The 288,358-nt window shown below is 47.7% G+C and overlaps 2 protein-coding genes, 1 long non-coding RNA gene and 1 pseudogene across 4 annotated transcripts; 1 reads left to right on the top strand and 3 right to left on the bottom strand.

Annotated features, from left to right (window-relative positions):
- Positions 1-714: 714 nt before the first annotated feature.
- Positions 715-25,166, top strand: LOC140394800 (uncharacterized). The gene is made up of 3 exons (XR_011936010.1): positions 715-838; positions 20,417-20,479; positions 24,933-25,166. It is a non-coding gene; the product is annotated as an uncharacterized lncRNA (long non-coding RNA).
- Positions 23,759-25,174, bottom strand: LOC140394799 (protein canopy homolog 3-like; annotated as a pseudogene).
- Positions 25,175-39,740: 14,566 nt separating this feature from the next.
- Positions 39,741-173,563, bottom strand: timm44 (translocase of inner mitochondrial membrane 44 homolog (yeast)). Of its 2 annotated transcripts, none has more exons than XM_072482643.1 (13): positions 173,489-173,563; positions 148,763-148,873; positions 145,422-145,592; positions 145,258-145,338; positions 144,188-144,337; positions 135,133-135,272; positions 120,202-120,287; positions 119,989-120,081; positions 107,787-107,911; positions 95,230-95,280; positions 91,453-91,542; positions 58,920-59,030; positions 39,741-40,146 (listed from the first exon to the last, which is right to left on the bottom strand). In XM_072482643.1, the coding sequence occupies exons 1-13, from the start codon at positions 173,516-173,518 to the stop codon at positions 40,027-40,029; spliced, it is 1,359 nt and encodes a 452-aa protein (XP_072338744.1). In that variant the 5' UTR covers positions 173,519-173,563; the 3' UTR covers positions 39,741-40,026. The 2 variants fall into 2 exon arrangements, with proteins under 2 accessions (XP_072338744.1, XP_072338745.1); XM_072482644.1 differs by lacking the exon at positions 173,489-173,563 and adding an exon at positions 173,406-173,424.
- Positions 173,564-180,169: 6,606 nt separating this feature from the next.
- On the bottom strand, positions 180,170-218,775 carry LOC140395157 (myelin expression factor 2-like). Its single transcript, XM_072482646.1, has 18 exons — positions 218,584-218,775; positions 217,685-217,860; positions 210,518-210,570; positions 208,372-208,379; positions 207,544-207,637; positions 206,708-206,905; positions 201,292-201,445; positions 201,048-201,097; positions 200,208-200,268; positions 197,524-197,640; positions 193,308-193,361; positions 188,921-189,004; positions 188,490-188,555; positions 186,554-186,685; positions 185,578-185,634; positions 183,085-183,473; positions 180,770-180,821; positions 180,170-180,524 (listed from the first exon to the last, which is right to left on the bottom strand). Exons 1-18 carry the CDS (start codon positions 218,691-218,693, stop codon positions 180,361-180,363), a joined length of 2,019 nt encoding a protein of 672 aa, XP_072338747.1. The 5' UTR covers positions 218,694-218,775; the 3' UTR covers positions 180,170-180,360.
- Between the last annotated feature and the right edge of the window lie 69,583 nt (positions 218,776-288,358).

Below are 288,358 nucleotides of genomic sequence, written 5' to 3' on the forward strand. Positions count from 1 at the left end.
TTCCTATTGTGACGAATGCAGGATTTTAGATATTGGATTATAAACATTTTGCACTTTAAGGGTTAAAAGCCTGGCTTAGAGTCTGTTTGACTGCAGTAGTCATGTTTTTAAAAGAATCAAGACTAGAAAGCTTTTCACAGCCAGAGGTAAAATGGACCATTGTAAAAGCCTGGGTTAAATACACTGTTGTTTGGTGAGGGGGGAGTCCCTGGGGAGTTAATGTGTTTTCAACCTGGGGAGTTAAATTGTTTTCGGATGAGATGGTGAGATGATGTCATTGCTGGGTGGAGCTAAGGTATTCAGACTTTTAAAAAATATATTTGGAGTACCCAATGTTGTTTTTCCAATTAAGGGGCAATTGAGCGTGGCCAATCCACCTACCCTGCACATCTTTGGGTTGTGGGGGCGAAACCCATGCAGACTCCATACGGACAGTGAACCTGGGAGCCATGAGACAGCAGTGCTAACCACTGCACCACCGTGCTGCCCCCAAATCCCAATTTCTTTGAGGAATCACTCCTCGAGCGAAGTATTCTTTCCACACAGTCTTACAAAATAAACTAAAATATTGGGGTTTCTGTCCAGTATCCTAGCCACTGATGGGGTCTGGTCTGCGATCGTAATACTATGATTATATTTTATAATAATATTCTTATCTTTCTATCATATTCCATGGACACCAGCAGTATATGTGACATGAATCGATCGATGCCCAGTACTGAGATCAAAACAGAAAATGCTGGAGATACAAGTTTGTCTGCATCTGCGAAACATGGATTACTATTCCATCGGACAATCTCGGAATCTGTGTTTTCTCTCTCATGGGCCTATTGATCAGGTTAGTGAGCACTATTTTTAAAACAGAGGTTCACTATTTGTATGTTGTAAACTAGCTGAACATGGATGGCAGTATTTGGGGTGAAGATATTGAAAGCATGGGAGTAATTTTATGAATACGCCTTGTTTTACCCATGCTTCAAACACAATTTCACATATTCTTACTCTGGGCAAACTGAAGAATGTTTAAATGAGGGGAGTTAAGTGCAAAAGACAGAAAGTGTGTCATTAACAAAGAGAGGCAATTTTTCCGAGCCTTTCTGCTGTGCTTGTCCCATGGTTAATCCTCTGTGTAGAACTGTGAATATAGACGTGTCACTTCAATCTGCTGTTTCATCAAGCCTGGGGATAAAACATCAAACGGCATCGCATCTCACACAATATTCATTGCTTTGTTGTACGATCAGCCTTTCCTTGAGTGTTGTTATTCGCCGAGGAGATGCCCTTGTGGTGATGCATTCAAAATACCTACAAAATAATTATTATTTCATAAATCGACTGAATCATAACTCGATGCTAAGGCAGTACCTTTCTTCAGAGTTTTTCACTATAATGTAAAAATATCTATTGCAGGCATCAGTGTGAGGCGGCCTGACTGTCAAGAAAAACCACCAATGTTCATCAATCTTCGAATGGAATTCGAGAGTTTGCAAAAACAAAGCAATGAGATGAGAAAAGAAAGAGCAGAGAGAAATTCAAAATAAACTCAGTCACTGCATAGTTGGTTGGCTCTAAAAGCCTGAGCACACCTGGGCTGGGAGAAGGGTTCCAGCTTCTGAACATTAATCAGTGACTCTTCCTAGAAAGTGCTTATAAGTGGGTGTCAGCAGAAAACAGAATCAAACTTGATGGTGATGTCTCACCATGGTCGAATATCCTGCTGGTACCCATTGGGCTCACTATCTTTTTCTAAAAATATTTTTATTAGGGTATTTGCAAGTTTTTATAATAATAACAATAACAATGCCATGAACATGGTACAATAAACATCTCCCCCCCCCCCCCCCCCATCCCGATATTCACACACCCCAACCATGAAACAACAATCCGGCCCTCCCCCCTCTTTGGAATGCTGCTTCTGCTGACAGTTTAATTTCCCCGGGAAAGTCGACGAATGGCTGCCACCTCCGGGTGAACCCTACCATTGACCCTCTTAAGGCAAACTTTATTTTCTCGAGACTGAGAAACCCAGCCCTGTCACTAACCCAGGTCTCTGCACTCGGGGGCTTCGTGTCCTCCACATTAATAAGATCCGTCTCCGGGCTACCAGGGAGGCAAAGGCCAAGACGTCAGCCTCTTTCGCCCCCTGAACTCCTGGCTCTTCCAACACTCCAAAGATCGCCACCTCCGGACGCGGCAGCACCCGTGTTTTGAGTACCGTGGACATTGCCTTAGCGAAACCCTGCAAGAACCCACTAAGCTTCGGGCATGCCCAGAACATGTGGACATGGTTTGCTAGGCATCATTGGGCTTACTATCAAAATGAAGGAAGGACATTTAGATGCAGAGATGCAAGCTTTAACTTAACCGGAACAGGAACACAGAGAAACTGTACCAGCACGAGCAGGAACACAGGGAGCCTATACCCCAGTGCGAGCAGGAACACAGGGAACTATGTTATTCTCTAAGTCTGAATAAAGATTGTAGACTTCCAGTTAACACAAATACTTTATTCAGTGGGTTTGTTCTGTTTCCAGAGCTTAACTAGATATAATACAGTCAAGAGGTATGACCAGTGAAGCTAAGGTAAATTGCCTATGCTGAGCTGTCTCTGTCTGCTGCTGCTCACTAGCCCTGTGCTTCTGAAAGAAGCGGATCCTCCCTTGGGCTGGTCCCTTTATACCCGTCTCTGATGCTGCCCTCTAGTGATGCTGTGGCTGTTACATCTGTGCTGTAGTGCCTGGTGTATGTGCAGATGTATGTACAGATGTACAGATCACTACAGGAACCTGTACCCAAGTACAAGCAGGAACACAGGGAAGTGCGGGCAGGTATACAGGGAACCTGTACCCCTGTATGGGCAGGTACACAGGGAACCTGTACCCCAGTACAGGCAGGTACACAGGAACCTGTAGCCCAGTACAAGCAGTTACACAGGAACCTGTACCCAGTACAAGCAGGTACACAGGGAACCTGTACCCGAATACAAGCAGGTGCACAGGAACCCTGTACCCCAGTATGGGCAGGAGCACAGGGAAGCTGCACCCCAGTACGAGCAAGAACACAGGGAACCTGCACCCCAGTGCAAGCAGGACCGCAGGGAACCTGAACCCCAGTGCAAGTAGGTACACAGGGAGCCTGTACCCTAGTGCAAGCAGGTGCACAGGGAACCTGTAGCCCAGTACAAGCAGGTACACAGGGAACCTGTACCCCAGTACAAGCAGGTGCACAGGGAACCTGTACCCCAGTACAGGCAGGTATACAGGAACCTGTCCCCAAGTGCAAGCAGGTACACAGGGAACCTGTACCCTAGCGCAAACAGGTGCACAGGGAACCTGTACCCCCGTACAGGCAGGTACACAGGAACCTGTACCCCAGTACAAGCAGGTAGACAGGGAACCTGTAACCCAGTTCAAGCAGGTACACAGGGAACCTGTATCCCAGTACAGGCAGGTACACAGGGAACCTGTACCCCAGTACAAGCAGGTACACAGGGGACCTGTACCCCAGTACAAGCAGGTACACAGCGAACCTGTACCCCAATAAGAGCAGGTACACAGGGAACCTGTACCCCAGTATGAACAAGTACATAGGGAACCTGTACCCCAGTACAGGCAGGTACACTGGGAACCTGTACCCCAGTACAAGCAGGTACACAGTGAACCTGTACCCCAATAAGAGCAGGTACACAGGGAACCTGTACCCCAGTATGAACAAGTACATAGGGAACCTGTACCCCAGTACAGGCAGGTACACAGGGAACCTGTACCCCAGTACAAGCAGGCACACAGCTAACCTGTACCCCAATAAGAGCAGGTACACAGGGAACCTGTACCCCAGTACAAGCAGGTACACAGTGAACCTGTACCCCAATAAGAGCAGGTACACAGGGAACCTGTACCCCAGTATGAACAAGTACATAGGGAACTTGTACTGCAGTACATGCAGGTACACAGGGAACCTGTACCCCAGTACAAGCAGGTACACAGGGAACCTATACGCCAGTACTACAGGTACACAGGGAAACTGTATCTGAGTACAAGTAAGTACACAGGAAACCTGTACCCCAGTACATGCAAGTACACAGGGACCTGTAACCAAGTACAACCAGGTAAATGGCAAACCTGTACCCCAGTACAAGCAGTTACACAGGGCACCTGTACCCCAGTACTAGCAGGTACACAGGGAACCCGCACCCCAGTACTAGCTGGTACACAGGGAACCTGTACCCCAGTAAAAGCAGGTAGACAGGGAACCTGTACCCCAGTACAAGCAGGTACACATGGATCCTGTTCCCCAGTATGAGCAGGTACACAGGGACATGTACCCCAGTACATGCAGGTACACAGGGAACCAGTACCCCAGTACAAGCAGGTACTTTGAGAACCTGTACCCCAATTCAAGCACGTACACCGGAAAAAATACCCCAGTACAAACAGGTACACAGGGACATGTACCCCAGTACAAACAGGTACACAGAGATCCTGTTCCCCAGTACGAGCAGGTACACAGGGACATGTACCCCAGTACAAACAGGTACATAGGGACATGTACCCCAGTACAAGCAGGTACACAGGGATCCTGTTCCCCAGTACAAGCAGGTACACAGGGAACCTGTAGCCCAGTACAAGCAGGTACACAGGGATCCTGTTCCCCAGTACGAGCAGGTACACAGGGACATGTATCCCAGTACGAGCAGGTACATAGGGACATGTACCCCAGTACAAGCAGGTACACAGGGAACCTGTACCCCAGTACGAGCAGGTACACAGGGATCCTGTTCCCCAATTCAAGCACGTACACAGGGAACCTATACCCCAGTACAAGCAGGTACACAGGGAACCTGTACCCCAGTACGAGCAGGTACACAGGGACATGTACCCCAGTAAAAGCAGGTAGACAGGGAACCTGTACCCCAGTAAAAGCAGGTACACAGGGACATGTACCCCAGTAAAAGCAGGTACACAGGGAACCTATACCCCAGTACAAACAGGTACACAGGGACATGTACCCCAGTACAAGCAGGTACACAGGGAACCTGTACCCCAGTACAAGCAGGTACTCAGAGAACCTGTACCCCAATTCAAGCACGTACACAGGAAACCTATACCCTAGTACAAACAGGTACACAGGGACATGTACCCCAGTACAAGCAGGTACACAGGGAACCTGTACCCCAATTCAAGCACATACACAGGGACATGTACCCCAATACAAGCATGTACACAGGGAACCTGTACCCCAGTACAAGCATGTACACTGGGAACCTGTACCTCAGTGCAAGCAGGTACACAGGGAACCTGTAGCCCAGTACAAGCATGTACACTGGGAACCTGTACCCCAGTACGAGCAGGTACACAGGGATCCTGTTCCCCAGTACGAGCAGGTACACAGGGAACCTGTACCCCAGTACGAGCAGGTACACAGGGACATGTACCCCAGTACAAGCATGTACACAGGGACTCTGTACCCCAGTACGAGCAGGTACACAGGGATCCTGTTCCCCAGTACGAGCAGGTACACAGGGAACCTGTACCCCAGTACGAGCAGGTACACAGGGTCATGTACCCCAATACAAGCATGTACACAGGGAATCTGTACCCCAGTACGAGCAGGTACACAGGGATCCTGTTCCCAAGTACGAGCAGGTACACAGGGAACCTGTACCCCAGTACGAGCAGGTACATAGGGACATGTACCCCAGTACAAGCATGTACACAGGGAACCTGTACCCCAGTACAAGCAGGTGCACAGGGATCCTGTAGCCAAGTACAAGCATGTACACTGGGAACCTGTACCTCAGTGCAAGCAGGTACACAGGGACATGTACCCCAATACAAGCATGTACACTGGGAACCTGTACCTCAGTGCAAGCAGGTACACAGGGACATGTACCCCAGTACAAGCAGGTACACAGGGAACCTGTACCCCAGTACAAGCAGGTACACAGGGAACCTGTAGCCCAGTACAAGCAGGTGCACAGGGATCCTGTAGCCAAGTACAAGCATGTACACTGGGAACCTGTACCTCAGTGCAAGCAGGTACACAGGGACATGTACCCCAATACAAGCATGTACACTGGGAACCTGTACCTCAGTGCATGCAGGTACACAGGGACATGTACCCCAGTACAAGCAGGTACACAGGGAACCTGTAGCCCAGTACAAGCAGGTGCACAGGGATCCTGTAGCCAAGTACAAGCATGTACACTGGGAACCTGTACCTCAGTGCAAGCAGGTACACAGGGACATGTACCCCAATACAAGCATGTACACTGGGAACCTGTACCTCAGTGCAAGCAGGTACACAGGGACATGTACCCTAATACAAGCATGTACACTGGGAACCTGTTCCCCAGTACGAGCAGGTACACAGGGAACCTGTAGCCCAGTACAAGCATGTACACTGGGAACCTGTACCCCAGTACAAGCAGGTACACAGGGAACCTGTACCCCAGTACAAGAAGGTACACATGGACCTGTATCCCAGTACCAGCAGGTACACAGGGAACCTGTACCCCAGTATGAGCAGGTACACGGGGAACCTGTACCCCAGTACAAGCAGGTACACAGGGACATGTACCCCAATACAAGCATGTACACAGGGAACCTGTACCCCAGTACGAGCAGGTACACAGGGAACCTGTACCCCAGTACAAGCAGGTACACAGGGACATGTACCCCAGTACAAGCAGGTACACAGGGAACCTGTACCCCAGTACAAGCAGGTACACAGGGAACCTGTACCCCAGTAAGAGCAGGACCATGAGGAGCCTGTAACCCTGCATGGGCAGGACCATGGGGTATCTGTACCCCAGCATGGGCAGGTCCGTGGGGAACCTGTACCCCAGTATGAGAAGCACCCTGAGGAACCTGTACCCCAGTATGAGCAGGCACAAAGAGAGGTTGTACCTGAACACAAAAAGAATATGGACAACCTATACATCCACACCAAGAGGAACCTCTGCTTCAATATACAAAGGGACATATACTCCTGCACAAACAGGAACCCAGAAACCTGTGCCCGAATACGAACAGAAAAATGGTGAATCTGTACCCAGACATCAACAGGATCAGAAACATGCACCCCAGAATGAGCAGGAGCACAGGGAACCTAGACCACTTTGTGCATCTTTGCTTTTGGGTGGCAAACAGGGAGAATTGAGAAGAAAAAGCAAAGTCACTATCAATATCATTACCTCTATCCCTTGACTTTGTGAGATGAATTGTGACAAGGACAGACAGGATTCCTGGTCCATCTCCCTGACTAACCTGGTAGATTTTTAATTATATTATCTCCATTAAATCCCCCACTGTCAACATCCAGTGGATCACATTGACCAGAAATGTAATTGAATCAGCCAAATAACTACTATTGCTGCAAGATCAGGTCAGATGGTACAACCAACTCATCTCCAAAGCCTTTCCAACATCTATAAGGCACAAATCAGGAGCGTGATCAGTGCCCAGATGTGTGCAGAAAGTAGCCCACTAAGGATAGGATTGGTACTTCAAAGATGGGAGCAGACGGGAAGAGTGGGGGTGGGGCGGCTTTACTATTTTTGGGCGGCGAATGTGAGAAGACGTGGGGTTGGAGCAAGGAAATGGAGGCTTTGCACGTGGGGATGGAAGTAGGGCTCTTGCAAGGGGCTGGGGTTGAGGGCGAGGACACAGCGCTGCTCCCGTTTGCCCCAGGGAATTTCATGGAGAGCGCTGCAGTGGGGGCCACACTGACAATATGGAGGCAATTTCAGCAGCCCTTTAGGTTGGGAGTGGGGTCGATGTTGATGCAGATCCAAGGGAACCACAGGTTTGAACTAGGGATTATGGATGCAAGGTTTCGGGGATGGGAGGAGCGAGGGTGATGGAGGTGAAGGACTTGTGTCTGGAGGAGTTGGGGAGAAGTTTGGGGTCCCGCATGTGGAAGGTTTCAGGTACATGCCGGTGTGGAATTTTGCGAAAAAGAATTTTCCAATCTTTCCGGTGACACCACCCTCCTTGTTGTTGGAGGGGCTGTTGTCAGTGATGGGGTTGGGGGGGGGAGGGGGTCATCTTGGGGGTCTATTGGAGGATTTTGGATGAGGATAAGGTGCCGTTGGAGGGGGTTAAGGCTAAGTGAGAGGAGGAGCTGGGAATACCGCTGGAGGAGGTGTTGTAGTGTGAGGTGCAGCGGAGGGTGAATGCCTCAACCTCCTGTGCGAGGTTGTGGTTCATACACCTAAAGATAGTGCACTGAGCACACCTGATGAAATCGAGGATGAGCCGGCTATTTGAGGGGGTGGAGGATACTTGTGAGCAGTGTGGGTGGGGCCCAGCCAATCACTGACGCATGTTCTGGTCCTACCTAAAGTTGGAGAAATTTTGGAGATCGTTCTTCACCATGTCGGCAATCTTGCATGTGGACTTAGAGCCCAGTCCCTGGGGGTCATATTCGGGGTTTCAATCTTGCCGGAATTGCAGCCGGGGGCGGGGTAGATGTTTTAGCCTTCGCCTCGTTAATCGCTCACAGGCGGGTTCTGTTAGGGTGGGGGTCAGTTTCTCCACCCTGTGCCTCGGTGAGGCTGGGGGATTTAATGAAGTTTTTGTACTTAAGTGAAATTCGCATTGAGAGGGGTGAGTGAGGGGTTCCACTAAAGATGGGGTTTGTTTACACCACATTTTGGGGAACTGGTTACCGTTAACTGCTAGTGGGGGTGGGGGGGGGGGATGAGGAGGGAGGTTGGTTGGAGTGTGGGGGGGAGGCAGGTTCAGGGGTTGGTGTGTTTATTTTGTTTTGTAATGTTGTTAAATGTAAAAATATTAAAATTTGAATTTAAAAAACTTTTTTTTTTAAAACCACGCCTTCCACCACCTTATACCTCTCTCCCTCCACCGCTGGCACACTCTTATGGCTGCAGTGTGCACCATGTTACCGAAGATAGACTGCAGAATTTGACAAGCCTTTTCGACAGCATCTTCCAAACTCAAGACCTCTATCATTTGGAAGAGCAACAGGCAAAAGCTGAACACAACAGCCTGGATTCCCCAACCCTGCGCCGGGCAAGAGAATCCCTGGGGAGAGGCGCGAATCCCGCCCCGACGCCGGCTTCCCTATTCTCCGGCACCATTTTTCGGCGCTCGCGGAATTCCCGCCGCGCCGGTCGGGGGCCGTTGACAGCGCGCGCCCCCCCCCCCCCCCCGGCGATTCTCCGGTCCCCGATGGGCCGAGTGGCCGACGAGTTTGGCCGAGTTCCGCAAGCGTGGATTACTCACCTCCCACATGGCAGGACCTGGGAGGTGAGTGTGCGGGGGTGGTCCTGGAGGGGGGTGCGGGGGGACACGACCCGGGGGGGGGGGGCGGGCACGGTGGCCTCGACCGCGATTGGGGCCTACCGATCGGTGGGCGGGCTGGTTCCGTGTGGGCTTACTTTACTCCGCACCGGGCCCCTGTAGGGCTCCGCCATATTTCCCGGGGGCCGGCGCGGAGAAGGGAACCCCCGAGCATGCGCCGAAATATGCTGCCTGTTCCGCGCATGTGCGAACTCGCACGGGCCGTTCATGGAACATAGAACGTAGAACAGTACAGCACAGAACAGGCCCTTCGGCCTTCGATGTTGTGCCGACCCTTGTTCGAAACCAAGATCAAGCTATCCCACTCCCTGTCATTCTGGTGTGCTCCATGTGCCTATCCAATAACCGCTTGAAAGTTCCTAAAGTGTCTGGCTTAATTATCACAGCAGGCAGTCCATTCCACACTCTAACCACTCTCTGGGTAAAGAACCTACCTCGGACATCCCTCTTATATCTCCCACCCTGAATCTTATAGTTATGCCCCTTGTAACAGCTACATCCACCCGAGTAAATAGTCTCTGAACGTCCACTCTATCTATCCCCCTCATCATCTTATAAATCTCTATTAAGTTGCCTCTGATCCTCCTCCACTCCAAAGAGAAAAGCCCTAGCTCCCTCAACCTTTCCTCATAAGACCTATCCTCCAATCCAGGCAGCATCCTGGTAAATCTCCTTTGCACCCTTTCCAATGCTTCCACATCCTTCCTGTAGTGAGGTGACCAGAACTGTACACAATACTCCAAATGTGGTCTCACCAGAGTCATGTACAGTTGCAGCATAACCCCACGGCTCTTAAACTCAAGCCCCCTGTTAATAAATGCTAACACACTATAGGCCTTCCTCACGGCTCTGTCCACTTGAGTGGCAACCTTCAGAGATCTATGCACATGAACCCCAAGATCTCTCTGTTCCTCCACTTTCCTCAGAACCCTGCCTTTGACCCTGTAATCCGCATTCAAATTTTTCCTACCAAAATGAATCACCTCGCACTTATCAGGGTTAAACTCCATCTGCCATTTTTCAGCCCAGCTCTGCATCCTATCAATGTCTCTTTGCAGCCTACAACAGCCCTCCACCTCATCCACTACTCCACCAATCTTGGTGTCCTCAGCAAATTTACTGACCTACCCTTCAGCCCCCTCCTCCAAGTCATTGATAAAAATCACAAATAGCAGAGGACCCAGCACTGATCCCTGTGGTACACCGCTGGTAACTGGTCTCCAGCCTCAAAATTTTCCACCCACCACCACCCGTCTTCTATGTGATAGCCAGTTACTTATCCAATTGGCCAAATTTGCCTCTATCCCACACCTCCTTCCTTTCTTCATGAGCCAACCATGGGGAACATTATCAAATTGCCAGCTGGAGCTACGGGAACCACTCCAGCGACAACCTAGCCCCCTAGAAAGGGGAGAATTCCTCACTTTCGGGGGCCGTTGATGTCAGAGTGGTTGGCACCGGTTTTCACGCCGGCGTGAGGACATAGCCCCATTATTGGAGAATCCCGCCCAACCAGTTCCAAGTTACACATCATTCTGACTTGGAAATATAGCGCTGCTCCATTGTCATTCTGGAATTCCCTAGCTGACAGCACAGTGAGAGAACCTTCACCATATGGCCCATTGAGTCTGCACCGACCTTCTGACAGAGCACCCTACCTAGGCCCAATCCCCTGCCCTATCCCCATAACCCCACCTAACCCGCACATCATTGGACTGTGGGAGGAAATCGGAGCACCCGGAGGAAACCCACACAGACACGGGGAGAATGTGCAAATTCCACACAGACAGTGACCCGAGGTCAGAATCGAACCTGGGTCCCTGGCGCTGTGACGCTGCAGTGCTAAGGTGGGCGGCATGGTAGCACAGTGGTTAGCACTGTTGCTTCACAGCGTCAGGGACCAGGGTTCGATTCCCGGCTTGGGTCACTGTCTGTGCGCATTCTCCCCGTGTCTGCGTGGGTTTCCTCCAGGTGCTCTGGTTTCCTCCCACAAGTCCTGAAAGATGTGCTTGTTAGGTGAAATGTACATTCTGAATTCTTCCTCTGTGTACCCGAACAGGCGCCGGAGTGTGGAGACTAGGGGATTTTCACAGTAACTTCACTGCAGTGTTAATGTAAGCCTACTTGTGACACCAATAAGGTTATATAATCAGAGAATGTCGGGAATAATCATCAGGTCAGGCAGCCTCTGTGGAGAGAGAAACAGAGTTAACATTTGTTTTACTTTTGTTCCCTGTCTGGATCAATTGTTTATTACACCATATAGCATGGTACTGAGTCATATATGATGTGTTGGGTGTTCTGGATCACATACAGGTCACCAACACTTGAAGTAGTGCAACACTATTTTATTAAAAGGTTAACTATTTAAACATACTTGAATTGTGGGTAAATACGATACCAGCTTTAACTAAAGACCTTTGCCTTGTCCTAACCAGTTGATGCACTCAGCACATGGTGAATGTCTGTGTTGCAGGTTGTGAGCTCTGTGCTCCGAGCTAGCTGCTACTCGAATGAGCGGGAACTCTGATGTCCCCTGTCTTTATAGTGCGTGTGCTCTCACTGGTGATTGGCTGCGGTGTTGTGTATGTTGATTGGTCCCACTGTGTGTCCATCAGTGTGTGTCTGCACCATGATATACTGGTGTATATTATGACATCCCCCCTTTTATATAAAAAAATGTGCCTGCGTGACAATAAATAGTGTGTGGTGAATGTTCCTGACTACGTGTGTGCAAAATATTTATAGGAATATATACATAAAACTAAGCTATTTACATGGGAAGGTGTCTGGTGCAGAAAAAAAGTGTGTCACACAAATAACGAGATGAACACTATATACAAACCACTTGAACGATTAAACGGAAGAACAGAACAGACCAGAGAGTCCATTAGTGCCAAGTTCACAAATTAAGTCTCTGAGGTGGGCGACGAATTCTGGTTGACCGTCAGGGTGGCACACCACTCATCGTCTGGATCGATGCTGTATACCGACAGCGGCTGGTGTCTGCTTTGGGGACAGCCTGTTTTTCGTTACGACACCAATTCGAAAAGGCACCTTCGGGTCCTCTGTGTCACTCGAATGAGCGGGAACTCTGATGTCCCCTGTCTTTATAGTGCGTGTGCTCTCACTGGTGATTGGCTGCGGTGTTGTGTGTGTTGATTGGTCCCACTGTGTGTCCATCAGTGTGTGTCTGCACCATGATATACTGGTGTATATTATGACAATATAGTTCCCAGGGACTAAGCCAATTAATCTCAACTGGGGAAGCCTTGTAATTGCCCCAAATCTCTGTCTTGGCAGATGAAGAAAATCAGCTCTGCTTCCGAAGCCTCAGTAGCAATTACTCAGGGTCTCCGACTACAAGTTGTTTCTGTGGCTGAGGTTGGCTGTGATGCCCTGTGTAGTTCAGTAGCCAACTGTCAAGGCTAACGTACAAAATGGCTGCTGACGGACTGTGGTGCATATGTTGAATCATTTCCCTGTGAGAGCCTTGCTTCGAGAGGTGGGGAGGAAATTGGAGGATAAAATCAGCTTGGCTCAAATATCACAATTACCAGCTGTAAAAATAAGATCAAACCTGACAGTCCCTGTCAATCCCCCAATTTTAATATTTGATTTAATCAACATACCAAGTGTTAATTAATCTCATTTCATAAAGATGAACCTTGCATCGGGATCTCAATTATTTGAAATTAACCAATGTGACGTTTTCTGCAGCAAAACATAATCAAAATAAACTTGCAGTAATTTAGCACCTTTCACATAATCAGGAAATCCCAAGGCACTTTACAGCCAGTTAATTGCTGCTGAGGTGTAGTCACAGTTGTTTGGGAAACAAATTATCCAATTTGAACACAGCCAGGTCCTGCAAATAGCAATGAGATCATTTGTTTTGGTGGAATTGTTTGGTTGGGGGGGGGGGGGGGGGGGGGGGTGAATGTTGCCTTGTCCACCAGGAAAACTTCCTCCTCTCCTGCATAGAGGACGGGGATATTGTACAACCAACCAGAATACGTGTTTGTAATTATTTTGTTTAGTTGCTTAATTTTTTATTTGGAAGGTTGTACCACCAACACAGGTTCAGAATTGCACCACAGTGTCAGTCTCGATCAAACGCTCAAACCCACTTTTATTCAAAGCCTAACTAAGCCTAAAGCCTAACTTTTATTTACTCCTAACTAAGCCTACCTGACAATCTGCTGATGGAGAGAGATGGTACAATATTGTAGCCTCGATTCTCTCTGATCTGCACTCCCAAGTGCAGGCCATCACTATGGGCGGGATTCTCCATTCTAGCGACAGTGCTGACGCCGTCGTAAACACTGGTGATTGGCGTTGTCATAATATTCACTCATGTGTATAATGAGATGCAGACAGGCAGTGATTGACAAATAGGATGACCAGTAAGCATACAACACAGCACAGCCAATCACCAGACAGGACACCACCACTATAAAGCCAGAGGGCACAAGGTTTCCCGCTCTCGGGACCCAGCTACTGAGACAGTCAGAGTCCATGAGCTAGCAAGCACAAACACCATGCGGTAGCTAGTAAGTCTAGTCAGGCTACTACAAGGTCACTACTCAGATCAATATAGTGTCGACCCACAGCTGAGTATGTACAGCAGTTCATCTAGTTGAATAAAACAGTGTTGGATCTTCTCCGGTGTTAGACATCTGTTTCTAACTTCCCTGCATCGAGTGCAGTCCACATCGAACCAACCTGCCTGACACATCATGGTACCAGAGTGATATTGATCTTGACGGACCTACCTCGAGTGAATCAGCATCGACCAGCAAGCAGCCATCCAGAAAAATGGATAACATCCAGCCTCCTCCGCAACTCCGCATCTCCGGCAACCTCGGCGCCAACTGGAAAATCTTCAAGCAAAAGTTCCTCTTGTACATCGAGGCCTCCGACCTCGAGGCAGCATCGGATGCCAGGAAGATCGCGCTATTTCTCTCCACTGCGGGATCCTCTCTCCTCAAGGATCATCTGAAAAAGCAACTACAGGACCTCCTAGACAGGGCATCATATCGAAGGTCATGGAGCCAACAGACAGCTCCATGGTCTGCATAAGGAAGCCATCAGGGGAGCTCCGCATTTGCATTGATCCCAAGGATCTAAACCGCAACATCATGCTGGAGCACTACCCGATCCCAAAGTGTGAAGAGTTAACCAGTGTGATGGCACATGCCAAATTCTTCACTAAGCTGGACGCCTCCCGGAGATTTTGGCAAATACAGCTGGACATGTCCAGTTGCAAGCTGTGCACGTTCAACACCCCGTTCGGCTGCTACTGTTACGACTGCATGCCTTTCGGTATCATATCTGTCTCCGAAGTGTTTCATCGCATCATGGAGCAGATGTTGGAGGGCATCGAGGGGGTACGAGTATACGTGGATGACGTGATCATCTAGTCCACAACGCCCCAGGAACACATCGCTCGCCTCAAGCAGGTCTTCCAACGAATTCATGAACATGGTCTCCAGCTCAACAGGGCCAAGTGCTCATTTGGTCAATCTGATATAAAGTTTCTAGGCGACCACATCTCGCGGCAGGGTGTGCGACCAGACGCCGACAAGGTCTCGGCGATCAACGCCATGAAGACCCCGGAGGACAAGAAGGCGGTCCTCCGCTTCCTCGGGTTGGTCAACTTTTTCGGGAAATTCATTCCCAATATGGCATCCCACATCTACGGCCCTCCGCCATCTCGTCAAGAAGTCAACGGAATTCCAGTGGCTGCCCACACATGAAGCGGAATGGCGTGAGCTGAAGGCAAAGCTCACCACAGCCCCAGTTCTAGCGTTCTTCGACCCAACCAAGGAAACCAAGATATCAACTGATGCAAGCCAGGATGGCATTGGGGCGGTGCTCCTCCAGCGAGATGACTCCTCGTCCTGGGCTCCAGTGGCACATGCCTCCAGGGCCATGACGCCCACTGAGCAACGGTATGCTCAGATCGAAAAGGAGTGTCTGGGTCTCCTAACAGGAATAGTCAAGTTTCATAACTACGTTTACGGCCTGCCGAAATTAACGGTGTAAATGGACCACAGGCCTCTAGTCCACATAATCCAGAAGGATTTAAATGACATGACACCTCGGTTACAGCGAATTCTTCTTCGACTCCGCCGCTATGACTTCGAACTTGTCTGCACGCCAGGCAAAGAGCTGATCATTGCAGATGCCCTATCCCGGTCCATCACCACACCGTGTGAACAAGGTGACTTCATCTGCCACATAGAAGCGCAAGTGCAGTTGTGTGTCACCAACCACCCAGCCTCCGACGAACGGGTGGTCCAAATTTGTGAGGAAACAGCCAAGGATCCTTTACTGCAGCGTGTGATGCAGCACCTTACCCATGGCTGGCAGGAGGGACAATGTCCCCAATTCTTTAATGTTAAAGACGAGCTGACGGTTGTGGAGGGAATCCTTCTGAAACTCAACAGGATCATTATTCCTCAAAGCATGCAGGCTATGGTGCTGGGTCAACTCCATGAGGGTCACCTTGGAGTTGAGAAATGCCGACGCAGAGCTTGGGAGGCGGTTTACTGGCCGGGCATAAACCAGGATATTGCCAACACGGTCCTCAACTGCCCCACCTGTCAGAAGTTTCTACCGGCTCAACCCAAGGAAACACTGCAACAGCACGAGATCGTGACCTCTCCGTGGTCCAAAGTAGGTGTAGACCTTTTTCACGCCAGCCCCCCCACTCCACCCCCACCCCCCAGCCCCCCACTCCACCCCCTCACCCCAGCCCCTCCACCCCCTCACCCCAGCCCCCCACTCCACCCCCTCACACCACCCCCTCACCCCAGCCCCCCACTCCACCCCCTCACCGCAGCCCCCCACAGCAACCCCTCACACCACATCCTCACCCCAACCACTCATTCAACACGGTCCCCCTGTCGAACGATACACGCTGTCTTGTGCCTTAAAGGACCAGCCGCTGGTCGTCTCGGGCCGTCTGGCGTACCATGCCCATGGCCAGTGCCAGGTCCAATGGCCCCCAGGGACGCAGGCCACGGCGGGGAGGGCCACTGACACAGAGACCGAGGACACGGACACAGAGGACGGACACACAGAGGATGGACACACAGAGGACGGACACACAGAGGACGGACACACAGAGGACGGACGGACGGACAGAGGACGGACGGACAGAGGACGGACGGACAGAGGACGGACGGACAGAGGACGGACGGACAGACCGGGCACTGATACACAGAGGACGGGCACACAGGGGACGGACACACAGAGGACGGACGGACAGACCGGGCACTGATACACAGAGGACGGTCACACAGAGGACAGACGGGCAGACCGGACACTGACACACAGAGGACAGACGGACAGACCGGACACTGACACACAGAGGACGGACACACAGAGGACGGACGGACAGACCGGACACTGACACACAGGGGACGGACACACAGTGGACGGACACACAGAGGACGGACACACAGAGGACGGACGGACAGACCGGACACTGACACACAGGGGACGGACACACAGGGGACGGACACACAGAGGACGGACACACAGGGGACGGACACACAGAGGACGGACGGACTGACCGGACACTGACACACAGAGGACGGACACAGTAGGTCTGTCAGTGTCTGAAACAGCGGGTAAGAAAAACAATTCTAATGAAAATCTCACACCAGGAATATTAACTTTCTCCTTTCATCCTTTCTCTTCTGGATGATAATATTTCCTGTCATTCGTGTTTTCTGGTACCTACGCCAGTTTTTCACCTAATTGCAGGTTTCACCTTCCAAAACCTCATTTTACTATAGAATAAAATACACAGAAGGGATCTGGTCAAATGCTTTTTGACAGCCATAAGTAAAGGTGAACAGACAACTTACTTCAAACCTGAACTTAGTCACAGCTTCAAAAGGAATCATTTTTTAAAAAAAGTTCAGAATGAGCTCTTCTGAATAAATCCACACAAACTTGCACTTAATTCATCCAGTTCTCACGGCCTACGATGACTAGCTTCGTTAATAATGTCTGTTATGTTTCAACTCCTCGTAGCATGTTTTATTACCCTTGGTGGTAATATGTTGTGTTCTCTGTCTTTTCTTCCAGAATGATCCGATGTGTTATTGACAAATAATCCACCAATCATAAGATTGAAACAAAACTAATTTATTATAACATTATTGATTAAATGAAGTTTGTACACTCTACTGAGCTACAGTTAATAATTAAGTACTATTGAATCTGTCTAGCAGTACTCAATAATCTAAATAGTCACTAACTGCACTCTGATCTAACCTCGTGTTAACTCTGTCTAATCTAGGGCAGCACGGTGGCACTGTGGTTAGCATTGCTGCCTACGGCGCTGAGGACCCGGGTTCGAATCCCGGCCCTGGGTCACTGTCCGTGAGGAGTTTGCACATTCTCCCCGTGTCTGCGTGGGTTTCACCCCCACAACCCAAAGATGTGCAGGATAGGTGGGTTGCCCACGTTAAATTGCCCCTTAATTGGGAGAAATAATTGGGTACTTTACATTTTTTTAAAAAGAGAAAAAAAAAACTCTGTCTGATCTAATCTTCTCCTAATTCCGTTCTCATGCTTTCTCTTTACACTAACACGCAGAATTCTCTCAGGGTCTTATTTATATACAGAGAAGTGTTTGATTTACACTGAAATGTAATAATTAACCCTTCACTAACCTGACTATATACATCATTACATCCCCCTTTTTTAACATTTCTTTTCTGTATACAAAGGAAAAAACGTATAATATTGGTACAATACATGATATGTAAATGAATTTAACATGTAGTGAAAAATCAATAACGAAAAAGTTCAACAGGTACGATTCACAAATTGAGACTGTCCTTAGTCTTCATTCATGGTGTGTTGAAGTACCAACAAGTCATCATCAGGTATTTGACTGGTTGAACCACTTTTATTGTCTGACCTTGTCTTTTTTCCGTGCTTGTGTATTGATTTTGTGTGTATTTGCTTTAAAAACTGGTTTGCTCTTTTGTCTTTGAGCAAAAATGGACTCATGAAATTTGTTGGCATGACTTTTTTTTTTGTCGAAACAATGTCCTGTTCTTCTTTACATTGCATTGGACTGTGCTGTTAAGTTGTCCTTCAGTTTCACAGTTGTACCATTGTGTACAGTCTGTTCCTTAGTTTCTGTTTTTGTGCTCAATAACTGTTTCGTCTGGATTGTTTGAGTAATTTTCAATCTTTTGGTATCAGTATCCTTTGTATTAGCAGATGTTTCTCTGATCTTTATGATTTCAGGTTCATTTGAATGATCAGATGCATCGTTAAGCTTTGTTAGATCAGTCCTTTCTGGCTGATTTGATTTATCTTTGATCTCTTGTTGCTCCTCTTCTGGAGTCAACTTCTCCAAGATGTCATTTTCTTGGAGCTTGTTTAGAATAGATGTGGTCTCAATTGATTCATTTATTGTTTTACTTAGATTGTCATGTTCTTTTGTACAGTCGAGCTGAGATCTGTCAGTCTTGCTGTTGTCTTGCACATCTTGTATGCTAATTGTGATCACTTTGTCACTAATCGCAAAGACAGTGGGTAGACATTCATAGTATTCGTTTTGTTGATCCAATAAGCTGGATAGAGCTTCATAGTCTTCTTTTTTCTCAGCAACTAAACTAGATAAACTGTCATAGTCTTCTTTTTGTTGATCAAATATACTAGATAGACTTTCATAGCCTTCTTCTTGTTGATCAAATAAGCTAGCGAGACCTTCGTAGTCTTCTTCTTGCATTGTTCTCTCTCTGGAGTCTTTCATTGCTTCCATTCTGGAGTCCGTCATGCTCTTCCTGTGGAGTCTTTCATCGCTCTCTCTGTGGAGTCTTTTTCTTCTTGTTCATTTAACGGTTGTATCCGATGTAGCAACGATCTGCCATTCCATCAAGGTATTGGATTCATCTACCATTAGTAGATGGTATTTAGCTTTCAACTGTGTTGCTCATACAATGATCATCAAATCCAAATGTCTCAGCCATATCTGAGTAATATTCTTCAATGGACAATTGATCTTTTTTAGTTAAAGATCTGTTGACATTTTCTTCATGCTGCATGGTGCGGCAAATGTTTTCTTCTGCTATTTGTTCAGATTCAGGCTGCGTTCTGCCTTCAAGGTAAAAAACTTGGGTTGTGTGCCTTTAAAACTGTTATTTTAAATTTTCGGTAAGTTTCCCTTTAAGTAGGTGTGTCCAAAATGTTCTGCTGTCATGGCGTTCGTGACATCATGCATAATCTTTGATTATGCATGCGCAAATCGATCTTCTTCCTGAGTGCACTCCTTTTTCAACAGAACGGTATTTTTTCGGTTTGTGTCTTTTTAAGTGCGCATGTGCAAATTAGACCCGCACATGTGCAGAACAGTCAGAATCGGAATTGCGTGTTTTTTCGGGTGCGCTTTTGCGCACATTCGTCTTTTTGAGCACAATTAATTTTCAACTGCGCCATAGCTTCAACGGAGGGGAAAATAATTTTACTTTGACGATTTACTGTTTCGACACTTCTATTTTTCGATTGTTTCCTCGCATTGCACATTTTGATCGAATCTTGAGACAGCGTATTTTGTTTCTTTTGCATTCTTTTGCTGAGATTTTCATTACTTTCAAAATAATGATCAAATTGTTTAACTACCAGTTCAAAGTTATTTTTTCAGCATCATTCTCAAAATAGAATATATACTTCTATGGCCTGTTGCCCAACCATTAGTGAAAATAGAGCAGCTTTTCGCTCATCTCTGGCAGTTTCTAGATTAGAGGATGAGAGATAGAGTTGAAACTCTTGTTTTTTTTAAATAAATTTAGAGTATTCAATTCATTTTTTCCAATTAAGGGGCAATTTAGCATGGCCAATCCACCTAGCTTGCACATGTTTGGGTTGTGGGGGCGAAACCCATGCAAGCGCGGGGAGAATGTGCAAACTCCACACCGACAGTGACCCAGAGCCGGGATCGAACCTGGGACCTCGGCGCCATGAGGCAGCAGGGCTAACGCACTGTGCCACCACGCTGCCCGTGAAACTCTTGTTTAAACACTCGCCAGTTAACCTTTAATTTACCATTGTTCCAGAGTCTTCATGGAGCGTGAGCTTTCTCCATCAGTCCTGGATTCTTCGGTGTCTCGAAATAACAGGTCTGTTCTTCAAGATTCAAGTTGCGTGTTAGTTTTCTGACTAAATCCTTACTAAACTATCTAACCAGCTTCAGCAGTCATTCTTGGTATCATGTTATATTTTGTTACGTTAAAATTTAAAGCTGTCCACTCCTTGTACCACGTTATGTTTCAACTTCTGGTAGCATGTGATATTATCCTTGGTGGTAATCTGTTGTGTTCTTTGTCTTTTCTTCCAGAATGATCCGATGTGTTGTTGACAAAAAATCCACCAATCATAAGATTGAAACAAAACTAATTTATTAAAAAACTATTGATTAAATGAAGTTTGCACATTCTACTGAGCTACAGTTAATAATTAAGTAATATTAAATCTGTCTAGCAGTACTCAATAATCTAAATAGTCACTAACTAGGGGCTGTTTAGCACAGGGCTAAATCACTGGCTTTGAAAGCAGACCAAGGCAGGCCAGCAGCGCGGTTCAATTCCTGTACCAGCCTCCCCGAACAGGCACCGCAGTGTGGCGACTAGGGGCTTTTCACAGTAACTTAATTTGAAGTCTACTTGTGACAATAAGCGATTTTCATTTCATTTTTCATTTTACTACACTATGATCTAACCTTGTGATAACTCTGTCTGATCTAATCTTCTCCTAACGCTGTTCTCATGCTTTCTCCTTACACTAACACCCAGAATTCCCTCAGTGTCTGATTGATATGCAGAGAAGATATGGCACCCTCTAGTGTTTGATTTACACTGAGATGTAATAATTAACCCTTCAATAACCTGACTATATACATATCATTACAATCTCCAGTACCGTACCTACCTCTGAAGCTCCGTTAACTAATTTGGCATTGCCAGGTTCATCCCTCATCCAAAGGCCTTGATCACAATAGTTATAATCCCTGCCTTCTCTTTTTGCCAATTAATGAATAGTTTCAGCTGCAGCCGCTTCTCAAAGACATTTCCATTTTGCAAAGCTACAGTTTCTGAGGGATGGAGGAAAATAATTAAAAGTACCATCAAAACAAATGTCAACTCAACATTACAAATATAACCGCACCAGAGCCCAGGTACCCCACATATCCCCCAATTGAAACTGCCAGGAAAAATATCCAATTGGTTCAAACCACCATATTTAACAAAAGTAATAGTGCACTAATAGGTGCATGTCCTACAGTTGACTGAATTTATTTCAATGTTTCTGTGCCGTAGTAAAATTACAACAACGCTGGGTGGCACAGTGGTTAGCACTGCTGCCTATGGCGCTGAGGACCCGGGTTTGATCACGGCCCCGGGTCACTGCCCATGTGGAGTTCGCATATCCTCCCCGTGTTTCACCCCACGACCCAAAGATGTGCACGTTAGGTGGATTGGCCATGCTAAATTGCCCCTTGTTTGGAAAATAAATAATTGGGTACTCTAAATTTACTTTTAAAAATTACAACAATCCAGGCATTCACTTCTGCTGGATTTGGCGTGTACCTTTGAAATGGTGGGATTTCAATTTGATTACAAAGTTGCATCCCTAATCCTAGGAATTCGCTGGCTTGAGGCTCACTCAGCATCATTATGGCAGCTCAACCTCCTCAGCCAGAGACTCTACCTGGGAGAGCACCGAGGATTTCCATGGCTGGGTGCAGATACCTATGACAGCTTTGCACTGCCAATGACCACTGTGGCGTGGAGGAGGTCCCAGTTCTTTTAAGAGTGAAAAGTGCTTAAGCTTATGTTTTTGAGGGCAGCAAGGTGGCGCAGTGGTTAACACTGCTGCCTATGGCGCTGAGGACCCGGATTTGATCCCAGGTCATTGTCCATGTGGAGTTTTCACATTCTCCCCTTGTCTGCATGGGTTTCACCCCCACAACCCAAAAATGTGCAGGGTGGGTGGATTGGTTACACTAATTTCACAGTACCTTCATTTCAATGTTACTGTAAGCCTATTTGTGACACTAATAAAGATTATTTTTAAAATTGCCCCTTAATTTGGTCATTTAAATGTTCAATTGCTCTTCCACGGCCCATAACAACATTAGCCATTGGATATCCTTGGTACACACACACAGATACATTTCTGTCATATGACCAAAATAATATAAGAAATGGGAGCAAGAGTGGATATTACGGTGCGTTGCGCCTGCCCTGCCATTAAATATCATGTCTTATCTGTTACTCCACTTTCTCACTTTATCGCAATATCCCCCGATTTCCAAATATAATTTCAATATACTCAACGTATCCGGATAGTGTCTTAAACGACACCTGTCCCTTCCAGGAGCAAATCCAAGGGACATAAAATTTGCAGAGACGCGGCAGAGGTCACCTCCAGGAACATGAGGGAGAAAGAAACGGGTTAGGTTAATAGGATTAGATGAAAAAAGCTGCGACTTGCATAGACCAGATGGGCCGAATGGTCCATTTCTGTGATGCCCATTCTATGTAATTCTTTTTTTTTTTTAATTTAGAGTACCCAATTCATTTTTTCCAATTAAGGGGCAATTTAGCATCGCCAATCCACCTACCCTGCACAGCTTTGGGTTGTGGAGACGAAACCAACACAAACATGGGGAGAATGTGCAACTCCTCACGGACAGTGACCCAGGGCTGGGATCGAACCTGGGACCTCGGCTCCGTGAGGCAGCAGTGTTAACCACTGCGCCACAGTGCTGCCCTTATTCTGTGTAATTCTATGAAAGTCGTCCAACCTATTGAGATTGAAGTCACAAACTGACCAACTCTACAAAGTAAACAGGTTAGATTTGCAGCTTCCCAACTTATTTCATGCCAGTCTATACATGATATTTTAATAAGTGCAGCATGAATCATTTTGCATGGTCTGTCTTGTTAAACTGTAGCTAGAACAAAATGGGATGTTTGAAGTTTTTAACATAATCAATTATATGAAGTAAACCTTTCAACACACTCTAGCTGCCAATAATATTCAACATTTAATTCAGCAAAACAATCATATTAAACGTAAACTTTAATGAAACAATTATAAACATTGGCATGTCTCCTCAATTGCACTGGTCAACATTCTGAGATCCAAATCCCCAGATCTGACTGATTCAGAGGGTTTGATGAGACTTCTAACAGCAAATTTTTAAGAAACAACATTTTATTTGATTGTTGAGTGCCATCCCAGTGGATAGAATTAAGCCAACAAATTCAGCCACACAGCACCCATTTTTCAGGGTGATATCTGACCTGCAAAGCCCAATATGGTGTGAGTTAAGCACACAAACATTTCTTTTTTTTTTGTTGCAAAAAGGGCAATAATGTTTAATAAAATCATTTAAAAATGCCCCTTAAAAAAAAGCTGGACGGGGCATTCAAACATAAAATGTCAACAGTAACTTGCTTAAAGTCAAGCAATAGAACAGGACACGGTCTGTCGCATTCCACATCAATGTAACTCAGAAATAAGAGAGGACGGTAGAAAATGGGGTTAGGCAGGTGTTCATGATATATAAATAGACAAACCAACAGTCTGATAAGTGACTTTTGTTTTTGTCAGTGTAACCAATTAATCTAAACCAATTTAAATTGATATTTTGAACACAGTCCACTGGATTCAGGTTACTGCCCAGCAATGCCTTTAACACGCGCTTTACTGAACCAATAGTTTCTGGTCTAGTCCTTCAGTCTTTACAGTTCATCAGGTCTGTGGGAGGGGCGCAATTCCTGTTGGGTTTGCTCATCATCAGACGACACATCTTTTTCCCTTTCCCAGTCACTGTCCTCTTCTCGTCTCTTTTTCTTTACTTTTTTCTCTTTTTTGCTTTTCTCTTCCTTACCCTCTTTTTGAAATGAAAATGAAAATGAAAATCACTTATTGTCACAAGTAGGCTTCAAATGAAGTTACTGTGAAAAGCCCCTAGTCGCCACATTCCGGCGCCTGTTCGGGGAGGCTGTTACGGGAATCGAACCGTGCTGCTGGCCTGCCTTGGTTTGCTTTCAAAGCCAGCGATTTAGCCCTGTGCTAAACAGCCCCTACTTTTTCCCTTACTTTTCTTCTTTTTTGTCTTCTTCTTCTCCTCTTCATCGATCAATGCAGGATCGCCCTTCTGGCTGTTCCAATCTTCCCTCAAACATTCTGTCTCATGGGCCTTCAACACATGCCATTCACAGAGGAACATGGTGAGGTCTTCCTCCTGATGATTTTTATACCAGTCATCAATAAAATCTTTCACTTTTCCACCATTACATCACACTGCTTCTTCATGTCAGAGACCTCAGCTGATGTCTCATTCCATCGTTCATAGGGGTTGTCCATAACAACTTTTACACCTTTATGAACAAGGCCATGGAGAGTCTGGAATGTCTCACTCATTCCCTTTGCAAACCGATTATTTCTGGTTCGCTCCTTGTGTAGATTATATTCCAGCAGACGGTTACAAATGTTTTCAGTTACTTCAATCAACCGAATATCAGAGTGCCTGTATTTTACTTCCGATCCCTTTCCTTCCAGAAAGCCGTATTTGGTATCAATCACCTCGTTGGTTTTTCCAGTTTCTTCAAAGGCCAATTTCAATTCCACAGCAAGATACTTGCAAACTTCGCATGGATTGGGGAGTTTCACCCATTCGGAATCATCGTCGCCCCAGACTGGCCCACACAACAACAGGAGGACTGAGATCAGCCTGGCCACGGTCGGCATGGCGCGGTGATCTTTAATGTAAATCAAAACCAAACAATAAAAAGTTACAAAGATAATGCAGTTTTCTTAATGAAACGCCTGTCTCCACACAAACATTTCTGACAGGAAGTGCACTGCTCGCCATATTGATGAAGCAAATAAAATAGGTGCCTGGAGCCCACATTTGAAACAAATATTAGGTTCTCTCTAAGCACATAAGGAGCATTACGCATGTTTGAGACACCAATTTCAAGATTATTTTGACCTGAAGCAGCTGGTATTCAGTAAAATCAAACCTTGGGGTTGCAGGCTACGTACAAGGTATGTTTTCAGATTTGCTAACCTGAATGTAGAGCCTGGAGAGGGGGGTGGGAAACTGGTCCTGACCCTACATTTACTGAAAGCTCACCATCACTTCTGACCGCTCAGTCATCAAGGCTCTACCAGAAGATATTGATGTGTGCTGCTGAAAGATCACAGACATGAAAGGTTAACTCTATTTTTCTCTCTGTAGATGCTGCCAGATCTGGGGCTGGATTCTCCGGTCTCTCGCAATGTGTTTTTCAGCGGTACGCTGTTCACTGCCGCCACTTGTCAATGAGATTTCCTATTGAAGCCACCCCATGCCCAGTCCTATTAATACCCCCCTTTTTTCCAGTACATTTTCATCCCACCATTGCCTTTACGATCCATATCTAGCTCTTTCGTTGCCTAATTTCTCTACCTCCATTCTGAGGATAGGCTGTGTTCCCACAGCTACCTTGATTATAATTCCTCCCACCTCCTTTTCAGAATAGACTTTTTTCCATTTTCCCAATTTCTACATCTCATCTGATGCCACCTTCCATTCCAGAGCTTCCCACATGTCTTCCTTTTTCCTTGTGGTTGATGGGTCCTCAACTGTGTTGGTTCCATTTCTTGCACAGTGAGCTGCTCTCACTGCCCACGCTCCCTCACAGAATCATTTTTTTCCAATTAAGGGGCAATTTTGCGTGGCCAATCCACCTACCCTGCACATTTTTGGATTGTGGTGGTAAGACCCACGCAGACAAGGGGGAATGTGCAAACTCCACACAGACAGTGACCCAGGGCCGGGATCGAGCCCGGATCCTCAGCGGTGTGAGGCAGCAGTGCTAACCACTGCGCCGTCGTGCTGCCCTCCCTCGCAGAATCACAGCAGATTTCACCTTGTCCTCACCTTCCAACCCACCAGCTCTCACATTCAACCATTTCTCATTTGAAGCCGCCACTAAACACAGCTTCATCTCCAACCCCTTTCAGCATTCCAAAGGAATGCTTCCCTCTAAAACACTCTAGTCCACTTTTCAATCACCTCCAACACCTCTTCCCTTTCCCACTGCACATTCCCAGTCAAGCACAGGAGATGTGACTTTGACTTCCTTCATTCCCTCTTACTCGGTGAAACAGCAATTTACTTGTACTTTTTTCATTTTAGATTACTATATTCTGTGTTTTCAAAGCGGACTCCGCTACATTGGTGAGGTAGATTGGATGATCACTTCGCTGAATATCTCTATTCTGTCCTCAAGCATGACTTCACATTTCCAATCATTGTCATTTTAGTTCTTCATCTACTTCCAAAGTGACCTCTATGCTCGACCTCCCATACCTTTCCACTGAAACTCAACATAATCCTTTGATTATGTGCTTTACCCGTCTCAACATTGAATTGAACAATTTCAGATTGTGAACACTGCTCCCATTTTAGATAATAATTTTGCTGCTATTATTTTCATCTCATCCACTCCCATCTTGGGTTTCTATAACCTACTACTATTGCCTTTTGCCAAGCACAAACATTCCTTTTATCATTTGATCTTTACTGCCTCACTTTTTAATGTAACCGACCATTCTTTTTATCCTTTCCCTCTCCCTGCTTCCCCTATTCCTGTCTCTTGTACTTGCTCAAAACCTGTTTACGTCTCCAACTTCTGAGGGAAGCTCATCAGCCTGAAACATTAACGCTGATTCTCTGTCCACAGAGTATTACCAGCCTTTTCTGCTTCTGACGCAAGGTTTAGCTGGATTAAGTGAGGACTAAAATGGAGTTAAATTCAATGTTGAGGGTGAAAAACTAATTTTTTCTTCCTGCAGAGAAGTATTGGGATTTGTATAATCTGCTACAACATGTAGATTTGTGACTTCTTGCAGGTGTTTTCTGTTAAACCAATTGTTTTTTAAAATTACTTTATCAGAGTTACAATGCCAGAGCCCCGAGTGTGGACAGGGGCAAACCCCTAATCCAGCTCCTTGCCTGCTCCAAAAAACAATTCAAATTGAATCCAATTTATGGACCCCACAAGAGAAACATACCAGATCCAGGCATTACACCCGACCTCACGCTCATCTTAGCCAAAAGACCGAGAAGCGATAAATCAATTGTTTTCATTAATTTACTCCCATCGGTTTTCTTATTTCGGTGAGTAAGATCTCAGCAGCTGTTATTCTATATACCTGTTTGATTCTGGAAGCACGATAGCACAGTGGTTAGCACAGTTGCTTCACCGCTCCAGGGTCTCAGGTTCGATTCCAAGCTTGGGACACTGTCTGTGCGGAGTCTGCACGGTCTCCCCATGTCTGCGTGGATTTCCTCCGCGTGCTCCGGTTTCCTCCCACAGTCCAAAGATGTGTAGGTTAGGTGGTTTGGCTATGCTATATTGCCCTTGGTGTTCAAAAAGGTTAGGTTGGGTTGCGGGGATGGGGTGGAGGCATGGGTTTCAGTAGGGTTCTCTTTCCAAGTGCCGGTGCAGACTCGATGGGCCGAAAGGCCTCCTTCTGCACTTTAAATTCTATAATTCTAATGAATAAAATATTTTTCACGAATGCTTAAATCTTTCATCATTAGATGCCCTTGTAAGAACACAATTCTAAAGAATATGTGAAATATTAGCGCACCTGTCAAAACTACTGACAAGAGGTCTAACAGGGATTGACATTTTTCTCAATTGATATGGGTATTATGATTTTATAGGAAACCCATTGGGATATTTTTCAGCATAAAAGGGAAGGCTGGCAACATCAAAGTCGTTGAGTCTGGAAAGGGATTCTTTGATGCATTGCAGTGGCTTTGTTTGCCTGAGATCTACTTGTGGTCTCAGGACAGATGGTTTGAGTGTCCGTGAAGGTCAAGTCTGCAAACAGCTCCTCAGGTTCCCAGTGAATCATTAAATATTTTGTTCCATGTCAAATATATATTTTTTTCATATCCATTTTTTTGAAGCATTGAACAGATATTGTAAATGGAGCTCTGGTTTATGACACAATTCTTATCTGTAACTGCTAACTTTATGTTTTGGAGAAATCAGCTTTAAGCAAAATCAAAATTTAAAAGCTTTGAGCTGAGATTTGTGTTTTTTCCCATTTTTAAATATCTTTGATGGCACAATAAGGTCAAGTAGATGGCTACTGGCTTGCAAATTTGTGCAGTTTCCTGGAAGCAAAAAGAGATTTGGCAACAATGGGAAAGTCACAAATTTCCTGCATTGTAATAATGTGAAAATGTATAGATGACAGCATTTAATTTGCTGGATGAAAGCACAGCCCCAATGTTGGGGTGCAATCCTGGAAGGCAGCAGTATATCCCTGTCCATTCTATTGGTCTGCACGGCTTTGGATGGTGCCAACCACAGAAGCAAGAGACTTGGTTTAGAGAGAGCCTGCCAAACAGAATTACAATGCCATTGGCTGGACACAGGCATCAAATGGTAAGATTGTGAATACTCACAAACACAGTCAGGATTTCCTTTGGAGAATTAATGCTATTCTACTGTAGCTGCATTCACTGTGGTTTTCTCAATGTAACTTCCATATATTTAACAAACCAAGGAGATTGCAGCTGAAGACAACAATACCCTTGTAGATGTTGTGCATCATAGCAACCTTGCCAGTTCATGATTTGGGCCATGAAATTCAATAAGGTCTGAAAATGGGCAGAAAATCGCAATGTATGATTAACCCGCTCCTGTTGCTTCTGATACAGGCAAGCATGCAAATTTCATGCTGCCTGCTAATTTGAATGATTTTGCTCACAGTCAGCACGAAGCTAAGCACATGTCTGAACAGGGAGCACAAAATCATTAGAGGCTAGCGCCACTTAAGCCAGCCTGCATCGCAAAGCTTAAATGTTAGGTGCATTCTGATTGGAGGCGGTGGTGGAACTTTGCAGAAGATTATGAGAGCAAGAGCGATACTGAATTAGGGCATAACAGGGCAGAGAACAGGCTCCAACATTTTATGATGACCTGCTGGAGACATTGGTGGATGAAGTGCAGAGGAAGAGGGAGACGTTGCCCACCTCCCCGGGGGGCCAGGAGGTCTTCCAGGCAAACTCTTTGAAGGCACTGGAACCAGCTATCTGTGGCAGTCAGTCAACGCCAGAAGTCTAGCCTTGAGGAACCACATTAAGTTTAATGACATTACGGAAGTGGTAAAGATGAGTGAATACATCTTCAAATTCCATATTCCCCCAACTGTTCCACTAGATTCACGCACTGCTCAATGGAACATACCCCCATCACTCACTGAAAAACAATCTTGATCAATTACAACTCATACCTAATATTCATCTCACCCTAATTGTTGTAAGCCTCACACTCATATTTTACAACTTGAATTAACTGCCAATTGTTCAACCATGACAGCCACATTATCTATAAATTGCACCACACTCACTAAGACACTCTCTTGTGTCATGAAATCCATTGATCTCAATGGTTATCATAGAATTTACAGTGCAGAAGGAGGCTATTCGGCCCATCGAGTCTGCACAGGCTCTTGGAAAGAGCACCTTACCCAAGGTAAACACCCCCACCCTATCCCCATAACCCAGTAACCCCACCCAATTTTGGACACTAAGGGCAATTTATCATGGCCAATCCACCTAACCTGCACATCTTTGGACTATGGGAGGAAACCGGAGCACCCGGAGGAAACCCACGCACACACGGGGAGGATGTGCAGACTCTGCACAGAACCTGGGAAACGCCGGAATCGAACCTGGGACCCTGGAGCTGTGAAGCAATTGTGCTATCCACAATGCTACCGTGCTGTGTGTCCCTGGGTGTTAAATTAGCATTCTGTGAAAGATGGTGACATTTAAGGTAGAGGATGTTTGAATACTTGTTGCATTACTTCCTGCCTAGTAGCAAGGTTGTGACCCTCTTTGAGTGTTTTGATCACTAGATCTTTCAAGTGTCAGTGAATGGCTCTTCTTGAGGCAGTCAGTTTTAGGCAGTCTGCCAGCCAGAAGCTTTACAGACACAGGGACAGAAACAGGTCCCATTAAGTAAATTAAAAGGAATGAAAGAAATAGGCTCGGAATTAAAGAAAGAGCTGCAGTTAGCAGATTGACTCCATAGTGTGGGCTGTTGGGGCAAACGTACCCCCTTGGAGTAGTGATGTTCTGCTCGGCGCCGCAGAAGAGCTGCAATTATGCTTGTGAGATAATGTTTGAGTGTACTTGTGAATCCAGGAAGAAAGAATCTTGTAAAGTGAGATTAAAACCCTATTAGGTGGGCCATTGTTAAAGCTGTCCAAGTGGGAGAGACTGCTGGAGAGAATTCCAAGAAGAAATCTTCAAAGGTGAAGCTGAGAATCCCTTCTGAGACAGAGTTTCAATGAGATTGTGACTGAATGTTTACTGAAGTCTGGGTGGGCTCTTGAGAAATCCATGGACTCTGTCTTGGTTGCATCTGTTACCTACGCTGTAATGTGGTGTGTCTGACCACAGTTCATCTGTTAATTCACGTGTACTTACATTTACCCAGAATGTTAAAGTATAAGATACATATTAGAGATTGTTTTATCTTTCTGAACTTGCATAGTAAAGTTTATATTTGTTTGTTCAAAACCCTTGGAACCTTGTGCTTTTATTTCAAAAGCAGGCATCTTGAATCTCAACTTTTTATCGACTTTAAATAAAACACTAACTGGATCCCCCCCAACACACACACACAAACACACCCATGTCCCAGGATTTGGCCAAGGATTGTAACACTTGCATAACTAGAAGCAGCAGCATCTAACCAGCAGGGTATGGTGACATGTCCTTAGCCCCACCATAATGGTCGCCTTCAGTGGAGTAGTCAGAACTGAGGCTGTGACCAGGAACAGGGCTGAAACCAGTTAAGTCGTCAGTTTGGTCATGTCCCATCCTCCTCACATCTCATTCTTCTCACTCTTTCCCATCCCAGAATCTCTTCCAATTTACACGCTCCAAATGTTGTAAACAGGCATCAGTTGCTTTCCCCGACTATTCTCGACACACCCTTATCATTGTGTCTTTCTCCTCTCAGATACTCAAGAATGGCTGTAGTGGAAGAAGAGGTGAAAGAACCGGAAGACAGTGAAGAAACACTGTCGCTTACTTTCCCGCTTGCAGTCACCAGCTCAGATACCGAGTACATGTACTTCAGAACATACCTTACAGGAGAGATTTGCACATGGTGAGACATGCTGCAGCCAGGACAGGGGACAAGGGTAGTGCTCAACAGAGGGCAAGGTTGCACATGTTCTACTACAGAGGATTCCGATAATCACTTTGACGGGGTGGCATACAAAGAGTAAGGAAATGCACAGGGTGACTAGTTTTTCTGGCATTTTCTACTTTAATTTCAGATTTCCAGCATCTGCAATATTTTTGCTTTGCTATGTATATTTGAACATGTATATTTGACATTCTGAATTCTTCCTCTGTGTACCCGAACAGGCGCCGGAATATGGCGACTAGGGGCTTTTCACAGTAACTTCATTGCAGTGTTAATGTAAGCCTACTTGTGACAATAAAGGTTATTATTATTTGGTTTTTCATGTTCATTGTGTTGGTGGTTTTAAAATTTGAGCAGCTATGTCAAGAGGACACCGTGAGCAACAGAAGGAAGGTAAAGTGTGGGACAGTTGGTGAATGAGGTGGGCCTTCACTGGTTTTGTAGTGGAATTAATCAATTCTGGACAGTCTGGGCAGGAAGTGGCTGAGTTAGTTTCCTCCTACACCCCCTTTGCTGGTCGGCATACGGTTCATGGCAAAGGCAATACCCTTATGACAAGGTTGTGCAGCATGCTGTAGACTATGGCCGCGATCATCCGGCCACACTGCACTGGTAAAGCATCTCGCTGCGGCACAGCGTGGCCGGTGAAAGCCGGGAGACCTCACTCCCAGGATCTACGCAGCTCACAATGCCTCGCGAGATTCAATGCAGTCTCCTGAGACGTTGCAAAGAGAATCCCGTGGGTGGAATCACATTTTAGCAAATCTACATATTAGAGCGAGGCAGTAAGCTTTACTGTAATGTCAGATTTCCAAGGTACCTGAGACTTTGGGATTTAAACCCTTCGCCTCAGAGACCTGGGGCAAGTGCCGTTCAGCACTGCACCCCACATAGGGGGACCGGACGGAATGGCACTCTTGGGGGTGCCCAAGAGGATTGGAGGCCCCCAGCCTTGTGCCTTTTGGGAAGGGTGGTGCCCTGGCACTACTGGTGCCACCTGAGTACCCTGGCAGTGCCACCTGTGCCATCCTGGTACTGTCAAGGTGCCCAGGTGGCACTGCCATGGTGCCAGGTTGTTACTGCCAAGGTGGCACTTTTCGCATGCACGATTGAGCTGGGGTTACCCACAGTGGGTGTCAGAGGGTGCGGACGGGGCGGGAAGGGGGCCGGGGACCCTCCCATGTTGTGTCCGGGCTGGGGAGGGGAGGTTGGGGGTTTTAAATGGCGTCCCGATCTCTCGCTTCAAACGGCAGTTCCGGCGAGCAGAGCTCCCCGTTGTAAAAAAAAACTAGGTTATGTGCGGCCTCGGCCACACGTTCCATGTTCAGGTCCTCAGTCAACACGAGTAGCATTGAATAGCCATGTGTTTCTCACTGCGAGTGTCGGGAAAGGGCGGCTAAACCCACTCGCTAGGGGACTTTGTTCCCTTTTGGGAAGATCGCGCTCTATGACTGACATGCACTCTGTCAGGTACTGGAGGACTCCTCCAGAACACTCGAGGCAGCAGAAGCATAGCTTCCATTGTATAGGTTGCAAACATGCATAATGAATCATGTGGCCAAACCTTTAGTCACCCTCTGGTTTATCAGAATGCATCGTAACTGCTTCCAGGATACTGAGCACTGACCTTACTAATTCACTGCCTATGGCCACACACCAGCTGAACATTGCAGGCATGGAATCCCTTCTGGTTCGCATCTCAGAACTGACATGTGGTGTGCACAAAAGGACTTGCGTGCATCGTGGAAAAGCCTTGTGATGTCACATACTCGATCCATCGGCTTCTCTCTGGCAAGGGAGAATGAAATGTATTCAGCTCTCTTGGAATAGAGCCTTAATTACCTCACTTGTGCGACGGTGGAAGGCAACAAACTGGGAGGGGTGACAAACATGGCCTGTTCCTGTCTAGAAGGATCCGGATCATGAAAGTTCATGGCCCCAGTCACCTGCACAGGAACTGACAATGGCGCCATGGGGCTGCAGTTGTGGTTACTGTGGGACTCCCTTAGTAAAGCAAAGACAGCTAACATACTGTTCCTTGCTCAGGTTCAGGTGGGTGAATTGGTCCCTCAAAACCCGGGGCCAGAGTCTCAGGAGGAGCCTCCTAATGAGAATCCTTCTCCCTCTCCCAGCAACTGTCTTGTTCTGTGTCCACGCCTTGCTCTCCCTGTCATGCTGTAGAGCCAGGGGAATGCAAACCACTGCATCTTTGTCAGGGACAATGTGGCTGTACAGAACCTTTGAAGTCAGGCCAAAGTCCTTTAAGAATGTGCCAGTCCATTCCCTGCAGTCAATTTAAACCCTTCTAGAAACCTTTGGTGAAGCATTGGTGGAGTGGGGCAGGAGGAAGTGAAGGCTGAATGGGTGGTGCCCTTCCAGCTGCTGAAAGTTTCAGCTGGATAGTTGAGTTTCAAAATTGAGTCACCGGCATCAAATCAGAGGTACATGCTGACTGATAACTGCCTGCACTGCCTACTTCCAGCGGACACTCCCTCTCTACGTTAACACCTTCACCAAAATGGTCTTGTGTGGCAGAAAAAAAAAGACCACAGGCATCGAAATGTTGCAGTCGTTCTGCTTTTAGTGCTGATATTTAATCATTTGTTCAACAGATGCTTCAATCCCGTTTTATCTGCATTCTGCAGTGATTCAGCTGCTACTCATCTTTCAGTAAGTCACTCGAAAGGGCAGTATCAAAAGCAAAGAGGACATTACTTTTAATATATCCTTCAGGTCATTCAGGAAAATGAGGAGTGGAGCACAGCCAAGTGTCCTTCTATAATAGAGGAACAGACACAACATGACTCACAGCGACAGAACAAAAACAAAACTTGAGGATGAACTCCCCAAAGATGATGCCTTGCTTAGACAGTGCGGGAATTGTCATAAAGCACTGTCTCAAATCATCTAGACAGAGCCAGATGTTCTGCCCATCTCCCCCTTCATCCCTCACACACCATCTCCAAGTTAGAGATGACTTAACCAGGTCATGGAGTAGAAAAGTATACAAAATAGGCAATCATATGAAAAAGGTAGAGAGGAAGAACAAGGTACACAGAAGTCATGCGAGAGGCAGATGGCACTACAATTGCTGGGAAGGCAGTGGTATTGGCTCTGGACTAGTAATCCAGAGACCCAGGGTAATGCTCTGGGGACCCGGATTCGAATCCCACCACAGCAGGCAGTGAAATTTGACTTATTTTTAAATAAATTTAGAGCACTCAATTATCTTTGGGCAATTTAGCATGGCCAATCCACCTACCCTGCAGATCTTTGGGCTGTGGGGGTGGGACCCACGCAGACTTCAGGAGAATGTGCAAACTCCGCATGGAGAGTGACCCGGGGCCGGGATTGAACCTGTGTCCTCGATGCCGTGAGGCAGCAGTGCTATCTACTGCGCCACCCAGACCTGCCATTGGTTTTGAAATAGCTCAGTTTCTCTTTTCAAAGGTGCCGCCTGACATATCACCACTGATTTCGGACACGTTATACCCACTCCTTCCCGCAATAGCACCTTATCCTGTAATCCCAAGGGCGGCAAACCAGGAAAGGACAGCACCTGCTTCCTCACAAAGTCACGGATCTGTAAGTATCTGAATCCATTCCCACTGGGCAGCTCATATTCCTCCTCCAGGTCCGCTAAGCTCGCAAAGCACACCCCCCACAAACAGGTCCCCAAACTGCTCAATCCTGCCTGTCGCCACGCCCGAAAACTCGCGTCCAACCCTCCCGGTGCAAATCTGTGATTGTCACAAATTAGTGCTCACACCGAGGTACCTTCCAACCTCAGATGCTGCCGCCACTGTCCCCACACCCACTGGGCCGCCGCCGGGCTCACGGAGTACTTAGCCAGTGAGAACGGCAGAGGCGCCGTCAACAATGCCGCTAAACTCATGCCCCTGCAAGAGACCGCCTCCAACCGCCCCCACGCCCATCCCTCCCCCACCACCCATTTCTTCAGCAATGTTTGCTGCCCAATAATAATTCATTATGCTTGGCAAGGCTAGCCCGCCCCCCCTCTTTGCCCCTGTTTCAACAGCACCTCTTGAACAGTGGGGGTTTCCCCACCCACACAAACCCCAAGATCAAAGTATTGACTTGCTTAAAGAATGATTTGGGGACGAAGATCGGGAGGTTCTGAAAGACAAGAACCTCGGCAGCACCATCATTTTCACTGTCTGCATCCGCCCCGCCAGCGACAGTGACAGCACATCACACCTCATCTTTTCCACCAACCATGCCAAGTTCAACTTATTCAGCTGCTCCCATCCCCGCGCCACCTGGATACCCAAATATCTGAAGCTCGCCTCCACCACCTTGAACGGCAGCTCTCCTAACCTCCTCTCTTGCCCCCTGGCCTCTATCGGGAACACATCACTCTTCCCCATGTTTAGCTTAAATCCGGAAAATTGGCCAAACTGCTCCAGAATATTCGTAATTCCCCCGATACCTCCCCACGGGTCCAAGATATAAAGCAGCAGGTAGTCCGCGTACAGCGAGGCCCTGTGCTCAATCCTCCCCCCACCCCCGCCTAATCCCTCTGCAGCTCCTCTATGTGCCATTGCCAATGGCTCTATTGCCAAGGCAAAAATGCACTGGACAAGTGGGCACCCCAGCCGTGTCCCATGATGTAGCCCGAAGTACCCCAAGCTCACCCGATTCATCCGCATACTCGCTACCGGCACCCTATACAGCCATCGGACCAAGTCCACAAACCCCTGCCCGAACCCAAACCATCCTAACACTTCCCACAAGTACTCCCATTCCACCCGATCAAAAACTTTCTCCGTGTCCATTGCCACTGCCATCTCTATGTCCTGTCCCACCTGGGCCATCATTATCACATTTAGTAGTCTCCGAACATTCATTGACAGTTGCCTCCCCTTTACAAATCCCGGCTGATCTTCCCCTATCGCCCCCGGCACACAGTCCTCAATTCGCGAGGCCAGGATCTTAGCGTCCATGTTTAATAGCGATATCGGGCGATAGGGCTTGCACTGCTCCGGATCTTTATCCTTCTTTAGTATTAGGGAGACACCTGCGATAATGTAGGGCAGAGTTCCTCCTTTTCCATCGCTTCATTATATGCCCTCACCAGCAGGGGCCTGAGGTCCCCCCCACCAAACTTCTTATAAAATTCTACAGAAACACACCGGGGGCTCCAATTTATAAAGCCTCCTGTAAAACTCCTCGAACACCCCATTCAATCCCACCGGGTCCAGTACCGCTCTTCCCCTCCCGTCCTTCACCCTTTCAATCTCCCTCGCCGCCTCCTGCTTCCGGAGTTGGTGGACCAGCATCCTACTAGCCTTCTCTCCGTACTCCTACACTGCCCCTCTGGCCCCCGTAACTGCCCTACTGCCTTCCCCATGGACACCAACTCGAAATCCACCTGGAGCTTCTGCCTCTCCTTAACAAACCTGCCTCAAACTACCTCCTGTCCACCCGCAGAATCTCGTCCACCAACTTCTGTCGTCTCTGCTCACACTACCTTTTCCCTATGCACCCGGATTGATATGAACTCCCCCTTAACCCCTGCTGTGAGTGCCTCCCACAGCATGGCGGCTGAGACCTTACCCGTATCGTTCAGTTCCACATACCCACAAATGGCAGCCCTTACCTGCTCGCACACCTCTTCATCCGCTAACAACCCTACCTCCAGTCTCCACTATGGGCGCTCTGCCCCCCTCCCCCAACCCCCGTGGTCCACTTGCAAGTCCACCCAGTGCGGCGCGTGGTCTGAAACTATGATCGCCGAGTACCCCCACGCCGACAACCCCCACCAGCAGCGTCTTGTCCACCATGAAAAAAACTATCCGAGAGTACACCCCGTGCACATGGGAGAAGTACGAGAACTCCTTTGCCCTCGGCCTCACCATCTCCAGGGATACAACCTCCTCCACCCCCCCCCCCAATCAAACCCTTCAGCTCCTTCACCACCGCTGACTCCCTCCCTGACCTCAGGCTTGACCGGTCCAAACCTGGTTGAATGACCGTGTTAAAGTCCCCCCCCCCCCTCTGCGCATAATCAATCGATGCGAGTCCAGGATCTTCCCAGCACCCGCCTTATAAACTCCACATCGTCCCTATTGGGGCATAAACATTAATCAAAACCACTAGTATCCCCTCTAGCTTCCCACTCACTTTCACAAATCTCTCTCCCAAATCTACCATTATATTCCCCACTTCAAACGCTACCCGTTTATTTACCAGCACTTCCACCACCCGCATCTTCATGTCTAATCCCGAATGGAAGACTTGCCCTACCCACCCTTTCCTTAGCCTGGTCTGATCCCCGATCTTCAAGTGTGTTTCTTGCAAAAGGGCCACACCCATCTTCAAACTCCTCAAGTGCGCAAACACGTGTGACCGTTCAGCCCTTTCACTTTCCATGTGGCCAGCCTGGTCAGGGAGCACCCCACCCTCTTCTCCTGCTGATCAACCATATCCCTTCTTGGGCCACCCCTGGTCAGTGTCACGGGACCCTCCAGCCCACCCTCAGATGCCCACCATCACCACTCTTTTCTTGCTGCGCCACAGCAACCGCACTTTTGACAGCAGCCCCCCCTCTTTGAACAAAAAAAAATCTCACCCCCCTCTACTACACTAAGCACCTGGCAGCCTTCCACTACTCTCCCATTAACTAGCCCGCCCAGCTAGCCTGGCAATGCCCACCCAAGGCACCTGAGCCTCTTATTCCCCTCTCCCCCACTCGCATACCTCCATAACAGCAACTCACCCTCGATGCTCCATAAACATCCCGACATCAAACCCAACAAAACATCTCAAAAGGTGAAGTTCTCCAACAACCATAAGACAGAGGAGCAGAATTATGCCACTCGGCCCATCGAGCCTGCTCCGCCATTCAATCATGGCTGATATTTTTCTCATCCCATTCTCCTGTCTTTTTCCCATAACCCCTGATCCCCTTATCTCGGTCTTAACGACACTCGGTGATTTGGCCTCCACAGCCTTCTGTAGCAGTGTTTCACAGATTCACTACCCTCGGGCTGAAGAAATTCCTCCTCATCTCTGTTTTAAAGAATCGTCCCTTTAGTCTGAGATTGTGCCCTCTGGTTCTAGTTTTTCCTACTCGCAGAAACATCCTCTCCACGTCCACTCTATCCAGGCCTCGCAGTATCCTGTAGGTTTCAATAAGGTCCCTTCTAAACTCCAACGAGTACAGACCCAGAGTCCTCAACTGTTTTTCATACAAGCTTTTCATTCCAGGGATCATTCTTGTGAACTTTCCAAGGCCAACATATCTTTCCTTAGATATGGGGCCCAAAACTGCTCACAATACTCCAAATGGTGTCTGGCCAGAGCCTTCTCTCAGCCCCCGGAACAAATCTGTGATTGCCGCAAATCGGAGCCCAAACCGAGGCACCTTCCAGCCTCAGGCGCTGCCGCCACTGTCCACACACCCTCAGGGACGCCACCACCACCGGACTTGTGGAGTACCTGGCCGGCGAGAACACCAGGGGCGCCGTCAATAAGAGCCCTAAATGGGCAGCGCGGTGGCGCAGTGGTTAGCACTGCTGTCTCACGGCACCGAGGTCCCAGGTTCGATCCCGGCACCGGGTCACTGTCCATGTGACTGGCATGATGTGGAGATGCCAGCGTTGGACTGGGGTGAGCACAGTAAGAAGTCTTACACCAGGTTAAAGTCCAACAGGTTTGTTTCGAATCACTAGCTTTCGGAGCGCTGCTCCTTCCTCAGGTGATTGGCAGTTGGACAATCTGTCCATTTTGTTTCTGGTTGATTTCCACTGCACAACACTGATGCTTACACTATTACCCTCCAGGGATTGGAGATTAATTGGGAATTTAACATTAAATATTGTAAATATAGGGTGGTATGGTAGCACAGTGGTTAGCACTGCTGCCTCATGGCCCGAGGACCCTGGTTCGATTCCGACCCCGGGTCACTCTCCATTTGGAGTTTGCACATTCTCCCTGTGGGTCTCACCCCCATAACCCAAAAAGATGTGCATGGTAGAAGGATTAGCCATCCTAAATTGCCCCTTAATTGAAAAATGAATTCGGTACTCATAATTTAAAAATATATACTGTAAATGCAGGAAGGGTAGAACAACAAAGGAAACTAGCAAAAAAGGGAACACACCTCACCAAATATCATCCAATTAGAAAAAAAGTTCTACTTTTTATTTAATACAAATTATTTACAATACAGCAGCCATGTTTCCTCCCACTGTTACCCATGGACTTGGGTACACGTGCTTTCATATATGGCCTGTGGGGGCACCAAAATCTCCTCAGTCCACTTTTGACACATAAGCACCTAGAGTCTTAAGGCTCTGCTGGCTGAAACCTCATGTGGCACACAGAGTGTGGACACATTTCAGCAGAGACATTTCCTGATGGAACAGTGCAGGAATCCGGATTCCCAAGCCTTTCCCTTATAGGATCTGTTCTGAGCTTGACGCAGAAATATCCAGGAGCCTCCAGGCAGCATACGGGTTAAGTTCATCTTGATCTCTGCAAAGAGCCCACACGTAAAGCATCCTCAACACTTTATCCTTGGAGAGATACAAAAGGGGGGGGGGGGAGACAAAAGGGAGAACAAATGAGCAGTGTTCACTGCAAAAACATTCCAGCAATTATCATTAAAGCTCTAATACTGATTTACTGCTGTGTGAGTGAAATACTAACATAAATGGAACCTCGTACAAGGCCTTAAAATGAGTCCATCAATATGGCCCATTTTAAAGAGAAGGCTAATTTAATATGAAAAGTTGACACAGCAGTCCTAGAGCAGACTGTGTGCTGTAATGTAAATCAAATCAACCTACCCATCTTTCCAATTACTGTAATACCACAGGCTTTGAGAAAATGCTTTGAAGCAACCTATTATTAAATAAGTCCATAAATTTTGACAAACATTTTAATTAAGGCAGGACTCTGCTCCGCAGAAGCTAACTAATTATAACTAATTACACATGCTGTTAACTGTTGTTGAGGTTTGAGGCATTGGATTTGTTGAACTTAATTCAAAAGTAAAATACTGCAGATGCAGGAAATTTGAAAGAAAAACACCCAGGAAACGCTGGAAAACCCAACAGGTCAGGCAATACCTGTGGAGACAGAAGCAAGAGTTAATGTTTCAGGTCAATGACCTGCCATTGGGGACAGCACGGTGGTACAGTGGTTAGCACTGCTGCCTCATGGCGCCGAGGTCCCAGATTTGATCCCTGCTCTGGGTCACTGTCCGTATGGAGTTTGCACATTCTCCCCGTGTTTGCGTGGGTTTCGCCCCCCAACACAAAAGATGTGCAGGGTAGGTGGATTGGCTATGCTAAATTGCCCATTAATTGGAAAAAATGAATTGGGTACGCTAAAATTTTATTTAAAAAAATGACCTGCCATTGTGTTTTTTTAATTTTTCCAATTAAAGGGCAATTTTAGCGTGGCCAATCCACCTATCCTGCACATCTTTGGGTTGTGGGGGTGAGACCCACGCAGACACGGGGAGAATGTGCAAACTCCACACGGGGCCAGGATCGAACTCGGGTCCTCGGCGCAGGAGGCAGCATTGCTAACCACTGCGCCACCGTACTGTCCAGGCCTGCCATTGGTTTTGAAATAACTCATTTTCTCTTTTCAAAGATGCCGCCTGACATATCACCACTCCTGGAGTCACCTTGATAGGTCAATCACATTATCCTGAATATGAGGTGTTGAAAATGATTTTCCTCCAATTACCTTATTCAAACTCAAATCAAATAGCCAGTATTTGTCAATACCTTTTGGATGGGCAGACATCTGCACCAAAGCCACAAGTTTCCAGAATCATGTAAGTTCAATTCTGTTTTCATTACATGGGATTCCAAAAATGTAGCAATGACGTTCTACAGGTCCATCCATTTTGCTATATAAATGGCAAACCAAAATGACCCCATAGAGTATTTGTTTGTGTCTAAATATATGTTTCATTCCATGTGGCATTGCTCACGAGAAGTTATTTTTAAAAATAAGGTATGAACATTAAAGCCATATAATGCACAACATATTATTCTGCTGTTAAGGTGAAGCTCCGTACCTTAAAGCTACAAAGATTAACTGATGTTACAGATTGTCATTTGGTAGTAGAGAACCCGAGTATTGGTGGGAATAAAAGAGACAACGCTGTCGGAAGCTTTTCCTCTTGCACACATCAGGTCAGCCATTCCCTGGTTCAAAACTGCAGACCTTAGATCTGATCCGATGGTTGTGAAATTGCTTAGCTCTGTCCAGGTTGACACCTCATTTTTAGTTGCGCCTGCTGTTGCTCCTGTTATGCCCTCCTGCACTTTTCATTGAACCAGTGGTAGCAGTGATAGAGTGGAGCATATACAGGGACATGTGGTTACAGATTGTGGTCGGGTACACAAATGCCAGCCTTGACAGTGAGTCCAGCTTGAAATGCTGACTGAGTTACCTCCATTTTTTTAAGTGGAGACAACAACCAGGTTTGACAAGCACTTTATTGAAGCAAATGGCAGAGACCCGTCACCAGTGCCCCCAAACTGGACCCTCTACATGACCCAGATGCCATCCACACCCAGGTAGACCCCGGGTCTCCACACCACCCCAACACCTTCACCGCATTGGTATCCCAGTAATAAAGATTTGGCAGCGCAAGACCCCCTGATTGTCTATCCCTCCATAGGAAGCTCCCCTGGAAAAAGGATTTGGGTAGAGATACCAGAAGACACTGAAATAGGAACAGGAATCTTGGCAAAATAGTCATCTTGATTGATTGAACCCGGCCCGCCAAGGACAATGAGAAGCTGTCTACCTTTACAGGTTAGCCTTGACCCTACTCGCTATGCTGGTATAATTAAATTTACGGAACCACATCCAGTCCCGAGCCACCTGGATCCCCAGATACGGACAGCTAGTCCTAGCCACCGACAGCTAGTCCCAGCCAGGCGGAATGGTAGCCCCATCCCGGACTGGCTCCCCGCCCTGGAGCATTGACCAGAAACTACTCACTGTTCCTTAAATTTAACTTGTATCCAGAGAAGGAGCCAAAGCTCTTCTGTATATTCACTACGTCTCCCATAATTGTCCCCAGGGCCTTCGCGTATAACAGAAAATCATCTATATACGAGGACAGCCTGTGTTCCACATCACCCCTGTTTGAGGCACTCAGGGTAATAGACAGTGGCTCAATCGTTAACACAAACAGAAGGGGAGACAGAGGATAAATCCGCCTCGTCTCCCTATGCAACTGAAAAGACGCCAAACTCACGGAGTTGGCATAAACGCTGGTAGAAGGAGCATCGTACAACAAACATACCCACGACACACACCCAGGCCCAATCCCAAAACTGGCAAACGGGTATCGCCACTTGACTCGATTGAACACATTTTCTGCATCCAACGCCACGATTATCTCATGTTTCAGCCCAGCCACTGGGGTGAGAACCACATTCAGGAAGGGCCTCACATTGGATGACAATTTTCGGTCCATTACAAATCTCACCTGTCGCATGAAGCAATGAAATTGAGCGATACGACCCACATTCTGTGGAACCTGATCCTTTTTCAGAAGAGAGATTGATGCCTGCCCAAGCATATCAGGGAGGGAGCCACGTGCCAGAGAGTCAATAAACATCTCCATCAGTAACAGAACCAGTTGATCCGCAAACGTCTTGTAGAATTCCACCAGGAACTCATCCGGCACCGGTGCCTTCCACGTCTACATCTGTTCCAATGCTGTTCGAACCTCCTCCAAACCCAGCGGCGCTTCCAGCCCTTCCCTCAATTCCTCCTCCAACTTGGGAAACTCCAGACCCTCTAAAAACTCTGTCACTCCCAATTCGTCCTCTAGCATTTCCAACCTATAAAGTCTCTCATAAAAGGCTCTAAATGCCCCGTTCACCTAGTCCAGGGCAGAAACCAGCCTAACCTCCAAATCCATAACCCGAATGATCTCCCGAGCAGCCTCCTGCCGCCTTAGCTGGTGAGCCAAAATATTGCTGGCCTTCTCCCCATACACATACACCACCCTCCTCAGCTGGCGCACCTGTCCACAGACAGCAGGTCAAACTGCTTTTGCAGCTTTTTTCTATTTGCCAAAAGTTCCAGAGTTGAGTCACTCACATACCCACGGTCCATTCCCAAGATCTCAACTAACGTCTGGTGCTCCTTCCTAGCCTCCCCGTCCATGTGTGCCTTATACAATACGATCTCCCCTCTAATCACCGCTTCCCACAGAATAGAGGCGAAATCATCCCATTCTCACTGAACGCCACATATTCCCCTATGACTCTCGAAATCCTCCCGCAGATCCCCATATCTGACACAAGCCCTGCATCCAGCTTCCATCCCGTGCAGTGTGTCCAGCCCGTGCCCAATACTAGATCTACCATGTGCATGGTCAGAGATAACCACAGCCAGGTGGCACGGTGGTGCAGTGGTTAGCACTGCTGCCTCACGATGCCAACGACCCGGCCCCGGGTCACTGTCTGCATGGAGTTTGCACATTCTCCCGTGTCTGCATGGGTCTCACCCCCACAACCCAAAGATGTGCAGGATAGATGGATTGGCCACACTAAATTGTCCCGGAATTCGAAACGTTTAAAAAAAACTAACCCCTCCCCCAAAGAATCAGTTGGTGAGTGTCTAGGTCCGGTATTGCGGCCAACAGCCACCTTTTAAACATTACATCATCCCAATACCGGGTGTACACATTTGCTAAGTCCACCAATTTTCACCCCAGTGTTGTGCCTGCATCAGCCAGGATCTTCCCCGCCTGGAAGCGGACCCTCTTATTGATTAAAATCAGCACTCACCCGGACCCTGCTAAAAAAGCCTGAGTAAAAGAATCTGGTTCACCCAGGCCTTCTGGAGCATGGTCTGGTACCGCAACCGTAAGTGGAAATGGGTCTCCTGTAAAAACACATCGGCCCCCAAACTCTCAAATGAGAGAAAACTATCGCCCTTCTCACAGAACCCCCACCCCCCCCACCCAAGGCCCTGCACATTCCAGGTGACCAGCCTTGTCGGGGGGTCTCTCATCATCTCCACACCTTTGACTTCAATGAGTCGCAGCCCCGCCCCCCACTCCCATTCACTAGTTTACTCCTTATTACTGGTGAGGTAGCCCCCACCCAGTGTCCCTGCCCAAAAATACAACTGAAAGCAAAAACATAATCCCCCTGACCAGTCCTCACTACCCGAGTTCTGCTGCTACTGATGGTTCACAATGCCTCAGGGATGCTCACTCCTGAGTTGCTATATCTATTTGAAATCTACCCCATTTAGCACAGCGGTAGTGTCACATAACACGATGGACACTATCCTAAATGCGAAGACAGGACGTTGTCTCCACAAGGGCTGTGTGGTGGTCACGCCTACCGATATCGTCATGGACAGATGCATCAAGCAGATTGGGGACGATGAAGTCCAGTTTGTTTTCCCTCTTGTTGGTTCCCTCATCACCTGCTGCCGTCCCAGAGTAGCAGGTATGTCCTTTAGGACCCAGCCAGCACAGTCTATGGTGGTACTACCATGCCACGCTTGATGACGGACATTAAAGTACCCCACCCACAGCTCTTGTCGCCCTCAGTGCTTCCTCCAAGTAGTATTCAATGTGAAGGAGTACTGATTCATCATCTGATGGGGGTACAGTATGTGGTAATCAGCAGGAGGTTTCCTTGTCCATGTTTGACCTGGTGCCATGAGACTTCATGGGGTCCAGAGTCGATGTTCAGGACTCCCGGGGCAACTCCCTACCAACTGCATGCCACAACCTCTTTGGGTTTGTCCTACCAATGGGACATGGCATACCCAGGAATTGTGTGCGTGGTGTCTGGGCCATAATCTGTAATATAGACGGAAGAGGAGTGCATGATAAGAAAATAAAGAGATTAGCAAAGATGTCAAAAAACAATTAGGAAGGCAAAGAAAAGATATGAAATTAAATTATCAAGGAACACAGAATAGTAAAATGTTTTATTGGCATATCAATTAAAAAAGGAAGGCTGGGATTGAAATGGGACCATTAAAAAAGGAAGGCTGGAATCACCAAGGCCTTTTTTAAGAGGGTAGGCAGGGGTATGATGGGTTTTGTGTGGGTGAATAAGACCCCGAGGGGAAGAAGGGGGTTTCTGGAGCGCAGTAGGAACCGAGGAGGGTTGGCGCTGCCGAATCTGGGTGGCTACTACTGGGCAGCAAATGTGGCGATGATCCGTAAGTGGGTGATGGAGGGAGAGGGGGCGGCATGGAAGACGTTGGAGATGGCATCCCGCAAAGGAACGAGCCTGGGGGCGCTGGTGACGGCACCGCTGCCGCTCTCGCCGACAAGGTACACCACGAGTCCGGTGGTGGCGGCAACGCTAAAGATATGGGGCCAGTGGAGACGGCACAGGGGTGCAATGGGAGCCTCGGTGTGGTCCCCGATCAGAGACAACCATCGGTTTGTCCCAGGGAGGATGGACGGGGGGTTTCAGAGCTGGCATCGAGCAGGGATTAGAAGAATGGGGACCTGTTCATTGATGGGCATTTGCGAGCGTAGGGGCACTGGAGGAGAAGTTTGGGCTACCCCCGGGAAATGCTTTCAGATACATGCAGGTGACGGCGTTTGTGAGGCGGCAGGTGAGGGAATTCCCGTTGCTCCCGGCACAGGAAATTCAAGACAGGGTGATCTCGGGCGTATGGGTTGGAGAGGGCAAGGTGTCGGCGATATACCTGGAGATGAAAGAAGAGGGGGAGGTGTTGGTAGAGGAGCTGAAGGGTAAATGGGAGGAGGAGCTGGGGGAGGAGATTGAGGAGGGGCTATGGGCTGATGCCCTAAGTAGGGTTAATTCCTCTTCTTCGTGTGCCAGGCTTTGCCTGATACAGTTTAAGGTGGTTCATAGTGCGCACATGACGGGGGCGAGGCTGAGTAGGTTCTTTGGGGTGGAGGACAGATGTGGGAGGTGCTCAGGGAGCCCGGCAAACCATGTCCATATGTTTTGGTCATGCCCGGCACTGGAGGGGTTCTGGAGGGGAGTGGCGGGAACTATATCTAAGGTGGTGAAAGCCCGGGTCAAGCCAAGCTGGGGGCTAGCAATATTTGGAGTATTGGACGAGCCGGGAGTGCAGGAGGCGAAAGAGGCCGGCATTCTGGCCTTTGCGCCCCTAGTAGCCCGGCGAAGGATTTTGCTAATGTGGAAGGAGGCGAAGCCCCTCAGCGTGGAGGCCTGGACAAATGATATGGCAGGGTTTATCAAGTTAGAGAGGATAAAGTTTGCCTTGAGAGGGTCTGCGCAGGGGTTCTACAGGCAGTGGCAACCGTTCCTAGACTATCTGGCGGCGCGTTAGATGAAGGTCGGTCAGCAGCAGCAGCAACCCGGGGGGGGGGGGGGGGGGGGGGGGGGTCTTGCATGGCGGGGGGGGGGGGGGGAGAAGAGGGAGGGGGGGGTCTGTCTGGGGGTATTTGAGCAAGAAAATACATGAAGGATCTGGAAAACTGACATGTACGGGAGGAACCCAATGTACAAAGTTCTGTAACATATCGTTTTACCATGTTTATGTCTTGCTATGTGCGTTTTCTTTCTATTTGTTACGGGCCGGGGGGGGTTGTTTGTAAGGGTGAAAAATTGTGTTAAAAATCTTAATAAATATATATATTTTTTTTAAAAGGAAGGCTGGGATTGAAATGGGACCATTAAGGCAGAGACAAGATAATACCACAGGTAATGATAGAGAGATACCAGAAATATTAAATAATGATACAGGATGGCATTAATAAACTTGCAGAATCAGCAAAAAATTGGCAAACAAGAGTTTAACCAGATTAATAAGGGGGGGTTATTTATATTTTGGAAGATGCAAGTCTAGGTGGGGTAGAGATAGAGGAACGAGGAAATCTCACAGTATAAAAACATCAGGGACTAAAAGTGGCACCGCAGGTGAGCAATGCCATACAAAAACAAGCATTAGGCTATTTCTAGAGGGATGGAGCTGAAAATTAGATGAGTGATGCTAATCCTTATCATACGTTAATTAGGCCACAATTAAGAGTCCTGCATGCAGTTCTGCTCGCCATAATAAAATGGATATAGAGCTATTGGAGAGGGTGCAGTGGAGGTTTGCAAAGATGATACCAGAAATGTATGGGTACATATCAGGAAACGGTTGGATCTCTTTTCTCTTGAAAAAAGGCAGAGATGTGACCTAGTAAGGTTTAACATGGGTCTTACAAATTGTGGGAAAAATTATGAAAAGTTTTGAAAAGATTGGATAAGTGAGAATGTTTTCACTTGTGGAGAAGAGGCCATCAATATACGATAGTCACAAAGAGGGAACTTAGAAGAAACTTATTTACTTGGAGCATGGAACTTACTAGCATAGGAAGTGGTCAAAGGGAATGCAATCAATGCATTTAAGGGGAAACTAGACAAGTGTAGAGGTTTATGATGGTAGGTTTAGATGAGGAAAATTGGGAGGAGGCGAGATTGGAGCATAAATGGCAGCATGGACTGGGCCAAAGGACCCGTTTCTCTGCTGTATATCCTGTGTTGATCTGAACTGCCGTAACTAGCACAGTGGGTGATCCTCTAGTCAGTAAAAAATTTTATCTCCACATATAAAGAACACAAATGCAAAAATATTTATAACTGTTATTTTTCTTATTTGTTGGCATTTAAAATATGAAATTATCTGTTACTTTGTAAAACTGAGTGCAAAGTTTAAATCTATTTGTACATTTTCAGTTTTATTCAACCAAGTATAATGTTAATAAATTCTTTCCATGTACGTGGAAGTTGGGAAATTTGGTATTAAAATAAAGTGGGATATTTTGGCAGTAAAATAAGTGCCTTACATGATGTTGCGCATAGGATGTCTTCCAGTAAAATACGATTAGAGGATGGGGTTCATTGGGTCTGCGTCTCAGATAAAATTCCATCATTATTTTAAAATAATATATTCTGTCCTAATTTTTATATTGCATGATCAAATTCCTACGCTCATTTTCACAATGGAAAGTCCTTATGTAAACTTGTCACATTGCAATGCACCCTCCCTGCCATTGGTGGTGCTGCAGTAGTACCTCCACTGTAAGGTGAGTGACATGTTTACATAGGTAGTTCTCATTACAAACATGCCCACATGAATTTCTAATATTAAAAAAAGCTGGCAAGAAATGCAAGTAGATGCAACATTTTAAGTTATTGATATATTTACATAAACCTTATTTCACAATTTCTTCTATCCAGGGATGTAAAGCGGCCGGAGAAAAGGACAATGGTGCAGTAACTATGGCAAGGAAAGTGGGTGTAGTGCAAGTGCGAGCTTCCACTTGGCCCCAAATAGAATCAGGGTCACTGATCCACAGCAACAGTTTTTGGATGTTAGCAGCCTAGTAATAAAACAATAAAGGGCCAAGTCTGTCCCTTTGCAGTAAAATGCTGCGGATTCCGGGATTCTTATATAGAGGAAGGTTGTTCCACATCTGTAAGTCCATTTTAACATTTTTGAACAGGCTTGAGTAATTCAACTTATGAAGGGAGGCCCAGTTGTGGGCTACCCTGACCTCTCAAGTAGTGAAAACTTGTATTAGAGAGGCGGAAAGGTATCACGCCTAATTGGGCTCGTCTTGAGGAGGGGTTAACTGGAAAACATTCACTCTTGCCTAAATTTAATTTCTAGCCAGAGAAGGAGCCAAAGGTATTCAGTGTCTTCATTATGCCGTCAATGGAGGAATTTGTGTCCGTAATAAATTAAAGTAGATCATCTGCATAAAGAGATACCCAATGCTCCACCCCATCATGACTAATATCCCCTCCATGGACTAGAGGCCCTCAACGCTATAGAGAACGGCTCTATTGCCAAGACAAACAAAAGTGGAGGAAGAGGGCAGCCCTGTCTAGTGCCCCTATTTAACAGGAAGCAATAAGAGTGTAGCGTGTTTATTGAATGCTGGCTCTAGGGGCATTATATAACAAGCGGGTCCAACAGGCAAATTTATGGCCGAATCCAAATCTCCCGAGAATCTCAAATAAATATTCCCATTCCACCCTATCAAATGCTTTTTTTAAAGAAAATATTTTATTGAAGCATTTGTAATTTTCACACATTAACATTTCTTAAACAACCGCGTGGTCCGAAACATGTAAAAAAAAAACTAAAAACACAATGTCCGCTCCCTATTTCCTAACTACCCGCATACTAAGTTCCCTGTCCTTATCTAACACTGCCATGCCTTCTATTTTCTTCCCCCCCACCCCTTACTGCTGACGTTCAATTTTCTTTGAAGAAATCGATGAACGGGTGTCATCTCTGGGTGAACCCGAGTTGATCCTCTCAAGGCGAACTTGATTTTTTTTCAGGCTGAGAAACCCTGCCATATCGCTGACCCACACACCCAACTTCGGGGGCTCTGAGTCCCTCCATCCAAGCAAAATCCATCTCCGGGCCACCAGGGAGGAGAAGGCCAGGACATCGGCCTCCCTCCCCGCTTGGCCCCCGGATCATCCGATACCCCAAATATTGCCAGTTCTAGACTCGGGGTTACCCTCCCTTCCAGGACTTCTGACATAACGTCTGCAAATCCCTGCCAGAATCCCCTCAACTTCCGACATGCCCAGAACATATGCACATGGTTAGCCGGACTACTCCCACACCACCCATATCTATCCTCCACCTCTTCAAAGAACCTGCTCATCCGGGCTACCGTCATATGGGCCCTGTGGACCACTTTGAACTGGATCAGGCTAAGTCTGGCCCAGGATGAAGATGAATTAATTATTTTCAAGGTTTTTTCCCACTTTTCCATTTCCAGCTCTCTTCCAAGCTCCTCATCCCACTTCCGCTCCGCTCAGGAGGGCCAGGTCCCCCTCCACGCAACCCCGCTCCAGGAGTGCCCTCTTTACTCTTGGGTTTTCCCCGCCCACACAAAACCGGTAATCGCCACATTTATTTTTCTAAAATAAGCCTTTGGGACAAAAATCGGAAGGCATTGAAAAAAGAAAAGCAGGCTTGGGAGGACTGTCATCTTCACCGTCTGGACCCTTCCCGCTAGCGTCAGCGGGAGCATGTCCCATCTATGGAAGCCCGTTTTGATTTGGTCGACCGCCTTGCCCAGATTTAACTTGTGGAGCTGCCCCCACTCTTTAGCCACTTGAATTCCTAAATATCTGAAACTCCCGGCCACCACTTTCATCCACATAAAAAGAAACCCTGTGCTCCACCCACCCACCCACCTCCCTATCCCCTGCCACGCACTCGATGCCCTAAGGGCCATTGCTAAAGGCTCTCTGGCCAGGGCAAACAGTAATGGGGAGAGCTGGCAACCCTGCCTTGTCCCTCTCCCGAGATTAAAATATTCTGACCGGGTTCGGTTGGTTCTCACATTTGCCACCGGGGCCTGATATAACAGCCGGACCCAGTCCACAAATCCCTGCCCGAACCCAAACCTGCCTAAAATATCCCATAGGTATTTCCACTCCACCCGGTCGAAAGCCTTCTCCACGTCCATGGCTACTACCACCTCAGTCTCACGCCCCTCGGCTGGCATCATTATAACATTGAGAAGCCGTCTAATATTAGACATCAGGATCTCTATTCTGGTGGCCAAGATCTTTGCCAGTAATTTAGCATCTACATTTAAAAGGGAAATTTGTCTGTACGATCCACAGCTCTCCGGGTCCCTGTCTCGCTTCAGGATGAGAGAGATTGATGCCTGTGATAGCGTTGGGGGAAGCACTCCCAACTCCTTGGATTCATTGAAAGCCTTGACTAACAGCGGTTCCACTAGCCCCGAAAACTTTTTATCAAATTCCACTGAGAATCCGTCAGGTCCCGGGGCCTTACCTGATTGCATTGCCCCCACTCCTGTCACTTCACTGAGCCCATTTGGGCCCCCCAAGGCTTCCACCAGCTCCTCATCTACCTTTGGGAACTCTAGCCTCTTCAGGAATTGGTTCATTCCCTGCTCCCCCGCAGGGGGTTCCGACTCGTATAAACGGCTATAGAATTCACGGAACACGTCATTAACCATCCCGGGTCCCTCACTACTTTCCCCCTCACATCCTTAATTTTCTCTATCTCTCTCGCCGCTTCCTGCTTCCTCAGCTGATGTGCCAACATCCTGCTAGCTTTCTCCCCATATTTGTACACTGCCCCTTTTACCCTCCTCAGCTGTCCCTGTCGCCTTGCCTGTGGAAAGGAGCCCAAAATCCATTTGAAGTCTCTGACACTCCTTCAGGAGCTCCTCATTTGGAGACTCCGCATATCTCCTATCCACACGCAAGATTTCTCCTACGAGCCTGTCGAGCTCCGCCCGTTCAGCCCTCTCCCTATGTGCCCCGAAACAAAATATATTCCCCTCTGATGGCCGCTTTCATTGCCTCCCACACCACCCCAGCCGCGGCCTCTCCTGTGTTCGTTGATTTTTATATACCCCCGAATGGCCTCCCTCACTCGCTCACATATCTTATTGTCTGCTGACAGCCCTGCATCTAGCCTCCACTGTGGGCGCTGAGAGGTTCCAGTGTTCACCTGTAGGTCTAGCTAATGTGGCACATGGTTCGATACTACGATTGCTGAATACTCTGTGTCCACTACCTCAACTAATAATTTTTTGTCCAATATAAAAGAATCGATCCTGGAGTACACCTTGTGCACATGAGAGTAGAATGAATATTCCTTGCTCCTTGGCTTCTCGAATTTCCACGGATCAGCACCTCCCATGTGTCCCATGAACCCCCACAGCTCTTTCGCCATTGCTGATACTTTCCCCGACCTAGAACTCGACCGGTCCATCTAGGATCTAAGACGGTGTTAAAATCACCCCCCCATAATCAACTGGTGCGAGTCGAGGTCTGGGATTTTTCCCAGCATCTTCCTAACAAATGTGATGTCGTCCCAGTTTGGGGCATATATATTCACCAGCACCACTGCCATTCCCTCCAGTTTCCTACGCACCATGATAAATCTGCCTCCCGGGTCTGTCCCCATTTCCCCCACCTCAAACGCCACCCTTTTGTTAATCAGAATGGCCACCCTCCTTGTTTTAAAGTCCAATCCTGAATGAAACACCTGCCTGACCCATCCCCTTTTCAGTTTAAATTGATCCCCTAGCTTCAAGTGTGTCTCCTGTAACATGGCCACGTCCGCCTTCAGCTGTCTCAAGTGTGCGAACACACGGGCCCTCTTGACCGGCCCATTCAGGCCACGAACATTCTACGTAACCAGTCTGGTCGGGGGGGGGGGGGGGGGGGGGCAAGTGCCCCCCCTCCCCCCCCCCCCCCCCCCCCCCCCGTCGATCAGCCATGACCTTTCCTAGGCCAGCCCTTAGCCCATGCCCCGCACCTCCCCAGATCCACCCCTCGGCAGCAACCGCCATCTAGTCTCAATCTCCAGCCTCCTGGAAGTCCCCTAATCGTCAGCAGTACCCATTCCCCCTCCCTACCCCCTACCTCGTCACTTTTCAGCTCACCCCCCACTTCGCTTCCGTGAGCCAGCTAGCCTAGCAGCTCCACCCTTGATGCCTAAAAGTCTACTGGCTGCTGGATCTTTACACCCCAGCTCTTAACAAGTTTTCAAAACGATAGCACCAAGCGCAAAAAGCAAACACACCATCCACTTAAGGTCCAAGCTCAACGGCCCACCCCTCCCCCTTTACAACATCTTATCAATCCCATCACCTTCAAACAGAGCCCCAAACAATGGAAGTGTAAACAAACAGGATAAATGGAGAGACAGAAAAAATTATGCATGTAAAAACTCAAACAGATGTATTTCCCTCCTAGACCATCTTAATTTGAAAACCTTTCTTCACCCCCCTCCATTTTTTTCCCCCCTCTTTTTTTTCTTTTTTACAAACACAAACAAAAAGGAAGAAACTGTACCTTAGAACATACACTGAAAGGTCAATGCTAGATAACTCAAAAAAAACCTTCTCTTCCCGGTCACCGCAACTCAAGTTACAGTGCACCACAAAACCTTTTGATTTAAATCGCTACCGACCAGTTTTCTCTTTTTATTAAGTCCTTATGGGTCCCCCAGGTTGTTGTCTTTCATAAAGCCCACCACTTCTTCAGGCGAGCCATAATATAGTTCCCGTTCCTCGTGGGTTACCCAAATACGGGCCGGGAACAGCAGTCCAAATTTTATTCCCTTCGCATACAACGCCGCTTCAACTTTATTAAAACTCGCCCTCCTCTTAGCAAGTTCTGCTCCCAAGTCTTGGTAGACCTGGATCTCAGCTTCTTCCCATACGAACCGTTTTGTCTCCCTAGCCCATCTCATGATGCGTTCCTTGTCCAGGAATCGGTGTAGCCTCACCACCAACGCCCTCGGGGGCTCATGACCCTGGGGCTTGCGCATAAGTGCCCCGTGAGCCCGGTCCACCTCCAACGGCCTGTCGAACGCCTCTGCCCCAATCATTTTCTTGAACATCTTCACAACATACGCACCGGCATCCGATCCTTCCTTTCCCTCTGGGAGATCGACGATCCGAACGTTCTGCCTGCGGGAACGATTCTCCAGGTCTTCCACCTTTTCCAGCAGTCGCTTTTGCCGATCCTGTAAAATGGCAATTTGCAGTGCCATCCCAGTGGACTGCTCCTCTTGTTCCGTCGCCTGCTCCTGTAGCTTTTGGATCAACTGTCCTTGGGCCTTCACTGTCACCTCCATTCGGTCGACAGCCTCTTTAATCGAGGCTACCACCTTGGTGAGGTCCTCCGCACACTCCTTATGGTGCCAGGCGAACTTCTCATCCAGGTATGTAACCAACTGATCCATCGACCATTGAGCCGACAGGGCCGGATCTCACTTCCCTGCCATTGCAGTCACCAAGCTCAGATCCTCACTGCCAACCAACTTTTGATTCCTTCTTTTGCGATTATTTTTCGAGCGTAGTTCCATAGGTCGCCTTCTCCTCCTCTCACTTTTATCCACTTACGTTAGAAAACATTTCTGCGAAAATCCAGCTTAAAAGCCGTCAAAAAACCACCAAGAGCAGGAGTTGCTAAATGTGCGACTGTTCACAGCATAGTCGCCACCGGAAGTCATCAAATGCTTTTTCAGCGTCAAGTGATACTATCACCTCATGCTCGGGTGCAGGGGAGGGGGAAGGAATAATGCTTAAAGTGGGTCGGTGTGATCCGCATTCTGTCGGATCTTTGGCTCTCTTAAGGAGCAAAGAAATAAAGGCTCGAGTAAGGGTCGGAGGCAATAAACTCTGAGATAGGGAGTCATTAAACATGTCCAATAACAAGGGTACGAGCTGTTCAGAGAACATCTTGTAAAACTCAATTGGAAAGCCACCCCGACCGGGGGCCAAGCCAGATTGCATCAGCCTAATGCAGTTTAAAATCCCGGCAGGGCATAACGGGGTGTTCAACTCAGCTCTTGTCCACCTCAACAGTGGAGATGGGTAGAGTGTCTAGAAAGTCAGATATAATCGATTTATCTGTAGGGGGCTCTGACTTCTACAGGTCGCAGTAACAGGATTTAAAAGCCGTAATTAACCTGGAGAGGGGCGGGAAGAGAAGTTGCCGCCTGGATTGATTATCTAAGGAGTCTCATGGGAGGCCGCTTGACGTTTGAGTTGGTGAGCCAGGAACGACAGGCCTTCTCCATGTACTCATGAAAAATACCCCTGGAGCGCTGTAACTGACGTACAGCCTTGTTAGTAGACAGTAGCTCGAACTGGGTCTGTAATTCTTTTTTGCTTACCAACAGCTCTGGAGTAGGATTCAAGCGAGTATTGGTGGACTACTTCTAGAATGGAATCCACCAGCCTCTGCTGATCTAACTTTGTTGTCCTCAGCATATAAGCTCTATAAGAAATCACCCCCCCCCCCTAAGGACGGCCTTAAGAGTCTCCCACAAAGTGGAGGGGGAAGTTGAGTTAGACTTGTTTCATTCAATATAATCATCCATGGAGGTGGACAAACACTTGCAAAACTTTTTATCCGCCAGCAAAGTGGTACCTAATTTCCAGGGTGGGGCCGGACTCCAGCAACGGATTAACAAAATGTGGGGCGTGGTCAGAATCAACAATTGCTGAGTACTTAGCCACCACTACCGATGGGAGAGCCCTCGCTAAAATGAAAAAAATCAATGCTAGAATAATGGTGGACATGTGAAATAAAGGAAATAACCCGGTGCACAAAGCACCAGGGATCTAACTCCTTCCCCCTCTCCCCACCCCCCCATCTCAAATCTGTGCCATAAAAGACAATAAATCCTTGGCCTTCCCAATGGGACAAGAGAGTTAGGTTTGGAACGATCCAATTTAGGGTCCAAAATACAGTTCAAGTCTCCTCCTAGAATAAGCTGATGTGAGGGAGGGAAGCTAACAGAGTTTATAAAATTAGCGTCATCCCAATTAGGGGCACAAACGTTGACCATGACTACTGGGGTGTTCGACAGGGAGCCACAACAGTAACATATCGACCATTGGTGTCAGCGCTAATCTAAGAGGAGGAGAATTGAACTCTCTTATTAATGCTGGTTTAGCACACTGGGCTAAATCGCTGGCTTTTAAAGCAGACCAAGCAGGCCAGCAGCACGGTTCAATTCCCGTACCAGCCTCCCCGAACAGGCGCCGGAATGTGGCACTAGGGGCTTTTCACAGTAACTTCATTGAAGCCTACTTGTGACAATAAGCCAGATGACTCGACAAAGGAAAATCCACACACCAACAGCAAACTAACACTTAAACCCTCCCACCCCATCCCAAAAACGCCATAACGAAACAATAACTTATCTTAAAGCCTACAATTAACAAAATAAAACTAAACACAAGCTCTAAGCTCATTTTTAAAATGAATTATAACAAGTTGCAGAAAACCCTCTAAAACCACTCCTGTTAACTAACGGCTTCGCCGGGCTGCATGGTGATGCAGTGGTTAGCATTGCAGCCTCACGCCGCTGAGGACCCGGGTTTGATCCCGGCCCTGGGTCACTGTCCATGTGGAGTTCGCACATTCTTCCTGTGTTTGTGTGGGTCTCACCCTCACAACCCAAAGATGTGCAGGGTAAGTGGATTGGCCACGTTAAATTGTCCCTTAATTGCAAAAGAAGAATTTGGGTATTCTGTAACACTAACTGTTTCTCCCCTGTCTGTGTGGGTTTCACCCCAGCAACCCAAAGATGTGCAGGTTAGGTGGATTGGCCACGCTAAATTGCCCTTTAATTGGAAAAAAAATAATTGGGTACTCTAAATATATAGAAAAAAAACCTAAATGTTCGCAGGAAGACTCCCAACTGGAAAATAAAACCTCATTTAACTTACGACGTCACACTAGCGCCTAAATGTCATGCCAAACGACGATAATGAAAAGAGAAAGAGAACAATGATTTTTTTTTAAAAAAAAATTTAGAGTACCCAATTTCTTTACCAATTGAGGGGCAATTTGGCACCGCCAATTCACTTACCCTGCACATCTTTGGGTTGTAGGGGTGAGACCCACGCAGACATGGGGAGAATGTGCAAACTCCACACGGACAGTAACCCAGAACCTGGATTGAACCTGGGACCTCGGCGCCGTGAGGCAGCAGTGCTACCGTGCTGCTCTAGCGAACAATAGATTGATGTAAAAAAAAATAACAAAGAATTCTCAAATCTAACCAAAGGCATTAAGAGCCCACCCAAACAACGAACATGAAGAGACAAAGTGCCCGTCCACAGAGCCATAAAACAGATCAATCAGCGCACAACTTGTGTCTTTGAACAAAGGAGTCAAACTCTCCCACAAAAAAGTGGTCTTCTCCCCCAGACGAGCTGGAATAGGCCATCACAAACTTGACTCCGTTCTTGTAGAGGATGGATTTCGCTCCATTAAAAGCAGCTCTTTTCTTTGCTAGATCTGCACTCATTCCTTGGTGGTAGTTTAATGGAGAGGCCTTCCCACTTGAGATCATGATGTTCCCATGCCCGAAGAACTTGTTCTTTTGGGGCAGCACGGACAGGTAATGGTTAGCACTGCTACGTCATGGTGCCAAGGACCCGGTTCGATCCCAGCCCCGGGCCACTGTCCCTGTGGAGTTTGCACATTCTCCGTGTGTCTGCGTGGGTCTCATCCCCACAACTCAAAGATGTGCAGGGTACGTGGATTGGCCACGCTAAATTGCCCCTTAATTGGAATAAAAAATTGGGTAGGCTAAATTTTTTAAAAAATAACCTGTCCTTTTTCTTCAGAACTATGGAATCTTACGATCACCGCATGAGACTGATCTCCGGAAGAGGCTTAGGCCGCAGAGAGCGATGGGCCCGGTCTAATTCTTTTGGGGGGGGGGGGGGGGGGGGGGTGTAAATACACCGTTATCCACCACCTCGTGCAAAATGCTCGAGAAATATTCGGTAGAATTGTGGCCCACAGTCCCCTCTGGTAACCCCACAATATAAATGTTCTGCCTCCTGGATCTGGTCTCCAGGTCATTCAGTTTGTTTTTAAAGATTTGTTGACTTCAAACACCAAAGCAAGATAGGACTCCAGAGAGGTGATCCACCATGCTCTTAATAGTAGCGCCATGAGCTTCGACAGTCTTAATTGTCGATGGATTTGGGCTCAAATGTTTCTCGATTCTGTCTCCCTTGGGCATCTCAAAGGAGGGAGAACTCTACCCTGCTAAATTTCAATTTTTTCTGAAGAGTAAAAGATCTGTGGTGCCATATAAAAGGCAAAAAGGTCAGCTTTCGAGCGGGAGCCACCTTGTGCGCGTCTTCCCCTCACATCGTGCCACTGGAAGTCTGAGGTTTTATCTGGATCAGAGTTTCACCCAGAGTTTCGGTCACATGGCCATTCTTAATGTCTATGAGTCAACATAGTGAATGTCAACAAGCCAATTCAGCCAAAGTGAAGGGTAAGGGAAGAGGAGAGAATCACTCATACTATTCTCACATCAGTGTACAGACTGCAACCTAAACTATCTCAGTGTAAAAAATGGGGATTTTCAAGGACAAAGATGCCCCAAAAACATCGAAAGAATCAACCTCCCTGCTTTTATCCCTCGAATCTTTCTCTCCAGAAACAAGATCAAATGGACTCATGATTTTAGTGTAAATGCCCTTTCCTGACGACACCTTATTCCACAACTCTTATTTCTAACAATTTAATTTTTAATTTGCGCCCCTGGTACTTCAACTTTCACAGTAAACAAACATGGCCACTTCATAAAACCGAGCTGATTTTTACAAGCTGAAATGGAAATTGCCTTCCATCAGCTATGGCAATTCACTCTAATACGCTGGTTATAATGACACTATTCTATAGTGACAATATTTCACAAAGGGTGTAATCATGTTAAGACATCATGTGTGTTACGGTCATCACCTGTGCATTATCAGGGACTGTTAATTACATACCGGGTCGCCCTCCACCACCTCTCCACTGTGGTTCTTGATGACCATGACAAGCTGAGCCTGGAAGGTGATAATTAGAACGGGTCCCTGCTCCATCATTTTCCCCATAGCCAGCTGCAACGGAAAATAAAGTGTCAGTCAGCAACGAGTGCTCCTCCCTTCTGCAGTCCGACAAACCATCAACACATTCCCTTTTATAAAGCTTCACTTGACAGTTCAATTCAATCAGTAGTTTATAGAAGCTGATTGGAATGGGCTCTCCTGATTATGTGGCCTGAATTGCATTTTCATTGCAGTGATACCAGAATAGGGTAAATCAATCAGTGAAGGAAATTAGATTTTTCTTTTGCTATTCCAAACTTTAACACTACCCTGAGTTGAGATGATTATGCACTATTTAAAATGTAATTCCGAGACTTCCGGGTGCAGCGATGACCAGCTGAGTCGCACGTTTCGGCAGCTCCCGGTGAAACGGACTTTTGGGCTCTTGATAGGAGCCCCAACGGCAATTTTGACGGCTAAAAACACTGTGCGGTAAACCAGAAGGGAATCCCCCCTGGATACGGATGAAAAAAGGAGGAGAAAGTGGCCGGATTGCAGTGGATCCTTTAGAACAGCGGCAAGGAAGGCAAGCAAAAACCAAGATGGCGTCGGAAGGTGGCAGTTTAACATGGGGCCCTGAACAACAAGAGTTCTTGAAATGCTGTGTGGAAGAGCTCAAAAAGGAAATGAAGAAAGAGCTGTTGGCCCCGATACTACAGGCGATCGAAGGGCTAAAGGAGGAACAAAAGACCCAGGAGCGGGAGCTTCGGGTCGTGAAGGCAAAGGCAGCCGAGAATGAGGACGACGTACAGGGCCTGGTGGTGAAGACGGAGACGCATGAGGCACATCAGAAACGATGTATGGAAAGGTTGGAGGCACTGGAGAACAACGCAAGGAGGAACAACCTAAGGATTCTTGGTCTTCCTGAAGGTGCGGAGGGAGCGGACGTCGGGGCATATGTGAGCACGATGCTGCACTCGTTAATGGGAGCGGAGGCCCCGGCGGGTCCGTTGGAGGTGGAGGGAGCATACAGAGTGATGGCGCGAGGACCGAGAGCAGGAGAAATTCCCAGAGCCATAGTGGTGAGATTCCTCCGTTTTAAGGATAGAGAAATGGTCCTTAGATGGGCAAAGAAAACTCGGAGCAGTAAATGGGAGAACGCGGTGATCCGCGTTTATCAAGACTGGAGTGCGGAGGTGGCGAGAAGGAGGGCGAGCTTTAATCGGGCCAAGGCGGTGCTTCATAAAAAGAAGATAAAATTTGGAATGCTGCAACCGGCAAGACTGTGGGTCACATATCGAGGGAGGCACCACTACTTTGAGACGGCGGATGAAGCGTGGACTTTTATTGTGGAAGAAAAACTGGAATGAGCGGGTTATTAAAAAGAACGTTTGAACAAAGTGGTGGGGCGAATGTGGGGGGCGAAGAGGGGGGGGAAAGAGGAGTTTTATGTACTAATCCTGCGATGTGGTAACTTTTCTCTCTTCCACAGGTGGTGATGGGGGAGGGGAGGTGGAGGAGATGGGGCGTTGGCCATTGGGGGCGGGGCCAAGGGAGAAGCGCGGGCTTGGTTCCCGCGCTATGATAACCATGGCGGGAATAGAGAAGCAGGAAGGAGGGGGCGCCGCACGGTGCGAGCCGAGGTCACAGGGGGAAGCCGAGGTCGGCCAGAGTTTGCTGACTTCTGGGAGCAACATGGGGGGGGGTAATTACGCTAGCGGGGGGAGGGGGTAATTACTGGGTTGCTGCTGCTGGGAAGAGGGGGGAGCTGGTATGGGAGGGGATGGGCGGGGGGGGCACCGCCTGGGGGAGATACAGCTGCGTGGGAACCGGGTGAGGAGCTGGAAAAAGGGGATGGGGGGGGGGGGGTAGGAAGCCCCCCAACCCGGCTGATCACGTGGAACGTGAGAGGGCTGAACGGGCCGTTAAAGAGGGCACGGGTACTCGCACACCTTAAGAAACTTAAGGCAGATGTGGTTATGTTAGAGGAAACGCACCTGAAACTGATAGACCAGGTTAGGCTACGCAAAGGATGGGTGGGGCAGGTGTTCCATTCGGGGCTCGATGCGAAAAACAGGGGGGTGGCTATATTAGTGGGGAAGCGGGTAATGTTCGAGGCAAAGACTATAGTGGTGGATAACGGGGGCAGATACGTGATGGTGAGTGGCAAACTACAGGGGGAGACGGTGGTTTTGGTAAACGTATATGCCCCGAACTGGGATGATGCCAATTTTATGAGGCGGATGCTAGGACGCATTCCGGACCTAGAGATGGGAAAGCTGATAATGGGGGGAGATTTTAATACGGTGTTGGAACCAGGGCTGGATAGGTCGAAGTCCAGGACTGGAAGGAGGCCGGCAGCAGCCAAGGTACTTAAAGATTTTATGGAGCAGATGGGAGGTGTAGACCCGTGGAGATTTAGCAGACCTAGGAGTAAGGAGTTCTCGTTTTTCTCCTATGTCCATAAAGTCTACTCGCGAATAGACTTTTTTGTGCTGGGAAGGACGTTGATCCCGAAGGTGAGGGGAACGGAGTATACGGCTATAGCCATTTCGGATCACGCTCCACACTGGGTAGACTTGGAGATAGGGGAGGAAACAGGAGGGCGCCCACCCTGGAGAATGGACATGGGACTAATGGCAGATGAGGGGGTGTGTCTAAGGGTGAGGGGGTGCATTGAAAAGTACTTGGAACTCAATGATAATGGGGAGGTCCAGGTGGGAGTGGTCTGGGAGGCGTTGAAGGCGGTGGGTTAGAGGGGAGCTGATATCAATAAGGGCACATAAAGGGAAGCAGGAGAGTAAGGAACGGGAGCGGTTGCTGCAAGAACTTTTGAGGGTGGACAGACAATATGCGGAAGCACCGGAGGAGGGACTGTACAGGGAAAGGCAAAGGCTACATGTAGAATTTGACTTGCTGACTACGGGCACTGCAGAGGCACAGTGGAGGAAGGCACAGGGTGTACAGTACGAATATGGGGAGAAGGCGAGCAGGTTGCTGGCACACCAATTGAGGAAAAGGGGAGAAGCGAGGGAAATAGGGGGAGTGAGGGATGAGGAAGAAGTGGTGAAAGGAATTAGGAGCATGCAGTCGGGAAAGGCCCCGGGACCGGATGGATTCCCAGTCGAATTCTATAGAAAATATGTGGACTTGCTCGCCCCGGTATTGACGAGGACCTTTAATGAGGCAAAGGAAAGGGGACAACTGCCCCCGACTATGTCTGAAGCAACGATATCGCTTCTCTTAAAGAAGGAAAAGGACCCGCTACAATGCGGGTCCTATAGACCTATTTCCCTCCTAAATGTAGATGCCAAGATCCTGGCCAAGGTAATGGCAATGAGAATAGAGGAATGTGTCCCGGGGGTGGTCCACGAGGACCAAACTGGGTTTGTGAAGGGGAGACAGCTGAACACGAATATACGGAGGCTGTTAGGGGTAATGATGATGGCCCCACCAGATGGGGAAACGGAGATAGTAGTGGCGATGGATGCCGAGAAAGCATTTGATAGAGTGGAGTGGGATTATTTGTGGGAGGTGTTGAGGAGATTTGGTTTTGGAGAGGGGTATGTTAGATGGGTGCAGCTGTTGTATAGGGCCCCGATGGCGAGCGTGGTCACGAATGGACGGGGATCTGCATATTTTCGGCTCCATAGAGGGACAAGGCAGGGATGCCCTCTGTCCCCATTATTGTTTGCACTGGCGATTGAGCCCCTGGCGATAGCGTTGAGGGGTTCCAAGAAGTGGAGGGGAGTACTTAGAGGAGAAGAGCACCGGGTATCTTTGTATGCGGACGATTTGCTACTATACGTGGCAGACCCGGCGGAGGGGATGCCAGAAATAATGCGGATACTTGGGGAGTTTGGGGATTTTTCAGGGTATAAATTGAACATGGGGAAAAGTGAGTTGTTTGTTGTGCATCCAGGGGAGCAGAGTAGAGAAATAGAGGACCTACCGTTGAGGAAGGTAACAAGGGACTTTCGTTACCTGGGGATCCAGATAGCCAAGAATTGGGGCACATTGCATAGGTTAAATTTAACGCGGTTGGTGGAACAAATGGAGGAGGATTTCAAGAGATGGGATATGGTATCCCTGTCACTGGCAGAGAGGGTGCAGGCGGTTAAGATGGTGGTCCTCCCGAGATTCCTCTTTGTGTTTCAGTGCCTCCCGGTGGTGATCACGAAGGCTTTTTTTTAAAAAGGATTGAAAAGAGCATCATGGGTTTTGTGGGCCGGGAAGACCCCGAGAGTGAGGAAGGGATTCTTAAAGCGTAGCAGGGATAGGGGGGGGCTGGCACTACCGAGCCTAAGTGAGTACTATTGGGCCGCTAATATTTCAATGGTGAGTAAGTGGATGGGAGAGGAGGAGGGAGCGGCGCGGAAGAGATTAGAGAGGGCGTCCTGTAGGGGGACGAGCCTACAGGCTATGGTGACAGCCCCATTGCCGTTCTCACCGAGGAACTACACCAGAAGCCCGGTGGTGGCGGCTACACTGAAGATTTGGGGACAGTGGAGACGGCATAGGGGAAAGACTGGAGCCTTGGGGGGGGTCCCCGATAAGAAACAACCATAGGTTTGCCCCGGGGGGAATGGATGGGGGATATGGAATGTGGCAAAGAGCAGGAATAACGCAACTGAAAGATCTGTTTGTGGATGGGAAGTTCGCGAGTCTGGGAGCGCTGACCGAGAAATATGGGTTGCTCCAAGGGAATGCATTCAGGTATATGCAACTGAGGGCTTTTGCGAGGCAACAGGTGAGGGAATTCCCGCAGCTCCCGACACAAGAGATGCAGGACAGAGTGATCTCAAAGACATGGGTGGGGGATGGTAAGGTGTCAGATATATATAGGGAAATGAGGGACGAAGGGGAGACTATGGTAGATGAACTAAAAGGGAAATGGGAAGAAAAGCTGGGGGAGGAGATCGAGGAGGGGCTGTGGGCAGATGCCCTAAGCAGGGTAAACTCGTCGTCCTCGTGTGCCAGGCTAAGCCTGATTCAGTTTAAGGTATTACACAGGGCGCATATGACTGGAGCACGGCTCAGTAAATTTTTTGGGGTGGAGGATAGGTGTGCGAGGTGCTTGAGAAGCCCAGCGAATCATACCCATATGTTTTGGTCATGCCCGGCACTACAGGGGTTTTGGATGGGGGTGACAAAGGTGCTTTCAAAAGTAGTGGGGGTCCAGGTAGAACCAAGCTGGGGGTTGGCTATATTTGGGGTTGCACAAGAGCCGGGAGTGCAGGAGGCGAGAGAGGCCGATGTTTTGGCCTTTGCGTCCCTAGTAGCCCGGCGCAGGATATTGTTAATGTGGAAAGAAGCCAAGCCCCCGGGGGTGGAGACCTGGATAAATGACATGGCAGGGTTTATAAAGCTAGAGCGGATTAAGTTCGTTCTAAGGGGGTCGGCTCAAGGGTTCACCAGGCGGTGGCAACCGTTCGTCGAATACCTCGCAGAAAGATAGATGGAATGGAAAAAAGAAGGGAGCAGCAGCAGCCCAGGATCGGGGGGGGGGGAAGGAGGAACCAGAAGGACTCTCAGGGTTGTTAATATATACTGTATAATATGTATAGGTGGTTGCGACAGATAATTATATATTGGACTGTTAAATTATATTTTTGGAGAGTGTTACTTATGATAAGGCAGTTGCCAATTAGGGTTAGTTTTCATTTTTGTTATTTATTATTTATTCATTTTTTGTTTATAAAACAAGTCATTGTTATTTGTGTTGTTATAATATTGTGTAAAGGATGCACAATGTACTGTGTTGGTTGACCAAAAATTTTCAATAAAATATTTATTAAAAAAAAATAAAATGTAATTCCTGTTTTGGTTTTCTGACTTCCCATTGTCTCAACTGGTTAAAGCAATGAGGAACAAAATGTGTGGGATTGCAATAGTTATAGGGGATTTAACTGCAAGGGGAATAGATGGCCATTTCTGTGGCAGCAAATGAGACTCCAGGATGGTATGTTGCCTCCCTGGTGCTGAGGTCAAGATGTCACAGAGCAACTTCAGGACATTCTGAAGGGAGAGGGTGAACAGCCAATGATCGTGGTATACTTTGGTGCAAACAACAAAGGTAAAAGGGATGAGGTCCTAAAAGCGAGAGAGTTAGGAAGCAAATTGAAAAGTAAGACATCAAAAGTAACAATCTCAGGATTACTACCAAGGCCACGTGTGAGTAAGAGCTGAAAAAGCAGGATATATCAGATGACTACGTGGCTGAAGGTGTGGTGCGAAGGGGAAGGTTTCAGGTTCTTAGGCCAGTGGGACCGGTTCTTTGGGCAGTACGGTAGCACAAGTGGATAGCATTGTGGCTTCACAGCGCCAGGGTCCCAGGTTCGATTCCCTGCTGGGTCAATGTCTGTGCAGAGTCTGCACGTTCTCCCAGTGTGTGCGTGGGTTTCCTCCGGGTGCTCCGGTTTCCTCCCACAGTCCAAAGACTTGCAGGCTAGGTGGATTGACCATGATAAAATGCCCTTAGTGACCAAAAAGGTTAGGAGGGGTTATTGGGTTACGGGTATAGGTTGGAAGTGAGGGCTAAGTGGGTCGGTGCAGACTCGATGGGCCTAATGGCCTCCTTCTGCACTGTATGTTCTATGTTGTTCTGGGGGAAATGGCGCAAGTACAAACTGGACAGGTTGCATATGGGCAGGACCGGGACTGATGTCCTAGGGGCAGCATTTGCGAGAGTGGTTGGGGAGGGTTTAAACAAAAATGGGAACCTATTTTAGAGGAGGGGGAAACAAGGATAAAAACAAAAGACAGAAAGGGGAATAAAAAAAAGTGATAGGCAGAGAAATCAAGGGCCCGAATCAAATAGGGCCACAGTGCAAAATATTGGGAACGGGATAAGAAATGTCAAAAAGACAAGCCTTATGGCTTTGTGCCAAATGCGTGGAGCATTTGCAACAAAGTGGATAAATTAATTGTGCAAATAGATGTAAATAGGTATGAAATAGTCGGGATTACGGAAACATGGCTGCAGAGTGACCAGGGACGGAACTGAACAGCCAAGATATTCAGTATTTAAGGACAGGCGAAAAGGAAAAGGATGTGGAGTTTCATTGCTGGTTAAAGAGAAAATTAATACAATAATGAGGAAAGATATTCATTCTGACGATGTGGAATCTGGATGGGCGAGCTGAGAAACATCAAGGGGCAGGAAATGTTAGTGGGGATATATATATAGACCCCCAAACTGTCGTGGTGATGTTCGGGGTGACACTAAACAGGAAATTAGAGATGCATGCAATAAAGGAGCATCTGTAATTATGGGTAACTTTAATCTGCATATAGATGAGCAAATCAAATTAGGAACAATACGATAGAGGAGGAATTCCTGGAGTGTGTATGGGATGGGTTTCTAGACCAATAGGAATTAACTAACTAGAGAACAGGCCATCCTAGATCAGTACTGTGTAATAAGAAAGGAATAATTAACAATCTAGTTGCACGATGTCCCTTGGGAAGAGTGACCATGCTAGAATTCTTCATCAAGATACAGGGAGATGCAGTTGATTTTGAGACGAGGGTCCTGAACCTAAATAAAGGAAACTACGATGGTATGAGACGCGAGCTGGCTTGGTGGATTAGGGACCTTTATTTAAAGGGATGATGGTGGATAGGCAATGGCAAACATTCAAAGAGTGCATGGGCGAACTGCAACAATTGTTCATTTCTGTCTAGTGCAAAGATAAAGCAGGAAAGGTGGCCAAACTATGGCTTATGTGAGAAATCAGAGGCAGCATTAGATCCAAGGAAGAGGGATGCAAATATACAAATTGGCTAGAAAAACAGCAGACCTTGAGGATTGGGAGCTGTTTCAAATTCAGCAATGGAGGACAAAGGTATTGATTAAGAAGGGGGAAATAGAATAAGCTTGCAGGGAATATAAAAACTGACTGTAAAAGCTTAAGGTATAGGAAGAGAAAAAGATTGAAGATAAATGTAGGTCAGAAACAGGAATGGGAATTTATAATAGGGAGCAAAGAAATGGCTTACCAACTAATTCTGCCTTCACAAAGAACACAAATAATGTACTAGAAATATTGGAGAATACAGGAATAATGAGAGGGAGGAACTGAAGTAAATCTGTATTAGTAGGGAAATGGTGTTGGGGAAATTGATGAGATTGAATGCCGATAAATCCCCAAGGCCTGATAATCTACTTCCCAGAGTACTTACTGAAGTGTCCCTAGAACAGCACGGTAGCACAGTGAGTAGCACTGTTGCTTCACAGTGCCAGGGTCCCAGGTTCGATTCCCGGCTTGGGTCACTCCTCTGTGCGGAGTCTGCGGAGTCTGTGGAGTCTGCACCTTCTTCCTGTGTCTGCATGGGTTTCTGCCAGGTGCTCTGGTTTCCTCCCGCAAGTCCCGAAATACGTGCTCTTAGGTGAATTCTGAATTCTCCCTCTGTGTACCCGAACAGGCGTCGGAATGTGGCGACTAGGGGCTTTTCACAGTAACTTCATTGCAGTGTAATGTAAGCCTACTTGTGACAATGAAGATTATTATTATTATAGAAATAATGGATGCATTGGTGGTCATCTTCCAAAGTTCTACAGACTCTGGAACAGGTCCTACAGATTGGAAGATAGCTATTGTTGTCCCATTATTTAAAAAGGGAGGTAGAGAGAAAACAGAATTATAGACCAGTCAGTCTGATGTCGGTAGTGGGGAAAATGCTCCTGTCCATTCTGAAAGATTAAATAGCAGAGCACTTGGAAAACAGTGGCAGGATTGGACAAAGTCAGCATGGATTTATGAAAGGGAAATCATGCTTGACAAATCTACTGGAATTCTTCGAGGGTGTAACTAGTACAGTTAATAAGGGAGGACCAGTGGATATTGTTTATTTAGACTGTCAGAAGGCTTTCAGATAGTGTGTAACATTAAAGCACATGGGATAAAATAAAATAAATAAATAATCTTTGTCACAAGTCGGCTTACATTAACACGGCAATGAAGATATTGTGAAAAGTCCCCAGTCGCAACATTCTGGTGCCTGTTTGGGTACACAAGAGGGAGAATTCAGAATGTCCAAATTACCTAACAGCACGTCTTTCGGGACTTGTGGGAGGAAACCGGAGCACATGGAGGAAGCCCACACAGACACAGGGAGAACGTGCAGACGCCGCACAGACAGTGACCCAAGCCAGGAATTGAACCTGGGACCCTGGAGCTGTGAAGCAACAATGCTAACCACTGTGCTACCGTGCCGCCCATTGGGGGTAGTGTATTGAGATGGATAGAAAACTGGTTGGCAGACAGGAAACGAGTAGGAATAAACGGGTCTTTTTCCAAATGGTAGGCAGTGACTGATGGGGCTCCGCTGAGATCTGCGCTAGGGCCCCAGCTATTCACAATATATATTCATGATGAGGGAACCAAATGTAATATCTCCAAATTTGCAGATGACAAAGCTGAGTGGGAGGGTGAATTGTGAGGAGGATGCAGAGATGCTTCAGTCTGGTTTGGACAAGTTGAGTGAGTGGGCAAATGCATGGCAGATGCAGTGTAGAGTGGATAAATGTGAGGTGATCCATTTTGGTAACAAAAACAAGGAGGCAGATTATCTGAATGGCTATAGATTGAGAGAGGGGAATGTGCAATGAGACCCGGGTATCCTTGTACACGTGGCTGTGAGCAAGCATGCAGGTGCAGCAGGTGGTGAAGAAGGTAAATGGTATGTTGGCCTTCATAGCGAGGGAATTTGAGTACAGGAGCAGGGATGTCTTGCGGCTGTTACACAGGGCCTTGGTGAAACCACACCTGGAATATTCTATGCAGTTTTGGTCTCCTTATCTGAGGAAGGATGTGCTTGCTATGCAGAGAGTGCAGGGAAGGTCTGTCAGGCTGATTCCTTGGATGGCAGGACTGACGTATGAGGAGAGATTGAGTCCATTAAGATTATATTTGCTGGAGTTTAAAAGAATGAGGGGGGAGTATCATAGAAACAGGATTAGATGCAGGAAGAATGTTCCTGATGGCGGGGGAGTCCAGAACCAGGGGATACAGTCTCAGGTAGACCGACACGAGGAGAAATTTCTTCACCCAGAGAGTGGTGAGTCTGTGGGATTCCCTAACACAGAAAGTAGTTGAGCACAAAACATTGAATGTTTTCAAGGAAATAGCTCTTGGGGCTATAGGGATCAAAGGATATGGGGGGGGGAGAAAACAAGTGCAGGTTACTGAGTTGGATGATCAGCCACGGTCATTGTGAATGGCAGAGCAGGCTCGAAGGGCCATATGGCTTACTCCAGCTCCTATTTTCTATGTAGCAGCGAAGTTAAGTGGAGCAGAATGCTCAGATTCAATTCTAAATCTATATTAGGTTAGCTGACTTTAGCTGGGCTCGTAGTAGGGGTACTAGAATTGGACTCTGGATTGGAAAGGGGGGGGGGGTTAGAAATCAGCCCAAATGGCTGCATATCATAATTCAGTGATGCCCGTTGTAAAGTGTAGCACATTCATCAGATAATGCTGATGTTCACTGTCTACAATTCCCTTATTAAGAGCACGAGTGAAATGCTAGAAGGTGATTGTTTCCATGGAACCATATCCCAGCAAGATTCAGTGCTTTCAGGAAAGTGGCAAATTGCAAAAAGAGCACAGCTGGAGTGAAGTGGAAATCCTCGAGACAATTCTCACAACACAAGGCTTCAATCTTAGCTAGGCTGCCAGTGATGGTCTGAGAGCAGCAAATGACAGCTTCAACCACACATAGCTTCAACCATACATAAAAATCGTGACTCTGCATTCCAATGAAGAATTTGGAGCAGAATGTACTCCAGCAATTTGAAATAAATAAACAATCTAACAGTGCAAGTTAAATTAGGTATTTTCATGCTGCTTTGAATTTTGCCGAATTTTAAATCCAGAAACCTGAAAACTGGATATGTCAAAACATCACACGATAAGAATTCAATGTTGCATCGTATTCAGCTGTTGGATTTCAGCCAAAAAAAAACACATGATCAACACAGACTTGTCACAAATGTCATCCCATTACTGTGCCGCAGGTGAAATGTAATTGTTACTCACCCATTTTATCACAGAAAACATTATTTGAAAATACCATCGTTATTTAAACCAGCCAAATGCTGGACAGAGGTGGACTGCACTGGGATATAACAATGGGAAATCAGAGGGACAGCACGATGGTGCAGTGGTTAACACTGCTGCCTCACGGCGCCGAGGTCCCAGGTTCGATCCCGGCTCTGCGTCACTGTTCTTGTGGAGTTTGCACATTCTCCCCATATTTGCGTGGGTTTCACCCCCACAACCCAAAGATGTGCAGGCTAGGTGGATTGGCCACGCTAAATTGTCCCTTAATTGGAAAAAACGAATTGGGTACTCTAAATTTATTAAAAAACATCAAACGGGAAATCAGACTACGGTGTACAAGCAACAGGAGATGTTCAGAGTAACTTGGGTGTGTACCCCTCCTCATAATGAAATAATCATTTACGATGTAATTTTAGCCTGGCAAGTGCTTCAAGATGGTCTACTACTCCTTTTGTTAAGTTCTCATTTTTAAAAATATCATTTGCGGGATATGGGCATCGCTGGGTAGGTTATTGTCCATCCCTAGTTGCCCTTCAGAAGGTAGTGATAAGCTGCCTTCTTGAACCGCTGCAGTCCCGGAGGTGTTTGTACACCCACCGCACTGTTAGAGAGGGAGTTCCAGGACTTTGCCCCAGCGACAGTGAAGGAACGGCGATATATTTCTAAGTCAGTGTGGTGAGCGGCTTGGAGTGGAACCTCCAGGTGGTGGGGTTCCCAGGTATCTGCTGCTCTTGTCCTTCTAGATGGTAATGATCATGGTTTGGAAGGTGCTAAGGAAACTTGGTGAGTTATTGCAGTGCATTTTGTAGATGGTACACACGGCTGCTACTGTTCGTTGGCAGTGGAGGGTTTGAATGTTTGTGGTAGGATGCTAATCAAGCTGCCTGCATTCTCCTGGATGGTGTTGAGTTTCTTGAGTGCTGTTGGAGCTGCACTCATCCAGGTAAATGGAGAGTATTCCATTACACTCCTGACTTCTGCCTTGTAGATGGTGGACAGGCTTTGGGGTGTCAGGAGGTGAGTTACAATCCATAAGATTCCTCCCTTTGACCTGCCCTGGTAGCCATAGTATTAATGTGGCAAGTCAAATTCAGTTTCTGTTCAATAGTAACCCCCAAGATGATGATTGTGGGGGATTAGGCGATGGTAATGCCATTGAATGTCAGGGGATGATGGTTAGATCCTCTCTTGTGGGAGATGGTCAGCTTCATTATCTGAGGTGTCACGAATGGTGCTGAACGCTGTGCAGTCATCTGTGAACATTCCCACTTCTGACCTTATGATGGAAGGGAGGTCATTGATGAAGCAGCTGAAGATGCTTGGGCCTGGGACACCACTCTGAGGAACTCCTGCAGTGATGTCCTGGAGCTGAGATGATTGACCTCCAACTATCACCACCATCTTTCTTTGTGCCAGGTGTGACTCCAACCAACCGAGAGTTTCCCCCCTGATTCCCATTGACTTCAGTTTAGCTAGGGCTCCTTGATGCCATACTCGGTCAAATGCTGCCTTGATGTAAAGGACAGTCACTCTCACCTCACTTCTAGCAGTCAGCTCTTTTGTCCATGTTTGAACCAAGGCTGTAATGAGGCCAGGAGCTAGGTGACCCTGGCGGAACCCAAACTGAGCATCCGAAAGCAGGTTATTGCTGAGTAAGTGCCGCTTGATAGCACTGTTGATGACTCCTTCCATCACTTTGTTGATGATGGAGAATAGATTGATAGGGCGGTAATTGGCTGTGTTAGATTTGTCATGCATCTTGTGTACAGGATACACCTGGGTAATTTTCCTCTTTGCCGGATGATGCCAATGTTGTAACTGTACTGGAACAGCTTGGCTAGGGTTGCGGCAGGTTCTGGAGCACAAGTCTTCAGTGCTATTGCTGGAATATTGTCAGGCCTTTGCAGTACCACAGTCGTTTCTTGATATCACGTGGAGCGAATTGTATTGGCTGAAACTGACATCTGTGAAGCTGGGGACCTCCAGAGGAGACCGAGATGGACCATCCACTCGGCACTCCTGGCTGAAGATTGTTGCGGATGCCTCAGCCTCGTCTTTTGTGTCACAGATGAGCTGGGCTCGTCCATCATTGAGGATGGGGATATTTGTGGAGCCTTCTCCTCAGTGAAATTATATTTATCTGGAGTTTTATCTTAAATCATTGAAATACTTCACAGCGCTTCACATTATAAAAATACAATTATACCTTCAAGTGAAATGGTTGTTGTTTCACAAGAACATGATCTCACAAACAGCAAAAATCAATTAATCAGATTTTGGTGGTGCTGGCAGAGGGAGCAATGTTGGCCAGAACATCAGAATACTCCATACTCTTCTTTGGCAGCGTCATGCCATTTTAAAATTCTACATGAACAGATAACTGACTCTCTCAGTGCCAGCCTAGATTATCTTAAATCCTGTTGTTAAGTTTGAAGTCACAACCTTCTTTCTCAAGAGGCATTGAACTACTAATTCAGCCATGCTGACCCTCATCTTAACAAATATTGAAAAAAACCATAGCCAGTAGCTTAGCTTATATGTAGTTTGGAAGAGGTGACTAGTTATTAATACAATATTACTCCTTTTCATTTGTTTCCCAGACCCTGTTTTTTGAATGGGTTTATGTTCACACAATTTTTTGAGATCTTCTAATGTATGTCAGTCATGCACAATAAAAGTGTTTAGTGCGGCCTTGGGCCTGAGGGATAATGCACACTATTGAAAAAAAATGAAAATGAAAATCGCTTATTGTCACAAGTAGGCTTCAAATGAAGTTACTGTGAAAAGCCCCTAGTCGCCACATTCCGGCGCCTGTTCGGGGAGGCTGGTAAGGAAATTGAACCGTGCTGCTGGCCTGCCTTTGTCTGCTTTAAACCCCAGCTCTTTAGCCCTGTGCTAAACCAGCCCCTGGGGCAGCAAGGTGACACAGTGGTTAGCACTGCTACCTCACAGCACCAGGGACCCAGGTTCAATTCCAGTCTTGGGTGAATGTCTGCGTGGAGTTTGCACGTATGCAGTTAGGTGGATTGGCCATGCTAAATTGCCCCTTAATGCCCAAAGATGTGGTTAGGTGGGGTTACGGGGATTGGGTCGGGGCCCGGGTAGGATGCTCTTTCAGAGGGTCGGTGCAGAGTCGATGGGCTGAATGGCCTCCTTCTGCACTGTAGGGATTCTATAATTATACAGCTGAATTATGTAACTAATCAAGAAAACAATAATGTTTTATTTAGTCAGTTAATTTTTTTTCCCACTCCATTTTAGTTCCCTCCTCTGGGGATTTCCTCACATCCCATTGTGCCAACTGCCTTACCCCCTACAAGCACAGCCACATACCAGTTTGCCTGAGAAAGAAATATGGAAAGGCTGGAGCACACTCCCTAAATAGAAAAGGTTGGAAACTTAGTATCTAAAAAGCAAAAGTTAAAATTACAGTTGGAGGCTCTTCACCAAAACACATTGCCCAGATTACTCAGGCGGGCATGCCCCCGACTCACGAGTTCATGAAAGCACAGACTACGTTGGCCACATATCCCAATGTCATTGCGTAGTTGTCCAACATTTCGGTCCGCGGTGCATGTGAGATTCAGAAGCACGCCCACCATCAATCAAGCAGGTGATTTAGCCCATTGCGGGGCCAATAGAACTTTATGTGGACCGTCTGCTTTTACAGTTGGCATGAGGGCTAATTGACCAGGCAGTTTTACGTTTTAGCTGCAACTTTGATCCAGGGTGCACTGACCAATATTTTCTGTACATTTCCCTTTTTCAGTTTCTCTTTGTAGCCAATTTTTGCATTCACCAACATCAGGCCTCCTGACCAGTAATTCCCTGTGATGAAGTTTTAGCCTAAAGTTCATGCTGTTTGGTCAGCACATTCTTATTAATATTAACTGCACCGACAAATAGAAAAACAGCATTAAGTATTCAGAGGCTATATAGCTACTTCAAGCATCCACCAGCTTCAGAGAGCAAGTACAAAGCTATCAATAATTCACTAACTAATCAAGTCAAGAATTATGAAATTTGCCAATAGAAATTTCAGAACATTGGATTGGACCATCTTGACTGACAAGATATATCACTGATAAGCTAATTATTAAAGATAAATGCTGTGATCATTTCTTTACATTATCGATGTTATTCAGTAACTTGGATGCAAAATATATTTAGAGCACGGCTGTCAAATAAACAGCCAGGGTCTGGAAATTCTTCAATCACAGTTGGGTGCTTGCAGATTCATTCCTTTTGCTCAAAGCAATAAGTCATACTCAGAAGGAATAAATGAAGGGCACTTAGCCATTTCTTCCTTCTTCCTCGTGCCAAGTTCAAATACAGGTTAAGCCAGTGTCTGTATCCAAATAGTCCTTGATGGTTTTCGCCATGCATTGCAGCTTCTGGTTATCAAAGTGGGGGAACTAGAATCAAAGGGTTATGGTGATTTTGTAGCAAAGAGGCAAGGTGGACTCATCTGAAACAATCGTACTTCTGATGACAACAACAATCTGCATTTATACATAGCAGCTTTAACATAGTAAAATATTTTGTAGCCACGTAGAATGGCTGATTCCCGATTAGAATGGTCAAACCCCAATTTAAAATGGCGAACGGAAGAGGCTGATGGGAAAATCAACCAACAGGACTCAAACGGACAGCTGCAGGTAAAACAGTGTATTCGCCTCTGGGGAAGTAAGTCCAGACCGATACCTGCAGCCATCAACATCACAACAACCCAGCCATCTGCATTTTAATCAGCCATCCCCGGGAACAATTGCTACAAATTAGCAATTGAAAGCCGACCCAGACCTTTCGGCACCAGCAGGGGCTGACACAAAGAAAGGTAAACTTGGAACCGGGTACGAGGTCTGCCCCGAGAGGCAGGAAGCCCCTGGAGACCATAAGAATAGGGGCCAAGTTCAACTCAACCCCTTCTTTTCCTGCTCGCAACCTTCGAGACCCTTCTACAAGAAAACTGTAAGTCTTACTCCAGCAATCGCTACCAGATAGGCGCTCCTGACTATCGACTTGTACCAGCTTTTGAATCCCGCAGGCTCAGAACCAATTCGAAACACCATCCGTTTCCTGACCTGGTGGGCCATTTACAAAGTTAAGTATTGGCCTTTAGTGGTAGGTAGTAGTCTAGAAGTCGGATTATTGTATAAGTATTAATTGCTGTATATAATAAATGAGCGTTGATTTAACTCTTACTAAGCGGTGTGTTGCATTATTAATCATTACTTGGACTTGAACCACGTGGCGGTATCAGAAAGATACCTGGCGACTCATGAGCAAAGGTGACAGAATAAGAATAAGTAAACTAAGGCTAAAACGAGCAACATTTTGGCGACTCCGCCGGGACCCGACCTAGAAGTGGAAAACCACTCCCGGAGAACCCAAGAAATTTTGAATTAGAATCCAATCGGAAACAGAAAACCACAAGTGTTCAAGCGGTTCTGATTAATAGCCATAATTCGGAAGTGTGTGTATACATGCGTAACTAACAGGGCTATAAGGTAAAACTGATAGATTTTGTTGCGCCAAAACTGTCGGAAGTCTGTATTTTCGGAAATTAGCGTAAGCCGTACCCGCATCTACAACACCGCCGTAGCCCCCTGTTCCAAATTTAAACGAAGCAAGCGGATAGGAGAGATGACCATGCAGGCAATGCAGCGCCTCATGAACCCTGAGGAATTTGCGGTCGCAGCGACCAGCAGCAGTAGAGTGGGTCAGTGTCCCATTTGGGAAGATGAAATCCGGAAATATCTCAAGGGCAAAGGATGGCCCATGTGGAATGATTTCTGCGATAATAACGAATCAGGTCCCGGAAGTATAGGGCATACTTGGTGGGAGAACATGAGTGAGATACATAAAAAGAGCTTAGCGAAAGCTTGCAAGCCGATGGCAATCGTGTCCTGTTTGGCACAATTGCGAGGCACAGAGGAGGTCATCAAGACGCTCCGCAAAGAATTAGAGGGCATACATCGGATGAGTAAAGTCGATGTATGCGAGGTTGAGAAAGAAAATTTAGAGTTAAGAAGGAAATTGGCAGCAAAGGATGAAGAGGTGGCTGACGCCAAACGGGGTCACCAGTCTTGTCTGGCGCATTTAAGCAGTTGCCAATCCCAGTATGAAAAGGCCTACCAGGACACGCAGCATGCGGTCCTGGTAAGGAAAGAAACAGAAAAGCAGGTGGAGACGCTACAGAAACAATGTAGTGATCTCAAGGCAGCCTTGAGAGCGCTCCACGCTGCCACCACAGAACAAAGACAGAGCACAATAGATCATGCAAAGTGCCGGAAGCAGATTGCAGACCTGCAGTCACTGCTTTCTGTTCAGAAAGGATTTCAGGAAACCTTTGGGGAAAAGTTAGACCAGGAAGATGGCCCTGATTGGGAAGAGTTACAAGAAACAGCGCAGAGATATGTTCAGGGAACATGTGTGCAGGGAAAGCCCCAAAGGAGAAAAGCACCCCAACCCCCCACACAGCAGGTAGTTCAGGCTCCAATGAACCCTGTAACCACCCACCGCACAGCCACATCGGACGAGACGGAATTTCTATATTCCACCCCCCTAACCGTGACCCAATTACGGGACGCGTGTGCAAAGGTCACACCGTTCCTCCCCGCCGCAGACCCCCACCATTTCTCTGCCACCGTCAAACATCAGGCGAACATGTACGGCCTGGATGAGAGAGAGCATGTAAAGCTCATGGTTCTAAGTTTAGATCCATCGGTAACAGCAGCCCTTCCCGACCCACAGAACGTAGGAGGAGGCACCCTTGCAGAAATGCATACCGCGATCCTGGATGCGATCGGGTATAACCGGGGTGACCCCGTAGATGGCCTAAATAAGTGTAGGCAGAAGAAGTCTGAACACCCCACAGCGTTCGCAGGACACCTGTGGATTCACTTCGCAGCAGTTTTTGGAGACGTAGACCGTGCCCATTTGTCCCCAGCCAACATGGCCAAATGGACCCGCACCCTTATCTCCCAATCCACAGATGCAGGACAGAATGCCTGTACTAGTTATGATCCCTCAGAAGAGGCCCATAACGAGAAGTGGATAGTTAAAAGATTGTCCCGCGTTTGGGAGCAGTCTGCCCAGAGTAAACCCACAGCTAAAACCACCGAAGAAAAGCAAGCCGCAGCAGACATGCAGGCAGTAAAATCAACCCATCACAACCCCGCCTGGGTAAATGAGGGAAAGACCAGCCCCCCAACAAAGTCACAAGAATGTTACAACTGCGGACAGTTGGGACATTTCGCGAAAGAGTGCAATGGCCCCAAAAATCCACAGAGAGCCCAACAGACAGGCACTCTGGTTAAGAAAAAGACAGAGCCCATCCATAGCGTTAGCGCCCGTTCGGATCAGACGGACTTGACCGGAACGGACTGACTGTGTACGGGCTCCCCCAGTTGGGTCTGCGACACCCTTTGGGATAGATCAGGACGACCCGTAGTCGCAGCGAAAATTCGGGGGCAGCCTATCGAATTTCTTTGGGACACAGGAGGGTCCCGCACCACCATAAATTCCTCCACCCTTTTTCAAAAGGACACGTGGCCCACTACAGCCACTATCACCCTCAGCGGCTTTACAGGCCACTCACAGCAGGGACACATCACGGCCCCTGTACCCATTCAAATAGGAAACATTACCACAAAACACCCCGTAGGTTTAGTAGACCTGCCCCACACAGCAGAACACATTCTGGGAATCGACTTTATGAATTCCCACCACCTATCCTTCGATCCAGTCAACCAGTGTGTCTGGAAGATGATGAAATCCGCTAGAGCCCCCGCAACGCTCAACATAGGGGACTACATGAACAAAATTAGCGCAGTAGACGAATTTTGGTTCAACCCGACTACGCTTAGCACGGACAAGCAGGTTAGGGCAGTCCTGCAAAAGAACAGGGCAGCATTCGCGACCCACAAGCACGACTGTGGACGGATGACTGGCTCCGTACAAGTAACAGGACCTGACCCTAGACCCCAAAAACAGTACGGATTCCCCCTAGAAGGAGAGGGTGAAATCCTAAAAGTTATAGAGAGCTTATTAGAGCAGGGCGTACTAAGATCAGTAGCCTCTACAAATAGTGCCCCGATTTGGCCAGTAAGAAAGCCTGACGGATCATGGCGCCTGACCATTGATTATCGGGAACTCAATAAAGTCACCCCCGCAGCAGCCCCCACCGTAGCAACAAGTCCCGAGACCATGCTCAAGCAGGGACCCAATTCCCGCTACTTCACGGTTTTGGACATCAGTAATGGATTCTGGTCCATTCCATTGGCAAAGGCGTGCCAGTACAAATTTGCCTTCACCTTTAAAGCACAGCAGTACACATGGGCATGCCTGCCACAAGGCTTCCACAACTCCCCCTCCATTTTCCACCGACAGCTGGCAAATGGACTAGCGAAATTTTCTCGCCCCGAATGTCTGGTACAGTATGTAGATGATCTACTACTGCAGACAGACACAAAGGAAGAGCACATTGAGCTTCTGTCTGAACTCCTGGAATTGTTACATTCCATTGGTTGTAAAGTCAACCCCAAAAAGGCCCAGATTTTGGAAGAAAAAGTGGTATATTTGGGAACAATTATCACGCATGGTAAACGTGAGATCGAGCATAAAAGAATTGACTCGATCGCTAAATTGCCCCTTCCCCAGAATGTTTCAGCCCTCCGGTCATTTTTAGGACTGGTTGGCTACTGCCGAAACCACATTGACGGTTTCGCCAGCAAGGCAGCGCCCCTCTCAGACCTCCTAAAGAAAGGAGCCCCCTGGGAATGGCTTCCGCAGCATACGGATGCTGTGGACTCGTTAAAACAGGCACTCATAGCCACTCCCGCACTACAAGTTCCAGACCCGCTTTCCCCTTATGCCATAGAGGTAGCGACCACAGACCGCACCCTTTCGGCCGTGCTCCTGCAGGAACGGCACGACCAGTTAAGACCCGTAGCTTACGCCTCCCGACTTTTAGATGCTGTGGAGCGGGGATTTTCAGCCTGTGAGAGGCACCTGCTCGCAGTTTTCTAGGCAGTCCAGTACTTTTCATACATTACCGGACTGAACCCCATCACCATTCTGACCGAACACACCCCCACCCAGCTTTTACTGGGCGGACGACTCAAGGATGGTACCGTCAGCCAAATACGCGCAGCTAGATGGACCCTTGTCTTGCAGGGGCGGGACATCACAGTAAAACGGACCAAGACACACACCTACTTAGCGGACAATTTGCAGTACCCCGGAACCCCCCATGAATGTGAGATCATCTCTCCACACCATAACACAGGCCCCTTTATAGCAAAAACACCCCCCAAAAAGATAGGAAATTCATCTCAGAGCCCCCCGCACACAGACACGTGTGAACCCATTAAGATTTATGTGGATGGATCTTCCACAGTCTTAGATGGGCAACGCATAACAGGTTGCGGGATCTATGTTGAGGACGCGTAGGGACGCGCCCTCGAGGAATTAGCATTGAAACTACCCGGACGCTTAGGTGCGCAGGCAGCAGAGCTTGCGGCCATCGCGTACATAGTTGAGCACCCAGATTCCTTCCCCAGCCCAGCAGACATATACTCGGACAGCCTCTATGTCTGTAACAGCCTTACAGAATTTCTGCCCCTGTGGGACGCAAGAGGATTTGTTTCCGCAGATGGGAAACCCCTCCCCTCAGCCCCATTACTCCGCCATATTTTAGAGAAAGCCCAGAACAGGACTTTTGGGATCATAAAAGTCCGCAGCCACCATCGTTCCTCCCCCCCTGGAAATGTAAAAGCCGACGCACTGGCTAAGGCAGGTTCCAGGCATGGGTATTTTTGGAAACCCCCCGAAAGCGCGCCAGCGAGTGCAGTTCAGGTCACACAGACTAGAATAGAGGATCTAGTACAGGCCCAGAAGCAGGACAGCAATCTCTCGGAGATTGTGAAAGGAAAGTTTCCAGCCTCCTACGAGATTCAGAAATACACTGACCACACATGACGGTGTGGTGTTAAAGGACACCATGTATGTAGTTCCTGAGCAGGATATGAACCAATTGATTTGTTTGTTCCATGATGGTCATGGACACCAGGGAATCGATCCCACTACAGCCCACCTCAAACAGCTTTGTTGGTGGCCAAATCTCAAGGAAGGTGTAAGCCATCTGTGTGAATTGCCTTATCTGTGCACAGAACCCCGACAGATATGCCAAAAAGGCCCAACTCAGCCACACCCGACCCGTTAATGGCCCCTGGACTAACTTCCAGATTGATTTTATAGGTCCATTGCCCCCTTGCAGGAATGGCTATAAATATGTACTGGTGGTCATAGACACCTTTACAAAATGGGTGGAAGCATTTCCAGCCCGCACCAACACCGCGAAAACCACAGCCAAGATCCTAACCCACCACATCTTTACAAGATGGGGACTCCCCCGCATTGAATCGGACCAAGGTTCTCACTTTACGGGACGCGTCATGCAGAACGTCCTCACGATATTTGGCATCACCCAAAAATTCCACATTGCGTACCACCCACAGTCGAGTGGTATAGTGGAGCGCATGAATCGGACCCTAAAAGCCACCCTCAGAAAAATGGTCCAGCAGAACACCACGTGGGACTCAGTCCTCCCTTTTGCGCTGATGTTTCTGCGTACCACTGTTTCCACCTCCACAGGTTACACCCCACACACTCGGACGCCCCATGAAAGGGACAGAATACTTGTTAGGTTTAGACCTGACCAGCCCTGAAGTAACGGCCCTCACACACGAGAAAGCTGTGGAGCAATTAGTTGCAAATGTCAAAACGGCTCAGTTAGCAGCCGCAGTAAAATTGGGCACCAAAAGGAAACAGAGCAAGGCTTGTTTCGATAAGGCAGTGCATGTAACGGAGTACGATATCGGACAGCAAGTGATGTTGTCTATATATAACCCCAGCACATTCCTGTCACCTAATTACCCGAGTCCGTATTCCATTGCGGATAAAGTAAGCCCATCCGTTTACAAAATAAAATACCCAAATGGTAAGACTGCGTGGTTTCATATAAACCAGTTAAAGGCTTATGGAACACAGTCGAACCACGCACACCACGTCATGCTTGACGCAGCAGACCACACCCCGCCCACAGCCAACGTAACCCGACTAACCCCCACCACGTCCAGCCCAGCCACGGACTCGACCTCGACTCCACCCCCAAAATATACACTCCGCCCCAGAACGCCCACAGACTGCAGCAGCAGAGACAGCGACTGTGACTCGGACGATAGCCACAGCACGCCTCCCTACTATCCCCATGCAACTGGACCCACACCCAGCGACTCCGAATTCGATCCAAGTGATCCCTTCCTGATCACTTTTCTAAATAAATCCCACCACCGAACCACACTGACGACCCTGACTTTGTCCCCACACAACTTATTGGCACCGCGACAATTCCTACAGACTCGTCCGCAACGACGAGAGCAACCCTAACTCACACCAAGCAGCCCTTTCAGCCCTAATCCACTCCAGAGTTTGGCACCCGGGTGAAGGTGACGACCTCGGGTCTGACTCCCAAGCCGCCAACCCCTTTGCGACCCTGTTCGCAACCGAGAACTGAGGTGTCCACATGATGTTTAAAGGAAACGCTTGGGAGAAGTGTTGTCCTTCCTGATGGAACCTGCAGGATGTTTTATGTTGATCATACGTTTGTTTCGTGTTATTCGTCCGACAGGAGAATTTTTTTCCAGCTGCTTGTTCAGCGTTACCAACATATCTGCAGATACCTGGTCAACAGACCACACGCTTGTTCAGTGGAACTAGCTTTTCGGCTGATACTTGTTAGGGTATCAGACGCCCGATCGTAACTGCCCTTCTGGTTCAAGGGATAGAACCACTATGGCAGCCCCACCACGATGACTACATTTTTGCCCGTTCTTGCCGGTTGCTCAGGCAGTGGAGAAACGGCATGAGACCCGCCCTGCCTGGGGACCCCCCCGTTGGTCAATCACGCTTGGGTAGGGGAGATACGGCATTGGTAGCCGTCCTACCCGGGGACTCCATCCAAATCTTACCCGTCGCGGCCCATACGCACCTCATTTGAAATTTTTCATTTCAAAAAGCTTTTGGTTTGTTTAGGGAACCTTTAGGTTGCCCGCCATCTGCTATTTACATCCTGGAACATCTGGATGGTAAATAAGCACTGGTCCGTCATTGGGAAATGTGCTGTGTCCTAACATTGGTTGTTTTTTTTTTTAAATGAGGGAGTCACACATAGTGACCAATTATAAGGGTATAATTGGCACCAAAGGACAGACACACTAGCATACCGGATATTAAACAAAGATAGTTACAGATACTATGCTTGTTTTTACAGAACTCGAGAAGCTCCAGGATCGGAGAAAATAAAGAGAACTCAAAGAAAGGAAAGGACCGAGAACAGCCATGAGGACTTCCTTCAAGTGGATCACCCTTGTGCTTATGGACATTTGGTTGCGCATGAACGCGAACCCCATGACTTCAAACCTCCCAGCCGTTAATGTTTCACTGCCCCGCAGTACCCAGAGCCCAGTCACCAGCGACACTGCATCTTCCTGGTGTGCCAGGTTCATAACCTGGTACTTCCTGTCCTACGTGATCGAAGCACTGTTAGCGTTGGCGATACTCTGCTGTGTAGTGCAAACTATGCGCCTACGTAAATGGAGGAGAGCATACCGCGCTCGAACCCCGGTATACAGGATCAGATCCCCTATATTCGGTTACGACCAGACCCCCGACCCCCGCGATCTATAATAAAAGCAATAAAGTGCATTCACTTGCGTTATTGCTGTAAATAAAAAGATGTACAAAACTTTTCATGAACAAAAAAAAAAGTATGATCCTGAGCTTGACTGCCAAGCCAGGAAAGATTATAGGAAATGGTGTGATTTTTTTTGTTGTATGATTAGGGAAGATAGAATAATGGGATGTTTAGCGAGGGTAGTGTAATAAGGATAAATTAGAGGTTCCAAGTTTGTTATTTTGTAATGCATGTCCCTGTCTGACATAGCGCCCTTAGAATTGTTAGTTAACATTTTTTGTGCATAGCTAGGGTCAGAGCAGAGGCCATGTAGGAGGTGTCCCCCCCGGTCAGGGAATGGAAAGTAACAAAGTGATGTGATCCTTCACGCTTCGCGTTAGGATCACAAGGAGGGAATGTAGCCACGTAAAATGGCTGATTCCCGATTAGAATGGTCAAACCCCGATTTAAAATGGCGAACGGAAGAGGCTGATGGGAAAATCAGCCAACAGGACTCAAACGGACAACTGCAGGTAAAACAGTGTATTCGCCTCTGGGGAAGTCATATCATAGATTTTTCATTATCATAGAATTTACAGTGCAGAAGGAGGCCATTCGGCCCATCGAGTCTGCACCGGCTCTTGGAAAGAGCACCCTACCCAAGGTCAACACCTCCACCCTATCCCCATAACCCATAAGTCAGTCCAGATCGATACCTGCAGCCATCAACATCACAACAACCCAGCCATCTGCATTTTAATCAGCCATCCCCGGGAACAATTGCTACAAATTAGCAATTGAAAGCCGACCCAGACCTTTCGGCGCCAGCAGGGGCTGACACAAAGAAAGGTAAACGACCACCCCCCGATCAAGGAATCGCTCCATTATTGGAGCATATTGAACCAAGTAATTGGGACCAAGTCCAATCACTTGGAACCAGGTACGAGGTCTGCCCAGAGAGGCGGGAAGCCCCTGGGGACTATAAGAATAGGGGCCAAGTTCAACTCGACCCCTTCTTTTCCTGCTCGCAACCTTCGAGACCCTTCTACAAAAAAGCTAAGTCTTACTCCAGCGATTGCTACCAGGTAGGCGCTCCTGACTTTCAACTTGTACCAGCTTTTGAATCCCGCAGGCTCAGAACCAATTCGAAAGACCATCCGTTTCCCTGACCTGGTGGGCCATTTCCAAAGTTAAGTATTGGCCTTTAGTGGTAGGTAGTAGTCTAGAAGTAGGATTATTATACAAGTATTAATTGCTGTATATAATAAATGAGCGTTGATTTAACTCTTACTAAGCGGTGTGTTGCATTATTAATTACTTGGACTTGAAACACGTGGCGGTATCAGAAAGATACCTGGCGACTCATGAGCAACGGTGACAGAATAAGAATAAGTAAACTAAGGCTAAAACGAGCAACAATTTCAAGGCATGTCACTAGAATGGAATCTGACAAAGATTTACATCGAGCCAAAGAAGATATTAGGACAGGTGATCAAAAAGTTTTTTTTTTAAGAGATAGGGTTTAAGCTTCTTAAAAAGAGAAATAGGAGAGGCTAAAGGGAGATAATTTGCGATCATAGTGCTTAGACGTTCAATATTGCGCGAAAGTAATTAGGGAATGAACTAGAAACTAGAGTTTCAAATGTTTTACAGGACTGGAGAGAGTTAGAGAAATGTACATGCGGTTTTGATCAGACCCCATTTCCTGTTCCATATGCAGCTTTATGTACCTAATTACAGTAGGATATTAGTGATCCTGAAAGGGGGTCAAGGGCGGTTTGGGCTGTCAAGAATTTATAATGGGAGGAAAGATAGGGTATGTTTCATTTGGTGGAGGCGCATTTAAGGTTAAATAATTCATGTTTTATGAAATTATGAGGGGTTATAAAGCCTTGTTAAGCAAATTGTCAATTATGGCAAGAGGTTAAATAAGAAATAGAAGGGAAGCTTATTTCAGCCGCGGAATAATTGAGTTGTAGAATTAGTTAACCAAATATAAACACAGTCGTCGTTACATGTATTTCTATAGAGCAAAAGTGTTGAAAGCTTGAGAATTTGTAGTGAGATCAAAAAGAGACAAGTTTTTGGGTCTGATGGTCTTTTTCCCTTTCCTAAAATATTCTTGTCCAAAATATATGGCAGATAAGGCCAAGCCATTTTTATGGACAAAGGGATGGTAATTTTGACGTGCAAATAATTAATTCTGTTTGTTCAAACTGTCTCATCTGTTAGGCATAACTGGCATTGCAAATGTTACACTGTTGTTTACCAATTGGGTACATAGTTAAGCCCAGCAACTACAGGCTAGTCAGTTTAACCTCAGGGGTGGGTGGTGTTGGTGGTGGTTTTGGGGGGGGGGGGGGGGGGGGGGGGGAGAAAGAGAGCTTCTAGATATGATAATTCGCAACAAAATAGCCACTTGGGCGAATGTACATTAATTAAGGAAAGCCAGCCTCGATTTGTTAAGGAAAAAAAATCATTTCTAATTAAATTGCTGGAGTTTTTGATGAGGTAACAGAGAGGGTTGGTGAGGGTAATGCTGTTGATGTGGTGCACATGGATTTCCAAAAGACATCTGATAAAGTACTGCACAACAGTCTTGTGATCAAGGTATAACTTATGGAATAAATGGGACAGTAGCAACATGGATACAAAATTGGCTGAATGACAGGGAACAGAGAGTGGTGGTTAATGGATGCTTTTGGGCTGGAGGAAGGTTTGCAATGGAGTTCTCCAGGGGTCGATGTTAGGCTCCAATTAATGACCTAGAATCTTGGTGCACAGAGCACAATTTAAAAAAATTGTGGATGATACAAAAGCTTTATGAACAGTGAGGACAGTGTGGAATTCAGAAGGACATAGATTTGTGAAAAGGGTGGAAATGTGGCAGATGTAATTCATAACAGAGAAGTGTGAAGTGATAAATTTTGAATGGAAGAATGTGGGAAGACAATATAAAATGAATGATATAATTCTAATAGGGGTACAGGATGAGAAGGACCTGGGTTTGTATGTGCACAAGTCATTGAAGGTGGCAGGACAGATTGAAAGCACAATTGATAAAGCACACGGCAGTGTAGGCTTTATTAAAGCAGCATAAAGTAGAAAAGCAACGAGGTAATGTTAAACTTGCATGGAACACTGGTTCGGCCTCAATTTTGTACTGCATATAATTCTGGGCGCCACATTTTAAGAGGGATATGAATAAATTTCTTCTCTCAGAGGGTAGTGAATCTGTGGAATTCTTTACTACAGAGTCCTGCAGAGGCTGGGCGTTAAGTATGTTCAAGGCTGGGCTAGGCAGATTTTTAATCAGTAAAGGAATCGAGGGTTGTGGGAATTGGCGAGAAAGTGGATTTGAGGATTATATCAGATCAGCCGTGATCTCATTGAATGGCGGAGGGGACTCGATGGGCCGCAAGGCATACCTCTGCTCCTACATGTTATGGCATTGAGAGAGTGCAGAAAAGATTCATGAAAATGGTTTTAAGGACAAGGAACTTCAGTTGCGTAGTTAGACTGGAGAGGTTAGGACTGTTTTCTTAGAGAAGGTTGAGAGGAGATGTGATAGAGGTACAAAGGGTCTCGACAGAGTAGATATGGAAAATCTGTTGCAATTATCATAGAATAACTGCATTGCAGAAGGAGGCCATTCGGCCCGTTAAGTCTGCACCGACCCTCTGAATGAGCACCCTAAATAGGCCCACGGGAAGTAGGAAGTAGGTATTAGCTTGTCGTTAACCAGTTGTATTTACTGCATAATTCATGATAGTCCTTGTTATAAATAAGCAGTAATTATGTTTAAACTTACAAACCTTGTGACTGCAATTATTGGGCAGCCAAGAACCAAAGACTTTGGGTACTTTTTTATAAGAATTATTGGTTAATTCATTTGTGTTAACTTTGTGCACTAGCCCAGGGTGTTGTAACAGTGTAGTGGAGGCAGGATCAATGGGAGGCAAGAGGGAACTGAGTTATCTGGGGGGGGAAAATGTGAAAGGCAATGGGGAGAAGGCCAAAGGGTGACACTTGGTAAATTGTTCCTTCGGAGAGCCAATGCAGACACGACTGGCCGAATGGTCTCCTTCTGCGCTGTAATAATGTCATTGGATATAAAACAGAATAAGGATTCAACTGTTTGTTTTTTTACATAGAATTTACAGTGCAGGAGGCCATTCGGCCCATCGAGACTGCACCGGCTCTTGGAAAGAGCACCCTACCCAAGGTCAACACCTCCACCCAATCCCCATAACCCAACCCAACACTAAGGGCAATTTGGGACACTAAGGGCAATTTATCATGGCCAATCCACCTAACCTGCACATCTTTGGACTGTGATACTTCCAAGTGATACTTTTGCAATCCTATTTAATTTTCAATTTAATCACCAACTGTGGGTATTTCAGATACTGTTATTGAATTTATGGCCGTTTAGAAATTACTCGATTGTAAATGGAACTCCATAATTGACCAGAAAACCTGCACATGATGTAGACATATCATTCAACTCATTGGTACCAATCGCCTTGCTTTCTGACATCAATCTCACAGCCGTGAATGCTTAAAATTCAGCTATTAAATAAAAAGATAAAACACCACAGATGCTGACAATCTAAAAACAATAAAAGAAAAAACTGAAAATAGTCAACAGGTTAGGCAGCATCTGTGGAGAAACATAACTTAGCCAGTAACAATTCAGACCTGGGGCGGCATGGTGCTTAGCACTGCTGCCTCACCGCGCCAAGGACCCGGGTTCGATCCCAGCCCCGGGTCACTGACCATGTGGAGTTTGCACATTCCCCCAGTGTCTGCGTGGGTCTCACCCCCACAACCCAAAGATGTGCAGGGTAGGTGGATTGGTCACACTAAATTGCCCCTTCATTGGAATTTCTTTTTAAAATTCAGACCTAACACCATTCCTCCGGTCCCGAGGAAGGTTCTTAGATCTGGAGCATCAACAAACTAACTTCTATTCCTCTACAAAGGTTATCAGGTCAGATGTGTATTTCCAGCCTTTTGCTGTTTTTAAATATAATTTTCTGTTATTTGTCCTGTTCTTTTTTCCTGTATTAAGAGAGTAGCGTGAATATAACACCAAATTTCTGGGGTCAATTTCCACTCTTCACCAAACTGGCAGGATATAGAACATACAGTGCAGAAGGAGCCCATTCAAACAGGAGCTGTACTGTAGTAAAAGGTGTGTTGCAGAAACTAAAGCCTCAATTTTCAGATCACTACAAGTTCCTGGCATTGCCTGCAAGGTTGAATTTGGAGGATAAATTCAGAGAAGGCATCCTCCCAGAGCACTTTTAAAGTAAAGCATTAATTCTAAGTATTGAGAAATTGGCCATTAAGAAGATTAAATGAGAAATGTGACCGCTAAAGAGAATAAAAGTCGTTCTCTGAAAGTAAATCAGAAGTCTTTAATTGTATTCTTATCTCACTAAATCCCCCATTGTCTAGCAAAATAATTGTCCTGTTTATTTAAAGGATTAAAATAAAATTAAAAATACATGCAAGCCTTATAACAATTTCTGCAATACATTTTACAAATGAAACGATTCCCCACAGCAGAGGTCTGAGTGTGTCCCAAAGGAAGCGAGAGAAGGGAAACGACAGCTGGTGAAAATTGATGACACCCCCACACAACTCTCAGAGAATTTGAGAGCAGCAATGCTGGGAGAGGCGGTGACCCTGGGAGGAGATTCTCCACTTGGCCTTGAGGAAGATGCATTGTGCTAGGAGCTTCCAGGAAAGACAAGTGCAAGGAATGTATTCAAAAGAGGAAGCTCTGTCCTTGAAAAAGCTGAACACGCGGAGAAAACAAAGCAATGAAACACCAAGGACAGTTCAGTAAATATGGGTACTTTTAATCCACAAGTTCTTACGTTTCTTGTTTCATGTGTTAATTACCATACTTGCCATTTGTCAGCAAAGGCCTGGATATTGTTCAAGTCTTGTTGCATTTGAACACAGATTGCTTCAGCATCTAAGGAGTTGCGAATGGAGCTGAACATTGTGCAATCATCAGCGAACATCCCTACTTCTTATGATGGAAGGAAGATCATTGATGAAGCAACTGAAGATGGCTCGGCCTCGGACTCTACCCTGAGGAACCCCTACAGTGATGTTCTGAAACGGAGATGTTTGACCTGCAACTACCACAACAATCTTACTTTGTGCTAGGTTTGACTCCAGCTGATTCTCATTTACTTCAGTTTTGCTAGGGTTCCCTAATGCCACACTCGGTTTGTCAAATGCTGCCTTGATGTCAAGGGCAGTGACTCTCACTTCAACTCGAGTTCAAAATATAAGGCAGGATGGTGGGGGTTAGGACCAGGCAACTAACAACTTTGCAGCTGCTATTCCAAAACAAAGTGCACTGTGGAGTGACAGCACCTTTTCAGTTAGTGTGCCAGAACTATTAAACTTTGCTTTTATTTGGGGCGGCACGATGTTTGGACTGCTGCCTCATAGCTCCAGGGTCCCGGGTTCAATTCCGGCTTCAGATGACTGTCTGTGTGGAGTTTGCACTTTCTCCCCGTGTCTTCGTGGGTTTTTTCCGGATGCTCCGGTTTCCTCCCACAGTCCAAAGATGTGCAGGTTAGGTGGATTGGCCATGCTAAATTGACCCTTAGTGCCCAGGAGGTTAGGTGGGGTAACTGAGTTGCCGGGATAGGTGGAGGCGTGGGCTTGGGTGGGGTGCTCTTTCCAAGGGCTGGTGCAGACTTAATGGCCGAATGGCCTCCTTCTGCACTGTAATTTCTATGCTTCTATGATTGCCTTTTTATTTTAAGGCTGGAGCAAATATGAGGCCCTGGCCCTGCCCAGCAACAGGTGGTGATTGGATGTGTTCCTACTAAAATTGTTCAGAGACCCAAGGAGCTTTCAGTTCCACTTTGGCAGCTAAGAGAGAAGATTGTTCTTTTTTCCCCACTCTGTTTTCTCCAGATATAACCAGAAAATTCTCACCAAAAGGCCACTGTGGGAACCAACTCTCTCTACAGGAAAGGCTGTTGCAAGCAGAATACATAATCTGATAACTCTGTAGAAAATGCTGATGCAAGCAGAGACCAGAATCTGATATCTCACGCTGCAGAACAGAAATATGTAAAGCCAGGGGCTTCTCCTGGAAAAGCTGTCAGTAAGATATTGCTAACTGCAAGGAAGATCATTACAGACTGTAATCGAGACTTTAATTCACTCATACTGTGAAGAAAGTGCATTAAAGAACTCATAATCTGAAGCAAGGACTCTTATCTTTTGACCTTAATCTTTATTATTTTTATCCCTTTGTGTCTGTCTGTCATGTGTGTGTGGGAAGAGGGTGGGACAGTTAAAGAGGTGGTAGGTTAGCTTACTTGTTATCTAGTTGTAATTGCTGCATATTTCTGTTGTAAATATACAGTAATTGTGTTTCAATTTACAAACCTGGTGACTGTAATTATTGGACAGCCAAGGGCCAAAGATTTCGGGTATTTTTATAAAAATTATTGGTCAATTGATTTGTGTTGTGACTGAGATGAGTGGGGCTGGATTGGATTGTGCACCAGTCCAGGGTGTCATAACATAGACGCATAGAATTTACAGTGCATAAGGAGGCCAATTGGCCCATTGAGACTGCACCGGCTCTTGGAAAGAGCACCCTACCCAAGGTCAACACCTCCACCCGATCCCCATAACCCAGTAACCCCACCCAACACTAAGGGTAATTTTGGACACTAAGGAAACCGGAGCACCCGGAGGAAACCCACGCACACACAGGGAGGATGTGCAGACTCCGCACAGACAGTGGCCCAAGCCGGAATCGAACTTGGGACCCTGGAGCTGTGAAGCAATTGTGCTATCCACAATGCTACCGTGCTGTCCCAAACAATGGGCAGTAGTTTCAGTGCCGTGCAAAGCTTACTCCTGGAGATCATTTTGCTGTCTTGCCTGAGCCAGCTGGTGATTATCTTGAGTCAAATGTCCTGAAGTAATAAATATCAACAGCGCAGCGACAAATAATATAGCAGCCACTGTACATAAATTGTGACCCGCTCCCCATATGCTGTTTGTGTTATTCAAAAATGACAAGTGCCCTTAAATGCCCAATCTCAAGGACATAAACAGGACTTTTGGAATTTTTTTTAAAAATAGGAACAAACATTAAAAGAGTGTTGGTAGACAGATAGTAGAGCAGGAAATGCAGGTTGATTTATGTTTTGGACATGTCACTTCATTGGAGGGCCAATGCAACAAAGAAAACATTATTTCCCTTCCAGGAGTTAACCAGAGGCTGGTTTAGCACAGGGCTAAAGAACCGGCTTTTAAAGCAGACCAAGGCAGGCCAGCAGCACGGTTCAATTCCCGTACCAGCCTCCCCAAACAGGCGCCGGAATGTGGCGACTGGGGGCTTTTCACAGTAACTTCATTTGAAGCCTACTTGTGACAATAAGCGATTTTCATTTCATTTCACCTGCTATGTATTTCCTGAATTCTCATTTTATTGGGTGTTTGATAATCAAGGTGAGGGACGCTAGTACTGGGGAATGGAACACTTTTCATTTCAGGCACCCTATATCAGCATTTACCACTTCTTCAAAATCACATAGAGCAGGAGTTAGATATAAAGTAAATTACCCTATGTTTGGAGACCTGCTGCTGCACAGTGTGAGGATGAACACTACTAATGAAGCCAGTTACTTACATCAATATTGTCAATGTCGAGTATCTTGGATCGGAACTGAAGGTTCATGGCCTTTGCCTGTTGGATGGGTTGAGCAAGCTGGCTGTAAGTCTGTTTGCGAGATAAAGGAACACAAAAGTTGATTGTTAAATACCAACATATTGAACTGTCTGAAGAGGCCAAGTAGACTGGAATGCCATGTCAGCTAATGTCTTTGATGTATATGGACATATGTGTAAATTCTACTCATGGTTAACACTCCAATTTGCAGCCCTGGCAATAGGTTTGATGATACATTCTTTATATTTTTCGATTCCCGGCTTGGGTCACTGTGCGGAGTCTGCATGTTCATCCTGTGTCTGCAATGGTTTCCTCCGGGTGCTCCAGTTTCCTCCCACAGGTCCAAAAAGAGGTGCTGTTAGGTAAATTGGACATTCTGAATTCTCCCTGTGTGTACCCTAACAGGCCCCGCTAGGGGGTTTTCACAATAACTTCATTGCAGTGTTAATATAAGCCTACTTGCGCCAATAAAGATTATTATTATTTGAGCTCATCTAAGTAAGGCATGGGGCGTTGGAGTGTACTATGTGAGAAGTTATTTTTTGTAATTTTAGAGTACTCAATTGATTTTTTTCCAATGAAGGGGCAACTTAGCGTGGCTAATTCACCTACGCTGCACATCTTTTTGGGTTGTGGGGGTGAGACCCACACAGACACTGGGAGAATGCTCAAATTCCACACGGACAGTGACACGGGGCCGGGATCAAACCTGGGTACACGGCGTTTGAGGCAGCAGTGCTAACCACTGTGCCACCATGCTGCCCCTCTATGTGAGAAGTTCTGTATCAGCACCAAATACTAGGTCAGGTGCAACACAGATTAAACAAAGAGTAAAGTTATCTATATACAGCCTCACCAAACATTCAGATATAATGCAAGTTAGATACTGAGTTATGTTCCCTCTATAGAGTCCTGGCAATAAGTCTCAACTCCAAGCTTAAAGTATCCTCTCTTTATTTTTCACCATATATCGCACATCTACCAGCAAAGGGATATGAATGCCTGGGTGTTCAAGACATGCATAGAATTGATTCACTCAACCACATTCCTCAGACCATTACTTGCACCATCTGCCTGCAATATCCCTAGGTTACATTGTGAAACACAAGATATATGTTTATTTTCCTACAGTCAGGAGGAAAATGGTGCCCATAAATGTCAGAGTGGAGCGATTCAGTCACACCCTAAACATAACAGTAGTTAGTTGTGTTATTCAAGAGTGTTGATTTATTGTTGCTGTTGAATAAAAATTACATTATTCCACACCCCATTTGGTAGGAAAATGACAAAACACTTCCAGAATACATAGCATTCCAGTCAAGTGATGCAGCAACATCTTATGATACATTGACTTGGTTTCATTTGTTCTACTTATAGCTCTAGTACGCAACTATATACACAAAGCACCCTGTTGTTAGCAAAGGTGAACATTAGTGTACCTGCTCTGAATGAGCTCCACCTTGTATCCTCCACTGACCAGGTACAGGCTGAGGTCAGTTAAAGTACAGCTTGTAAGAACAAGGGAGCCAGACATGAAGGAGTGCCTGATCAGTGGAGTCAGATATAAGAGGTTGGCAGATTCCATTGGGAGGGAGGGACAGATCAGGCATTGTGTGGAATTTAGGGGGTGGTTGGAACTTCAGCAGCAAATCAATTGGAGAAGGGGAATTAGCTGAAACATAAGGAATAGGGTAGGAGGTAATGGCATTAGAGGAAAGTATTTCACTTTCAACCACTAAACTGAAATTTCAAGTGGTCAATGTATCCCACAAATCCATCTATTCTTTCAGGTATCCTGAAAGGATTCAAGACAGAGAGAAAATGGGGCTGAGGAATCCAGGAAAAGGTACAGAAGGCATGTTTGGTAAATCTGAGGAAGATGGAGGGGGGGTTGGGGAAGAGTATTGATGAGGCTGGTGTATGAAAAAGGGTCAGCCTATTTGGGCCTAACAACACTGCCAGTGCTCACTGATTTTATCTTACTTCTCCTCCAGTCGATCCAGATTTTATTATCTGCCTTTCAGGCGAGACGTCAAACCAAAAGCCCATATGCCTGTTCAGGTGGCATAAAAGATCCTATAACATTGTTTGCAGAAAAGCAACATGTTCTCCAACACGTCTTGGCCAACATTCCTCTTTCAAATGCCAAAATCAGATTCCGTGGTTATTTGTTCATTTGCTGTTTGTAAGACCTTGCTGTACACAACTAGTTGCTCGTTTACCTACATAAATAACAGTGCATACAGCTCAAAGTTAATTGGCTGTGAGGAGCTTTGGGATGCTCTAAGAATGCAAAAGCTGTGTTATAAATAAAAATTCTCTCTTTTCTATCATTTTCACTCAATTAAATTGCTCACCAGATAGTCCCACACTCCAATAACTCAAGTTCCCAAAATAATCCAAAGTCACAAGGGGGCATGAGAGACAACTGGTGCAATCTAGGACAATTAATTACCTGGGGCTGTGTGTGCATCTACAAGAACTTTAGTGCAGAGTAACAGCAAATGAGCTGGAGGAAGTAAATTACTTCTAAACACCCCCTCCTACTGTACTTGTTACCAAATCCCATCCAGCAGTTCCAACGTACAGTGATGAGTGATTTTAAATGCCCAAATTCCCTAGAGACTGATTTGCTATCAAACGGTAATCACACACACACTCCTACATTAGATTGTTTCTTGCAAACACAGAACTATTCCTCGCTCTGCAAGGAATAGAAACATGCATCTTATTAGCAAAGGTGATTCACAATTGACAAGCTCATTATGCGAGCAATCATATTTCCAATCTTACTTTCACACAAACTGCATCCACTTAAGTGATATGCGCCAGTTATCAACCGAACTGCCAACTATATTAAAAATAAATCTTCAGAAATGTTCCAATGATGAGATAAATAACAGGAGGCTGGCATTTTTAAAAAATTCCTCTCACCTCCTCGCCACCCCCCCCCCCCACCCCCCCGCCCCCCCCGCGAGGTTCAGCAGCACATTGATTGCAGCAAGGGAGTGGCATTTGCGGAAACATATCGAACATGTATTCATAGCATTCGAGAAAGTTGTTCATCTTTCACCGCCAAACTGAAATTTTAGGTCGTTCACAAATGATATTCCACAAAACCACCCAGTTTCTCAGAAATCCCGACAATTAGATAGGTTTCTGGAAAAGATTACCAAGATACAGAGAGAAAACGGGAATGAGGGATGATGGGGAGGTCGGCAAATATGGTAAAATGCAGAGAGATGAAGCTAGTCCAAGAAAAAGATTCAGCCTGGTTGGGACTAATAACACTGACAGCTCATGATTTTACCTTACTGTTTTTCCAGTCAATCCAGATTTTGTTAACTGCCTTTCGGATCCAATGGCTCTTGCTGGTTCTATTGTGCCTCTGGTATCTCTTCCCATGCACTGGCAGGACATGAGGGTCTTCACAGCCATGCCTAATCCTGTCTCTAAAAGATGTTCACATAAACTAACTTTCCAGCAGGAGTCACTGGATTGTGATCATGAGGTCAGAGTGAACACAGACTGATTTTTCCCACTGACTTAAGTCCACAGGAACATTTCATACGCTCACTCGGCTGAGATGACCTAAATCTACCCTGCCCACAGGCTGAATCACAAAACCTTCCTGGCCTGTATGGTTCAACAACTTACTGGGCAAACACAGTCATTGGAGAGCACTCTTATTCTCTTTAATATGAAAAAAGAAGAAATTTGGTTAACCAAAATACATACTGCTTCATAACACCAATCCTTCAGAACATCTAGTTCGCCTCTCATGATAGCCTGCAAGACAAAACAGATTTCCAGTCTCTCCATTTGTTTCAAGAATTTCCCAATGAGCCAAATAGACACAATTCAATCCCATCAACATTTCAACAATGTAAGGAAATCGGTTTCTCAATACAAATAGGTATTGTATTGAAAGATTCATTTAAATGTTCTGGTCTCTAATTGCAGATAATTAATCGGCCAATGTATGATGAATGTAAGCAATTGGTAGATATATTGTATTTTATATTTGTGGTAGTAATATTTTTAAAAGCCTGGATTATGGTATATATTTGTTACAGTTATATTATTAAAGAACCTAGGTTAAGGTCCAGACTATGTCTGCTAGAGTTGTAACTAAGAAGTCATAAAAAGTGAGGTCATGATTGATTTTAACCAAGTACTAATCCAATCTTATGATACTTGAGATTCCCTGGATTTTAGATAATTTATGGGCGAGTGATGTATAGTCCTAGCTCATCAGGTCCTGGAACATAGTGGGATATAGATGGATGTAATTGATAGGAGGAGCCAAGTCTGTCTGTAGTTTTGCAGTTGAAATAAGATTTTTAAGTTGAACAGCAGCTTTACCAAATGCTGCCAGGTTGAACAGGAGCTTCTGACAAGACAGAAGGAATTTCTTTTTTAAATCTTTCTATTCTCACTGTCCATGTGGAGTTTGCACTTTCTCCCCTTGTCTGTGTAGGTCTCACCCCTACAACCAACCCAAAAAGATGTGCAGGGTAGGTGAATTGACCACGCTAAATGTCCCTTAATTGGCAAAAATTAGTTGGGCATTCTAAATATTACAAAAAAAAATTTAAAGAAATCTTTCCAGAGAATCGCGCTCTGCATTTGCGGTTAGAAATTCAACTAAGATGAATACCATTGTGGGTTGGGAGTGAGGTGGCAGCGGGAAACAAAGGTTGCAGACAGCAGGCCATTTATTTTGATATCCTGCATTTGTTCCTGGTATTTTGAAGGGAAGCTGTCACTTGTCTGTGTGAGTCGGCTTTACTGTGTTCAGATGTGACATTTAAATAAATCATGTTTTTAAATTTTTTTTTTATATATATTTTATTCAAGATTTTTTGGCCAAACATAACAGTACGTAGTGTTTCTTTTAAACAACAATAAAGCAATATAAATAACAGAGGCCAGTTTTAAACAAATAAATAAATAATATGAACAGAAACAAGAACCAAACTAAATGGCAACTGCCTTGTCAAAAATAAATACTCTCCAAAGATACAATCCAACAGTCCAATATACATTACCTAAAACAAGTGCCTATACATATACAATAACATCCCTGAGAGTCAGTCCGATTCCTCCCCCCCCCCCCCCCGCCCCCCCCCCCCCCCCCGGGTTGCTGCTGTTGTCTTCTTCTTTTCCATTCCCTCTATCTTTCTGTGAGGTAGTCGACGAACGGTTGCCACCGCCTGGTGAACCCTTGAGCCGAACCCCTTAGTACGAACTTAATCCGTTCTAACTTTATAAACCCTGCCATGTCGTTTATCCAGGTCTCCACACCCGGGGGTTTGGCTTCCTTCCACATTAACAATATCCTGCGCCGGCCTATTAGGGACGCAAAGGCCAAAACATCAGCCTCTCTCGCCTCCTGCACTCCCGGCTCTTCTGCAACCCCAAATATAGCCAACCCCCAGCTTGGTTCGACCTGGACCCACACCACCTTCGAAAGCACCTTTGCCACCCCCACCCAAAGCCCCTGTAGTGCCGGGCATGACCAGAACATGTGGGTGTGATTCGCTGGGCTTCTCGAGCATCTCGCACACCTATCCTCTACCCCAAAAAATTTACTGAGCTGTACTCCAGTCATATGCGCCCTGTGTAACACCTTAATTTGTATCAGGCTTAGCCTGGCACACGAGGACAATGAGTTTACCCTACGTAGGGCATCAGCCCACAGCCCCTCCTCAATCTCCTCCCCCAGTTCTTCTCCCCATTTCCCTTTCAGCTCATCTACCGTGATCTCCCCCTCGTCCCTCATTTCACTATATATGTCCGACACCTTACCATCCCCCACCCATGTCTCTGAGATCACTCTATCCTGCACCTCCTGCGTCGGGAGCTGCGGGAATTCCCTCACCTGTTGCCTCGCAAAAGCCCTCAGTTGCATATACCGAAATGCATTCCCTTGGGGCAACCCATATTTTTCCGTCAGCGCTCCCAGACTCGCAAACGTCCCATCTACGAACAGATCTCTCAATTGTGTTACCCCTGCTCTTTGCCATGCTCCAAATCCCCCATCCATTCTCCCCGGAACAAACCTATGGTTATTTCTTATCGGGGACCGCACCGAGGCTCCCGTCTTTCCCCCATGCCGTCTCCACTGCCCCCAAATTTTCAATGCAGCCACCACCACCGGGCTTGTGGTGTATTTCTTCGGTGAGAACGGCAACAGTGCCGTCACCATAGCTTGTAGGCTAGTCCCCCTGCAGGACGCCCTCTCCAATCTCTTCCACGCCGCTCCCTCCTCTTCTCCCATCCACTTACACACCATTGAAATATTGGCGGCCCAGTAGTACTCACTTAGGCTCGGTAGTGCCAGCCCCCCCCCTATCCCTACTACGCTGCAAAAATCCCCTCCTCTCTCTCGGGGTCTTCCCGTCCCACACAAAACTCATAATACTCTTCTCGATTCTTTTGAAAAAAGCCTTCGTGACCACCACCGGGAGGCACTGAAACACAAAAAGGAATCTCGGGAGGACCACCATTTTAACCGCCTGCACCCTACCTGCCAGTGACAGGGACACCATGTCCAATCTCTTAAAGTCCTCCTCCATCTGTTCCACCAACCGCGTTAAATTAAGCCTATGCAATGTACCCCAATTCTTGGCTATCTGGATCCCCAAGTACCGAAAGTCCCTTGTTACCTTCCTCAACGGTAAATCCTCTATTTCTCTGCTCTGCTCCCCTGGATGCACCACAAACAACCCACTTTTCCCCATGTTCAATTTATACCCTGAAAAATCCCCAAACTCCCCAAGTATCCGCATTATCTCTGGCATCCCCTCCGACGGGTCCGCCACATATAGCAAATCATCCGCATACAGAGATAACCGGTGTTCTTCTCCTCCCCTGAGTACTCCCCTCCACTTCCTGGAACCCCTCAATGCTATGGCCAGGGGCTCAATCGCCAGTGTAAACAATAACGGGGACAGAGGACATCCCTGCCTCGTCCCTCTATGGAGCCGAAAATAATCAGACCCCCGTCCATTCGTGACCACGCTCGCCATCGGGGCCCTATACAGCAACTGTACCCATCTGATATACCCATCTCCAAAGCCAAATCTCCTCAGCACCTCCCACAAATAATCCCACTCCACTCTATCAAATGCTTTCTCGGCATCCATCGCCACCACTATCTCCGCTTCCCCCTCTGGTGGGGGGCATCATCATTACCCCTAGCAGCCTCCGTATATTTGTATTCAGCTGTCTCCCCTTCACAAACCCAGTTTGGTCCTCATGAACCACCCCCGGGACACAATCCTCTATCCTCGTTGCCATTACCTTGGCCAGAATCTTAGCGTCCACATTCAGGAGGGAAATAGGCCTATAGGACCCGCATTGCAGCGGGTCTTTTTCCTTCTTTAGGAGGAGCGATATCGTTGCCTCTGACATAGTCGGGGGCAGCTGCCCCCTTTCCCTCGCCTCATTAAAGGTTCTCATCAGTAGCGGGGCCAACAAGTCCATATATTTCCTATAGAATTCAACTGGGAATCCGTCTGCTCCCGGGGCCTTCCCCACCTGCATACTCCCAATCCCTTTCACTACTTCCTCCGTCTCAATCTGTGCTCCCAGTCCCGCCCTCTCCTGCTCCTCCACCTTAGGAAATTCCAGCTGATTCAGAAAGCACATCATTCTCTCCTTCCCATCCGGGGGCTGAGCTTCATATAATCTTTCATAAAATGCCTTGAACACTCCATTCACTCTCTCCGCTCCCCGCTCCATCTCTCCCTCCTCATCTCTCACCCCCCCTATCTCCCTCGCTGCTCCCCTTTTCCTCAGTTGGTGGGCCAGCAACCTGCTCGCCTTCTCCCCATATTCGTACTGTACACCCTGTGCCTTCCTCCATTGTGCCTCTGCATTACCTAAATAAATCATATTTAATAATGCATTTCCTTCAGCTCCCACCTCCACAACAGAGAAAGCTCCCACATTTTATTTACCTATCAAATCAGTGACTTTGTCTGTTACGGCTCTGGATGCCCTAATAAATGTGTTGTCACTTTCGTCACCGTCCATGTGGAGTTTGCACATTTTCCCCTTGTCTGTGTAGGTCTCACCCCCACAACCAACCCAAAAAGATGTGCAGGATAGGTGAATTGGCCACGCTAAATGCCCTTTAATTGGCAAAGAATTGGGTACTCTAAATTTTAAAATAAATGTTTTAACAAATGAATACTCTCTATTCTCTAAATAGCACACCCCATGATTCACAGGAGGGTGAAAAGTAATTCAGCCATTTCAGTCTCCAGTTTCATATAACAATCATGCTTATTTGTGCAATACTCTCCACTTGTAATTTCTTTATTATTTTATGTATTTTATTCCAAACATATTCAAAAATACAAAAAACACAAATCAGTAACATTATTACAACCCCCACAGTTCACAGGGTGTACACGTTTTTCCCCTTTTCACCCCTCCCTTCCCCCACACCCGCGACAAAAAGTTCCTCAAACATTGTCATGAACAGTCCCCATCATGTCTCAAAGTCCTCCGCCGATCCCCTCAATTTGATCTTTTCCAGCCGAGGGAAGTCATACAAGCCCCCCCTGCCAGCAGCACTACCGACTGCCAATTCAACAATACCCATATCCTTCTTCGGGCAATTAGAAAGGCGAAGGCCACAACATCAGCCCTCCTCCCCACTATCTGCTCCGGCATTTCCAATACTCCAAAGATCGCCACCCGCCTGACCTCTATCCCACAATTTTTGATATTGTCCCGAATGCCGCCTCCCAGTATCTCTCCACCTTCTCACAGTACCAGAAAATGAGCACATGGTTCGCTGGCCCTCGCCCACATTTCTCACACTCATCTGCACCCCGAAGAAGAACTCACTCATCCTCGCCCGGGTCATATGCACCCTGTGCACCAACTTGAATTGAATCAAGTTCATCCTCGGGCATGAGGTTGAATTTACCCCGTGCATCGCCTCACCCTACACTCCCCATCTTATCACCACCCCCCATCTCCTCCTCCCATTTATTCTTGATCGTCACCTGCGCTCCCCCAGCCAACCATACATATCACCAATCCTGCCCTCCCCCTCCACATCCGGGAGCAGCAGCCTCTGCAGCAGGGTGTACTCCGGCAGCTTGGGAAACCCTCTCCATTCCTTCCGCGCAAAGTCCCTCACTTGCAAATACCGGAATTCACTTCCCTTCGGCAGCTCCCACCCTCTCCCGCAGCTCTTCCAGACCTGCAAACCTCTCCTCCAGATACAGATCCTTCACCCTCACCAACCCCCCTCCCTCCACTTCCTATACATGCCATCCACCTCCCACGGCTTAAACCTATGGTTTCCACACAGCGGTGTCAGCACCGACATCCCCTCCATCCTAAAGTGTCTCAACTGGTTCCACACCCTGATCGTGGACTACACCCCTGGGCTCACCATGTACCTAACCGGTGCCAGTAGAAGTGACGCCGTCACCATAGCCCTCAAGCTGGATCCTCTACAAGGCTCCACCTTCATCCTAACCTACTCTAACCCCTCTACCTCCCAATACCGTTTCATTTTTCCACTTTCGCCGCCCAGTAGTAATACAGCAGGTTTGGTAGCACCAGCCCCCCTTTCCGCCTCTGCTGCATGGCCCTCTTTACCCCAGGCATCTTCCCCGCCCATATAAACTCCGAGATTACTGCGTCCAATTTCCGGGAAAAGGCCTTGGGGATAGAGATCGGAGGGTCTGGAATACAAATAGCAACCTTGGCAGCACGTTCATCTTAACCACCTGGACCTTCTCTGCCAGTGTCAGGTGCAGCGTATCCCACCTCCTGAATTCCCCTTAACTTCCTCCGCCAACGTTGTCAGATTTCACTTGTGCATCGTCGCCCACTTTTCCATCACCTGGACCCCAGATACCCGAGCCTGTCCCTGGCTACCCTAAATGGCAATGCCCCCAGATTGGCTCCCCGACCCGCCACATTCACTGAAAACACCTCACTCTTTCCGACTTTCAACATATATCCCAAGGCGGCCCCAAACCTCTCTGGTATGTCCATAATTCTCCCCATACTCTCCAGCGGGTCCGACACGAACAGCAACAGAGACACTTGGTGTTCCCCACTCCCCCTCACAATCCCCTGTCACGCCACTGACCCCCTAAGGGCCATCACGAAGGGCTCTATTGCCAGCGCGAACAACAGCGGACACCCCAGACTCGTTGCCATGCGCAACCCAAAACTCAGTGAACTCATCTCATTTGTCCGTACGCTCGCCACTGGGGCCACATACAACAGAAAAACCCGTGCCACAAACTTCGGGCCTGCCTCCGTAACTGGTGGGCCAGCATGTGGCTTGCCCTTTCTCCATATTCATATGGCACCCGCTCACCCTCCGTAGCTACCCCACTGCCTTTCCTGTTGTCAGCCTGTCAAACTGCCCCTGTAACCTTTTTCTTTCCGCCAACATCTCCTTGGTGGGAACTCTCAAATATTTCCTGTGCACCTCGACTATCTCGTCCAACAATCGTCCATACTCCTCCTTCCTCCTCCTGTCCCTGTGCGCCTTGAACGAGATAACGCCCCCTCGGATCACTGCCTTCAATGCTTCCCAAAACTTGGCCTCCGACATCTCCCCATTCTGATTCAACTCCACATGATCTCTGAAACCGACCGCACCTTCTCACAGAACCCCTTATCTGCCAAAAGCCCCGAATCCAGCCTCCATCCCGGCCTCTGCTCCTGTCTGTCCGATCCAAGATCATGATTCCTGCATACTCTGTCCCCACCACCCCCACCAGCACCACTCGACTCACTACAAAAAAAAAAATCAATTCTGGAGTATACCTTGTGAGAAGGAGGAGTACTCCCTCTCCACCGGGTTCCTCAACCTCCACGGATCCACCATTCCCATGTGTTCCATAAACCTTCTCAATTCCTTCGCCATCCTCAACCTTCCCATTGACTTAGGGCTCGGGTTGTCCACCCCCCGTTCCAGCAAACAGTTGAAATCGACCCCCCCCCATAATCAACTGATGCGTGTCTCGGTGCTGAATCATTCCCAGCAAATCCTTCACAAACCCCACGTCATCCTAATTCAGCGAATATACATTCACTAGCACCACTGGTGTCCCCTCCAGCACTCCACTTGCTATCATGTACCTCCCACCCAGGTCCCGCATTCCTTGGCCCCTACAAAACCCGTTCCTTTGCTCATCAGGATTTCCCCCCACCGCCGCGACCATTAATGAAACCCCGAGTGGAATACCTGTCCCACCCAACCCCTCCTCAACCTGACCCTTCACCCGAAGGTACATCTCCTGCAGAAAGACAACCCCGCCTTCAGACTCCTTAGGTGGGCGAAGACCTGAGACCTCTTCACTGGCCCGTTCAGTTCTGTACATTCCATGTTACGAATCTTACCGGAGGGTTGCGCCTCCATTCCCCTCTGCCATCATCCCCTTCCGTTTCTATCTCCTTTACTTTCGCCCTAAATCGGGCCCATCCAAGATGGCTCCCTTCTCCGTACATGACCTCGCTCAGTCTCCAACTCCGCCACGTCGCGTCGCCCCCCTCCTCCACCTGGCCATCTCCTGCGGCCACCTCCCGCACCTCACTAAACTTTAGTACAGTGGGCTAAATAGCTGGCTTTGAAAGCAGACCAAGCAGGCCAGCAGCACGGTTCAATTCCCGTACCAGCCTCCCTGAACAGGCGCCGAATAGGGGCTTTTCACAGTAACTTAATTGAAGCCTACTTGTGACAATAAGCGATTTATTTTCATTTTAACAAACAACAACAAAATCACACAACACAAACACCCACCCCCCCCCCACAATACCAGCATCTTCTGACCTCTGATGTTCCAGCTCCTCCATCTCCCTTCGACATTCACTTCTCTCCAATCTGTGGTCTCTTATGAAGACATTGGCCTCTTCCGGAGTTTCAAAATAATACTCCCGCCTTGTTAAACACGGCATGCCTTTTACCCAGATCCGCACCGATATCTTGGTAAATTAGGACCCGTTTCCCCATCCATTCACAGTTCCACTTCTCCCTGGCCTACCTCAGGATCTTCTCCTTCTCCACAAACTGGTGGAGCCTCACAATCACCGCCCGAGGTGGCTCCCCATCTCTCGGCTTTTGCGCCGTCCTCCTCTGGGGCCTTGTCCAGCACCCTTCCGCCACCAGCATCCTTTGAGACGTACCTCGTGGCATTTGTCCCTTTCACATCCTCAGGCAGGCCAACGATATGCAAATTCTGCCTTCTGGACCTGTTCTCCTGCTCCTGTACCTTTGCCCTCAGTGACTTGCAAAGGTCTCCCAGTAGTGCCACCTCCGCCCCCAACGACACCACCCATGTTTGTACATCACCCTCTCCATCTTCCGCATCTGTAGCACAGTGGTTAGCACAGTTGTTTCACAGCTCCAGGGTCCCTGGTTCGATTCCCGGCTTGGGTCACTGTGCGGAGTCTGCACGTACTCCCCGTGTCTGCGTGGGTTTCCCCCGGGTGCTCCGGTTTCCTCCCACAGACCAAAGATGTGCAGGTTAGGTGGATTGGCCACGCTAAATTGTCCTTAGTGCCCAAAAAAGGTATGTGGGGTTACCGGCTATGGGGATGGGGTAGACTTAAGTGGGGTACTCTTTCCAAGGGCCGATGCAGACTCGATGGGCCAAAGGGCCTCCTTCTCACTGTAAGTTCTATGAAATCTATGAAATCTGCAATCCCTGTGCCTCGAGACATTTCCCCACTCGCTCCATCGATCCTTTCAAGGGTACCACTGCTCACCTTAAAGCCCTTCGACCGGCCCTCGTGCAACTCCTTTTGTTGCTGGCATAACTCTTCTTTAATAAACGTCATCAACAGCTCCATTTGGGGCTTTCCAACTCGCGACAGCCCTTCCCCCTCCGCCATCTTCACAATTGTACTGTGCCAGAGGTCTCCTCCAGTTCCTCGGCCAGGTCCTTAACCTTTTTTTGCTGGGTCTGGTAACCAGCCGACATGCCACTCACAGCGGGAATCTCTCCTCCACACCTTCAGCTATATTTTCCTGTCGAAACTACCCCACTTTCGGGTAAAAAGAGATCAAACCAAAGCCTTCGAGCCAGAGCTGCCCTGTGTGCGACCACTCACTCCATGGTCGCCACCAGATGTCCTTCACTTGCAATTTAATGAAATTTTTTGCCATAAATCTTCACTGGAACCCTAAGGAGCACTGCTGTCTCACAGCACCAGGGACCCGGATTCAATTTCACCCTTGGATGATTGTGTGGAGTTTGCAGGTTCGCCCCGTGTCTGCATGGGTTTCCTCCGGGTGCTCCGGTTTCCTTCCACAGTCCAAAGATATGCAGGTTAAATGGATTGGCCATGATAAATTGCCACTTAGTGTCCAAAGGTTAGATGGGGTTACGGGTATAGGGTGGGGGTGTGGCCTAGGTGGTGCACTCTTTCAGAGGGTTGGTGCAGGCTCGATGGGCCGAATGGCCTTCTTCTGCACCGTAGGAATTCTATTAAAGAATGTTTTTTGTATGATGGAGGATGTGGCACAGCCTAGAAATGAATTTGACAGTAAGCATTAACTTTATGTCCAACAATGAACATGGAAATGGTGGGGGTGTGGGAGCTGGAGAAGTGTCTAGCTGAATACGTACTTTCAATTTGAGCCAATGTAACGCATTTAAGTACAATGGCACAAATGTTAGTGGTGGGTCTGTTCGCTGGACGGTAATCACATCAGATAAAGGTTGTCTTTAGCAAACAGTCAAATCATTTATGATTGTAGACAGTTATGTTTGTATTACAGAGATATACAACAAAGATTTCAAAAGGGTAGTTCTTGCCTGATCAGCCCCATGGACCTTTTTGAAGTAACAAATGATAAAGAAAATCTAGTGGTTGTGCTTCATTTGGATTTTTAAAAAACTTTTCTGCAGGTATCGCTTAAGAGGCTATTGGTAATGAGAATATCACAGAGAATTAAGTAGAATATGGCTGTGGATAGAAAGATATTTACAGCAGAAAATAACAGGTCAATAATGGAACTTCCCTGGACTCAAGGAATGTGGCGAGTGTTTCATGGAGACCCATGCTGAAGCTGTTCTTACTGCAGAAATAAAGCACTTTGATTTAGGAATCAACAGGAAAATACCAAAACTTGCTTGGTGATACGAAATTGGCGGACCATGATGAAAGATTATAAGAAGACACACACAGTCGAGCAGGATGTGCAGATGACCGGCAGGTAGAGTTAAATCTGAAGATAATGAGGAAGAATAGGAGAGTCTGCTCTTCCATTCAGTAAAATTATTGCTGATACTGTCCCCTTAACGCCACTTTCCTGCCTGCCCTCCATTACCCTCAACTCCGTCACTGAACAAAAATCTGCCTAATTCAGCCGTGAACCTATTCATTCACCCAACCTCCACTGCTCTCTATGGATGAGAATACCAAAAGCTAACAACCCTCAGAGAAGAAATTTCTCCTTGTCTCAATCTTGAATGAGAGTACCCCTAACCAAGCTGTTCCAGTAAAGCTACAACACTGGCATCTGCCTAGCAATGTGGAAAATTGCCCAGGTATGTCCTGTACACAAAAAGCAGCACAAATCCAACTTGGCCAATTACTTTACTCTCGATCGTCCGTAAAGCGATGGAAGGGGCAATCAACAATGCTATCAAGCGAACTTGCTTTGCGACAACCTGCTCACTGACGCTCAGTTTGGGGTCCATTAGGGTTACTCAGCTCTTGACCTCATTGTAGAGTTGGTTCAAACATTGACCAAAAAAATGAACTATTCCAGAGGTGAGGTGGGAATGACTGCCCTTGACATCAAACGAGCATTTGACCGAGTCTGACATCAAGAAGCCCTAGCAAAACCGGAGTCAATGGGAATCAGAGGGAGAACTCTCCACTGGTTGAAGTCATACCTAGCACACAGGAAGATGGGTGTGGTGATTGGAGGTCCATCGTCTCAGTTCCAGGATATCACACAGAAGTTCCTCAGGGTAATATCCTTGATCCAACAATCTTCAGCTGCTTCATGTATGACCTTCCTTAAGGTCAGAAATGAGGATGTTCATTGATGACTGCACAATGTTCAGCGCCATTCATGCTTGACTCCTCTGAAGCAGTCCATGTCCAAATACAGCAAAACCTGCATAATATCCAGGCTTTGGCTGACAAATGGCAAGTAACATTCGTGCCACATAAGTGCCGGATAATGACCATCTCCAACAAGAAAGAATCTAACTATTGCCCCTTGACATTCAATGACATTACCATCGCTGAATCCCCTATCAACATCCTGGGGGTTACCATTGTCCAGAAACTGGACTGAACTAGCCATATAAATACTTTGGCTACAAGAGCAGGTCAGAGGCTGAGAATTCTGCAGAGAGTACCTCACCTCCTGATTCCCCAAAGCCCGTTCACCACCTACAAAGTACAAGTCATATATGTGATGGAATACTGGATTAGTGCAGCTCCAACAGCACTCAAGAAGCTTAACACCATCCAGAACAAAGTAAGCCACTTGATTTGTATCTCATCCATAAACATTCACTCCCTCCACCACCGACGCACAGTGGCAGTAGTGTATTGGTGTCTCATTTTATTTTCTTATTTTTCTTATTGCCCCACAAGGTTTTGTTTAGTTGGAAATGTCACATTGCATGGATGTGCTCCAATCATAAAACATTACAGCGCAGTACAGGCCCTTCGGCCCTCGATGTTGCGCCGACCTGTGAAACCACTTTAAAGCCCATCTACACTATTCCCTTATCGTCCATATGTCTATCCAATGACCATTTGAATGTCCTTAGTGTTGGCGAGTCCACTACTGTTGCAGGCAGGGCATTCCACGCCCTTACTACTCTCGGAGTAAAGAACCTACCTCTGACATCTGTCTTGTATCTATCTCCATGAGCCAAATGCGGGCAAGTGGGACTAGCTTAATGATAGAAACTGAGTGGCATGGACAAACTGGGCCAACGGGCCTTTTTCCATGCTGTAAACATCTGCGACTCTATAACAGGAAGTAATTTCACCACACGACTATAGTTCAAGAAACACCTTCAAGGACAAATCGGAGTCCACTTGCCAACTAATCAGCACTCTCTTTTCATGAAGTATAAATTGTTGTTCCCTTTCCTGTAGGTTTATCTTGCAAGCTGTCCTTATGAGTGTAAGATGAATAATTTTGATTTCTCTATTTTCAGAAATACCAATACACTTCTACATTTCATTTCACTGATATTTTACAGCAAACTGTATTTTTCTAGATTTTACCCTCCCCCTCAACAAAGAAATTAAATGTCTTCAGGTACCTCCAGAACATTTGGAATGATGTCCCTCTCACACTGCTTTAAGAATGTGTCTTTATCAAAGCTCGGGTCGACCTTCAGAATTTCTGTCAGCACCTCTGACATTTCAGTCTTAGAAAATAGCCCCCCTGGGGAAACAAAACACAAACACAAAATCAGCTATGGGGCTCAACTGATCAAAAACAAGACAACGATCTTGAAATACTTCTAACAAATTAATAGAAATAGCTTGGCTGCAGCCCTTTAAGGGTTCAATGTGTTTCAGAGCAAAAGTAAATGTCAAAAAGCTTCAGGTGTAGACAAGATTGCAATTCTAAGTATTAGAAAAATAATCCCATTATACAGTCTATTTTATTAGAAACAACCTTTCTTTACTTGGAATATATCTAAAAGCCAGTTTATAAGACATGCTGTGTCCAAAAAATAAAGCCTTTGTGTGTGACAGAGGACCAACAAAAAAGTTAAGAGGGGAAATCAAACTTAGGGTCACCACTCCCACCTCACCACGGTGCAGTGATTTACACCTTCCACTTAAAGTAAGCAATTAAGTCTTTGTTTCTTCATTGAGTTCAGTCTGCTTGGGAGTTTCTGCTTCTGCCTTATTTTAACATAAATTCTCTTTTGTAAATCACTGCAGGAATAAATGAGGCAGGGTCAGTTACTGAACCAAACTTGCCAGCAGATCAATCATAATAAACACCAGGGGTTTCAATGGAAAGTGTGTGCATTGAGACAACATCACTTTAAAGCTAGTGGGCAAAAACACATACAAATAGAATGGCACCGCAGGGGCAGGTCTGTGTTTTAAAGTCTACAAATGGAAACCGAAGACAAAAGAAAAATCTCGCCAAGGTAGATGTAGGGCATGTGAAATATTTGATTGAGAATGTGAATGAACAAGTGCAATTTCAGACTGCCTCTTTATGAAGCAGAATCAGGCGTAAAAAAGGGATTCCATAGAAGGACAGTAAATGTTCTGCTAGGAAGATAAACCAGGAATATTACTTTTAAACTGTTTGATTGGTTCAACTAATCAGCATATCAAATCATGTTCAAACCTCAACAACAGGCTTCACTCCTGAAGAAAATATCACGGGTACAGTTTCATTGGCAGCAAGCAACTCAATAAGTAGTTAGTTGTGGGGACTCTTATTTTTCTCTTCTAATTAGAATCAGTTGTCTGGTTGGTAGAGGTGTCAAAAATACAACTTTATTAGTTACTTTCTGGTATAGACTTGAATAAGAACTGAATAACACTTAGAAATGAAATAGCAAACAATACATAAAAAGTCAATCACATGGCAAAAGCATTAGCACAAAATAAATCACAAACAAACAGATATATGATTCAAGAATTCAGGAACAAAGAACCTCAACCATAAGGTCCTATCTTTAAGGGAATTCTTATCTCTGGTTTAACTTTTCACTTGCGTTCATTGGCTTCTCGTTCTTAGCTGGGACCTGCTGGTTTGTCCAAATGAATGTCTGTTAATTAGAGGATAACTTGCTCATCAAACGTATGACATTACTTGAGATTGATTGGTGCCTATCAAAACTAGCTTAGCGTTTGCGTGCACAATCCTAGGAAAAATGTTTTCTCACATTTTGCCATGTTTCATAGCGTGGCGGAGACCGAACTAGAATTGATTAGTTGATTGCACAGGGAACACTCCGTTTTCAGTATGGAATACAATGGTTAATTCATTGTGAGAAAATGACTGGGTCCCCACAGTCAAGACACTTTGAATAACTTGCTTATTAGTTATATGCATTTAACCATCCCTTATATGAATAAAACTAGAAATAAAACTAGACTCTATCAGTAGCCTTCAAGTGTGCTGTAGGCCACTCAATAGGGAGGGCATTTCTGTTGAGCATAAACATGCCCTAATCTGATGTCCACACATACTTTTCAGGAGAGGGCCCTGGAGAGTGACCAAGTTAGGCTGTCGTGCTCATCCTGCCCAATGGATTCTGAGCCTGTTATTGGGTCACAGGCTCGAGAACTTCTGGTCTACTTACCTCAGCTACACTAAACTCAGAGATATTGAAAAGCACTTAATCAGAGGTTTAATAAAATACATTCTAGAATTTTGGCAAAAGTAGTTTAGATTACATTGTTTAAAGATTATTTAACTTTGAGGAATTGGCAAGTATAATTATGGTGCTTTATCTCACAACATACTGAATGTTCATTCACTACAGCAAAATACATTCACTATCTTCATTTTTATCAGAGAAAAATATGAAAAGAAATGAAAATCGCTTATTGTCACAAGTAGGCTTCAATGAAGTTACTGTGAAAAGCCCCTAGTCACCACATTCCGCCGCCTGTTCGGGGAGGCTGGTACGGGAATCGAACCGTGCTGCTGGCCTGCCTTGGTCTGCTTTCAAAGCCAGCGATTTAGCCCTGTGCTAAACCAGCCCCTAGTTTATATCCAACCAAAAATATCCAACTTTGTTTTAAATAAAATTATATTCTTCCAATTTAAGCCTCCTTCAACAAGTTTAAAAAGGCAGCTAGGGAGGCAGCACGGTGGTGCAGTGGTAGCACTGCAGTTTCACAGCGCCGAGGTCCCAGGTTCGATCCCGGCTCTGGGTCACTGTCTGTGTGGAGTTTGAACATTCTCCCCGTGTTTGCGTGGGTTTCGCCCCCACAACCCAAAAAATGTGCAGACTTGGTGGATTGGCCACGCTAAATTGCCCCTTAATTGGAAAAATAATGAATTGGGTACTCTAAATTTATTTTTTTTAAAGGGCAGCTAGGTGAGTAACATGCTTCTAAAGCCCTGATCAACCCATGAGTTGAAAGGGACCCCCAACTGACAAAATATTTTCATCACAAACTCTGCTCTCGACCTGTCTTCCACAACCAATCAGTTGTGGTCTTCACGGTTTTAAAGCTGTTTACTACACCACACAATCTGGGGCTGGGCTAAATCGCTGGCTTTTAAAGACGCCCAAGGCAGGCCAGCAACACGGTTCAATTCCCGTACCAGCCTTCCCGAACAGGTGCCGGAATGTGGCACTAGGGGCTTTTTACAGTAACTTCATTGAAGCCTACTTGTGACAATAAGCGATTTTCATTTCATACTGTGGATACAGCTCCATTCTGCATTTGAATGGCAAAATGAATATATATACCCCCATCAATACACTTTTCAGTCTTATTAATTTTATGTATCTTACACTGTGCCATGCTGACTCATTGAATTGCTGAGGGAATTATTTCTCAGGCTACTTACTTACACATTCTTTATGAACAACTTTGATTAAAACCTTAGAAGCGCATTTGCTGATAGTACAAAATTATGTAGGTTGGTTAATTGCAAAAGGGAGGTGGAGATCATCCAAAGGGATTATGGAAGATTCAATTCACTGGTAAATGGAATCCAACAGAACAGGGTGCTAAACCATTAAACAAAACTTTCTAAAAAGAGATTAAAGGTGAAGGAGACAGAACAAGAGAATAATCTGGCAACAGCAGATAATCATTTTAGGAACTGTTAACAAGGTCTGAGCATCTGAAAAGGGAAATGCAGGCTTTCCTGGTAATTCAGTAAATTTAATCAATGACTATCTGATCAGGAGGCGTTGGAAGAGCTTATCCAGACACAGATGAAGCATTCAAATTAAACTCCATGGATAAATAAAAGTCATCTGGCACAACAAGAAAGAATGAGGTCAGGAATGTATAGACCCAAAGATAAAAAGTGGGAGATGTTGGATGGAATTGCAAAATACATGTCAAAACTACATCTTTGAAGTACTGAAGAACTGCCATTACTCCATGAAGGAATATGGAGCATGGAGATGAGGAGACAGGTATTTTGCTGTAAGGTGACTGGATGTTGTGGACACTGAGGGGATACAAATGTGCAGGAGGTTAATGAAAAGAGCATGGACTCATCAGCAAAGAGTGTTTAGAACAGAATGAGGAGCGGAGAAGGCCATTCATCTAAAGGAAAGGTGAAGAGGAGAGATAAAAACAGAGACCGTCTGTGACCCACAGTACAGAATGATTGACAGGAGCAAACAGATGAAACATATGACAATTTAAAATAAAACGCTCTTTTTTATTCAATGTTCCTGATAAGTTCTTTGTTGTGACACAGAAACAGGGAGTAACATATAGTAAAAGGCAAGTGAATGGTCTATATAAACAAATTGTAGACGGTGTGGTAAAAAGACCCAGTGAAATATGTTGGTGGATGAGTTCCATATCAGGATTCCAATGATAGCCTGAATGACCCCCTACAACATTCCCCAGTGTGTGGGGAAATATTAAAACCAAGTTTTGAAAATATTGTAACTGTGGGAAAGTATACTGTGGAAACACATCAGCTTTTCAGAATCCAGACTACAAATGTGACCATGTAACAATGTAAGCACAGCCAGTAAGTTAGATACAAGTGTGAGTGCTGGGACGGAGCGCCAATTAAAAGTCACAATTCAAAACTTGTAAGCCAATAGGAGGCAGAGAGGGGGGTGGTACCAAAGCGTGGAGATATAAAACCCTTGGTGCACGTGGTTCTTTCTTCTTTGTTCTCTTTCCATTCTTCTCTTTCTTTCACCCTACTGGGATTTTTGTTCTGTTTATGTTTGAAAGTGTACTACCCAAGTTTTGCAATAAACACAATCTCAAATTACCACCGGAACACGTCTCGGATTAGAAAATAAGAGATCGCACACCTTGCCTGTGTGGGTCTCGCCCCCCACAATCCAAAGATGAGCAGGGTACGTGGATTGGCCATGCTAAATTTGCACCTTCATTGGATTTTTAAAAAATGAAAGACGCCATTGCAGCATTGTTCTAGGCTAAAGCATTATTAGTCTTCAGAACCTTTCCAGCCCAATCACACTACATAGTCATTCAATTCCTTTTCAATTACACAAATTAAATTGAGACAACGCAAAACCACCTGAAAATGTTGAATTCCGGCCCATTTATATCTACTGCAACTGGTGCGAAGTGAATTGCACAAAGCTCCCATCTGTTTTTTTGCCCTGAGCTTTTCTATTTTTCGGAATACACTGTTAATATTAAACATTTATGGGCTTTCCATTCCCATTGAGAAATACCCTGTGATTTGTGTTTCATGGTTTCTAGATAAGCGTGTAACACAATCAGCAGTATAACTCTGGTCAGCTGGCTTCAGATCACACTAAGTATGTCCTAATCTCATCATGTATGATGATTAAAGACCTGTAACATACTATTGAACATGCTATTTTCTGCAATAAACAGTTAAGTTACAGTGGTTTCCAAACATTCATAACTTTCCTTTCTCAAATCTAGACCCAACTTGTCCCATATTCTCTACCCCAAGCCTGCCAACTACTATTTTGCAGCTACAAAGATCCTTACCTGCATCTTATCCTCATTAGGTCCCACTCCTTTTATCACTGGTCTTGCCAGTAATCATTGGCTACTAGTCCACAAGGCATCAACTTTAAAATTCCTCTAGGGTGGGTCAGGTTGTTATACAGGACTCCGGTGGCGAGCGTGTCTATGAACCGGCGGAGATCGGAATATTTCAGATTGTACCGGGGGACGAGACAGGGGTGTCCCCTGTCCCCATTGCTGTTCGCGCTGGCAATTGAGCCGCTGGCCATGGCATTAAGGGAGTCTAGGAACTGGAGGGGGGTTGGTCCGTGGAGGGGAGGAACACCGGGTGACGTTGTATGCTGATGACCTGTTGTTATATATTGCAGATCCAGTGGAGGGGATGGCGGAGGTCATGCGGATCCTTAGGGAGTTTGGGGACTTCTCGGGCTAAAAGCTCAACGTGGGGAAGAGTGAGCTCTTTGTAGTGCATGCGGGAGGCCAGGAAAGGGGGCTAGAGCAGCTGCCATTGAAGAGGGTGGAGAGGAGCTTTCGATACCTGGGTAGCTAGGAGCTAGGGGGCCCTGCACAAGCTTAATTTGACACGGTTGGTGAACCAGATGGAGGAAGACTTTAGGAGATGGGATGTGTTGCCACTTTCCATGGCGGGTAGGGTGCAGTCGGTCAAGATGACGGTCCTCCCGAGGTTCTTGTTCGTGTTCCAGTGCCTGCCCATCCTAATCCCCAAGGCTTTTTTCAAGCGGGTAAGCAGTAGTATTATGGGGTTTGTATGGGCGGCAAGACCCCGAGAGTGAAGAGGGTGTTTCTGGAGCGCAGTCGAGACAGGGGTGGGCTAGCGCTGCCGAATCTGTGTGGTTATTATTGGGCAGCTAATGTGGCGATGATCCGTAAATGGGTAATGGAGAGAGAGGGGGCGGCGTAGAAGAGGCTAGAGGCGGCGTCTTGTGTGGGTACTAGCTTGGGGGCACTGGTGACGGCACCGTTGCCGCTACCGCCGACGCGGTACACCACGAGCCCGATGGTGGCGGCGACATTGAAGATCTGGGGGCAGTGGAGGCGACATAGGGGTGAGGTGGGGGCCTTAATTTGGTCCCCGATACGGGATAATCATAGGTTTGTGCCGGGCAGGATGGATGGTGGGTTCCTAAATTGGCATCGGGCAGGAATTAAAAGAATGGGGGACCTGTTTATAAATGGGACTCTTGCTAGCCTGGGGGCGCTGGAGGAAAAATTTGGGTTGCCTCCCGGAAACGCTTTTTGACATATGCAAGTGAGGGCGTTTGTGAGACGGCAGGCGAGGGAATTTCCGCTACTTCCAGCACGAAGGATTCAGGACAGGATGATTTCGGGTGTATGGGTTGGAGAAGGCAAGGTCTTGGCGATTTATCAGGAGCTGCAGGAGACGGAGGAGGCCTTGGTGGAGGAGTTAAAGGGCAAGTGGGAGGAGCAGCTCGGGGAGGAGCTAGATGAGGATCTGTGGGCTGATGCCCCGGGCAGGGTCAATTCCTCCTCCTCATGCGCCAGGCTCAGTCTAATACAGTTCAAAGTAGGACATAGGGCGCATATGACAGGGGCGAGGATGAGTAGGTTTTTGGGGTGGAGGACAGATGTGTGAGATGTTCGGGGAGCCCAGCGAATCACACCCATATGTTCTGGACGTGCCCGGCGCTGGAGATTTTCTGGAGGGGCTTTGAGAGGTCAAGCCGAGCTGGGGGTTGGCAATATTTGGGGTATTGGACGAGTCGGGAGGGCAGGAGCCGAAAGAGGCCGGAGTTCTGGCCTTTGCGTCCCTGGTAGCCCGGCGGAGGATCCTGCTAATGTGGATAGTTGCAAAGCCCCCGAGCGTGGAAGCTTGGATCAATGACATGGCAGGGTTCATTCAGTTGGAGAGAATAAAGTTTGCCTTGCAAGGGTCTGTGCAGGGGTTCTCCAGGTGGTGGCAACCGTTCCTAGACTTTCTCGTGGAACGCTAGGTGGAGGTCGAAACAGCAGTGGGGGGGGGGGTTTGGTTTATGTTTTTGTTAAAAGGGGGCGTTTTCTGCACTTTTGTAGTTATTGGTTAAATGGGTTTAATGTATCCTTGTTTGATTTCCTATGTACAATTTTTTTGGGGGGGGGTTTCTTTCTTGCTGGAGTGTTTGGTTGAAAATTTTGAATAAACATATATATTTTTTAAAACTTCAAAATCCCTCGCCTTTGCTCAGATCTCTGTAATCTCATCCACCTATCTACCTCTACAAGCCAGTGATGTTTCATACTCTGGCTGCCTTGGCATCCCTTCAGTTTAAGATGTCAAAACCACACTCAAAACTCACTCCCTAAAATTATCCACCTCTCTCGCTACTTTCAAAAGCCGGTTTGAAACCAACCACTCTGTCCATTTATTCAGATGCATCCCTTATTTTGTCTCCTGCCACCTCCCTCCTATTTTCTCTCTCATAAAATGCTACATTACACCTGCTTTATAAATCACGGGTGCGATTCTCCGGCCTCGTTGCGCTCTCGCTCGATCGAGACGTGGCTGCTGAGTAGCGGGAGAGCTGCAAAACGAGAAACGCACTGGGACCAAAACGTTTACAATGCAAACCGCCCGCTCCCATGGGCGAAATCGGGATCTCGGCCTGGCTGGGAAACCAATTATCACCACTTAAGCCCTATACCCATACAATTAACGAGAGCTACCCCATGTTCGAATGTTTCCCATGATTCAGCGGCCTCCCCAGCAAGTGGCCAGGCTGCCGTCGATTAGTACTCCTTTTAGAAAACATGAACCTGGTGAATGGGCTGCTGCGGGGAGCCGAGGAGGTGAGCAGCCACCTTCGCTCACAGGCAAAGAGCCCAGGGCACTGGGCATGCTGCCACTGTGTTTGGGGGAGGGGCACCCCAGTTGAGGGTGGGGCATCATGGGGGGCTGGGGCATCAGGGGTGCCCTGTGGGGTAGGGGGCAGGGGGCCAGGCGTGCACGGGTCGCCATACCAGCCCCAGTACCATGTGGTTAGCACAATTGCTTCACAGCTCCAGGGTCCCAGGTTCGATTCCTGGCTTGGGTCACTGTCTGTGTGGAGTCTGCACGTTCTCCCAGTGTGTGCGTGGGTTTCCTCCGGGTGCTCCAGTTTCCTCCCACAGTCCAAAGATGTGCGGGTTAGGTGGATTGGCCATGATAAATTGCCCTTAGTGTCCAAAATTGCCCTTAGTGTTGGGTGGGGTTACTGGGTAATGGGGATAGGTGGGGTTACTGGATAATGTGGAGAGGGTGGAGGTGTGGGCTTGGGTAGGGTGCTCTTTCTAAGAGCCAGTGCAGACTCGATGGGCCGAATGGCCCCCTTCTGCACTGTAAATTCTATGATTCTATGTGTTACCACACCGGGGGCAATCCTAGCCCTTGCCTGTCTGCCCCACTGACCACCCACAGTTCCCACTGACCACAGAGGCCTCTGGTCTTGCCGCTGATGGCTATTGCTCATAAGGAATTGGCAATCATAGTTAAGTGAGCACAGGGGCAGCACGGTTGCCTGGTGGTTAGCACAGCTGCCTCACGGCGCTGAGGTCCCAGGTTCGATCCCAGCTCTGGGTCACTGTCTGTGTGGAGTTTGCACATTCTCCCCGTGTCTGCGTGGGTTTCGCCCCCACAACACAAAAAAAATGTGCAGAGTAGGTGGATTGGCCACCCTAAATTGCCCCTTAATTGGAAAAAATAATTGGGTAATCTAAATTTTTTAATTTTTTTTTAATGGTTAAGTGAGCACTTCACACATCCCCAGTGGATCCCCCTGGGTGGACGGGCCATAACTCATTGCCTACCATCCCAATCACACCTTGATGCATGGGCAATGCGGGAGGCAGCATCTCAGACGCAGTAGCCAACCTGCGAGCAACCAGGAGATGTGGCACCAGCCCCTGATGCGCAGCCGGTTATGCTTGGGCAGTGCATGTCGAGTGGGGGGTGCAGGAGGGTGCCTGTCTGGGGGGATGGGGCATGGGATTAGTGGTCAGCCCACAAAGAGCCAGGGGCGTCATACTGGTTGTGTTGAGTGTATTTTAATATTCCTCGTCCAAGTGTACACCAGTGTCCCACTATTCCGATGGTGCCGCCCCACCCCTTGTCCTCCCAAATCACCGCGCCCCAACGCACACTCCACTCCTTACACCCCCCCCCCCCCAACGCACACTCCACTCCTTACACCCCCCCAACGCACACTCCACTCCTTACACCACCCCCCCCCCCCCCCCCCCCCCCGGTGCCCTCAGTGGTCCTCTATGTGCTTAGCCTTCCTAGCTCTACCGCTACGTCTAGGTGTGACCCCAGGATGCACATCAGAGGTAGTGGCAGCCTGCTGCTTACCACGCCCCATGGCCTTCGAAGCCCTTGGCGGATGTCCTCTGGGGCTCTGGGAGGGTCCCAACACACTTGACAGCTGTGCTGCCGTATTCCAGGTGCTGCCTACGAGAGGCAGCCTCATTAGAGTGAAACTCAGGGAGCTGGTGGCCACCGTCACCAGTCCATGGGACGGGTCCATGTCGGCGCCCCCTCCTCCCGGTTGGTGCCCAGAGGGCTCTGGGATTCACCTCAGGACGGAGGTGGGGCTGGTTCGAGGTCTGGCTGCCCCCGCGTCTTCTGGCTCTGCCAGCCCTGTCAGCTCCCCATTGTCTGCACCATGGTGCCGGCACCCTTGGCGATGCTCCACAAGTGATTGGGCTATCTACTGCAGTGACTCGGCAATGCCGACCTGCGACTAGGACAAGCTACGTGGTGCCTCAGCCATTCCCACCTGAAAGCGGGACATGTCCTGCAGAACCTCATCAAGGTCAGCCTGGCACTGGGTCACATCCCCCATCGAAGCGGACATTCTGCAGAGGCCCTCAGCCATGGCCGTCAATGACTGCACCACGCCTTGGACACCAGTTGTGCACCAGGCTCTCCACTGCAGTCGCCATCCTACCAGTGTTGGCCTCGGTGCCACGCATTACTGCTGACCTCCTGCACCCGTAGCCTCTGGGACTCCTCCAATCAGCTATAGACCTGCTGGAGTGTCATCTTCCTCTGAATGTCCTGGCTGCTTCCTAATGTCTCCATCAGCTCCGGATAAACCTGTTCCAGAGGCTCAGCATCTGACTGGGACCCAGCTGGGTCCTGGGATTCAGCAGCCCTCCAACTGCTGTCTTGCCTGGGTGTTTCTTCCTCCACCTGATGTGCATCAGCAACTGTGTGGTGCTCACCAGACTGTGCCCCAGAAGCCTGATCACTAACGTTTCCACCGAGGTGCGTGTCTCTGCCCTAGTGGAGAGTGGAAATCATAGCTGTGACGCATCAGCTGTGGCATCCTCAGAGCTGTCCTGCGAGTGGTCTCATGTGAGGCAGAGGAGGTGGTTTCATGAGAGGCAGGGGAGGGGGCCACCCGGATGGGCCGTCGCCGTCGGCTGGAGGACCTGCGGGAGAATTAACACGTGGTCAGTGGGAGGGATGGGTCAGTCTATATGGCATTAATAACTCATGTGTGACAGTCCATCCGAGTAGGTGCTGGTGGATCCTCACCCCCGCAGCGTGTGCCGATCTCCGCATTGATGGCAGCTCTGTCCTCGGCACCCGTGTCACCTCCACAGCTCGTTCCTCAAATGTCGTGAGGATTCTTATGTCCAGCACACCTCCGCCAGTCTAGGCCCTCTACTGGCGATTGTGGGAGAGATTCTCCGGTCGAGACACAGAGAGGGCATCATTAGCCACACGGGTAGGTCAGGGTGGAAAGAGGGGGTGTGAAGGGTGGGTTTGGGGAGCAGATGGACAGTTGGCGAGGGAGGGGGGGGGCTGGTTACGTTGGGGGGTGCGAATGTTCAGGGGGCTGTGGGGGAGGGGGCAATTCATCCATGCTGCCCGTTGTAGGTCATTGACCTTCTTGCGGCACTGGAGGCCAGTCCCCGGTCATGCTGCCCGAGCTTCTGGCCGCTATCACTTCATCCCAGGAGGCACTGGCTGTCCTATTGCTCACCCTCTGGACCCTCGGGGGAATAGGACATCCCTTCTGGCCTCCACCGCATCTAGGAGCCTTCCCAGTTCTGCATTCCCGAATCGTGGGGCCAGCCGTCTCGGTGCCACGGCTGCGAGTTGAGATGGGATTGGCTGTGCAAGTGCTGTTTAAGGGCTGCCCGACCTTGTTAGCGAGGTGGCTGGCGTGCACGGTCCCAAGAAATCGGCTTCTAAGCCTTCATCTGTGCAAGAAGCCCATGGGGCCTTGTTAAGTGGACCAATTATCGTTAATAGTATTCCCAACCTCGCCGGGCCAAGCACCGGGGCACTCGCGGCAGTTCTCGCTTGCTACCTCACTTAGAAATCTTTCTGGGGGCAGCATGGTGGCGTAGTGGTTAGCACTGTTGCCTCACGGCGCCGAGGACCCAGGTTCAATCCTGGCCCCCGGTCACTGTCCATGTGAAGTTTGCACATTCCCCCATGTCTGCGTGGGTCTCGTTCTCACAACCCAAAACGATGTGCAAGGGTAGGTGGATTGACCACGCTAAATTGCCCCTTAATTGGAAAAAAATAATGGGTATTCTAAATGTTACAAAAAAAATTGAAATAAATCTTTCCAGAGAATCGCGCCCTGCATTTGCTGTTAGAAATTCAACTAAGATGAATACTATTGGGGATTGGGAGGGAGGTAGCAGCGAGAAACAAAGGTTGCAGACAGCAGGCCATTTATTTTGATATCCTGCATTTGTTCCTGGTATTTTGAAGGGAAGCTGTCACTTGTCTGCGTGAGTCGGCTTTACTGTGTTCAGATGTGACATTTAAATAAATCATATTTAATAATGCATTTCCTTCAGCTCCCACCTCCACAACAGAGAAAGCTCCCACATTTTATTTACCTATCAAATCAGTGACTTTGTCTGTTACGGCTCTGGATGCCCTAATAAATGTGTTGTCACTTTCGTCATATTTCATCTTCATCTCAAAGAACCCTATAAAGGAAAAAAAAAGAGATATCGCCTTTACATCACCAAGTAAAACAGAGGCAAACTGATCAGATGAATTGTCACACATTGTCATCAGAGAATAGAAAAGGTACAATGAGCGCTTACTGTTAAAAACAACATTATTGTCCTTGAATTCCTTCCATTGTTGGTACCATTTTGAGTCTTTGTGTAGCACCATCCCCATAGCTTCTCTGGAAGAGAACAATTGAGATTGCAAATGTCAAGTCCGACATAGCTAACTGCTGCATCTAAACTAACATTGAAAGTACACATTTATTTTAACCTCCAAGTAATAAATCATTTACAATTCCTCATTTTAATTTTAATTAATTGACGCAATGTCAGTTAGAGGGGTGCTGTGCTCTGACTGTGAGATGTGGCTGGTCCGGGAGGCTTCCAGCGTCCCGGATGGCGTCATCTGCAGAAAGTGCACCCAACTGGAGCTCCTCACAGACCGCATGGTTCGGTTGGAGCAGCAATTGGATGCACTTAGGAGCATGCAGGTGGCGGAAAGCGTCATAGATCGCAGTTATGTAAATATGGTCACACCCAAGGTGCAGGCAGAGAAATGGGTGACCACCAGAAAGGGCAGGCAGTCAGTGCAGAAATCCCCTGTGGTTGTCCCCCTCTCGAACAGATATACCCCTTTGGATACTGTCGGGGGGGATAGCCTATCAGGGGAAAACAGCAGCAGCCAGAGCAGTGGCACCACGGCTGGCTCTGATGTTCAGAAGGGAGGGTCAAAGCGCAGAAGAGTAATAGTAATAGGGGACTCTATAGTCAGGGGCACAGATAGGCGCTTCTGTGGACGTGAAAGAGACTCCAGGATGGTATGTTGCCTCCCTGGTGCCAGGGTCCAGGATGTCTCCGAACGGGTAGAGGGAATCCTGAAGGGGGAGGGCAAACAGGCAGAGGTCGTTGTACATATTGGTACTAACGACATAGGCAGGAAGGGGCATGAGGTCCTGCAGCAGGAGTTCAGGGAGCTAGGCAGAAAGTTAAAAGACAGGACCTCGAGGGTTGTAATCTCGGGATTACTCCCTGTGCCACGTGCCAGTGAGGCTAGAAATAGGAAGATAGAGCAGATAAACACGTGGCTAAACAGCTGGTGTAGGAGGGAGGGTTTCCATTATCTGGACCACTGGGAGCTCTTCCGGGGCAGGTGTGACCTATATAAGAAGGACGGGTTGCATTTAAACCGGAGAGGCATAAATATTCTGGCCGCGAGGTTTGCTAGTGTCACACGGGAGGGTTTAAACTAGTATGGCAGGGGGGTGGGCATGGGAGCAATAGGTCAGAAGGTGAGAGCATTGAGGGAGAACTAGGGAATAGGGACAGTGTGGCTCTGAGGCAGAGCAGACGGGGAGAAGTTGCTGAACACAGCGGGTCTGGTGGCCTGAAGTGCATATGTTTTAATGCAAGGAGCATTACGGGTAAGGCAGATGAACTTAGAGCTTGGATTAGTACTTGGAACTATGATGTTGTTGCCATTACAGAGACCTGGTTGAGGGAAGGGCAGGATTGGCAGCTCAACGTTCCAGGATTTAGATGTTTCAGGCGGGATAGAGGGGGATGTAAAAGGGGAGGCGGAGTTGCGCTACTTGTTCGGGAGAATATCACAGCTGTACTGCGAGAGGACACCTCAGAGGGCAGTGAGGCTATATGGGTAGAGATCAGGAATAAGAAGGGTGCAGTCACAATGTTGGGGGTATACTACACGCCTCCCAACAGCCAGCGGGAGATAGAGGAGCAGATAGGTAGACAGATTTTGGAAAAGAGTAAAAACAACAGGGTTGTGGTGATGGGAGACTTCAACTTCTCCAATATTGACTGGGACTCACTTAGTGCCAGGGGCTTAGACGGGGCGGAGTTTGTAAGGAGCATCCAGGAGGGCTTCTTAAAACAATATGTAGACAGTCCAACTAGGGAAGGGGCGGTACTGGACCTGGTATTGGGGAATGAGCCCGGCCAGGTGGTAGATGTTTCAGTAGGGGAGCATTTCAGTAACAGTGACCACAATTCAGTAAGTTTTAAAGTACTGGTGGACAAGGATAAGAGTGGTCCGAGGATGAATGTGCTAAATTGGGGGAAGGCTAATTATAACAATATTAGGCGGGAACTGAAGAACATAGATTGGGGGCGGGTGTTTGAGGGCAAATCAACATCTGACATGTGGGAGGCTTTCAAGTGGCAGTTGAAAGGAATACAGGACCGGCATGTTCCTGTGAGGAAGAAAGATAAATACGGCAATTTTCGGGAACCTTGGATGACGAGTGATATTGTAGGCCTCGTCAAAAAGAAAAAGGAGGCATTTGTCAGGGCTAAAAGGCTGGAAACAGACGAAGCCTGCGTGGAATATAAGGAAAGTAGGAAGGAACTTAAGCAAGGAGTCAGGAGGGCTAGAAGGGGTCATGAAAAGTCATTGGCAAATAGGGTTAAGGAAAATCCCAAGGCTTTTTACACGTACATAAAAAGCAAGAGGGTAGCCAGGGAAAGGGTTGGCCCACTGAAGGATAGGCAAGGGAATCTATGTGTGGAGCCAGAGGAAATGGGCGAGGTACTAAATGAATACTTTGCATCAGTATTCACCAAAGAGAAGGAATTGGTAGATGTTGAGTCTGGAGAAAGGGGTGTAGATAGCCTGGGTCACATTGTGATCCAAAAAGACGAGGTGTTGGGTGTCTTAAAAAATATTAAGGTAGATAATTCCCCAGGGCCTGATGGGATCTACCCCAGAATACTGAAGGAGGCTGGAGAGGAAATTGCTGAGGCCTTGACAGAAATCTTTGGATCCTCGCTGTCTTCAGGGGATGTCCCGGAGGACTGGAGAATAGCCAATGTTGTTCCTCTGTTTAAGAAGGGTAGCAAGGATAATCCCGGGAACTACAGGCCGGTGAACCTTACTTCAGTGGTAGGGAAATTACTGGAGAGAATTCTTCGAGACAGGATCTACTCCCATTTGGAAGCAAATGGACGTATTAGTGAGAGGCAGCACGGTTTTGTGAAGGGGTGGTCGTGTCTCACTAACTTGATAAGAGTTTTTCGAGGAGGTCACTAAGATGATTGATGCAGGTAGGGCAGTAGATGTTGTCTATATGGACTTCAGTGAGGCCTTTGACAAGGTCCCTCATGGTAGACTAGTACAAAAGGTGAAGTCACACGGGATCAGGGGTGAGCTGGCAAGGTGGATACAGAACTGGCTAGGCCATAGAAGGCAGAGAGTAGCAATGGAGGGATGCTTTTCTAATTGGAGGGCTGTGACCAGTGGTGTTCCACAGGGATCAGTGTTGGGACCTTTGCTCTTTGTAGTATATATAAATGATTTGGAGGAAAATGTAACTGGTCTGATTAGTAAGTTTGCAGACGACACAAAGGTTGGTGGAATTGCGGATAGCGATGAGGACTGTCGGAGGATACAGCAGGATTTAGATTGTCTGGAGACTTGGGCGGAGAGATGGCAGATGGAGTTTAATCCGGACAAATGTGAGGTAATGCATTTTGGAAGGTCTAATGCAGGTAGGGAATATACAGTGAATGGTAGAACCCTCAAGAGTATTGAAAGTCAAAGAGATCTAGGAGTACAGGTCATTGAAAGGGGCAACACAGGTGGAGAAGGTAGTCAAGAAGGCATACGGCATGCTTGCCTTCATTGGCCGGGGCATTGAGTATAAGAATTGGCAAGTCATGTTGCAGCTGCATAGAACCTTAGTTAGGCCACACTTGGAGTATAGTGTTCAATTCTGGTCGCCACACTACCAGAAGGATGTGGAGGCTTTAGAGAGGGTGCAGAAGAGATTTACCAGAATGTTGCCTGGTATGGAGGGCATTAGCTATGAGGAGCGATTGAATAAACTCGGTTTGTTCTCACTGGAACGAAGGAGGTTGAGGGAAGACCTGATAGAGGTATACAAAATTATGAGGGGCATAGACAGAGTGGATAGTCAGAGGCTTTTCCCCAGGGTAGAGGGGTCAATTACTAGGGGGCATAGGTTTAAGGTGAGAGGGGCAAGGTTTAGAGTAGATGTACGAGGCAAGTTTTTTACGCAGAGGGTAGTGGGTGCCTGGAACTCGCTACCGGAGGAGGTAGTGGAAGCAGGGACGATAGGGACATTTAAGGGGCATCTCGACAAATATATGAATAGGATGGGAATAGAAGGATACGGACCCAGAAAGTGTAGAAGATTGTAGTTTAGTCGGGCAGCATGGTCGGCACGGGCTTGGAGGGCCGAAGGGCCTGTTCCTGTGCTGTACATTTCTTTGTTCTTTGTTCATCAGTCGCTCCATCAAAGTCAGTGAGGAACCACAACATACAGGCCCAGAAGATACAGGTTCAATCCCCAGTCTGTGCAGAACTAGTGATTTCAGCTAGGTGGCAGAAAGAAGCACAAGTGACCTCAAACGTAAAATGGGTGCCCTGTGATCTGGGCCCTGACATGGAGATGTCACAAGACTTTTTGTGTGCGTACTGGATACATCTGCTGCATCCTGGACTCCTGCTGCAAACATCTATGTTCATGTATGGGCATTTGGCAGAGGAACAGTGCCTGTGAATCAGAACAATGCACTCAGAAGAGGGTGAGGGAGAAAACAGACTAAAAATGATACTTCACATGCAATCCTCTTTTTCTCCCATTTTACTGGGACGGCACGGTGACACAGTGGTTAGCACTGCTGCCTCACAGCGCCATGGACCAGAGTCTGATTCCAGCCTTGGGTTACTGTCTGTGTGGAGTTCGTACGTTCTCTCAGTGTCTGCATGGAGTGCCTCCAGGTGCTCCGGTTTCAAAGAACAAAGAAAAGTACAGCACAGGAACCGACCCTCCAAGCCTGTGCCGACCATGCTTCCCGTCTAAACTAAAATCTTCTGCACTTCCGTGGTCCATATCCCTCTATTCCCATCCTATTCATGTATTTTGTCAAGATGTCCCTTAAACATCACTATCGTCCCTGCTTCCACCACCTCCTCCGGCAGCGAGTTCCAGGCACCCACTACCCTCGGTGTAAAAAAAACTTGCTTAGTACATCTCCTCTAAACCTTGTCCCTCGCACCTTAAACCTATGTCCCCTAGTAATTGACCCCTCTACCCCAGGAAAAAGCCTTTGACTATCCACTCTGTCTATGCCCCTCATAATTTTGTAGACCTCTATCAGGTCGCCCCTCAACCTCCGTTGTTCCAGTGAGAACAAACAGAGTTTATTCAACCTCTCCTCATAGCTAATGCCCTCCATACCAGGCAACATCCTGGTAAATCTCTTCTGCACCCGCTCTAAAGCCTCCACAACCTTCTGGTAGTGTGGCGACCAGAATTGAACACTAGACTCCAAGTGTGGCCTAACTAGGGTTCTATACAGCTGCAACATGACTTGCCAATTCTTATACTCAATGCCCCGGCCAATGAAGGTAAGCATGCCTTATGCCTTCTTCACTACCTTCTCCACCTCTGTTGCCTCTTTCAGTGACCTATGGACCTCTACACCTAGATCTCTCTGACTGTCAATACTCTTGAGGGTTCTACCATTCACTGTATATTCCCTACCTGCATTAGACCGTCCAAAATGCCACAGCCCACAGATGTGCAGGTTAGGTGGATTAGCCATGCTAAATTGCCCCTTAATGTCTAACAGTTAGGTGGAGTTACTGGGATGGGGAGGGGGCCGAGATGGGGTAGTCTTTCCATCGTGCAGGCTCGATGGGCCAAATGGCCTCCTTCTGCACTGTAGGGATTCTATGATTATTACCTTCCTGTCTTTGAGTCCGACATGCCATTCATGGCTGATTGGGTGATGTTCCCTCCTCAACCCTGTTTTTGGTCTTTTTGAAACATCACCCATTTCTCTCTGAATGCTGGAAGCAATCAAGCAAGCTCCAGGACACTTCAATAATTTATATGCCAGGGCGGCACGTGGCACAGTGGTTAGCACTGGGACTACAGCGCCGAGGACCCGGGTTCGAATCCCGGCCCTGGGTCACTGTCCGTGTGGCGTTTGCACATTCTCCCAGTGTCTGCGTGGGTTTCACCCCACAACCCAAAGATGTGCAGGTTAGGTGGATTGGCCACACTAAATTGCCCCTTAATTGGAAAAAAAAATAATTGGGTACTCCAAATCTATATTTTTAAAAAATAATTGATATGCCAATAATCCAGCCACAACACCTTCTTTCAGGTATTCCCTTCTTTCAGAAGAGTTCTGAAACACAGTGCTGCCTCATAGCTACTTTACCTTTCCAATAATCCACCAATTCTCTTGTTACTGACCGTTCCGTAATTGGAAACTTTTTATCCTTACTAACTCTGTCACAATTTTGAATCCCTCTATTAAATACCCCTTCAGGTTTTCTGCTCGAGAACAATCACAGTTTCTCTAATCTCTCTGTAATAGAAGTCCTTCATGTGTTATATCAATCTAGTAAATCTCTTCGGCACCCGATGTTCTTGACATCCTTCCTCAGATGTGGTCCACAGAAAATGGACACATCACTCCAGCTAAACCCTAAGCAGTAATTCAGAACTTTTGTGCTTATATTCATAAACCAAGGATCCATTTCTATTTTTAAAAAAAGTTTCACCTTGACCTGCCACCGTCAAAAATTTCTGAGAGTTTTGCACATTCTCCCCGTGTATGCGTGGGTCTCACCCCCACAACCCCAAAAGGATGTGCAGGCGAAGCGAATGCTAAATTGCCCCTTCATTGGAAAAAAAGAGGGTACTCTAAATTTATTTTTTAAAATGTTACGGAAAAATTTCTCCAAGTAAATGCCACCTCCCCCCAGGTCTTTCTGCTCCTTCATCCTTTATATGATTGCGCCATTTAATCTTTATTGCCTCTCCTCATTCTTCATACCAAAATGTGACACTTCGCATTTTCTGCGTTGAATATCATTTTCCACAAGTCTGCCCATTCCACCAGGCTGCCTACGTCCTCCTGAAGTCTGCTAACTTCCTCAACGCTTACGATTTTTCTGAGCTTCGTGTCATCTGCAAACCTTGAAACTATGCCTGTATACCCAAATCCAGGCCGTCACTTTATATCAAAGAGATCTTTTTTTTAAATAATATTTTAGAGGTATTTGAAAATTTTTATAATAATAACATAAACAATGGCATCAACATGGTAAAATAAACATTTCCCCCCCCCCCATCCCAATCTTCACGCATCTCAACCATACAACAACAATCCCCACCCCCCCCACGGAATACTGCATCCGCTGACATTGTAATTTTCCCCGAGAAAGTCGACAAACACCTCCGGGTGAACCCTAACATTGACCCTCTTAAGGCAAACTTTATTTTTGCGAGACTGAGAAACCCAGCCATGTCACTAACCCAGGCCTCTACACTCGGGGGCTTAGAGTCCTTCCACATTAATAAGATCCGTCTCCGGGCTACCAGGGAGGCAAAGGCCAAGACGTCAGCCTCTTTCGCCCCCCTGAACTCCCGGATCTTCCGACACTCCAAAGATCGCTACCTCCGGACTCGGCACCACCCATGTTTTTAGAACTGTGGACATTGCCTTAGCAAAACCCTGCCAAAACCCTCTTAAGCTTCGGGCATGCCCAAAACATGTGGACATGATTTGCTGGGCTTCCCGCGCACCTCACCTCTACCCCAAAGAACTTACTCATCCTAGCCGCTGTCATGTGTGCCTGGTGGACTACCTTAAATTGTATCAGGCTAAGCCTGGCACATGATGAGGAGGTATTAACCCGGCTTAGAGCATCCAGCCATAGACCCACCTCTATCTCTCTTCCTAGCTCGTCCTCCCACTTGCCCTTAAGCTCCTCCACCGGGGATTTGTCCGCCTCCGAAAGCTCCTGGTAAATATCTGATACCTTCCCCTCTCCCACCCAGGTGCTGGAAACTACTCTATCCTGTATCCCCCGTGGCGGCAGCAGCGGAAAGGCCGGCACCTGTTTTGTCAGGAAGTCTCGCACCTGCAAATACCTAAAACCATTCCCTGCTGGCAATTTAAATTTATCCTCCAAAGCTTTCAAGCTAGGAAAGCTCCCATCTATAAATAGATCCCCCATCCTTCTAATTCCTGCCCTCTGCCAACTCGGGAACCCGCCATCTAGCTTACCCGGTACAAACCTGTGGTTATTATAAATCGGGGTCCAAATCGATGCTCCCTCCCCTCTCTTATATCTCCTCCATTGCCCCCAGATCCTCAGAGCCGCCACGACCACCGGACTTGTGGACTATCGGGCCAGCGAGAACGGCAGAGGTGCCATTACCAATGCTCCCAGACTGGTGTCTTTACATGACGCCACCTTCATCCGCTCCCATGCCGACCCCTCCCCCGCTACCCACTTCCTAATCATGGCTATATTAGCCGCCCAGTAGTAATTGCAGAACTTCAGCAGCGCCAACCCACCCTCCCCTCGACTGCCCTCCAGCAACACTTTCTTCACTCACGGGGTTTTACCCGCCCACACAAAGCCCAAAATAATCTTATTCACCCACTTGAAAAAGGCCTTGGGGATGAAGGTGGGGAGGCACTGAAAGACAAACAGAAATCTGGGGAGGACCGTCATTTTCGCGGTCTGTACCCTCCCCGCCAGTGATAGCGGGAGCATGTCCCATCTCTTAAAGTCATCTTCCATTTGTTCTACCAACCGGGACAGGTTTAACTTCTGCAGTGCCTCCCATTCCCGGGCTACCTGGATTCCCAGATATTGAAAGCTCTTCCCTACCATTTTAAGCGACAGCTCTCCCAGTCTCTTCTCCTGTCCTCTTCCCTGGATCGCAAACATCCCCCCTCCCTCCCTCACCGAACCAGCCCTTTCCAGTTCCTAGAAGCTCTTAACGCCATGGCCAATGGCTCTATGGCCAGAGCAAACAGTAACGGGGAGAGAGGGCACCCTTGCCTCGTCCCTCGGTGTAGTTTAAAGTACCCCAACCTCAGCCGGTTCGTACGGACACTCGCTACTGGTGCCTGATAGAGCAACCGCACCCAGTCAATAAAGCCCTCACCAAACCCAAACCTTCCCAGCGCCTCCCACAGGTAATTCCACTCCACCCGATCAAAAGCCTTTTCCGCATCCATCGCTACCGCCACCTCCACCCATTCTGATGGCATCATAACAACATTTAAAAGCTTTCGAACATTGGCCTTGAGTTGCCTGCCCTTTACGACTCCCGTCTGGTCTTCCCCTATCACCCCCAGGACACAGTCCTCTATCCTAGAGGCCAGTATCTTAGCCAGCAGTTTGGCATCCACATTCAGTAGAGAAATCGGCCTGTATGACATTGCTCCGGATCCTTCTCCCATTTCAGGATCAATGAAATCCTCCTCCACCTCGGGAACCTCAACCGATCCAGAAACTGCCTCATCCCCTCCACCCCAGCCGGGGGTTCTGACTCATTTAATTTACCATAGAAGTCCTTAAACACCTCGTTTACCCCCGCTGGGTTCAGGACAGTATTCCCGCCACTCTTTACCTATCTCCCTAGCCGCCTCCCTTTTCCTGAGCTGGTGCGCCAACATTCTGCTTGCCTCTCCCCCATACTCATAGATCGTCCCCCTTGCCTTCCTCAACTGTTCCACCACTTTCCCGGTGGTCAACAGCCCAAACTCCACCTGTAACCTCCGCCGATCCCTCAGTAGCCCCTGCGTCCGGGGACTCCGAGTATCTCCTGTCCACCAGGAGTATCTCCTCCACTAACCAATCCCTCTCAGCCCGTTCCGCTGTTTCTCTCTGGGCCCATATGGAGATTAATTCCCCTCTGACCACTGTCTTCAAAGCTTCCCAAATCATCGCTGCAGAGACCTCCCCCGTATCATTTGTTTTGAGGTAGTTCTGGAGGGACTTGTTAACCCACCCACAGATCGCTTTGTCTGCTAACAACCCAACATCCAGTCTCCACAGCGGGCGTTGCCCTCTCTCCACATTAACCCGTAGATCCACCCAATGCGGGGCATGATCCGACACTGCGATTGCTGAGTACTCAGTATCCACCACCTCCGGTATTAGCGCCCTACTCAGAACAAAAAAAAATTGATGCGAGAGTATACCTTGTGGACATGTGAGAAAAAGGAAAACTCCATCACCCTCGGCCGTGCAAACCTCCATGGGTCTACTCCTCCCATCTGTTCCATAAAACCCTTCAATTCATATGCTGCAGCCGGCCTCCACCCGGTCCTGGATTTTGACCGGTCCACTTCCGGATCAATGACTGTATTAAAGTCTCCTCCCATGATCAGGTTATGTGACTCTAAGTCTGGGATCTTACCTAAAACCCGCCTCATAAATTCGACGTCGTCCCAATTTGGAGCATATGTGTTCACGAGTACCACTCACACCATCCTCCAGCTTTGTACCTTCTCCCCTTATCTGACATGATTCTCCTTGCCTCGAATGCCACTCGTTTGCTGATCAAGATCGCTAGCCCCTGGTCTTTGAGTCTAGTGACACTTGGCTGACACACCCCTTCCTCAATCTCGTCTGGTCTGTAACCTTCAGGTGTGTCTCTTGTAGCATTGCCACGTCCGCCTTCAGCCCCCTCAAATGCGCAAACACGCGAGCCCTCTTGACCGGCCCATTCAGCCCTCTGACATTCCATGTGATCAGCCAGGTCAGGGGGCTTCCCCCTCCCCCCCCGGGCCGACTAGCCATCACCCTTTTTAGGCCAGCCTCGAGCTCGCGCCCTCCGCCTCCCCGAGTCCCAGTCGCCGTTCCCGACTTCCCATTTGTCCCCTAGTAACAGTTCCTCACCTGTCAGCAAAGCAGCTCCCTCCCCCCCCCCCAGCAAAAACACTAGAAACCCAATCCCCGAAGTCAAGCTCCAGCTTAATGCCTGCTCACCCCCCCACTGCTCTTCCAAGAGTCAGCTGACCCATGCTGACTTGATAGCGCCCGCCCCTGGCACCAAGAAGTCTGTCTCCCTATTGTTCTCTCCCCCCACATGGATAAACATTTTAAAAGCATCACATTCTCCAATAAACAAACACCAGCAAAAACAGTGAAGAAACAGTCACTTTAGAAAAATAATCACCCAAAAACCAGAACCAAACCCAAAGCCCATCCCCCCTCTAACCAGCTCCCTGCAAGACAAAGTAACCTTTAACCATCCAAACAGCCCCTTATTTCACATAGCGCTACTTATATCTATACAATCCAGCACAACAAATTGACGCCACAGTACTTCTCCAAGGCTTCAATGTCTTTTAGTTCGCCTCGAGCCTCATTTCTTTTATTAAAAAAATATTTATTATTCTCCTCCTTTTTCACATTTTCTCCCAAATTTACATCCACCAACAATAAACAATAATCAGTAACAAATATGTCAATCCCCATATCAATAACAACGATCCCATCCTCCCACCAAACCCCAAACATTAGCCCACATGTTCACATAAACAAATGACAAAATGGAATCAGGAGTCACCCATAGTCACCATTAACACACACCGCCCCCCTCCCCCCAACCCCCCCCCCCCCCCCCCCCCCCACCCCCCAAACTAATGTTCGATGTTATCCAGTTCTTGAAAGTACATAACGAATAATGCCCATGAACTGTAGAATCCCTCCATTCTTCCCCTCAGTTCAAACTTAACCTTCTCAAGAGTCAAGAATTCCAATAGGTCCCCCTGCCACACCAGGGCACAGGGTGGGGAGGTTGCTCTCCAACCCATCAGCATCCGCCTTCGGGCGATCAACGAGGCGAAGGCTACAACATCTGCCTCCGCACCAGTTTCCAACCCTGGCTGGTCCGACACCCCGAATATGGCCTCCCGGAGGCCTGGGTCCAGTTTCACGTGCACCACTTTAGAAATTACCCTAAAAACCTCCTTCATGTAATCCTCTAGCTTTGGACAGGACCAAAACATATGAACGTGATTAGCGCGCGCCCCCCCTCCCCCCCCCGCAACGCTCACACACATCTTCTACTCCTTCAAAGAATCGGCTCATCCTCGCCCTCGTGAGGTGTGCTCTGTATACCAACTTCAGCTGTATCAGCCCCAACCTCGCGCACGAGGTGGAGGCATTCACTATCCGGAGCACCTCACACCAGAACCCCTCCTCCATATCCTCTCCCAACTTTTCCTCCCACTTTGCTTTGATCTCTTCCAGTGGTGCCTTGTCCTCTTCCAAAATAGCTCCGTAAACCACTGACACTACCCCCTTCTCCAGTACCCCGGTCGTCAGCACCTCCTCCAGCAATGTGGAGGGCAGCTCCACCGGGAAGCTCTGTATCTCCTTTCTGGCAAAATCTCGAACCGGTATGTATCTAAACATTTCCTGCTGTTCCAGCCCATACTTTGCTTCCAGCTCCTTCAGGCCTGCAAACCGACTCCTAAGAAAATCTTTGAGTGTCTTAATCCCCTTCTCCTCCCATTTCTGAAAATTTCCATCCCACCTCCCAGGCTCAAATCTGCGGTTCCCCCTAATTGGCATTTCCCTTGACCCTGCACCCAGCCCGAAGTGTTGGTGAAACTGCCTCCAAATTCTCAATGAAGCTATTATTACCGGACTCCCTGAGCATTTCCCCGGGGCTATCGGGAGTGGCGCTGTTGCTAGTGCCTTCAATCCCGACCCCCTACACAAACTCTCCTCCATCCTGACCCATTGGGAATCAACCCCGCTGACCCAGCTCCGCACCTTCACCACATTCGCCGCCCAGTAGTAATACATCAGGTTCGGAAGACCCAAACCCCCTGCCTGCCTTCCCCTCTGTAGCAGCACCTTTCTAACTCTGGCCACCTGCCCTCCCCATATGAACTAAGTAATCTTTCCCTCAATCTCTCTGAAAAAAGCCTTTGGCAGGAAAATCGGCAGGCATTGAAAAATAAACAGAAATCGCGGCAACACATTCATTTTAACCGCCTGTACCCGACCCGCCAGTGACAGAGGGAGACCATCCCACCTTGCCAGATCAGCTTTGACTCTCCCCACCAAACTAGAAATCTTGTCCGAGAAGCCCCCCCCCCCCACCCCCACCACTCCCGGGCAATCTGCACCCCCAGGTACCTAAAGTGAGTCCCTGCCCTTTGAATGGCAGCGCCCCCACCTGCCCCCACCCCCGGCCGAGTCACCACAAAATACACACTCTTATCTAGATTTAGTTTGTACCCCGAGAAAGACCCAAACACTCGAAGCAGCTCCAATATTCCCCCTATCGACACACTCGGTTCCGACACGTATAACAGCAAGTCATCGGCTTACAAGGACACCCTATTCTCTATCCCTCCCCCCCCGCACTATTCCTTTCCATACCCCCGAACTTCTTAATGCAATGGCCAACGACTCAATCGCGAGTGCAAACAGCAAGGGGGACATAGGAAATCCCTGCCTAGTCCCACAGTGGAGAGAAAAGTATTTCGAGCTGATGTTGTTTGTGTGGACACTCGCCCTCGGCTCCTTATATAGTAGCTTTACCCAGTTCACAAGTCTTGGTCCAATCCCAAACTGCTCCAGAACTGCCATCAAGTACCCCCATTCTAGCCGGTCAAACCCCTTCTCAAAAAGTCCATACTTCGTCTGGAGTTTCAAAGTAGAAGTCGCGTTCCTCATGTGTGACCCACAGACGGGCTGGGTACAGCATCCCGAACTTCACCCCTTTCTTAAAGAGGGTCATTTTTGCCCGTTTATCGCCTCTTGGCCAAATCCGCTCCCAGGTCCTGATAAATGCGCAACTCACAGTTCTCCCGCTTGCTGCTCCGTTCTTTCTTGGCCCACCGTAAAACGTGTTCCTTGTCCATGAAACGGTGAAAACGTACCACCATGGCCCTCGGCAGCTCGTTCGCTCGGGGCTTCCCGGCGTGGGCTCTGTGCGCTCTGTCCAATTGCAGGGGCCAAGGGAACGTCCCAGCCCCCATCAACTTCTCCAACATGTCCATCACATAAGCCCGCGCTTCCGATCCCTCACGGCCTTCAGGGAGGCCGACAATTCTGAGATTCTGCCTCCTGGACCTGTTCTCCAGGTCCTCCAGCTTCTCCTGCATTCTTTTCTGGCGGTCGTTCATCATCCCAACCTTGTTTTCCAGCACGGTTATGTACTCCTTGTGCTCGGACACCTTTTGCTCCACCTCCTAGATCGCTCTCTTGATTCTGCACCACATGATCAATCGAAGCCTTATTCGGGTCCAGCGTGTCCTTCGTCAGCTTGGCGAAGCAATCCTCAAAAAACTTCACCAGCTGCTCCGTCGACCACTGTGTCGTCTCCCCATGGCCCCGCTGCTCCGCCATGCTGTCCCGTGTTACCAGCTCTGCTTGCATCTTACTTATAGGACTTTGTCTTCTCACTCGGCCACTTCTGGTCCAATCTTCCATACACCGGAGGGGGATTTCTCCTTACTGTCTCACTCTTCACCGATTTATCCCATAAAATCTGGAAAAAACCAGGGGAAAAAGGTCCAAAAGTCCTTCATAGACAGGAGCTATCAAATGTGCGACCTACTCCTCCATGGCCGCCACCGGAAGTCTTTCCATCAAAGAGATCTTTGTCCCACTATTGGGGTCTTCTCTTTCAACTACAATGCTTTTCTCAGAATCTTCCTCAGCTTACCCTCTCAAAAGTCTAATACAAGACTTTTCTCATCATGCACTCTTTCAGTCTTGCCCCCATTCTACCTCTTGTTTTCATGCTAAGCGCCCATTTTATTTCCTCGTAAAATTCTAAGATTTGGAGCTGACGTGAAGTCAGGGGCTGGTTTAGCAAAGTGAGCTAAACAGATGGCTTGTAATGCAGAACAATGCCAGCAGCACGGGTTCAATTCCCGTACCGGCCTCCCCGAACAGGTGCCGGAATGTGGCGACTAGGGGCTTTTTACAGTAACTTCATTGAAGCCTACTTGTGACAATAAGCGATTATTATTATTGTGTTCTATATAAATGGAAGCTGCTGTTATGTGGGATTGTCAAATGACACTAGACTAGTTTTGGCTATTGTGGTGTCATGGTTGAAAGACCTGCTGGAAATGACTGTCTAAGTTCACACCTTAAGAATAGTTACTTGGATAAGTAACCGACTAGTTGACACCTGCAGAAAAGTAAAATGAAACATCTTGCCGCCCAAATACCAAGATAGCACATACTCATTTGGTTCAAATATTTTTTCCTGTGCCGTTTTATCTCGTGAAAAGTCACTTCTTTTCCTCAGTGATGGCGGCGACCGGTAAGTCCCACTCTGTCCGAGAGCACTCTCATCCAGTTCCTTCTTTACAGATTCAACACTCTGAAGAAAGCAAAGGAGTAAAGCTGATTAGTGAGATACGGTAAAAATAAAAGCCGACAACTATGCATTTACCGTTACTAACTTCCGCTTTGTAGTTTGATGTGAAAATGGCAAATGAACAGAGCTGCAGCTATAACTACACTAACTGAATAGTATCAAAAATAAATATTCTGGAAACTAATGGTGTCTGAAGCTGATGACAATGCTCTTTATTTGCATTCATAGAATCCCTAGAGTACAGAAAGTCTGCACTGACGCTTTGAAAGGCCACCCTAGCCTCCGCCTGTAACCTCACCCTAATGGGCAATTTAAGGGACAATTTAATATATCCAATCCACCTAACCTGCACATCATTCAAAAACCAACCAGAGCATCAAAGTATTATCTCAGCCTGGGTGCTTCAAGGATTCAAGTCTTTCCTTTCTCGCAGACAGGGTACTCTGAATCTGATGCACTGAGAGTGGTCTTGTCCACTGAGGCCATTCAACCCACCCAGGCCCCAGCTTCTCACATAAGCTATTATGGATTGAAAGGTCTGCTCAAGAGTTTCTTCTGGTGCACCTAGTCTTATTTCGTGAGGAAGTGTTGCAAACAACTTCTGGATATCAGCACTCAACACAAGTGAAGCAGAATGCAATGCTCTGTTGTTTAGAGTGTCAGCTATAGCTCAATTGATAACGCTCTCACCCTGGAGTCACAAAATTCCGGGTTCAAGTGCCAATCTTCAAAATTCAAGGCTGAAATGTCAGGTGCAGTACTGAGGGAGTGCTGCACTAACTGAGTTGCTGTTGTTCAGATGAGGCACTAAATGGAGGCCTCAGCAGCTTACTCGGGTGGATGTAAAAGATCCTATGGCGCAATTTCAAAGAGGAATGGGGGAGGCTTGGCCAATATTTACCCTCAACCAACATCACAAAAAAGAGTAGATGGTCAGATCATTATCACATTGCTGTTTGTGGGACTTTGCGAAGAGCAAATTGGCTACCATGTTTCCTGCACTACAACAGCGATTGTAATACAATCCAGGTTATTAAAAGTGTGCCTCAAATCCTTGTTGTTGTTCCAGACAAGGAACTATGGTTAGAATACGAGAAAGATTTGTTATTCGCAAACTCACACAGCAACTTCATTGCAGTGTTAATGTAAGCCTACTTGTGACAATACAGATTATTATAATTTTTCAATACAGTGTACTACGCTGAGCTAGCGATTTGGCCGGCTTTCATTGAATTTTAATAAGCTAGAACTGGATCATTAACAACTGCTCTGATTCAATGTCTCACTTGTAAATAATTCAGAACTATATCTTGGCTTTTCGAAAATGTGCCTCATTATTGAAATTTATTTGTTTTCATATTGCATCCTCAGTCTGTGGACCTGAAAGGGGGGGGGGGGAAGGAGAGCGAGAGAATCAGGCTGCAACAATTGTTCTGTGCCCCAGGGTTAGACAGGAAAGAAGAATCAGCCAGAGTTCCTGTTGCTGCTCAGCTGAATATATGACTGCAGCTGTTGGATGGGGACTGATCAGAACTGACTACAATTTCCCCATGTTTGAATAGTTTGCCAATGAACATGAAGAATGGTCACTTGAGTAAAGTATTGGTGGATCACTGGTGCTTACAGAATCACAGTCCCACCCCCAAGACAAATGTCTTCACAAAATGAAGCAAAGCTTTAGAAAACAAGCTTAGAAAACAAGAAAACAGTGTCTTAGGGTGTTTGACGTCTTTTTAAACAAAAGCTATTTAGCCCCCTTACCAGATATTCTCTGGCATGGTTCCCCAGGAGATGTCAAAAAGCATCAGTGTTTAATTCTGTAATACTTGTTGACTTAAAGAAATGTGCACAAGTGAATTAAAAATCATTAGAGGCACCTTATTTACAAACGATCTACATAATGATACGACATTTTTCTTCTTTAAAAACTGCATTTATCCAGTGCTGTGAGTAAAACTGCCAGACTGACTTACTGCATTAATATTTTTCTAAATAGCTTTAAACTGTTCCACTGTAAAATATATTTTAAAAAGTATTGATTTCAATGTAATCATTGGGCTGGATTGCTATGCTTTGTTATTTTCCCTGCCACAAACCATCCCGAAGGCAGCTGATTTCTGCCCATGACTCAATACCCACAGTCCACAACTATCCCGAGTAAAGACATCCATTTTCACCCAATCCTGCTACTGGGTTGTTTCTCAGAGGTCGTCACTGTTCCAGCAAATGAATGGGGCTTCCTCTGAACTTCACCCGGAATTATTCTTTTCAACATCTTGTCCTGATTTCTGAAGCAGCAGTTATACAAGTTTGATTTTACACCAACAGTTGTGTGCAATGCTTCCAGCTTGTCACTGGAATTTAGGGACATGGGATACCATGATGAGTGCCAGATTCTAACTGGTTCACAAATATCCTTTAGGTATGGTAACTTGTCACCATACCTAAAAGTGCAATAAAAATCTGGAATTAAAAGTCTAATGATGACCATTGAAACCATTGTCAGTTGTTGTAAGAAAAACATCTTGTTCCCTAATGTGCTTTAGGGAAGGACATCTGCCATTCTTACCTGGTCTGGCCTACATGTAACTCCAGATCCACAGCCAAACGATTGACTCTTAAATGCCACTCAGTTCAATGACAATTAGGGATGGGCAACAAATGCTACCCCAGCCCACATCCCCTGAACGAATAAAAAAAACTCCCAGAGCAAATAACAAAATAATGTTCATCTGGTAGCTGAAGATTTTGAGGTAGTGGGGTTGATATGTGATCCACTCTGTCACATTAATGTGGATTCCAGAGACTTTAGTCCAGGCTGATGCCCAAGTTGTGCTGCACTGCATGAAGTGCCAGCAGCTCTCTCAGCATTATTTAAAGAAAAGCAAAAGAGCTCCCTGGTGCCCTGGCCAATATTTACTCTTCAATGATCCGATTATTAACTGGTTATATGTATATCTTGTTATATATTGGTTGCCACAATTCTCTACATAAAACAGCGACTGCACTTCAAAAGGAACTCAATCGGCTGTAAAGTGCTTTGGGACATCTTAAGTTCTGAAAGGCATTATATAAATGCAGATAGTTGCATTGACATACAGATTACAAATATTGTATTCAATGTGGCAGTTGTGTTGCAGTTAGCCTCAGGGCCCCAGATTAGGCTGGACAAAAATCACCGTGGATTTCTATCCTTGACCATCCATTGATCCCCTGCAGACAAGAATGTGCATGTATGAACCATGAATGGAATAGATTTACCTGTGATGCCCCCATTGGGGTCTGTCCAATAATCAGTTTACCAAGAGAAAATGGCTGCTAGGGTGAAGTACTTGCAAGGTCCTGGCAGACATGGAACCGTGGATCATTTTTTTTTAAAAAAGGTCCCAACAGCCAAATTTACCTCAGTGATATAAATGAACTTCAGAATAAACGACTCTGAAGCATCAAATTTCATCCCACTTCTTGGGTGTTTCATGGAAGAGTACCACTGTTAGTGAGCCCAAACTTGTACCAACTCCTAGCAAAGGTTTGTCCCACTGCACAGCTTTAGATCAGTGGAATAATAGAACAGCCAACCCCTTGGCATTCATTCTCTACTTCTGTTTCATCCCAGAGAACAGTTTACAGTTTGCATGCCGCACACTAATGCCTTTGTAAAGTTCCCATGCTTTCCTTCGATACAGCTTTAGCAAACCTTACGACTAGTACAGTGAGCACTGAAACCGATGCTGTAACTATCATTGACACCATAAATGTTCTACCACAAGGAGGCCTTTTTCTCTTCCATCAACACAATGTTGAACATGTCACACCAGGGTGGCACCTCGCTACCTCAATCAATCTGTTCATTCACTGAAATGATTTTTGATGCTTGGCATTTTCTCTTCAGCTACGAATTGCCTTTTTTTCGAGTCTCAAGGGCCAATTTCCCGAACCACAGTGACAACCCTAACCATCTCGGTTCATGAATTCTACAAAAGTTGTAAATGGAAATACACAGGCAGCAAGTTGCTAGCTCTGAATCTGTGGGAGGTTGTGCAATTTAAATGGACTTCACACCTCCTAAGAACACTAGTCACAGTAAATATCCTCATACAGACAGTTTCTCTTTCAAAATAAAACATTCCGTTTTTTGACATAAAGGCACAAAGTTCAGGGCAGCACGGTGGCAGTGGTTAGCACTGCTGCCTCACGCTACCGAGGTCCCAGATTCGACCCTGGGCCTCGGTCACTGTCCGTGTGGAGTTTGCACATTCTCCCAGTGTTTGCGTGGGTTTACCCCCACAACCCAAAGATGTGCAGAATAGGTGAATTGGCCACGCTAAATTGCCCCTTAATGAAAAAAAAATAAAGGTACAAAGTTCAATCAAAGAACAGTAAAAGTCAGCAAATCATCAGAACGTTCCCAGAGTAAATTTACTGCTAATAATTAGACCCTTTTCTATCACTCACTATTGTTTACTGAGCACAGAACGTCTACTTCAAAGTAATTTGATTCCAGTAGCCAGGAAATGTAGAATATAAATTAACTGACCTTGGCTTAGTTGAAAGATCCACTTTTCCTGGCCACAGAAGATTGTAGCTATATGGAAAATTGTGTGGCACTGCTGCCTCACGGCGCCGAGGACCCAGGTTCGATCCCAGTCCACTGTCTGTGTGGAGTTTGCACATTCTCCCGTGTCTGCGTGGGTCTCACCCTTAAGCAGGCTAGGTGGATTGGCCACGCTAAATTGCCCCTTGGTTGGAATAAAATAATTGGGTCTTCTAAATTTTATTTTTATTTTTTTATAAATGGCACCTTTTCACCCTTTTCTGACTTTCACTTCAGCATCCCCCCAAAAGGTGTTGGTTCCACAAGTTCAGTCAATCATCAATATCAGTGATGATATCATCAAGTGGTCAATATTCACGCTTAAGCCTCAATAGTGCTGAATCACAGTTGAGTTTTCCTGGTCAGAGAACAGGAGCAGGAACTTTTCCCTCTCTAACTGGGGCTGGGAAGAGACTTGTTCTGCTTCCCCAGGTGAAATCAAATTAGAGTCCAGACTGAGGGGCATACAGAATGCAAAATCTCGACGGCAGCCACCACCCGTCAACTCCATTTGTTCCAGAATCAATTATTTCATTGTGGACTTAGGTTAAATCCCTTACTTCAAGGAATGCTAATTTTCTTCCATAGTCTCTCCTGAAATAAGTAATCAAACTGTGATAGCTCTTTTTAGCCTCAGCCCTAGATATTGAGCAAGGTCCTTTTAACGGTTAATGCCCTGGACAGGAATTAATTCTTTTTTTTCCAATTAAGGGGCAATTTAGCGTGGCCAATCCACCTACCCTGCACATCTTGTGTTGTGGAGGTGAGACCCACGCAGACACGGAGAGAATGTGCAAACTCCACACGGACAGTGGCCCGGGGCCGATCAGAGGCTGTAGGAGGTTTACCAGTCCTACGCCGGAGAGAATGTGCAAACTCCACACGTACAGTGACCAGAGGCCGAATCCAAGGCTGTAGGAGGTTTACCAGTCCTACGCCGGAGAGAATGTGCAAACTCCACACGTACAGTGACCAGAGGCCGAATCCAAGGCTGTAGGAGGTTTACCAGTCCTACGCCGGAGAGAATGTGCAAACTCCACACGTACAGTGACCAGAGGCCGAATCCAAGGCTGTAGGAGGTTTACCAGTCCTACGCCGGAGAGAATGTGTGAACTCCACACGTCCAGTGACCTGGGGCCGGATCAGAGGCTGCAGGAGGTTTACCAGTCCTACGCTGGCAAGCCATGTTATTTTGTTGGGTAAACTCCAGCATTGCTTTTATACATACTAACATTTAAATCTCCTACCTATTCAACTCACATCTAAGCTCTCCGAACTGAGTTCAGGCAATGTATTGGAATCAATAGGGAGTGTGCAGACAGCATCAGGCAAACATAAATGCTGCTGTCTGGTTTTCTCAAAATCGCTGGCTTTGAAAGCAGACCAAGGTAGGCCAGCAGCACGGTTCAATTCCCGTAACAGCCTCCCCGAACAGGCGCTAGAATGTGGCGACGAGGGGCTTTTCACAGTAACTTCATTTGAAGCCTACTTGTGACAATAAACGATTTTCATTTCATTTCATTTCAATAGCTTGCCGCGAATGACTCAGCTGCACACTGGACTACCGGGGAGCTTTTCGGAGAGCTATCCTTACCTTCATAAAGATTGTGCAATGTATGCAGGAGGTATAATGAGACCTTCCTGTACTTGGAGTTAATTTGTAACCACACATTATTGCAATGCCAGAATATAATTTACATCTGTGTGTAACATGTATCTCACCAAAGAACAGAAGATAACATTTGCTCAACATATTCCTCGGACTCTTGCCATTTCTGTGGCCTGCCTTTATTTGCTCCACCATCAGCAGCCATGCCTTCTGTCCCATACTCTACGCTAAAATCCTCTGCCCTTCATCTCCCTCTACTTTTTTTAATACCTTCCTTAAAATCTATCTATTTCACCAATCTTTTGGCTATCCCTCCCAATATAAGCTTCTCTGAGTGAGTGTTGACCATGGTTCAATTGGTAATACTCTGAGCTCTTGACCCACAAGCACCTGGGTTCCCCTTATTCATAGAATTTACAGTGCAGAAGGAGGCCATTCGGCCCATCGAGTCTGCACCAGCTCTTGGAAAGAGCACCCTACCCAAGCCCACACCTCCACCCTATCCCCATTACCCCACTAAGGGCAATTTTGGACACTTAGGACAATTTATCATGGCCAATCCACCTAACCCGCACATCTCCGTCCACTTGATACTGATGTGCTGAGGGAGGAGGGGCACTGCAACTGCCTTTCAGATGAGGCATAAAACTGAGGCCTCATCTACCTGATCAGATGAATGTAAAAGAAACCATTGCACGATTTCAAAGAAGAGCAGGGGAGTCATGCCTGATGTCCTGGCCAATATTTATCTCATCACCATCACACAAAGAACAGATCAGCTGGTCATTACTGTTTTGGGTGCTTGCTGTGCACAAACTAGCTGCCACATTTGCTACATTACAACCATGACCACACTTCAAAAGTACTTCATTGTTGTGAAGCGCACAATATAAATGCAAATCCTTTGGTGGCATGTTAATTATCACTGCTGCCTCGCAGCGCCGAGGACCCAGGTTCGTTCCGGCCCCAGGTCACTGTCCATGTGATGTTTACACATTCTCCCCGTGTCTGCGTGGGTCTCACCCCCATAACACAAAAATGTGTAGGTGCAAGGCCACGCTAAATTGCCCTTAATTGAAAAAAAAAAGAATTGGGTACTCTTACATTTTTTTTTAAATAAATGCAAATCCTTTTTAATCCATCTTTTTGAATATGTCTCTGTGAAGGATCTGTTTCTACATTAAAGACATTAAAGGTTTCTACATTAAATTTAAGTTGCTGTTGTCGCAGCTGGCGTAGGTAGAATCCGCACCCCACCCGAGTAAGAAACAGTACCTTTTAGTGAAGGAGGAGGATTGTAAGACAAATTTCCCTGACTGCACACATTTTAAAATGATACCATTTGAACTGTAGGTTTCTCTCACCCATCTCATGTTTGATTAAGGAAATCACATTCACAGCTGTGAATAGCTACATCTTTTGTTAAACCTTCACAGAAAAACCCCAATACTTAACACTTGAGCACTCCATCCATTAGTGTTACAAATACCTGCCGTGTGCAGCTCCAAGCTATCAACATTAGCCTCGACCAATATATGTAGGGAACACAAAAACATTAATTCAACACAGCATATCAGTCCCAAACAAAAACAGCTCCTCACATTTAAAGAGAGAATTAGTGCCCCCTGGTGTATGGGTGGGTACATACACCATTTGGTATATTGTACAGAACAAGAGACTAGGAAATCTGCTTCCAATGGCAAACCAGTGAGCCCTGGTGGAAGACGCCCGTGTCTGGACGCCTTCTAGTCTGATAAGTCATCACTCAGCACCACACTTTGCTTCCTGTCACCAGTGTGCGCCTGTGTCGGTGTGTGTGAGTGCACACTCGCACCCAGTGCGTGTTGATGCATCTGGTGGAAGGAATTCTGACTAGACTGCTCACTGGTCTCTGCTTCCATTTAAAGGTTTGCTTAAAGACCAGCTTTAGGAGTTTGCCAATATCAGACAGTTCAGTATATAAACACACCAACATCCAGAAGGAATATGACAAACAGTTAAGTCACACAAAATAGAAATACCAGTCCTAATGCAACACAGCCTGCAGTACCTTTTGAAATAAAGCAACCGTGACAGTCATTCTACAAATATTTATTATCTGTGTCCGCCATTGTGAATTTTTTTAGGACAATTCTTCATAAGGGCCAGTTAACAGACGCGTTCAGACACTATGAACTCACAACACATCATTTTATTGTATAACTCCATTTCAGTTTCAATTTGTAATCCGTGACAAAACTTTAAACATAAATATTCAACCTGCAGCATGAGAGCATGAGTCCATATGTCACTAACTCAACCCAGTCCTTACTGTATTTCTTTTTCATTGATTTGTTGTGTCTGGGTTCCTAAAGGTTTGGAGATGGCTGTTCTTTGTGCTGTTGACCCACTGATGGGCAATTCTTAAATTAGAACACAAAGTTCTGTTAATACCAGCAACTTGAGAAGATGGATTTAAACTTTGTATGTGACACTAAGCCTCCACAATATATGACCCTTGAAGCTGCCGGCGGTAGCCAGGTTATTAATAATGCTTGCTTTTATGTTCCCACCTTGATATTTCAGAGTGATGCCCTACGTGGAGTCACATTATGAACTGCAGTGAAATGCAGTCACTGATGTTATGCAGGTAAATATGGCAGGCACTATTGCAGTTATGTCTCACACGGAGTGAGATTCAAATCCATGTTATCTGCTTTAAGTAGTGTTACCTACCTGAGATATTGCTTTGAAGGCTGTGGTTTTGCCAATCTTCTCCCCACTCTTGCTGACTGATTCTGCAGACTGCTTTGCTGATTTTGCCGCTTCTTCCACCCCTTCCCTTATTTTCTTACCAATGTCCGATTTACCAACTTCATCTAGACTCTGCAGTATAGAAAATAGTACATAAACATGTTAAAAAGAAATGTTTATCAAACTGTATTATCATCAGATACACTGAAAGCGAAGTGAAAATTATCTTTCCAGTTATAACTCTTCCAGAGCTATAGTCCCACGGGTGCTGGTAGCCGTTTTGGTACTCCTGCCACCTGCTCAGTCTAAGCAGTTTCATCAGCCTATTCAACCATAAGTCATATCACAAACAAGACTGCTCTGTCCTCACCTGACATCCATGCACTTGCACCTTTTAGCCTAATTATAACCCAGGGTTGTCGGGCACAATTAAACCACCACTATGCTGACCCAACAGGAATCATCCCAGAAGGAGTGGCCAAAAAAAAGGTTCACTTTTGTTCTGCTTGCCGTTGCTTTTGATCCACTCTCTTTCCATATTTAGTGATTTAAATTTTATTTCACACAATTTATTAAGCACCCTTTTTAATATTTAATTGGCTCATTACTTATAAAAATTAGGGCTGGGACTCTCGTATCCTTAAAATCACTCCTTAACTATCTAAATACCGTGCACTGAAAGTCAAACAGGAGACTGCACTTAGATAACTTCACTGAGGGCAATTGGATCAAAGAAAATAAAATTATCCACATCATCTGAAGAAATAATTAATTAGACATCACTGGGAGTTGAGCAAACAAGTATGATGTTGGCTGCATTGGAAGGCCCAAACACATCATACTAACACAGCTAAGAACTCCATCAGCCAGGGGTGCAGCTTTTACGGGGATAAGAGAAAACAAGTGGAACTCATGCCAAATTATCAGTTACAATGAAGATGAAGGAATCCAGTCCTATGAATATTTCATTTGCGAAGCAGGAATTGAGAAAAATTACTTTCAAAAGAGTTGTCTATTGAGGTGTTTCAGGTAAGCCCATGAACTGGACTCACCTCTTTGACCGTTTCTGAAAACTCCTCTAACTTCTTCTTGAGAACTTCGGAAGTTTTGACTGTTTCAGATTCGATGGTTTTCTGAAAAACAAACACACTATTTAATCTTATTAAAATTACAACTTCATGGCTCTAACCCAAAATAATTTTTTTTTTAAACTTACATATTTTTTCCTTGCTCTTTGCAGAGCCTCTGATTCTTCTAACCTTTTAGCCTCATCTCGAAATTTCTTAATGCTATCCTTCATTTCTTTGTTTTTTGCTAGTTCATGTTTGATATTGTCTAATAAACCGGAGAGAAAACCTTTCTTCCCTTCGGACGCATAATATCGAACCTGTTAAGAAATAAATGAGAAAATGTAAAGCAAACTCAGCAACCTTGGCTTTGTAAATCTATCATCGCATTGTTATTCAGCTTTCTCATAGTTGGCTCTTCATTTCTCTATCCTCTCCTGAAGGCAAATGCTCATCAGTATCCAAAGGACTGAGATGGAGCATAGGATTAAAGCATGAGGATATTACTATTTAGCATGTATTTATGTTGATATTGTCCAATCATGGCGGCACAGTGGTTAGCACTACTGCTGAGGACCCAGGTTCAATCCAGGCTCGATTTAACTTTAAGATTATGGCCCCTTGTTCTGGATTTTCCTCACCAGAATAGCTTCTTTGTATTTACTTTCTCTGATCCTTAGAATCTTAATTACCCTGAAATTTCTAAAGTGGAAGGAATACAAGCCAATTTTATTGTTCCTCAGAATTTAACTCAAAAGTACTAATATTATTTTGGTGAATCTGGGCTGTGCTTAATCCAAGGCTAATAAATCCTGATTGGAAGTGTGCCTGAACCTGAACTCAGTACTCATGATATGATCAAAACTGATGGTTGTCATCTGTCTGCACTGAATGGAAAGTTTTCCGCTATTACAGTAATCATTTGTCTGTATTATGTTAATAAACGTCTGGTGATTGGACATTAAATTTATAAGAAAAAAAAGATAAAGTGCCCAATTCATTTTTTCCCAATTAAGGGGCAATTGAGCATGGTCAATTCACTTACCGCGCACATCTTTGGATTATGGGGGTGAGACCCACGCAGATACAGAGGGAATATGAAAACCCACCTGGGACCGGGATCGAACACTGATCCTCAGCGCCATGAGGCAGCAGAGCTAACTAGGAAACTACAGGCCAGTTTGTTTAACATCTGTCAAAGGCAAATGTTATAACAGGATAAATTCTAGGTGATCAGGAAGAGTCAACATGGTTTTGTGAAAGGGAAATCATATTTAACAAACCTATTAAGAGTTCTTTGAAGTAACATTAGCCATGGATAAAGAAGAACCAGTGGATGTCCTGTACTTAGACTTTCAGAGGGCAGCTGATGAGGTGCCACAACAAAGGTCGTCATGAAAAATAAAAGCTCATGGTGTAGGAGTAACATATTGGCATGGACTGAAGAATGGCTGGCTGACAGGATATAAACAGAGAGTAGACATAAATGGGCCATTTTCTGGTTGGTAAAATGTAACAAGTAGTGAGCCACAGGGATCAGTGTTGGGGCCTCAACGCTTTACAATAATTTGGATGCAAGGACCAAAGATATGATTACTACTAATGACACAAAGATAGGCCGGAAATTAAGTTGCGAAGAGGACATAAAGGAAGCTACAAATTAATAGGTTAAGTGAGTGGGCAAGGATCTGGAAAATGGCATATAATGTGGGAAAAGGAGAAATTGTCCATTTTGGCAGGAAGAATAAAAAAAGCATATTATTTAAATGGTGAGAGTTTGGAGAGCTGAGATGCAAAGAGATCTGGGTGTCCTAGTACATGAATCACAAAAGCTACTTATTATGCAAGTACAGAGAGAAATTAGGAAAGCAAATTGAATGTCATTGTCTACTGCCAGGGGAATTGAATACAAGAGTAGGGAGGTTATGCTTTAATTATATAGGGCATTGGTGACCACATCTGGTGTACTATGCACAGTATTGGTCTCCTTATTGAAGGACGGATGTAAATGTTTTGGAAGCACATCAGAGAAGCTTTACTGGACTAATACATGGAATGGGTGGGTTGTCTTATAAGGAAAGGCTGGACAGGCTAGAAAATGAAATGAAAATGAAAATCGCTTATTGTCACAAGTAGGCTTCAAATGAAGTTACTGTGAAAAGCCCCTAGTCGCCACATTCCGGCGCCTGTTCGGGGAGGCAGGTACGGGAATTGAACCGTGCTGCTGGCTTGCCTTGGTCTGCTTTCAAAGCCAGCGATTTAGCCCCGTGCTAAACCAGCCCCTAGACTTGTATCCTTGGAGTTTAGAAGAGTAAGAGATGACTTGATTGAAACATATAGGGCGGGATTCTCCGACGCTCCGCGCCAAAATCGCGCTCGGCGCACGGGCAGAGAATTACCCAAAATAGGCTCCTACGCCGGCATGTGATTCTCCGGCGACCGGATAATCGCCGCCAGTCGCGGGCGCGATCGACGCGGCGCCGGTTGGGGGCCGTTGAAAGTTCCACCAAGTCCCACCGGCTTGGTTCACATGTGGTCCCACCCGGCTGCGGGGCCGGTCCTGGTAGGGGGCAGGGGGATCCAACTCCAGGGGGCCTCCACGGTGGCCAGCCCACGATAGGTGGCTACCGATTGGCGTACACGCTCATACCGGGAGGGGGGGCCTATGTTCCTCCCCGCCGGGCTGCGCAAAGACGGCCAGCGCATGCATGTGCGGACCTGCGGCCGGCCGCCGTGCGCATGTGCAGACGCAACTGCAGGGCTCTGCCGGCAGCTGGAGCTGCGGAATGCACGCCGGGGCCCCGCTAGCCCCCTTGAAGACGGAGAATCACCCCGGACTTTCTAGGAAAACGTCCGGAGTGATTCCTGCCCGTTTTCCGGCGGGTGTGGGGACTTAGTCCCCAGAAGGGAGAATCACGCCCATAGATCCTGAGGATACTTAACAGGGTGGATGTGGAAAGGATGTTTTTCCTTGTGGGAGAATTCAGAACTAGGGCTCACTCTTTAAAAATAAGAGGTTGCCTATTTAAGACAAAGATGAGGAGGATTTTCTTCTCGCAGAGGTTTGCAAGCCTTTGAATATTTTTAAGACAGAGGTAGATAGGTTCTTGGTAAGCAATGGGGCGAAAAATTTGTATGTATGCTTGTTCCCTGTTCCTATGTTTCTACTATATTGACAGAAAAGTATCCGCAATATTGGAGTTAAACCATCTAGTTAGTGATAGCAAGACATCTGTATAGTAGCAGCAAACCATTACCAGAGTACAGGCAAAGCATTGCTATGTTGGAGATTAAACATTATAAAAGAATAAGCAAACCCAATAGCCAGTTTTCTTCCTGTCTTTATATTTCAAGAGATGTTTCTGAAGCAATAGTTAAGTCCACTGGCTCAGTGAGAAGAGCAACAACTGAGCAATCACACGCTGCACCTTTCGATATGGGTGAGAATGCAAATAAAATGTATGTTTCTCTTGCCAGCGCTATTTGTTACCTGACACTGGCCTATAGAAGAACGATTGCATATCCTGTATACACGAGTTCTGTTGAGTGCTGGAACTTGAGACCTTGCAGACAAAAGGTGGATACTTCTTGCTAGACATATCTGGGGAGAGATTTATAAATATTAATTAGAAAGAACTTGCATTTACTTAGCACTTTATCTTGTGTCTCCGTTCATGCAAAAGTGCTTCACATAAAATAGTTACTGCTATTCTGTGTTCAACATATCACAAACTGCAATCATATCAATGGCAAATTAAGATTTCTTTGGTTACTTGAGGAATGGCGTACAGGAACAGAACTCTTGGGGAGTGTCACAGATGAGGTGAGCCAGAAAATAACACAATTGTAAAATATCTACCAAGTATAATGTTAAAATGTCTCAAGTGTTTTGCAACTGAATTTTTTTTATCCAGGTACAGTGAGCCTTGTTCTGTAGGGGAATGTCACAACCATTTTGCACAAGAAGCAGCCCACAAACATGTAGAATTGTCACTTCAGAAAAATTATTTCAATATTTCAACTGTTTCCTGACTTATTTGTTCAACTACTTCAAATATCTGTACATTGGTGGCTCTGAGTGTCTTTCTATTCTAGATTTAGCCAAGAAGAGGAGATAGTCTGGACTATGGCACCTAAACTAATAGGATTAGTCCATCCTATTGTTGTTAATGCCTCACTAACAGGACAGTCATCAGGAATGATTACGCATGGTCCTGATGCGTTATTTCAAGTGACCGATTACTTAAAACTAATCAACCTATTTAAATTTAGCAGGAAAAATTTGAAAAGGACAAAATCTTACTTTTTGTCAGTTATCTCTGCTCTTTATGTTTGTTGGGATACTGTTCCATGTGCATTAGTTGCTTATTATTCAGATGAAATTGGATTGTGAGTGCTGGCAATTTCATTGCCAGGGACATAACAGCCAAATCAATCTAATGTTCACATATGCATTTGTCAGTTGAATAACTGGATAGTGATCAATGATAGGAACTTTGACTATTTGCTCCCCTAGCCTAAGGATGCTGAGGCCAATTCTAATACTTCAGGCAGATGTCAATGAACTTGACACAGCTCAAATATTTTACGCCAAATCGTGAATACTCTGTATCAGCATTCTACTCCAGAAAGATTCATAAATATTTCCCCAAATAGAAATACCTGGAATAATCAGAGAATCAAGATTGGGATTTTAAAAATGTCCAGTAAGTTTCTGATTGGCTCAGAGACTAGTCTTCAATCTTAAGCCATCCTAATCAAGCTAGTTGATCATAGTCAGGATAAAAGAGGACTCTAAAACAACCTCTTTGCGCGTTGGCCGGACTGTGATCCAGACAGGAATGGGTGTTGAGCTGGACTGTGATCCAGACGGGAATGGGTGTTGGGCTGGACTGTGATCCAGACAGGAATGGGTGTTGGGCGGACTGTGATCCAGACAGGAATGGGTGTTGGGCTGGACTGTGATCCAGACAGGAATGAGTGTTGGGTTGGACTGTGATCCAGACGGGAATGGGTGTTGGGCTGGACTGTGATCCAGACAGGAATGGGTGTTGGGCGGACTGTGATCCAGACAGGAATGGGTGTTGGGCTGGACTGTGATCCAGACAGGAATGGGTGTTGGGCGGACTGTGATCCAGACAGGAATGAGTGTTGGGTTGGACTGTGATCCAGACGGGAATGGGTGTTGGGCTGGACTGTGATCCAGACAGGAATGGGTGTTGGGCTGGACTGTGATCCAGACAAGAATGGGTGTTGGGCAGACTGTGACCCAGACAGGAATGAGTGTTGGGTTGGACTGTGATCCAGACAGGAATGAGTGTTGGGTTGGACTGTGATCCAGACGGGAATGGGTGTTGGGCTGGACTGTGATCCAGACAGGAATGGGTGTTGAGCTGGACTGTGATCCAGACAGGAATGGGTGTTGGGCGGACTGTGATCCAGACAGGAATGAGTGTTGGGTTGGACTGTGATCCAGACAGGAATGAGTGTTGGGTTGGACTGTGATCCAGACGGGAATGAGTGTTGGGCTGGACTGTGATCCAGACAGGAATGGGTGTTGAGCTGGACTGTGATCCAGACAGGAATGAGTGTTGGGTTGGACTGTGATCCAGACAGGAATGAGTGTTGAGCTGGACTGTGATCCAGACAGGAATGAGTGTTGGGTTGGACTGTGATCCAGACAGGAATGGGTGTTGAGCTGGACTGTGATCCAGACAGGAATGAGTGTTGGGCTGGACTGTGATCCAGACGGGAATGGGTGTTGGGCTGGACTGTGATCCAGACGGGAATGGGTGTTGGGTTGGACTGTGATCCAGACAGGAATGGGTGTTGAGCTGGACTGTGATCCAGACAGGAATGGGTGTTGGGCTGGACTGTGATCCAGACAGGAATGGGTGTTGGGCTGGACTGTGATCCAGACGGGAATGGGTGTTGGGTTGGACTGTGATCCAGACAGGAATGGGTGTTGAGCTGGACTGTGATCCAGACAGGAATGAGTGTTGGGTTGGACTGTGATCCAGACGGGAATGGGTGTTGGGCTGGACTGTGATCCAGACAGGAATGGGTGTTGGGCGGACTGTGATCCAGACAGGAATGGGTGTTGGGCTGGACTGTGATCCAGACAGGAATGGGTGTTGGGTTGGACTGTGATCCAGACAGGAATGGGTGTTGGGTTGGACTGTGATCCAGACGGGAATGGATGTTGGGCCGGATTGTGATCCAGACAGGAATGGGTGTTGGGTTGGACTGTGATCCAGACAGGAATGGGTGTTGGGCTGGACTGTGATCCAGACGGGAATGGATATTGGGCCGGATTGTGATCCTGACAGGAATGGGTGTTGGGCCGGACTGTGATCCAGACAGGAATGGGTGTTGGGCCGGACGGTGATCCAGACAGGAATGGGTGTTGGGCTGGACTGTGATCCAGACAGGAATGGGTGTTGGGCCGGACTGTGATCCAGACAGGAATGGGTGTTGGGCGGACTGTGATCCAGACAGGAATGGGTGTTGGGCCGGACTGTGATCCAGACAGGAATGGGTGTTGGGCTGGACTGTGATCCAGACAGGAATGGGTGTTGGGCGGACTGTGATCCAGACAGGAATGGGTGTTGGGCCGGACTGTGATCCAGACAGGAATGGGTGTTGGGCTGGACTGTGATCCAGACAGGAATGGGTGTTGGGCCGGACTGTGATCCAGACAGGAATGGGTGTTGGGCTGGACTGTGATCCAGACAGGAATGGGTGTTGGGCTGGACTGTGATCCAGACAGGAATGGGTGTTGGGCCGGACTGTGATCCAGACAGGAACGGGTGTTGGGCTGGACTGTGATCCAGACAGGAAAGGGTGTTGGGCCGGACTGTGATCCAGACAGGAATGGGTGTTGGGCCAGACTGTGATCCAGACAGGAACGGGTGTTGGGCCGGACTGTGATCCAGACAGGAACGGGTGTTGGGCCGGACTGTGATCCAGACAGGAATGGGTGTTGGGCCGGACTGTGATCCAGACAGGAATGTTTGTTGGGCTCCCCACACCAATAGTTAATGTTCTAGATGCAACTTTGTTTACTTAGTCTAAATTTAAAAATGGCTTACTAATATTAGTTGCCCAACTCTGGAGCCCTGTACTGAGCCCATATTTTACTGAACACACTTGCAGTTAAATCCTTATAAAAGCAAGAGAAAACTGTGAATGCCCCAAATCTGGAGTTAAAAACAGAAAATGCTACAAATACACAATAAGGCTATTGGCAAGACAGGTTATCATTATCAGTGTGGCCCTTCCAGAAACACACATCTGTTTGTTCTTTCGGATTGTACTGACTGATTTGTATCTCCGTTTTTATTTTTTTGAGTCAATTTTAGTTAAATTCACATGCTCAGTTTCTGATCTCTCAATTTTGAAAATACATCCTTAAACCCTGATGGCCTAATTTACTTCAAAAACTTCCCTTTGTTTGATTTTTCACCATTTAATAAATCTAACCATGCATCATCTAACTTTTTGGTAAACAGATTTTTTTAAATTGTAACAAAGCAATCAAATTCTGGGGGGAGGGAACTGTTTCTGTTTCTCAACCCTGTCTAATTCATCAATGTCACTTTGGAAATTTGGTGAGCAAAACAAAACAATTTTCTAAATGCAGTTGACACTAATGGATTAGAAATGCTAGGCAGTACATGTCCAGACTCCACAATGCAGGCAGAAAACCTCAACATTTAATCACTTTCTTTCGGATTATGTCAGTGCTCCAAAATTTTCAGTAATTGATTTACTCTCAGAGCCTTACCAAGCTCATCAATGTACTGAGCAAAATTATATAGCACATTGAGACACCATATTTTGTAATTATGAAAACATTTAAACCATTCAGTTTTCCATCCTACTCTGTGAAGCCACATCAGTTGTCATTAAATTCATTGGCCATGGCATGCTGTAGTTAACATTTCAAATGATGTAATACATTTTAATAGTGGGTAGACACTCCACCACAGGTTGGGTTGAATCAACTTCATACTACTGGAGATAGAGCTTACTCATAGTGGTCAGTAACAGTGAAGTCACTCCAAAGCCTTGAGCGGCTGGCCTTAGCATCAGGAGTCAAGGGAAGAGACATCCATTTTCTGCCCCAATTGATAGTGACTCGGTGCCAAATTTTGTTTAATAATGCTCTTGCAAAGCACCCTGGGATGCTTTAGTGAGTTCAAAGTGGTGTCGATGCTGTATCTATTTAGCAGGCAAGAAAATCTCCCATGGTGTTGCTAACCAAGTTGAATAATAATGCTGTTTTCCAGAAATTGTAGCGTAAAACCATGTTATAAAGGACAAAGAACAAAGAAAAGTACAGCAGAGGAACTGGCCCTCCGGCCCTCCAAGCCTGCGCCGACCATGCTGCCCGTCTAAACTAAAATCTTCTACACTTCCGGGGTCCGTATCCCTCTATTCCCATCCTATTCATGTATTTGTCAAGATGCCTCTTAAACGTCACTATCGTCCCTGCTTCCACCACCTCCTCCAGCAGCGAGTTCCAGGCACCCACTACACTGTGTAAAAAAACTTACCTCATACATCTCCTCTAAACCTTGCCCCTCGCACCTTAAACGATGCCCCCTAGTATCCTAAGTTAAAGTGCCGTCTCAGCTGATTCCAGATTTTAATTGATGATTCCACCACCGAGCTGATCGACTGGTGCACAAGGACACCCAGGTCCCGCTGCACACTCCACTCTCCCAATTTACAACCATTCAGGTAGTAATCTGCCTTCCTGTTTTTGCTTCCAAAGTGAATAACCTCACACTTATCCACATTATACTGCATCTGCCATTGATTTGCGCACTCGCCCAACCTGTCCAGCACCAACCAATACGTGCATGTATTGCTCTGTGCTCAGGCATAACTGTATTCAACATAGCCGGTCTCTTTTAAGAGCATACCTGCCATTCTGAAATCAACTAGAAGTTAATTGTTGATTGTAAAGTTGCCAATTAGTTGGCGGGAGCTCATAAATTGTTGCCCCAGATCAGAAGAAACATCCAGCATGAAATTAACCACCTATCCAGGTTATTTTATCTCGAAAGGTTTGTCAAGGTTTAACAGTATATAGAGTTGGTTTTCATGGCATTACTTAGCAGAAAATGACTTGCTCTCATTCCTGAATACAGGACCTAGAGCAAGGGTCAGTAATCTTTTCCATCTGAACAACCAACTGTCTAAAATAAAAAACTGTCTAAAATAAAAGCTATTGGGAGCTGCAAGATGAAAATTCAACATTTTTAAACCAAATACTTGGCAAATCAACAGGTTCCTGTGGTAAAATGTATAATTAAAATATATAATCGATAAAATACACACATTGAATTTATGTATCAAAAGGAAAAAAACTAAATTAAAATAGACCTAACTCTGCATTGATGATGATTTTGGACTTTTTAAACAATAATTTTGTCAGTATGGTTATCATTAAAACATAATTCTACTCATCTTAAATTAAAGAAAGACAATTTTTGGCTACTGATTCCAGTGATAGAAAAATGGCTTCTAATAGCACATTGAGAATAATCTATCATCGCAGCTACAACAAAACGAACAATGGTCGCAAACATAAAACCTGTTCCTTCAACCAAAGGCATTATCTATAACCATAATGTAGTTATACCATTCAAGCAGGTTTATTTCGAACATAATGGTGTTTCTTGTTAAAATAATAATTTGAAACCCTACAGTGCTGCATAACAATTAGCCTTTTATCCCAAAATAAGAAACAGCCCGTACTTTTCTTGATTTAATTTTCTAGGCTTTTTTCATGTTAATGCACTCCAGAGAAGGTTGGGAGCTGCAAATGAGATGTTAGAGAGCCACATGTGGCTCTGGAGCTACACGTTTCAGATAATTGATGTAGAGTGACATGACTGCTGCATTTTCAGATGGTCACAAAACAAAACATATTGTTATTTACTTTTGCAATAGCAAAGAGTGAAATTTAACAGATATAAAGATGACAACTTGTCATGGACGACAAACGCAGCTCTAGTCCAGCATGTCCAGAGGGCAGAAAATATTTGCAGGAAAGCAGAATTAACCCATTGAAGCTCTAGAAATGAAGTACAATGGCAGCCACAAGCCCTAAAGTATAAGCTTGTGTGGAGATAAGGAGATATTACGAAGGTGAAGTGGAAAGGTTTTAAAACAGTTCCAGTGAAAACAATAGGACATGAGAAGACAAGATTCACAGTGCTACCATTTGCTGACAATGAAATTAAAGCCTGTCGTAATTTTCATATGTGAAACCATGCTGAACATTAAGTTCCCTACAAGGAGTTTTTGTGCATGTGCGTGACAACGGTTGGATGAATGAATGAATGAGAGAAATTTTTGATTGATAATGTGCGGAACAGTACTTTTCTGGGAAAACTCAGCAATTTTTGGCAGGGATGTGATGGGGTTCTTTCCCCCGCACAGGAAGTGGCTTAATGACAAGTTTTCTTCGTATCACCTCCCTAAATGTTGGCAAATAGAAGTTATGTGAAAGAAAAAAGATAATGTGTGGAACAGGCAACCCCTACTCAAAGAATGCAGTTTATTAGTATGAGACATGTAACTGGTGAGATTAAGAGCAAGCTGTGAAAAAAAAAATAACACCCAAATTGCTTTTTTACCAAGAGGTCGAACGTCCATAGTTCAATCTTTGCATGGGTGTCTCAACAAGCCATCCAACGATTAGGAACATGGGCAGCATGGTAGCCCAGTGGTTAGCACTGCAGCCTCAGTGCCAGGGGCCCAGGTTCGATTCCGACCTCAGGTGACTATCGGTGTGGAGTTTGCACATTCTCCCCGAGTTTGCATGGGTTTACTCCCACAGTCCAAAGAGGTGCAGATTTGGTGGACTGTCTGTGCTAAATTGCCCTAAGTGTCCAATGGTTAGGTGGGGTTAAGGGGTTTACGGGGCTAGGGTTGGGGATTGGACCTAGGTAGGGTGCACTTTCACAGCAGACCTGATGGGCCGAATGGCCTCCTCCTGCACCATACTACGGAATTCTAAAATAAGAGTAGGTCACTTGGCACTTCGAGCCTTTTCCACCATTCAATATGATTACTGCTGATCCTCAATACAACACTCCCGCATGCTCACTATACCTTTTGACACCTTTAGCATCTAGAAATCGAATGTTCTTATATATATTCAGTGATTTGGCCTCCACAGCCTTCTGTGGCAGAGAATTCCACAGCTTCACCACTCTCTGAGTGAAGGGGTTTCTCCACATCTCAGTCCTAAATGGCCTACCCCCTATCCTGAGAGTGACCCCTTGTTCTAAACCACCGCCACCCCGCCGCCCCCCCCCCCCCCCCCGCCCCCCCCAGGAGAGCATCATCCCTGCACCCAGTCTGTCCAAAGTTTGTGTTTCAATGAGATTCTTTCTCATTCTTCTAAATCCCAGTGAATAAGGCCTCGTCAACCCAATCTCTTCTCATACAACAATCCTGTCACCCAGGAATCAATCTGGTGAACCTTTGCTGCACTTCCTCTATGGGAGCCTCCTATCTTGGTCGGGAGACTAAATCTCCAGGCGTGGTCTCACCGAGATTATGTTTGCATCAAAGGAACAGGTGGATGGATGATGGAGAAATGACCTTCACAAAGAGTGGAAGTACGTGGGCTGCCCTGTTTGTCGTCCTGTGTGGTTTCATTATCAAATCCATTACGCCGGCCGCTTAAAGGGGTTTCCCATTGTGGGGCAGGCCCACGCCGTCGGGAAACCCCTGGGCTGCCGGAAAAACGGAGCATCCTGCCGGCGGAGAATCCAGCCTCATGTGTTTGTTCAGAAAATCATATCCAATTTAATGGATGGAGATGATGATTCGTTACTGGGGACAATTCTGAGCCAAAGTGGATCAAAATTAATTTGAAGTTCTTGCATTAGGTAGCAACGGCAATGCTTTTGACGGTTTTAAAAAGCTTTGATTGTGGTTAAAGGTATCTTTGAGCAAATAATTCATTCAATAAACTGAGCTAGATTAATTTAGTACTAATTACCTGTACTTAATTTTCACATTTCAGAATGGCAACCACCCACAATACCAGTTCACATTTTACTTAGCGCATAAGTTGGAAGTTTGTTTTGTCTATAACAGTAGAAATTAACAAAGCCCTTACATCAATATCCTATGGTTGTCACTGATCAGAAATGGAACTGGAGCAGACACAAACACTGTGGCTACAAAGCGGGTCAGGGGTATTCTGCTGAAAGTGACTCACCTCCTGATTCTCTGAAGCTTTTCCACCATCTACAAGGCACACGTCAGGAGTGTAATAGAATATTCTCACTTGTCTTGATTAGTGCAGCACCAACAAGGCTCAGAAATGTCAGTACCATCCTAAAACTGGCTTGACTGGCAGCCCTTCCAGTACCTTAAACCTTCACTCCCTCTGCTATGCTAGCAGCAGCAAGCCATAAGGAGTGCCCTCCCTCAACTCTCCCAGGCTTCTTTAACAGTCCCTCCCAAAGCCCCATCCTCTACCAGCTATAACAGGCACATGGGAACACCACCATCTCCATGTTCATCTCCAAGTTACACAATTCCCCAGGCTTGCGACTCCCAAAGCTATCTTATGTGACCCTGGAGACAATTGTTCAGAATGCCGGTAAGATGGGTAAGTGAGGTTGAAGATTCTGCAAGAGGCTGCTCCTCCAATCACAGGCTGTTCCGCTCCCATGTTTATTGCTGATAGGCGCACACCCATTCACACAATTGGTGAGGGAACAGCAAGACTGGGGGCGCAATTCTCCAGCTGTATTGCACTCGAGCGAGAGCACAACGCGGCCGATGAATGCCAGGAGAGCCCTCTCGCGGGCTTCCCGTCAACCTCCACACCTCGTGGGGTTCACCCAAGTCCTGCAAGGCATCCCATTTGGAACTCTGCCCAAAGGGGGCATGAGCAAACGGCGTTACCAGAAGTATGTCTTAAACCTACTTAAGACCTACTCACTGTGGCACTGCCAATGTGGCCAGGGTGGCACTGCCAAGCTGGCTGGAGCACTGCCCGGGTGCCGTGCAATGGTCAGGGCCTGAGGGGGGCCATGCCCATGAAAGTAGAGTGGGGTGGGGGGGGTTGAAAGATGGGGTGTGCAGGGCAGGTAAGTAGGTTGGAGGGTGACTGGTGGGCATCTTGGAAAGGAGGGGGTGCTGTAAGGGGGGCTTGGGGGACCCGAAGAGGGGGCTGCCCCCCGGGGACCCCATAGCTGGGAGCCCTCACTTGAGGGGTGTGGGGTAGTGCCATATGTGTGGGGGGGGGGGGGGGGGGTGACATAGCCCATGGGTGGGGTGGGGGTGGGGGACCAACAAACTCATTTAGAGATTGAGGAATCCTTTGAAAATGGCGACCCGCTCTCGGAGTTCAGCTCCCCAGTGCTAACAAAAATTCTAAGTGTGGGCTAAGCTGGTGAGAAACTTCCCAAATCCAAATCCAAAAAAGTGACTATGTGTCATTCAATGGCAGTGGGGAACTCGCCGGGAATCTCCCTGAAAACCCCGCCACAAATGAACTTGGAAATCTTTTTGGGAGGGGCAGCACAGTGGCGCAGTGCTTAGCACTGCTGCCTCACGGCACTGAGGACCCGGGTTCGATCCCGGCCCCGGGTCACTGTCCATATGGAGTTTGCATGTTCTCCCTGTGTCTGTGTGAGTTGCCCCCCAAAACCCAAAGATGTGCCGGGTAGGTGGGTTAAAAATGGTCTGTTTGAGGTTGCGCGGTTGTTTGAAGCGCAACCTCAAACAGACCATTGTTTGCAGCAAACTAGCCAGCCTTCAGACAGCGACCACGACACCACACAACCCTCACATGTCAATTTCTGCAAGACGTGCCACATCATCAACATGGGTGCCACCATTACACGGGAGAACACCACCCACCAGGTACATGGTACATACTCTTTTTTTGTTAAAGGTTTTCATAAAATATCAATAACAAAATAAGAAAAAAGAACCCAACAGGGTTAAGTACAAAACACAATCTAAAAAAGCAAACCCCCAAACCCCTCCCCCCCGTACCTAAATAAATTAACATTAACACCCCGACTTAAGACAACAGGTGTATACACCCCCTCAGACCCTTCCAGTGTAAATAACATAAACAAAAATAAAGTAACCCCCCCGCCCCCCGAGCTGCTGCTGCCATTGACTATCGTTCTGCCAGAAAGTCTAAGAACGGTTGCCACCGCCTAAAGAACCCTTGTACTCTCAAGGCGAATTTCACCCTCTCCAATTTAACGAACCCTGCCATATCGCTGATCCAGGATTCCACGCTTGGGGGCCTCGTATCTTTCCACTGAAGGAGAATCCTTCGCCGGGCTACCAGGGATGCAAAGGCCAGAATTCCGGCCTCTTTCGCCTCCTGCACTCCCGGCTCCTCTGCCACCCCAAATATTGCGAGCCCCCAGCCCGGTTTGACCCTGGATCCTACCACCCTCGACACCATCCTCGCTACGCCCTTCCAAAATTCCTCCAGCGCTGGGCATGCCCAGAACATATGGTTGTGATTTGCTGGGCTCCCTGAGCACCTAAGACACCTGTCCTCACCCCCAAAGAACCTGCTCATCCTTGTCCCGGTCATGTGTGCCCTGTGCAGCACCTTAAACTGTATGAGGCTGAGCCTCGCGCATGAAGAGGAAGAGTTCACCCTCCCTAGGGCATCTGCCCACGTCCCCGCTTTGATCTCCTCTCCCAACTCCTCCTCCCACTTACCTTTCAACTCCACCACCGAGGCCTCCTCCTCCTCCTCCAGCATCACCTGGTAAGTTTCCGAGATCTCCCCCCCCCCCCCCGCCCCCCCCGAGAGCACCCTGTCCTGTACTGTGTGTGGCAGTAGCCGTGGGAATTCCACCACCTGCCGTCTGGCAAACGCCCTTACCTGCAAGTACCTGAAGGTGTTCCCCGGGGGGAGCCCGTACTTCTCCTCCAGCTCACCCAAGCTCGCGAACTTCCCGTCCACAAACAGGTCCCCCAACTTGCGTATGCCTCCCTGTGACACCCCGAAAACCCTCCACCTGTTCTTCCTGGGGCGAACCGGTGGTTCCCCCGTAATGGGGTCCACGCCGAGGCCCTAAATTCCCCCCTATGCCACCTCCACTGCCCCCAAATTTTGAGGGCCGCCGCCCCCACCACCGGGCCCGTGGTATATCTCCTTGGAGGGAGCGGCAGCGGCGACGTTGCCAGCGCCCCCAGACTCGTACCCACACAGGACACAGTCTCCAGTAGTACCCTCAGAGGTTGGGCAGTGGAGTTCAAAAACCCCGTCTGGTCTTCATGGATGATCTGCGGCACACAATCCTCAAGGCTAAGACCTTTGCCAGCACCTTGGCATCTACATTTAGCAAGAAAATCGGTCTGTAAGACCCACATTGCAGGGGATCCTTGTCCCGCTTCAGGATCAAGGAGATCAGTGCCCGGGACATCGTCGGGGGTAAAGCCCCCCCCTCCCTTGCCTCATTAAAGGTCCTAACAGCGGGCCCAACAGGTCCATATATTTTTTATAGAACTCGACCGGGAAACCGTCCGGCCCCGGTGCCTTCCCCGCCTGCATGCTTCCTATCCCTTTGATCAGTTCCTCCAGCCCAATCGGGGCCCCCAGTCCCGCCACCAGTCCCTCTTCCACCTTTGGAAACCTCAATTGGTCCAGGAAACGGCCCATCCCTCTCTCCTCCCGTGGGGGCTCGGATCGGTACAATTCCTCGTAGAAGTCCCTGAAGACCCCATTGATGCCAACCCCACTCCGCACCACGCTCCCTCCCCTGTCCTTAACTCCCCCGATCTCCCTAGCTGCTTCCCGCTTCCGAAGCTGATGCGCCAGCATCCGGCTTGCCTTTTCCCCATACTCGTAGACCGCCCCCTGGGCCTTCCTCCACTGCACCTCCGCCTTCCTGGTGGTCACTAGGTTGAATTTTGGCCTGGAGGCTGCGCCTCTTCCTCAACAATCCTTCCTCAGGTTCTTCCGCATACCTCCTGTCTACCCTCACCATCTCCCCCACCAGCCTCTCCCTCTCCCCCTGCTCCCTCCGGGCCCTGATGGAGATCAGCTCTCCCCTCACCACCGCCTTCAGTGCCTCCCATACCATCCCCACTCGGACCTCCCCGTTGTCGTTGGTCTCCAAGTACCTCTCTATACTTCCTCGGACCCGCTCGCTCACCTCCTCGTCCGCCAACAGCCCCACCTCCAAGCGCCACAGTGGGCGCTGGTCCCTCTCCTCCCCCATCTCCAAGTCCACCCAATGCGGGGCTTGGTCCGAAATGGCTATTGCCGAATACTCGGTATCCTCTACTCTCGCTATCAGCGACCTACTCAAAATGAAAAAGTCAATTTGAGTATATATATTTATGGACATGTGAGAAGAATGAAAATTCCCTAGCCCCCGGCCTTGCAAATCTCCAAGGGTCCACCCCTCCCATTTGGTCCATAAATCCCTCAACACTCTAGCCGCCGCCGGCTTCCTACCCGTCCTAGACCTGGAGCGATCCAGTGCAGGATCCAACACCGTGTTAAAGTCTCCCCCCATTATCAGGCCCCCCACTTCCAAGTCTGGGATCCGACCCAACATACGCCGCATAAAACCCGCATCGTCCCAGTTCGGAGCATACACATTGACCAGTACCACCCTCTCTCCCTGCAACTTACCACTTACCATTATGTACCTACCGCCATTATCTGCCACAATGCTCGACGCCTCGAATAACACCTTCTTTCCCACCAAGATCGCCACCCCTCAATTTTTGGCATCTAGCCCCGAGTGAAACACCTGACCTACCCACCCTTTCCTCAGTCTTACCTGGTCTGCCACCTTCAGGTGTGTCTCCTGGAGCATAACCACATCCGCCTTGAGCCCCTTCAGGTGCGCGAACACGCGGGCCCGCTTAACCGGCCGATTCAGTCCCCTTACATTCCAGGTTATCAGCCGGATTAGGGGGCTACCCGCCCCCCTCCCCCGCCGACTAGCCATGACCCCCCTCCTCGGCCAGCCACGCGCCCGCACCCCACACCCGGCCCGTTCCCCACAGCGGCATACCCCCCGTCTCGACCCACACCACTCGCTCCAGCTCCTCCTTGATCTTAGCAGCAGCAACTCGATTCCCCTGAACCCCCCCCGGCTCGGACCCATCCTAGCTGGCTTACTCCCCCCATTGCACTTCCGCAAGTCAGCTGACTCCTGCTGATCCCCCCCTCTCCCGCTCCCCATTCACAGGCTCTCCCCCTCCGTTCTAAGCGTGGGAAACAATCCTCGCTTCCCCGCCCCGGTCTTGCCCCCCCCCCCCCCCAAGTCTTCGGCGCGGGAAAAAAAAACACCGCGCTCTCCACCTACCAGGCCCCGCCACCAACCAAAACAGTGCCCAACCCGCCCTTCCCCCCCCCCCCCCGAACCAAAAATAGGCATAACATATCCACCGCAGTCCCCAATCGCCCATCCCGACCCTCAGTCTGTGTCCAGCTTCTCGGCCTGAACAAAGGCCCACGCCTCCTCCGGAGACTCAAAATAATGGTGCCGGTCCTTGTAGGTACCCCACAATCGCGCCGGCTGCAACATGCCAAACTTCACCCCCTTCCTGTGCAGCACCGCCTTCGCTCGATTGTACCCGGCCCTCCTCTTCGCCACCTCCGCACTCCAGTCCTGATATATCCGAACCTCCGCGTTCTCCCACCTGCTGGTCCTCTCCTTCTTGGCCCACCTGAGCACACACTCCCGATCGACGAACCGATGGAATCGCACCAGCACCGCTCGCGGAGGCTCGTTAGCCTTGGGCCTCCTCGCCAACGCTCTATGGGCCCCTTCCAGCTCCAGGGGCCCCTGGAAGGACCCCGCTCCCATCAGCGAGTTTAACATGGTGACCACATAGGCCCCCACGTCCGGCCCCTCCAGCCCCTCCGCGAGGCCCAGAATCCGCAGATTCTTCCGCTTCGACTGATTCTCCATCTCCTCAAACCGCTCCTGCCATTTCTTGTGGAGCGCCTCGTGCGCCTCCACCTTTACCGCCAGGACTAAGATCTCGTCCTCATTGTCAGAGATCTTTTGTTGAGCCTCTCGGATCGCCATCCCCTGGGCCGTCTGTGTCTCCAGTAGCTTATCAATAGAAGCCTTCATCGGCTCTAGCAGGTCTTTTTTAATCTCTGAGGCAGCGCTGGATACCCTCCTGTTGCTCCTCCGCCCACTGCCTCCACGCTGCTTGGTCTCCGCCCGCCGCCATTTTGTCCTTCTTCCCTCCCTTCTTCTGGTCCACCACCACCTTTTCTGTCACCCTGCTCCTAGTTAAAGCCATATACTGACGGGGAACTATTATTAACTCCTTCCCACACCGGGAAACGTCGAAAAAGTGCCCTTGGGGCCCTGAAAAGAGCCCAAACGTTTTGAGAGGGAATCCTTTTGGCAGTGTTCGCTTCACCAATCTGCCCCAAAATGTCTGTGGAAACTCCTGAAAAAGGTGTAAGAGTCCGTCCCAGACGGGAGTGCCGAATGCGTGACCTACTCCTCCATGGCCGCCACCGGAAGCCTCGTCCCCGCTTCTTCAGTGGCCTTGGTGAGATCTTTTCACAGTTGTTCCCTCTGCTGTTAGAATTCACTTTTGATAAAGGTCCTCAGGTCAGTTTGCAGCTTTAAGCTTGCCCTTCCCCCGCTTGCATGCTGGAAGGGGCCCTGTTTATCCTGTTGCAGCCAAATCCTTTACTGATTCTGCCGGGTTTGGTAGCCAAAAGACATAACATTCCTGGGGGACACTGTCAGGGGAATGTTGCAGTCTTCTTGCCACACCGGGAAATGTCAAACAAATGCCGTGGGGGCCCTGTAAAAGAGCCCAAAAGTCCGTTCCAAGCGGGAGCTACCGAATATGCGACCTAGCTCTGCATAGCCGCACCCGGAAGTCCACATGGTACATACTCATGCAACTCAGCCAACGTTGTCTACCTCATGCGCTGCAGGAAAGGATGTCCTGAAGCATGGTACATTGGCGAGACCATGCAGACGCTACAACAACAGATGAACGGACATCGCGCGACAATCGCCAGGCAGGTATGTTCCCTTTCAGTCGGGGAACACTCCAGCAGTCAAAGGGCATTCAGCCTCTGATCTTCGGGTAAGCGATCTCCAAGGCGGTCTTCAGGATGCGCAACAGCGCAGAATCACCGAGCAGAAACTTATAGCCAAGTTCCGCACTCATGAGTACGGCCTCAACTGGGACCTTGGATTCATGTCTCATTACATTCACCCCCCAACATCTGGCCTGGGCTTGCGAAATCCTACCAACTGTCCTTCATAGAATTTACAGTGCAGAAGATCGAGTCTGCACCGGGCCTTGGAAAGAGCACCCTACCTAAGCCCCACGCCTCCACCTTGAGACAATTCACACCTCTTTAACCTGATTATCCCTCTCTCCAGTTGCTCCGTCTGGACCTGTAAAGGCTTAATTACCTGCAAAGACTCACAATCAAAGTATCGCCTGCATCATTGACTTTGTATATATGTTTCTGGTACCCACCTCTTCATTCACCTGAGGAAGGAGCTGTGCTCTGAAAACTCGTGATTCAAAACAAACCTGTTGGACTTTAACCTGGTGTTGAAAATAGTCATCACACCTTTGTCATTGCTGTGTCAAAATCCTAACCGCCCTATGGGTACTTTCACAAGGACTTCAGTGGCTAAAAAGGCAGAACACTATCATCTTCTCAAGGCTAATTAGGAAGGGGGCACTGGATGGTGGCTTTTTCAGCAACCACGCCCTTTGAATATATGCAAAAAGAAATTTGGGTTAAATGAAAGCAAATCAAGACTGCAAATGCTGAAATCCAAAGGACTTCAGTCATCATCCATCAAAAGAAAAGAGATTCTGACAGTATAACCACTCATTAAATTAGAATACCGTCAAAAGGTGTGTGAGTGCCCAAGGAAGGTAATACTCCTCTGGTGAAGCTGGTGTATGGATCAGAGGATGAGAAGTGCCATGAGAAGGAGTGTGAGCAGCTGGAGCAGGAAACTTTTCGTGGTGCACCACAGATAAAGATGGCGAGGGCAAGGGGGGCAGCACTGCCCACCTCGTGGTCAATGGAGTAGTTGGGTGGAGTTTTTAAACATAAAATTCCAGCAGCAGAGGAAAGAAGCTTTGGAAGACCTGGCTAAGGTGGTGGAGCAGTTCAGAGCTGCGATTGAGAGAGTGGAGCAGAGACTCGAGGCTCAGGGCTTAGCAATCTAGAAGGTGAAGGAGGCGGTGGAAGAGCATGAGGAGCATATGGCATCCTAGAGACGGAGTTGGGGATGGGTTTGGACAGCCAAAAGAGGCTGAGAGAGAAATTAGAGGACCTGTAGAACCGCTCCAGAAGATTGTCAGTATGCCGGAGTATGTGATGGGCAGTGGGAAGTTGGAGGGTATTCTGATAGTCCCAGTCAACGCTGGGTGCCCCGACGTGGATTTTATGAAGCGGATGTTGGGGAAGATTCCGGACTTGCACACGCATCGGTGTGATTATGGGGGTGATTTCAATACCGTCCTGGACCCGGTCGAGTCTTCAGTCGTCAAGAGTGGTGACAGTGGCTAGGGAGCTGAGGAGATCTATGGAGCATATGGGGAGGTAGTGGTGGGGGGGGGAGACTCGTGGAGGTTTGGGAGGGTGAGGGCGAAGGAGTTTTCATACTGCTCCCATGTGCACCGGATGTACTCTCAGATCGATTTTTTGTGATGGACAAGGCCCTGCTGGCGGGGATGGCCAACTCGAGTATTCAGCGATTGTGGTCTCTTGACCACACGCGCATTGGGTGGATTTGTAGGTGGTTCAGGGGAGGCTGGATGTGTTGCTGTGTGGGTGGGTGCGGGCTTCCATTCAGGGCTATGTGGAGTTGAACAACACGGGGAGGTCACAGCAACTACGTTGTGGGGAGGCACTCAAGGCTGTCGTTAGAGGGGAGTTTATTTTGATTCTTACGCACAGGGAGAGGATGGAATGGAGGAGAGAACAATGCTGGTAGATGAGATGTTGAGGGTGGACAGGAGGTACTCGGTGCGCTGAAAATGGGGTTGCTGAAGGAGGCAGAGGCTCCAGATGAGTTTGAGTTAGTGTCTAGGGGGAAGGTAGTGGGCAGTTGCAGAGGGCCAGTGCACGAATATGGAGAAGCAAGTCGAATGCTGGCCCATCAGTTGAGGAAGCAAGCAGCGGCAAGGGAGATTGGTAGAGTGAGTGATGTAAGGAACGATGGTGATGGACCCAGAGGGGGCCGAATGGGGCATTTGAGGTCTTTTATAGGAGTTGGAGCCCGCAACAGGAGAAGAGGGGATGTAGTGGTTGCTGGATGGCTCACAGTTTCCCAAGGTGGGAGATGGGCGGGCTCAGGGTCTGGGTCGAGGGGATGGCATAGGTGCGATGCAGGTAGGGAAGGCCTCGGGGCCTGACAGGTTCCCAGGAGACTTTTATAAAAAGTTTGGGCCGGAGCTGGGGCATATTTGTTTGAGGTGAACCAAGTGACTTTGGGCTGCATCATGGGACAAAGCAGGGGTTCCCGCTCCCCCCACCACACCCCCTCCTCCTCCACCCCCACCATCCATCCGTCTCTCTCCTCCTCCACCCCACCCTCCCCCCACCATCCACTCTCCTCCTCACCCCCCCCTCCTCCCCATCACCAACACCCCCCTCCTCACCCCATCACCACCCCCCCTCCTCACCCCATCACCACCCCCCCTCCTCACCCCATCACCACCCCCCCTCCTCCCCATCACCACCCCCGTCCTCACCCCATCACCACCCCCCCTCCTCCCCATCACCACCCCTCCTCCTCCCCATCATCAACCCCCCTCCTCCCCATCACCTCCCCCCTCCTCCCCATCACCTCCCCCCTCCTCCCCATCACCTCCCCCCTCCTCCCCATCACCTCCGCCTCCCCACCCCCCGCCCTCCTCCCCATCACCACCCCTCCTCCTCCCCTTCATCAACCCCCCTCCTCATCACCTCCCCCCCTCCTCCCCATCACCTCCCCCTCCCCACCCCCCCTCCTCCCCATCACCCCCCCTCCTCCCCATCACCACCCCCCTCCTCCCCATCACCACCCCTCCTCCTCCCCATCATCAACCCCCCTCCTCATCACCTCCCCCCTCCTCCCCATCACCTCCCCCTCCCCACCCCCCCTCCTCCCCATCACCCCCCCTCCTCCCCCATCACCACCCCCCTCCTCCCCATCACCACCCCCCTCCTCCCCATCACCACCCCCCCTCCTCCCCATCACCACCCCCCCTCCTCCCCATCACCACCCCCCCTCCTCCCCATCACCCCCCCTCCTCCCCATCACCACCACCCCTCCTCCCCCATCACCACCCCCCCCCTCCTCCCCATCACCCCCCCTCCTCCCCATCACCACACCCCCTCCTCACCCCATCACCACACCCCCTCCTCACCCCATCACCACACCCCCTCCTCACCCCATCACCACACCCCCTCCTCACCCCATCACCACACCCCCTCCTCACCCCATCACCACCCGCCCTCCTCCCCATCACCACCCCCCTCCTCCCCATCACCACCCCCCCCTCCTCCCCATCACCATCCCCCCCTCCTCCCCATCACCACCCCCCTCCTCCCCATCACCACCCCCCCTCCTCCCCATCACCACCCCCCCTCCTCCCCATCACCACCCCCCCTCCTCCCCATCACCACCCCCCCTCCTCCCCATCACCACCCCCCCTCCTCCCCATCACCACCCCCCCTCCTCCCCATCACCACCCCCCCTCCTCCCCATCACCAGCACCACTCCCCCTCCTCCCCATCATCAGCACCCCCCCCCTCCTCCCCATCACCACTACCCCCCTCCTCCCCATCACCCCCCCTCCTCCCCATCACCCCCACCCCCCCTCCTCCCCATCACCCCCACCCCCCCTCCTCCCATCACCCCCCACCCCCCTCCTCCCCATCACCCCCACCCCCCTCCTCCCCATCACCCCCACCCCCCCTCCTCCCCATCACCCCCACCCCTCCTCCCCATCACCCCCACCCCCCCTCCTCCCCATCACCCCCACCCCCCTCCTCCCCATCACCCCCACCCCCTCCTCCCCATCACCCCCACCCCCTCCTCCCCATCACCCCCACCCCCCCTCCCCCCATCACCTCCCCCCTCCTCCCCATCACCTCCGCCTCCCCCACCCCCCGCCCTCCTCCCCATCACCACCCCTCCTCCTCCCCATCATCAACCCCCCTCCTCATCACCTCCCCCCTCCTCCCCATCACCTCCCCCTCCCCACCCCCCCTCCTCCCCATCACCCCCCCTCCTCCCCATCACCACCCCCTCCTCCCCATCACCACCCCTCCTCCTCCCCATCATCAACCCCCCTCCTCATCACCTCCCCCCTCCTCCCCATCACCTCCCCCTCCCCACCCCCCCTCCTCCCCATCACCCCCCCTCCTCCCCATCACCACCCCCTCCTCCCCATCACCACCCCCCTCCTCCCCATCACCACCCCCCCTCCTCCCCATCACCACCCCCCCTCCTCCCCATCACCACCCCCCCTCCTCCCCATCACCCCCCCCTCCTCCCCATCACCACCACCCCTCCTCCCCATCACCACCCCCCCCTCCTCCCCATCACCCCCCCCTCCTCCCCATCACCACACCCCCCTCCTCACCCCATCACCACACCCCCCTCCTCACCCCATCACCACACCCCCTCCTCACCCCATCACCACACCCCCTCCTCACCCCATCACCACACCCCCTCCTCACCCCATCACCACCCGCCCTCCTCCCCATCACCACCCCCCTCCTCCCCATCACCACCCCCCCCTCCTCCCCATCACCATCCCCCCCTCCTCCCCATCACCACCCCCCTCCTCCCCATCACCACCCCCCCTCCTCCCCATCACCACCCCCCCTCCTCCCCATCACCACCCCCCCTCCTCCCCATCACCACCCCCCCTCCTCCCCATCACCACCCCCCCTCCTCCCCATCACCACCCCCCCTCCTCCCCATCACCAGCACCACTCCCCCTCCTCCCCATCATCAGCACCCCCCCCCTCCTCCCCATCACCACTACCCCCCTCCTCCCCATCACCCCCCCTCCTCCCCATCACCCCCACCCCCCCTCCTCCCCATCACCCCCACCCCCCCTCCTCCCCATCACCCCCACCCCCCTCCTCCCCATCACCCCCACCCCCCTCCTCCCCATCACCCCCACCCCCCCTCCTCCCCATCACCCCCACCCCCCTCCTCCCCATCACCCCCACCCCCTCCTCCCCATCACCCCCACCCCCTCCTCCCCATCACCCCCACCCCCTCCTCCCCATCACCCCCACCCCCTCCTCCCCATCACCCCCACCCCCCTCCTCCCCATCACCCCCACCCCCCTCCTCCCCATCATCCCTCCCCATCACCCCCACTCCCCATCACCCCCACCCCCTCCTCCCCATCACCACCCCCCCCTCCTCCCCATCACCACACCCCCTCCTCCCCATCACCACCCCCCCTCCTCCCCATCACCACCCCCCCTCCTCCCCATCACCACCCCCCCTCCTCCCCATCACCACCCCCCCTCCTCCCCATCACCACCCCCCCTCCTCCCCATCACCACCCCCCCTCCTCCCCATCACCACCCCCCCTCCTCCCCATCACCAGCACCACTCCCCCTCCTCCCCATCATCAGCACCCCCCCCTCCTCCCCATCACCACTACCCCCCCTCCTCCCCATCACCACTACCCCCCCTCCTCCCCATCACCCCCCCTCCTCCCCATCACCCCCACTCCTCCTCCCCACCCCCCTCCTCCCCATCACCCCCACCCCCCCTCCTCCCCATCACCCCCACCCCCCCCCTCCTCCCCATCACCCCCACCCCCCCTCCTCCCCATCACCCCCACCCCCCTCCTCCCCATCACCCCCACCCCCCCTCCTCCCCATCACCCCCACCCCCCTCCTCCCCATCACCCCCACCCCCTCCTCCCCATCACCCCCACTCCTCCCCATCACCCCCACCCCCCTCCTCCCCATCATCCCCACTCCCCATCACCCCACCCCCCTCCTCCTCCCCATCACCCCACCCCCCACCTCCTCCCCACTCCCCATCACCCCACCCCCCCTCCTCCTCCCCATCACCCCCTCCTCCTCCCCCCTCCCCATCACCCCCCCTCCCCCCACCCCCCCTCCCCATCAACCCCACCCCCCTTCTCCCCCTCCCCCCACCACCCCTCCGCCCCACCCTTCCCCCATCACACCCACCCCCCCTCCTCCCTCTCACCCCCACCCCTACCTCCTCCCCCCTCCCCATCACTCCCACCTCCTCCCCCTCCCCATCACCACCACCCCTCCCCATCACCCCCACCCCCTCCTCCCCATCACCCCCACTCCTCCCCATCACCCCCACCCCCCTCCTCCCCATCACCCCCACCCCCCCTCCTCCCCATCATCCCTCCCCATCACCCCCACTCCCCATCACCCCACCCCCCTCCTCCTCCCCACTCCCCACCCCCCTCCTCCTCCCCACTCCCCATCACACCACCCCCCTCCTCCTCCCCCTCCCCATCACCCCCTCCCCTCACCCCCCCTCCCCCTCACCCCCCCTCCCCATCACCCCCCCTCCCCATCACCCCCCCTCCCCATCAACCCCACCCCCCTTCTCCCCCTCCCCCCACCACCCCTCCCATCACCCCCACCCCTCCGCCCCACCCTTCCCCATCACACCCACCCCCCCTCCTCCCTCTCACCCCCACCCCCACCTCCTCCCCCCTCCCCATCGCTCCCACCTCCTCCCCCCTCCCCATCACCACCACCCCTCCCCATCACCCCCACCCCCCACCCTCCCCACCCCTCCCCATCACCCACCCCTCCCCATCACCCTCACCCTCCCCACCCCTCCCCATCACCCACCCCTCCCCATCACCCCCCCCTCCTCCCCATCACCCCCACCCCCCCTCCCCATCAGCCCCAACTCCCCCTCACCCCCCAAACCCATCACCCCCAACTCCCCCTCACCCCCCAAACCCATCACCCCCACTCCCCCCCTCCATCACCCCCAACCCCCTCCTCCCCATCACCCCCATCCCCCTCACCCCCCCCTCCCATCACCATCACCCCCACCTCCTCCCCATCACCCCCCTCCCATCACCATCACCCCCACCTGCTCCCCAACACCCCCCTCCCCATCACCCCCACTCCTCCCCCTCCCCCCCCACTCCTCCCCCTCCCCATCACCCCCACTCCTCCCCCTCCCCATCACCCCCACTCCCTCCCCCCTCCCCATCACCCCCACTCCTCCCCCTCCCCATCACCCCCACTCCTCACCCCTCCCCATCACCCCCACTCCTCCCCATCACCCCCACTCCTCCCCCTCCCCCCCCACTCCTCCCCCTCCCCCCCACTCCTCCCCCTCCCCATCACCCCCACTCCTCCCCCTCCCCATCACCCCCACTCCTCCCCCTCCCCATCACCCCCACTCCTCACCCCTCCCCATCACCCCCACTCCTCCCCACCCCATCACCCCCACTCCTCCCCACCCCATCACCCCCACTCCTCACCCCACCCCCTCCTCCCCATCACCCCACCCCCTCCCCCTCACCCCACCCTCACCCCACCCCACCCCACCCCCCACCCCCTCCTCCCCACCATCACCCCCACCCCCTCCCCATCCCCATCACCCCCACCCCCCCATCACCCTCCTCCCCATCACCCCCAACCCCCCTCCTTCCCCTCCCCATCACACCCACCCACCCTCCTCCCCCTCACCCCCCCCTCCCATCACCATCACCCCCACCTCCTCCCCATCACCCCCTCCCATCACCATCACCCCCACCTCCTCCCCATCACCCCCTCCTCACCACCCCCACCCCCTCCCCATCACCACCACCCCCCATCACCCCCACTCCCCCCCAACCCCCTCCTCCCCATCACCCCCAACCCCCTCCTCCCCCTCCCCATCACCCCCAACCACCTCCTCCCCACCTCCCCCCCTCCCATCACCATCACCCCCACCTCCTCCCCATCACCCCCCTCCTCATCACCCCCACTCCTCCCCATCACCCCTACTCCTCCCCCTCCCCATCACCCCCACTCCCCATCACCCCCACTCCTCCCCCTCCCCATCACCCCCACTCCTCCCCCTCCCCATCACCCCCACTCCTCCCCCTCCCCATCACCCCCACTCCTCCCCCTCCCCATCACCCCCACTCCTCCCCCCTCCCCATCACCCCCACTCCTCCCCCCTCCCCATCACCCCCACTCCTCCCCCCTCCCCATCACCCCCACTCCTCCCCCTCCCCATCACCCCCACTCCTCCACCCTCCCCATCACCCCCACTCCTCCCCCTCCCCATCACCCCCACTCCTCCCCCCTCCCCATCACCCCCACTCCTCCCCCCTCCCCATCACCCCCACTCCTCCCCCCTCCCCATCACCCCCACTCCTCCCCCTCCCCATCACCCCCACTCCTCCCCCTCCCCATCACCCCCACTCCTCCCCCCTCCCCATCACCCCCACTCCTCCCATCCCATCACCCCCACTCCTCCCCATCACCCCACCCACCCCCTCCTCATCACCCCCACCCCAACCCCATCACCCCCACCCCACCCCCTCACCACCCCCACCCCACCCCATCATCCCCACCCCCTCCCGGTCACCCCCACCCCTCCCCCGGTCACCCCCTCCCCGTCACCCCCACCCCTCCTCCCCGTCACCCCCACCCCTCCTCCCCGTCACCCCCACCCCTCCTCCCCGTCACCCCCCACCCCTCCTCCCCGTCACCCCCACCCCTCCTCCCCGTCACCCCCACCCCTCCTCCCCACCCCACCACCCCCACCCCACCACCCCCACCCCCCGTCACCGTCACCCCCGCCCCTCCTCCCCACCCCTCCTCCCCGTCACCCCCACCCCTCCTCCCCGTCACCCCCACCCCTCCTCCCCATCCCCTCCTCCCCACCCCATCCCCTCCTCCCCACCCCCCCACCCCCTCCTCCCCACCCCCCCACCCCCCTCTTCCCACCCCTCCTCCCCGTCACCCCCACCTCCCCTCCACCACCCCCCCCACCTCCCCTCCACCACCCCCCCACCTCCCCTCCACCACCCCCCCGCGGACCGGCTCCCTCCATACACAGGTCATACTCCGTACAGGGAAGGTTCGCTGCCAGGCCCAACTGCCACTGTGCCCACCTATGTCCCTCAGCACTGTCCGCATGGACATTTAGTTCTGGACCCGATCCCGGGCGGGGAGAACGCAGCCACACTCCCCTCACCTGGTAGCCCCGGCTCCCGGCCGCCGCCATCTTACCGCCGAATGTCGTTCCAGAGCGGAAGTGACAGAGGACGCTGGCGCGATGAGGCGGGCGGGAGTGTCACACAGAGCACCCCGTGCTGAGCAATGTTAAAATCCGGGTGAGCGGAGCACGTGCCACCCGGCATATCTGTCCGCTAGCAACTTTCATGTAACCATTTCGATGTGGATAAACATTCCACCACTCTTCAGCAGCTAGGGGCGAAATTATAGAAACTTGCCACAGGGAAATGTAATTGTTCAGGATTTGAAAGCAATGTGTTGTGTGGAGAAAATCATCTTCCTTCTCGATCTTTGCACATTTAACCTCTGGTGACCTCTCGCCAGAAAGAACAAGCGTTTTATCTACTCTTCAAAAGGCGCCAGCTCCAACATCCGCATTAGGGCACCTTAACCTTTGGGCCATTTATAGCATATTGGGAATTGATACAGCAAAAGCAGGAATCACTCGGAGTGAAGGTGGAAAGAAAATCGCGGAGTAGGTCATCGCAGAGGAAGACACATTTCAATCCTGGAGCAAAGGGGAAAATTAGCTGATTAGCAACAGAGGTGTTCCATGGCTGTGTTAAGAATTATTTTTCTTTATTCGGAAGTATAAAAGATTGGGGAGGGGGTGGGGTAAGAGTCAGGGTTCAATTATGGGCAGCACGGTAACGTGGTGGTTAGCACAATTGCTTCACAGCTCCAGGGTCCCAGGTTCGATTCCCGGCTTGGGTCACTGTCTGTGCGGAGTCTGCACATTCTCCCCATGCGTGGGTTTCCTCCGGGTGCTCGGATTTCCTCCCACAATTCAAAGATGTGCAGGTTAGGTGGATTGGCTATACTAAATTGCCCTTAGTGTCCAAAATTGCCCTTAGGGTTGGGTGGGGTTACTGGGTTATGGGGATAGGGTGGAGGTGTGGTCTTGGGTAGGGTGCTCTTTCAAAAGAGCCGGTGCAGACTCAATGGGCCGAATGGCCTCCTTCTGCACTGTAAATTCTATGATAATTAGCTAGGCCAAGTGTGACAGCAAAAATAACCTGTAAGTGTATATAGGATCTTTGGATGAACGAGTTTCGAAAGTTTAGATTATGGCCACAACTGGTGGGGGGTGAAAAACACTGAATGGAGTTCAATAGTAGGCAGAAATGAGATAGGGTCAAGCGATTTGTGGCATTGGAGGTGGGAAAAGTCAGTTTGACAAAGGTAGGAAATCTGAAAGTGGATAGGGCACCATTCCAGAGATGATGTAACCACAGTTGGATAGGTGATTGGAATGAAGCTCGGGCAATCGGAGGATTTGGATTTGTCACAGGTACCAAAGTACAGTTAAAAGTATTGTTCTGCAGTCAAAACAGATCATTTCATTCATGAAAAATATAGGACATAATGTAAATACATAGACATCAGGTGAAGTTTAGAGTGTACTATATTACTCAGGCGAGAAGATGGGTGGCGAGATCAGATCAGTCCATAAGGTCATGCAGGAGTCTGGTAACAGCAGTGAAAAAGCAGTTTTTGAATCTTAGTGTCTGTTCTCAGACTTTTGTATCGCCTGCCCAATGGAAGAGGGAACCTGGGTGGGTGGGGTGTGATTATGCTGCCCGCTTTGGGGTGGTGTAGAGGATTGGTTGATCAACTGTAGCAACAATACTGTTTGTACCTTTGGTTAGGACTGTTTTAGCGCTTGTGAAGGGACAAAAATGACTGGAACACCTTGGATAACACATTCAAGGACCCTTTGGAAAACTGTGGATGCTGGAATCAGAAACCAAAAGAGAAAATGACCCATTCATACTTGTCAAAAGCTTTGACAGTCAGTCATCTGGACTCAAAATGTTAGCTCTTTTCTATCCCTACAGATGTTGCCAGACCTGCTGAGATTTTCCAGCATTTTCTCAGATGGGACAGTTGAGGGCAACAGGGTGACTTTGTTTTGAGCCAGTTAAGAGGACCATTTATACTATCAATGGAACCAAGCAGGAGATTTGGGTGTTCTGTTATAATCTGGTATAAATAAAAGCATAACATTCATGGTTAGGGCGGGTTTGAGGATGGGAAGGGGTAGAATGTTTTGTTTAGTGGGTCAAACTAAAACAGCTAAACGGATAGTCTATCTCAAAGGGCATTTATACAAAGATATGGTAAAAGTAAAATATTTGCTGGTCCAGTGGTGTCTCACAGTTGTGATGTTTGAAGTCTTATTAATACACACCTCACCAATCCAATGCGTACACAATCTCCTTGAGAGGCAATGCATGTCAATTTGGGTAATAACAGAAAATTATCCTCAGGCCCCCATAGCTATCCAGAACGAGTGCTATTCCATCAGTGAAAAACATGTCCAAATTTCATCTGAAATAATACAGCAAATTAGAATTCGCTGCACAAGCCAGTAACCATGCCTCACTGTCCAAAATACCACTTATTAAGAGATTAGAATAAAATACAAACTTATGGGTTTACTATTGGTAATGTTCCTACACAAACTATCAATTGACAATTTATTTTTCACCTTGGATTAGTGCCAGACTAATTTGGAGTTATTCAAGGAAGTCTCAGCCAGAGTGGATAGAAGGGAACCAGTTGTATTTGGACTACTAGAAGGCATTCAACAAGGTACCTCACAAAAGGTTGTCACAAGAGCCTATGGTGTTGGAGGTAGTATATTTGCATGGATAGAGAATTGGCTAATGAACAGGAAACAGCAAATGGAGTTATTTTTCAGGTTGTTGACCTGAACCAGCAGTGTTCCAGGGGCTCAAGTGCTGGGACTGCAACTATTTACAGTATGTATTAATGACTTGGAAGGAAGCAAGCAAAATGTACTGTAGCCAAATTTGCAGAAGACACAAAGAGATAGAAAAGCAAGTTGCGAGAGAGATGCAAACAGTTTGCAAAGATTGATAGATTAAGTGAGCAAAAAGTTGGCAAATTGAGTAAAATGTGGGAAAACGTGAAGTTGTTTATTTTGGAAGGGAGAACAAAAGAACAGCATTATTTAAATAGAGAAAAACTGCAGAAAGCTGCAACACAAAGGGACTTGAGTACATAGAACATAGTGAAGGAGGTCATTCGGCCCATCGAGTCTGCACTAACCCACTTAAGCTCTCACTCCCCCCCCCCTATCCCCGTAACCCAATACCCCTCCTAACCTTTTTGGTCACCAAGGGCAATTTATCATGGCCAATCCAACCAACCTGCACGTCTTTGGACTGTGGGAGGAAACCCACGCAGACACAGGGAGAACGTGCAGACTCCGCACAGTGACCCAGCAGGGAATCGAACCTGGGACCCTGTGCTTGTGCACAAAATAAAAAGCTAGCACATGGGTCAGTAGGTAATCAGGAATGCTAATAGAATGTTGGCCCTTATTTCAAGGGTGTTGGGAGTATATAGGGAAGCCTTGCTGCACCTCTGCTAGGTACTGGTGAGACCACACCTGGAGAACTGTAAGCAGTTTTGGTCCCCTTATTTAAGAAAGATATTATTTCATTAGAGGTGGTTCAGAGAAGGTACATTTGGATGATCCCTGGTATGGAGATTGTCTTGTGAACAAAGGTTGGGACTCTATGGAATTTAGAAGGACGACAGGTGATCTTATTGAAACATATAGGATTCTTTATTTCATATAAATGGAGTACCTAATTATATTCTTTTCCAATCAAGAGTCAATTTAGCGTGGCCAATCCACCTAACCTGCACATCTTTGAGTTGTGGGGTGAAACCCACGCAGACACAGGGAGAATATGTAAACTCTACAGAGTCCTTGTGTACATTTAAGGCTGATATAGATTCTTGTTCAGCAAGGGAATCAAGGGTCACAGGGAAAGGGCAGGAAAGTGGGCGTGTGGAATGTCAGATCAGCCATGATCCTATTGAATGGCAGAGCAGGACCAAGGGGCTGAGCAGCCTGCTCATGTTCCTACTTAGTTTGTACTTTACAAGTTAAAGTGAGACTATATCTATTTTAAGCACAAGGTGTTTAGCAGATTGATTAGCCAATTAAATCAAATTCCTCTCAAAAGTAATGACTAAAATTCTGCCACCATTGTAGTAAATTACTGTTGAAAACGATGCAACTATTTATGCTTCACAGCATAAAACAAAATGACGCAGCCAAAAGCAAATATTCAAATGACCAAAGGTTTAGATAAACAGACACGGTTGGAGGGGTGTCTTGGAAGAGTGAGGTGGAGTGGCAGAATATTGGAAAAGGATTCCCAAGCTTAGAGCCTAGGCAACTGAAGGCAAGGCAATGACAAAGTGATTAGAATCAGCAATTCTCAAGAGGGAAATATTGGATGAGCAGATATCTAGGATTGCATGAGACAGGAAGGGGCGATGCAATGCAAGAATTTTAAAACATGGATGAGGTTTTTAAGATTTTGTTTGAGCAATAGGGGTGATACTTGGAACAGATGGGTGCAAGTTAGAACATGGGCAGCAGTTTTTGATAGTCTCAAATTTAGAGGATGTGGGAGAATAGCCAAGAATGCATTGGAATAGTCAAATGCAGAGGTAACAAAGACATGAACAAGGGTTTCAACAGAGGAGTTAAGGCAGGGTGAAGTAACAGAGGTGGAAATAAGTGATCAGCAAATGTGGCTAGGTGCATGCTCATTTATGGGGTCAAATATGCCACCAAGTTTGCAAAGACTGATTTTATCTGACAGTTGCCAGAGTCAGTAGCTAAAGAAGTTAGTGGAGATCTGAAAACAATGGCTTCAGTCTTCCCAATATTTAATTGGGGGAAATTTCTACTTATGCAGTACTGCATGTCAGATTAGCAGCAACAGTGCAGGGGTTGAGAGTGGTAATGCATCGCTACATCAGCACTGTACATAATTGCTTTCAGATATGTTGCTAAAAGGCAGCATATGAATGAGTGGACACCAGATATAATGGTGCAGGATTTAGAGGAGACTCCATTCCTGTGATATTCTGGTGAGCAGTTAGCAATGTAGGAATGGAACCAGGCACGTAAAGTCCCACCAAGGATGACCAAGTGAAGGTATATTCGGATGAAGATGGTAAGATCAACTCTGTCAAAAGCAGCAGACAGGATAAGGACAGGTTAGTTTACCTAGGTCAGTCATATGGGACTTGTTTCTCTCCTGGTACGGGGGAAACCCAATTGGAGGGATTCAAACATTGGAATGGATTTGGGAGGCAACAACACAAAAGCAGGTTGGAGAGGGAAGTAATTTGCACGGTTGGTGAGTTTTGTTTGAGGGGGTAATGATGACAGATTCAAATGAATGACAAACTTGAATCCAAATCAAACACTTCTTTGCTCGAGAAAATCAGTGCATCAGGATTTGTCTATAATAGATGCTAAACCGCACTGGACAGCCAACTAACAATGCACAACATACACAATTCTAAACTAAGCTTTTAAAATGCTAAGATTTGCAGATAAGTAAATTTTGAAAAGGGGCATATACATTAACAGATAATCAAATACTTCAAAATAAATTAAATCTCAAATCAACAGTCTGTTGATTCCATTGTGATTTTAGAGGTTTGCTGGTATGGTTATAAACAGTGCGTGCATCCTCATCGGAGGTTTAGTTGAGATGGGGAAACAATTAATCTCATTCATTTGGGGCAGCACAGTGGCACTGTTACCTCACGTTGCCAGGGACCCGGGTTCGATCCCAGCCCCGGGTACTGTCCATGTGGCGTTTGCACTTCTCCCAGTGTCTCACCCCCCACAACCCAAAGATGTGTAGGGTAGGTGGATTGGCCGTGCTAAATTGCCCCTTAATTGGGGGGGAAAAATTGTGTTGTCTAAATTTAAAAGAATAATAAACTCATTCATTGGTGTTATAGTGGTTGACGGGGGGGGGGGGGGTTTAGCTCAGTTGACTGGACAGCTGGTTCATGAGCAAGGCCAGCAGCGTGGGTTCAATTCCCATACCAGCTGAGGTTATTAATGAAGGCCCCACCTTTTCAACCTTGCCCCTCGCCTGAGGGGAGGTTAAATCCCCACCAGTCAAGCTCTTCCCCTCAAAAGCGGAAAGCAGCCTATGGTCATCTGAAACTATGGCGACTTCATCTTACCTAGTGGTCAAGATCCCATTTGCAACTTCCTATTACACTTTAATGCTAATGCTGTGTACCAAAGCAAGGAAATAAATCTAGAAAACAATTAAGTTCTATATTAATATCTCAAGATATTTAGCATTATATTGGCAATATTATTAACTGCAGCATAAATTGTGGCAGAATGCTACCTTTTCTTATATCCGTACTACGCAAATTATAAACTATAAACATTTGCAGAATAAGTATCTTAACATCTACAACTATAAAGAAAAATGCAACAAAACAATCTATGCTAGAAGAGAAACAACCTATTTCATTATCAGTATTAAAAGCAGACAACTATTAAAATACATAAATATCCAGAGCAAAGGAGGCATTGTTCAAAAGAACTTATTCAGAACTCTTTTATGCCAAAAGTTGCAGACGTTCTGGATATCAGTAAAATGTATGCAAATTCAACTGTGGAATTGTTCTGCTCCCTTATGCATGACGTGCAATGTTTACAAAATTTCAATATGTAGTTCAAAATAGAAACTCACTGGACACTGCATTACTACTAGCAGAAGCTCCTATATTGAACTTGTATCAAAATATAATCACCAAACACAATAAATAAATTTCCCAAATCACATTTATTATCGAATCACTAATACAGAAGTGTATTTTTCACACTAAATAAAAACAAAATGCAATGTGCACATTGTCAAACTGTCCATTCAATTTTTTTTTTAATGAATGGAACAAAAACACTAAAAGGACAGTTTTACTGTTTGGTCGTTTTAAAAATTCTACTAAAAATGGATTTTAAACATTTCTGTCGAGTCGGACATCAATTTCCCTGCCATAAAGTCGGATTCCATTCATCATCCTGCAGGCACGCTCCGCAGAATCTGGACTCTCAAAACGAACAACACCACAGCCCTTAGACTTGCCATTTTCCATCTTAATATCCGCATAATGCACATATCCTGTATTTAAAAACAAAATCAGCAAACATTGAAATGCCAAGTAGTAAGCTATTTTTTTTAAATTGCGCGTCAGGACCAGTGTTCAATATGGGTTAATTTACAAGGATAGGATTTTCTCAAACCTGCTAAAAGGAAGGCTTGTGTTTTGTCTCAAGATTCTCATTCAAATTAATTACTTTCAAATGCAGCAAAAGGTCTGATACAAATAAGGACGCTACCTTTTCAGTAGAGATATGTGAACTTACCAAATTCACTGAATTTATCTTTCAGCATTTGCCAGGTGATGTCATAAGGGAGCTGAAGAAAAGGTAAAAAAAAATTTCAACACCAAACTGTCTCTACAACTAACATTTCCACATTTATGCAACTTATGCAGTGAACAGAGCTTTAGAACAAAGCTGAGAATCTATGTAAAATCAGGACTTTGCTATTATTCAAAGTCTTTCATTATAACCATATATTTTATAGTAGCTACAGAAACAAAAAAATTATGATTCTTTTATTTCATAGAACAAATAGTGGGAAGGATGTAGAGAAGTAGGGTTGTGTAGACAATATCTTACAGCTCTTGCACTGAGACACTTATAATTACCCCAATATTGAATGGGGCAGCGATCACATTAGGAGCAGGGAAGGAGGTTCAGCAGAATTTCATTCATCGACGTTTCTTTACCAATGAGGAAGGAATTACTCGATCTAGTATTGGGGAATGAAGTGGCTCATGTGGAAAACATCAACTGGGAATATCTTGTATCTTAAAGTTTGTTTTAGCTATAAAGAAAAAGAACAATCTAGAATAAAAACCTTAGCTGGAGGGTGTCTGATTTCAGCCAAGAGGGCAATTTAAAAAAAAATTAGTTTATGGGCTGTTGCTGGCTCGGTCAGTATTTATTGCCAATCCCCAATTGCCCTCGAGAAGGTGGTAGTGCTGGTTGAACTTCTGAAGTAGATTTACCGAGTACTGTTAGGGAGGGGGTACCAGGATTTTGACAGCGATAGTGAAGAAACAGTGTTAAATTTTAAAGACAGGATGGTGAGTGACTTGGAGGGGAACTTCCAAGGTGGGAGTGTTCCCATGATCTGCTGCCCTGGTCCTTCTAGATGGGTCGTGGGTATGGAAGGTGCTGTCTAAGAAGCCTTTGTGAGTTTCTGCAATGCATCTTGTCGATGGTACACATTGTTGCTACTGTGCAATTTGGCCTGCAGTCAGAAATGCAATGAAGCAATGGGAGGACTTCAATGACAATCTATGGGGAAAGGGAGGGCAAGTAAAGACAAGTTCCCTGGAAAATAATGGGAGTTCAAGTGGAAAGGGGATGTTTAAGAAATTAGTTTGATATTACAGGGTTAAATAAGGTTGGACAAAAACAAACAAGTGAAAAAGGAGACAGACAATGACACAGTACTAGAATAGATAAGCCAACAACAGGAGAGAGAATCCAGATAGTCTTCTAAGGGACATTGACATTTAAGTTAAAAAAATTGGAAGGACAGCAGTGGGCTAATTAAGTGGTGGAAGACATGGCTTAGGCTCTAAATGAGTAATTTACTTCAGTGCATACAAAGGAAGATGGATTGCAGCAAAGCAATGGTAAACACGAAAGTAGCTAGGATACTGGTCAAGATAAATATAGATAAGAGATGGTACTAGAAAGGTAGCGGTACTTAAAATGGATGTCATCCAGTTTTGGATTAGAGATTGCTGAGAATTTAGGGTAGAAATTGCAGAGATACTGTCAATCTTTTAATCCTCCTTTGAGACAGGCTTGCACCCAAAGATCACAGGGTTGCAAATGAAACCATTATTCTAAGATGGGAAGAAGGATAAACCTAGCAATTACAGAAACGTTTATTGCACGGAGCAAACTTTTAGAAGCAATGATCAGGTAGAAAGTTAAGTGCCACTTGGATAAGCATTGACCAATAAAAAGGAAAGCCAACAAGGGTGTTATGGCAAATAGCGTTTGACTAATGTGACGGAGTTTCTTGTGGGGGTAACAGAGTATACAAGGTCAGTGCAGTTGGTGTTGCACACGAGACTTCAAAACGCCCCAAGTACAAATTAAGCTGGTTAAGAAAATTGAAGCCAATAGGATAAGATGGTCAGTTGCAGAATGGATACAAAATTGGCTACAAGACAGAAAACAGGTGGCTGCTTTTCAGCCTGAAGGGAGATGTCCTGTAAAGTTCTCAACCCTCAAATAGGATGACTGCTGTGTTTTTAAAAATATATACATTAATGACTTGGACTTAGAGGATATTAATGGCTGGGACAAAGTGCCTGCTCTGTGCTGTACTTTTCTACAATTCTATGATCTAGAAGAATTTAGAGATTGAAATACAGCAATTAGAAAAGGAGTCAGTTTAAGCAGTTTGCAGATCAGTCAAGTCATTAACTTCTTCCTGATTGAACTATTTCTTTCCTACCTTTACGTAGTTTATCATGTACTAAACTGTTTATCTCAGTTTTAAGCTCAAATGACATTACAAGTGAACTGTTAACTTGTTAACTGCAATTCCCGTTTAGAATTTTCTTTAAAATGGAGAAAAATATACTCACATTTCGAACAAATATTTGACAGATTCTTCTTGAAGTAATATTTCCGGTACCAGTTCCCATTGATCCTCCTCCAAAGTTCCCACTGAAACGATTACGATCCATTTCTGCAGACTTGTCAAAACCTCCAGCCATTCCAGAACCCATACGATCCATACCGCCACCCATTCTATCAGCATTTTGGCCCATCCAGTCCATTCCAGGTCCTGGTCCCGGTCCCATGCGGTCAACATTTGATGCCATCCCAGAGCCCATGTTGGATCCAATTCTGTCCATTCCCAGGCCAGTTCTATCCATAGCACCGCCCATACGATCCATTCCAGGTCCCATACGATCCATGTTATCCATACCAATGCCTCCACCCATTTTATTCATTGCTCCCATTCCAATACCTATGGAGGGAAAAACAATTAAACCATGCAAAATCTTTTGGGTGCATTATAATGCAGATTGCCTGTGTTTAATATTATTGCTTCCCAGTTTGAGGCTTTTTATTTAAACAAAGGATCAGGCACCATATTCATTCAGTCCTAACAATGGAAATGCTTTGGCTGCACATCACTTGCCTTAGATACTGCAGGTCCAATTCTTCAAATAAAGTCACTCCACATTTTACAGGATAAAGATATCCAGCTCACAATTGGGGAACAAAAACAAGTAACTGCCTCAGTTTGATCCCTGGAAATTTGCCTTCCCCTTATTACAGCCACCCTCCCCCATCCCAACCAAAAGAGCTGTCTGGTAGGAAGCATTAGTGGAGTACTTCTCAAATTATTCCCCTGCTGTGACCCCATTTTGACACGGAAAATTATCCCCAGAATACAAGTATAGAGGTTGGGGGAGAGGGGTGGTGTCCATGTGAAAGAAAGATATATGTGGGAGGGCCTGGAGAGTTTAAAACTGCAACGGCTTCAAAAGCTGGGAGGGGTTTGTTGCAGACAGCCATGTTTATTTCCTGTACTCTTTTGTAGGCTCAGCTGGATGCAGCAATCGGGCCTTGGAGCTCATTTCATTAGGTCACATTCACTTAACCATAGCAAGAAAAAAATGGTGTGCACGCTTGTCATTGGGCCTCTGAGCCGATGCCAGCACTTGCCCACTGGTGTGAATGCGCCACAGATGCTATTGATTCCACAGAGGAGAGTTTGTGACCACTGGGGGGCTGTGACCCACTGTTTCAGAACCCCTGCCTGAGTAGATGAATTAATTAAACTTTAAAATAGTAGACAATCCCCTTTTTGCAGCAAAATCTTCATCTCAAATGCGCATTTCAAAAAGTATACCCCCCTCTTCTTAGGGGGCCTCTTGGAAACAAAAATCAATTAAAACTTAAACTAAACATCTGGAGGGGAGGAGGAGAGAAAATATAGTATGTGGGTAATAGGCCAATTTAAATCATCTTTTGACCATTTAAAAATATTCTCTATTCATTATTAATGGATCTCCCATAGCCTTGCCCATGGAATGGCAAGATGAAGAAAAGTTTTCGTATGTGGTACTACTGCAGTATGGTTACTGCACTTTCTAAGTTTGCAAAGCTCCATCCAGTGGCAGAAGTATACAGCAGCAGGTATGACCACCACAAGAAAAGGAATAGGCAAATATGGAATGCTTCATATTCACTGCTAAACAATGAGATAAAGAGATTCCACATTTCACAGCCTAATGCTACTTCACAAGGACACCGATCATTCAGCCCCTCAATTTACAGTAGATTAATTGAAAAATTGCACATCGGAGCAGGAAAGATAGTGGGAATGTTTAACTACGATGTGACTTTGGGGCAGCACGGTGGCGCAGAGAGTTAGCCCTGCTGCCTCACGGCGGCAAGCTCCCAGTTTCGATCCCGGCTTGGAGTCACTGCCCGTGTGTTTGCGTAGGGTTCACCCCCACAACTCAAAGATGTGCAGGATAGGTGGATTGGCCACGCTAAATTGCCCCTTAATTGGAAAAATGAATTGGGTACTCTAAATTTATAAAAACAAAAAAACCTATGTGGTTTTAACTACAATTTGTATCACTGCAGAGGAACTAACTGCACGCTGGAAATGACTTTTTAAACATTACATATAAAAGTTCCCTACATGTCTACTTTAATCATCACCATGATCTGGAAGAAACTATACATTGTTCTCCTAGTGTCTGTGTGGGTTTCACCCTCTCAACCCAGATGTGCAGGGTAGGTGGATTGGCCACTCTAAATTGCCCCTTAATTGGGAAAAAATAATTGAATACTCTAAAAAAAATGTTAAAGAACCTTTGATTCAAGGCTTAAAACGGTTTCTTGTGGATTACTCCATATTGCAACTGTTCACTCTCCATACCCTTGGTGTTTGCCCAAATACAGCTTTACAGCCAAGATGCATTATTTATTGCCATTTTAATTTTCAAAATGTACCCTAAAATATTTATTTGCAGCACATTTATTTGCTGCACTTGCGTAACACCCCTATTCTGTTTTGATTATACAGAAATCAAAAGTGTAAATGTACTTACCCATGCCTGTTCCCATGCCTGGTGTACCAGCAGCCATGCCACCACTCATCCCACCAGCTAGAACAGGAAATTTAAAAATGTTATGCAAATCAAACTTCACGAGAAAGTGCTGTAATGTCATCAGGAACTAGTTTATATTTTTTTCTATCTGCAAGATTTACAAGTTGAGAGTGTCCCTCCACTAACTCACTTGCACCTTGGAATTGCTTAACAAATTTAATCTTTTATGGCCCAGTAAGTTTATACAGCTGAACCACAAGTACCAGGAAATTCCATGGTCCACAGCCAAGTCTGCATTATCATCTCAGGGAGGCCAGCGGGATTGGCTGCTTCAATTGCCCTCAGCATCTAGAGATAGGGGAAAAAAGTAACCAAGGTTCCTAATTCTGACCAAGTGCAAGTATGTGGATTCCCAGTGACAGTATGGTCAGGTTTAACCATAATGTTCGCTGTGGCTAAACAGGAAGGAACAGGTTCAATTTTTCAAAGATAAAACGATTCAACTCAAGCACTTGGAATCTAATTAAGGGTCTCAAGTTAAACAAGTATAAGATAAACTAAAACTAAAGTAAATCACAATCTCTTCTAAAACGAGTCACATTGGAAGTCCCTTACACAGAAGCAACTTTTCATAAAAACTGGTCCTCCGTGTCACTCTCCATTTAAACTCATTCCCATACTGAAGACAACAAAATACCAAAAGCAACATTTATCAGATGGCAGGAACAAGTAGCTATGGATGCAGATTATTGCAGCAATCTAGCAATAGAAAGTATCAAAAATAGGGAAGAGAAAGCAGAGAGCTCAGTTTAATGTTGAAGCGCAGGCCTATAAAAGACAACAAATTAACCTGGTCACAATTTTGGCCTGGATTTTCAGAAACAGCAAGCCCACCGTTATAAATTTAAAGTGGAACCAACGTCCACACATTTTCTTTTGCAAAATACATGATTCAAATATAGCCAATTGAACTTACCCATTCCTCCACCAAAGGAATCCCCATATCCACGAGACATTCCCATATCATTTCTACCAAAATCCCGGTCAAAGCCACTGCCACCCATTCCTCCACCGCTGCCAGGACCATACATTCCTCCTTGGTACATGTCTGCAAGCCATAAAGTATGCTAATAAATAAATTGCATATTTTCAAAGTGTCCCCACCTTCAAATGTTTACTGATAAACATGTCAGAACAAAGTATCTACAAACAAACACATGTTAAATATGCTCAGTAATTCAGTCCAGGCAAACTCAACCAAATACACCAGTGCCATAATTGGCAACTTTTTATACATTCACCTTTTACACACCAGAGTATTAGCATATCGGTTTTACATACTGAAATATCATTATTATACAGCCATTTTTAAACACCCAGCAGTTCCATTTTAAGTTCCTCGTTTATGTATATGCACACATGGTCAGGCTTAGCCAGGATGTTCGCTTTGGTCTCTATTGATTTTATATACATAGTAAAATATCGCTAATGACCTTTTAGGGGCAGCATGGTGGCAGTGGTTAGCACAGTCACCTCACAGCGCCGAGGACCCAGGTTCAATCCTGGCCCCGGGTCACTGTCAGTGTGGTGTTTGCGCATTCTCCCAGTGTTTGCGTGGGTCTCACCCCACAACCCAACATGTGCAGGGTAGGTGAACCGGCCACGTTTCATTGACCCTTAATTGGAAAAAAAAACCTAATGACCTTTAAACATGTCAAAACCCTCAGGCAAAAAAGTAGTTAATCCAGATTCAACTCTTCTCAATATTCATTTTACAAACTACAACTTCCCAAATGGCCGAAGCTGATTCACTAAGTATGCCGGCCATACAAATCAAGAATGGTGCAGGTCTGAGAAGCATTATGTAATCTTAACTTGTGGTGATAAATTACCCAAGTGTGATACGGTTGGGGATAGACATCTTCAGCCAGGGTTCCTACTTCTAATCACTATCCAGTTTGGAAAACCTTTAGCTCAACTGTACTGTGGACCTACCTCCACTCCCCTAAAAATAATCACTGCTAATACCTCAATGTCTTAGGCTCATACATTAATAAAACCATTTATTTCAAAGTTTCTATTATACCGAGTTACATACATCATCTCCATTATAATAAAAGTTGCATAAAGGCGAGCAGAGAACTGCTTTTCTACTGTAAACCCTAATGTATTAACATTTGATGTATTGCCATACCAACTCCAGGAAGGCAAATTAATTTTCACTTCAGTGATCAATTTTCCAAAATAAACTTGTTATTCACATATTTACCTTACATTTACACATGTTGGAAATTCTCTCATTTTTAAGGGCACCACCTCCAAGAAATCCTCCATGATCCATATTTGAAATTCATGCAGTAAATAAGCAATTAATTTAAGAGGCAGTTATGGCACAGTGGTAATGTCACTAATCCAGAGGCCCAGCTTAATGGAACATGGGTTCAAATCCCACCATGGCGGCTGGTAGCATTTAAATTCATTAATAAATCTGGAATATAAAACTGGTCCCAGTAATGGTGACCATGACAATTATAATCAAATTGTTCTAAAATCCCACCTGGTTCACTAATGTCCTTTAGGGAAGGAAATCTGCCATTCTTCCAGGTCTGTCCTACATGCGACTCCAGACCCATGCAATGTGGTAGACTCAGAAATAGCCGAGCAAGTCACTCCGTTCAAGGAAAATAAGGCATGGCAACAAATGCCGGTCCAGTAATGCCCATATTCCATGAAATAATTTTACCAAGGAAAGAACATGACAGGTTTTTACACAAGACCCTCAGGCACCAGGATAAAGACCAATAATATCACAGAAACTCCCAGCATCAACTGCATGTGCTCAAGAACTTGGCCCGGCATAAAGTTGATCTATACACTTATATTCACGGAATCTTTCTAGTCTGTGAACTTACCTCCCATGCCACCGCCCATTCCTCCTCCGCCAACAGGTCCTCTAAAATCATCCATTCCTCCTGATCCTGGATGGAGAAATTATATGAACATGCGTAATGCAGGATTATTCAAAAGTAGTTATGTTTTGATAAAAGTAAACATTAGGAGCACAATCTTACTTTTCCCTGCCCTCAGTCCTAAGGTAGATCCATTCACTAATACACAGCTCAGTCTGGTCACTTAGCCCAAAAAAAAAACTCTCCACTCCAGCAGGGACCCTGCTGCCAGGCATATGCTGTACCACAGTGAAGTACTATCATGTAAAGAGCAAATTAATAACTTGCCTCTGGTCTTTGGGAAGATGCACCTCTTCACCTTATTGGCCAGCGAGTGAAGCAAAGCCCATCTATTTAGCTAAAAACTCAAATAGTTACACAAACATAAATCTTACCTCCCATTCTCCCCATGTTCATTCCTGGGCCAAATCTCCCCATGTTGTCCATTCCACCTCCGCCACCATATGGACCATCCATGCCTGAAAGTTAAGAAAAACTTCAGATTTGACTTTTAATTTCAAAGATTTCAATGTTCACAGCTATGTAAGCCTAGCATTCATTAGACTAGCTCTGGTATTGCTGTGTGCTACAGGGTGGCACAGTAGTTAGCACTGCTGCCTCACAGCACCAGGGACCCAGGCTCGATTCCAGCCTTGGGTCACTGAGTGGAGTTTGTACACTCTCCCTGTGTCTGTATGGTTTGATTAGAGTTCAATATGACTCTTCAGAACTGGAGAGGGGTAGGAATATGATGGGTTTTATACTGTTAAAAAGGAGGGGCAGTTGGAGCAAAATAGGTCAGGGATAGGTTGGGGAGGGGGAGGAGATAAAATGGCTAAAGATGCAATGGAATACAAGCAAAGGGAGTGGAATTGAGAGTATTAAAGACAGAGTAACGTTAATCGCAGAATAAATGTCAGCACTGTTTGAAATCAAAAGCATGAGAACTATTTCAAGGGGAAACAATCAAAACGGACATAGTTTCCGAATTGCTGAAATTAATTTAAGTCCAGAAGGCTGTAAAATGCCTAATCAGAAGATGAGGTGCAGTTCCTCCAACTTGCATTGAGCTTCACTGAAATACTAGCAGACCAAAATGAGAGCATGTGTAAAATGGTAAATTAAATGGCAAGTGACCAGATGGTTGGAGTCAAGCCTGTGGACTGCAGTATTCCTCCACAAAGCCCTCATCCAGTCTGCATTTAGTCTCCCAATGTAGAGGAGATCGCATTATGAGCAGCAAATCAGAAGTACCAGTAAATCGTTGCTTTACCTGGAAGGGGTGTTTAAGACCTTGCAGAGAGGAGGAAGGACATTAAGGGGCAGGTGTTATATCTCTTGCGATGGAGATGAGGTGTTGGGGGTAATAACAGGAGTGAACCAGGGTGTTGCGGAGGGAACGGACATTTAGAATGCTGACAGGGAGGCGAGGGGAAGATGTGCTTGGTAGTGGTATCATGCTGGCAGAAACTGAGAGGATAATGCTTTGAATATGGAGGCTTGTGGGGTGGAACGGGCCAAGGAACCCAATGATGGTTCTGGGAGGTGTAGAGGCCGGCAGAGTCCATGTTGGAAGCACCATTGTAGAAGATAGCGTAATCACAACCATGTAAAAGTGAGAAACGGGTGGAAATTGTAAGCAAAATTGGTTAATTTTTCCCATCAGCACCGATAGTCATTAATGTAATGGGGAGGAAAGTTGTAGGTGAGGGCCTAGTAGGACCAGAACTAGCAATATTCCACAAACCCCACAAAACTACAGGCAGAACAAGGACCCGTTGCCCATAGCCACACCTTTTATTTGGAAGAATGGAAACAAGTTAAGGGGAAATTGTTCAAGAACAAGTTCAGTCAGGAGGGTGACGGTGGTAGATGTGGACTGTTTGAACCTCCATTTCAGGAAGTTTTAATACCAAATGCTATTGTAAAGACGTGACCAAAAATGTGACAACGGGCAGTTTGTGGATAGGAATTACCTCTGAAGATCTTGTGCAGACATTACAATTCCAACAAATACAGCCATAAGTTCAGAACAATATAGTAAACTCCCATACAAAGTTTACACTACCTTGACTGAACCAATCCACAAAAGATTACAGGCATTAAGTATTATTTTCCCCCAATTCATTTATATTGGACATGAATCCCTGCAAGATGTGTTTTACTTCCCACTTAACAATGACCCAATTTAACTGTTTGAGGTTACAGGTTAGCCCAGTTGTGGAATATCAAAACTAAGATGCCTCACATATGCCATTTTTAAAAAAAAATTGTTCATAGGTTGTGGGTGTCTCTGGCTGAGATTATTGCCCATCCCCCAATTGCCCTAGAGGGGGCATTTAAAAGTCAACCACATTGCTGTGGATCTGGAGTCACATATAGGTCAGACCAGGTAAGGATGGCAATTAGCTTCCCTAAAGGGCATTCGTGAACTGGGTGGGGTTTTAACAACAATCAACAATTCAGACTTTTAATGCCATTTATAAAAAAAAAATTCAATGCAAATCTCACCATCTACCATGGCAGGATTCAAACCGGGGTCCCCAGAGTATTACCCTAGGTCTCTGCAATGCTAGTCCAGTGAAAATACCTCTACGCCAATGCCTCTATTCTTTGAGGAACACTTTGATGTTCATTAAAAAGGGAGAAACACAACACTTTGCAATAGAGGTCACCATAGTGTATAAATACAGGGCTCAATATAACAAAAATGTCAACAAATGATTAATGTGTCTGAACACTCTTGTAAAGCACTCAAAAATGTTAAAATTGGGCAGCATGGTGGCGCAGTGGGTTAGCCTGCTGCTTCACGGCACTGAGGTCCCAGGTTCGATCCCGGCCCTGGGTCACTGTCTGTGTAGAGTTTGCACATTCTCCCCGTGTTTGCGTGGGTTTCCCCCCAACAAACCAAAGATGCGCAGGCTAGGTGGACACTAAATAGCCTCTTAAATGGAAAAATATTAATTGGGTAATCTAAATTAATTTTAAAATGTTAAAATTATATATTGTGCCAAGACATTAAATATTCCAGTGGCTATAGGAAGAATGGAGATGAGAAACATATCAACCATGATTGAATGGAGAGCAGACATATTCCCCAGTTTCTCTGTCTGTTAACTTTGACAGAGTCATCGGACTCAAAACTGTAGCCACCTGGGTTGGCCAACTCCCGACGTAAAATGGAGAACAGCAAAGGCTGCAGGGAAATTCAGCCAACAGAGGCAGAAACTTTTACTGTGTTTACTGTGTATTAAACTCTGCAAAAGCCCAGACAGCATCGATACAAGCAGCCATCTGCATAATAATGTAGCAGCCATCTACATACTAATGAGCGATCCCCGGGTACAATTGAAACATTTGGGATAAACCAAGCCAAGCCAGACTCCCCGGCGCCAGCAGGAGCCAACACAAGAGGTTAACGGACACCTCAAGACCGCCCATCGATCAGGGAACCGCTCCAGTATTGGAGAAATCGAACCAAGCGATTGGAATGAAGTCCAATCACTTGGAACCAGGTACAGGATCCGCCCTGAAAGGCGGGAAGCCCCTGGGGACTATAAAGTAAGGCCCCCAAGTTCAAATCGTCCTTCTTGACCGGGTCACTCAGCAACACGAACCAACCCTTAACAGTGACCGGTTCAGCTGCCACCAAGAGCCAGTAAGTCTTAAGTCAACGCTCGCTACGAGATAGGCGCTCCTAGCTACCAGTCCGTACCAACTTTGAATACCGCAGACTCAGAACCCGAACGAAAGGCCATTTGTTCCCCTGACCTGGTGGGCCAGTCCAAAGCTAAGTACAGGCCTATTAGTTGTAGAAGTAGCTTAGAAGTAGAATTTATGCCTGAGTAGCGATTACTGTGTATAATAAATGTGCTTTGATTTGAATCTTACTAATTGGTGTATTGAGTTATTGATCATTACTTGAACTTGAACCTCGTGGCGGTATCATAAAGATACCTGGCGACTCGAGAGCAAAGGTTATAAAACAGAGCCAATTGAACCAACCAAAAGTTAGCAACAAAACGTTAGCTCTTTTCTCCCCCTACAGATGCTGCCAGACCTGCTGAGATTTTCCAGCATTTGCTCTTTCGTCACATTAAATATTCGATCTGAATGCCTGAATTGATTGCAACTTGTTATCTATTGCACCATGCAAATGATGTCTTGATGCGGGGCAGCACGGTGGCAGTGGTTAGTACTGCTGCCTCACGGCACCGAGGTCCCAGGTTCGATCCCGCTGTGTCACTGTCCATGTGGAGTTTGCACTTTCTCCATGCGTTTGCGTGGGTTTCGCCCCACAACCCAAAGATGTGCAGGGTAGGTGGATTGACCATGCTAAATTGCCCCTTAATTAGAAAAAATGAATTGGGTACTCTCAACTTTTTAAAAACATAAATGTCTTAAAACAGATGTGCGGACAAGCAAAAAGCTCCCAGTATGTTAAAACAAATCAGCCAGTTGGAACAGGAGCTTTGCCCGTGTTGAGATATGTAAATCTCACCCAGTATCAATTTCAGCCAACCCATGTAAATCAAGTGTTGTTGACTGGAAACCAATACTGTAGATACCAGTCTCATGCAGTTTAAGTTTGGATTTATAGTGACGTTACCACAAGGTATGTACTTTAAATCTTTTCCAGAGTTTCCAGATTAGATTTCTTAATCTCCGGTTAATCTTTTGCAACAAGAAAATATTGTAACTGCAGCATCCAGCAAATCAACTAATGAGCCTGCAATAAAGTCAACTTTACATAAAAGCTCCAATTGCCTCTTCTATACTTACCACCTCCTCCCATCCGATTCATGCCGCCAAATCCCATTCCATCCATGCCCATACCTGTCAGAAGGAGCAAAGATTCTGTAATACTATTCAAAACATTCCTTTTTCACCATGTTGAATACACATGGGCTGAATACAAATATGTAAACATACAAGTATGGACCACTAACATTTTACAGTTCAGTAAGCAGAGCCGTCATCAGTTTTAAATTCCCTTATGACTAAACTATATTTTGTGATTAAAAAGCCTGACTACAGAAGCTGATTATTCAAATATGCAGTTAGCATAGCACCGGCAGGTGGGCAAATAATAAACAGCCTGGGCTTCCTTATTTAGGGATCAATGGGTCATGGGAATTTGATTTTTTTAAATAACGGTGATGGTTTTAAAAAAAGGTAATTAGGGCTTTATTCAACCCAAATGAGGGGGGACACGGTGCAGTGGTTAGCACTGCTGCCTCAGCACCGAGGACCCAGGTCCATTTCCGGCCCAGGGTCACTGTCCGTGTGGAGTTTTCACATTCTCCCCATGTCTGCTTGGATTTTACCCCACAACCCAAAGATGTGCAGAGTAGGTGGACTGGCCACGCTAAATTGCCCCTTATTTGGAAAATTAAAAATAAAAATTTCAACCCAAATGTTCTACTTCCCACATTTTGGATTGGAACATTTCAGCTAGCCCCAACCCAAGTCATTTAGAGCAAAGCAGATCACGTGCCATCTCAATAGTTGTCCCTCCTCTATCTTTGCCACACTTATATCACCAATAATGGCCGTGAACACAGCAGAGTGATTGTTTTCCATTTTCTTGCATGCGTTGTGTGGAAGTGGGTTGCCTACTTCCAAAATCATTTGTTGCATCAATCACTGAGGTGCAGTGGATGATTTGTAAAGTTTTCATTTTCTGGGGCTAGTGGTCACAAAGCAATAATCCCCTATTATCTGTTCATGGGATACATTTGACTATGACAAGCTCACTTTATTGTCTGGAGTTCCCTACAGAAGTGCTGGTGCCTTTCAACCACAGCAGTACTCACGCCAGGGCGGCTTCTGTATGGTGTGAAGTAGACTATTTCAACAACAACAAAGGAACATTGATATATGTCCAAATCAGGATCATATACAATTTAGAGAACTTTGTGCAAACACAATGCTGATGCACTTACTCTTCAGTGCTCACGATTCTACAAAGTCATGTTCATAAATTATGAAGAGTACGCTGGCTCTGCCCAGTGCTTATAGTTATGGCCTTTTGGTTGGTCCATTTAAGCTTCTGGTCAGTGGTGAGCCAAGTTGTTGATGGGTTTACCGTTGAAGTTCAAGGGGATTATAGTTCTACATCTCTCATTGGAGATGGTCACTGAGGAATTTGAGTAGAAATGTCATTTTATGTATGAAATAACCACTAGGCTTCGGGCTTCAAGTCCTGCTGAGGGTGACACAACCAGTTTAACCAAGAGGTGTTGAAATAAAGCTGGAGACTGGATTAGAAAATGTCAATCCCGTTCCTGATTTATGATGGAGGGATAGTCACTGATGAATCAACTGAAAATAGCTGGGTTTGTGACAGTGCAGCACGTGGAAACATCCTTGTGCTACAAGGATTGATCTCCAAAATCCATAACCATCCTCCTAAAATGTCACAAACGATTCTAGCCACTGGAGCATTTTCCTGCCAAATCATAAAAACATGGGTTGTGATGGAGGTTTGTGTTAACAAATTCTGTTATTTTCAGCACTGCTCCAGGAATCAACTCTTTTATGTCTTCCTCGGACTGCAAGTCTAGAGCCAAGTGGTTCTAGCAGAACTCAAATTGCATGCCAGCAAAAATGGTAATGTAATTAGCTACTGTTTGATGGCGTTGTTGATGACCCTTTCCATTACTTTGTGATGATTAGGACAATAATTGATTAGGTTTGGGTTAACCAGTCACTGGTGGATTATGCACACTGTAGCCATCTGGAATGGCCACTTACAACTAGGGACAGAGAAACTCTTAAAGTCTAGCGGGTAAAATGGACACGGCAAGACTCAGGCGGGCCAGAGCCTGAAATGTATATTTGCAAGCAAAAAGTCCAGACGGTATCGAAACTCCGACCAATTAGCATTTTGATGGGGCCGATTAGCATTTGATGGCCCATCTTCACCAAAACAAAGGACTGGTACTCGAGCGACCGGTACAGTCCCAAACATTTTGGCGCCACTCCCTGTTCAGAGGAAGCATCACCAGCCATTCAGATCCCAGCCCACTTATTGGTTAGGAATCGAACAGAGTGATCAGGGATCACCCAATTAGTGGGGCCCAAACTGAAGGACCGCCCAAAAAAAGTGCAAAAACCCACAAGTATAAGAAGAGTTTGCCATATGTTAGTCCTCTCTTGGACCTGGCGCCCTGTTCGTCCTCTCTCTTTGGACCTGGCGCCCCGGCCACGACCATCTCCAATTGCAGCAACACCAGAAGCAAGTCCAAGTTCAACGCTCGCTACAGACGGATGAGCCTAACTGAGCAGCAGTTACTCCTTCACACCCAATAGATCCAGAATCGAACAGCGGACAATGTTCCTCTGACCCAAGCCGGGTCAGTACAGGTTGTCTTAGTTGATAGGTGTAGTTAACTAGTAGTGTTTATGTTGCATGACTAATTGTGTGTAAATAAAGTACCCTTGACCTTGAACTAACTAACTGGTGTTTGGCTCTTTGATCGATAGCGGGTTGAACCTTGTGGTGGTATCACTTGATACCTGGCAACTCTGAGCATTAGAACATAGATATCAAAAGGAAGGAGGGCAAACTCACTGATTGCCATAATTGGAACAGAGCCATAGGAAAAGACAGAAAAAGCACAACACCACCTCAATAATGATCCAGGGAAACAACTAGTTCTCACATACAATTCTTCTTCTGCACTGCAACTTTCCTGTTGTGAAATCCTCCCAACTCCTCACATACTACAACTTTGTATCACCCCTGGGTGGTGTCACAGCATTACCAATTATGCAGATAGCCCCACAAATCACTGAACTGTTGACCATATACATAAGTATCATATACACATGCCCAACACATCATTTGGAAAAAAAGTTTGATTTCAGGATAGATGTTAAAAGCCCAGTCAATACAGTGTACCTTGACTTTCAAAATGCGTTTATAAAACATTATTGGGAAGACTCAAAGTTAAACCCGGAGGAACTGGCAGGGAAATTTTAGATGGGCAAGGAATTACTGCATTTTCTTGGTCCTTAAACTGGTTAACAGTAGCACATCTTCATGAGGATCAGTTGTTTGTTGAATTTCAACAATGAATTGTTGAGATCACTGCTTTCATTGATATAAAAATAGTGACCTTACATTTGCAGATGTAGAAAATACATCCACATGGATGAATGAGAAAAAAATTGTAGGCAAATCTAGCTACAGTAGGGAAATGGGACCATATTTGACAGATGTCTTTGATCAGAAATAATACATATCACTCAAAATTGCCTTTGTCAAAATGGATATGTACACTGTGCAAAGCTGCATGCAATTGAGGGATGATGGGTTACAGCTCAAAGTAATTTAAAAAATTAAGAGTGTATCGCCAGGTCAGCTAGTTGTTAAAAAAATATATAGATTCTATGATATATTCTCTCTCTATACTAGGTCAGAGTCAAGTCACATCTAAAAACAATGCATCCAGTTTTGGCTCCCTCACATGATAAAGGGACTTCCAAGCAGAGGTTCAGAGAAGAACTAATAGATTGACATCTAGTCTAAAGGCGATAGAGGTGATGGATCAGGGGATGTGTTGAGTCACTGCGGTCTCTTGGAATTCATTTCAGATTTAAGTGAAGAGGAATTTCTCCACTGTTCTTTCAAAAATAGTCTATGGATTTCCTCCACCCAACCCTCTGACCCCGGTTCCAAGGATGGAGGGAAGTAGTTACGATGATGCTGGACTATAATGATGTAGCTTGTGTACTGCATCACAGCAACTACTACTTTTGCCTATGGTCACACACCATGCCCATAGAACCTACTGGGCAGTACTACACCATTCTTTACCTAATTAACTTCCCAGCTGTCCACAGGATGGCAAGTATCACCACAGTTTAAAGGAAAGTTCGTAGTATCCATTTGAAAACAGAGGTGCAACAAACCTCAAAATTGGTGTCTGATAGAGGAAGGAGCCAAAAAGCCAAAATGCTCAACAAGCTTATCTAAACTAGTCTTCCTTACCTCCCATTCCTGGACCCATGTCTCTAGGCCCAGCATTTCCCATTCCTGCATTTACATCTCTGGCATCAAGTGGCTGGCCACCAGGTCCCAGGCCCATACCAACACCACCGAGTCCCTCTATAATTGAATTAAACATTTATCAACAGACAATGTATTTACAGAAACTTGAACTATGGTCCAAACATTGCAAATATCAAACTATAATTCATCTAATATAGCACCAATCTACTTGGCATTAGGATATGTTGTGTATTAGCAAACATGGAAAATGTTATTAAACACAATGTTGACATTTAAACATGGAATATCAGAAGTCGGTGGGGATTTAAGATGTTCAGAGCAAGTTTGCAATCAGAAAATATTTACTGACAATATTGATTTTAAAGCAATGATTTCAACAGAATGTCAATTTATACAAGAGGGACAGCACGGTGGCGCAGTGGATAGCACTCCTGCCTCACGGCACTGAGGTCCCAGATTCGATGCCGGCTCTGTGTCACTATCCGTGTGGAGTTTGCACATTCTCCCAGTGTTTGCGTGGGTTTCGCCCCATAACCCAAAGATGTGCAGTTTAGGTGGATTGGCCATGCTAAATTGCCCCTTATTGGAAAAAAAGAATTGGGTACTCTAAATTTATAATTTGAAAAAATTTATACAAGCAGCAGAAAATTGGAAACAGGAAATTATTATGCGTTATTTGATTTGCTGAATGTACAATGAGCTGCGTTTAATGTTACAGCAACATTGCAGCCTCATTTTGTTATAGCTTGAGTAATATATACATTTGACAAACATTATGGACCCTCCACTGATTTGTTGACGTTTCACAACAAGCAGAATGCTGCGTGACTCATTAGAACACAGCTGTTAGACTTTGTGCATCTTGAGATTGCCTACATATCAAAAAGTCTTCCTGTTACCATTATCAGGAATTCAAAATTAGACTATTCCCCGCTCCCCAATCTCTCACTTGCACGGTGTCCAATAATGGCAAATGATTAAAATAGTGATGATATAATCTGTCAAATAATTTAAATATTTACATCAAAACAAGATTTAAAAAATGAACAATCTGCATTATTTTGTTAACCATTTAGTGACTAGGAATGGAACTATTGGCCCATTATCAACTGCTTGCAAAGTGCAACAGTGCCACTTGGTGGAAGAACGAAGAAGTGACAAAAGTAAAATGTAACTTGATGTGCAAGAGCAGCATTTTTTTTCTTTAAAATAAATTTAGAGTACCCAATTCATTTTTTCCCAATTAAGGGGCAATTTAGCATGACCAATCCACCTACTCTGCACATCTTTGGGTTATGGGGGCGAAACACACCCAAACATGGGGAGAATGTGCAAACACCACACGGACAGTGACCCAGAGCCGGGATCGAACCTGGTACCTCGGCACCGCGAGGTAGCAGTGCTAACCACTGCGCCACCGTGCTGTCCTACAAGAGCAGCAATTTTTAAAACATCCTTGCAACTTACAATGGCTTAACATTAAACTCCACCAGTTGGGGAATACAGACCAGGAATCAGCCATTAGAGTCTGTTTACCTCTTGCCAGTGTGTTAGAGGGATCACTATATATCCCTGAACTTGCCACTAGTCCCACTCTAAACTGTGCCGTGATCCCTATGGAATATGCACATAGAGGTTCACCACAACAGGATCTGAACTGACTTGTGCCAAAATGAAAGCAGACATCTCTTTTAGGGCATAGGTAGGGTTCTCTTTCAGAAGGTAGGTGGGCCGATTCAATGGGCCGAATAGCCTCGTCCTGCCTATGGTTCTTTTAAACAGCTTCATGACTTGAGTTTAAAATTGCAGTTACAGCTTTTGCTACAAGCACATCTCAAATTAAAATAATAATCTTTTGTCACAAGTATGAAGTTACTGTGAAAAGCCCCTAGTCGCCACATTCTGTTTGGGTAAGCTGGTATGGAATTGAACCCGCGCTGCTGGTCTTGGTCTGCATTACAAACCAGCCGTCTAGCCCAGAGCTAAAATCACGAAAATATTGCACAGGAGCGGCATGGTGGTGCAGTGGTTAGCACTGCTACCTCACTGCATTGAGGACCCGGGATTGATCCCGACCCCAGGAACTGTCCATATGGAATTTTCACAGGCCTCACCCCCACAACCCAAAGATGTGCAGGTTAGGTGGATTGTCCGTGCTAAATTGCCCCTTAATTAGAAAAAAAAACAAGAATTGGGTACTTAATTATTATTATTACTTTTTTTTTTTTATAAATGGAAATATTGCACAGAGTATGCAAAAGCAGGCGGCTTCCAGGAGCTGAAGAGTCTATAATGGGAAGCCATAAAGATTAATTACAAAAGGAGTTTTAGAATGACAAGATGTAAAATAATTTATATAGGTGTCAGGCTGAACAATGATCAAAGGTTGAGACAAAAACAGTTAATATTAAAGTTTTGCTTGAAAAGGTAGAAAAAGGAAAAGATAAAAGAATATGGAAATAGGATGAGGATGGGTAAATAATATTAGGGCAGTAGGCAAAACTGACATCGACTAGATTGCCCAAATGGTCTATTTTTAGATTGCAATTTCGATCTATGCAGTACTAAAAATAAATGGTTTTGCTTTGAAGTATTTCCCTGGTTGAAATCATGCTAAACAGGAAGTTACTGCACTCATTCAAGACAGTTTCAAAAATACATACTAGGAAGTTGTGGAGTACGATCTACACCATAGAAGTTATTCTTCGGCATGGATTTGTCATCCTGTAGGAAAACCAGAATCAATTTTAGCATGCAAATGTGGAGGGGCTGCCTCACAATGATACTAATATTTAACACAGCTTTTCTTTCAAAACAGTTTTTAAAAAGAGAATTGTTTGGCAGAGTTGGTGCTAGCAGCACTGGCACACCATTTACTGGTGATATATGATCAGGAAGGTTCTAACTTGTTGACCTGATTATTCTTTAGTCTTGGCCCTAGTGGAAACACCACAATTGACCTCAATATGCCTAGGCTTCTGAGGAGCACACAGCTTTTTAACTAAAAAAAACAATCAGCCTGGTAAGTATACACAAGTACATCAGGTGAGTCCAGGTTGACGTTTGGCTGCATTGCTGCCTGCAAGGAGTCAACATTCAAGTTCACACACAAAGAATGTGTCAGAATACGACAGAAAATACTATTTTGTAACTTATTTGGTGATGGGTGAGAAGAATGATCCACCCTCATGCCCACATAGTGGTGGGGTGCAGGCAATGAGTGATGGGGCACGGTTGCCCCTCTGGAGTCATTGCCCATGCCTGCAGGCAGGCCACAATGTCAACAGCCTTCAAGTTTAACTGTGTACACAAGTTCAAATCCTTCTCAAAAGATCAGGTGAGTACAATATTAATACGTTTGTGGAACATAGAAATTGTTAACCACTGGAGCAATAGCATGAACATTATTTTCTTAAGTGGATTATTCATAGACCAAAACATCTGACCAACAACAGATAGTTGCTTCAGTAAATATTTAACATGCAAACTAAGTGAAAACTTACCATCTTGAGGTGCATAGGCCTGTCAAACAGGAGCTGCCCATTGAACATTGCTAGACAGCATTTAAGGAAATTTAATTTTAAACATTTCATTTATTCATTGAGAAAATTCTGGTATATGGATTTAGATACATACAAGGATTTCCAAGACAAGAGCTCATAAGAGTGATCTTGGTTCAAGTACAGCAACAAATTTGGTCGACCAAGACCATAAATTCAGTTATTTTGTTTTATTAACAAAGGATACATATCGCTTGAACGGATTCAATTGGGCGCTCAAAAGTTACAGTGCCCATTCCACGACTCTTCCCATCTTTGTCTTCCACAATATCTGCCCGCACCACAGAGCCTGCCATGGAGAAAACTTCCTTCAACTTCTTCCATCCAACTTTGAAATCAAGCTGCAAAAATTAAATTATAAAATCAACATACTATTGAGCAAAGGGGAGATCATAGAATCACAGAATTGTTACAAGAGGGCATTTGGCGCGTCACGTCTGCACTGGCTCCCTTTACAAACAATTTTCCTGGGGCTATTCTCCTGCCTTCTCCCCATAACCCTGCAGATTGTTTATTTTCAAATCACCTAATTCCCCCTTGAACGGCTTGGTTGAACCTTCCTCTACCACATTCTTCGGGGATGTGTTCCAGGCTCTAACCACGTGCGTGAATTTTATTCCCCCGATCACTTTTACCAATTAGTTGAAAATCGGTATCCTCTCACTCTATCCTTTCACAAATGAACAGTTTTGCCCACTTACTCTGTCCAGACCCCTGGATTTTTAATACTTATTAAATCCATCCCCTGCCCCGGGCTTCTTTTCTCCAACGAAAACAGTCCAAACTTCTCTAACCTATCTTCATACGTTTCTCATCTGTGACCATTCTTGTAAACCTGTTCTGTCCTCTCAATACCTTCACATCTTCCCAAAATGCAGCACTCAGAACTGTACGCAATACTGCAGAGGTTCAACAAACCTGCTCTTGTACACCATGCCCCTATCAATAAAGCCGAGGATACTGTATGCTTTATTAACTGATCTCTCAACCTGTCCTGCTATCTTCAATGACTTATGCACATAGATACACCGGTCCCTCTGCTCCTGCACACCCATTTATATTAGTTGCCTGTATTTCAGACTGTCTTTCCATGTACTTCTCACCAAATGCATCAGCTCACATTCCTCTACACGTTATTCATTTGTCACCTATCCACCCATTCCACCAATTTGGAAATGTCCTTTTGAAGTTCTGCACAGACCACCTCCTCAGTTCACAATGCTTCCAAGTTTTGAATCATCCACAAATTTTGAAATTGTTTTCTGTACATCAAGGTTTAGCTCATGTATATGCAGAAAAGCAAGGATCCCGATACCAACCACTGGAGAACTTCAGCATAAACCTTCCTGCAACCTGAAAAATACCCATCAGCCATTACTCTGTTTCCCGTCATAGATTCAATGTTTACAGCATGGAAACAGGTCCTCCGGCCCAGCTTGTCCATGCCGCCCAGTTTCTATCACTAAGCTAGTCCCACTTGCCCGTACTTGGCCCATATCCCTCTATACCCACCCTGCCAATGTAACTGTCAACTGCTTTTTAAAAGGACAAAATTGTATCTGCCTCTACCACTGCCTCTGGCAGCCAGTTCCAGGTGCTCACCACCCTGTGCGTGAAGAAATTACCCCTCTGATCTCTTTTGTATATCTCCCTTCTCACCTTAAACCTATGCCCTCCAGTTCTAGACTCCCCTATCTTTGGGAAAAGATGTAGTCTATCTTATGCTTCTCATTATTTTATAGACCTCTAGATGATCACCCCCAAGCCGCCTATGCTCCAGGGAAAAAAGTCCCAGCCTATCCTTATAACTCAGACTATCAAGTCCTGGTAGCATCCTCTTAAATCTCTTCTGCACTCTTTCTAGTTTCTGCAGTTTTGTATTCATCTTGCCATTGGCCCCCTTTATTCCATGAGTTATAATTTTTCTGAAGTTGTTGTGCCTCACTGTATCATATGCCTTTTGGAAGTCCATGTACACCATCAACAGCATTGCCCATATCAACCCTCTCCATTACCTCTTTGAAAAACTCCAGCAAGTTAGTGAAACAGGATTTTCCCCCTAAGAAATCCATGTTGCAACTCCTTATTTAACCTGCATTTATCCATGTGACTATTAGTTTTGTCTCAAATTATAGTTCCGAAAGGTTCCCCCACCAAAGTTAAACTGAGTCTGAAGTTGCTGGGCTTATCCTCATGCACTTTTCTGAACAAGATAATGTTTGAAATTGTCCAGTCCTCTGGCACCACCTAAGTCTAAGAAAAAAAATATGACTAGTGTCTCTGTAATTTCCAATCTCATTTCCACCCGTATCCTTGAACCCGTCTCATCTGGTCCAAGTGCTTTGTCAACTTTATGTATAGACAGCCTATCCTCATCATCAAATTTAAACTTTCTAGTGACTGAATTTCCTCAACTTTCACCATAGCCTGGATAGGATCATCAGCCTGGATAGGATCATCTTCCTTGATAAACACAGATGCAAAGTATTATTTCAGTACCTGAGCCATTCCCCCTTCCTCCATATGCAAATGCTCGGCTTGGTCCCAAATCAGCCCGACCCCGCTTAGCATCCATTAGCTTTTTTTTTAATAAAAAGAGTTTAGAGTACCCAATTATTTTTTTCCAATTAAGGGACAATTTGTGGCCAATCCACCTACCCTGCACAGAAACCCACACAGAGACGTGGAGATTGTCCTTTTCCTACTTATCCTAAACTTCACGATATTGGGGGGGGGGGGGGGTCCCTCAGCGACGTAGGCGCCAGTGCTAATCACTGTGCTACCGTGCTGCCCAGCATCCATTAAGATGCCCATCGAAAAACTTTGTGATTCACTTTTATTTTTCACATTTCCTCCGAACCTTCTCGTATTCAGCCTAGTTATCAATTGTATTTTCTACCTGACACCTGTCATAAGCACACTTTTTCATCTTAATTTCTAGCTCCTTTGCCTTTCAGGAGCTCTGGATTCCTTTGCCCTACCCTCCCCTTGACTGTGTTCTTTGAAGGTAGCCCATTGTTCATTTACCATTTGACCTGCCGACACCTTTGGCTAGAATTTATTCGGCCCAGATCCGTTCTCACCCCAAAGATGACTTTGTTCATTGTCCTTTTCCTAGTTATGCTAAACATCATGATGCAATGGTCACTATACCCAAAATGTGCCTTCACTGATACTTGGGGTTAACCCCTTATTCCCAAGAACCAGGTCTCTAACAGTGCATATTTCTTTTGCACTGGACACTATGTAGAAAATTCTCCTGAACATGCCCCTCTTCCCTTCCCAGTCTATATTCAGATAACTGAAGTCCCCCATTATAACTACTCTAACTTTTGCACCTCTTAATTTCCTTGCAGATTTGTTCTTCTACATCCTCCCTGCTGGTTGGTGCCTATATGCTACAACAACCAAATAAAGTTCCACTTTCCGAAATTTCATTTTTCCAGAGCTCTGCAAAAGCACCCGTGAGGATAGATAAAGAACTAATAAATTAATCAATTTTCTGATCAAATAGCAAAGAAGGAAACAATTACTGCAGTGAGGGAGCACAAGAGACAGAGCAAATTGGAGCAAGAGACAATTACAAGCTGTGTACATTATTTTAATAGCAAGGAATTTAAGACGTGGTTATGGATCATGTCATAAGAGATAATCTTGAAGCACAGCGTCTAATTAGGAAATATAAATGTGGGTTCAAAAGCAGTTAATTGATTTTTTAAAATGTTAAAAATCTGGTAAATGGAAATGATGCAATGTTGTCGTCTACCTGGATTTCAGAAAGCACCATGTCCCACACAACATACTAGTTCACAAGGTGCATCCCTCAGGAAAGATGGCAAGGATAACCTGAAAAGTTGAGAGACTGGATAGCAGACAGCAAAGAGCTTTGGTGCATGTGAAGATATCAGAGTGGAAAACCACTTATTAATAAGAGTTCCACTGGGGTCACTTCTCACCACTATCTATAACTTACACAAAATTTAAGAGGTAAAAATGCTGCCCAAGATCCTGCTGGTACAAACTGGTGAACAACAATTTAAAGGAATCTGAACAAGATAACATCAGTGTGCAGACAGGTGGTAAATGGAGTTCACCACTGATGATATAAAGCCACAAGATTAGATAGAATCAGAAAGAATGTGAATGACTTTTTAATTATTTAATGCGATGTGGGCCTGCCTTCGCTGTACATTCCTAATTGCCTTGAACTGTGGGGTTTGCTAGGTTATTTCAGAGGGCAGTTAAGAATCAAACACATTACTATGGGTTTGGAGTCACATGTAGGCCAGATCAGGTAAGGGCATAGATTATCTTCCCCAATGGACACATTGAATTGTAATCTGCTGCAGGGGACAACAGGAAAAAGAGAATTGGGGATTCAGGAGAATAGATTGGAAAAGGTAATTGCTCAGTGAAGACAAAATGTTAGAACAGAGTTAGTTGTGTGATTTTGTCGAGAACATTTCCAGAGTGCATTTTTCCATCTTTTGTCTCTATTACAGAATGGATATGGTTACTGGACCTAGTCCAGAGAATCAGAGCTTAGAGGGCTGAATTGGAAGGAAACACTGCCTACCCTGCTGTTTTACTCTCGAGAAGGGGAAGCTGAGACATTTGTTTTTAATTCAGGATGCAAGACAAAATTACATCCACAAAACTTCTTTCGCACACAGTATAAAACAATTTAAAAACATTTTTCAGTGAACGAACAGAAATTGAGATTACCAGGAGTAGTGCAACAAGAAATCATGGTTGGTTAAATAAGATCAGGGTTATCAATACTAGAATCAAAGCATAGAACCTTAATTGATGGTTGGTTTCCTTCCCACAATGTTACTATACAATATATAACAGACAGTTTGGACGACTGTCACCCTATTGAAACAATTTTCTCAAATGTCAAATGATAGACTAGACGGACTTGAGGATTTAAATAAAGTGAATAGGTAGCACTTGTGTAACATCTTGGATTGTGATTAACCAAAACAATGAAATTAACTCATAAGGACTAAGGCAGTTGAGTGTACAAGCACTCTAATTTTCCAATAGCTGCATTTACATTTTGAGAAATCAGCTTGGAATAGCTTATAAAATATTAACCACCAAAATTTTCCCCAACTTTTATTTTCTCGTACTCCTTCATTATTCCACAAAGGATATGCTGAAAATAGAGCTCATTGAAATTTGAGATGGTGGAATGGTGCAGGATACAAGGCTGGTATATCCGTTTTCCTAATTAATTTTGTATCTCATTGCCCAAATCAACCCCATTATTTTGATGAAACAAATGAAGACTACTCTCCCCGTGACAGTCCTGTTTCTTTTATGGTCCATTATTTTTGATGCAGAATTGACGGTCAGCTAGAGGCACCTGATAATTAAGGGAACACAAGAGGATGGGGCAAAGGAGAATGGAAGAAAGTCAGAGTAATTGTTTTCTCTTGCGTTGTACTACTTTTTGGAATTTTAAAAACCTTGGGACAAATAGTTTTGCAGTTTTCTCAAATATGTTAATATTTTCAACCAAACTAACATTTACTCAAATTTCATCTATGATTTTGCTTTTAAAAAATAGTGTACTTTGCTAACATTTACCAACTCACATTAACAATAAAGATGGTGCTTCCAAGTCTTCCAGCCTGTAGGGCACTGAGAACATCTCTGGGGACATTAGAGTTATGCAGGAGAGCAGGTGGGATATTCATTCCAGGGCCACCTGCACCACCTCCACCGCCCATTCCCATCCTGTCAAATCCACTTAACTTTTGCATCATACGTCTTGCATGCTCACCATCCAAATCCTGCAATTTTAAAAAAGGTTAAATTATGATAGTGAAATAATACTGCCCACATTCATCTTAAAAAGCAATTTCTGAGTACTGTTCAATTCTTACCTTTATTCTGTAATGTTAAAGTCCTTTTATATCAGTTATTTTTCATCATCACCTAGAGTTCTAATTATTACTATATCGGAGTAAACAATCAAACTAAATAAATAGAAACATGCCAGGAACAGTACTTTGTTTTAAAAATCTGCACAAAAGCAAAAGGGCTCAATTATACAATCTCAAGACAATGAGTTATGAGTTGCATTGAATAGCATCATTTTGGACAAAACACAATTCTGTAATATGTAATGGCTTTACTTCCAATTACAAATGTTGATTTGTTAAGATCAGATACGGAGTGAGGTTTATGAAAAATTAATTCATCCTTTGGGGAAGAAACTGCCATTGGCAGAAGAAAGCCATAAACTATTAGAAAAAGCATAACATATGCTGCATAAAAAGAACTGTTATTGTAGCAATGTCAGCACCTTGGGGCACTCAATTCAAGTCATCTTTACGTCACCCCGCATTTATTTCCCACAATACATTCATAAATTTTAAGTGTACAAAATCACCCACATTTAATTTTACTACACAATGAAACATCTTACCTCTTTCACTTTAAGAGGTCTTCCACTGAAGCTTTGTTTATCCATCACATCCACAGCCTTTTTCATGTTTTCTTCAGTTTTGAATTCCACAACACTAAAAGAGAAACGTGGTAACATTGCATATGCAATAATGCCGCCAGTCACTACTTTAATTAGATTGTATATGCAGTCACCTTTCTTCACATCATTTCTATAAACGGAGACTGTTTCTGAAGTAGTGAACACCCCAGTCACTGCACTAATCAAAATTGTATATGCAGCAATCCACCCTCTTCTTATTTTCCCCTTGCCAGTTTTCTTTTCCTCTGCTGAACCCATTGACACCTTGTTGGGGTACAAACTTCTTGAACTTTACTTCCCAGTTTAGTTTTCAAATACCCAGTTTCAAGCTGGGTCGCTGTCTGTGTGGAGTTTGTACCTTCTCCCAGTGTCTGCGTGGGTCTCACCCCCCACAACCCAAAGATGTGCAGGTTAGGTGGATAGGCCAAGCTAAATTGCCCCTTAATTGGAAAAAAAAATTGCATACTCCAAATTAAAAATGCGTGCACAACGAGCCCTTACAGCAGGAATTGCTGAACAGCAGGCAGAAGTGGAAGGTTAGCTTATATGCTCCTCTGACACTCGGGATGTGGAGATCAGTGATGCTAGTGCCCCTCTTCACCTCCCATCGGCACCCACAATTCACAAACCAGGGTTCAAACAGCCTCCCAATTCCTGCTGTTTCATATTCAGGGGGAACTACTGTAACAGCTTAACCTGGTTTACACTAATATTAATTCAGACACAAAAACATGACAATTAGAAGAAAAATCTAATAAAAAAGCTTACCCACATCCCTTTGGTCACAGGCATTAGCATGTAAAGAAGGAAAAAATGGAAAATTACACAAAGTAAATTAAAAGCAGTTCGAAAAAATTGAATTACTTTCATTGACATTTAATAGGGGGTGCCACAGTCTTTCACCACTTACAGCTAGAAATTAGAACCTCATTCTTTGTACACTATACATTATCCTCTTCAAAAGAAATTATTGTGCAGTGCAGATGGAGCATGGACCATCAACAAACTGCAATGAAACGGACCCAGTACTTTTCAATTCCCAACACTGGCCATGCTATGAGGGTGACAGACCAAGCAAAAGCTGGGAATCACAACTGGAAGCAAAACATAAATGTGGTAAGTTACTCCCACAGTCCACGCTTGCAAACAGTTGGTAGATTTGGGAGGTCGCATTAATGCCTGCAAACAGGCTGGGAAAGGGGGTGGGATGAGAGATCAAATAATCTCTCCAAAAACTAGTTACGGTTTACTACCAGACATGTTGACCATTTCCTACCTTTAACTTGCTTACTAAAGGCTGTGGGTAAATTCAGTGAACAAATGAACCTGTTACATGTATTACAAATCGGAATGATACAAAATAATCTAGACATGGTCCCCCCAGTAATTATTTCAAAGTGGCTGCTGCACAAAGTGCACATTAACCTCGAGTCAAAGCAGGTGCTTTAAATGACTAAAAGTTTATTTCAAGACTACACCCACTTTGAATAATATGGGGAGAACCCTGCTAGTGTGGCAGCCTGTAACATTCATAACCAAAATAAATTCACATGATTCTCTTCAGAAGCCCTATGTCAAGCTATCACTCCAACAATGCTGCTAAAATCCATTCCACTTTCACAGTTTCCACCTACAACTTATTCAACATCCTATTCTATGCTTAAACACCATCGTTGGATCAGAACGTATTTCCCCCTTTGACAATTACAACCCTGGCAAGTATAACTTCTAAAAAGACAAAAATATCTGTCATCCCTTACCTGTTATTTGTTTCCAAATTATATAGCAGATATATTTGGTACATATTTTTTCATACATTTGACAAAAGTGAACATTCCCCAAAGACAATTGCCAAATAAAGGCGTCAGTGATTTGAGACGGCAAGCACTAGCATTATGACTAATCCATACGCATTGCATGATAATGCCCAGGGGGATTATATGAAAGTATATAAAGAATGAAGAAGTCTGAAACTGCACAACCATTATGGTGCATGAAACCTCACCAAGTAAAAAAGGTAAATATGGTAGTATACCATACAGTTCTGAAGATCCCAGATGCATTGCCTTATTAGTGCTGAATTTTTAAAAATATAATAAATTAAGAGTACCCAATTCATCTTTTCCAATTAAGGAGCAATTTAGCATGGCCAATCCACCTAGCCTGCACATCTTTGGGTTGTGGGGGAGAAACCCATGCAAACACAGGGAGAATGTGCAAACTCCACATGGACAATGACCCAGAGCCAGGATCAATCGAACCTGGTACCTCGGCGCCATGAGGATGCAGGGCTAACCCACTGCACCACCGTGCTGAATTTAACAGTAGCAGCAATGGAGGCTCAAAAAGTTTGAAAAAATAGTCAGAGCATCTGGCAACAATCCATTACCGCCCTTTTTTGAAAAGTGTTGTTGAGAGTCAAGGGCAGGATCAGCTCCACTGTGACGTTTTCCATGATCAAATAGCTTGTTGTAATTTAAACTGTAGGCTCACTCATTATAAATGACCATTCTGGCATATGCCAGTTATCTGCTAGCACCTGCAAAATCATATCTCACCAATCACTGAATTCAGGAGGCAAAAAATGAGAGATTCGAGAGAGGAAGGAATTGAGTGATAAGACTATCCAAGGTACTTTCCATGTTATTGTACATCAGCATTTTCATGTACTTTTGAACAGAGGTCATTAATGTCAGATTACCAGTATTACTTTAACAGAAAAATAGTACCAAATATGCCTGCTATACAGTCTCTTGCTTTACATTCATATGCTTTTCTTCCCCCACCTAGCCACAGCCACATTTCTGATCTTTAGATTTCAAAGTCTAACCAAAGCCCACTTCCAGTATTCCATACCCTGTGTATTTTACATTTGCAATGAAACCACAAGAAGAACTCGTTCTTTATCACTTACCCTCGACTTTCCATCCGCATCCATACAGAGTTCCACGTAAGTAACCTCACCAACTACAAACCAGATCCCAGACGAAACATACACGGAAGGAGAAAAGCCAAGAAAACAATTGGAATTCAGCAAAAACATTGACAACGTTATGTAGTAACCTGAGCCCTCTAAAAGCCCAGAATATCATTCCATATACCTAAACCTTACTATGCTATGTACAGGTGTGCAGTGATCCCAAGTCTAACCCAACTTAGAATAGACATATTAAACCACAACCCTTAATATCATTGTTACCAGTTACTAACAAAGTTACATACAACAGGCCCTTTTACCTCTACCCAGTGTGCTGAACACATGCGCTTCCCAAACTGGAACTCTTCTCAAATGTGCCCAGCCAATAAGGATGTCACATTATAATATGCAAAGTACACATTTCTCTTTCCCTGATCTACAACAATGCAATTATCAAATTTAAGTAATCAGAACTTCAAAAATTAAAGCCATAAATATTCTGCAGGTTTCAAGCGAAGATACTGATAGAGGTTATTGCATTATATGTTGTGACATCCCCACCAGCAACCACCATAAGCAGCCGAGTCTGCTTCTGTTAAGATCACCTTCATGTACTGTTTAATCAACTGTGAAAGAATCAAACCATTATATGACCAAGTTCTGTTTTAACAAGTTGGAACTGATCAAGAGTTCCCACCTACTGCAAGACCAGTATCCACTTACATGTGCAAAACGCTAAGCCATCAGCCAAGACAATTTTAGCACAGTCAGTCCCTCTGAAGAGCAAACTAAAATTTCAAAAAGGTTTCTGCCATCAAACCCCTTTCTCATATCTCACCCCTAGCAACACCCAATATTAATTGGTTTTATACCAAACAGTAAATTGCACCTCGGTTAAACCGAATTTCAAGACAATTTCAGTTTGATTCATTCCTGTTCAGGCAAAAGCAGAGAAAGCCGAACTTTATCTTGGATACACAAATGGATAAGCTAAAGATGAATCAAACATTTGTGACAGATCGCAAGCACTTTCTAGCTTGGTACAAGTATTAAAGTCTGCTTTCTGTTTATGCAAGACAAATTATTAGTCTTGTAGATTTACAATAAAATTTCAGAGTAAGCAATCTGTATAGATCACCTTGCATATTTTAACATTAGCTATAAATGAAAAAAATATTTGGCAGCTGAGATACTATTACTATGACCTCGTACAGTACGGCATTGATTCTTGCGCATCTGCCATCAACATTCATGTTTGCCAATAATTAATAAGATCTTAGTGCGTGGGTGGGGGAAGGAAGTAAAGGAAAAACATGTGGTGCAAAATAGCTAGAAATAAATGAATTGCATTTTTATTCTTTATGGATCCTGCAAGTATATTCAAGATCAACAAAGCATTATCAAGATAAGATGGTATACGAGATGGGGTCCAATGCACCAATGGGCTTTCATCATCTGAACTTGTGTGGATATTCAAAGAAAAGATGCCCAATTCCTTGGAGTTAATCAATATTGCTCTCAATTGGTTGTCAAATTCGAGGTGACTCCTGTGAACGTCACCTACCTGTACTCAGCATTCCAATGCCAGAATGGAGAAAGGAATCAAACAAAGATTCCACTGCCCCGTGGCATTTAGCACGATGATCCGATTTTGGGGGGGGGGGGGGAAGCTTTTAGAAACCACCCCGCCTCAGAATAGATGAGAAAATGTGATCAATTAAAACTTGCTCTTAAAAAGAACTGTGGTACTTTTCCTGCACTAGGCAGTGCATCTTAACTGTTCTTAAATTGGCTTAGTGGAAAACACAAACACTACTTTTAGGCTGAATACAGAATTTGGTTCCCTACACACCTGTACCACCATAATCCCACCACTCTACTATCTAAATAATTTAAAGACATCAGTAGTCTACAAAACCAAGGACATGTAGATCTGCATGGGCACATTCCCAATGTTACTCTAATTATAGACCACCAACTTTTGAGTCTTACCGCTTGAAGCCATCACTACATCAAGAAAGGTGCGAGTCTACACAAACCTAGAAATATGGCACTTAAATCAGTGGTTTCGCACATGTAACAATGTCTGCTGATAAAGATTTCTTTCCTATCAGACTACTAAATACTGGAGCCATCAAGTAGTCCTTTGCAGCAGCAGCATGCACCATGGCGGACTGTTCACAGTTCTGAAACACCAATAATCCTTTTTCACTCAGATACTGAACACACAATTAAATGGCAATCTTCAAAGAAGGTTCACCACATATGGCTGAGTCAAATGTGTCAGTTTGTCACTGAAGACAACAGATTTTTGGTAATATACTAAAAATAATTGAGGAAGTTAGGGAAATTTTAGATAAAGAAACCTCACTGTAAAATTCAAAATATGCAACTTCTGTCCACAATTTCTATATAGCTGAATTTAGTAAACATTAAAGCTTATCTACTTTTTATGGGGAGTCAAAATAATCACCAAGGCATTAGAGCAATGGGGTGTGGAAGGAGACAAAATAGTGATTTGCATCTTTCATGAATGCCACACCATAATGTTACATCCTATCGTAGAATTCTTGCTGTAGTGATAGCTCATACCATAATGAGCCATTTATGCTTCCGTGTTCAATGTACAATATCCCCAACTCAAGGATATTTGATTATCCAACTTTATTTCGAACTGTTTCAAATGTAACAGTGTTAGCTGAAACAATTCCACTAGTTTAAAGACGATATTTATTTTGTCAGGCTCTTCAGGTTATCAAGTCTCAAACATGCATTGCATCAATTTGCATACAAGTTTGTGAACTTACAGTACACACGATGGCATTTCTCATTAACCTTCAACTCAAAACATTGAAAAAAAGACATACCATTTCTCAACAATGCTATCTTCAGAGAAAGGTTACAAATACTTGAAGTTAACAAAACTCCAAATGAGCAAAGCAATCATGTAATTATGATGGCTTAATCCACAGTTTATCCTTCAAACGATGACACTTTAACAAAAACAGAATAAAGTTACAATAAAATGTACATTAGCCACTTTCTATTTCCATCGACTGTTGCTATAAGTAAATCAAATCTTGTTTAGCTGTTAACTGTGGTTCTGGCAATCGATGATAATAGGGAAAAAAATCCCCATTCTCGCTGCATCACAAACTTTATTGTCCCAACCAATGCTGAAGATTTTAATCAAAAATAGACATTTCGAAGAGATATTCCCAACAATTAAGATGTGCGATCTTCAGGAAATAAAATGTTTGTAAAAAGCCAGCCATCATGTCAAGAAACAGCCTTCCTGGAATTGCACTGCTTGACCCAAGACACTCTCCCTCCCACCTCAAGTGGATAAATATGTAATGAGGAACAGGGGGGGTAGCACAAAACATGTTACAAACTTTTAAAAAGCCTAAATGTAAACAACTTGAAAGAGCAGCAACATTTGCTCCAACTCCATGAAATAACAAGATGACGACCAATAATTGTTCCATTGTCAGTTTGCTCCATCATATCCATTAGAATTGAAGTAGTTATTACCGGTGTCCTTCTTTAAAAAAAGTCAGGTTAATCACAAGATTGTTCAATTGGATCTTGCCATAATATTCACAAGTTATAAAAAACCTATTTTAATGCTAGGTTTTATTAATTATCAAGGTCATGCAAACTTGAAGGGGGGGGGGGGGGTCCTGTATCCATTTTTACATTTGACTTCAATGAACAGCCGCCAGATTTTGTATTACTCCAATCGGTGTCCCAGTCAAATTCCAAACTGCAAAATACTCTCTTCCGGCAAGAAGCATATTAAATAAACTACATTCTACATCACAAGGGTATTGCGCATGTATAACAAAAACAGAAAACACCAGAAACACATTCAGATCAGTCAGCATCTGTGAAGAGAGCAAATAAGTTAACATTTCAGGTGTGAAACTTCCATCAAATGGAAACTTCAATCAAACTGGAAAATATTAGATGCATTGAAAAACAAAAATGAGGGCAAAACAAAGATAGAATGACCTGTGATGTGCTAATTCTGTAGTATCCACAGATGCTGACATGTTAATGTTTTCAATATTTTCTGTTTTATTTCAGATTTCCAACATTTGAGGTCCTTTTGTTTACTGTAAAGATTATAAACACTGGACGAAAAACAATATTTGAAATTATCTGTGTGTAAGATTCAACAGGGTGCCACATTGTTACAAATAGGATGAGGGTTCATGTCCCTGGTTCCAGTGTAAGCTGAACCAACTTCAAGCCACAGTTGCAACATGTAAAGAGAAGATGCAAGCTTTACTGACAGCCAGTTAAAGATGGAGGGTTAACTATACCAGGATTGCCAAACTAGCAATTAATTTTTTCCTCAAACTTCATGGGGTATTTCCAACAGATTACACCACTCCCCAGTCACTCAAAATTCAAGTAGGTTTTGAATTGTAAGCTAGTTTAAATTGTCAGCATTGGTCTTTTAACATATCCAATAGAAATCATGTTAACATTTTTTCTTCCAAAATTATCAGCAATGTAAATAATAAATCCCATCCTAGGTGAGAACCCGGCCTGCTCACAGAACATAAAGCAAGAATTGAAATTCCTCCCGATTTCCAGAACAGAGATGAGGAGGAATGTCTTCAGGCAGAGGGTGGTGAATCTATGGAATTCATTGCTGCAGAAGGCGATGGAGGCCAAGTCACGGAGTGTCCTTAAGATAGAGATTGACGGACTTCCGGTGACGGCGGGCGGGAGGCGGCCGCACAATGGAGAGCCCCCGCACGGGAACGGCAATTTCGGGGCTTTAAGCCGGTCCCAGGGTCCGCTGAGGCAGAAGGGAGGAGGCACTGAGAAGACACAGGAGGAAAAAAAGAAGAAAAATGTTGAGGGTGAGCAGAAAAACGGCCGGAAAAAAACCAGCTGGAGGTTCGTCGGGGAGTGGAAAGGTCACCGCAGGGGGACCAGGTAAAATGGAGGCTGGAGCACCAGGGAAGGCCGCACTGCTTACGACTGAAGAAATAACCAAGGTGATGGCTGCGGAATTTGAAAAGCAGTTGGCGCAGATTGCGAAATGCATGGAGACGGTGAGGAAGGAGATGAGGGAGGCTTTGAATGTGCTGGTGGAGGAGGCGGTTTCCCCGGTGAGGACGGAGGTGGCGAGCGCAGTGGCGGAGGTGCGAGAGCAAGGGGAGGCGCTGAAGGAAGTGAAGGAGACGTTATTGCAGCACGGTGATCAACGTGCCTCGATGGGGAAAGAGATGCGGAAGGTGATGGATACTAACAAGGATCTGCGAGGAAAAATGGAAGACCTGGAAAATAGATACAGGCGACAGAACTTGAGGATTGTGGGGCTGCCCGAAGGAGTTGAAGGACCGAAGCCGACTGAGTATTTTGCCGCGATGCTGGCAAAACTACTGGGAGAGGGGGAGGACCCCTCCCGATATGAACTGGATCGGGCTCATCGGTCGTGGAGGCCTGTACCAAAGGCGAGTGAGCCGCCAAGGGCAGTGACTCTGTGCTTCCGTAAGTACAGGGTGAAGGAGAAGGTCCTGAGCTGGGCCAAGCAGAAGCGGGTGGTGCAGTGGGCTGGAGCTGGTATACGTGTATACCAGGACTTTACGGTGGAGCTGGCAAGGAGGCGGGCTGCCTTCAACCGGGTGAAGAGGGCACTGTACATTAGCAAGGTGCGGTATTGTATATCCAGCGAAGCTGAGGGTGACTTACAAGCTCAGGGACTTTTATTTTGGAACGGCGGAAGCAGCGGAGGAGTTTACGAAAGCAGAAGGACTGTGGCAGAACTGACAAACTGAGGAATGGCCATGTGCCGATGTAACCTCATGACTGTATTTTCTTCTTTTCTGTATCACTGCGCACGGGTGTAGAGATTAAAGGAGCCAAGGTGGTATATATTTGGACGAGGGAAGGGACGGGACTTTCACTCGAAATGAGAGTTCTTTGGGGTGTAGGTGGATAGGCGGGGTTTGTGTGCTAAAAGGGGATCTTTGGGCTTTCCTGGGGCCGGGCAAGTGGGAAAGGGACCCGGGCCTCCACGCTGGCCGGTGTGCCGGCCAGTGAACAGGAGTGAGGTGAGGGGCTGCGGCCATCGGAGCCTGGCAGAACAGGGTCCGAGTGGTCTAGCCGGGGTGGAAAGATGTGGGGGGGGGGGGGGGGGAGAGAGAGAGAGAGGAACCGAGGGTAGGGGGAGGAGTTTTACAAGAGGCAGTGGACGGGAGGAGCTGGAGGCATGGGGTGGGGGCTGTGTAAGATTAAGGGTGACTACGGGTAATCCCTGATTTATTTTTGTCATTTGTTTATGTAAACATGCGGGTTGAGGGTTGGTGGGTAGATAGGATCGTTGTTGTTAATATGGGGACTGACATATCTTGCTGATTATTGTTTATGGATGTAACTGTGGGGGAAAATGTGAAATTGGAGAATTAAAAAAATAAAAATAAGATAGAGATTGACAGGTTCTTGAATAATAAGGGGATCAGGGGCTATAGAAAGAATGGGGACGAGAAACATTATCAGCCATGATTGAATGGCAGAGCAGACATATTCCCCACTTTCTCGGTCTGTTAGCTTTGACAAAGTCATCGGATTCAAACCGTTAGCTCTTTTCTCTCCCTACAGATGCTGCCAGACCTGATGAGATTTTCCAGCATTTTTTCTTTTGTTTCAGAGCAGGCTCGGTGGACCAAATGGCCTAATTCTGCTCCCATGTCTTATGGTCTAACAACACTGGCAGAAAACATCCTACTTCAACATGTGATATACCAACCTGTATCCATCACACAATCGAAATGTTCAATACATTTTACCAATTCATTCTTTTCTTCCTAAATTTCTAGTGTCAACATTCACAAGACACCATTAAATCTGAGAATTCTGTTCCACCCTTCTTTCAATATAGTGTATTACTGGCCAAATTTCTGGCTTTTTAAAAAAATTCACAAAGATCCTCCTGAATAGCTGTAAAGAAACATTTAATTACAAAATCATTGATTACTCAACTAAAATGCTGATATTTCTGCTGTATAAAAGAGAGCTTATTCTTCAAGATCATCTGGCATCGGGAATTGAAACTAAGTGACTTATATATAGTTATTTGTCTGTGGAACAATTTTTAAACTAGTTTTTAAAAGTTTCCAATTAGCACACTAAACCTGACTTTACCTTTCTCTCTCATTATATCTTTAAGTGTTTGCCATTTCATTTCAAACGGGATATTGCTCACAAAAACCCGGAATCTTGCATTTCGATTAGTTGAATATGGCTCAAAACGGTTTCCTCCACGCTTGATGCTTTTTTCCTTCAGCTTATCATTTTGAACTGAAGCTTCATTTGATTCACTGTGAAGAACAAAACATGATTTCGATATCAACAATCTCTCTCTGGGTGGATCCAAACAGCTGCAAGCAGTGATTCCCCCTCAAAACCATTTAATCAAATATGCTACCCTCAACACATTACAAAAGCCAAATCATCCTACTACCAGGTCAATGGCTGCTTTGGAACTTTAAGCAGATTGCAGCCCAGGTTCTTAAAGATTAGCCGCCAGTTTGGTCCACAGGGAGAATGGGAAGCGAAGGCGCAAATAGAAAAAGTTAGGGTTCAAAATCACGCTGGGGGGGTTGGATTCTACACAAACAGAAAGGGGCGGAGTTCCAACCCAGGCGCAAAAGGAAAGAGGCGCGAGGATGTCCTGGCCAGGTTCAAATGTAAAGTGGTGGGAAAATGAAGTGAGAATACAGATTATGCTTATTTAGACCCTTATTTTTGTAGACGAAAGACCGTTCATAAACCAGTAACGTTCCGTTTATTCAAATGTGGGAAATTGGGGTCAAGGATTAGAATTGAACAGGTGGTGTCCAATTAAATTAAAAATATTCCCAAGTATATCAAGCACGCTGGAGCTGCTCCATCCCCGCTGTTAACGAGCGGTGAGGTCGCAGATTTCGGCCTAGAGTCTTGGGCCTTTTGTTCAGCGCGCGGTGCCGCGGCCTGCAGCCCCAACTGAAGCCTGACCCGTTGCCATAGCCACACGGCCTCCCTTCCCTCAGATGGAGCCGCACCTCTGGTTCTGTTCCTCATCTCCGCCGCTCGGGTTGTTCTCATCCTGCTTCTCCTCCGTCTCAGCGTTGCTGATCACAGGCTCCTGGGCTGTAGACTCCGAATCCGCCATCGACGCAGCAAACAAGCAACCGAATTGCGCTGTCCGACTCAGAATGGCGGCTGCTCGCTGTCGCGTGAAGGATTCTGGGTACGGCCCCGCCTTCTCTCTCCTCGGGTGACGTCACACTGGATTCGCGCCAAGTCTCCAGGGCAACTGGCCCAGGTGCACAGGCCAGCCTGAACGCCGAGGGGCAAGGTGCTGGTGGAAAGGCTCAGCAGGTCAGGCAACGCTGCGGGACCAGTAAACAGTCAGGGTTTCACTTCAATGATCAGTCGTCAGGATTGGAGAAAGCAATCATAGAACGGTTACAGCACAGATGGAGGCCTTCCTGCCCGTCGAGCCTGTGCCAGCTCTCTGCAAGAGCAATTCAGCTGGTCCCACTTCCCTGCAGCCCCGCTCCTTTTTCGTCTTAGGGCACTATCCAGTTCCCTTTTGAAAGACAGGGGGCTGGATTCTCTGGTCCCCACCTCGTGTTTGTCGGTGGTGTTTGCCTGCCTGCAGCTTGTCAGTGGAATTTCCCATTGAAGCCATTCCATTCTGCCGGGAAACCATCAGGCCGAGGTGCGCTGCCAGCAGGAAAAGAGCAGCCCAACGGTCGGAGAATTTCCGCCAGGATTGAATTTGCCTCCACCACCCTTTCAGGGAGTACATTCAGGAAGTACAAGTAAACACTTGGAGCATAGAATAATTATTTCTCATGTCAGATTTGTTTTTTTGCCAATCGTATTTAGACCCTCTGTTTCTAGACCTTTCTACCAATGGAAACTTTCTCTCTACCCACCCTGTCTCGGCCCTTCATGTTTTATTTGAGATGTAAAACGTTTTAAGCAAGTAATAGAGCTGCAGGAGGTTTCGATGAAGGTGTGCTGATTCTTTAATACAACAGCAGCTTGACAGCCAAATGTGAAGGAGGTCGTCGTATTTTAATTACACCCTGAAGGAGTCAATGTTGCCCATTGACATCAAATAATAGTAAGAAGTCTTACCACACCAGGTTAAAGTCCAACAGGTTTGTTTCGATGTCACTAGCGAAACAAACCTGTTGGACTTTAACTTGGTGTAAGACTTCTTACTGTGCTCACCCCAGTCCAACGCCGGCATCCCCACATCATTAAATAATAGGTCCAGTAAAGGTTCCCCTTTATTTAAAGAGGGCCAGAACTTAGTAAAATTCCACAATTCATAGGAGTGGTATCAAACAAAATTTGACACAGAGCCACTTGTGACCAAAAGCTTAAACAACATTGTAGATTTTAAGGTGCATCTCAAAAGGAGAGAGAAATAAATAAAGAGATGGAGAGATTTAGGAAGGGAATCCCAGAATTTGAAATCGACAGCAGGAAACACCTAATCCATCTCCCACAATCCCAAAAGTGACACCCATCATCCTGAATGCACATCCATTGGGAGGGACGGCAAAATGATTCACAACTTACTATTACATCTGAACTCATTCCATGACTCAAACTCTACTTATATTTAACCTACGATTATTACAATTTAAACAGGATGGAAGACTATCCACAATGTACAAACTGACAGTCAAAATCAGAATGAGTTCCAAAGACTGATAAGCTTATCCATAATAAATTGTGCCTTTTCCCTTCAGCACATGCACAATATTTAACAGTCACAGATGCCAAATATAGAAAATAATTTTTAAAAAGGGAATAAGAGGAAAATAGTGAGTATGAAAATAGATTGGCATCTAATAAGAGGACCCCAAAATACTTTTGAGCATATATAAATAGTGAAAAAATTGTCAAGAGTGCTACTGAAAAGACAGTATCCTTACGGAAGCAGAGGCCATAGCTGAGGTACTAAATAAGTACTTTGTATCTGTCCTCACTGGCGAAGAGGATACTGTCAATGTAGCAGTAAAGGAGGAAGTAGTAGATATATTGGATAGAATAAAAATAGATAAAAAGATACTTAAAAGGTTGGCAGTTCTCAAAGTAGAAAAATTATCTGTTCTGGATAAGATGCATTATAGGTTACTGAAGGAAGTAAGGCTCTGGACACAATCTTCCAACACTGGTTAGATATTGGGTCCGATCGAACGGCCTCGGTGAGGCCATTATATCTTGTGAGAGGTCTCTTGAGATTTGCGATGCTCGGAATGCCTTGGAAGATCTAACGAGATCTTGCGAGACATCGCAATCTGGGACGAGATCCAGATTTACATATTTAAGTAAACCATTAGGCTCACTTAAATATGTTGTCACCAGAATGCCATGGTGTTGTTTAGCACTGGTCCACACAAACATGAATCAAACATAACAGCACGGGAGGGTGGCAGGCCATCGGGGGGTCTTCCAGGCCATTGGAGGTCCATGGGCTCTGGGCAGTGCGGTATTCTGGCACACCTGCTGCCACTCGGACACCATCACACTGCCTGGGCGACACAGCCAGACTGGCAGGGGCTCTGCCAGGGATCAGGCCCCGGGGGTGACCTGCCCTTATGAGATGGGGTGAGAGGGGGGAGCTTGAGGACCCTCTAACGGGTAAAAATGATGCTCTGATCTCTTCCTGCACTGACAAGCTGAGCTCATCAGTGCAGGAAGTGAGCTAAGTGCTGTCTCGGTGGGGTGTTTCTCGCCGAGGCCAAAATAAAATAGTCCCATTTAACACCCCATTAAACGTGCCCTGAGTTTTTTTTCCAGAGGATCACAAATGCTACCCTCTGTTCACAAAAGGGAGGGAAAGAAATTCAGGAACAACAGGACAACCTACTGTCGGTGGTGGAGGAACTGTTAGAAACAATAACCCCGTCAAAATTAACTGACATTTCACACAGTATGGACTAATAATTACAGGGTAAATGGATCTTTAAAGGCAAACTGTTGAACTAATTTGATCATGTTCTTTGATGAAGTAGCTGAGAGTGTTATGAGGGTAGTGCAGTTGGTATTGTGCTTATGAAGTTCCAAAAGGTGTTTGACAAAATAATTCATAAAAGTCCCATGAGCAAAATTAAAGCCAATGGAAGGGACACTGGCAGCATGCATATGAAATTTGTCAAGGGCCAGAAAGCATTGAACAATGTCTTTCCAACTGGAGAGGTGTTGCTTTCCCCAGAGGTTGGAAATGAGACCACTGCTGTTTTCGATATGTATTGGTGATTTGAATTTGCATATCCAGAGTATAATCTCAAAGTTTGCTGATGACACGGTACTCAGAAATATAGTAAACAATGAAGGGAATAGTTAACAGACATCGGGAGGACACAGGCAGATTGGTGAAATGGGCAGACGGATAGGTGACAGTTAGAAAAACGTGAAGTAATACATTTTGGAAGGAAGAATGAGGAGAGGCAAAGCAACCTAAATGGTTTAATTTTAAAGAGGGTGCAGGAACATCTGTGGGTCAGTGCACACACAGCCTTGCAGTTGGCAGGACAAGTTGCCAAGGCTTATGAGGTCCTTGGCTTTATTACTTAAAGGCACAGTACAAAAACAATGAGATTTATGCTGAACCTTTATAAAACACTGGGGAGATCTCCGCTCACTATTTCAGAAAAATGTCAAGGCCTTGGACAAATGTCAAGGGCAGCACGGTAGCATTGTGGTTAGCACAATTGCTTCACAGCTCCAGGGTCCCAGGTTCGATTCCCGGCTTGGGTCACTGTCTGTGCGGAGTCTGCACATTCTCCCCGTGTGTGCGTGAGTTTCCTCCGGGTGCTCTGGTTTCCTCCCATAGTCCAAAGATGTGTAGGTTAGGTGGATTGGCCATGCTAAATTGTCCGCAGTGTCCAAAATTGCCCTTAGTGTTGGGTGGGGTTACTGGGTTATGGGGATAGGGTGGAGGTGTGGACCTTGGGTAGGGTGCTCTTTCCAAGAGCCGGTGCAGACTCGATGGGCCGAATGGCCTCCTTCTGCACTGTAAATTCTATGACATGATATATAAGAGATTATATATATAAGAGATGACACCAGGCATGAGGTGGAGGTCAGTTTTCTCAGTTGGTTAGATGGCTAGGGTGTGATGCAGAATGGTGCCAACTGTGCAGGTTCAATCCCTGTAATGTGTGTGGCAATTCAACTGAGCCACACAGAGCAGAAAAATCCCAGCTATGCTGATTTAACTGGTTGGCTGTATGGATGCTACATTTGACCTTACCTCCAGAATGGGCCTCAGCGCAACAATTGCATTTAGTGAAATATTTGCCCTCAATATTACAAGTGGCTACAATTGGCGTGAGACTACAATTGCTCTTAGAATTACAATTGTTCGATGGTACAATTAATTTCATTACTGCACTACGCTTCAGGGCTACAAATGGCCTTAGTAACCTTGAAATTAGGAAAAGAAAAATCAACTTGTTTCTTCCTCCATTCATCTCATGGGTGGCACTGTAGCACAGTGGTTAGCACAGTTGCTTCACAGCTCCAGGGTCAGGTTCGATTCCCGGCTTGGGTCAGTGTCTGTGCGGAGCCTGCACGTTCTCCCCGTGTCTGCATGGGATTCCTCCGGGTCCTCCGGTTTCCTCCCACAGTCCAAAGATGTGTAGGTTAGGTGGATTGACCATGTTAAATTGCCCTTATTGCCCAAAACAGGTTAGGTGGGGTTGCTGGGAATGGGGTTGAGATCTGGGTTTAATTAGAGTGCAATTTCCAGGGGCTGGTGCGGACCCGATGGGCCGAATGGCCTCCTTCACTGTAAATTCTATGATCTCCAGATGGAATTGCAACTGAGATGTTTAAAAGTGAGACAGATACTTATTTTACAGTAAGAGTTATAAGGAGAGGCTGGATAGGCTGGGACTTTTTTCCCTGGAGCGTAGGAGGCTTAGGGATGATCTTATAGTGGTCTATAAAATAATGAGGAGCATCGATAAGGTAGATAGTTGACACCTTTTCCCAAAGGTATCAGAGTCTAGAACTAGAGGACATAGGTTTAAGGGGAGAGATACAAAAGAGATCAGAGGGGAAATTTCTTCACACAGAGGGAGGTGAGCATCTGGAACAGGCTGCCAGAGGCAGTGGTAGAGGCGGGCACAATTTTATCCTTTACAAAGCAGTTAGACAGTTACATGGGCAGGGTGGGTATAGAGCGATATGGGCCAAATGCGGGCAAGTGGGACTAGCTGAGTGATAGAAACTGTGCGGCATGGACAAGCTGGACCACAGAGCCTGTTTCCATGTTGTAAACATCTATGACTCTAAGAATTATCAAGGAGAGGATAAAAGGCAAGAAAGTTGGATATTAAAAATGGAGATGCCTTGGCTTGATTTATGGGCTGCGAAATTTGGTTGCATAATGCCCATTTATCAAGTGCCATGTGGCCTACTTAGGTCCCAAAATGGCAGGCGAGATGTTTGTGCATCTCTGCGGCAATCACTATATTGTGTAAGGGCATATGATAAGCATCCTTTACCCACACCAGAAGCAGGCTAAGGGATATGCAGATAAGAGGCCGAGGCATACTTGAAATCCCGCTCCAACATTGGTTCACTTTGATACTGCCAGTTCCATTGCAGGCTGCAACAGGTAAATCAGTCTTTGGAAGCACCTGCTAACATTGAACGTAAATAAACTTACATGAATGTTAAGCCAGAAACAGCAGGATTCACACCAAATTGGGAAAGGTGTAAAGGAGCTACCAGTTTACTGAGACCCATTATTTGCCCCGTACTAAAAGTCAAAATAACCTCCAACATTTTTACAATATTATTATTCAATCTTGTGTAGCGTTGCACATGATTTTCTTTTTAATAAATTTAGAGTACCCAATTATTTTTGTTTTCCAATTAAGGGGCAATTTAGCGTGGCCAATGAATCTACCCTGCACATTTTTGGGTTGTGGGGGTGAGACCCACGCAGACATGGGAGAATCTGCAAACTCCACACAGACAGTGACCAGAGTCTGGGATTGAACCCAGGTCCTTGGTGCGGTGAGGCAAAAGTGCTAACCACTGCACCAGCGTTGCACATGATAATTCAGAGAATGCAGATTCTTTCTTATCGGCTCTGCTGGCTTTGAACTGCTGCTCTTCTCTTTCTTTCTCTCATCTCCCCCTCTCTTTGTTTACTGCTCTCTCTTTTAGCCCCTTTTTATTCTCTTGTTTTGTTTCTTCTTTCAGATAGAGGCAGCAGCCGGTTGCATGGTATAGTCGGGAATAAAGATATCAAAAGCTCCAGGTTGTATTTTGAGTGGTGTCATAGAGAAAATGTTGCCTTCAGCAGCTCCTTTCCTCTGTCTGAAATGTGTGTTTCCTTCACCCCCTTGCTCCCATTGTGCTCCTTATCCCTTCACCTTTCACTATTCACTATCACTCCCGTCACTATTCCACTTATTCCCCTTTTAATCATTTACAAAATTACTCAATCCTCCTCTGGTTTAGCACACTGGGCTAAATCGCTGGCTTTTAAAGCAGACCAAGGCAGGCCAGCAGCATGGTTCAATTCCCGTACCAGCCTCCCCGAACAGGCGCCGGAATGTGGCGACTAGGTGCTTTTCACAGTAACTTCATTGAAGCCTACTCGTGACAATAAGCAAGCGATTTTCATTTTTTTTCATTTCATTTCTACTTGCAACATTGCTACTCCTTTCACCCCTACCTTTAACCCTCCATCCACTCACTCCCAAGGGTGCGTAATGAGAAGCCAGTTACTCGCTCACCCTCAACCAGTTTGCTGCACCCAACCATCCTATCAGTTCCATTCAAACAAACTCTTTGCTTCAAAGTAAACTATTTAAAAGAAGAAAAACCAATGTAGTGTGAGGAAAGAGACTGTTTGTCTTTCATTCTATTATACCTTTCTCTTTCCTCCTCTCTTTCTCTCTCTCTGTCTCACAGGGGTTTGAGATTAGAATCTCTGGCCGGGATTCTCCGCCCCACTGCGCCACATCTCTCCCCCGACCGGCCGGCGGGATTTTCCGTTATGCCAGCCGGTCAATGGGGTTTCCCATTGTGGGGCAGCCCCACGCCGTCGGGAAACCCCCGGGCGCCGGCATAACGGAGAATCACACCGGCGGAGAATCCCGGCCTCTGTCTCATAAGTGTAAGGCACTGACAGAAATCTTTTTCTATCTGTCAAGAAAAATTGTAATGAAAACAGAAAATGGTGGATATAGTCCCAACATCAGTACGAATCATGTGTCAAGTGAAGGATTTTCCAGGCTTCCAGTAACAGTGATGTTAGCAAGCAGAATAAGCAGCCAATCACATTGAAGTATTCTGACAGACAGCAAACCAGGAAATAAAACATATTTTCCACAAGATTTTACAGAAACATACATAAGTTATTGAAACATATCATGAGAATAAGATAGAAGCTGAAATAGCAAATTGTTAAATTATTTTATTTTAAAAATATGTGAATGTTTATAAGCATAATCGAGAAATTTGACTTTCCACAGTTATAAAGATTAGTTTTTCACGGTAATTACGAACTTAGTACAGCATTAAAACCCAGTTATCCCTCATTTAATAAGGCGTAGTTTGTTCAAAGGTTTTCATGGCAAATCTAAAAGATGAAAAGAGCAAATTTTAGTTCTGTGTTCTCTTTTTGATTGTATTATGTGGGAACTTCAACAGTGTATCCAATGGGGCAATGTAGAATCACTGACAGCAAATTACGGATTTTCGGGTTTAACTAACTTCAGACTCCAGAGGTTTCAGGGGCATAATGACAGCAAACACTAACAGTTTTACCATCATCCCTATCACAAAATCTGGGCTACGCTCTACCTTCTTCTGACTCCACATCTTCCTTTGCAACCCCAGTCTCTCTATCTTTCTCTTTCTTTGTTTTTTAGAAAATATTTTATGAAGCATTTGTAATTTTCACAGTTTCCAGTTTAACATTCCTTAAACAACCGCGCGGGCCGACACACGCAAAAAACCTAAAAACAACTTCCCCAGTACACCCGCTCTATTTCCTAATTACCCATGTACCGAGTTCCCTGTCCTTGTCTTACACTACATGCCTCCCATTTTCCTCCCCCGCCCCCCAACCTTTTCCCCTCCCCTCACTTACCTGAATTGATCCTCTCAAGGCGAACGTAATCTTTTCCAGCCTGAGAAACCCCACCATGTCGCTGACCCACGCTCCTGACTTTGGGGGTTCTGAGTCTCTCCATCCCACCAAAATGCGTCTCCGGACCACCAGAGAGGAGAAGGCCAGAACATCGGCCTCCCTCCCCCCCCTTGGCTCCCGGATCTTCCAATACCCCAAATATTGCCAATTCTGGACTCGGAGTTACCCTCCCATCCAGGACCACTGACATAATGTCCGCAAATCCCTGGCAGAATCCCCTCAACTTTGGACACGCCCAGAACCTATGTACATGATTCGCCGGGCTTCCCGCACAGCATCCGCACCTATCCTCCACTTCCTCAGGTTTCCTCAAAAAACCTGCTCATCCAGGCTACCGCCATGTGGGCCCTATGAACCACCTTGAACTGGATCAGGCTAAGTCTGGCACAAGACGAGGTTGAATTAACTCTCTTTAAAGACTTTTCCCATAGTTCGATTTCCAACTCTCCTCCTAGCTCCTCTTCCCACTTCCTCTTCACCTCCCCGATGGGGACTCCTTCCCACTCCATCAACTCCATATATATCTCCGAGACCCTCCCCTCCTCAACCCCCGTTTCTGACATCACCTTATCCTGTAGTACCCTCAGGGGGAGGCGAGGAAAGCTTGGAACCTGCCCCTGGACAAAGTCCCATACCTGCAGGTACCAAAACCCGTTCCCACCCGGCAACTCAAACTCCTCCTCTAATGCCTGCAGGCTCGGGAAACCCTCCTGAATGAAGAGATCCCCAAATCTCTCAATCCCTGCCCGCTGCCACCTCCTAAAGCCCCCATCTAGCCCCCCCCCCCCGGGAACAAAACGGTGATTGTCATAGATCGATGACCACTCCAATCTCACGTGCTGCCTCCATTGTCCCCACACCCTCAGGGCTGCCACTACCACTGGGCTTGTGGAGTACCGAGGCGGCGAGAACGGCAGGGGCGCCGTCAATAAAGCCTCCAAACTTGTACCCTTACAGGATGCCACCTCTTCTCGCTCCCAAACTGACCCCTCCCCCACTACCCACTTCCTGACCATCGATATGTTGGCCGCCCAGTAATAGTTAAGAAAACTCGGGAGGGCCAAGCCCCCCTCCCCGCGGCCCCGTTCCAGGAGTGCCTTCTTCATCCTCGGTTTTACCAGCCCACACAAAACCCAAGATCGCCGCATTCATTTTCCTAAAAAAACGGCCATCAGGACAAAAATCGGGAGACATTGAAAAAAAACAGCAGTCTTGGGAGGACTGTCATCTTCACCGTCTGCACCCTCCCCGCCAGTGTCAGCGGGAGCATGTCCCACCTGCGGAAATCCCATTTCACCTGATCGACCGCTTTACCCAGATTTAACGTGTGGAGCTGTCCCCAATCCTTAGCCACCTGGATCCCCAGATACCTAAAGCTCCTCCCCACCACCTTAAAAGTCTCCTTTCCTACCCCCGTGCCTGAATCGCAAATACCTCACTCTTTCCCATGTTTAACTTGTAGCCTGAAAAACGCCCAAACACCTGGACGCCAGGTGCCTGTCCTTCACAAATCCTATCTGGTCCGCCCCAATTACCTCAGGGGCACAATCCTCTATACGTGTGGCCAAGATCTTTACCAGCAATTTAGCGTCTACGTTCAAAAGGGAAATCGGCCTGTAAGATCCACAGCTCTCCGGGTCTTTGTCCCGCTTCAAGATGAGAGAGATGATAGCGTTGGGGGAAGCACTCCCAGTTCCTTAGACTCATTAAATGCCTTAACCAGGAGCGACCCCAGTAACCCAGAAAACCTTTTATAATACTCCACTGGGTACAGGGCCTTGCCCGATTGCATCGCCCCCAACCCGTCTATCACCTCCCCGAGCACAATTGGGCCCCCCCCCCCCCAGGCATTCCACCAGCTCCTCATCTACCTTCGGACACTCTAGCCTCTCCAAAAATTGCTTCGTACCCTCCTCCCCAGCTGGGGGTTCTGATTCATAGAGTCGACTATAGAATTCGCGAAACACATCATTTATCACCCCCGGGTCCACCACTACCTTCCCCCTCATACCCTTTACTTCCCCAATTTCTCTCGCCGCCTCCTGCTTCCTCAGTTGATGTGCTAACATCCTACTGGCTTTCTCCCCATATTTGTATATTGCCCCTTACACCCTCCTCATCTGCTCTTCTACCTTATCTGTGGACAGGAGCCCAAATTCCATTTGGAGTCTTTTGACGCTCCTTCAGGAGCTCCTCATTCGGAGACTCCGCATATCTCCTGTCCACCTGTAGGATTTCACCTACCAGCCTGTCCAACTCCACCCGTTCAGTCTTCTCCCTGTGGGCCCAAATCAAAATAATTTCCCCTCCTTCAATGTTTCCCAAACTACCCCTGCCGCTCCTGTGTCATTGCTCTTTATTTATCCCCGAATGGTCTCACTCACCCGCTCACAAATCTCATCCTCTGCTAACAGCCCTACATCTAACCTCCACTGCTGACGCTGGGTCTTTCCTGTGCTTACCCGTAGGTCTATCCAGTGTGGAGCACCCCCCCCCCCCCCCCCCCCCCCCCGCCATAATCAGCCGGTGCGAGTCGGAGTCCGGAATCTTACCCAGCACCCCCCCTGACAAACGACATCATCCCAGTTTGGGGCGTAAATATTGACCAACACCACTGCCATTCCCTCCAGCTTCCCGCTAACCATAATAAATCTACCCCAGGGTCTGCCTCTATCTTCCCCACCTCGAATGCCACTTTTATATTAACCAGGATTGCCACCCCCCCTTGTTTTAAAGTCCAATCCCGAATGGAATACCTGTCTGACCCATTCCTTCTTCAGTCTAACTTGGTCTCCCAGCTTCAAGTGCGTCTCTTGCAACATGGCCATGTCCGCCTTCAGATGTCTCAAGTGTGCGAATACACAAGCTCTTTTGACCGGCCCATTCAGTCCACGAACATTCCACGTAACCAGCCTGGTCCGGGGGGGGGGGGGGGGGGGGGGGGGGGGGGGGGACACCCGACCCGACCCGACCCGACCCTATCCCCCTCCCCCGTCAATCAGTCATGACCTTTCCTAGGCCAGACCTTGGCCCATGCCCCGCACCTCAACTGGCCCGCCCCTCGGCAGCTACCGCCATCTACTCTCCTCCTCCAACCTCCTGAAAGTCCCCTCCTCATCAGCGCCCCCCCCCCCCCCCACTACGTTAATCTTCAGCTCACTCCCTACTTTGCTTCCATTAACTAACCCTCCTAGCTAGTCTGGCAGCCCCCCCCCCTCTGGTGCCTAGCATCCTACCAGCTGCTGGTTCCCCTCCCTCCCACTCTCAGTATAAGTTCCCAAAACAATGGCACAAAAAACAAACAAACAATCTCTCCCAAGGTCTGAGGCCCACCCCTCCTCCCTTAACAAAATCTTATCTATTCTAACACCTTCTAGCAGGACCAAATAGAAAAGAAACGGACAAAGAGAAAGGAATTATACATGTAAAAACTCAAACAGCTTTTCAAACATCGCAACTGAAATTACAGAGTTAAAAGACTACGGTTTTTAAAAGGGCAACGCATACCTTCTAACTCAGTTCTCCACAGTCAAGGTTTAAGATCCTTGTTTGTCTACCAGGTTATTGTCCTTCATGAAGTCCGCCAGGTCCTCCTGCCAGCCAAAGTATAGTTCCCAACCCTCATAGGTCACCCAAAGGGTAAAGCAGACCAAACTTTATTTGCTTCTCGTACAGGGCCGCCTTGACTTTATTAAAACTCGCTCTCTTTGCGAGTTCTGCTCCCAAGTCCTAGTACACCCAGATCTCAGAATCTTCCCACATGCACTGTTTTGTCTGCCTGGCCCACCTCATGATGCGTTCCTTATCTAGGAACCAATGCAGCCGTACCACCATCGCGCTCGGCGGTTCACTCCTCTGGGGCTTACACATGAGCGCCCTATAGGCCCAGTCCACCTCCAACTTCTTGGGGAACAAACCTTCCCCTATCAGCTTCTCTAGCATCTTCCCCACATATGCACCGGCATCCGATCTTTCCTTTCCCTCTGGCAGACCGATGATCCGGATATTCTGTCTCCAAGAACAGTTCTCCAGGTCCTCCACCTTCTCCAGCAGCCGTTTCTCTTGGTCCTGTAGCATCCCGATCTCCATTGCCATCGCAGTGGACCGTTCCTCTCGTTCCACCACCAGCTCCTCCAACTTCTGGATCGCCTATCCCTGGGTCGTCAATCTCTCCTCCACACCGTCGACCAACGCCCTGATCAAGCCCACCGCCCGGGCCAGATCCTCCGCACATTCCTTGCGATGTTGAGTGAACTTCTCAGTCAAGAAGTCCGTGGACCATTGAGCTGGCGAAGTCAAACCCTGCTTCCCCGCCATTGCCTCCTTCAAACTCTGGTCCTCGCTTCCAGCCAACTTTTGATTTCTCCTTTTTCGATTTTTCCTCGGGCGCAGCTCCATAAACTCGGGGTCACCTCCTTCTCCTCTCGCTTTTACACCTATATTCTGGAAAATTCCTATGGAAATCCAGCTTAAAAGCCACAAAAAGACCACCAAGAGCGGGAGCTGCCAAATGTGCACCCTTTCACTCCATAGCCGCCACCGGAAGTCTATCTTTCTCTTCCTAACATATGCTGAACATAATACAAAGAGTACAAACAAGTGTGTAATCATTTTTCCCCTTACAGCCTCCCTTCCTTAAAAAAACACTCAATGTCAATTTAACCTCAGCTCAGTTTAGTCTGCAAATCCAAATCCAGCTCACAGCATTGCAGCTGAGGGCAAAAATAACAGATCCAAACTTATACCGTTGGGAGAGACCAGTTACGGCAAACAGAAATATTAATGAAGGTGTTAAAAGGCAGAAAGGAAAAATTTAATATGTTGTTGTGAAATGTATAATCTTTTGAAAGAAATTATTATGATTAAATCCACATTTCAGAAATTAGAATTTCATTTATGGAGGAAAAATTTATTGGTGGATGGAAAAACATTTTCACAAAGCATTTTGGGAGAATTTGATCTAGTCTGGAAGTATTTGATGGGGCAGCATAAAATAATTTTATTTTGTATTTAATTGATGCTGTAGATGACCTCCATGGCTAAATGGGGGCAAAATGTGCTCTGGGGGCTTCAGGACCCCATTGTCAGGAAGAGGTGGCCACTGCTGGGACTACAGGCAGTCCCCAGACCACAACAAGAAACACAGGTGGGTCCGGGGTTGGAGTTCTCAGTGAGGGTGGTGAAACGGGGTGGAAAAGGGAACAGGTTAAGGAGGGTTGATGGAAGGAATAAAGGGCACCCCACTCCCTAGTCTGACACTAGCTGGCAGAGCTAAAGCTACCTGTTTTTCTACCTGCCTGGACCTTCCATGTCGTAGGTAAAAGTCTAGTCACCTAATTGTCCACATAAGCAGTAGGCCCAAAGTGGGCGAATCATACAGTGCCTCCCTGCCCCCGGTAAAATTTGAAATAGGCGAGGGGTGGGTGGGTAGGAGGTGGAAAGGCCTTCAAACCTGTGCGGGGGGGTGGGGGGGTGGGGGGGGGAGTAGTCCAGCCCACAGTGTAGATAAGAGTGTGATTATCCCCAAAATAGCCAATTATTGGTCAAAAAGTATTAGGGCAGGCAGGTGGGTTCTAGAAGCCAAAGGGCCAATAGGAGGTCCTCCAACTTGGAAGCAGCATCAAGATGCCACGTCAGGTAAGTGAGGGAGTGCACACCAAACACTAGAGGCAACCACTCCAACCTTTTCAAAGATAAATGAAAAATGAACTGAGCAACAAAGTTACTTGAGGTAACCCCTTCACAGGGTGGCCTGCAGCAGCTCTGGCGTCAAAGCGGGCAGGGATGTGGTGGCCTTTAGGCTTCCGTGGAGTACTGCCCCCAAACTCCCTCCCTCCTGCAGTCTGCCAGAGGCCACCACCAGGAAGACAGATTGTGCCCCACTACCTGCAGAGACCATAAGGCCAACAGAAAAGTCTCAGACGGCCTCTCACAATTGTCCTCAACAGGACCCTATAAAGCTCAGTTGGCCACCATCCATATTCCTCACCCCTATACTGCCTCTGGGAACATGACCAAGGGACTGGATGAACCCGGGCAACTGGCATTCAGACCAATGGTGCAAAATTCTGCACCTGTTCCTTCCCTTCTCAACCCTGGTAGGGCCTAAAACCCTGTCCTGGGATTTGAAATTAAGTGTCCTATTTTCCAACAGTAATATCCCTTAATGTAACGATTACAAGGATAACAATAATAAAACAATATTTACTTTTATATACAACCTTAACAAAGAATTCCCCAAGGTATTTCAAGAAGGTTTAATCAGGGTAAAATGAATAATGAACCTAAGAAGAAGATATCAGGAAGGATGACTGATAGTTTGTTCAAATAAATTAGATTTAAATATGATCTTAAAGGAGTAGCGCCATTTTGCTTTGAGTGTCAGGAGTTAAGGTAAGAGTGGGAGTTAGGGAAGAGCAGAGATTTAAAAAACGCGGGAGTTGAGAGTCAGAGCAGAGGTTTCAAAAGAACGGGGATTAAAAAAGAGCAGGAGCTGAGTCAGCGGCGATTAAAAAGTGCGGAATCTGAGAGCGGCGATTTTAAAAGCGGGAACTGAGAGAGTGGGGATTTAAAAAGAGCGAGAGCTGAGAGAGCGGGGATTTAAAAAGAGCGGGAGCTGAGAGCGGGGATTTAAAAAGAGCGGGAGCTGAGAGAGCGGGGATTTAAAAAGCGGGAGCTGAGAGCGGGGATTTAAAAAACTGGAGCTGAGAGAGCAGGGATTTTAAAAGAGCTGGAGCTGAGAGAGCAGGGATTTTAAAAGAGCGGGAGCTGAGAGAGTGGGGATTTAAAAAGGGCGGGAGCTGAGAGAGCGGGGATTTAAAAAGAGCGGAAGCTGAGAACGGGGATTTAAAAAGACCGGGAGCTGAGAGAGCGGGGATTTTAAAAACGGGAGCTGAGAGAGTGGGGATTTTAAAAGAGCGGGAACTGAGAGCGGGGATTTAAAAAACGGGAGCTGAGAGAGCAGGGATTTTAAAAGAGCTGGAGCTGAGAGAGCAGGGATTTTAAAAGAGCGGGAGCTGAGAGAGTGGGGATTTAAAAAGAGCGGGAGCTGAGAGAGCGGGGATTTAAAAAGAGCGGAAGCTGAGAACGGGGATTTAAAAAGACCGGGAGCTGAGAGAGCGGGGATTTTAAAAACGGGAGCTGAGAGAGTGGGGATTTTAAAAGAGCGGGATCTGAGAGAGCGGGGATTAAAAGAGCGGGAGCTGAGAGAGCGGGGATTTTAAAAGAGCGGGAGCTGAGAGAGCGGGGATTTTTAAAACTGGAGCTGAGAGAGCGGGGATTTAAAACGCGATAGAGCTGAGAGAGCGGGGATTTAAAAAGAGAGGGAGCTGAGAGAGTGGGGATTTAAAAAGAGCGGGAGCTGAGAGAGCGGGGATTTAAAAAGAGCGGGAGCTGAGAGAGCGGGGATTTAAAAGGCGGGAGCTGAGAGAGCGTGGATTTTTAAAACGGGAGCTGAGAGAGTGGGGATTTTAAAAGAGCTGGATCTGAGAGAGCGGAGATTTTAAAAGAGCGGGAGCTGAGAGCGGGGAATTTAAAAACGGGAGCTGAGAGAACGGGGATTTAAAAAGCGATGGAGCTGAGACAGCGGGGATTTAAAAAGAGCGGGAGCTGAGAGAGCGGGGATTTAAAAGGCGGGAGCTGAGAGCGGGGATTTTAAAAAGCGATAGAGCTGAGAGAGCGGGGATTTAAAAAGAGCGGGAGCTGAGAGCGGGGATTTAAAAAGCAATGGAGCGGAGAGCGAGGATTTAAAAAGCGGGAGCTGAGAAAGCGGGGATTTAAAAAGAAAGGGAGCTGAGAGAGTGGCAATTTTAAAAGAGCACCAGCTGAGAGCGGGGATTTAAAAAGAGTGGGAACTGAGAGAGCGGGGTTTTAAAAAGAGATGGAGCTGAGAGAGCAGGGATTTAAAAAGAGCGGGAGCTGAGACAGCAGGGATTTAAAAAGAGTGAGCTGTGAGAGCGGGGATTTAAAAAGAGCGGTAGCTGAGAGAGCGGGGATTTAAAAAGAGCGGAAGCTCAGAGTGGGGATTTAAAAAGAGCGAGAGCTGAGAGAGCGGGGATTTAAAAAGAGCGAGAGCTGAGAGAGTGAGGATTTAAAAACGGCGGGAGGTAAGAGAGCGGGGATTTAAAAAGAGCGGGAGCTAAGAGAGCGGGGATTTAAAATGAGTGGGATCAGAGAGAGCGGGATCTGAGAGAGTGGGGATTTTAGAAGAGCGGGAGCTGAGAGCGGGGATTTTAAAATACTGGAGCTGAGAGAGTGGGGACTAAAAAGTGAGGGAGCGGGGATTTAAAAAGCGGGAGCTAAGAGCGGGGATTTAAAATGAGTGGGAGCTGAGAGAGCGGGGCTTTAAACAGAGCGGGGATTTAAAAAGAGGGAGCTGAGAGCGGGGATTTAAAAAGAGCGGGAGCTGAGAGAGCGGGGATTTAAAACGAGAGAGCGGAGATTTAAAAAGAGCGAGAGCTGAGAGTGGGGATTTAAAAACAGCGGGAGCTGAGAGAGCGGGGATTTAAAAAGAGCGGGAGCTGAGAGAGGGGATTTAAAAGAGCGGGAGCTGAGAGCGGGGATTTAAAAAGAGCGAGAGGTGAGAGAGCGGGGATTTAAAAAGAGCGGGAGCTGAGAGAGCGGGGATTTAAAAAGAGTGGGAGTTGAGAGCGGGGATTTAAAAAGAGGGAGCTGAGAGAGCGGGAATTTAAAAAGAGGGAGCTGAGCGAGCGGGGATTTAAAAAGAGAGGGAGCTGAGAGAGTGGGGATTTAAATAGAGCGGGAGCTGAGAGAGCAGGCATTTAAAAAGAGCGGGAGCTGGGGGATTTAACGAACGGGAGCTGAGAGCGGGGATTTAAAAAGAGCGGGAGCTGAGAGAGCGGGGATTTAAAATGAGAGAGCGGAGAGTGGGGATTTTAAAAGAGCGGGAGCTGAGAGAGCGGGTATTTAAAAAGCGTGAGCTGAGAGAGGGGATTTAAAAGAGCGGGAGCTGAGAGAGCGGGGATTTAAAAAGAGCGAGAGGTGAGAGTGGGGATTTTAAAAGCGGGAGCTGAGAGAGCGGGGATTTAAAAAGAGTGGGAGCTGAGAGCGGGGATTTAAAAATAGAGGGAGCTGAGAGAGCGGGGATTTAAAAAGAGAGGGAGCTGAGAGAGTGGGGATTTAAAAAGAGCGGGAGCTGAGAGAGCAGGCATTTAAAAAGAGCGGGAGCTGGGGGATCGGGGATTTAATGAACGGGAGCTGAGAGAGCGGGGATTTTTGTTTGTATATTATTTATTTGTTTAAAATTGGCCACGGTTATTTATATTGCTTTGTTGTTGTTCAAAAGAAAAATTATGTACTGTTATGTTTGGCCACAAAATTTTGAATAAAATATATTTTTTTAAAATAAATAAATAAAGGAGTACCCCCTATGACTGTGGATGTATGCGGGGAAACCGAACAGCGTAAAAATACTTTGGAGGGCCTTGATGACGGTGGTTGTGGTCATGTCTGGGCAGGGGATGGCGAATGGGAATCGGGAGAACTCGTCAATCACGTTAAGGAAGTACGTGTTGCGGTCGGTGGAAGGGAGGGGGCCTTTGAAGCCCATGCTGAGGCGTTCAAAGGGACGGGAAGCCTTCATCAGATGCGCCCTCTCTGGTCGGTAGAAGTGCGGTTTGCACTCCTCGCAGATTCGGCAGGCCCTGGTGACTGTCCTGACCTCCTCGATGGAGTAAGGCAGGTTTCGGGACTTAACGAAATGGAAGAACCGGGTGACTCCCGGGTGGCAGAGGTCCTCGTGGAGGGCTCGGAGGCGGTTTACTTGTGCGGTGGCACAAGTGCCGCGGGATAGGGCATCAGGAGGCTCGTTCAGCTTCCCGGGACGGTACAAGATCTCGTAATTGTAGGTGGAGAGTTCGATCCTCCACCGCAAGATCTTGTCGTTTTTTATCTTGCCCCGCTGTGCATTATCGAACATGAAGGCCACCGACCGTTGGTCCATGAGGAGAGAGAATCTCCTGCCGGCCAGGTAATGCCTCCAGTGCCGCACAGCTTCTACTATGGCCTGGGCCTCCTTTTCGACCGAGGAGTGGCGAATTTCGGTGGCATGGAGAGTGCGGGAGAAGAAAGCCACGGGCCTGCCCGCTTGGTTGAGGGTGGCGGCCAGAGCTACGACGGACGCGTCGCTCTCGACCTGGAAGGGGAGGGACTCGTCGATGGCACGCATCGTGGCTTTTGCGATGTCCGCTTTGATGTGGCAGAAGGCCTGGCGGGCCTCCGTCGACGGGAAAGGTTGTAGATTGGATCAGGGGTCGAGCCTTGTCGGCGTAATTAGGGACCCATTGTGCATAGTTGCTAAAGAAGCCGAGGCAGCGCTTTAGGGCCTTGGGGCAGTGACTGAGGGGGAACTCCATGAGGGGGCGCATGTGTTCAGGGTCGGGGCCTATGACTCCATTTCGCACTACGTAGCCTAAAATGGCTAGACGGTCGGTGCTAAACACGCACTTCTTATTGTCGGTCAGATTAAGGAGGTGCGCGGTCTGGAGAAATTTACGGAGGTTGGTGTCGACCTGCTGGTCATGGCCGCAGATGGTGACGTTGTCAAGATACGGGAACGGTGCGTGTAAGCTGTACCGGTCAACCATTCGGTCCATCTCACGTTGGAAGACGGAGACCCCGTTTGTGACACCGAAGGGAACCCTTAAAAAGTGGTAGAGCCGCCCATCTGCTTCGGAGGCAGTGTACTGGCGGTCACTATTACGGAGGGGTAGCTGGTGGTAGGTGTACTTGAGATCCACCGTGGAGAAAACCTTGTATTGCGCAATCCTGTTTACCAGGTCGGCAATACGGGGGAGAGGGGGCGCATCCAGTTGCGTAAACCGATTGATGGTCTGGCTATAGTCGTTGACCATCCTATGTTTCTCCCCGGTCTTTACCACCACAACTTGAGCCCTCCAGGGGCTGTTGCTTGCTTCGATGACCCCTTCCTTCAGCAGCCTTTGGACCTCGGACTTGATGAAGGTCCGGTCCTGGGCGCTGTACCGTCTGCTCCTGGTGGCGACGGGTTTGCAATCCGGGGTGAGGGTTTGCAAACAGGGAAGGCGGGTCGACCTTAAGGGTCGCGAGGCCGCAAACAGTAAGGGGGGGTATAGGGCCGCCAAATTTAAAGGTCAGGCTTTGTAGGTGGCACTGGAAATCCAGTCCCAGAAGGGTGGCTGCGCAGAGATGCGGCAGCACGTATAGGTGGAAATTGCGGAATTCCCTGCTTTGGACGGTGAGGTTCGCGAGGCAGAACCCCTTTATCGCCACTGCGTGTTACCCGGAGGCCAGGGAGATCCTATGTTTGGTGGGATAGGTGACCAGGGAACAGCGCCTTACCGTGTCGGGGTGGACGAAGCTCTCCGTGCTCCCGGAGTCGATGAGGCACGACGTCACGTGGCCGTTGATGGCGATCGTTGTGGTGGCCTTCGCTAGCGTCCAGGGCCGACTCTGATCCAGGGTAACGGAGGCCAGCTGCAGCAAGGAGTTCTGGTCGGGCAGCGCGTAGTCAGCCGTGCTGGGGGCTTGAGGCCCCATCCAAGATGGCGTCGGCGAGGGACAAAATGGCGGCACCCACCCATCCAGCGTGGTTGCCGGGGGGCAAAATGGCCACGGCCGCGGGTCGCATGCTGCCTGGGGAGAGAAGGGCGGCGGTGGGCCTTGGACGGCCGGGATAGGATAGAAAGACTGCGCCCGTGGGTCGCACATGGCCCTAGGATAGGGGGTTGGAGGTGAGCGCTGGAGCGGGGCGTGCTGCGGCGTTCTGGAGGCGCGCGAGACCGCGGCCACTGCGCGGGGCGGTGAGAGCTGGGCGGTCGGGGCCTGGAGAGGCTGGAGCGGGGCGTGCTGCGGCGTTCCGGGGGCGCAGAAGACCGGTGGACCTTGAACAGCAGGGACCTGGAAAAATGGCTGTGGGTACTCGCTGGATACCGCGGCCACCGCGCGGGCTAGGCAGACTGCGGCATAGTGGCCTTTCTTGCCGCACCCTTTACAGGTGATGGTGCGGGCCGGGCAGCGCGCATGCGGGTGATTCGCCTGGCCGCAGAAGAAGCAGCGTTGGCCGGCGGCTGTAGCGGGGTGCCTTGTCGCGCAGGTCTGCGGAGTTAGCGGGTAAGTCTGCGGGTTAAGCGGGTAAGTCTGGGGGGCTGCCGCGGCGGGGTGCCACACAGTCCAGGGGGACGCGGGGGCGTACGCAAGGGCGTTCCTGTACGCCACGTCCATGGACCCTGCCAGGGCCCGGGCCTCGGTGAGGCCCAGTGTGTCCATTTCGAGGAGCCTTCGGCGGATGTCGGGGGAAACCATACCTGCCACGAAAGCGTCTCGAATTAAAAGTTCAGTGTGCTCATTCCCTGTCACTGCTGGGCAGCCGCAGTTTTGGCCCAGCACAATCAGTGCCCTGTAGAAATCTTCAAGCGTCTCATCTGGGCTCTGCCGTCTCGTTGCCAGCAGGTGACGGGTGTAGACCTGGTTCAGTGGACGAATGTAATGTCCTTCCAGCAGTTCCATGGCTTTATCATAGTTCGCCGCCCCTTCGATCAGAGGGTAGATCACCAGGCTGACCCGCGAGCGTAGGAGGTGTATCTTCTGCATTTCCGTGGGGGTGTCGGCAGCCGTATCGAGGTAGCTCTGGATGCATGCCAGCCAATGCTTAAAAATCGCGGCAGAGTTTTCTGCGTGAGGGCTGAGCTGAAGGCACGCCGGCTTGATGCGGAGGTCCATCCTTCAAAAGTACTTATCTGATTAAATTGATGCGCAATCAATACTGTTGAGACCACGAGGAGTCATATCGATTCAGCTTTAATCAGATAGAACTGTACCCAGCAACGATGCTACAGAAGTGGAGGCTGCTGGGACGGCATCGGTTCTTATACCCCGCTTCTTAGGGCGGGGCTATGTACATTGCCCAATGGAGACCCCGCGGTCTAGCCAATGGTCATTCCTCTCTCAGGTACTGCAATACCTGGTATTACCACAGCGGGGATTTAAAAAGAAAGGGAGCTGAGAGAGTGGGGATTTAAAAAGAGCGGGAGCTGAGAGTCACAGCAGGAATTTAAAAAGAGCAGCAGCTGAGAGCTGGGATTTAAAAAGAGCGGGAGCTGAGAGAGCAGGGATTTAAAAAGAGGGAGCTGTGATAGCAGGGATTTAAACAGAGCAGGAGCTGAGAGAGGGGATTTGAAAAGAGCGGGAGCTAAGAGAACGGGGATTTAAAAAGAGCGAGAGCTGAGAGAGCAGCGATTTAAAAAGAGCGGGAGCTCTGATAGGGATTTAAACAGAGCAGGAGCTGAGAGAGGGGATTTGAAAAGAGCGGGAGCTGAGAGAGCGGGGATTTAAAAAGAGCGAGAGCTCAGAGAGCAGCGATTTAAAAAGAGCGGGAGCTGTGATAGCAGGGATTTAATCAGAGCAGGAGCTGAGAGAGGGGATTTGAAAAGAGCGGGAGCTGAGAGAATGGGGATTTAAAAAGAGCGAGAGCTGAGAAAGCAGCGATTTAAAAAGAGCGGGAGCTCTGATAGCAGGGATTTAAACAGAGCAGGAGCTGAGAGAGGGGATTTGCAAAGAGCGGGAGCTGAGAGAATGGGGATTTAAAAAGAGCGGAAGCTGAGAGAGCGGGGATTTAAATAGAGGGAGCTGAGAGAACGGGGATTTAAAAAGCGGGAGCTGAAAGAGCGGGGATTGACAAAGGAAGGGAGCTGAGAGAGTGGGGATTTTAAAAGAGGGAGCTGAGAGCGGGGATTTAAAAAGAGCGGGAGCTGAGAGAGCGGGAGCTGAGAGAGCGGGGATTTTAAAAGAGCAGGAGTTGCGAGAGCGTGGATTTAAAAAGAGCAGGAGCTGAGAGCGGGCATTTTGAAAGAGCGGGAGCTGAGAGAGCTGGGATTTAAGAAGAGCGTGAGCTGAAAGAGCAGGGATTTAAAAAGAGAGGGTGCTGAGAGAGTGGGGATTTAACAAGAGCGGGAGCTGAGAGCGGGGATTTAAAAAGAGCGGGAGCTGAGAGCGGGGATTTAAAAAGAGGGGGAGCTGTGAGAGTGGGGATTTAAAAAGAGCAGGAGCTGAGAGAACGGGGATTTAAAAAGAGAGGGAACAGAGAGCGGGGATTTAAAAAGAGCGGGAGCTGAGAGAGCGGGGATTTAAAAAGAGGGAGCTGAGAGAGCGGGGATTTAAAAAGAAAGGGAGCTGAGAGAGTGGGGATTTAAAAAGAGCGTGAGCTGAGAGTCAGCAGGAATTTAAAAAGAGCAGCAGCTGAGAGCGCGGATTTAAAAAGAATGGGAGCTGAGAGAGCGGAGTTTTAAAAAGAGGGAGCTGAGAGAGCGGGGATTTAAAAAGAGCGGGAGCTGAGAGAGCGGGGATTTAAAAAGAGCGAGAGCTGAAAGAGCAGGGATTTAAAAAGAGAGGGTGCTGAGAGAGTGGGGATTTAACAAGAGCGGGATTGAAAAAGAGCGAGATCTGAGGGGATTTAAAAAGAGTGGGGATTTAAAAAGAGCGGGAGCCGTGAGAGCGGGGATTTAAAAAGAGCGGGAGCTGAGAGAACGGGGATTTTAAAAGAGAGGGAACAGAGAGCGGGGATTTATAAAGCGGGAGCTGAGAGAGCGGGGATTTAAAAAGAAAGGGAGCTGAGAGAGCGGGGATTTAAAAAGAGGGAGCTGAGAGAGCGGGGATTTAAAAAGAAAGGGAGCTGAGAGAGTGGGGATTTAAAAAGAGCGTGAGCTGAGAGTCAGCAGGAATTTAAAAAGAGCAGCAGCTGAGAGCGCGGATTTAAAAAGAATGGGAGCTGAGAGAGCGGAGTTTTAAAAAGAGGGAGCTGAGAGAGCGGGGATTTAAAAAGAGCGGGAGCTGAGAGAGCGGGGATTTAAAAAGAGCGAGAGCTGAAATGAGCAGGGATTTAAAAAGAGAGGGTGCTGAGAGAGTGGGGATTTAACAAGAGCGGGATTGAAAAAGAGCGAGATCTGAGGGGATTTAAAAAGAGTGGGGATTTAAAAAGAGCGGGAGCCGTGAGAGCGGGGATTTAAAAAGAGCGGGAGCTGAGAGAACGGGGATTTTAAAAGAGAGGGAACAGAGAGCGGGGATTTATAAAGCGGGAGCTGAGAGAGCGGGGATTTAAAAAGAAAGGGAGCTGAGAGAGCGGGGATTTAAAAAGCAAGGGAGCTGAGAGAGTGGAGATTTAAAAAGAGCGGGAGCTGAGAGAGCGGGCATTTAAAAAGAGCGGGAGCTGAGGAATCGGGGATTTAACCAGCCGGAGCTGAGAGAGCGGAGATTTAAAAAGCGGGAGCTGAGAGAGTGGGGATTTAAAAAGAGCGGGAGCTGATAGTCAGAGCAGGAATTTAAAAAGAGCAGCAGCTGAGAGCGCAAATTTAAAAAGAGTGGGAGCTGAGAGAGCGGGGATTTAAAAAGAGGGAGCTGAGAGAGCAGGGATTTAAAAAGCGGGAGCTGAGAGAGTGGGGATTTAAAAAGAACGAGAGCTGAGAGAGAGCGGAGATTTAAAAAGAGCGAGAGCTGAGAGAGTGGGGATTCAAAAAGAGCGGGAGTGGAGAGAGGGGATTTAAAAAGAGCGGGAGCTGAGAGAGCGGGAATTTAAAAAATGGGAGCTGAGAGAGCGAGGATTTTAAAAGAGCGGGAGCGGAGAGAGGGGATTTAAAAAGAGAGGGAGCTGAGAGAGCGGGGATTTAAAAAGAGCGGAGCTGAGAGAGTGGGGATTTAAAAAGAACGAGAGCTGAGAGAGAGCGGAGATTTAAAAAGAGCGAGAGCTGAGAGAGTGAAGATTCAAAAAGAGCGGGAGCTGAGAGAGCGGGGATTTAAAAAGAAAGGGAGCTGAGAGAGCGGGGATTTAAAAAGCAAGGGAGCTGAGAGAGGGGAGATTTAAAAAGAGCGGGAGCTGAGAGAGCGGGCATTTAAAAAGAGCGGGAGCTGAGGAATCGGGGATTTAACCAGCCGGAGCTGAGAGAGCGGAGATTTAAAAAGCGGGAGCTGAGAGAGTGGGGATTTAAAAAGAGCGGGAGCTGATAGTCAGAGCAGGAATTTAAAAAGAGCAGCAGCTGAGAGCGCAAATTTAAAAAGAGTGGGAGCTGAGAGAGCGGGGATTTAAAAAGAGGGAGCTGAGAGAGCAGGGATTTAAAAAGTGGGAGCTGAGAGAGTGGGGATTTAAAAAGAACGAGAGCTGAGAGAGAGCGGAGATTTAAAAAGAGCGAGAGCTGAGAGAGTGGGGATTCAAAAAGAGCGGGAGTGGAGAGAGGGGATTTAAAAAGAGCGGGAGCTGAGAGAGCGGGAATTTAAAAAATGGGAGCTGAGAGAGCGAGGATTTTAAAAGAGCGGGAGCGGAGAGAGGGGATTTAAAAAGAGAGGGAGCTGAGAGAGCGGGGATTTAAAAAGAGCGGAGCTGAGAGAGTGGGGATTTAAAAAGAACGAGAGCTGAGAGAGAGCGGAGATTTAAAAAGAGCGAGAGCTGAGAGAGTGAAGATTCAAAAAGAGCGGGAGCTGAGAGAGCGGGGATTTAAAAAGAAAGGGAGCTGAGAGAGCGGGGATTTAAAAAGCAAGGGAGCTGAGAGAGTGGAGATTTAAAAAGAGCGGGAGCTGAGAGAGCGGGCATTTAAAAAGAGCGGGAGCTGAGGAATCGGGGATTTAACCAGCCGGAGCTGAGAGAGCGGAGATTTAAAAAGCGGGAGCTGAGAGAGTGGGGATTTAAAAAGAGCGGGAGCTGATAGTCAGAGCAGGAATTTAAAAAGAGCAGCAGCTGAGAGCGCAAATTTAAAAAGAGTGGGAGCTGAGAGAGCGGGGATTTAAAAAGAGGGAGCTGAGAGAGCAGGGATTTAAAAAGCGGGAGCTGAGAGAGTGGGGATTTAAAAAGAACGAGAGCTGAGAGAGAGCGGAGATTTAAAAAGAGCGAGAGCTGAGAGAGTGGGGATTCAAAAAGAGCGGGAGTGGAGAGAGGGGATTTAAAAAGAGCGGGAGCTGAGAGAGCAGGAATTTAAAAAATGGGAGCTGAGAGAGCGAGGATTTTAAAAGAGCGGGAGTGGAGAGAGGGGATTTAAAAAGAGAGGGAGCTGAGAGAGCGGGGATTTAAAAAGAACGAGAGCTGAGAGAGAGCGGAGATTTAAAAAGAGCGAGAGCTGAGAGAGTGAAGATTCAAAAAGAGCGGGAGCTGAGAGAGCGGGGATTTAAAAAGAGCGAGAGCGGAGAGAGCGGGGATTTAAAAAATGGGAGCTGAGAGAGCGACAATTTAAAAAGAGCGGGAGCGGAGAGAGGGGATTTAAAAAGAGCGAGAGCTGAGAGAGAGCGGAGATTTAAAAAGAGCAAGAGCTGATAGAGCGGGGATTTTAAAAACGGGAGCTGAGAGAGCGCGGATTTAAAAAGAGCGGGAGCGGAGAGAGGGGATTTAAAAGAGCGGGAGCTGAGAGAGCGGGGATTTAAAAAGAGCGAGAGCTGAGAGTGGGGATTTAAAAAGAGCGGGAGCTGAGAGAGCGGGCATTTTAAAAAACGGGAGCTGAGAGCGGGAATTTAAAAAGAGCGGGAGCTGAGAGAGCGGGGATTGACAAAGGAAGGGAGCTGAGAGAGTGGGGATTTAAAAAGAGCGGGAGCTGGGAGTCAGAGCAGGAATTTTAAAAGACCAGCAGCTGAGAGTGGGGATTTAAAAAGAGCGGGAGCTGAGAGCACGGGGATTTTAAAAACGGGAGCTGAGAGAGCGGGGATTTAAAAAGAGCGGGAGCTGAGAGAGCGGGGATTTTAAAAGAGCGAGAGCGGAGAGATCGGGGATTTAAAATACGGGAGCTGAGAGAGCGGGGACTAAAAAGCAAGGGAGCTGAGGGAGCGGGGATTTAAAAAGAGCAGGAGCTGAGAGAGCAGAGATTTAAAAAGAGAGGGTGCTGAGAGAGAGGGGATTTAAAAAGAAAGGGAGCTGAGAGAGTGGGGATTTAACGAGAGCGTGAGCTGAGAGAGCGGTGTTTAAAAAGAACGGGAGCTGAGGGCGGGGATTTAAAAAGAGCGGGGATTTCAAAAGAGCGGGAGCTGAGAGCGGGGATTTAAAATGAGCGGGAGCTGAGAGCGGGCATTTAAAAAGAGCAGGAGCTGAGAGAGCGGGGATTTAAAAAGAGAGGGAGCTGAGAGAGTGGGGATTTAAAAAGAGCGGGAGCTGAGAGAGCAGGCATTTAAAAAGACCGGGTGCTGAGGGATCAGGGATTTAACAAGCGGGAGCTGAGAGAGCGGGGATTTAAAAAGAGGGAGCTGAGAGAGTGGGGATTTGAAAAGAGAGGGAGCTGAGTGAGCAGGCATTTAAAAAGAGCGGGAGCTGAGAGAGCGGGGCTTTAAAAAGAGCGGGAGCTGAGAGAGCGGGGATTTTAAAAACGGGAGCTGAGAGAACAGGGATTTAAAAAGCAAGGGAGCTGAGAGAGCGGTGATTTTAAAAGTGCGGGAGCTGAGAGCGGAGATTTAAAAATAGCGGGAACTGAGAGAGCGGGGATTTAAAAAGAAAAGGAGCTGAGAGAGTTGGGATTTAAAAAGAGCGGGAGCGGAGAGAGGGGATTTAAAAGAGCGGGAGCTGAGAGAGCGGGGATTTAAAAAGAGCGAGAGCTGAGAGAGGGGATTTAAAAAGAGAGGGAGCTGAGAGAGCGGGGATTTTAAAAAACGGGAGCTGAGAGAGCGAGGATTTTAAAAGAGCGGGAGCGGAGAGGGGGGATTTAAAAAGAGAGGGAGCTGAGAGAGCGGGGATTTAAAAAGAGCGAGAGCTGAGAGCGGGGATTTAAAAAGAGCGGGAGCTGAGAGAGCGGGCATTTTAAAAAACGGGAGCTGAGAGCGGGAATTTAAAAAGAGCGGGAGCTGAGAGAGCGGGGATTGACAAAGGAAGGGAGCTGAGAGAGTGGGGATTTAAAAAGAGCGGGAGCTGGGAGTCAGAGCAGGAATTTTAAAAGACCAGCAGCTGAGAGTGGGGATTTAAAAAGAGCGGGAGCTGAGAGCACGGGGATTTTAAAAACGGGAGCTGAGAGAGCGGGGATTTAAAAAGAGCGGGAGCTGAGAGAGCGGGGATTTTAAAAGAGCGAGAGCGGAGAGATCGGGGATTTAAAATACGGGAGCTGAGAGAGCGGGGACTAAAAAGCAAGGGAGCTGAGGGAGCGGGGATTTAAAAAGAGCAGGAGCTGAGAGAGCAGAGATTTAAAAAGAGAGGGTGCTGAGAGAGAGGGGATTTAAAAAGAAAGGGAGCTGAGAGAGTGGGGATTTAACGAGAGCGTGAGCTGAGAGAGCGGTGTTTAAAAAGAACGGGAGCTGAGGGCGGGGATTTAAAAAGAGCGGGGATTTCAAAAGAGCGGGAGCTGAGAGCGGGGATTTAAAATGAGCGGGAGCTGAGAGCGGGCATTTAAAAAGAGCAGGAGCTGAGAGAGCGGGGATTTAAAAAGAGAGGGAGCTGAGAGAGTGGGGATTTAAAAAGAGCGGGAGCTGAGAGAGTGGGGATTTAACAAGAGCGGGATTGAAAAAGAGCGAGATCTGAGGGGATTTAAAAAGAGTGGGGATTTAAAAAGAGCGGGAGCCGTGAGAGCGGGGATTTAAAAAGAGCGGGAGCTGAGAGAACGGGGATTTTAAAAGAGAGGGAACAGAGAGCGGGGATTTATAAAGCGGGAGCTGAGAGAGCGGGGATTTAAAAAGAAAGGGAGCTGAGAGAGCGGGGATTTAAAAAGCAAGGGAGCTGAGAGAGTGGAGATTTAAAAAGAGCGGGAGCTGAGAGAGCGGGCATTTAAAAAGAGCGGGAGCTGAGGAATCGGGGATTTAACCAGCCGGAGCTGAGAGAGCGGAGATTTAAAAAGCGGGAGCTGAGAGAGTGGGGATTTAAAAAGAGCGGGAGCTGATAGTCAGAGCAGGAATTTAAAAAGAGCAGCAGCTGAGAGCGCAAATTTAAAAAGAGTGGGAGCTGAGAGAGCGGGGATTTAAAAAGAGGGAGCTGAGAGAGCAGGGATTTAAAAAGCGGGAGCTGAGAGAGTGGGGATTTAAAAAGAACGAGAGCTGAGAGAGAGCGGAGATTTAAAAAGTGCGAGAGCTGAGAGAGTGGGGATTCAAAAAGAGCGGGAGTGGAGAGAGGGGATTTAAAAAGAGCGGGAGCTGAGAGAGCGGGAATTTAAAAAATGGGAGCTGAGAGAGCGAGGATTTTAAAAGAGCGGGAGCGGAGAGAGGGGATTTAAAAAGAGAGGGAGCTGAGAGAGCGGGGATTTAAAAAGAGCGGAGCTGAGAGAGTGGGGATTTAAAAAGAACGAGAGCTGAGAGAGAGCGGAGATTTAAAAAGAGCGAGAGCTGAGAGAGTGAAGATTCAAAAAGAGCGGGAGCTGAGAGAGCGGGGATTTAAAAAGAAAGGGAGCTGAGAGAGCGGGGATTTAAAAAGCAAGGGAGCTGAGAGAGGGGAGATTTAAAAAGAGCGGGAGCTGAGAGAGCGGGCATTTAAAAAGAGCGGGAGCTGAGGAATCGGGGATTTAACCAGCCGGAGCTGAGAGAGCGGAGATTTAAAAAGCGGGAGCTGAGAGAGTGGGGATTTAAAAAGAGCGGGAGCTGATAGTCAGAGCAGGAATTTAAAAAGAGCAGCAGCTGAGAGCGCAAATTTAAAAAGAGTGGGAGCTGAGAGAGCGGGGATTTAAAAAGAGGGAGCTGAGAGAGCAGGGATTTAAAAAGTGGGAGCTGAGAGAGTGGGGATTTAAAAAGAGCGGAGCTGAGAGAGTGGGGATTTAAAAAGAACGAGAGCTGAGAGAGAGCGGAGATTTAAAAAGAGCGAGAGCTGAGAGAGTGAAGATTCAAAAAGAGCGGGAGCTGAGAGAGCGGGGATTTAAAAAGAAAGGGAGCTGAGAGAGCGGGGATTTAAAAAGCAAGGGAGCTGAGAGAGTGGAGATTTAAAAAGAGCGGGAGCTGAGAGAGCGGGCATTTAAAAAGAGCGGGAGCTGAGGAATCGGGGATTTAACCAGCCGGAGCTGAGAGAGCGGAGATTTAAAAAGCGGGAGCTGAGAGAGTGGGGATTTAAAAAGAGCGGGAGCTGATAGTCAGAGCAGGAATTTAAAAAGAGCAGCAGCTGAGAGCGCAAATTTAAAAAGAGTGGGAGCTGAGAGAGCGGGGATTTAAAAAGAACGAGAGCTGAGAGAGAGCGGAGATTTAAAAAGAGCGAGAGCTGAGAGAGTGGGGATTCAAAAAGAGCGGGAGTGGAGAGAGGGGATTTAAAAAGAGCGGGAGCTGAGAGAGCGGGAATTTAAAAAATGGGAGCTGAGAGAGCGAGGATTTTAAAAGAGCGGGAGTGGAGAGAGGGGATTTAAAAAGAGAGGGAGCTGAGAGAGCGGGGATTTAAAAAGAACGAGAGCTGAGAGAGAGCGGAGATTTAAAAAGAGCGAGAGCTGAGAGAGTGAAGATTCAAAAAGAGCGGGAGCTGAGAGAGCGGGGATTTAAAAAGAGCGAGAGCGGAGAGAGCGGGGATTTAAAAAATGGGAGCTGAGAGAGCGACAATTTAAAAAGAGCGGGAGCGGAGAGAGGGGATTTAAAAAGAGCGAGAGCTGAGAGAGAGCGGAGATTTAAAAAGAGCAAGAGCTGATAGAGCGGGGATTTTAAAAACGGGAGCTGAGAGAGCGCGGATTTAAAAAGAGCGGGAGCGGAGAGAGGGGATTTAAAAGAGCGGGAGCTGAGAGAGCGGGGATTTAAAAAGAGCGAGAGCTGAGAGTGGGGATTTAAAAAGAGCGGGAGCTGAGAGAGCGGGCATTTTAAAAAACGGGAGCTGAGAGCGGGAATTTAAAAAGAGCGGGAGCTGAGAGAGCGGGGATTGACAAAGGAAGGGAGCTGAGAGAGTGGGGATTTAAAAAGAGCGGGAGCTGGGAGTCAGAGCAGGAATTTTAAAAGACCAGCAGCTGAGAGTGGGGATTTAAAAAGAGCGGGAGCTGAGAGCACGGGGATTTTAAAAACGGGAGCTGAGAGAGCGGGGATTTAAAAAGAGCGGGAGCTGAGAGAGCGGGGATTTTAAAAGAGCGAGAGCGGAGAGATCGGGGATTTAAAATACGGGAGCTGAGAGAGCGGGGACTAAAAAGCAAGGGAGCTGAGGGAGCGGGGATTTAAAAAGAGCAGGAGCTGAGAGAGCAGAGATTTAAAAAGAGAGGGTGCTGAGAGAGAGGGGATTTAAAAAGAAAGGGAGCTGAGAGAGTGGGGATTTAACGAGAGCGTGAGCTGAGAGAGCGGTGTTTAAAAAGAACGGGAGCTGAGGGCGGGGATTTAAAAAGAGCGGGGATTTCAAAAGAGCGGGAGCTGAGAGCGGGGATTTAAAATGAGCGGGAGCTGAGAGCGGGCATTTAAAAAGAGCAGGAGCTGAGAGAGCGGGGATTTAAAAAGAGAGGGAGCTGAGAGAGTGGGGATTTAAAAAGAGCGGGAGCTGAGAGAGCAGGCATTTAAAAAGACCGGGAGCTGAGGGATCAGGGATTTAACAAGCGGGAGCTGAGAGAGCGGGGATTTAAAAAGAGGGAGCTGAGAGAGTGGGGATTTGAAAAGAGAGGGAGCTGAGTGAGTGGGGATTTAAAAAGAGTGGGAGCTGAGAGAGCAGGCATTTAACAAGAGCGGGAGCTGAGAGAGCGGGGCTTTAAAAAGAGCGGGAGCTGAGAGAGCGGGGATTTTAAAAACGGGAGCTGAGAGAACAGGGATTTAAAAAGCAAGGGAGCTGAGAGAGCGGTGATTTTAAAAGTGCGGGAGCTGAGAGCGGAGATTTAAAAATAGCGGGAACTGAGAGAGCGGGGATTTAAAAAGAAAAGGAGCTGAGAGAGTTGGGATTTAAAAAGAGCGGGAGCGGAGAGAGGGGATTTAAAAGAGCGGGAGCTGAGAGAGCGGGGATTTAAAAAGAGCGAGAGCTGAGAGAGGGGATTTAAAAAGAGAGGGAGCTGAGAGAGCGGGGATTTTAAAAAACGGGAGCTGAGAGAGCGAGGATTTTAAAAGAGCGGGAGCGGAGAGAGGGGATTTAAAAAGAGAGGGAGCTGAGAGAGCGGGGATTTAAAAAGAGCGAGAGCTGAGAGCGGGGATTTAAAAAGAGCGGGAGCTGAGAGAGCGGGCATTTTAAAAAACGGGAGCTGAGAGCGGGAATTTAAAAAGAGCGGGAGCTGAGAGAGCGGGGATTGACAAAGGAAGGGAGCTGAGAGAGTGGGGATTTAAAAAGAGCGGGAGCTGGGAGTCAGAGCAGGAATTTTAAAAGACCAGCAGCTGAGAGTGGGGATTTAAAAAGAGCGGGAGCTGAGAGCACGGGGATTTTAAAAACGGGAGCTGAGAGAGCGGGGATTTAAAAAGAGCGGGAGCTGAGAGAGCGGGGATTTTAAAAGAGCGAGAGCGGAGAGATCGGGGATTTAAAATACGGGAGCTGAGAGAGCGGGGACTAAAAAGCAAGGGAGCTGAGGGAGCGGGGATTTAAAAAGAGCAGGAGCTGAGAGAGCAGAGATTTAAAAAGAGAGGGTGCTGAGAGAGAGGGGATTTAAAAAGAAAGGGAGCTGAGAGAGTGGGGATTTAACGAGAGCGTGAGCTGAGAGAGCGGTGTTTAAAAAGAACGGGAGCTGAGGGCGGGGATTTAAAAAGAGCGGGGATTTCAAAAGAGCGGGAGCTGAGAGCGGGGATTTAAAATGAGCGGGAGCTGAGAGCGGGCATTTAAAAAGAGCAGGAGCTGAGAGAGCGGGGATTTAATAAGAGAGGGAGCTGAGAGAGTGGGGATTTAAAAAGAGCGGGAGCTGAGAGAGCAGGCATTTAAAAAGACCGGGAGCTGAGGGATCAGGGATTTAACAAGCGGGAGCTGAGAGAGCGGGGATTTAAAAAGAGGGAGCTGAGAGAGTGGGGATTTGAAAAGAGAGGGAGCTGAGTGAGTGGGGATTTAAAAAGAGTGGGAGCTGAGAGAGCAGGCATTTAAAAAGAGCGGGAGCTGAGAGAGCGGGGCTTTAAAAAGAGCGGGAGCTGAGAGAGCGGGGATTTTAAAAACGGGAGCTGAGAGAACAGGGATTTAAAAAGCAAGGGAGCTGAGAGAGCGGTGATTTTAAAAGTGCGGGAGCTGAGAGCGGAGATTTAAAAATAGCGGGAACTGAGAGAGCGGGGATTTAAAAAGAAAAGGAGCTGAGAGAGTTGGGATTTAAAAAGAGCGGGAGCGGAGAGAGGGGATTTAAAAGAGCGGGAGCTGAGAGAGCGGGGATTTAAAAAGAGCGAGAGCTGAGAGAGGGGATTTAAAAAGAGAGGGAGCTGAGAGAGCGGGGATTTTAAAAAACGGGAGCTGAGAGAGCGAGGATTTTAAAAGAGCGGGAGCGGAGAGAGGGGATTTAAAAAGAGAGGGAGCTGAGAGAGCGGGGATTTAAAAAGAGCGGAGCTGAGAGAGTGGGGATTTAAAAAGAACGAGAGCTGAGAGAGAGCGGAGATTTAAAAAGAGCGAGAGCTGAGAGAGTGAAGATTCAAAAAGAGCGGGAGCTGAGAGAGCGGGGATTTAAAAAGAAAGGGAGCTGAGAGAGCGGGGATTTAAAAAGCAAGGGAGCTGAGAGAGGGGAGATTTAAAAAGAGCGGGAGCTGAGAGAGCGGGCATTTAAAAAGAGCGGGAGCTGAGGAATCGGGGATTTAACCAGCCGGAGCTGAGAGAGCAGAGATTTAAAAAGCGGGAGCTGAGAGAGTGGGGATTTAAAAAGAGCGGGAGCTGATAGTCAGAGCAGGAATTTAAAAAGAGCAGCAGCTGAGAGCGCAAATTTAAAAAGAGTGGGAGCTGAGAGAGCGGGGATTTAAAAAGAGGGAGCTGAGAGAGCAGGGATTTAAAAAGTAGGAGCTGAGAGAGTGGGGATTTAAAAAGAACGAGAGCTGAGAGAGCGGAGATTTAAAAAGAGCGAGAGCTGAGAGAGTGGGGATTCAAAAAGAGCGGGAGTGGAGAGAGGGGATTTAAAAAGAGCGGGAGCTGAGAGAGCGGGAATTTAAAAAATGGGAGCTGAGAGAGCGAGGATTTTAAAAGAGCGGGAGCGGAGAGAGGGGATTTAAAAAGAGAGGGAGCTGAGAGAGCGGGGATTTAAAAAGAGCGGAGCTGAGAGAGTGGGGATTTAAAAAGAACGAGAGCTGAGAGAGAGCGGAGATTTAAAAAGAGCGAGAGCTGAGAGAGTGAAGATTCAAAAAGAGCGGGAGCTGAGAGAGCGGGGATTTAAAAAGAAAGGGAGCTGAGAGAGCGGGGATTTAAAAAGCAAGGGAGCTGAGAGAGTGGAGATTTAAAAAGAGCGGGAGCTGAGAGAGCGGGCATTTAAAAAGAGCGGGAGCTGAGGAATCGGGGATTTAACCAGCCGGAGCTGAGAGAGCGGAGATTTAAAAAGCGGGAGCTGAGAGAGTGGGGATTTAAAAAGAGCGGGAGCTGATAGTCAGAGCAGGAATTTAAAAAGAGCAGCAGCTGAGAGCGCAAATTTAAAAAGAGTGGGAGCTGAGAGAGCGGGGATTTAAAAAGAGGGAGCTGAGAGAGCAGGGATTTAAAAAGCGGGAGCTGAGAGAGTGGGGATTTAAAAAGAACGAGAGCTGAGAGAGAGCGGAGATTTAAAAAGAGCGAGAGCTGAGAGAGTGGGGATTCAAAAAGAGCGGGAGTGGAGAGAGGGGATTTAAAAAGAGCGGGAGCTGAGAGAGCGGGAATTTAAAAAATGGGAGCTGAGAGAGCGAGGATTTTAAAAGAGCGGGAGTGGAGAGAGGGGATTTAAAAAGAGAGGGAGCTGAGAGAGCGGGGATTTAAAAAGAACGAGAGCTGAGAGAGAGCGGAGATTTAAAAAGAGCGAGAGCTGAGAGAGTGAAGATTCAAAAAGAGCGGGAGCTGAGAGAGCGGGGATTTAAAAAGAGCGAGAGCGGAGAGAGCGGGGATTTAAAAAATGGGAGCTGAGAGAGCGACAATTTAAAAAGAGCGGGAGCGGAGAGAGGGGATTTAAAAAGAGCGAGAGCTGAGAGAGAGCGGAGATTTAAAAAGAGCAAGAGCTGATAGAGCGGGGATTTTAAAAACGGGAGCTGAGAGAGCGCGGATTTAAAAAGAGCGGGAGCGGAGAGAGGGGATTTAAAAGAGCGGGAGCTGAGAGAGCGGGGATTTAAAAAGAGCGAGAGCTGAGAGCGGGGATTTAAAAAGAGCGGGAGCTGAGAGAGGGGCATTTTAAAAAACGGGAGCTGAGAGCGGGAATTTAAAAAGAGCGGGAGCTGAGAGAGCGGGGATTGACAAAGGAAGGGAGCTGAGAGAGTGGGGATTTAAAAAGAGCGGGAGCTGGGAGTCAGAGCAGGAATTTTAAAAGACCAGCAGCTGAGAGTGGGGATTTAAAAAGAGCGGGAGCTGAGAGCACGGGGATTTTAAAAACGGGAGCTGAGAGAGCGGGGATTTAAAAAGAGCGGGAGCTGAGAGAGCGGGGATTTTAAAAGAGCGAGAGCGGAGAGAGCGGGGATTTAAAATACGGGAGCTGAGAGAGCGGGGACTAAAAAGCAAGGGAGCTGAGGGAGCGGGGATTTAAAAAGAGCAGGAGCTGAGAGAGCAGAGATTTAAAAAGAGAGGGTGCTGAGAGAGAGGGGATTTAAAAAGAAAGGGAGCTGAGAGAGTGGGGATTTAACGAGAGCGTGAGCTGAGAGAGCGGTGTTTAAAAAGAACGGGAGCTGAGGGCGGGGATTTAAAAAGAGCGGGGATTTCAAAAGAGCGGGAGCTGAGAGCGGGGATTTAAAATGAGCGGGAGCTGAGAGCGGGCATTTAAAAAGAGGGAGCTGAGAGAGTGGGGATTTGAAAAGAGAGGGAGCTGAGTGAGTGGGGATTTAAAAAGAGTGGGAGCTGAGAGAGCAGGCATTTAAAAAGAGCGGGAGCTAAGAGAGCGGGGCTTTAAAAAGAGCGGGAGCTGAGAGAGCGGGGATTTTAAAAACGGGAGCTGAGAGAACAGGGATTTAAAAAGCAAGGGAGCTGAGAGAGCGGTGATTTTAAAAGTGCGGGAGCTGAGAGCGGAGATTTAAAAATAGCGGGAACTGAGAGAGCGGGGATTTAAAAAGAAAAGGAGCTGAGAGAGTTGGGATTTAAAAAGAGCGGGAGCGGAGAGAGGGGATTTAAAAGAGCGGGAGCTGAGAGAGCGGGGATTTAAAAAGAGCGAGAGCTGAGAGCGGGGATTTAAAAAGAGCGGGAGCTGAGAGAGCGGGGATTTTAAAAAACGGGAGCTGAGAGCGGGTATTTAAAAAGAGCGGGAGCTGAGAGAGCGGGGATTGACAAAGGAAGGGAGCTGAGAGAGTGGGGATTTAAAAAGAGCGGGAGCTGGGAGTCAGAGCAGGAATTTTAAAAGACCAGCAGCTGAGAGTGGGGATTTAAAAAGAGCGGGAGCTGAGAGCACGGGGATTTTAAAAACGGGAGCTGAGAGAGCGGGGATTTAAAAAGAGCGGGAGCTGAGAGAGCGGGGATTTAAAAAGAGCGAGAGCGGAGAGAGCGGGGATTTAAAATACGGGAGCTGAGAGAGCGGGGACTAAAAAGCAAGGGAGCTGAGGGAGCGGGGATTTAAAAAGAGCAGGAGCTGAGAGAGCGGAGATTTAAAAAGAGAGGGTGCTGAGAGAGAGGGGATTTAAAAAGAAAGGGAGCTGAGAGAGTGGGGATTTAATGAGAGCGTGAGCTGAGAGAGCGGTGTTTAAAAAGAACGGGAGCTGAGGGCGGGGATTTAAAAAGAGCGGGAGATGAGAGCGGGGATTTCAAAAGAGCGGGAGCTGAGAGCGGGGATTTAAAATGAGCGGGAGCTGAGAGCGGGCATTTAAAAAGAGCAGGAGCTGAGAGAGCGGGGATTTAAAAAGAGAGGGAGCTGAGAGAGTGGGGATTTAAAAAGAGCGGGAGCTGAGAGAGCAGGCATTTAAAAAGACCGGGAGCTGAGGGATCGGGGATTTAACAAGCGGGAGCTGAGAGAGCGGGGATTTAAAAAGAGGGAGCTGAGAGAGTGGGGATTTGAAAAGAGAGGGAGCTGAGTGAGTGGGGATTTAAAAAGAGCGGGAGCTGAGAGAGCAGGCATTTAAAAAGAGCGGGAGCTGAGAGAGCGGGGCTTTAAAAAGAGCGGGAGCTGAGAGAGCGGGGATTTTAAAAACGGGAGCTGAGAGAACGGGGATTTAAAAAGCGAGGGAGCTGAGAGAGCGGTGATTTTAAAAGTGCGGGAGCTGAGAGCGGAGATTTAAAAATAGCGGGAACTGAGAGAGCGGGGATTTAAAAAGAAAAGGAGCTGAGAGAGTTGGGATTTAAAAAGAGCGGGAACTGAGAGTCAGAGCAGGAATTTAAAAGAGCAGCAGCTGAGAGCGGGGATTTAAAAAGAGCGGGAGCTGAGAGCGGGGATTTTAAAAGGGAGCTGAAAGAGCGGGGATTTAAAAAGAACGAGAGCTGAGAGCGGCGATTTAAAAAGAGCGAGAGCTGAGTGAGTGGGGATTTATAAAGAGCGGGAGCTGAGAGAGCAGGGATTTAAATAGAGCGGGAGCTTAGAGAGCGGGGCTTTAAAAAGCGCCGGAGCTGAGTGCGGGGATTGTAAAAATGGGAGCTGAGAGAGGGGGGATTTAAAAAGAGAGGGAGCTGAGGGAGCAGGCATTTAAAAAGAGCGGGAGCTGAGAGAGCGGAGATGTAAAAAGAGAGGGAGCTGAGAGAGCAGGTTATGCACAATCAATACTCTTGAGACCACGAGGAGTCATATCGATTCAGCTTTAACAGATAGAACTGTACCTAGACCCAAATTTTCCCGACCCGAATGCCTGGTCCAGTATGTAGATGACTTGCTACTACAGACGCAAAGGGAAAGCACATTTCGCTTCTCGCCGAACTTCTAGGACTCCTAAAAGAAATTGGATGTAAAGTCAACCCCAAGAAGGCCCAGATTTTGCAGGAAAAAGTGATTTACTTGGGTACAGTAATCACACATGGTAAACGCGAGATCGAGCAAAAGAGAATTGACTCAATCGTCAAATTGCCCCTTCCCCATAATGTCTCAACGCTCCGGTCATTTTTAGGACTGGTTGGCTACTGCAGAAACCATATCGACGGTTTCGCCACAAAAGCAGCACCCCTATCCGAACTTCTCAAGAAACAAGCACCTTGGGAATGGCTTCCACAGCACACGGATGCTGTGTATGCTTTAAAGAGAGCCCTCAGCACAGCCCCCGCATTACAGGTCCCAGATCCACTTTCCCCGTACGCAATCGAAGTTGCAAGCACCGACCGAACCCTTTCGGCCGTGCTCCTCCAGGAATGCCATGACCAATTACGCCCCATGGCATACGCCTCACACGTGTTAGATCCTGTCGAGCAAGGATTTTCTGCCTGCGAAAGGCACCTGCTTCGCCTACATTACAGGACTCAACCCCATCACCATTCTTACTGAACACACCCCAACACAGCTATTATTAGACGGTCGACGTAAAGATGGCACAGTCAGCCAAATCCGCGCAGCCCGTTGGACCTTTCTTTTACAGGGACGGGACATTACAGTTCATAGATCATAGAAATAATCATAGAATTTACAGTGCAGAAGGAGGCCATTCGGCCCATCGAGTCTGCACCGGCTCTTGGAAAGAGCACCCTACCGAGGCCCACACCACCCAATCCCCATAACCCAGTAACCCCATTCAACCAACCCTAAGGCCAATTTTGGACACTAAGGGCAATTTAACATGGCCAATCCACCTAACCTGCACATCTTTGGACTGTGGGAGGAAACCGGAGCACCCGGAGGAAACCCACGCACACACGGGGAGAACGTGCAGACTCCGCACAGACAGTGACCCAAGCCGGGAATCGAACCTGGGACCCTGGAGCTGTGAAGCAATTATGCTAACCACTATGCTACCGTGCTGCCCCGTTAAAAGAACCAAGACCCACACTTTCCTAGCCGATAATTTGCAATATGCAGGTACCCCACATGAGTGTGAGATCATCACCACAAAACACAACACAGGCCCATTTATATCTAAGTCAGCTCCCAGGAAAGCAGGAAATACACCCCAGCCCACAGACACGTGAGCACCCCTGAAAATCTATGTGGATGGCTCCTCCACAGTTTTGAATGGAGAGAGAATCACCGGTTGCAGCATTTACGTGGAGGACGTGCAGGGACGCGCCCTAGATGAGATTTCACTAAAGTTGCCCGGACACCTAGGCTCACAGGCAGCAAAACTGGCAGCCATAGCTTACATTGTAGACCACCCTGACTCGTTTCCGACCCCAGCAGACATATATTCGGACAGCTTATATGTCTGCAATAGCTTAATAGAATTCCTACCCCTGTGGGAAACTGGAGGATTTGTTTCCGCAGATGGAAAGCCCCTACCCTCAGCCCCATTACTCCAACATATCCAAGAGACAGCCAAAAGTAGGAAATATGGCATAATTAATGTTCGCAGTCATCACCGTTCTTCCCCCCCCTGGTAACGTTAAAGCAGATGCCCTAGCAAAGGCAGGTTCCAGGCATGGTTACTTTTGGAACCCCCCACCCGAGAGCACCCCAGTACACGCAGTTCAGGTCTCACAGACCAACATTCAGGATCTCGGAAAGGCCCAGAAGGAGGATGAAAAACTCAGGCAAGTTTTAAAAGGAACCTTCCCAGCCCCGTGTGACAAGTTTAAGAACGCAATTACCACACATGACGGTGTGATTTTGAAAGAATGCATTTATGTAGTTCCCAGCCAGGACAGGAACCAGATTATTTGTCAGTTCCATGACAATCATGGACACCAAGGCATTGAACCCACTCTAACCCACCTCAGACCGCTCTGCTGGTGGCCTGATTGATTTTTTTTTTTTTTAAATAATTTTTATTAAGGTTTTCATAAAATATCAGTAACAAAATGAAAAAAGAACCCAACAGAGTTAAGTACAAAACACAGTCTAGAAAAGCAACCCTCCATACGCCCCTCCCCACTGTACATAAATAATAAATTAACATTCACACCCTGACTTAACATGACAGGTATATACACCCCCTCAGATCCTTCAGTGTAAATAACAAAAACAAAGTAAATCCCTACCCCCCCCCCCCTCCCCCGAGTTGCTGCTGCTGACCAATGTCTACCGTTCTGCCAGGAAGTCTAAGAACGGTTGCCACCACCTAAAGAACCCTTGTACCGACCCTCTCAAGGCGAATTTCACCCTCCCCAATTTAATGAACCCCGTCATATCGTTGATCCAGGATTCCACGCTTGGGGGCCTCGCATCCTTCCACTTAACGGGCAGCACGGTAGCACAAGTGATTAGCACTGTGGCTTCACAGCGCCAGGGTCCCAGGTTCGATTCCCCGCTGGGTCACTGTCTGTGCGGAGTTTGCACGTTCTCCCCGTGTCCGCGTGGGTTTCCTCCGGGTGCTCCGGTTTCCTCCCACAGTCCAAAGACGTGCAGGTTAGGTGGATTGGCCATGCTAAATTACCCGTAGTGTCCATAAGGGTTGGGAGGGGTTATTGGGTTGCGGGGATAAGGTGGAAGTGAGGGATTAATGTGGGTCGGTGCAGACTCGATGGGCCGAATGGCCTCCTTCTGCACTGTATGTTCTATGTCTATGTAATGAAGAAGAATCCTTCGCCGGGCTACCAGGGACGCAAAGGCCAGAATACCGGCCTCTTTCTCCTCCTGCACTCCGGGCTCCTCTGCCACCCCAAATATTGCGAGCCCCCAGCCCGGTTTGACCCTGGTTCCTACACCCTCGACACCGTCCTCGCTACGCCCTTCCAAAATTTCTCCAGCGCTGGGCATGCCCAGAACATATGGGTGTGATTTGCTGGGCTCCCTGAGCACCTAACACACCTGTCCTCACCCCAAAAGACTGGCTCGTCCTTGTCCCGTCATGTGTGCCCTGTGCAGCACCTTAAACTGTATGAGGCTGAGCCTCGCGCACGATGTGGAAGAGTTCACCCTCCCTAGGGCATCTGCCCACGTCCCTTCCTCAATCTCCTCTCCCAACGCCTCCTCCCACTTACCTTTCACCTCCACCACCGAGGCCTCCTCTTCCTCCTGCATCACCTGGTAAGTTTCCGAGATCTTCCCCACTCCCACCCCCCCCCCCCCCCCCCCCCGAGAGCACCCTGTCCTGTACTGTGTGTGGCAGTATCCGCGGGAATTCCACCACCTGCTGTCTGGCAAACGTCCTTACCTGTAAGTACCTGAAGGTGTTCCCCGGGGGGGAGCCCGTATTTCTCCTCCAGCTCACCCAGGCTCGCGAACGTCCCGTCCACAACCATGTCCCCCAACCTTCGTATCCCTGCCCTGTGCCACCCCGAAAATCCTCCACCTGTCCTCCTTGGGGCGAACCGGTGGTTCCCCCGTATTGGGGTCCACGCCGAGGCCCCAACTTCCCCCCTATGCTGCCTCCACTGCCCCCACATTTTGAGGGAAGCCGCCACCACCGGGCTCGTGGTATACCTCCTTGGAGGGAGCGGAAGCGGCACCGTTGCCAGCGCCCCAGACTCGTACCCACACAAGAAGCCGTCTCCGGCCTCTTCCATGCAGCTCCCTCCCCCTCCATTACCCACTTGCGCACCATCGTCGCATTGGCGGCCCAGTAGTACCCACAGAGGTTGGGCAGTGCCAGTCCCTCCCTATCTCTACTCTGCTCCAGGAACACCCTTCTCATCCTCGGAGTCCCTCGCGCCCACACAAACCCCATTATACTCCTGTTAACCCGCCTAAAAAAAGCCTTCGGGATAAACACGGGGAGGCACTGGAACAGGAACAAAAACCTTGGGAGCACCGTCATTTTGATTGACTGCACCCTACCCGCCAAGGACAGCGGCAACGCGTCCCACCTCTTGAACTCCTCCTCCATTTGCTCCACCAGCCTTGTGAAATTAAGCCTATGCAAGGCCCCCCAGCTCCTGGCCAACTGGACCCCCAAATACCTGAAGCTCCTCTGGTGGCCTGATTTATAAGCCGATGTTACTCACTACATTGAAAATTGCTTGATTTGTGTCCAGAACAATCCGGACAGATATGCAAGAAAGGCTCAGCTCAGTCACACCCGCCCCGTTAATGGCCCCTGGACAAATTTGCAGATAGATTACATAGGACCCCTACCCCCCTGCAGAAATGGTTTTAAGTATGTGTTTGTGGTCATCGACACCTTCACAAAATGGGTGGAAACATTTCCATCGAGAACGAATACGGCCAAGACAACAGCTAAAATACTAACACAGCACATCTTTACAATTTCGGGCCTCCCACGCAGTATAGAGTCCGATCAAGTCTCCCATTTTACAGGACGAGTAATGAAAAACGTCCTCACAATTTTCGGAATTAGGCAAAAGTTTCACATAACCTACCACCCCCAGTCAAGCGGCATTGTAGAGAGGATGAACAGAACACTAAAAGCCACTCTCAGGAAAATGGTGCAACAGAACAACAGCACCTGGGACTCAGTTCTCCCATTTGCACTGATGTTCTTACGAAACACGGTATCCACGTCCACAGGATACACCCCCCACACCCTCATGACCGGACGCCCCATGAAAGGGACAGAGTATTTATTAGGACTGGATTTGGCCAGCCCCGCAGTCACCGCCCTCACGCATGAAAATGCTGTACAGCAGCTAATTGAGAATATAAAGGCAGCCCAGCTCGCAGCAGCTGTGAGACTTGGGACCAGGAAGAAACAAGGCAAGGCTTGTTTCGATAAAAGGGTACACGCCACCGAGTTTGTAGTAGGGCAGCAAGTGATGCTTTCCCTATACAACCCCAGTTCATTCCTTTACCCCAAATTTTCTTGGCCGTACACCATTTCAGACAAAGTAAGCCCCTCAGTATACAAGGTCACATATCCCAATGGCGCGTCTGTGTGGATTCACATAAACCAGCTCAAGGCTATGGCTCGCAGAACAACCATTCACACCACATCTTGCTCGCAGCAGCAGACGAGCACGCCCCGCCCACAGATGCCATATTCCTACCCTCCCCCAGCCAGTCCAGCCCGTCCTCAGACACATCTTCAACTCCACCCCCAGAGGCACGACTCCGCCTCTCCCTTCCTTCAGCCGACAGCGACAGTGATAGCGACAGCAATGACGACAGCCACAGCACATCACGTTATGATTATACCCCTGCACCAGGCCCCACTCCCAGCGAATCCGAGCATGATTCCAGTGACTCCTTCGAAATCACATACATCAAAGCCCCTGACCCAGACCCACAGCCCGACGATTACGGATTACAACCTAGCAGCTCCAACCTCGACACACGATTCTGGCACCGCGACAATTCGTTCAGGCTCATCCGGAATGATGAGATGGACCCCAATTTGCCCCAAGCAGCTTTAGCCAAACTACTTCCTGAGTCAGGGGTTTGGCAGCCGAGAGAAGATGATGACATAGAGTCTGACTCCCACCAAACAAATTCCTTTGCGACCCTGTTCGCTACTGATCAATGAAATGTCCACATGATGGAGCAAGGGAACCGATGGAGAGATACGGTGTTGTTTCTGATAGAACCTGCACTATGCTTGTTGTATGTTTGTTTGTTTAATGTACATGTTTGTTGTTTGTAAATTTGAAAGTTTTTCATGGCCCCACGCCACCCCCTTTTGACGCCCAATGGCTGTTAATGGAACAAGTTTGTCCACAGACAACCATTCAGAGGAACTAGTTTGTCGGCAGACACCACTCATAGCTACTCTCCTGATTCGATCACGAGAGGCAGCCCCCCATGACGACCACATTCTTACCCGTTCTTGCCGGTCGCTCAGGCAGTGGAGAAACGGCACTGGTCCCCGCCCTGCCTGAGGACATCCCTCTGGTCAGTTACACTCGGGTAAAGCACAAACGGCATTGATCACCGTCCTACCTGGGGATTCCACCCATTTCTCACCCGCCGTAGCCCATACGCACCCCATTTTGGCTCGTTCAGTTCAAAATCCTTTTGTTTGTTTTTGGCGACCCTTAGGTTGCTTCCGTATGCTATTTACATCCTCAAACACTAGGATGGTAGATCGCACAGGCTGCGAGACGACTCGCACTGTGTCAGTATTTTTCTTGGATGTCTTGTCCAAATATTTGGTTTAAAAATGTTTTTTTTAAATGAGTGAGTCACAGATGGTGACCAATCATAATGGGTAATTGGCAACAAAGGACACACAGACAGACATACGAGATCTTAAGCAAGATAATAACAGATATTATGCTTGTGTCCATAGAACTCCGGAACCTCAGGAACCCCAGAGGAAGAAAAAGAAGAAGACAGAAAGACGGAAAGATGAAGACAACCTTCATGTTTACCTGGATCTTAGCGGGATCCTTACGGTTGCGCGCAACGGCCACCTAGGACACGCCCAGCCCTCAGGGCACCCACCCCTTTATTGGAGGAAATCGATAGGAACGATCGAGAAACGGTCCAATTAATTGCGACCAAGTTCAAGGCCCACCCAAAAGCACGCAAAGCACCTTTTGGGTATAAGAAGGATCCCCCAAGAGAGAATCGTTCTCTTGGCTCCGGCTCTCACTGAGGAGAGACCTGCCCAAAAGCTGCACCAGAACAATTAAGTCCAAGGTCAACGCATACCACCAGACGGATGACCGTAGCTGTTATCCCGTACCAGTTCCACCCCAGCAGCCTCAGAACCGAACAACGGCCATTGTTCCTCTGACTGAGTGGGCGCCCGAAGCTAAGTATAGGCTTTAGCAGTAGTGATAGTTTAGTCTGTAGTATTTGTGCATGAGTATATTTAACTGTGTGTGTAAATAATTCAGCATTTGACTTTGAACTAACTAACTGGTATATCGAGTCTTTGATCAGTATTGGGTTTGAACCTTGTGGCGGTATCGAAAGATACTTGGCGACTCTAGAGCAAAACGTAATTAGAATTAAGGAAGGCGACCATATTGACCGCCATATTCAGAACCAAATAAAGAGAAACACAATTAGCAACAGACAAAAGCCTCTTCAAGCATGCAGGCGGGGGAAGCCAAGCTTAAAGGCTTCAAACTGACTTGATGGCCTTTATTAAAGCTGAATTCCAGCAGCAGAGGGAGCAACTGCGAAAAGATCTCGCAAAGGCCTTTGAAGAAGCGGTGGCGAGACTTCCAGTGGCGGCCATGAAGGAGTAGGTCACGCATTCGGCAGCTCCCGTCTGGAACAGACTCTCGGACCTTTTTTCAGGAGTTTTCACTGACTTTTTGAGGCACATTGGTGAAGCGAACACTGCCAAAAGGTTTCCCTCTCTGTTTTATGGATAGCTGGACCAGGAGTGGCCGAGTGAAGCGTTTAAGTCCCAACAGACAGAAGTGTGCGGAGCGGGCACCGAGGCACGGCATGGCGGCCGGTATAGACCAGGGTGCATGGGCGCAATGGGCACAGGAGCAACAGGAGTTCCTTAGGGGCTGCTTTGCTGATCTTAAAATGGACATGCTGGCCCCGATGAAGGCATCAATAGACCAAATGATCGCAACTCAGGCGACACAAGGGAAAGCGATAAAGGAGATGGAGAAAAGGGTACCCAACCATGAGGACGAGTTGGTCGTATTGGCCCTTAAGGTGAAGGCGCAGGATGACCTCCACAAGAAGTGGCAGGAGAGGCTGGAGGACTTAGAAAACAGGTCCAGGAGACAGAACTTGAGAATTGTGGGCCTCCCCAAAGGTGTGGAGGGGTCGGATGCGGGAGCATTTGTGTCCAAGATGCTGGAGACGCTGATAGGGACGGGGATATTCCCTCGACCCCTGGACCCAGAGCCCTCGCAAGCAAGCCCAAGGCAAATGAACCGCCGAGGGCCATGGTGGTGAGATTTCATCGCTTCTCGGACAAGGAACTTGTCTTGCGGTGGGCAAAAAAAGAATGGTGCAGCAGGTTGGAGAACAGCGTGATACGCATCTACCAGGACCTGGGTACGGAGCTGGCCGTGCTGGATACAACCGGGTGAAGGCGACCCTCTTCAGCAAGGGGGTGAAATTTGGGATGCTACACCCAGTGAGGCTATGGGTCACGTACAAGGCATCACTATTTTGAGACGCCGGACGAGGCGTGGTCATTCATCAAACAAGAAAAGCTGGACTCGAATTAAAGGACAGTTAAGCTTTGGTGGAAAGTGGCGGTGGGCCTGGGTAACACAGTACCGTTTCTAATATAAGATTGTATACAATGTTGGGTGCATGTAAGGGCTGTGGTGGTGGCTGGAGGGTGCAGTGTTTTCGGCAAAGTTGAGATACGGAGGGGGGAGGGGGCCCTGTACTTAGTGCGATTTTTTGGGAATTTGGAGCCTTGGTTCAACAAGTGTCTCCTCACAGGGCAATGTTAGTGTCTTCTGTTTATTTTTCGTTTTGTATTATTATTTACTCACTGGGGCTGGAGAGGTAGTTTAATAGGTTAATTCATGTGGGGAGAGGGGTCCGGACAATGAGGCGACAGTCTGATCGGCGCCAGGGGCGGGAGCTACCGGGGTCTGCATGGGTCAGCTGACTCTCGGGAGCGCAGTGGGGGGTGAGCAAGTGCGGGGGGGGGGGTGGATCCCTGGAGGTTCACGCGGCCGAGAGCGAAGGAGTTCACTTTTTTTCCCCCACGTTCATAAGGTTTATTCCCGCATAGACTTCTTTGTCTTGAGCAGGGCGTTAATTCCCAAAGGTGGCGGGGACAGAATACTCAGCAATCACAGTCTCACACCATGCCCCGCACTGGGTGGACCTGCGGCTTAGTGAGGAGAGAGGGCACCACCCACTCTGGAGACTGGATGTGGGGCTGCTGGCGGCGAAGAGGTTTGGGGCGGATTAGCAGGAACATCCAGGATTACCTGGAAACAAACAATACGGGTGAGGTATAAGCGGCAACGGTCTGGGAGGCTCAGAAGGCAGTTGTCAGAGGGGAACTCATCTCAATTCGATCCCATAGGGAAAAGAGAGAAAGAGCGGCGAGGGAGAGACTGGTGGAGGACATACTCCGAGTGGACAGGTGATATGCGGAGGCCCCCATGGCGGGGCTACCGAGGGAACGGCGGAGTCTGCAGGCGGAGTTTGAACTGCTGACCACAGGGAAAGCGGTAGCACAGCTGAGGAAGGCAAGGGGGGCAGTCTATGAGTATGGGGAGAAAGCGAGTAGAATGCTGGCACACCAACTGCGAAAGAGGGAGGCGGCCTGGGAAATCGGGGGAGTAAAGAATAAGGAGGGTAACACGGTCTTGGACCCAAGGGGGGGTGAACAGAGTCTTTAAGGAGTTCTGTAGTAAACTATACGAGTCAGAGCCCCCGATGGGAGCGAAAGGGATGAGGCAATTTTTGGACCAGTTGAGGTTTCCAAAGGTGGAAGAGGACCTGGTGGAGGGGCTGGGGGCCCCGATTGAATTGGAGGAGATTGTCAAGGGTATAGAGGGCATGCAATCGGGTAAAGCCCTAGCGCCGGACGGTTACCAGGTAGAATTCTATAAGAAATGTTTGGAAATATTGAGCCCACTCCTGATGAGGACCTTCAATGCGGCTAGAGAGAAAGGAACCCTCCCCCCAATAATGTCACAGGCTTTGATCTCACTCATTCTTAAACGAGGGAAGGACCCGGAACATTGCGGGTCATACAGGCCGATTTCGCTTTTAAACGTGGATGCCAAATTGCTAGCTAAGATTCTGGCCACAAGAATTGAGGATTGCGTCCCAGGGGTGATAGAGGAAGACCAGACTGGGTTTGTTAAAGACAGCCAACTCAATACCAAGTCCGGAGACTTTTGAATATTATTATGATGCCCTCATAGGAAGGGGAGGTGGAGGTGGTAACAGCGATGGACGCAGAGAAAGCCTTTGACCAGGTGGAGTGGGAGTACCTGTGGAAAACGCTGGGGAAGTTCAGGTTTGGTGAGTGCTTTATTGGCTGGGTAAAATTGCTGTACCAGGCGCCTGTAGCAAGTGTATGTACAAACCGGCTGAGGTCGGGGTACTTCGAGCTTCACCGGGGAACGAGGCAGGGGTGTTCCCTCTCCCCGTTACTATTTGCCCTAGCTATAGAACCGCTAGCTATGGCGCTGAGTGTCTCGAGGAACTGGCGGGGACTGGTTCGGGGGGGGGGGGGGATGGCACATTGGGTCTCGCTATACGTGGATGATTTGCTCCTGTACATTTCGGACCCTGTGGAGGGGATGGGGGAGGTTCTGCGGATCCTGAGGGATTTTGGTAGTTTTTCAGGGTATAAACTGAACATGGGAAAGAGCGAGTTGTTTGTGATCCAGGCCAAGGGGCAGGAGGAGAGACTGAAAGAGCTGCCGCTCAGGATGGTAGAGAAAAGTTTTCGTTACCTGGGTATACAGGTGGCCAGGAAATGGGATGCCCTGAACAGGCTCAACCTGACCCGGTTGGAGGAGCAAATGGTAGGGGACTTTAAAAGGTGGGACATGCTCCCGTTGTCACTGGCAGGGAGGGTGCAGACCGTAAAAATGACTGTCCTCCCCAGATTTTTGTTTGTCTGTCAGTGCCTCCCCATCTTCATCCCTAAGGCCTTTTTAAAGCGGGAGAGTAGGATCATTACGGGCTTTGTGTGGGCGAATAAGACCCCGCGAGTAAGGAGGTCGCTGTTGGAGTGCGGGGGGGGGGGGGGGGGGGGGGGGTTGGCGCTCCTGAACATTCACAACTACTACTGGGCAGCCAATATAGCTATGATTAGGAAGTGGCTGATGTGGGGGGGGGCGGCGTGGGAGCAGCTGGAGGTGGCGTCATGTAAAGGTACTAATCTGGTAGCTTTGATAACAGCTCCTTTGCCGTTCTCGCCGACACGTTACTCCACAAGTCCGGTGGTGGTGGCGACACTGCGGATCTGGGGATAATGGAAGAGGTACAAGAAGGTGGAGGGAGCGTTGGTCTGGACCCTGATATGCAACAACCACAGGTTTGTCCCGGGTAGGATGGATGGTGGGTTCCTGAGCTGGCAGAGGGCAGGCATCAGAAGGATGGGAGATCTGTTCATAGACGGAAGCTTTCCCAGTTTGAAGGCGCTAGAGGACAAATTTAATCTGCCGCCAGGAAAAGCCTTTAAATATCTGCAAGTACGAGCCTTCCTGACAAAAACAGGTAGTGGCTGTGGTGAACCACTATATTATATATTGTACATACTGTTCTTACTTATGGTACTTCCTGTTCTTACTGTTTGTTACATGTCTGGGTTTGTCCCTGCTGGCTCCGCCCTCGGGCTTAAGTATAAAGGTAGCTAACCTCCAGCCCTGCCCTCATTCTGGGACCGGTTGCCAGCAGGTGTCTTTCAGCTGATTAAAGCCACAGTTTACTCTTCCGACTCTCATCTGTCATCATTGATGGTACATCAATTTAATCAGCTAAAATTTTAAGATGGATCCATCACTCAAGCCTGATCGCATGGAGCTGGACCCCCAAGCAGCCGACGCCACTGCCACGTTTGAACACAGGCTCAGCTGCTTCGAATCTTACATTGATTCCTCCGACGCCGCCGTCGCTGAGATCCACAAGCTGCGAGTCGTCAACTCCCGGGTGAGCCCGCAGGTTTTCCTTCTTATCAGAGACGCTACCTCGATCGAAGATGCGATAACGCTGTTGAAGGGGCAGTATGTTAAGGAAGTCACCGAGGTGTACGCTAGGCATCTCCTTGCCACGAGGCGACAGCGCCCCCGGAGAATCGCAAGCTGAATTTCTGCGCGCCTTGCAGGTACTCGGCCGGAACTGTAGTTGTAAGGCGGTATCGGCTGTCAAGCACACCGAATTGCTGATCCGGGACGCCTATGTCGCAGGCATAAAATCTAATTACATCCGCCAGCGCCTACTAGAAGGGGGTACACTCCTACTAGAAGGGGGCCTTCCATAACATGGATGCGTACACCTCTGACCACGCGGCACCGTCGTGGGCGCCACCATCACCCGACCCGGGGCGCCGTAAGCCTGTGCCGCACAAGGACCCGCCAACTCCGGAGGTCCAAAATGTTACTTCTGTGGCCAGGGTAAGCACCCCAGACAACGCTGCCCAGCGAGGAGCGCGATCTGCAACGGGTGCGGAAAGAAGGGCCACTTCTCTAAAGTCTGCCAGGCCCAACCTGTTTCTAAACCCAGCAGCGGTGCATGTAGCCTGCGGGGACCGCCATCCAACTTCCACGTCATCCGCCATGTGCGAACCGTGGGGGCCGCCATTTTTGACGCCACCTGCCCCGTGCGGGCCGCCATCTTCGACACCACCCGCCACGTGCGACCCGTGGGACCCGCCATCTTCAACGCCACCCGCCACGTGCGACCCGTGGGGGCCGCCATCTTCAACGCCACCCGCCACGTGCGACCCGTGGGGGCCGCCATCTTGGAATCACCCCGCTGCCTCCCGGAACCCCTGCTCACCAGATCATACGCTGGCCTCCGCTACCCTCGATCAGCCCACCCACCTTCCGAAGCTCGCCTCCATCACCCTCGGCCAATCTCGACCTCATCACCTCACTAAATCAATGATGACCGTCCAGATCAACGGCCACGAGACAACCTGCCTCTTCGACTCCGGGAGCACGGAGAGTTTCATTCACCCAGATACGGTACAGCGCTGTTCCCTCCCAATTTTACCCGCGACCCAGAAAATCTCCCTGGCTTCCGAATCATATTCCGTGGAAGTCCGTGGGTACTTTGTCGCAAACCTTACAGTACGGGGCGTCGAGTACAAAAATTTCAAGCTCCACGTCCGCCCCCAACTCTGCGCTGCTCTACTACTAGGTCTAGATTTCCAATGCCACCTCAAAAGTCTTACCTTGGAGTTCGATGGACCCCTGCCCCCTCTCACCGTCTGTAGCCTCTCGACCCTTAAGGTCGCCCCACCCCCGCTCTTTGCTAATCTCACCCCAGACTGTAAGCCCGTCGCCACTAGGAGCAGACGATACAGTGCTCGGGACAAGGCCTTTATCAGGTCGGAGGTCCAGCAACTCCTGCGGGAAGGATCATAGAGGCCAGTACTAGCCCCTGGAGAGCCCAAGTGGTGGTCGTCAAAACTGGGGAGAAGCACCGGATGGTCATCGACTACAGTCAGACCATCAACCGGTACACGCAGCTCGATGCGTACCCTCTCCCCCGCATATCTGACACGGTCAATCAGATTGCGCAGTACCGAGTCTTCTCCACTATTGACTTGAAGTCCGCGTACCACCAGCTCCCTATCCGCCCGGAGGACCGCCAATACACTGCCTTCGAGGCAGATGGCCGGCTCTACTACTTCCTCAGGGTCCCCTTCGGCATCACCAATGGAGTCTCGGTCTTCCAACGGAGATGGACCGAATGGTTGACCAATACGGGCTGCGGGCCACGTTCCCATATCTGGATAATGTCACCATCTGCAGCCATGACGCTAACCTCCAACATTTCCTCCACACCGCCAAGCTCCTTAACCTAACATACAAGAAGGAGAAATGCGTTTTCCGCACAACCCGCCTAGCCATCCTTGGCTACGTTGTGGAAAACGGAGTCCTAGGGCCCGGTCCCGACCGCATGCGCCCCCTCCTGGAACTTCCACTCCCCCACTGCCCCAAGGCCCTGAAGAGATGCCTGGGGTTCTTTTCCTATTATGCCCACTGGGTCCCCAATTATGCGGACAAGGCCCGCCCACTCATTAAATCCACCATTTTTCCCCTGACGACTGAGGCCCGCCTGGCCTTCAACCGCATCAAAACAGATATTGCCAAAGCCACGATGCACGCAGTAGACTAGTTTCTTTTCTTGTCGTTCATTGTTCCAGAAGTTTTCTCTCGTCGTTTGTTGATTGCATTTGTTCTGTTATTGGTACAACCTCGTTGTTCTGTTGCACCTGACACCTTCCTATGTATATAGTTTAGCCTCATGTACATGTTGTAAATATTGCACACACATACTCAGATACACTCAGTACACATTTCTATTTATTAGCATGTAGGCACATATCCTTCGTGAAAGGGGGGGGGATGTCATGATATCCACATCAGCATTTCATGGTGCAATCACACACACACTGATGGACAGGGAGTTGGACCAACCAGCACACACATAACATCGCAGCCGATCACCAGTGAGAGCACACGCACTATAAAACAGGGAACACCACAGTTCCCGCTTATTCTACCAGGAGATAGCTCAGAGCACAGAGCTCACAGCCTGCCTCTCAGACATAGTCCATGTGCTGAATGCCTCACTAAGATAGTGATAGGGCTGGGTCCACAGGTTAGCTGGTGAAGCACGTACCCAAGCCAGGAGTTAAATGTTACAGTTGTTTAGCCAATAAAACTGAGTTGTACCATCTACAACCGTGTTGGATCATTTGTGCATCAGAACACCCAACACAACAGAGTAGGGCCGTGGAACAACTTAGGAAGGCGAGGAGAGTGGTGTATGAGCATGGGGAGAAGGCCAGCAGATTGCTAGCGCAGCAACCCAGGAAGAGGGAGGCGGCCAGGGAAATAAGTAGAGTGGTTGATGGGGAGGGGAGCAGAGTGGAGGACCCGGCAGAACTGAATAAGGTATTTCGGGCCTTCTATAGTAAGCTGTACACTTCAGAACCCCCGGAAGAGCCGGAGGAGATGAAAAGGTTCCTGGATGGACTAACCTTCCCAAAAGTAGGCAGGGGACTAGTGGACAGGCTGGGGGCCCCGATTAGAGCGGAGGAGGTATTGGGGGGCCTAAAGGCCATGCAGTCGGGGAAAGCCCCGGGACCGGATGGATACCCAGTAGAGTTTTACAAAAAGTTCTCGGAGATAGTGGGGCAGGTCCTGACAAGGGTTTTTAATTAGGCAAGGGACAGAGGGGCCCTGCCACTGACGATGTCGCAAGCCATCATCTCGCTGATACTAAAGCGGGACAAGGACCCGGAATCCTGCGGGTCATACAGGCCAATCTCCCTGATCAATGTGGATGCCAAGCTCCTGGCCAAGGTCCTGGCGATTAGAATTGAGGACTGCGTACCAGAGGTGATTGGGGACGATCAGACAGGGTTTGTGAAAGGCAGGCAGCTGACAGCTAACTTGAGAAGATTGCTTAATGTGATCATGATGCCCCCGACGGGCAAGGAGGTGGAGGTAGTGGTGGCAATGGACGCTGAGAAGGCCTTCGGCTGGGTGTAGTGGGGCTATTTGTCTGAGGTGCTTGGACGGTTTGGGTTCGGGGAGGGACTGGTTAATTGGGTCAGACTATTGTACCAGGAGCTAAAGGGTAAATGGAAGGATGAGCTTGGGGAAGAGATAGACGAGGGTATGTGGGCGGACGCCCTGGGTAGGGTTAATTCTTCCTCCTCTTGCGCCAGGCTTAGCCTGATACAATTTAAGGTTCTTCACAGAGCGCATATGACTGGGGCAAGGCTGAGCAGGTTCTTTGGGGTGGAAGACAGGTGTGTGAGGTGCTTAGGGAGCCCAGCAAATCACACCCATATGTTCTGGGCGTGCCCGGCGCTGGATGGGTTCTGGAGGGGCGTTGCGAGGACGATGTCTAAGGTGGTGAACACCCGGGTTAAGCCAAGCAGGGGATTAGCACTATTTGGGGTATCGGACGAGCCGGGAGTGCAGGAGGCGAAAGAGGCCGGTATTCTGGCCTTTGCATCCCTGGTAGCCCGGCGGAGGATTCTGCTACAGTGGAAAGCTGCGAGACATGGCAGGATTCATTAAATTGGAGAGGGTAAAATTTGCCTTGAGAGGGTCTGTGCAAGGGTTCTTCAGGCGGTGGCAACCGTTCCTAGACTTTCTAGCGGAGCGTTAGGAGGTGGTCAGCAGCAGCAGCAACCCGGGGGGGGGGGGGGGGGGGGGGGATGTGTTGGGTGCTCTGGATCCGTGGAACACAGACAGGCCACCAACACTTAAAATAGTACAATACTATTTTATTAAGTTAGAAACTGTTGAATATACTTTCACTGTGGGTTAACACGATGTTAGATTAAACTAAAGACCTATGCCTGCCCTAACCAGTCTATGCACTCAGCACATGCTGAAGATCTGTGCTGTAAGCTCTGTCCTTCTGAGAAGCTGCATCCCGAATGAGTGGGAACTCTGATGCCCTCTGTCTATATAGTGAGCGTGCTCTAACTGGTGATTGGTTGCGGTGTTGTGTGTGTTGATTGGTCCCACTGTGTGTCCATCAGTGTATGTGTCTGTACCATGATATACTGGTGTATATTATGACACACCGGATACTCTTCTACCCTCGGAAACCTCAACTGATCCAAAAACTGCCTCATCCCCTCCACCCCAGCCGGGGGTTCCGACTCATATAATTTACTATAAAAGTCCTCATTTACCCCCACTGGGTCCAGGACAGTATTCCCTTCTCTACTCTTTACTTTCCCTATCTCCCTAGCCGCCTCCCTTTTCCTGAGCTGGTGCGCCAACATTCTGCTTGCCTTTTCCCCGTACTCATAAATCGCCCCCCTTGCCTTCCTCAACTGTTCCACCGCTTTCCCTGTAGTCAACAGCCCAAACTTCGCCTGTAACCTCCGCCGCTCCCTCAGTAGCCCCTGCGTCCGGGGCCTCCGAGTATCTCCTGTCCACCTGGAGTATCTCCTCCACTAACCAATCCCTCTCAGCCCATTCCGCCTTTTCTCTGTGGGCCCATATCGAGATTAATTCCCCTCTGACCACTGCCTTCAAAGCTTCCCAAACCGTCGCTGCAGAGACCTCCCCCGTATCATTTGTTTCCAGGGAGTTCTGGATGGACTTGTTAACCCGCCCACAGATCGCTTTGACCGCTAGCAACCCCACATCCAGTCTCCACAGCGGACGTTGCCCTCTCTCCACACTAACCCGTAGATCCACCCAATGTGGGGCATGATCCGACACTGCGATTGCCGAGTACTCAGTATCCATCCCCGGTATTAGCGCCCTGCTCAGAACAAAAAAGTCATTGCGAGAGTAGATTTTGTGGACATGGGAGAAAAAAGAAAATTCCTTCACCCTTGGCCGTGCAAACCTCCATAGGTCTACTCCCCCCATCTGTTCCATAAAACCCTTCAATTCCTTTGCTGTGGCCGGCCTCCTCCCTGTCCTGGATTTTGACCGGTCCAATTCCTGATCAATGACTGTGTTACAATCTCCTCCCAAAGTATAGGACTTTGGTTAGGCCACATTTGGAATACTGCGTGCAGTTCTGCTCGCCACATTACCAGAAGGATGTGGATGCTTTAGAGAGGGTGCAGAGGAGGTTCACCAGGATGTTGCCTGGTATGGAGGGTGCTAGCTATGAAGAAAGGTTGAGTAGTTTAGGATTGTTTTCGTTGAAAGACGGAGGTTGAGGGGGGACCTGATTGAGGTCTACAAAATTATGAGAGGTATGGACAGGGTGGATAGCAACAAACTTTTTCCAAGAGTGGGGGTGTCAATTACAAGGGGTCACGATTTCAAGGTGAGAGGGGGAAAGTTTAAGAGAGCTGTGCATGGAAAGCTTTTTACGCAGAGGGTGGTGGGTGCCTGGAACGCTTTGCCAGCGGAGGTGGTAGAGGCGGGCACGATAGTATCATTCAAGATGCATCTCAACAGATACATGAACGGGCGGGGAACAGAGGGAAGTAGATCCTTGGAAAATAGGCGACAGGTTTAGATAAAGGATCTGGATCGGCGCAGGCTGGGAGGGCCGAAGGGCCTGTTCCTGTGCTGTAATTTTCTTTGATCTTTGTTCTTTGTTCGTACTCAGGTTATGTGACTCTAAGTCTGGGATCTTACCTAACACCCGCCTTATAAATTCCATATCGTAACAGTTCCTCCCCTATCAGCAAAGCAGCTCCCCCCCTCTCCCTCCCCTCTTAGCAGCAGCACTAGAAACCCAACCCCCCCAAGTCAAGCTCCAGCTTAACACCTGCTCACCCACCACTGTGCTTCCGTGAGACAGCTGACACATGCTGACTTGATAGCGCCCGCCCATGGCACCAAGCATTCTGTCTCCCCATTGTTTTCTCCCCTCTCTCCCCACTTGGACAAACATATTAAAAGCATCATATTCCCCAGTAAACATCAGAAAAAACTGTGACGAAACAGCCACTTTTGAAAAAAAAACACACCCAAAAACAAAACCAGCCCCAAAGACCCTCCCCCTCTAACCAGCTCCCTGCAAGACAAAGTTAACTTTAGCCATCAAAACAGCCCCTTATTACACATAACCCTACTTATACTTATGCAGCCCAGCACAACAAATCGCCACCACAGTACTCTCCAAGGCTTCAGTGTCTTTTAGTTCACTTCCTGTCTTTTTTCTTTAATGAAAGTCCATTCTTCGTCTGGTGTTTCAAAGTAGAAATCCCGTTCCTCATGTGTGACCCACAGACAGGCTGGGTACAACATCCCGAACTTCACCCCCTTCTTAAAGAGGGCCATTTTTTGCCCGATTAAACCCAGCTCGCTTCTTGGCCAAATCCGCGCCCAGGTCCTGATAAATGCGCAGCTCACAATTCTCCCACTTGCTGCTCCGTTCTTTCTTGGCCCACCGCAGAACGTGTTCCTTGTCCAGGAATCGGTGAAAGCATACCACCATCTCCCTCGGAGGCTCGTTCGCTCGGAGCTTCTTTGCGAGGGCTCTGTGCGCTCTATCCACTTCTAGGGGCCGAGGGATCGCCTCAGCCCCCATCAATTTTTCCAACATGTCCGTCACATAAGCCCTCGCATCCGATCCCTCACTGCCTTCAGAGAGGCCCACAATTCTAAGATTCTGCTTCCTGGACCTGTTCTCCAGGTCCTCCAGCTTCTCCTGCATTCTTTTTTGGCGGTCGTTCATCATGTCCACCTTGGTCTCCAGCACGGTTATGTATTCCTCGTGCTCGGACATCTTTTTCTCCACCTCATGGATCATTCTTCCGTGGGTCTCTTGATTCTGCACCACTTGATCAATCGAAGCCTTAATCAGGTCCAGCGTGTCCTTCTTCAGCTTGGCGAAGCAATCTTCGAAAAACGTCACCAGCTGCTCCGTCGACCACTGTGTCATCTCCCCCGCTGCTCCCCCATGCTTTCCCGCGTTGCCAGTTCTGCTCGCGCCTTCCTTATAGGACTTTCAATGACTTTCTCACGCGGCCACTCCTGGTCCAATTCTCCATACACTGGATGGGGATTTCTCCTCACTGTCTCACTCTTCACCGATTTATCCCATAAAATCCAGAAAAAAACGGGGGATAAAGATCCAAAAGTCTGTCACAGGCGGGAGCTATCAAATGTGCGACCTACTCCTCCATGGCCGCCACCGGAAGTCCCTGGGCGCTGTATTTCAAGAGGCAGTCACACCCTTTTGATTAACTGCCTTGAATTTTGCGAGTGGTCAGGGACAGGAGGGTGTGACTATCAGTGAAGCAGGCAGAGGAATCCAGGAGATAGCGTTGCAGGAGCCTCAGCCATTGACCTTGTCCAACAGGTTCGAGATTCTTGCTCCCTGTGTGGATGAGAGCAGGGACTGTGGGGAGGATGAGCAAACTGACCACAGCACCGTGGTACAGGGAGCCATTTAAGTGGGGGGAGAGAAAAGAAATGTAGTCGTAATCTGGTCCAGTATAGTTAGGAGATTGACACTGTTCTCTGTGACCAGGATCCAGGATCCCAAAGGTTTTGTTGCCTACCTGGTTCTCGGGTTTGGGATATCTCATCTGGGCTGTAGAGAAACCTGGAGTGGGAGGGTAATGATCCAGTTGTTGTGGTCCACGTAGGGACCAACGACATAGGTAGAACAAGAATAGAGGTCATGCTGAAGGAATATGAGCAGTTAGGGGCTAAATTCAAAAGCAAAACCAGAAAATTATTCATGTCCGGATTACTACCTTGGCACAAGCTAATTGACACAGGGTCAATAAGATTAAAGAGATAAATGCGTGGCTCAAAGGTTGGTGTGGGAGAAATTCATGGGACATTGGCACCAGTACTGGGGAAGAAGGGAGCAGTTCTGATGGGATGGTCTTCATCTGAATCGTGCAGGGACCAGAATCCTGTTGAATCGCATAACTAGTACAGTAGAGCGGACTTCCGTTGGAGGCCATGGACTTAGCAGCAGAGTAAAGAGGCCTTGGCGAACTTGGCCAAGGTGGTGGAGCTGCTAAAGACGGCGACTGAGCGGGTGGAGAAGAGGCAGGAGGCTCAGGGCCTGGAAATCCAGAAGATGGAGGAGTCGGTGGTGGAGCATGAGGAGTGGCTGACCTCGCTGGAGACTGAGATGGGGATAGTGATGAACAGCCAGAAGAGGCTCAGAGAGAAATTGGTGGACCTTGAGAACCGCTCTCGGATGCAGAATTTGAGGACTGTTGGGACGCCTGAAGTCATTGAGGGAGCGGAGGCTGCCAAGTTTGTGGCAACCATGCTGGAGAAGCTGATAGGGGAGGGAGCCTTTGACCGGCCCCTCGAGGTGGATCGGGCGCACAGGGCACTGAGGAGGCCACAGGTGGGGGGCCACCGAGGGCGATGGTGGTGGGGCTGCCCTGGTTCCTAGATAAAGAAGAGCCTGAGGTGGGCAAGGCAGACCAAGAAATGCACCTGAGAGGGAGTGAGGTGTGGATTTTCCGGGACCTGGCTAAGCAGAGGATCGGGTACAAGCGGATAAAAGTGGCCCTCTTCAAGAAATGGGCGAAGTCAGGGCAGCACGGTGGCGCAGTGGGTTAGCACTGCTGCCTCACGGCACCGAGGTCCCAGGTTCGATCCCGGCTCTGGGTCACTATCCGTGTGGAGTTTGCACATTCTTCCCGTGTCTGCATGGGTTTTGCCCCCACAACCCAAAGATGTGCAGGGTAGGTGGATTGCCCATGCTAAATTGCCCCTTAATTGGAAAAAAATGAATTGGATACTCTAAATTTAGAAAAAAAAAGAAGGGGGCAAAGTTTGGTATTTTGTATCCTGCCCGTTGTGGGTGGCGTATCAAAAACAGGAATTTTATTGACCTGCTGGAGGAGGCGATGAATTTTATGCAAGACCATGGATTGGGAGGAGTGTGAGGACATTGAACGTTGGAGAGGAGTCTTGTGCAAATTGTGGGGCACATTGGAAAGGTAAATTGGGGTGGGTTTAGACAGGGGAGCTGAGATCGTCATTGTGGCTTCTATTCTCTTTGTCTGCTGGTGTTGAGAGGGTTGGGGGGCACGGGTGGACTGGAAAGGCGAGCGGAAGTCAGAAGCCTTGGGTGGGACGGGCTAATTAACGGGACTGAAGTGGGGTGTTGCCAGGAGGAAGGCTTGGGGGGGGGGGGGGGGGGGGGGGGGGGTTGGTTTTTTGTTTGGTTGGGGGAGGGGAGGGTTGCTGACATGGGTGTGGTTGGTGTGGCGCAGTTTGGAAGGGAGAGATGGCGACGCACATCGGAATGCGGACCTGGAGGGGCCTGTGACGTGGGCCAGGAACTGGCTTAAAAAGTGATATGGCTGATCGGCAGAGGGGAGGTGGGCTTGGGGAGCCCCCCCGACCAGGCTGGTCACGTGGAGCGAAAGAGGGTTGAATGGGTTGTGTCATAATATACACCAGTATATCATGGTGCAGACACACACTGATGGACATACAGTGGAACCAATGAACATACACAACACCGCAGCCAATCACCAGTGAGAGCACACGCACTATAAAGACAGGGATCATCAGAGTTCCCGCTCATTGGAGTTGCAGCTAGCTAGGAGGACAGAGCTCACAGCCTGCAACACAGACATTCACCATGTGCTGAGTGCATCGACTGGTTAGGACAAGGCAGAGGTCTTTGGTTAAAGCTAGTATCGTATTAACCTACAGTCTAAGTATGTTAAACAGTTAATGATTCAATAAAATAGTGTTGCACTATTTCAAGTGTTGGTGACCTGTATGTGATCCAGAACACCCAATACATCATGATACCAGGAGTTGAGGGATATTAGCACTTCTTAGACCTACCTGCAAGTGATCTGCCTTCCGCCAGCATTCCGTCATCCTGCAACATGGACAACATCAGCCCGCTGCCGCCGCTCCGCATCGCCGGCAACCTCGGGGCCAACTGGAAGATTTTCAAACAGCACTTCCAGCTCTTCCTCGAAGCCACGGACAGGGAGGATGCCTCGGACACCAGAAAGATTGCTCTTCTCCTCTCCACGGCCGGGGACCATGCCATCCACATTTTCAACTCTCTCACCTTCGCAGATGATGAAGATAAGACGAAGTTGAAGACGGTCCTCCTCAAGTTTGACACTCACTGCAGCGTAGAGGTGAATGAAAGTTTCGAACGCTACGTGTTCCAGCAGCGTTTGCAGGGTAAGGATGAACCTTTCCAATCCTTTCTCACGCACCTCCGCATCCTTGCGCAATCTTGCAGCTACGGGCCCACCTCCGACTCCATGATACGCGACCAGATAATTTTCGGTGTTCAGTCGGACCCCCTACGTCAGCAGCTCCTCAAAGTAAAGCAACTCACCCTAGCGACTGCCATTGAGACCTGTGTCTTACATGAAAACGCCACGAATCGGTATTCCCATATACAAGCGGGTGAAACGGCGTGGCAAGGTCCCCACAAGGCGGAATGGGTCCAAGTGATTGAGCACCTCCAGGGCCTCAGCCTAATGAGGGCTGCCATTTTGCGCACTTTTCGCGGACTCCCGCGCTTGTGCGCACCAAACGAGGGGACGGCGATGTGGAGGAACGTAATGCGCAGGCGCGCACCACGCACGACCGCACCGCGCATGCGCGGTGGCGCAGCAAAAATACTGACATCACGATGTGCGGCAACTGTGGCTCCGCCCATTTAAAGCGGCAATGCCCCACAAAATCTCGACAATGTCTACGATGTGGAAGACTTGGCCACTATGCTGCCTTCTGTTGAGCAGCTCAGCCTGCCAACTCTCATCGCTTCAGCCAGCCTTGCAGGAATGTTCGGGCAATTCAATCCACGGTCACCGAGTCCGATGCGGACCTCCCACACAGCAGTGACAACGAGGACCCAAAGGTGCCTTTTCGAGACGGTGTCGTAACGAAAAACAGGCTGCCCCCGAAGCAAAGACACCAGCCGCTGTCGGTATACAGCATCGATCTAGACGATGAGTGGTGTGCCACCCTGACGGTCAACCGGTTCCAAATACGATTCTGCCTGGATACTGGTGCCTCCGCCAATCTCATCACGTGGTCTGCTTTCCAAAGCCTTCGTGTCAAACCAGCCATCCTTCCATCGGCCTGCCAGCTATTGGACTACAATGGCAACATCATTCCTGCTACCAGCTCGTGCCAACTTGAAGTGACGCACAAGTCACGGAAAGCCATCCTTCCTTTCGAGATTGTGGGCTCCTCGAAGGACTCCCTGCTTGGTGCACAGGCGTGCAAGCTGTTAAACCTCGTTCAAAGAGTTCACTCTCTCTCTGCTGATGACACGCCTGCCTTCCAGGATGTTGACTTCAGGGCGCAACTCGACGCCATCATCGACCAGCACTGCGACGTCTTCGAAGGCATGGACACGCTCCCATATACTTCCAAGATCCTACTCAAACAGAACGCCACACCTGTGGTGCATGCACCTTGCAGAGTCCCAGCACCCCTCAAGGACCGCCTCAAGCAGCAGCTGCAGGACCTCCAAGACCAAGGAGTGATCTCAAGAGTTACGGAACCAACCGACTGGGTCAGTTCCATGGTGTGCGTAAAAAAGCCTTCCAGTGAGCTGAGAATTTGCATTGATCCCAAGGATCTGAATCGTAATATCATGAGGGAGCATTAGCCAATTCCCAAGCGGGAAGAGATCACATGCGAGATGGCTCGCGCCAAACTCTTCACCAAACTTGACGCCTCGAAAGGATTCTAGCAAATCCATCTCGACAAATCCAGCAGGAAGCTGTGTACCTTTAACACCCACTTTGGCAGATATTGTTACACCAGGATGCCGTTTGGGATCATACCGGCTTCAGAAGTGTTCCACAGGATCATGGAACAAATGATGGAAGGCATTGAAGGTGTTCGTGTCTAAGTTGACGACATAATCATTTGGTCCACCACCCCGCAGGAGCATGTCAGTCGCCGCCAGCGCGTGTTCAAACGCATACGGGAGCAGGGCCTATGCCTCAACAGAGCCAAATGCTCCTTTGGTCAGACGGAACTCAAGTTCCTAGGGGACTACATCTCCCAATTGGGTGTGTGGCCGGATGCGAACAAGGTGGCTGCTATCACAGCCATGAAATAGCCAGAGGACAAGAAGGCAGTCCTCCGATTTCTGGGCATGGTCAACTTCCTAGGGAAGTTCATCCCTAACCTCGCCTCTCATACCACGGCTCTCAGGAACCTGATGAGGAAGACGACAGACTTCCAATGGCTTCCTGCCCACGAGCGCGAATGGAGAGAGCTCAAAACCAAACTCACCACGGCCCCGGGCTTAGCCTTTTTTGATCCGGCGAAAGAGACAAAGATTTCGACCGATGCCAGCCAATCCGGCATTGGGGCAATGCTCCTGCAACGTGATGAGGCCTCATCATGGGCCCCCGTTGTATATGCTTCACGCGCCATGACCCCCACGGAACAGCGCTATGCGCAGATAGAAAAAGAGTGCCTGGGCCTGTTGACCGGTGTCGTCAAGTTTCAGGATTATGTGTACGGCCTTCCCCAATTCACCGTCGAGACCGACCATCGCCCGCTGGTCAATATAATATAGAAAGACTTGAACGACATGACGCCGCGCCTCCAGGGTATTCTGCTCAAGCTCGGGCGATACGACTTCCAGCTGGTATACACCCCAGGCAAAGACCTAATCATTGCCGACGCTCTCTCCAGGGCAGTCAACACTCCGTGTGACCCAGTGGGATTCGTCTGCCAGGTTGACGCCCATGTGGCCTTCGTGGCCTCCAATCTACCTGCCACAGATGAACGCCTCTTCCAAATTCGCCGCGAGACAGCGGCTGACCCTTTGCTACAGCGTGTCATGCGCCACCTAACAGACGGGTGGCTCAAGGGCCAATGCCCGCAGTTCTACAACATCAGAGATGATCTGGCGGTAGTCAATGGTGTTCTCCTGAAACTGGACTGCATTGTCATCCCGCACAGCATGCGCCAGCTCGTCTTGGAACAGGTACACGAGGGCCATCTTGGCGGGCCCGAGAGGCAGTGTACTGGCCCGGCATCAATGACGACATCGCCAACACAGTGCTCAACTGCCCCACTTGTCAGCGCTTCCAGCCGGCCCAACCACGTGAGACCCTACAGCCCCATGAGTTGGTCACGTCCCCTTGGTCCAAGGTCGGCATTGACCTGTTCCACGCGCTGGGCCGGGACTATGTCCTGATTGTAGACTACTTTTCAAACTACCCGGAGGTGGTACGTTTACACAACATCACATCGCCTGCAGTCATCCGTGCCTGTAAGGACACCTTTGCTCGACACGGCATCCAACTCACTGTGATGTCGGACAATGGCCCCTGCTTCGCAAGCCAGGAATGGTCCAACTTTGCCAGGAGGTACAACTTTGTGCATGTGACATCCAGTCCCCTGTACGCCCAATCCAACGGCAAAGCGAGAATGGCGTCCATCTCGTCAAACGGTTCCTCTGCAAGGCTGCTGATGCTGGGTCCGATTTCTACCTCGCCCTGCTGGCCTATCGCTCGGCCCCACTGTCCACTGGCCTGTCGCCAGCCCAGCTGCTCATTGGTCGCACCCTGAGGACGACGGTGCGTCCATTCATGTCCCAGATCTCGACCGCGTTCCGGTCCTTCAACGAATGCAACTGTCTCGTGCACAGCATAAGGCGGCTCATGACTCCCGTGCAGCTGATCTCCCTGCTCTGGCTCCAGATGACAACGTCCGCATCCATCTTCCGGATGGTGGCTGTTGTAGCCACCTAAAATGGCTGATTCCCTATTAATTTGGTCAAAACCCGATTTAAAATGGCTAACCGAAAAGGCTGATGGGAAAAGCAGCCAACAGGACACAAATGGACAGCTGCAGACAGAATAGCGTATTCGGCTCTGGGGAAGTCGACCCAGATCAATATTCAAGACTATTAGCAGCACATCAACCCAGACATCTGCAGTTTAATCGGCTATCCCCGGGAACAATTGCAACAAATTAGCAATTGAATGCCGGGCCAGACCTGTCGGCGCCTGCAGTGGCCGAAACAAAGACAGGTGAGCGACCAACCCCCGATCGAGGAATCACCCCATTATTGGAGCATATCGAACCCAGTGATTGGGAACAAGTCCAATCACTTGGGACTCAGGGTCAAGGGCCGCCCCGAGAGGCGGGAAGCCCCTGGGCCCTATAAAGTGAGGGGCCAAGTTCAGATCTCTCTCTCTCTCTACCTTCTTCTCCTGCTCGCGACCTTCGCAAGAACATCGACCAGAAACAGTAAGTTTGACTCCAGCGATCACTACCCGATAAAGACTCCTAGCCATCGACCCGTATCAGCCTTTTGAATCCCGCGGTCCAGAACCGATTCGATAAGCCATTCGTTTCCCTGACCTGGTGAGCCCTTCCTAAAGTTAAGTATTGGCCAGTAGTGGTAGGTTTCGATATAGATAGTAGGATTATTGTGTAAGCATTAATTGTTGTATATAATAAATGACTGTTGATTTCAATCTTACTAAGCGGTGTGCTGGCTTATTAATCATAACTCGAGCTTGAACCGTGTGGCAGTATCAGAATACTGGCGACTCGTGAGCAAAGGTGACATAATCAGAGCTAATAAAACTAAGGCTAAAAAGAGCAACACTGTTCTGCAACCGCTGTGGTTCTTCGGCAGGTGGCTCCCTGCTCGTTCCTGGTTCGTGTACCGGATGGCTCCATTCTGCGCCGCAATCGACGTGCCCTTCGTCTCGTTCCGCGCTCGCTACGTGATTGTCCACCATTGCCACGCCCTCCTGTTGACCCTGTCTTGGACTATGCAGAGATTCCGGTCAATCTGCATCCTCCTCACTCCGACGCAGTCCAGCCCGCTCCTCAGCTGACGGTTCCCGACCCCCCCCACCTTGAGGCGGTCAACCAGAATTCATCGCCCACCTCAGATACTTAATTTGTGAACTTTGTGGACTTATGGACTTTCTGATTTGTCCTGTTCTTCCGTTTAATCGTTCAAGTAGTTTGTATATAGTGTTCATCTCGTTATTCTTGTGACACGCTGGTTTTTTTTTCTGCACTACGCACCTTCCCATGTAAATAGCTTAGTTTTTATGTACATAGTCCTGTAACTATTTCGCACACACGTAGTCAGGAACATTCACTATACACTATTTATTGCCATGCAGGTACATTTTTTTATAAAAGGGGGGATGTCATAATATACACCAGTATATCATGGTGTAGACACACACTGATGGACACACAGTGGGACCAATCAACATACACAACACCACAGCCAATCACCACTGAGAGCACACGCACCATAAAGACAGGGAGCATCAGAGTTCCCACTCATTGGAGTTGCAGCTAGCTAGGAGGACAGAGCTCACAGCCTGCAACACAGACATTCACCATGTACTGAGTGCATCGACTGGTTAGGACAAGGCAGAGGTCTTTAGTTAAAGCTAGTATCGTATTAACCCACAGTCTAAGTATGTTAAACAGTTAATGATTCAATAAAATAGTGTTGCACTATTTCAAGTGTTGGTGACCTGTATGTGATCCAGAACACCCAACACATCAGGTTGGTTAAATGGTTGTGTGTTTTTGCGCATCTGAGGAGCCTGAAGGCAGACATTACATGCTTACAGGAGAGTTGGGAAGATCAGATGAGGCTGAGGAAGGGATGGGTGGGGCGGGTGTTCCACTCGGGATTCGCATGAAGATGAGGGGGGTGACGGTGTTGGTTAACAGGAGAGTGACCGAGACTTCCGGGTGCGGCGATGACCAGCTAAGTCGCACGTTTCGGCAGCTCCCGGTGGAAAGGACTTTTGGACTCTTAATAGGAGCCCCAGCAGCAATTTTAACGGCTAAAAACACTGTGCGGTAAACCAGAAGGGAATCCCCCCTGGACACGGATGGAAAAAGGAGAGGAAAGTGGCCGGATTGTGGTGGATCCTCTAGAGCAGCGGCCAGGAAGGCAGGCACAAAGCAAGATGGCGTCGGAAGGAGGCAGTTTAATATGGGGCCCTGACCAACAAGAGTTCCTGCGGCGTTGCGTGGAAGAACTTAAAAAGGAGATGAAGAAGGAGCTGTTGGCCCCGATATTACAGGCGATTGAAGGGCTAAAGGAGGAGCAAAAGACCCAGGAGCAGGAGCTTCGGGTCGTGAAGGCAAAGGCTGCTGAGAATGAGGACGACATACAAGGCCTGGTGGTGAAGACAGAGATGCACGAGGCGCACCACAAAAGGTGTGTGGAAAGGCTGGAAGTGCTGGAGAATAATGTGAGGAGGAAGAATTTAAGGATTCTTGGTCTTCCCGAAGGTGCAGAAGGGGCGGACGTCAGGGCATAAGTGAGCACGATGCTGCACTCGTTAATGGGATCGGAGGCCCCGACGGGCCCGTTGGAGGTGGAGGGAGCCTATCGAGTTATGGCGCGAAGACCGAGGGCTGGAGAAATTCCTCGAGCCATAGTGGTGAGATTTCTCCGAGAAAAGGACAGAGAGATGGTCCTCAGATGGGCAAAGAAAACTCGGAGCAGTAGGTGGGAGAACGCAGTGATCCGCGTATATCAAGATTGGAGTGCAGAGGTGGCGAGAAGGAGGGCAAGCTTTAATCGGGCCAAGGCAGTGCTGCACAAAAGTAAGGTTAAATTTGGAATGCTGCAGCCGGCAAGACTGTGGGTCACACATCAAGGGAAACACCACTACTTTGAAACGGCAGAAGAGGCGTGGACATTTATTGTCGAAGAGAAACTGGAATAAGCGGGCTATAAAAAGAACGTTTGGGACAAAGTGGTGGGGCGAATATGTGGGGTGAAGAGGGGGAAAAGGGGGAAGAGATGATTTCTTAAGTTGTTAATCCCGCGACCCTGTAACTTTTCTCTCTTCCCCATGTTGTGGGGGAGGGAGGAGGAGGAGCTGGGGGCGCCGGCCATTGGGGGCGGGGCCAAATGGGAAGCGCGGGCTTTGTTCCCGCACTATGGTAATCATGGCGGGAACAGGGAAGCAGGAAGGAGGGGGCGTCGCACAGTGTGAGCCGAGGTCACGGGGGGAAGCCGAGGTCTTCCAGAGTTTGCTGACTTCTGGAGCAACATGGGGGGTGCAATTACGCTAGTGAGGGATCTAGCGGGGGGGGGCGGGGGGGGGGGGCGGGGGGGGTTAACTGGGTTGCTGCTGCTGGGGAGAAGGGGGAGCTGGTATGGGGTGGGGTGGTCGGGGCGGGGGGGGCGCCGCCTGGGGGGATACAGATACGTGGGAACCGGGTGAGGAGCTGGATAAAAAAAGGAGATGGCCAGTCGACAGGGGGGGGGGGGGGGGGAGGAGGAGAGGTAAAGAGCCCCCCAACCCGGCTGATCACGTGGAATGTGAGAGGGCTGAACGGGCCGATAAAGAGGGCACGGGTACTCGCACACCTAAAGAAACTTAAGGCAGATGTGGTTATGCTGCAGGAGACGCATCTGAAACTGATAGACCAGGTCAGACTACGCAAAGGATGGGTGGGGCAGGTGTTTCATTCGGGGCTAGACGCAAAAAACAGGGGGGTGGCTATACTAGTGGGGAAGCGGGTAATGTTTGAGGCAAAGACCATAGTGGCGGATAGTGGGGGCAGATACGTGATGGTGAGTGGCAAATTGCAAGGGGAGGCGGTGATCTTAGTGAACGTATATGCCCCGAACTGGGATGATGCCAACTTTATGAGGCGTATGTTAGGACATATCCCGGACCTAGAGGTGGGGAAGTTGGTAATGGGTGGAGATTTTAATACGGTGCTGGACCCAGGGCTGGACAGATCGAGGTCCAGGACCGGAAGGAGGCCGGCAGCAGCTAGGGTGCTTAAGGACTTTATGGAGCAGATGGGAGGAGTAGACCTCTGGAGATTTAGTAGACCTAGGAGTAAGGAGTTTTCGTTTTTCTCCTATGTCCACAAAGTTTATTCACGGATAGACTTTTTTGTTTTGGGAAGGGCACTGATCCCGAAGGTGACGGGGACGGAGTACACGGCTATAGCTATTTCGGATCACGCTCCACATTGGGTGGACCTGGAGATAGGGGAGGAAAAAGAACAGCGTCCACCCTGGAGAATGGACATGGGATTACTGGCAGATGAGGGGGTGTGTTTAAGGGTGAGGGGGTGTATTGAAAGGTACTTGGAACTCAATGATAATGGGGAGGTTCAGGTGGGAGTGGTCTGGGAGGCGCTGAAGAACAAAGAACAAAGAAATGTACAGCACAGGGACAGGCCCTTCGGCCCTCCAAGCCCATGCCGACCATACTGCCCGACTAAACTACAATCTTCTACACTTCCTGGGTCCGTATCCTTCCATTCCCATCCTATTCATATATTTGTCAAGATGCCCCTTAAATGTCCCTATCGTCCCTGCTTCCACTACCTCCTCCGGTAGCGAGTTCCAGGCACCCACTACCCTCTGCGTAAAAAACTTGCCTCGTACATCTACTCGAAACCTTGCCCCTCTCACCTTAAACCTATGCCCCCTAGTAATTGACCCCTCTACCCTGGGGAAAAGCCTCTGACTATCCACTCTGTCTATGCCCCTCATAATTTTGTATACTTCTATCAGGTCGCCCCTCAACCTCCTTCGTTCCAGTGAGAACAAACCGAGTTTATTCAATCGCTCCTCATAGCTTATGCCCTCCATACCAGGCAACATTCTGGTAAATCTCTTCTGCACCCTCTCTAAAGCCTCCACATCCTTCTGGTAGTGTGGCGACCAGAATTGAACACTATACTCCAAGTGTGGCCTAACTAAGGTTCTATACAGCTGCAACATGACTTGCCAATTCTTATACTCAATAAGGCAGTGGTTAGAGGGGAGCTGATATCTATCAGGGCACATAAAGGAAAGCAGGAGGGTAGGGAAAGGGAGCGGTTGTTGAAAGAACTTCTGAGGGTGGACAGACAATATGCGGAGGCACCGGAGGAGGGACTGTACAGGGAAAGGCAAAGGCTACATGTAGAATTTGACTTGTTGACTACGGGTAATGCGGAGGCACAATGGAGGAAGGCACAGGGTGTACAGTAAGAATATGGGGAGAAGGCGAGCAGGTTGCTGGCCCACCAACTGAGGAAAAGGGGAGCAGCGAGGGAGATAGGGGGGGTGAGAGATGAGGAGGGAGAGATGGAGCGGGGAGCGGAGAGAGTGAATGGAGTGTTCAAGGCATTCTATGAAAGATTATATGAAGCTCAGCCCCCGGATGGGAAGGAGAGAATGATGTGCTTTCTGGATCAGCTGGAATTTCCTAAGGTGGAGGAGCAGGAGAGGGCGGGACTGGGAGCACAGATTGAGATGGAGGAAGTAGTGAAAGGGATTGGGAGCATGCAGGCGGGGAAGGCCCCGGGGCCAGACGGATTCCCAGTTGAATTCTATAGGAAATATATGGACTTGCTGGCCCCGCTACTGATGAGAACCTTTAATGAGGCGAGGGAAAGGGGGCAGCTGCCCCCGACTATGTCAGAGGCAACGATATCAGTCCTCCTAAAGAAGGAAAAAGACCCGCTGCAATGCGGGTCCTATAGGCCTATTTCCCTCCTGAATGTGGACGCTAAGATTCTGGCCAAAGTAATGGCAATGAGGATAGAGGATTGTGTCCCGGGGGTGGTCCATGAGGACCAAACTGGGTTTGTGAAGTGGAGACAGCTGAATACAAATATACGGAGGCTGCTAGGGGTAATGATGATGCCCCCACCAGAGGGGGAAGCGGAGATAGTGGTGGCGATGGATGCCGAGAAAGCATTTGATAGAGTGGAGTGGGATTATTTGTGGGAGGTGCTGAGGAGATTTGGCTTTGGAGATGGGTATATCAGATGGGTACAGTTGTTGTATAGGGCCCCGATGGCGAGCGTGGTCACGAATGGACGGGGGTCTAAGTATTTTCGGCTCCATAGAGGGACGAGGCAGGGATGTCCTCTGTCCCCGTTATTGTTTGCACTGGCGATTGAGCCCCTGGCAATAGCATTGAGGGGTTCCAGGAAGTATAGGGGAGTACTCAGGGGAGGAGAAGAACACCGGGTATCTCTGTATGCGGATGATTTGTTGCTATATGTGGCGGACCCGGCGGAGGGGATGCCAGAGATAATGCGGATACTTGGGGAGTTTGGAGATTTTTCAGGGTATAAATTGAACATGGGGAAAAGTGAGTTGTTTGTGGTGCATCCAGGGGAGCAGAGCAGAGAAATAGAGGATTTACCGTTGAGGAAGGTAACAAGAGACTTTCGGTACTTGGGGATCCAGATAGCCAAGAATTGGGGTACATTGCATAGGCTTAATTTAACGCGGTTGGTGGAACAGATGGAGGAGGACTTTAAGAGATGGGACATGGTGTCCCTGTCACTGGCAGGGAGGGTGCAGGCGGTTAAAATGGTGGTTCCCGAGATTCCTTTTTGTGTTTCAGTGCCTCCCGGTGGTGGTCACGAAGGCTTTTTTCAAAAGAATTGAGAAGAGTATTATGAGTTTTGTGTGGGCCGGGAAGACCCCGAGAGTGAGGAGGGGATTTTTGCAGCGTAGTAGGGACAGGGGGGCGCTGGCACTACCGAGCCTAAGTGAGTACTACTGGGCCGCCAATATATCAATGGTGTGTAAGTGGATGGGAGAAGAGGAGGGAGCGGCGTGGAAGAGATTGGAGAGGGCGTCCTGCAGAGGGACTAGCCTACAAGCTATGGTGACGGCACCGTTGCCGTTCTCACCGAAGGAATACACCACAAGCCCGGTGGTGGTGGCTACACTGAAAATTTGGGGGCAGTGGAGACGGCATAGGGGAAAGACGGGAGCCTTGGTGCGGTCCCCGATAAGAAATAACCATAGGTTTGTTCCGGGGAGAATGGATGGGGGATT

The sequence above is a fragment of the Scyliorhinus torazame genome, chromosome 18 (assembly GCF_047496885.1).
Source record: "Scyliorhinus torazame isolate Kashiwa2021f chromosome 18, sScyTor2.1, whole genome shotgun sequence".
In the NCBI taxonomy this organism is placed as follows: domain Eukaryota; kingdom Metazoa; phylum Chordata; class Chondrichthyes; order Carcharhiniformes; family Scyliorhinidae; genus Scyliorhinus; species Scyliorhinus torazame.

Coding starts and splice junctions, on each gene's coding strand:
- timm44 (XM_072482643.1), bottom strand. CDS start 173,518: ATGGCGGCGGCCGGGAGCCGGGGCTACCAG. Junction 148,874..173,488: donor CCGGGAGCCGGGGCTACCAG/GTGAGGGGAGTG, acceptor ATCTCTCCCCAG/ATATGTCTAGCAAGAAGTAT. Junction 120,082..120,201: donor CAATAATGTTGTTTTTAACA/GTAAGCGCTCAT, acceptor TTTCCTTTATAG/GGTTCTTTGAGATGAAGATG.
- LOC140395157 (XM_072482646.1), bottom strand. CDS start 218,693: ATGGCGGATTCGGAGTCTACAGCCCAGGAGCCTGTGATCAGCAACGCT. Junction 188,556..188,920: donor GAACATGGGGAGAATGGGAG/GTAAGATTTATG, acceptor TTCTCCATCCAG/GATCAGGAGGAATGGATGAT. Junction 180,822..183,084: donor GTCAAATATTTGTTCGAAAT/GTGAGTATATTT, acceptor CCTTTTCTTCAG/CTCCCTTATGACATCACCTG.